The following is a 276,202-nucleotide window of genomic DNA, read 5'->3' on the forward strand; positions in this document are numbered from 1 at the left end:
TGTTATTTTCCTGGGATCCCCTATGCCTTCTTTGTATTTCAACTAATAAAGGAAAAACCCTGTCATTGAAACTGGTAGGATAATAGGATATTCTGATTATACAGTATTACTATTCCTATCCCATTTTCTGACCCTTTCTCAATCACTGTAAATTTTTTATTTTCTATTTCCTGTTGATAATTAAACATGTACATAATATAGACACTGTTGTATAAAACTGAATGAACTGAGTTGCTATGCTTGAATGGGTAACTAAGTGGAAATATGGATACTGAGGATTCATAAAATGCCAGAACAAATTTACAGGGAAAAGGGAGGTATCATGTGTCCTGGGAAAGTCACAGCAAATGTTCCTTTTGACGCTCTGTGAAATAAATGTGAAAGAATCAACTACAAACTTACTATCTGATACAAATGGATCTTTCCTTCCCCACCTTCCCCCAAATACATGAGCGCACTAAATTTCAAAATCTACTCAGGTGAAAATTGCTTTGCAATGAATCTTATCACATTGAAATTTTCACTGTTAAAAAGATATTTGTGATATTTTTAAATATAAACTTTCATATCAGTAGTCAGCAGCCTGACAATTGAAATTCGGTAAGTCAATATATTTTAAAGTATATTTTACCCTCCAAATAGAATTGTTTTTAAACAATTGGGAGGGCTTTTTTTGTTTAAATGTATTTTTTATTGTTATTGTAAAAATAAAATCTTGCTTGACCTCACATTATGCCATGAATGAATTGCTGAGCCTTTATACTACATGAAATCTTTTTTCATGCATAATCTTTGGAACATACAAATGTTCTTTAAACTGACCTATTCATTAAGAGGTTTAATGAGTTTCACAGCTTGTGGCATTGTCATATAGTTAACCTTGCCATTTAGAGTTTATAATGCCCTTTTATGTATTGTGATGCTAAAGGAAATTGTTTTGTTTTATTTTTAATTGAATTATTAGACTAATTTATATTTGCAAATTCTGCATTTTAAATGTGGACACTGGCTGTTTGAAAAATAAAAAAAATACAGAATACAGTTTTATGAATAATTTTCTAGCTGAATTTTTTATAACATTCTGAACCAAATAACTAATGGTAAATATATAAAAATTCTAGTATGTAGATTAATATTGAGAAAAGATGTTTATGGAATTAACAGTTTGTTACACAAATTGGGTAACAATTAGCAGAGCCTTTTCAGGAGCTTTGTGTAGATGCTATTGGGCAGTTCAAATGCAGGAGTCAGCTGTACCATCTTCCGATATTTTAAGCTGAAGTGTGTTTGACACAATAATCTATGTGATCTTTTTTTCTTTTCAGATAAGATTCTATTCAATATTTTAGACTTAAAATGTTTAACATACACCTAAGAACCCATGTGATTTTTTTTTCTCTTCACAGATACGATTCTATTACCATATCAGACATGGGATTTTTTTTTCACATTGGTGAAGGTAGTTTCATTTTTATCCAGTCCCCTGTCATGTGGCCAGCAGAACGCATTGTTAGAAAGTTGTCTGCAGTTAGGAGTACAGTCCAGGTCCTTGGGACAAATATAAACAAATTGGCCTTTGCAAAGATTAATCCTATGACCCTGGTTTTATCTATATGGTGCTTTGGCCGGTTGTGCATAATAACACCACAGATAATCTAGTCCATTCCCTACGTGCCAGTTTTTCTTGAATGGTTAGGAAATAGGGAGACGGGTCAGGAGATACTCTGCATGGTATTTCTCCCACCTTCTGAAGGTTACAAGGAAAAAATGAAGTCACTTGAATTAGTGTGTTGTCAGTCTTAAAAGAAGTGTAAAGATTTTTATGGCTGTATGTTTTTGTTGTGTGTGTGTATGTGGCTATATGTCTGGATAGGGCTTAAAATTATTTTAGAGTACTGGCTGTTCTTCCCCCTCGTCATCCGCCACTCCCCCCCGCCCCCCTCGAACTTGAGAAGGTATTAGAGTAAATCATACCTACTTGATGGATAGTGAATCAATGAAGTGGAAAAGTTTAAGTGAACTAAAGGTAAATTTTGGATCTCATAATTTCAGTTCTTTTGTCACTTTCAGATGTCCTCAAAAGGACATTTATAGTAAAACATTTTACACATACACTCAAGCAGATACGTATGCATTTGTGTAAGAGTCAGACTGTAAAATGTGCTACTGTAAATGCGAAGGACATTTTCAAAGTGGTTCTCAAACTACTAGGAAAGTGAGTTTAAAAATGGACTTCAATTAAAAAATAGAAAACATTTCACCCTTTACCTATTTACCCATTTATACAAAAGAGTGAACTTTTAAAGTTGAAACTTTTCTAATTTTTTTTTTTTGCTTATCCCATTCTTAATAAGATTATGAGGGTTTGGCTCAGTGGTTATAGAGTTGTCAGCCCATGGACTGGGGTCGCAGGTTTGATTACGGTCAAGGGAACATACCTGGGTTTCAGGCTTCATCCCCAACCCTGGTCATGACACCTGTGGGAGGCAGCCAATCAATGTGTGTCTCTCTCATCGATGTTTCTCTCTGCCTCTACCCCTCCCTTCCACACTCAGAAAAATCAATGGAAATAAAGATCCTCGGGTGAGGATTAACAAAATATTTTTGAAGTTGATGACTGTGTCAAGGTGGCTAAGGGGGCCAACGAAATAGATGATCTGTGATAGTAATTGTGTTTTCTGTTGATTTGAATCCTTACTTGCTGGGGCATAGTATTAGTTCAGCATTGATCACTTAGTAACATGCATTGTAATATATGCAAATAATAGATGGTTGAGGCTACGAGCATCTTTATCTGAAAGATGTTTATAAATTTTGGCATTTGCAGGATGCATTATTGTACTTGAGACTATTAAAGCAAATACTGAGTGCTAAGATGTGTTGGATGCTGTGCTGAGTAATTTATATCTCATTCATCAACCAATGGGTAAGTAGTAGTAGTAGTACTTATTTTAGGATAGTTTTCTAGAAAACATAACAAAAGAGAAAAAAATATATAGACCAAAACAGTGGAAATAGAGAACATTGTTTAAAATCATCCCCTAGTTAAAATACCAAACTTAGGGTAAGATTCAAACCTAGACTGTGGGATATGGAAATGTGTGCTTTGTTCAGAGAAACTCTGTTATGGGAGCGGGAGATGAACACTCTGGGGGGAGTCACAGCCTGAGGGTAAAGCTACACTAGCGGTCACCTATTCCTCATCGGGGGTTGGAAGTGGGTACTGGGGATGCTTCTCTGGAGTGGGAGAATTAGTCGTTCTAGCACAGTCCTCATGGAATGACATTAATGTCATTTTTAAACCAGTGAAGTCATTACTCACCGACATGATATTTATGACACTCTTCCTGTCAAGTAACGTCCACTAGCCCCTAATTATCTGATACTCTTTTCCTTGAGCACTTCCTTCAAGGTGTTTGGGCCACTGTACAACTTACTTAAAACCTCAACATGAGAGTTCTCCTTTGTTTCTTTATGAGAACTCTAGCACATACACAACTTTTGTCAATGATGTTATGAAGGTTAGGACTGATTTCCAGAGCACAAAGTCAGATGGCAGAAAGGATCATTCTGAGTGCAACGCATTTAGAACAACTCGGAACTTCTCAGGAGATGACTGAGAGCAGTTGTCCCATGCAGTTTGCCGAGTTGGTGCTCATGATCTGAGAGCAGATGATGGCCCTCAGAGGCAGCACAGCCAATGCAGCAGGGGGCAGCTTTCCTGGGAAGTGAGCAGAATGTGGTCTTGAGGGTAGTGAGACAGCAGGGTGCCGTTCGGTAATATTCTAAGGCTGCCTGAGTGGCTACAGAGCCAGGGACTTAGCACCCAGAGACTAAGCTGTGGCTCTACCTTGATCGATGTGTAACGTTGTTCAAGTCCATTATCCTTCCTGAGCCTCCGTTTTTCCATCTGTGAGATGGGAATAACAAAAATACCTATCAGCGTTGCTGTGGATATCAAGTCATTTGAGATAACCTGTAAACTATAGATCATGAAACATTTCCTAGTTCAGATTTTAGAAGCGGCACAGAAGCATGACAGCGCAGAGTTGGACACGTGTTGGAAGCCTTGTTTCACGTAGAGCAGAGCAGGTAATATATGCCTAACTTGCTGGCAGTCTCTCAAAAGACCGAACAAGATAGGAGAGGGGTTTGTGTGTCTGGATTTAAACGACCAACAAGGAGTAACTGTTAGTGAAGTGGCAGTGACAGGGACTTTATAAATTTATGATTCCGTTATCAGAGGCCATGGAAGGGTTGGAACATTCTGGAAAATGATACTATAGTGAATGAGGAAAAAGAGTTGTAGTCTTGTCAGAACAAAGAGGCAGCAGGACCATCCCACAAAAGTAAGAATATATTGAACTTAACCCCAAGCTAGGGGTTCATCGTGAGCAGGAGCCTGGCTGCCCAGCAGGCAGAAGCACAGGCCTGGGCGGAGAGATTGGGGGCAGCAGCCAGCCTCCCCAGGCAGGAGGAAGGGGTGTGGTGGGCCTGCTCCCTCACCCTTTTCTCCGGTGTTTTTCCATTTCTCTGTTATTTGCTCTCACCTTTGTTTTATTTTCCCTGAATGACTCTGGTCTGTAGCAGGTAGACTCCAAAGGGAAATGACTAATGGTATGTGATGCCGAGCCTTGTGCAGATTAGTTTGTTTATCTTAAATGTTTGGGTGGTTGTTGTTTTTTAGTATCAGTACTTTAGGAAAATTTTAAACTGGCTGTTCATGGGGAGAAGATTGGGAGACTCCTGGATTCGTGTGTAAGTTGCTGGAGGGCATTTTTTTTTTTTTTTTCACAGAATCTAGAACAGTGCCTCACACATAAGCAGGTATGAATGAATGAGCGATGTCATGGGGCAGGCATTAGAAATGGGGCTGGAGGTTGGTTGGGATTACAATGGTGCTATGGTCGGGCAACCTGGAAATGCTGGGTTTCTGCTTTCAACCTCAGATTTCTAAACACAGTTCCCAAGAAACACCATGACCAATGGCTAGTGGGAAACCGGTGTCTCAGTAAGTGCTGGACCTGTTCCCCACACCTCAGTGGGCGATGGGCCAGAGGATGGGCCAGGACTACAGGCCTCTAGCGCCAGGTCCTCCCGCTTGGCCCCGCCCCTGCCCCTGGCTGCAGGGAAATGAGCGCATCTCACTATTTGGAGAGGAGTCAGAGCAGGAGCGGTCAGTGAGCCCCTTCCCACCCCAGGGGCACAGAACAAAGAAAGGAAAAGGCAAACAGCCACGTCCACACGTGTGGCCTATTCATGGCAAACGACCTTGCTCGCTGCCGGATGCGGCTCAGTAAGTGTTCTCTGATCTGATCAATCAGATTGGCAACTCATGGCAGGGGTCAGGGCTTGTGCCTGTCTCTCACATTCTTTCAAACCCTCCCTCCTGTTACTACCACAGACCAAGTCACCCTCAAGTCTCCGGGCTTCTGGCTGCAAGTTTCTTCTGAACATCAACTCTGGATGGCCTGCGGTCCTTTTTCTAGATAACAGCTATGCAAAAACCCTTCGGAGTTTCTCAGTCGCTATTGGGATAAACACGCCACTCCTTACCTTGGCCTGCACGGCTGTCCGCTGCCCACAGCCCCGGACTCCCCCAGTGAGCCTGCCACCCTCTCTGCTCTCGTTACTGAACTGCTTTCAGTCTCACACTTGGTCATGCTCCCTTCGGCCACAGACAACTTCTTCTCTACTCCTTACCTCTGAACCCCCCCCCCCCCCAAGATTTCAGCCCCAGCACCACTTCCTCCCTGATCACCCTCCCCTCTGCAGTCCCCCTGCCCCCTACACCACCATTTCTGAGTCTTGGACCGCCCTGTACAGCTCCTTCCCAGCACAGACGTCTGTTTGTAATCATCTGCTTCTCCGTGTGAAAATTTGATTTGATTTCCCGCCATCCAGAGCCGTCTTGCGGCCCATGGTGTGTCAGTGTTGGGCACAGTGCTTGGAGATCAGATCATGGGTGAATACGGTTTAAGGAGAGCATCCAGGCCCTCTAGTTAAACCAAGGCTGCAAAGAGCCATAGAGAAGCACTGTCAGGGAGTCAGGCTCTGCGGCAGCAGCAGTGGGACCAGAAAACTGCCGTGTGTGTTTGAAATTCGGGGAAAGGGGGTGGGTTATGAAAACAACAGAGCTGAGCTGGATTTCAATCCCCAGCAAAATTTTTAGAATGTTCATAGCAACTCTGCCAGGTAGGCTTGGCAGGTCTTATCATTTCCTCGGTGCTACGAATGAGGAGACAGGTTCAGACACATTAGGGACCGTGGACAAGGTCACAGAGTGGAGAGGAAGAACAGGACTCAAATCCAAACCGAACTTCTCCCATCTAGACTCCTGGAGGTCTCTCATGGGGTCTTTCCTGTGACATTTAAGCACATGCTGGATGCTAACTGCGCTGTCGTCACGGTCCAGTGAGATTGCCACTGTCATCCATGAGCTGCACCGGACCTTGTTCACCAGCTTCTCTCTGCATCACATTTTCTACTCCCACCGGGCCCTCACGCCAGCTGCCAGGTGGCTGATTCAGGGAGAAGGCCTTTCTCTCGTCAGGAGGCAAACTCCCAGAGTCAACAAACAGCTCAGATCCTGGAGGAGAAACCTGCTCAGCAGGTGCTGGGGACACCTGGCAGCAGGACAGCGCAGCCCCTCCCTCTCAGCCCCACCCCAGAAGCCAGAGCAGGACTTCCAGGGGGCCTGCCCCACCTCTCCGGGAACTGGGAGCTCTCGGGGTTACACATAGTTGCCACCTTTCAATTCCTGCCTGGCAGCCCCTCTGACACTCTTCCTTCTTGCACCTGGGGCTCTTGCAAACATTTCAAAGTCCAGAAAGACGGAAAGCCTGTCTCCTATTCCTTCCCCTGGATTAGAGAGGCAGCCGTTGTGTAGAGGAGAGAATCTAGTATTGTGACTAGACCAAGGTTCAAGTCCTGACTCCACCCTCAGAGCCAGCGAACTTTTCTGAATGTGTGCAGAATTCCTGTGATTTTTTTTTTTTTAATGGGCAGACATGCCCCAGGGAGGCACATCACAGTGATCAACTAAAAAATATATATATATATATATATATATATATATATATATATATATATATATATGTTTATATATTACATTTTTAAAATAACATATTTTTAAAATGTATACAGGATGGGACAAAAGTAATTTTATAGTTGTGAGTATGCAAAACAGTTTATTCTTGGATTATTTATTAATTATTGTATTATTTTTCATATGAACAACTGTAAACCTACTTTTGCCCCACCGGTTATGTATTAAATAACCTATGCTCTCCAAGTGACATATTTTACCTCCTCATCATTGAAGGTTATAACTGGAGTAACCACAGTGGGCAGGGTATATTCTGTCTCTCAGGTATTTTACAGAAGGACCAGACAGCAGGCAAAAAAAGCAAAAAATTGAGTTAGCAAGTCCATGCTTTTCAACCGAGGTTGACCTTAGCATTACCTGAGGAATTCAAAGAAAATTCTGGTGCCCAGGCCTGGGTGGCTTTGCTTTCTGAAACCACGCCAGGTGACCATAGAGCACAGCCTGGGCAGAGGACCAGGCTCGCTGGCCCCCCTCCGCAGCCCTTCTGAGCCTGGCGTTCGGGAGGAGCCTGGGAGAGAGGTTTTTGTAGCTGTACATCATTTACATCATGAATTAATGTTTTCAACCTGTTTGCACATTTCAATTTTGGTTAACTTTGTCCAAGCTCTGATCCCTCCCCAGGGGTCAGACTTTCTGACAAATGAGGTCATTTTTTAAAGACAGGATTTCTCCAGCGTTCACACAGGAGGCAGGTCCCAGGACCAGCCACTGGCAGGGAAAGGGCTGCAGGATCGGTCTGCAGCTGAGCAATAACCTCACTGTTGTGGGCTTCACCTGGAACTGGAGTTGTGTATGAATAGAAAAAGGTGAGCTTAAAACCATATTTTGATTTTTTTATATAATGGGGCTGCAGGAACAGTGAATTCAAACAATGAAATAAACAAAAACACTGTGCAAGGAAATGGTATTTTTACCTTGGCTGGATGAACCATGTATTCGCTATCTATTGCTGAAAACTCATTGGTTAAAACTGCGATTTTCAACCTTTTTCATCTCATGGCACACATAAACTAAATGCTAAAATTCTGTGGCACACCAAAAATACACTTTTTGCCAGTCTGACAAAAAAAAAAAAAGGTATGATTTTGATTCATTCACACTGGATGGCTATTGCTGTGTTGACTGTTGTCACTTTTTTGACGATCTAAGAGAAAGAGGTCAGTGCCCCTGACTAAATAGTCAGGTATTGCGTGTTTTAAAAATTCTTGCAGCACACGGGTTGAAAATCACTGGCGTAAAACAACAATAATTTATTATCTCTCAGAGTTTCTTCAGTCAGAAATTCAGGCAGAGCCCAGCAAGAAGTGAGTCTTTTTGTTTTGTTAATCCTTACCCGAGGATATTTTCCCCATTGATTCTTAGAGAGAGTGGAAAGGAGGGGGAGAGACAGAGAGAGAAATATCGATGTGAGAGAGACACATCTATTGGTTGCCTCCCACACTCACCCTGACAAGGTGGAGATTGAGCCTGCAACCTGACTGGAATCGAACCCAGGACCCTTCAGTCCACGGGCCGACGCTCTATCCACGGAGCTAAACTGGCTGGGTAAGGAGCTTGTCTTTGCTCAATGTCTGGGACCTCAGCTGAAAGAACCAAACAGCAGGGACTGGAATCACCTGACAGCTTGTTGCACTCACATGTGAGGTGGTTGACTCTGGCTATTGGTGGGAACACCCCTATGTGACCTGTCCATGTGGCCTGGGCTTCCTTCCAGCATGAATTCCAGGGGTAAGTGCTCTGAGAGCAAGGATGCCAGACGGATTCCCCACTGCCTTTAGGACCTAACCCAGGGAGTCAAATGCCTCTTGGTTGAGGCATTTACAAAGGTTCGCTCAGGCTCAAGGGGAGGGACATAGGTCCCATCTCTTTTTAGAGGAATGGCAAATCATAATGTAAGAAGAGCTTATGGGATGGGATGGGTTAGTGCAGCCATCTTTGGAAAATACAATCTGCCTCACATTGTCTTTTAATTTTCTTACTTTTAAAATCAGATTCCAAAAATCACATGTGTTCCTTGTAAGAAAAACATTTCAATAAAAATCCAGAATTTGTACACCAAAGCACATTTCCTCTCTGACTTTACTCACTATATAAATCCTACTACCTAGAGATAACTACCATTAGATTGATGTTCATTTTTCCATACAAACTATGTACATACATGCACTGCTTTTTAATAAATAAACTACACACATTATTCTGCAACTTGCTGCTTTTACTTACTATGTGATGAACAGAGTGCCAAGAAAGTATCTACAAAAACACCTTTCTAATGCTGGCTGTCATAGTATGGTTACACCATAACTTATTTAATGTTCTCTATTAATGGACATTTAGGTTCTAATTCTTAAAAATTATTAAAAATTAAAATACAATGAACATTCTTATACTAGATCACGTAGGGTAGTATCTTAAAAACAGATTGTTCTGTTCAAAGGATATGCAGGATACTGTTTTTCAGCACAAGTGTTTTTTTAAGGTTAGTATCATTATCCTATATAATAAAGAGGTGATATGCAAATTGACCATCACTCCAACACACAAGATGGCCACCCCCATGTGGACCCAAGATGGCCACCACAAGATGGCCAGCGGGGGAGGACAGTTGGGGGTGACCAGGCCTGCAGGGCAGTGCAGTTAGGGGCAATTGGGCCGGCAGGGGAGGGCAGTTAGGAGTGACCAGGTCAGCAGGGAAGGGCAGTTAGGGGCAATCGGGCCAGCAGGGGAGCAGTTAGGCGTCGATCAGGCTGGCAGGGGAGTGGTTAGGGGGTGATCAGGCTGGCAGGCAGAAGTAGTTAGGGGTAATCAGGCAGGCAGGCAGGCGAGCGGTTGGGAGCCAGCAGTCCTGGATTGTGAAAGGGATGTCTGACTGCCCTCGGACATCCCTCGAGGGGTCCCAGATTGGAGAGGGTGCAGGCTGGGCTGAGGGACAAATTCCCCCCCCCCCCCCCCCATTCACGAATTTTGTGCACCGGGCTTATAGTTATAATTCTACATTAAGCGGATATACTTTTTTTCTTTGAAGATGGACAGGTTTCTCTAGCCTCCAAATGAAGAACAGAAAAAAACATTTGTTCTTAGGTTTAGAAGATGCCTATAAGCTTTGAGGGGACCTTCTCATTTAGGAAATGATGAATAACAAAAAGTAGGTGGTTATGAACAGGGGGGCGAATTTCCTTTTCTAATGCTTTTAAGTCAGGCTGATATGGAATTGAATGTGGATTCTTTAAGGTTCTCACTCAGCGGGAGGCTCATCAGGTGATAGCAAAGAGGAAACCAGCTTGAAACAACAAAACAAAACACTAAGTCTCATATGTGACCCCAAAGTGAACAATAAAGATTATTATTGGCCATATAGATCTAATATCTGGGTATATAGTGGATTCCAATATTATGATGGTGTCATCCTTTGTTCACAGATGGCTAACCTGCAATTTATTGGAGGGTTCTTTCCCCTTGCAGAGAGGGGTTATTGAAAACCTCTTTGCTAGAAAGGAAGTTCTCACACATGGATGAACTGTGAGGACATTATGCTAAGTGAAATAAGCCAGACAGAAAAGCACAGGTATTGTATGATTTCACTGATGTTAAATTTCTTGAGGAAGCAAATTCATAGAGACAATGTAGATTGTCTGGGGGTAGCAGGTTGGAGAGTTACTGCCTGGTGGGTACAGAGTTTCTGTTTGGGGTGATGAAAGGGTTTTGGAAGGAGATGGCAGTGATGGCTGCCCAACATGGTGAATGTAATTAATGCCACTGAATCGTACACTTGCAATCAATGGTCAAAATGGCACATTTTATGTTTTATGTGCCATTTTCACACACACACACACACACACACACACACACACACACCCTTTGCTGGAGCAGGAGAGGTTGGGGCTCTGTCAGTGTTCCCAAGGCTTTGGCTTCCCTTTTGTTTTTAAAATAAAACCCTCTATTTTGGGGATTTTCACACAAAGGCTCATGTGGGCGTGGGAAGTACTCCCAGCTGCCCTCCTATTTCACGGAAGCCTCGCAAGTTATTTAAGTTTAGGAAACAGGCCAGATTGGAAATGAAAATATTAAACTCTCTCTGTGTTAATGTCGTGGGCTCTTTTCTTCTTCTGCAAGCGGGGGCCCTGGCACCTCTCCTTGGCCCGCAGCCCCCACAGGCGGTTCTGAGAGGTGAAGGGGGTGCGGACCGTGCCCTCCCGACCCCTCAGCAGGCGGCGGGCACTTTCCTGGCAAAGGAAGCCCGCGTCCTGAGAGCCGGGAAGGGGGGGAGCCAGCCGCTCTCCGGGACCCCTGGAGCGCAGCCTCCCCCTCCTGTCGGGGTGCATCTGCGCCTGCCCCGGAGGCAGGCCCACGCGGGAGCCGGGCTCTCCCGCTCCCCAGCCGCTCCCTCTTGCGGGCAGGACGGACGGCAGTTCCTAAGACGCGGCTGCAGTGAGCAGGCTGCTGTCCTGCCCCAGCCCCCGGCCGGCGCCTCAGCTGGTGGCACGGAACTAGCCGGGAGGGCAGTAGCCGTGGCTGGCGGAGACCAGCCTGAAGGCTGGCAGACCCCCGGTCCTTACCCCTGCCCCCCAGTGCCCCCCACCCGGGCCAGCATTCCGTCCCCTTCCCGGGGGCCCGGGGGCTGACGGCTCTGCAGCCCCGCCCCAGCCTCCTCACTGGACCCAGACTTGTGGGTGCAGACGTGGCCGGGGTGCCCGAGCCCGGGCGGGACCCGCCTGGCCGGCGGGACAGCTGGGACCCGCACGGCGACACCTGGCCAGCCACGTGGCCGCGGGGCGGGGCGGGGGCGGCGCAGCGCGGAGCCGGCTGACCGGAGCCGGCGAGGGTGGACGCGGCGGCGGGGGGCGCACAGGTGGCCTGGGGCGGCTCCTCTGGCGGAGGAGCGCTGTCCTGCCGGAAGGGGGCCAGGCCGGGGTCACGTTTGCCCCCCGCTCAGGTAGACCAACCCCCACCTCCCCGTCACCCGCCGCGCCTGCACGGGCAGCGCGTCCGCACCCGGGCCCTCGGACACCACCGCCCAGCGCTCCCAGGGCTTGGCGCGGGCCGGGCCGGGGCTGCGTTCTGCGCTGTACCAGGTTCGTGTAAGAGGGGGTGCACTGGCCGAGATGCGAGGCGGGCTGGGCTCTGGCTCCCGAGCAGGTCTCGGAAAATCTTGGGGTCCTTTCAGGCGGGCCAAGGGCCGGAGCAGAGGGGCTGTGCGAGGACCAGCGCTCCATCTGCACGTGGGCCGCCGGGCGGAGCTGGGCAGGGGAACTTTCTGGGGTCCCCCCCACCCCCGCAGCCCACCAAATCCTTCATTCTTCCCAGCTGCTTCCCTGAGCGCACAGTGGTCCCCCAACCCCCAACTCTTGCTCTGAATACTCCTCACTGAGCGTCCCCCCTCCTTGCCTTCGCTGGTCACTGTCATGGGCCATGTTCTTCTCACGTGACCATGACCTCTACCCCATGTCCCTTCTCCCAATTTCCCTTTTCCTCCTGCTTCCAAGGCGTCAGGAGCCCTGTCTCAGCCCAGCGCTCTGCTGGAGGGAGGGAGACTCGGAGCCCGCCCCGGGCCCTTGCCCCAGGGATAGCTGGTCCAGGGACCCAGGAAGGCTCTGCTTCCCTGATGAGAACCCAGCCTGGTGATGATGCTCAGCCAGCCCTTTCCTACCCGCCTCTCCACCCCACACCCCTTTCTGGCCCTGCTCCAGAGGGACCCCCAGGACAACCTCCTAACCATCCCTCTCCCACTCTGCTCATGGTCTGGTCTTCTATTCACTCACCACCTGGAACCAGGTCTAGTGAGTGAAGGTGCCCTCGCCCTGGACAAAGGGGTTCCGAGGGTAGGAGAGGAGTGTGACACTGTGTCCTCCAGGGCTGGGCGGCTGGCTCCCCCACTCCCCACCCCAGGGAAGGAGCTCAGGGAAGGAAGAGGGAGCTGGGGCAGCTGGGGCTTCAGTGCAGCACAATGTGAGCCGGATCTAGGTGGGTCCTGAAGAGGGAGGGAGAACTCTGCTTCAGCCTTGGAGCGAAATCTGGTGCAGAGGAAGGGTGGGCTGTCAGGAGAGAGGGAAGGAGGAGCCAGCCTGACTGAGGATGGTGTTTACCTTCCAGAGGGCCTCCCCACCCAGACCACCAGGACCCCCGTTCCCACGAGAATGGCCCAGATGTCTCACGTGCAGGAACTCTTCCACGAGGCAGCCCAGCAGGTAGGCCTGGGTGGTGTGGGGGCCTGTCAGGGAACCCCTGAGGCCTGTGAGCAAAGGATCACCAGACAGGAAGCTGAATGGAAACACTGCAGTGCACTATTTTGGAAGTAATTCTCTCAGAAGTTTATTTTGGTGCTCCAGGTTAACCGAGAACACGTTATAGCCAACTCTTAACCATCCGTGTGCAGAAAATCTTCTTTGCTATTATATTGAATCCTGGACTCTCCCATTCCCTGCCACGGAGACTATCTATGAACAGAGTGAGGACTCAGATAATATGAAACTCCTTTTCATATTGAATCAAACCAGTGTAAGAAGGAAAATTTACTTCGGAAAAACATAGATGCTGAAGCCGAATGGATTTCTGGATTCCCTGATGTCTGTAGGGTATTTTTTTTTCTCTTTATCCTCTTCCTGTTGATCACTAGTTATAGTAAATGTTTGATGTGACTATGGAATTGAAGTGGCTCTCCCCGGAAGTAGTTAATCCCTTAAAAAATAAGAAAACCTACTTAAGTGTTTACTGGGAAACTACTTGTTTCCAGCATCTTTTCCGGTGACGGATCACTCAGCCTAGATGTTTTCACGGTCCCTTGGGTTTCTCTCATGCTTTGTAGAGCAGGGCAGGAGGGCTTCTGGAATTTTAATGGGGAATGAGCCCCCGCAAGAGGCGAGAGAATCAATTCAAGGCCTCACACAATAATAAGAGCAGGGTCTAGATTGGGGGGTCCTGAGCCCAGGGGCAGAGGCTGGTGAGGCAAATGGGGCCCAAGGTTGGTGGGAGAATCCAGACTGGCTGGGTACCCGCTCCTCATGCACAGGAGCACATGTGAGGAATGCAGCATGATGGTGGGTAGGTGATGAGTCTCCCCTTCCCCAGGTCTGTAACCCTGCTGCTCATACCCCGCCCTGGAAGTACTCACTGCTTAGAAATGGGTGACTGGAGACCCGGAATGGCTTCCTCAGAGATATTTCAGAGCTCTTGTCCAGAGCTGTTCACTCCTGGGTGAAAAGGCCCGTGGCCTCCTTCTTAGTGGGGTTGAGGCCCCTCAGAGAGACCTTGATTTGTCAGAGGCTTACATTTTGTTTAGCTTGCCCAGTCTCCCACCGTACTTCCCACGCATCTTCTTTGGGTGTGTAAGACTGTGCATGGGTTCTGTGTTAAGTATGAAAAAGATACTTGGATGGAAAATGTGAGGCCCTTATCCCCAGGGATTCCATAAAGGGAAACAAGACATTCTTGGTTCATCCCTGAGATTGGGATCTGTTAAGGCTCAGCTGTAATGCTCTCTCCCCTGTTTAAAGCCTTTAGTGACTCCCTGTGTCTACCACCCAGGGTTCAAACTCCTTAGCCCTAGGCCCTGCACTGTCTGACCCAGCCCGAGTCCCCAGCATTTTCTTCTTGCTTGGGGTTCTCTGTGCCTCCTGAATGTGTGTGACTTTTTCCTTTACCAGGTTACAGAAGTTTTCCGCCATTATTTCTTCAAACACCTCTCTATTCCTTTCTCCCTTTCTGCCTCTTCTGGCACACCTGCTATTTTAATATTGTTACATTTCACACTGTCCCACAGCTCCCTTAAGCTGTCCTCCTGTTTTTTGATTGTTTTTTTCTTTTTGGTTCTCTGATTGAGTGATATTTTCAACTCTGTCTTCTAATTCACTGATTCAATCCTCAGCTTCACCTAATCTGCTGTGTACTCCTCCCAATGTGTTCTTTGTGTTATGTCATTTTTTATCTCAGACTATTCTTTTTTCATAGTTACTATATCTTTTTTCATACTGTTGAGCATTTTTTTAACATCATTACTCTGAACTCTGATTCAGATAAATTTCTTATTTCTGCTTCATTTATCTCTTCTTCTGGAGAATGCACTAGTTCTTTCATTTGGGGGTTGTTTCTTTGTCTCCTCATTATGGCTTTCTGTTTGGGTTCGTGACTATGTATTAGGTAGATCCTCTATCCCTCTCAGTCTCTAGGTAGGACAGAGTTAAAGGCTGTTTCTGACTAATTAGATCAGGTAAAAACTCAAAGCCTCTGCCTACAGACTGATAGGATTCTGACTTGAATTGCACCCCAGGCAATCATTCTCAGGTGTGGCCAGAGTTTTTTTTTAACAGGATGGGGCAGTTGCTTCTGCCTGGAGGCTAATTGTTATTTTTAATCTCTTAAGTGGCCTCAGGGCAAGGTGTTTTCTAATAGGGTGTGTCAACTGTCTTTCCCCCAGGCAAGGCAGATGTCTATGTGGTAAAGATGTCCTCCACTGCGTGAGGGAATGACTCAGCCCAAGGTATCTGCCTTCTGAGCTCTATCCCCCAAGTCCCCTGTCTTGACTTCTGCTCTCACAGCTCCAGTCCACTTCACCCTCCCTCTGCCCGAGCACAATGTGGGTGGCTCCATAGGGGATTTTGTGTGTTGGCTCTTTAAGAGAGTGCCTGAATTTTCAGCTGTTACTCCCTGGCAGACAGCTACCCTGCTGCTTTTCACAGCCAGATGTTATGTGGGTACCCTCCTCAGTTTTGGTGTGTCTGCTGGGGGGCCCAGCTTAGGGATTAGATCCTAGAATTCTCAGTGGCACCCCCATCCCCCCCCACACACACAGCTGAGATATTGCTCCGGGACAAGCATATCAAACTCAAAGGCTAACAAGGGCCAAATAAACATGGTTTAAATTTATGTGAGCCACAAAAAAAACAAAAGCTTAATTTTCATAGAAACTTAGGTGTTTTTTATAGAGACATGCTGAATACAAAGGACTGAAATAATTGAGTAATTGTTAACATAAAATAATAGAACATTTTAATAAAATTAATATTTTTTCTTGAACATTAACTTACCAGACACTGAATAACTGCACAAATTAATAAGCATAATGCAAATAAAGCTATTTTTCTTGTTCTCCGAAAGCAAAATATTTCCTGTTGTGCACACCAAACAAGTCAGTCCAAGACTAATGAAGTGGTAATCGGCTGCTAAAATATTCGCTGCTGGTATTAGTGGAGAGAAATGGTGTGCCTGTGCCTGTGTGTAAGGCCCGTAAGGGAAATGAATGCAACACGATGATAGTAATCAGTCATTAGTGAACATTGTAGTTCGTTATTAATAATTATGTATAACAGGATGTTGTAAAAGGTAAGTTATGAAATTTTTATTAAAACATTTCTTACATACCGTTATATTGGCTGGGCCGCAAAAGTATTCGTTGAGGGCCACATGCGGCCCACAGGCCGCGAGTTTGACATGCTTGCTCCAGGACTTGAGTTGCTGTCTGTGAGTGCCCAGCCGGCCCTTTTGTGCCTCTGCCCCTCTTACTAGTCTCCATGCGGTCTCCACTTTCGGTCTTCGGGCATAAGGGTTCTCTCCTGCGAGTTTTCCATTGGTTATTCAGGACATTTTTCTGTATTTTAGTTGTAATTCCAGTTTGTCCTGGGAGCATGTCCGTGCAGCATCCACTTACTCTGCCGCCATTTTTAATTCTCGGCAGGTCTAAGCTTTAATCCTGTCTGCTGTATGCCTGCAGCCCCCAAGGTATGAGCAAAGCCACCCAGATGGAAAACCCAAGGCCCGCGTGTGGAAGCGATAGCAGGTTGGGTGGCTGACACGTTTGAAGCTCAACTCTGGGAGTGGTTGGCCCTCCAGGAGTTTCCCATGAACCTTTTTCTAGTTTTACTCCAGTCTTGGGAGTCAGTAATTCTGCTAAGAGCTTTGGGGCCTGAAGAACACGGGATTAAGAAGGTGGTGCCCAGTGGGAAGAGAGCTGGTGAGTGTCATGCCAACCCCATCAGTTCAGATCTGCTCTTTTCTTGGTCACAGGAAAGTAGCTCTCAGGAAATTTGCCCATAGAGAGAACACTTATGAGTTAGGTGGAGAGGTGAATGAATGGATAGTCTCAGGGGTAGCTGTGTGTGTGTTGGTCAGTAATATGAGGACCAGCTGGGAAGAGGCTGTAGGTCTGAGGGTTCATGGCGTGATGATCAAGGGTACATGTGCTGCCTGAGTTCAGGTATAGCTCTAACCCTTTGTGACCGTGGGCTAGTGACTCCCTAAGCCTCCTTGCCTATAAAAGGGCTATAGTAATAGAACCTATTCCAGAGAATTACGAAGATTAAAAGAGATAATTTATGTAAATATTTAGTATAGAGCTTACTTAACAGTAAACATTCAGTAAATGTTGGCTAATAATAAAACTAAGGTAGGGAGTATTATTTGGTCCATGATGTAGAGATATAAATGATCAGAAGATTCTTTGGTAAATAAATGCATGACTCAGCGAAGCAATGTCAAGCAGGAGACCTACGGTAGGAGCCCCAAATCCAGAAAGATTCCAGTGGCCAAGACCCGAATGTGGGACATCGTCTAGGTCAGCCTGCTGGGTGGGCAGTCCACTGAGGAGGATGGAATACTTTCTAGGCCGAGATGGGTCTAGAGTAGTGTGTGTGTGTGTGTGTGTGTGTGTGTGTGTGTGTGTGTGTGTGTTCCTACTGGACTTGTGGCAGGTATGAATCTTGCTCCAGGAGCCTCTGTCCTCAGGCCTGTCGCTGATGTGTGGTGTGGTTTGGTGGTGGACTTGAACCTGGAAACCTGGCTTCGAGATTCTGACTGTGCCACTAGATGTATTGGGCCTTGGGCAAGTTACTCAAGGGCTCCCAGTCTGTTTTCACAACTGTGAGATGGGATGAGTGTACCTGATTGTCAGGGTGTTTATGCCATAAGTAGGGGGATCTGGCCCATGCCTGTCACATGGCGAGCACTAAATACAATGCATGTTGAGTAACTGGATGAAGCAGATATTACAATGAAACTCAATAGAGTAGGCTATTTGCGAACTTGGGGCTGGGAAGCTAAGGAGCAGCTGGCACCTGAGGGAGGTGAATAGAAGGCTATTTTGACTTTAGATTCTGTGCTGGTCTCTGCCAATCACTGCACAGAGAGGACTGTGATGGGCATGGCGTGTCAGGAAGATTAAGCTGGCAGGAGAAAGTGGGTCGCCTGAGACAGGGAGATGGCAAGTAGACATACTGTGTGAGACCTGAAGTCCAGCAGGATCAAATGCTTTGAGCTTTAGTAAGAGTGAGAACATTCAGCTCAGCTTATTTTGTGAGTGCCTATTTTTTGCCAGGATCTCTGGCTACTGCTGGAGATATTAAAATTGAAATCTCTTAATTGCTATGGAATAAGGATTACCTCCAACTAACCTGAGGGTTTTGTCTTCCTTCTTTTGGCTTGGATGGTCTTCAGAGAAACTGTGGCATGTTATGGCATGAGAACAAGTCACCAAAAACTGCAGATTAGTTAGTATGAGTGACCCATTGTAGTCTTCCTTCTTCATCCAGCTTTCCTCCAGAGACGAGCTCCAGCAGAAGTCGGTCCGTGAGGACTCTTTTCTAGGAAGCCTGTGGGCTAACGTCTGGCTGGGCTGAGCTAATCACCCTAGAAAAAAGCTGGACGCAGACCCAGGGTGTGGGCTCTCCAGCAGACGCATGGCATCTGGGCCACGTGTGGGAGAGGGTGTGTCCAGATTGGCTTCCGGGGTGTGACCGTCTCTGACCCTGTCCCCAGCATTGCCTGACTTCCTGCCTTCCCTTTCCCTTCTGTCTTCTCCTCCTTTGCCCCTTCCCTGTTGTCTCCTCCTTAACTCAATGGCTTACCGAGGTTCCCTTGGTGTGGTGAGAGTAAGAGACAGCCTGGTCGAGTTGTGGGGCACAGGTGAATAGGAAAGTGGCATGGGCACGAGAGGTAGAGAGGAGTGAACTTGTTTAGAGACAGAGGGGTCCTTACAGCTCCTCTGGCCCAGCCCCCTGGCTCAGCATGTCCAGAAACAAGCCCAGAGATGTTGAATGAGTTGCCCAAAGACATATGTAAACAGTGACAGAGCCCATGACTGAAACCAAGCCCATGACCCATGACCCCATAATACAGCTCTGGGTTGATCTTAATGCATCCAGTCTTTAGGTCATAATGTAAATCTGAGCATTGGTGTCAGGCTTCATTGCAAACGCTTTGCTCTTATTTTCTGCATCCTTATTAGCCAGTGTACAGCTAAAAATTGACTTGTTTTTGCTAGGCATTTTTCAGGACTGTTTTGGTGTCTTTAAAAAACCAATATGCAAAGTGAGCCTTGGCAGCCACATGCGAGGAAATAGCACATTGCTTCATTAGTGTGTAGAGAAGTGAACGCACCTGAGGAGAAAAGAAAAGGGAACCTAAGACTGTCTTGTTAGCCCCTCCTTTTACAGATAAAGAAACCGGGGCCCAGGATGGCTGGGAGGAAGAGAAGCGTTCACATCTGGCGTTTCTGGAGCCATGACCTCTCTCCCCATCCCATTTTTTTTTTTTTTTTGGTAGTACATGAAGCTTATACGATTTTTAGGGATTGTCTTTAGTAAAAACGTTACAAATTACAAATACAATATTAGGTATAATCCTCGGAAGGGACCCGATGCAAGTGCAAGGTCTCACAGCTCAAGCTCTTCGCTTCACTGTAAAAACCACCAACGGTAACTTTAGGAGGTAACTTTAGGAGGTGGCCGGAGAAAAGACCCTGCCCCGGAACCCGGGGGAGAGAGGACAGAAATCGTTCTCAGGATTCTTGAGTCCGAGGCTTTCCTGTGGGCACTGTCACCCTCTCTCTTTCCCCCTTTCCATTTTGCAGCCCTGTTTGTGACCTCGCCTGGGAGGGCAGCCCCCAAAATGACGACTGGGCCGAAAAGGCTGCATATTCATAAAAAGTGGAAGGGAGACCTTTTTCTGGTTGAAGGTATCCTAGAGCTGGGAATGAAAGGGATTCTTCACTGAAATGAGTTAATTGGGACCCAGTCTCACTTGTGCCCACAGCATCTTCATTTATGGAGGTGACTGAGTGGTGGGTGGAGAGGTCAATGCCATTGAAAGAATTTCCTGCTTATGTTTCCCGAGAGAAGGGGGGATGCCTTGCCACACAGGGCCAGTGGGGAAGCATCAGGTCTGGTGTGGGGGCAGAGGTGGGGGTGAGGGGAGAGCCTGGGCTGGAGCCTGCACCGGGAAAGGCAGGGCAGGGCAGGGCAGATTAGGATTGGCTAGTCTGAATAGTTGTGGCGGGCGTTGGGCTAAAGGGGTGGTTTCTAGTTGCCTGGTGTATGGCCCTGAGATGATTTCGGCAGGGTAAATATTGCCCTGGTGTGTGAGAGTTACATAAAAGGGGTGGTTTGGGGTATAGATTTGGAATTGGTTAGTTTGTATATAACAGGCATGCTCTTGGTTAGCCCTTTACTGTCTCTAAGAATTGGTTAACTCTGAGAGGGTCAATCTCCTTAGCCAGCAAGATTTTTTAATGTGTTATACCATCATAAGATTTAAAAAATAAAATAAAAATGGTCAATACATTTAAAGTAGCGGTAAGTGAATGGATTAGATCAGTGGTCGGCAAACTGCGGCTCTCGAGCCTCGGTTTGCCGCTCTGTTGACTAATGAGTTTGCTGACCACTGGATTAGGTGACTTTAAAACTTCTTACAGCCATAGGGTACATTTCATCCATGACCAGATATAGAAAAAATACAGTCCTTGCCATCATTCAACAGTTGGGGTTTGTTTGCAAGGAGAATCTTAATGACTCTGAAGTGCTATTCTTGTAATTTGAGTGAGGTGCCACTAGGGGGTGCTTAGACTTTGGTCGGGCCTGATTGAACACCCTGACTTTCTATAGGGGTGGACAACTGAGTTTTAGCTTAGTTTTTCATTCATTTTATACTTTCTCTGACCCAAATATATCTCTTCAGGGTAAAAGTTTAATATTTATTTATTTATTAATTTATTATTGAATTTATTAGGGTGATACTCCTTACCAAAATTATACAGGTTTCAGGTGCACAATTCCACAACACATCATCTGTACACTGTACTGTGTGTTCATCACCCCAAGTCACGTCTCCTTCCATCACCATTTATCTCCCCATACCCTCATCCATCTCCCTCCACCTTTTTCTTATTTATTCATTTGAGAGAGAGGGAGAGAGAAAGAGAGAGAGAGAAAGATTGGTTTGTTGTTCCACTTATTTATGCATTCATTGACTGATTTTGATAAGGGCCCTGACCTGGGAGCAAACCCACAACCTTGGCATATTGGATAACGCTCTCAACAACTGAGCTACCTGGCCAGGGCAAGGGTCACAATTTAAATACTAGGTAGTTCAGTATTCATAGAACAATGTTAAATAATTGGAATCAGTTTTAAAGAAGCACACATACCTGAGTATAATTCAATTCAGTGGCTCTTTTTGCTCTTAAGTCATTACCAAGAATAATATAATCTGATTCTTAAAAATGTTCCTTTTCCTTCTGAGTTTCAAAACCTGAATCAAAAGACTGTGGTGTGCTTTAGGGTAACGTGGCCTGGAGAGTCTTTAGAGGCAGCACCTCCTCAGGCTTTGATGGTTTCTAATAGGGTCCTGCTTGGCAGTCACCAGTCTCAGGAGGAGGGTCCTGTTGACACTTCCATTGTTTGTGTTTTGGGGTTTGAGTGTTAGCTTCTTCACAGGAACAGGCGTGAAAAAAGAGAAGAAGTGGAGTAAAACCCACTGGTCTGTGTAAAAAATTCTGCAGTGTTGTTTCCCTGATGTGCAGAGAGCTTGTAAGTCACACTCACACTTCCTGCCAGCACTTACGGAACTCAGGTGCTCCCGATGCACCGAGGCGGCGGCCTCGCCGCCCTCCCTGCGCTAAAAATATCATGCCTGATCCACATGATAAATTCGCTCTAACATGAATTTAACTTAAAACAGAAAGCCATGACTCATTTTGAGTAACTTTTCCTTTTTATTTTAGGCAATTTTCAGTAAAGAAACAACACAAAGCCAAAACAAATTCTAACTTAAAAACAGACACAAATGTTAAGGACAGACATTAACTTTGTAAAAGTCTTTGCTACCTTTAAGTTTCTTGTTTATCTAATGCATTTAAATGTGATTTAAATCACAGACACCTTTTGGTGAATTCAGCCACTGCTCAAATGAAGTTATGAACAAGATTATTAACTCTAGGTCAGCATTCTGTTTTAAAAATGTTTCTAATAATGTAATGATTTAAAATTTTTCTTAAAATAAAAATAAGTTAGTATTTTAATTACAGAACTATCATGTGTCCTGGCCAGTGTGCTCAGTGGTTAGAGCATTGGCCTGCACACCAGAGGGTCACGGACTTGATTCCTGGTCAAGGGCTCCTACCTTGGTTGCAGGTCTGATCCCTGCCCCATTCCGGGTGTTTGCGAGAGGCAACCAATTGGTGTGTCTCTCTCACATTGATGTTTCTCTCTCTCTCTCCCCCCTCTCTTCCACTCTCTCTAAAAATCAATGGGAAAAAAATCCTTGGGTGAGAATTAACAACAACAAAAACATCCTCACTCCCTGGGTGAGGGTTAAAAAAAAAAAAGTGCCACGTGCATGCAGTCAAGAAAAAAATTCAAACACTAGAGAATGACATAAAGTGAAAAGCTTTCTTCCTCTCGCTTTACCTCCATTCCCCAGAGACAGTCACTGTGAATGGTTTTGGTTTTTGTTTTCCTTTGTGGTTATCGTTATAACTTTAAATAATATATTTATACCTCAATTTCTTGACCAAATCACCAACTTATTATCAGTTTATTTATTGCTTCCTGATATGAAGAAAGAGGACTTTTGGCATATTTACTCTTTCTTCCATTTTCCTCACTTCATTTCTAATTTTCTGTTAGTTGGATTATTATTTTTACACTAGAGGCCTGGTGCACGAAATTCGTGCCGGGGTGGGTGGTGTGTGTTCCTCAGCCCAGCCTGCACCCTCTCCAATCTGGGACCCCTCGAGGGATGTCCAACTGCCCATTTAGGCCCGATTCTGGTGGGATCAGGCCTAAGCGGGCAGTCGGACATCCCTCTCACAATCCAGGACTGCTGGCTCCCAACCACTTGCCTGCCTGCCTGATTGCCCCTAACCGCTTCTGCTGCCAGCCTGATCACCCCAACCAATCCCCTGCCAGCCTGATCGACGCCTAACTGTTCCCCTGCTGGCCCAATTGCCCCTGACTGCCCTCCCCTGCCATCCAGGTCACCCCTAACTGCCCTCCCTTGCCAGCCTGGTCACCCCTAACTGCCCTCCCCTGCCAGCCTAGTTGCCCCCAACTGCCCTCCCCTGCAGGCCTGGTCGCCCCTAACTGTCCTCCCCTGCAGGCTTGGTCACCCCCAACTGCCCTTCCCTGCAGGCCTGGTCACCCCTAACTGCTCTCCTCTGCTGACCTGGTTGCCCCTAACTGCCCTCTGCTGCTGACCTGGTCGCCCCCAACTGCTCTCCCCTGCAGGCCTGGTTGCTCCTAACTGCCCTCCCCTGCAGACCTGGGTCCCCCCCCCCCCCAACTGTCCTCCCCTGCAGGCCTGGTCGCCCCCAACTGCCCTCCTCTGCCAGCCTGGCCACCCCTAACTGCCCTCCCCTGCAGGCCTGATCACCCTCAACTGCCCTCCCTTGCAGGCCTGGTCCCTCCCAACTGCCCTCCCCTGCCAGCCATCTTGTGGTGGCCATCTTGTTTCCACATGGGGGTGGCCATCTTGTGTGTTGGAGTGATGGTCAATTTGCATATTACTCTTTTATTAGATAGGATTGTCAAGGTTTATAAAATTTATATATTGTTCTGAATTATAATGAACATTTCCACATTGGTTATAGTTGGTTATAAAATTTTAAATCTATAAATTGTGTGTATAAATGAATAACTAGGTGACATCATTGGACTCATGGAGAAGAAAACATAATCTTACATCATTAAAGCTTTGCTGCTTCTGAGCAACAGGGTCTTAATGTCTTTCAAGTTTCCTTTAATTCTTATTTTAATTAAAAATATATTTTTATTGATTTCAGAGAGGAAGGGAGAGGGAGAGAGAGAAAGAAACATCAATGATGAGAGAGAATCATTGATTGGCTGCCTCCTGCATGCCCCACATTTGGGAGGGAGTCCGAAACCCAGGCATGTGCCCTGCCCAGGAATCGAACCGTGACCTTCTGGTTCATAGATCGATGCTCAACCACTGAGCCACACTGACCAGGTTTCCTTTAATTCTTATAGTTCTGATGCAGCTGCTGCTGTTTCTTATACCTCGTGTTACCTTTTTTTTTTTTTTTTTTTTTTTTGGTGATTCTGTTACCTTTTGGGTGATAATAATTTTTTTCATATATGGATCCGTGGTAGTAAATTACTCTTTCATTTTCTTACTATAGAAGTGTGGGAGGCCAGTTTTCCCCCTTGTACTTAAAAAACAATATTTTACAATAGACTGAATGCAGAAGTAGATATGAGAATTCAGTTGTCTTCTATCAGGCCAGACATTAAAAAGATTTGCAAAATGTATAATAAGGCCTCTGTTTCCACTAAACATTTTTGTTTTGGAAAGTAGTTATTTTTCATGGAAATATGTCATTTATTTTAATTGATAATGGGCTTATTGTTATGCTTAAATGATTAATATATATTTTTAAATATCTCCCTTTAAACTTCTAGAATGGTAAATATTGATAAGTATAACACACATAAGCAAAAGCTTTGGGTTCCTCAATAATTCTTAAGACTGTAAAGGAGTCTTGAGGCCAAAAAGTTTAAGAATGGCTGCTCTAGGGATTAAATATATATTTTAAACTTTTAACAGTTTATTTAGAGCTAATATTTCTCACTTCAGTGTAAAATGTAGGAACTTGGCAATCACGCAGGCCCTTTTTTCAACCCCCTCTTCCCCATCTGTTACGCCATAGGTGCCATATATGCATGATCAAGCCTTCCAAATAACGTTACACCCAGTGATGGCGCCTTGACCCGTGTCCGCTGGGATCCGCTGGCTCTGAACTGGGAGCTTCTCCGGTGCCTTGGGAGACAGCTCTTCTCTTAGCTGCCCTGGAACCCAGTTTATTCTTGTACAGTTGTATTCTCTCCTTTGCCTTTCTCCCCCGCTTCTAAGCCTATTTGCATGAATTTATCCAAATGTCTGATCTGCTGGTAGCACCTGTTTTTCCTCCTTTCTAGTTGTAATTATAGCTCCACACTTTAAAAAACATCTTTTCTATCATTTTCATGGTAATTTGGAAGCTAGCAAAGTGCTAGGTATGCTTATTGCTACTGTGGTGTCTTATAGACAGACCCTTTAAGTCAAGCATGTCACACTCACGGCTGGCGGGTCGAGGCATGCGGCCCGCTGGCCGCGAGTTTGATATGCTTGCTTTAAGTGGACAGAGAAGGAATATAAATACACACATACATATTTAGCTCTATATCTTGCTATATGTATTAAAAACTGTAAGTGCAAACTATCCCTAATTCCAGTTCATCACCCCAGGGTTTATCCTTCTATTCTTTTCTCTTTCCTTAGTTGTAACTCCCTTCTCCACCAGAGAGAAACTTGAATCCTGTTCAGTATTAAAGGAGTGGGCAAAAGTAGGTCTACAGTTGTGAGTATGCAAAACAGTTTATTCTTATTATTGTATTATTTTCCAAATGAACAATTGTAAGCCTACTTTTGTTCATCCTGTATTTTCTTATTTGCTCAGTCCTGTAATTCACAGATCAGAGGTTCTGAATTGGTAACTTCCACCCCTGCAAAAAAACAAAATTTCTGTCTGGAATTTATATTAGTTTGTCGGCATTTTTGCTTTTAGACCGAGAACACACAGTCGTAGTACTACGTTCCAAAGCTCCTCTGATCGATCACCTCTTTTCCCCCTGCAGTGCTGGTTGTGTTATGCATTGAACTTGTTCGGTTCATTTGTTTCTCTTCTCATTCCATTTTAATTTTTTCTCTCATCCTGTTAATTTGATTTGATTTTGTTTTATTTTTTAATTTTTTAATGACAATAAGACCCATACATATGCTGCCTACAAGAGACCCACTTCAGACAGAAAGACACATACAGATTGATGGTGTTTTATTTTGAGTCTGTAAAATGTTAATGTGATTCCAGAAGTCAAAACTACTCCGTACGTAAGAATCCCTTTTTTTCCAGCTCAGAGGTCTTGTATGTTTTTACACTTGTCGCGCCGTGAATTCACAGGGGCCGGGGCCGCAGCTCGAGCTCCTTCCCACGGTCCCCCCACAGGGAGCTGCTCTGGGCGGAGCAGGCTGACGCTGCAGCTGGACCCAGTGCCTTTCTCTTTGGCTTCCTTCTTTTTCTGATCATTTTCCTTCACCCGTTTCAGGAAGCTATCGCGGCTCTTAGAGTGCTTAAGATGCTCAATACGGACATTAACTCTCTTGGCAAGAATCTTGCCCTCAACTTGTTTGTTCACAGCGGTGCCCACTGCATGTGGGTGACACTGTAGACTCTTCCAGTTTTGCCATGGTAACATTCGTGGGGCATTCCTTCTTGTAGATTCACGTGTATGTGGCTAGAGGAACAATTCCATGTTTTCTAAAAATCCTAGAAAACATAGAGTGGGTGGCTCTCTTTCTCTTTGTGTTAGTCATTTTGGCGAATTACTGGAAGATGGTGGTTCTGACCGAAAGGCCATAAGAGTTCTTTTTTTTTTTTTAATTTAAATTCTTTATTGTTTAAAATATTACACGAGTCTCCTTTTTCTCTCATTGACCTCTCCCTGGCCGCTCCCACCCAGGCCATAAGAATTCTTAAGCAGATATAATACAGGCTGATCCACTGAAGCACCTAGAAGAGTAAACCTCCTGCAGTCGAGTGTTAGCGGGTTTGCCTGTTGTTGGGAGAGGGCGTTAGGGTCCATGTCTCTCCTCCTGGTGTTAAACCCAGGGGGACTTCCTGGTGGCAGCCCGTGTCCGCAGGAAAGGCTCTGTCCTTTGGCCAAGGAGGCTGGGAGGGGTGGGGAAGCTCTTGTTCAGGTGGCCGTGGCATCGCTGCTGCGGGATTTTGTCATTTTGGGGATGGTATCAGCTGTCCAGATCACAGCTCTGAGTTCTGAAGGGCAGAGTGAGGAAGGAGGTGGTGTGTGGTCCGGGAGGCGGGATTCAAGCAGGGATTTCCCATCAGCATCCATGTGTTCACGGCGTCTGAGGGTCTTACCACTCCCGGGGCTGTGTGGGTGGGACCAGGCTGTCCGGGGGGCTCCCGGCCTTGGACGGGGATTAGGATGAACGGGCATGGAGCACCCCGGCCAGCCCTGCAGGACCTGTAAGGCACTGTCTGTAGGCACTGGCTTCGAGCCTGTTCTGTGGCGGAGACACTCACACTGCACGAGAACTCCCGTTTCTGGGAAGGACTAAATCAATACTGACCGAGGGTGCTGCCCAGACTGGAACCCAGGGGAGTCAGACTTTGACACTCCCTATAGGTCCCCACGCCTTCTCCGCAGAGCTGTGTAGTCTCCGCCCCAGGGGGTGCAGGACCTCCCTGGACATTGTTCTAGAACCCCGAGGACACCTCACCTGAGCCCCGAGGACACCTCACCTGAACCCCGAGGACAACCCAGAGAGGCTGGGACTGGCAGGAGCTGGAGAGGCAGCCCTCAGGGCCGCGCTGGAGAGCAGCGACTCGCCTGGAACTTGAGGACAGGTCGTCGGGGAAATAGAAATGCATCCCCAGTAAGACCTCTTTTCTTTCTCTTCCTCCCAACTTCCCTGAAGACACCCGCCCTCACACTGAAAACCGTCTCTTGTGCTTGGTGCTTACAAAGCTTTCGCGGTTATCTTCTCACCTGCACGTGGAGGCCTCTGGGGCGCGCCGTGTGGCTGTCTGCTCCTCCCCCAGGGGAGGCCTGCGGTGCCCAGGCTGCCACTGGAGCCGGCTCAGCGCAGCCTGGGTGACGTGGGATGTGTCATTAACAATTACATAGCGGCTCCCACAGGTGTGCTGGGGCGGAGGGGCAGGCCGGGTCCTGCTTTGACCCACTGCTGACCCGAGTGGGCAGAAGCACGGCTCCTCCCCTGGTTTCTTTCCCTCCAGCTGCCAAAATACAGGAAGGTGTCCTCTCCCATCCCAGATGTGCTCCCTGCGGCCGGGCAGGGCGGCGGGGGGTGGCGGTGTGCGCTCCCACTGCGCCTGGCCGAGCTGGCCTCTCACTCAGCCCAGCTTGCGGCTGCAGCAGCGGTTTCCTCCGCCCGGCGCCTCTCAGGTGCAGATCCCCCCCTTCTAGACGCCCTACTCAGTGCAGGGATTCCCTGTTCCCAGGAAGAAGACTTCTACCTCTGAACTAGAACACCCCCAGGCAGCCGTGGCGTTTCCAGTGTGTGTGTGTGTGTGTGGGGGGGGGGGGCGGGGGGGGGGCAGGCCCCTGGCGCAGAGGGGAGGGCCTGGCTTCTTGCGCCTGGAGCTCGGGAAGGCACATGCTAGCATGAGCAGCATGGAGGTGTGATCACCGTCTGGCTCCAAGTCCCTGTGCCCTGGAGCCTGCCAGGCTTGTCCCTGCCAGGGAGGAGAGGAGCCTGACGCTTGAGCACATGTGCGGTGTGCAATCTGAGGGGCCTCTTTGCTCCCCACTCTCCTTCCTCTTCATCCCCACCCTTGCGCGCCAGCAGACGCCAAGCCAGGCACAGCACACATCCTGTTCCCACCTCTTTTCCCACAACCTGCTATGTCTGTGTCACAGAATGTTATTCACATAGGGACCAGACCTCCCCCCTAAGTCTTACCAAGACAGCCTAGAACTGGCCCGGCTATCAACCACTGTCACCCCGCTGCCCCGCCCCCCGCCCCCCTGCCCTCCTGCCCCCCTGCCCTCCTGCCCCCCTGCCCTCCTGCCCTCCTGCCCTCCTGCCCTCCTGCCCTGGGGGACGGAAATTACTGGGAAGAGATGCAAAGGGAGGGTCCGTGAGCCGTGGGCTCTGTGGGAGGGCATGCTCAGGTGAGAGGGGGCTGCTCACCCTCCCGCAGAGGAGGGCCTGGGCTGGGAGTCCTGCGTGTGGGGGAGAGCTGATCTTCTGTCCTGTAGGGTGTCTGCTTCTGCTGCAGCCCTTGGCTCTGCCCTCAGCCTGCCTGAGCAGGAGCTAGCCGGCACTGGAGAGAGCTGGCAGGGCAGAGCGGGAGTGACCTGTGGAGCAGCTAGTTGTGCTACTGTGATTTTTAACAAGAGCTACATGCTCGATTTTCATCCCCATTCCTGGCACAGAGCTCCTCAAACCCTTGGAATTTTCTGAGAGTTAAGAGTGACAAAGGCGTCTTGATATTTATAACAAACCCCTTCCAACCACAACTTGGTTGATGTTAATGAGGTGACTTTCGGAAAACACCTACGGATGGAGGCTGGTTGCCAGGGAACCAACCATGTCATGAGAGGGTTGGAACTTTTAGGGGAGGGTGAAGGGCTGGGGTTGAACCAATCACCAATGGCCAATGATTTAATCAATCACATGCATGTAATGAAGCCTCCATAAAAACTCAAAAGGAGAGGATTGGAGAGCTTCCGGGTTGGTGAACACGTGGAGATGGGGGAGAGTGGCGGCTCAGAGGGCGTGGGAGCCCCACGCCCTTTCCCCATACCCTGCCCTGCGCCTCTCTTCCATCTGGTGGTTCCTGAGTTACATCCTTTTATAATCAACTGGCGATCTAGTAAATGAAATGTTTCTGTGAGTTCTGCGAGTCCCTCTCACAAATTAGTTGAATCCAAAGAGGGGGTCGGGGGTTCCTCCGATCATTAGCCTGTGGGTCAGAAGCCCAGGTGACAACTGGACGTGCACCTGGCAGCTGGAAGGAGGTGGGGATGCCGTCCTGTAGGACTGAGCCCTTAACCTGCGGGATCTGACACCATCGCTGAGGAGAGCCAGAATGGAGTTGAATTGTAGGACATCTGACTGGTGCCAGGGAATTGCTTGCCGTGGTATGATTCTGACACCAATCGCAGCCCCACACATTGGAATTGGTGTCAGGATCACACCTGCCATGGCCCAAGTGGGCACTATGCAAGGTAGCTGGTTTGAGTTGGTTAGATAGTGCTCCCCTAGCAGGTCAACTTGGGGGCACCCCGCAGGTGGTGAGGCTGGAGGACATGGTGGAGAAGGGAGAGGTGAGACGAATGGGCGTCCAAGCTGGGGCTTCCATGTTGACATCTGGAGGCACTGCTTCCATGGGGGCGAGGGGGAGGCTGGGAAATATCTCTGGGCGTCTCTGTGTTACCTATGTGGCATATTAAAATATATATATATATATATATATATATATATATATATATATATATATATTCATTGATTTCAGAGAGGAATGGAGAGGGAGAAAGAGATAGAAACATCAATGATAAGAGAGAATCATTGACCTGTTGCCTCCTGCACGCATCCCACTGGGGATCGAGCCTGAAACCTGGGCTTGTGCCCTAACTGGGAATCCAACCGTGACCTCCTGGTTCATAGGTCGACATTCACCCACTGAGCTACGCCAGCCAGGCACCTATTTGGCATTTTAATCTAGGGTTTTCTGTCTCAGCCCCGTCCCTTTTTCTGTACTTTTGTTTCTTCTCTCTCTCTTCCCTGCCCTCCCATGTACATACCGTCCCTCTCTCTGTGGGCTGGTACCAATATCTCGCTCTAAGAATATCAGGATTGCAATCTTGGTGTCAAACTCAGGCTCCTGTGCATCTGATGAGCAGGCTCTGGGAATACTTAATTATATTCTTCTGTCACTTGGCTAGAAAGGGTAGGCACACTCCAGACACATCTCGCAGGGAGCTGTCCGAGCTGAGCCACCAAACCCAATTCACACCATTTGCACTTTCTTCCTCAGGGTAAAGCGTCTCCTACAGCTTCTACCTTATTCATCTGTGAAACACCTTTAAGGCTGATTTAGTCCAGTGAGATCTAGGAGCTGAAAAGCTTTTCACACAACATTTTTTCTTTTTTTTAAAACCTCACCCAAGGAGTGAGGATATTTTTTCCATTGATTTCTGGAGAGAATGGAAGGGAGCAGGGAGGGGAAGAGAATGAGAGAGACACATCGATTGGTTGCCTCCCACACATACCCCGACCCGGGTTGGGGATCGAATCTGCAACTCAGGTATGTGCCCTTGACCAGAAATTGAACCCAAGACCTTCCGGTGCCCAGGTTGAAGCTCTAACCACTGAACATGCTGGCCAGGGCTTTTCATATGACTTTAGGTATACAAACACATAAGCAAAACAGCCTTCAGAGTGGAAATGCAAAGGCTGGTATGAAAGAGGAATAACAATGGGAGATTTAGGGAAAATCACAATGGGAGATTTAGGGAAAATCACAATGGGAGATTTAGGGATCAGGCAGATGTATGCACAATTAAGCCAATTCTAGGATATTAGACATTGAAATCTGAAAGATCACAATTTAGGAGAGAAGGGGGCAAGTGACCTGTGGGCCAAGTCCAGCTTTTACAGTGTGGACCGCCGGATCCAAAGCCCGCTGTGGACTGGGAAGTGGCGTCTCGTCTCGCAGACGCTCTTTCCCTGGTTATAAGAATGGCGGCCGGCCGTTCTCCCTGCCGCCTCCCTCCGGGGGTGTGGTTAGGATCAAAGGGGGGATTGATGTGGAAGCTGAAAGCACTCTCTCAATGAGGACTCTTTGTGGCCGGGAGTTGCTGTTGTTCTTACTGTGTCTAATAAAGAGCAGGCCTGTAATGAGCCACGGGTGGGAAGCTGAGCACACGCAGAGACAGGAAGCTGGACCGTGTCCTGAATTTTGAGATTAGGATCCTGGGAAACAATCCTGCATTCAGCACACAGGTCCCTCGGTACCGGTACCGTTCGTTCAAGGACACACATGGGTTGGCAGGGTCCTAGCTTTGAGTCACGATCACTGCGCTCACATTGATTGACTCTCGGGAGATTCCTCTTCTGTGGTTTGCGAAAGACAGAGCGAGAAGCAGAAATGCACACAGATGAAAGGAGCTCCAGCTGGGGTCGGGGCGGACGGGGCCGTCCAGGAGCCCCCTGGCCCCACCGGCCCTGTGGCTTCAGTGACATCCTGAGGATTCCTTGGCCTGGGAGCGTGTGGATATGACGAGGAACGAGGAACTGAGAGCCCCTCCTTTGGTTTTGACCGGTATAGCTGCCCCGGCCCCGGCTCTGGCCTGGATCACACACATCCATTGTTCTCAGCCACTCCGTGCCCGTGACTCCGACCTTAGACGCTCCTGCCCTCGTGGTTTCTCTGCCCTTTCACCGTGTTGATAGGTCACAGGCACACAGCAGTTAGACGCACTGCACGCGGGTTCACAGTGGTTCTCGGAGCTTCCCCGGGGAGAGTCACTGTCGTTGAGGGTGTCGGAGGACTCCGCTCACGTCTGATTTAATTACAAAGCCGCTGTGGGAGCAGTTCGCAGCATGAGTTGCTCCTGGTTTTAAGATCATTTTAGTATTTCCACAAGGTTTAGTCTTTCTAGTAGAGTTTCCATGTGAGTGTTCCGTAAGTGCCTTCATTATTTTTGAATTGGAGAAATGAGGAAGGTGACTGTTCAACTTCTTATCAGCCTCTGATTCTAGACAACTGCCAATAGGATGCCTTATTAGAAGCCTCTTCAGTCGGGAAAACAGAAACCACTCTAGGTATTTTAAACAGGGAATGTGATACACAGAATTCATCACAGAGGTGTTAGAAGGACCAGAGGAGCAAAAGATGTAACGTAAGGCTGCCCAAAGATTAGGAGGTGCTGGAGGCTGCTTTCCCCGGGACTGGAGGGCTGTAAGGGACAGTGGCATTACCCAGAGCTCATGACCACTGCCTGGGCGGGAACCAGAGTCCCACTCTCACCTAGAAGTGGCAACAGCACTTTGACCTGTATCCTCGGGGCCAAACTCAGTCACAGGCCACACCTCCCTGCAAGGAGACTGGGAAATGTCTCCTGCGGAGTGGCCAGAAGGAAAGAGACCATGTTTGCTGAACCACCAGTCTCTGCTACGCATGGTACAGGAATCGCTGCCGTGAGGAGAGAACAGGGACCCTTTGCACAACTCAACCTTCAAGATTCTGTCTGTGTGCATGCCAGCCTGCTCGGTGGGCATAAGATGGGAGTATTTTATAGCTGAGTTCTCCTACCTCCTCCTGATCTACTTCCCTTCCCGCCCTCCCCCTCCCTGACCCTCCCTGGTGCTGAGCTGACTCTGTGCTCTGTTCCAGGGGGTCCTGGCCCAGCCCGAGCCCTGGTGGAAGGTCCAGCTGTTCGTATGGGAGCCAGTGCTGTTCGGGACCTGGGATGGCGTGTTCACGTCCTGCATGATCAACATTTTTGGGGTCGTCCTTTTCTTGAGGACCGGCTGGCTGGTGGTGAGTGATGGCTTGGTGGCCCTGGAGTCTCTTGTGGGCCGGTGACATGGGAAGCTCTGTCACTCTGGGGCATCCCCGGTGCAGGCAACGGATTCCTGAAGCACAGATGCTCCAGAAACATGAAGCAAGAAGCACGTACATGGAATAGTTACATTGCTTTTAAGATAGGCCTCCCACAGAGGTTTCAATGCCAGCCTCACCATGGACTTAACTACTGAATATGAGCGCGGTATTCGGGGCACATCGTAGGGGAACTAGAGATGGGTCAGAGAGAGGTAAGTTTGCCTGCAGTGTGACCCTCTCCAGCTTTCCTGGTATTCTTCCACTCATCTGGTGCCGGCTCCTGGTGGTACCAGCTCCTCACCCATGTGGTTGCCTCCCCCGCTACGCCCCGTGCACAGGGAGGCTTGGTCAGAGGTGCATCCTGCCTGCACTCAGGGCCAGATTAGCTGAGGCACACCTTTTGCATGAGACCCTGGGGGTTAGTTTGTCTTCCGCTGTAGATGGAACAAGGGCCTCTTTTTTATGTCTCCTGTGAGAGCATCCTGCAACCTTCCAGGTAGATGTGTGTCCTGAGCAGGTATCAGCCCTTCACACGGTACCGTCTCCCTCGGACTTCAGTGAACTCACCAGGCTTCTCAGAACAAAAGGCCAGTCTGTCAGGAATCACTGATGAGCACCTACTGTGTGTCAGGCACTACATGCCAGTTAGATTGCAAAATATAAGACCCTGTTCCTTTCCCTGGTGAGCTAACAGCCATAGTGGTTAGATTTTACATCAGGAATTCAAGAGAGTTCTCAAAGCAACATTAAATCTCCAGGAGTGGAAAAGACTGTGAATATAAGGTTGCTGAGGTGTCCAGGGAGCTTCCTGGAGATGTGGTTAAACCAGGTGTTGAAAGGTGAGCTGGACTGGACAGGTGAAAAGAGAGAGGGGCCATTCAAGGTGTAGAATGTATTAGGGTTCTCCAGAGAAACCATATAACTCTCTCTGTGTGTGTCTCCATATAAATATATGTATATATGGAAAGGGGGGGGGGGTGATGGCGATATTTATTTTAAGGAATTGGCTTACATGATTATGGGGCTGGCGAGTCCAAAATCTGTAGGACAAGCAAGATTCAAGTGGGAACTGAAGTTGCAGGCTGAGTGCAAAGGCTGGAAACGCAGGCAGAATTTCTGTGTTGCTGTTTGGAGACAGAAATCCTTCTCTGGGAAACCCTAGTCTTTGCGCTTAAGGCCTTCAGCTGATTGCATGAGGCCCACCCATATTATGGAGGGAAATCTCCTGAAAGTCAACTGATTACAAATGTTAATTACATCTTAAAAATACTTTATAGCAACTTCTAGACTAGCACTTGACCAACCAGCCACCATAGTTTGGCCAAGTTGATATATAAAACTAACCACCACATAGGCAGATTCTGGGGTGGGGGGGTGAGGTTCTTAGCCCCCTCAGGAGGCCTGGGTTAGGTCAGACCGTCCTAAGCCCTTGTCCGACTCCCTGAGCTTCGAGTCCATAAAAGATCAGAGTCTTTCATTGCCAGCTCACAGCACACACACAAGGTTCATTTGAGGTAAATGGATTATCCAACTGTGTTTTGTAACAGGAGGATCCTTCTGATAATTCTTTCTGAGAACATTTGGAAAATTAAAGTTTATTGAATTTTCCAATTGGTCTTTGAATTAAATATTTAAAAGGATTATGGGTCATATATTGCAGTTTGATAACATCTGACTTGCAGACTCAAAAATAGTTGCATTCTTAATGATATATTTATGATAAAGGCAACAGACGTATCAATGAATATTTAACTGTGAACTTTTTATCATTTAGGTTTTTTAAGTTTCATCCTTCATATGTTCAGATAAATTTTAATTTAATATCAGAGAGCCCAAAATTGATGTTTTTGACCTAGCCCTTATGTGTATTTAAATTGATATACCACACTAAAGAATTTTAACTATGGTCTTGTAGAATACAATATTTGTAATGGTGAGGATTAAAAATAAAGTAGAAGCATCCTTTTAAAAAGTCCTTGGCCCAGGGTTCAGCCTTAACCATATCCAGTGTGGGTCGGATTTTTTCTTTATTAATGCGTGGAAAGCTTAGGGCCGAGTCAGCCACCTCCCTGGTGTGGATGCTAAGAATTCATGCCCTTCACCCCTGTCCCAAACTTACAGGGGCTCCCACTTACAAAAACACAGTCTCCAGGTCAGACTCGTCATCCTGGCGGCAGTCTCAGGTGTCTGGGGTTGACCTCTGTTTGTGCCCCTTCCTGTGGGCCACCTCACTGCCAGCATCTCTCCAGCCTGTGTCCAAGGGAGGCCCATCAGCTGACCACTGTGGCCGAGTAAGGCCTGGCCAGTGACAGCCTGGGCCACGGGTTCTGCTTCCTGCAGGGGATGGTTGTGGAATGGTGGAAGGAGAGAAGGGTAGCCTCTCTCTGTTCTGATGTCCAAGGGCCTCCCCTGAACCCTCTCAGTGGGTTATTTTTTTGAGAACTGGCTATCAAGACGTGTCAGTTCTATCCCCAAAGTGAAAGCATAAGTTGTATTAACCATCTATTGCTGCATAACTAATGACCCCAACACTTAGCAGCTTAGAGCAAGGAATATGTCATCCTGTCATTTATGTTATGTTATAGCTTCTGTGTTCAAGAGCTGGGTGCCTCCTGCTTAGTCTGTCATGGAGTCATAGTTGAGCTGTCAGTCAGGGCTGCAGTCTCATCTGAAGGTGCTACTGGGGCAGGACCGTTTTCAAGATCACTTGTGTAGTTGTTGACCGGCCTTGTCCTGTGGGCCTCTTCACAAGGTTGCCTCATTCCATGCAGCCTGCTTCTCCCAGGGCCGAAATCTGAGAGCGAGTGTGAGAGAGCAAGCACCCGAGAAGAAAGCCACAGTCTTTTAATTTGTTGTTGTTAATCCTCACCCAAAGATATTTTTTCCCATTTATTTTAGAGAGAGAGAGAAAGGGAGGAAGTGGGAGAGAGAGAGAGAGAGAGAGAGAGAGAGGAGAGAGACATTGATGTGAGAGAGACACATCAATTGATGCCTCATGCACACGCTCCTTCTGAGGTAGGGGATTGAACCTGCAACCCAGGTACTTGCCCTTGACCAGGAATCAAACCCACCACCCTTTGGTGTGACGGCTGGTGTTCTAATCACTGAGCCACACTGGCCGTGGCAAAACCACAGTATTTTTACATCCTCATCTCAGAAGTGACATCCCATTACTTCTGAAATATTCTCTTCATTAAAAGTGAGTCACTGGGTCTAGCCCACACTCAGGGTGAGGCGATTACACAAGGACTGGAGTGCCAGTAGTTGGGGATCACTGGGGCCGTCTTTGAGGCGTCTACCACACAAATACATACTTTTGCCCTAAAGTGACCTATGTTTCAGTTCTGACATTAGTTTTACCTGAAAAATTATATTTGATCGTGGAAGAAAAGGCAAATGTGAGATGCCAAAAATCAGGTAGAGCTTCTAGGAGATGGCATACAATTAAAGCAGGTAGAGGTCATGCCCAACTGATTTTTTAAATAGACAATAGTAACTAAAGAATAATTTGGCAGCATATTTATAATTTGGAAAATGTTAACGTGGTAGTTTTGTCATGGAAACTTAAAGATTGGTGCAGGATATTTTATTATCACGTGAAGACAATTTAAAATCACACACAAAGGAAAAAGTTAGTAATGATAGAATTTCATTAAAAATATAAAATCAGCAAAATGAGAAACTCTGCACAAAACATAATCCTGCTCCCTCAGAGCTCACAGCCCAGAGGGAAAGACTGACTTGGAGACAGACGCGGTGTGATAAGCACTGTGATGAGCACTAAGTCGTGGGTGCTGTGGGGGCCCAGAGCAGGGGTACAGGACAGCTTCCTGAAGGAGGAACCCCTCAGCACTGAGTCTGAAAGGACATGCTGGAGGGAACCTGGCAAGGAATTGAGCAGGAAAGGCATTCGAGGCAGGGGATCAGCATGGTGAGGGGTGCTGGGGTGAGAACATGTGACTTCAGGCTGGGGCACAGAGTGAATGGGGGGTGTTGTTGGCAAAGGCATGAGAGGGACTGGGGAGGGGAGAGGGGACAGAGTAGGAGGGGCCTCATCAGTGTATTATGCAGCTTTGACTTTACTCTATGGGGGATGATGGGAAGTCACTGAAAAATTTGAAGCAAGGACATTTATCTTCATCTGGCCTTACTACTGGTGGTACGGCACTTGCCCCACCTCTGGGGTGGAGGGAAGAGGTGGTCAATGCACCTTCGAGGGGCTGCATCTGGCAGGGCCTCCTTATCCTAACCCCTGACCTTGCTCCTTGTTGTTCTGCAGGGAAACACGGGAGTGCTCATGGGCATGTTTCTGGTGTCCTTCGTCATCCTGGTGGCCCTCGTCACCGTGCTGTCTGGCATCGGAGTCGGGGTGCACTGTGGCGTTGGCAGCGGTGGCGTCTACTCCATGATCTCCTCGGTCCTGGGCGGGCAGACTGGAGGCACCATTGGGCTACTCTATGTGTTTGGACAGGTGAGCCCGGGCTGCTGGGGCAGGGGAACTGTGTCCCGAGGCCTCCAGCATGTGTGGCATCTCTTCCCTTGCCTACTGTTTGCCACCATCTTCTTCAACCACATTCTCACTTGACCTGGGGAGAGATGAGGGTGGGACAATTGCCCCCATTTTATAGATGGTAAGACTGTGGCTCTGAAAGGGAACTCAGCGGCAGAGCCCAGCCCACCATCCAGGCCCTGACCCTTAGTCACTGGTCCTTGCTCTCCACCAGGCCTGCCTCATGGAGTCCTGATTTGAACAGGGAGGCAGAGGCTGGGCTGGAACCTTTCCTGCTGCCCATTCTAGGGATGTGAGTGCACGGCAGTGGCCGGAGCCCAGGTTCCTGGGGCACTTTGTTCTGAGGAGGGGAGATCTTGTCCGTGCCAGAGGACTTCCCTTGCAGTAGGCACTTCTCAAATGAGCTGGAGCTCTCGTGCACTGATAGCTCTAGGCCTTCCCAGGAGGCTGGAAGCCCCCTGTGTGGACGCCTGTCTGAGAAGGAGAATACTAATGCGGAGGCCACGTTGCTGGGTGGCCAGAGGCTGTCAGAAAACCAGCGAGCAGGGAGAAATACGAGGCTTCTTTAGCCGGAACACAGGGATGGCGACCTAATACAGAGGAAACAAGTGCAGACATTAAGCAGCAGCTCTTTGTTGGCACTTCTTAGCATGGAAAAGGCTTTTATGATTGTGCAAAGGGTGGTGGGTGGTTGGAAAAACAGCTTAATGAAAAGAATTTGTCTAAGTAAGACTACAAGAGTCTCTTCAAAGAAAGCATCGGTTTTGTTTCTTTTATTTTTAAGCAGCAGGGGCAGGGTATTTTAGCATAAATACATCTGATTCTCCAACAGCACAAAGCTGTGTGTGTGTGTGTGTGTGTGTGTGTGTGTGTGTGTGTGTAGGACCAATGCATGGAAGGCACACAGAATGTCACTGCACTCTTAAAAACCACTTGCCTTTACTAGAGAAAGATCTTTTTTTTGTTGCCATTGTCATTTTTATTTATTTTTAAATAATTTTATACTTTTTAATTACAGTTTTTATACAACATTATATTAGTTTCAGGTGTACAACATAGTGAGTAGACATTTATAAAACTTACAAAGTGATCGCCTGGATAAGTCTAGTACCCATCTGACACCATACATCGTGCACTTGGGGTGGGGTCCCTCAGCCTGGCCTGCACCCTCTCACAGTCCAGGAGCCCCATGATCCATCGCCCCGCAGAGGGAGGCCCTGCCCATCCACCACAGCCCATCGGTCAGTGGCCTGGGCCTCCCTCTGTGGGGCAATCGTGGGGCAATGGCGGGGCCTCCCGACCAATCACATCACGCCCACTTTGGCTGGCCTGGCGCCATGTGTGTCATAGCGTGGTTGTCCGGATGGTCGTTCTGCTGTTAGGGCGTTCGGTTGATTTGCATATTATGCTTTTATTATTATAGATTATTGACTATACTAGAGGCTTGGTGCATGAAATTCATGCACAGGTAGGGTAACTAGGCCTGGCTGGCAATCAGGGCCGATCAGGGCCTTCCAGCTGCCGGCTGGGGCCTTCCTTCATTCCGCACCACCCCCTGGTGGTCAGTGCACATCATAGCGAGCAATAGAACTCCGAGTCTCCCAGTCGAACTCCCACAGAGACACTTTGCATATTAGCCTTTTATATATATAGATTCCCTATGCTGTACTTCACATCCCTGCGGCTGTTTTTAACAACTGGCAATTTGTGCATCCTAATCCCTTCCCTTTTTATACCCATCCGCCCAACCCACCTCCCATCTGGCAACCATCAAAATGTTCTCTTTATCTATGAGTTTGTTTCTGTTTTGTTTATTTTGTTTTTTAGATTCCACATATAAGTGAAATCATATGGTATTAGTCTTTCTCTGTAGGATTTATTTCCCTTAGCATAATCAGTCTAGGTCCATCCATGTTGTTGCCGATGCCAAGATTTCACTCTTTTTTATGGCTGAGTAATATTCAGTTGTATATATGTACCACTTCTTTATCCATTTGTCTATTGATGGACATTTAGATTACTTTCATATCTTGGCTATTGTAAACAATGCTGCAATGAACATGGGGATGTATATGTCTTTCTTTAAAAAATTGATCTTAAAGAGAGGGAGGGAAAGAGAGAGAAAAACAGCGATTGGCTGCCTCCCTCACACTCCCTGACTGGGGACTGAACCCCTAACCTGGGTATGTGCCCTGACCAGGAAACAAACCCACTACCTTTTGGTGTACGGAACGACACTCCAACCAACTGAGCCAGGGTGCATATGTCTTTTGTAATTAGTGTTTGGGTTTCTTCAGATAAATACCTGGAAGTGGAATTGCTGGGTTCTTTCTTTCTCTCTTGTTGTACCTTTTGTTTTAAAGTCCATTTCGTCTGATGTAAGTATTGCTACTCCAGCTTTCCTTTGGTTTCCATGTGCATGAGATATCTTTGTCCATCCTTTTACTTTCAGTCTGTGTATATTTTGATCTGAAGTGACTCTCTTGTAGGCAGCACATGTATGTGTCTTGTTTTCTTATCCATTCAGCCACCGTATGTCTTTTGAGTGAATCATTTAATCCATTTACATTTAAAGAATTATTGATAGATATGTAGTTATTGCCGTTTTATTATCCATGTTTTTTATCTTTTCTTAAAAAATATTTCTATTGATTTTAGAGTGGAAGGGAGCGGGAGAGAGAGATAAAAACATCAGATGAGAGAGAATCATTGATCAGCTGCCTCCTGCACACCCCGTACTGGGGTTCGAGCCTGCCACCCCGGCATGTGCCCTTGATTGGAATTGAACCTGGGACCCTTCAGTCTGCAGGCCGATGCTTTATCCACTGAGCCAAACCAGGTTGGGCTTTTATCTTGTTTGTTTGTTGTTGTTGTTTTTTGCGGGGGGGGGGGGGGGGTCTTCTTAGAGAAGTGCCTTTAACATTTTTTATAATACAGGTTTGGTGGTGATGAACTCCTTAAGCTTTTTCTTTTCTTTTCTTTTCTTTTTTTGCCTGGGAAGCTCTTTATCTGCCATTTGATTCTGAGTGATAGCCTTGCTGGATAGAGTAATCTTAGCTGTAGGTCCCTGTTTTCCAACACTTTGAATATTCCGTGCTACTCCCTTCTGGCCTACAAAATTTCTGTTGAAAAACCAGCTGACACTCTTATGGGAACTTCCCTGTAGGTAACTAACTGATTTTCTCTTGCTGCTTTAAGATTCTGTCTATGTCTTTAACCTTTGCCATTTTAATTATGACGTCTCTTTGGGTTCATCTTTTTGGGGACTCTCTGCTCTTCCCGGACTTGTGTGTCTATTTTTCTACAGCAGGTTAGTGAAAGAAACATTGATTGGCTGCCATTATTTCTTCAAATAGGTTTTTAATTCCTTGTTCTCTCTCACTGCCTTCTGGTACCCCCATGGTGTGAATGTTGGTGTGCTTGATGTTATCCCAGAGGCCCCTTAAACTATCCTCAGATTTTTGGATTCCTCTTTCTTTTTCCTGTTCTGATTGGGTGTTTTCTGCTACCTTCTTTTCCAAATAGCTGATTTGATCCTCTGCTTCATCTAATCTACTGTCGATTCCCTCTAATGTATTCTTCATTTAAGTTATTGTATTCTTAATTTCTGACTGGTTCTTTTTTACATTTTCTATCTCCTTTTTTTATGTCTCTTATCTCTTTGCTAAAGTTCTCGCTGAGTTCATTGAGCATCCTTATAACTAATGTGTGTTTTGCTTTTGTTTTGTTTTTCTTTATAAGCAATGTTTTGAACTCTGTGTCTGGTAGATTGCTTGTCTCCATTTTGTTTAGTTCTTTTTCTGGAGTTTTGTTCTATTCTTTCATCTGGGACATGTTTCTCTGTCTCCTCATTTTGGCTGCCTCCCTGTGTTTGTTTCTTTGTATTAAGTAGAGCCTCTTCATCTCCCAGTCTTGGTGGAGTGGCCTTATGTAGGAGGTGTCCGGTGGGGTCCAGTGGTGCAGTCCCTAGCCACTCGAGCCGGGTGCTCCAGGTGAGTCCCTTGTGTGGGTTGTATGTTCCTTCCTGTTGTAGTTGAGTCTTGGTTGTTGTTGGCATGGCAATGGGAGGGATTGACCCTTAAGCTGATTGGCTGTGAGGACTGGGTGTGACTATAACAAAGTAGCCTTCTGCAGGGGCTGACCCAGGGAGCAGGAATCACTTTAGCGGAGCTCTGGTGCCTGCCGAGTCCACCCTTTGGGCGTGTCACTTGTGGAGGCGGTTAAGTGACGCTCTGTTATGATCTGAAGCTGGCCATGGGGTGTGTTGGTTCTGGGGCTTTTTGGGAGGGAATCTGGTGCAGGCCGAGGTCAGCTGCTGCCTTTGCTCTGCCTGGGGCCACCTGGTGAGCTACAAAGTGATCGGCAGATGGTACCGCCTGTGCTGGGCTTAGAGGTGTCTAAGAGAGGCTAAGCTACAAACCCAGGCTGGCTGCACTAGTGCCGGGTCTGGGGTTACTTAGCGAGAGATGTGGGGCATGCTCAGGCCAATGCTGCTTGTTTGGGGTTTGTGAGCGAGCCTTTGAGAGATTTCAGGAAAGTTGGCAGTTTGAACCAAGACAGGACATTTGTATGGAAAAGCCAGGGTAAACTCTTGGGTGGGGCGGGGTCTCAGGGAATCACTAGGGCGAGTGAACAGTGTTAGCCAGGTTGATGGAGACTCAGATATGGGGCCCACCTGTGCTTGCAGGGTGAGGGCTCATCAAGGGAACAATGGCCTCTGCCAGCACTTCTGTCTGGGACAAAGCTGCCCCTCCAGCCCTCACCTTGATGTCTGGTCTGGGGCTTTTCTTTGTAGGAAGTTTCTGATTACAAATTCTTTCTCTTTACTTTTATAGGCATATCCCGATTTTCTTTTTCTTCTTGAGTCAGTTTTGGTATTCTGTGTGTTTCTAGGAATTTACCCATTTAATCTAGTTTATTTATTGGCATGTATGTCACAGATTCCCTTATAATCGTTTTGTTTTTGTAAGATTAGTAGTAATGTTTTCCCTTTCATGTCCGATTTTAATCATCTGAGTCTTCTGTTTTGCTTGGTCAGTCCATCAAAGGTTTGTCTGCAAAGAAGCAAGATTGGGTTTTGATGATTTTCTCTATTGGTTTTTTCGCCTCTGCTTCATTTATTTCTGCTTCAATCTTTATTGTTTTCTTCTATTTGCTGTGAGTTTAGTTTGCTCTTCTTTTCTAGTTCCTTGAGATAGACGATTAGGTCATTGATTTGAGATCTTTCTTCTTCCAGAGTTTGAAAGAAGAAGTAATAATAATTCTTGTGAACCCCTCATGCCCTCATTTCGGGGCATTCTTGCTCAGGGAGTTATTGATTTTTAATGATCTCCAGAGCAGATGGCCTGTTTGCCTTGGAACAGGGGTCAGTGAGCGAGCTTCTTCTGTAAAGGGCCAGCCAGTGCAAATTTTAGTGTTTGTAACTCATATGTCTCTGTCACACTACTCAGTTCTGCTGTGGTAGTGCAAACGCAGCCACAGACAATCTGAAGAAATGGGCACACCTCTGTTCCAATAAAACTTTATTCCTAAAGCAGGCAGAGCAGGATTTGGCCAGTGGGGTGAAGTTTGTAAACCTTTGCCCTAGAACAAGCATGTCAGACACAAAGGCTAACACGGGCCAAATAAACAAGGTTTAAGTTTATGTGGGCCACAAAAAAACAAAAGCTTCAATTTTCATAAAAACATAGGTTTATTTCAATAGAGATATGCTGAATACAAAGGGCTGAAATAAAAGTAATCATTAACATAAAATAATAGAACATTTTAATAAAAATAAATATTTTTTCTTGAACATTAACTTACCAGACACTGAATAACTGCACAAATTAATAAGCATAACACAATAAACCTATTTTTTTTATTCTCCAAAAGCGAAATATTTCCTGTTGCACACACCAAACAAGTCAGTACAAGACTAATGATGTGGCAATCGGCTGCTAAAATATTCGCTGCCAGTATTAGTGGAGAGAAATGGTGTGCCTGCGCATAAGGTGCATAAGGGAAATAAATGCAAAACGATTATAGTAATCAATCATTAGTGAACGTTGTCGTTCATTATTAATAATCTATAACAATAAAAGCATAATATGCTAATTAGACCGGGTGTCCTTCTGGACATCATTCCGGATGACCCTCCAGACGAAGCCCGGGCTGTGAGGGCCAAGGCGTCTGCTGTGGCTGGGGCGGAGGAGGGGGCAGGCAGAGAAGGCGGCTGCCGTGGCGGGCAGGGACTGAGGCAGAGGCAGCCACCGTGGCGGCAGGGGCCAAGCCCCTTGCATGAATTTCGTGCATTGGGCCTCTAGTTACGTATAACAGGATATTGTAAAAATTAATTTACAAATTTTTTATTAAAACGTTTCTTACATACCTTATATTGGCTGGGCAGCAAAAATATTTGTTGTGAGCATGCGGCCCATGGGCTGCGAGTTTGACATGCTTGCCCTAGAACATTAAAATGTAGAAAATATAAATACTTCAAATAATTATTTTTATTTTATTATTATTTTTAAAATATATTTTATTGATTTTTTACAGAGAGGAAGGGAGAGGGATAGAGAGCTAGAAACATCGATCAGTTGCCTCCTGCACACCCCCCACTGGGGATGTGCCCGCAACCAAGGTACATGCCCTTGACCAGAATCGAACCTGGGACCCTTCAGTCTGTAGGCCGATGCTCTATCCACTGAGCCAAACCGGTTTCAGCCAAATAATTATTTTTAAAACTTGCAAACATTTTTCATTGCTCTGCACCTCCCAAACCCTTCCCTGCCGTCCCTCTGAGAGGTTGATGGCAGGCCTGCTGTGTGGACGAAACCCCTGGGCCATGGGAGAGACGGTGAACGGAAGCCCCTCCTCACTCCCTGCCCCACTCACCTTTGTGGACCCGGGGCTTCTTTACCCCACACACCAGATATCCAGCTTCAGCCTGTACCGTTCTGTCTAACGGTATCTGTTAGTGGCTCCCGTGCCCTGTGCTGGACCCTGAGCGAAAGCAGTGGAGTACAAGGGAAGACCTGACAAAAGCCTGAGGTTTCCACTGTGGGGACATAGGGTCAACCAACTCGAACCTTGAACCAGGGATTTTGTGTCAGGAGGGCAGGCCTGTGGAGGGGCAGCCCCGGTCGTCCAGGTCGGTTCTCAAAGACAAAGAATGCCTGTGATTGTGGAGGTACGGTTTTTCTAAACAAAATAGATTGGAGGGGAGTTTCACACCCTGAAAACAGGTCACCCTCTCTCTTTAAAGTGGGAGGTGGCACCCCTGATTCCTGTGCCAGAGGGCTAGAAGTTTCTCTGTGGAGAATGAACAGGGAAAAGGAATGCCTGTGATGATAAACGTTAAGAGGAGATAAAAATATTTTAAAAATATGATAAACTCGGGGGATGTTTATCCATCAAACAAACCAACAGGATGTTTTCCAACGAAGAGGAGTCATGGTTGGAAGGTGCACTACCTCGGGGTGGCTGGATCGCCCTGGGGACGGGTTAGTGGTCGCTGTCCACCCCCTCCCAGGGCAGGCGGTGCTCAGGCCAGTCTGGGTTTGCTGGTGGGGAGCTGGGTGCAGGGAACCCGGGTCCTGGGCTGCTTTTCTCCACGTGGATGCACTGTGTTGTATGTACCCAAATGTCGTTGTTGCATAAACAGAACAGTGCTCTTAATATGTTTGTTTTTCCTTCATAAAATTATTTTAAAAATTACAGAATTATATTCCTTGTAACCAGTTAACACAGTGGAGATAAAGAACATGTGAGTTTCCCTCACACTCCCGAGGTAGCCATGTGACCGCCTCGTGTCCTGTCAGGGCACCTTCCCCCATGCTCACCTACACACGTGTATGGACTTTTGAAGTGCTGCTTGCTTTTATGGAAATGGGGACAGATTTCATGCTCTATTCCCTGGCTGAGTTTTTTACATAATAAGTCATGGACATCCCACCAGGCCAATTTGAGCCCATGCTTTTAAACTAGTGACTTGGTATTGTATAATGTGAATGTACCATCATGTCGGGCATGTTTATATTGTCTTTGTTCTTTTTAAAAAATATTTTAAATTGATTTTAGAGAAAGAGAAAGGGAGAAGGAAAGAGAGAAAGAAACACTGATGTGAGAAACATTGATCGGTTGCCTCCTGTAAGAACTGGGGACCCAACCTACAACCTGGGTATGTGCTCTGATTGGGAATTGAACTGGCAACCTTTCCGTGCACGGGGATGATGCTCCAACCAACTGAGCCACACCGGCCAGGGCATCTTGTCTTCATTTTTTACTCTCTTCTGTAAGAGTAGGTTTGTTCCTTTTCTCATTCTTATATTTTATTGATCTTTGAAAAGATCAGCTTTTGTTCACTGTGTCCTTTCTTTTGTTATTTTCCCGTTTCATTCATTTTGTATTTCCTTTTATTAAGTCCCAGGATTTGGCCTTACATAGTCTGGTTCCATGGTCTGTGCTCCTCACCCCTATGCTCTCTTACGCATCCTCAAGAGCCTTTCTTTTTTCTGTTACTGGCCTCTTTGGGCTAAACAGTGATTTCAGGTGTGAACCTGAGAGAGGGCAGTGTTTACTGCGTGGCCTACTTCATGTGAGCAAATTTTGTTCTCCAGCTGGAAAAAGAAGCCATCGGTTTGGAAGCTCCAGATGCAAATGGTCATGTTCAAGTTGGGCTGTCCTCCTCTGCATGTCAGAGACGTTGGATGCCCGGGAAGGAGATGCCCACATAGATGATCATCATGACCACATTTTTATCAATTTTTTTAAATCTCTGACACAATTGACCATGAAGAATCCTGTTGACCTGCCCACATACTGATGAACTAGCACCATTATCCCCATCACACTCTTGGTATTTAGTCAAGAGTAAGTTTGAGTTCTGAGGTGAATGCAGGAAACATAGATCTATATACTTGTCTGTCTATCTATCTATCTATCTATCTATCTATCTATCTATCTATCTATCTATCATCTACCTATCTATCAATCTATCTATCATCTACCTATCTATCTATTATCTATCTATCTATCTATCTATCTATCTATCTATCTATCATCTATCTATCATCCCATTTCATCTGTCTCCCTCTCAGAGATGATTGCATTTCCCCCACATTTACTGGGCTCCCTCCCCCTTTACCCAAATATAGATGGAAATGCCGAATACAAATGTGGGGAAGACTGACAACGTTGGTATGTCTAGTGAACCAATCTCAGTGAACAGTGGGGCCTCTTGGTGAGCTCCCCGCAAATGCAGAAATTGTATGACCTTCCGGCCTTTATATAAAAGGCTGGAATTTACCAGCTCCTGCTTCCCAGGGTACTTTTCATAAAGTAAACATATTGCAGAGTGTTTATTGAATGCTTGCAACATACTTAGCAAATGCAGGGATTTTAAGAGGTGCAATCAGCATAAAAATATTTGTTTTTTAAGATGTTTGCATTCTTGGTGGTGAAGGGGAGAAAAACGTATATGCACTAAATAACAGAATATGGCCAGAGAATTAATTGCATGGCACCAGTAGTCAGCATCATATTTATTCAGAAAAAGGGGGTACATAGAGGCTTCATGGAAGAGGAGGAACCGGATGGAGGCCTGAATAGAATGCGTTCCCTCTGAGAACAGCCAGAGCAGAGCTGTGAGTGACCCGCCTCCTGGGGGATGGTGGGGGATGACGCTGACGAGAAAAGGAGGCTGAGGAATTATGGAAAGTGAGGCTGGTGTTATTTTCAAATATTTACTTAAGATCGTGTTTCAAGTCTCTTTTAAAAGTTAAAATCGTGACTCTCAGGAAAATATAAAGTAAACGTGTATGAAAGATTTTATCTAACTCAGTTAATGGAGGAGCCAGGAAGATGTTAACGAGCAGTTGAGATGCTAGGTATGGGTGCTAGATGAACACAGACCAAGTCCATAAATTAACAGTTAGGCAACTTCATAAATAAATGTAAAGGTAAGATTGCTGGGTTAGTCACAAGACGGATTAGTGTTTTATAGAACAGCAAACCCTAACCTTTTGGGTGATCTGTCCCACTGGGCAGAAGTTATTTGCATCTCTGCTGGGGAAAAAATCTATACGTTAACATGTAACCACTAATTCTGGGACATTTAATATATTCAATCAATAGCAAACAGTGAGTAGAACTAAATACATTCACTGAGGTAGTCCTTGGGTAGCCTTTGTTCCATGTGATTGAAAAGGTGTGCGGCTTACATTTTTTCTTATTTCCAAGTTTTAGATAATTTTTAAAAATAATAGTGACCTACAAGGAAATGGAGAAAAAACGGGTTTGCTTCAGTGCCCCTCCAGGCTCTGAGAAGGCAGCCCCTGTGTGTTTTTGATCTCTGATTAGTTCCTGAATAACGCAGACAGGGAAGCCCAAAGACTCTTCGGCCCCGAATCCCATCCCCTGCCCCTGATCTGTTCATGTGAGTTAGCACTGACCATCAGCTAGCTCTAGGCTTGGGTGGGCATTCATCCTCCCCTCTGGATGATGGCGGAGAGGTGAGGGGAAGAAATGGGGCTGAGGCAGGGTTCCTGGGAGGGAGGGCTCGTTTAACTCCGCGCTGGATCCCATGCCCCATGCTGACAGGGGTGCGCGGGGTCCTGAAGGCCGGGCCGCGCTGGCCAGTGGCTCCGGATGCTTTTCTCTCCGGCTGACTCTTCCTACCTAGAACCGCCTGTCAGTGTGTTGCAGGTGCCATGTACATCACCGGCTTCGCCGAATCCATCTCAGACCTGCTGAGCCTCAGGAATATCTGGGCCGTGCGAGGCATTTCGGTCGCGGTGCTTCTGGCCCTGTTGGGGATTAACCTGGCAGGTGTCAAATGGATCATCCGCCTGCAGCTGCTGCTGCTGCTGCTGCTGGCCGTGTCCACCCTGGACTTCGTGGTGGGCTCTTTCACACACCTGGACCCAGGTAAGCTTGGGAGGCCAGTCGCTGGCCTTACAGCGTCTGCACTGCTTTCTTGAAGCTTACCCCCCACATGCTCTACCTGCCAGTGTGTGCTGTTCCGGGCAGGTGCAGGTTCAGAGGCTACACTTAGTGTAGCTTCAGAAAGGCCCTCCTCACATAGACATTTTCACTTAGCACATCATCCATGTTTCTTTCTGTTTTCTTTCTATTATAAGAACCCAGAAAATGTAGGTAAGACAATAACATTGAGCTGGGTAGATAAACATCAAATTCATAATGGTGATTAAGGGAGTGGGCAAGAAATAGAGCTGGACATCGGGAAGAAAATGGACTATATCTATCATCCTTAAAAAATTATTTCGAAGGACTTGATGCAAACATTGTCATTTTTGGGAGATGAAGGCAGATATAGGTTTGATTATCTATAATTTTGTTTATTAAAATTTCTTTCAAAGTTAATATACAAATCTATTAACTAAGTTTAAAGACAGAAGATAAACAGGCAGGAATACTCTGAAATGGTGTCAGGTACTGATCATCAGTGGATCACTGCTCTAACCTGGGTTTCCTCAGGTTGGCAACTCTATCCTCAGCCCTTACGCTTTGGGTGAGAAGGTCTGACCTAGACTGTCCACAACTCTGTAACGTTGTGATTTGCGTTGGTTTGGCAGCAAAAGTCTTTCTGTCCAGAGTGCGAAGCTCTTCCCAGGATGCAGCAGAAGAGGGTCAACTGCCTGATAGTTCACACTCCGGGGACTCGTCTGTATATGGCGGTAGTGACCAGGTACCTGCATTGGAATATGAACAAGGAAAGGGAGATAGGGCCACCAGCTGTGTTAAAAAGGAAAAGGAAAAGAAAGAGAACAGCTGGTCCACAGCACAATCGCCTCCAATGGTGGTGGTGATGGCAGCTGCAGTTGACTGAGCAGTTGTGTGCCGGGCATTTTGTTAGCACCTCAAATGTTATTCTTCCCACAGCCTCATGAGGGAACAGTTATGCCCATTTTACAGACGAGGAAACCAGAGCTCAGAGGTTATAACTCACGGTAATGCATGGCAGAGCTGGGAATGAACTGGGTCTATGGGATTCTAAAGCGGAACCGTTCCCTGAGTAGGAACCCGGGCCTGTCTTCATACTACCGGCTGTCTTTATGATAGCAGCTCTGCTCTTCCCCTTCAGGCTGCTCCTGACCTGTATTCTGTACTGGCTTGTCTTTCGTAAAAATGCTGGTTGAATAAAGGTCAGAATTTAGTTGGTGCGACACACTGATCCGGCCGTATCACTCCTTCATACATTAAAATTCTTCTTTCGGAAAAGAGTCACTGCCCTGAGCTCCCTGAGTGCCCCTTCCTGGCATCCTGGTCCCTCCCCCAGGGCCTCCAGAGTCCCCGCGACCCAGCATGTCCAGAGGGGCCCCGAGACCCACCCCAAGGCTGAGGGCCAGTGCAGTGTCCAAACGAGCCTGGGCCTGGCAGCTTGCTAAGTATTTGGAGCATCGCCCCGGGAGGGAAGGGGCGGTTGTTTTTCCTGGCCTTGCACTCCTGTGTAGAGACAAGCCACAGCCTGAGGGAGACCTGCTGCCTCTTGGCCATCCAACTGTCAAAGAGCGAGAATCTTATCTGATTCCTGGGTGCTTCCCCCTCCATCTGTACGGTTGCTGGAAGGAGGTAATTAGTTAAATTGCAGGGGGATGCTCTGGCCTCTTTGAAACCTCACTAGCCTGATGTCTTTTCCTTCTTCCTGATTAGAACTTTCCTTGGCTGCTCGTCTAAGTAACTCCAAATATTTCTTCTTCCTTCTGGTCAGTACATTAGCAGGGTGCAGTGTGAAGTGAAATTTATTTTCAGTCATTCCCATAGCAACTGGCCCCTCTGTAATCTGTTTTTGGTATCACCGATGTTTTACACGGGGATACTTTTTTTGTGGATAAGAATCCAAACTAAAAGTAGATCATAAACCTTCTGAATGGATTTAGCAGAATGACTTCAATTCCTTTAAAAAATGACATATATGTAAACATTTGAAAAAAGACCGGAAGGAACTATACCTATGTGTTAACAGCGATGGTCTCTCTGCTGAGATTATGGGTGGCTAATTTATTTTACTTCTACTTTTCCTTCAGTTGGTTAGTACTCCTGGCCTTGCACCACCCTGTAGAGACAAACCACAGCCATATTCCATTATACAGCTGTGCCACAGTTTTTTCTTAAAGAAAAATTAATAGATAGTCTTTAGTTTTTAGAGCAGTGCTAGGTTTACAAAAAAATTAAGCCAATAATACTGAGGTTCCCACATCCTTCTTCTCTCACTCCCCACCACAGTGTTCTGTGTTATTAACATCTTGCATTGGTATGGTACATTTGTTAAACTGATGAGCCAACAGTGACACATTATTATTAACCTAATGTTCATAATTCAGAGTAGGATTGACCCTTTATGTTGTATAGTTCTATGGGTTTTGACAAATATATGACACGTGTCCAGCATCACAGTATCATACAGAACAGTTTTAATGCCTTAAAAATCCCCTGTGCTGCACCCATTCACCCCCTCACCTCCAGCCTTGAACCCCTGGCAACCACTGATCTTTTTGCTGTCTCTATGGTTTTGCCTTATCCAGAATGTCAGAGTTGGAATCATAATATACAGCCTTTTCAGGCTGGTTTCTCTCACTAAGCAACATGCAGTCAAGGTTTCTCCATGGCTTTTCATGGCTTGAGAGCTCGTTTCTTTTCTTTTTTTTTTTTTTTATCACTGAATAATATTCCATTATATAGCTGCACCACAGTTTTTTCTTTTTTAATCCATTTACCAACTGAAGGGCATTTTGGTTGCTTCCATCTTTTGGCGATTATAAATAAAGCTTCTATAAACACTCAGGTGCACGTGTTTGTGGGCATATAACTTTTTAACCCATTTGAATAATTACCTGGTAGCATGGTTGCGGGAGCGTATGGGAAGGCTATGTTTACCTTTGTAAGAAACTGCCAAACTGTCTTCCAAAGTGGATTTGGACCATTTTGCATTCCCATCAGCAGCAAATGAGAATTCCTGTCCCTCCACATCTTCTTCAGTATTTGCTATTGTCGGTTTTATTTTTATTTTAGCCATTCTAATAGGTGCGTAGTGGTATCTCGTTGTTTTAATTTGCAATTCCCTGATGACATTTGATGCTGAGCATCTTTTCATATGCTTCTTTGACTTCTGCACGTCATCTTCAGTGAGGCCTTTGTTCATATTTTTTGCCCATTTTTAAATTGGGTTGTTTTCTTATTGTTGAGTTTTAAGAATTCTATATATATATGTGTGTATATGTGTGTGTGTGTGTGTGTGTGTGTATATATAATTTATTTTTTCTGAACAGGCTTATTACACACACAGAGTTGGGGCTCAGTCCTCCCTGGCTGCTGCCTTTCTCGTGGCTGGAAGGGCATTGCTCAGCTCCTCTCTCTTTCTCTTGGTGTGGGCGTGCATCCCCACTCTCTTCCTGATGAGTTTCAGAGCCCTCTGTCCTTAGAGACTCGGAGCAGCTCCATTCCGAAGTCCCACTGGTCGTTCATAAGAGTTATTGACTTCCTATACTCTAGGTCAGTGGTCGGCAAACTCATTAGTCAACAGAGCCAAATATCAACAGTACAACGATTGAAATTTCTTTTGCGAGCCAAATTTTTTAAACTTAAACTTCTTCCAACACCACTTCTTCAAAATAGACTCGCCCAGGCCGTGGTATTTTGTGGAAGAGCCACATTCAAGGGGCCAAAGAGCCGCATGTGGCTCGTGAGCCGCAGTTTGCCGACCACTGCCCTAGATAATATTGAGTATGTTTAATCTTTTACATTTCTGCCATGTGATGGGCAAAAATTGTGATCCTTTTCTCTTAATTTGCTTTTCTTAAATCATTAATTAGCATAATTTTATTTATATTTTTATTGCCACTTGTCTATAATCTATTACTTTATTTTTTAAAAAAATATATTTTATTGATTTTTTACAGAGAGGAAGAGAGAGGGATAGAGAGTTAGAAACATCGATGAGAGAGAAACATCGATCAGCTGCCTCCTGCACACCCCCCACCGGGGATGTGCCCGCAACCAAGGTACATGCCCCTGACCGGAATCGAACCTGGGACCCTTGAGTCCGCAGGCCGACGCTCTATCCACTGAGCCAAACCGGTTTCGGCAATAATCTATTACTTTAAAAATATTTTTATTGATTTCAGAGAAGAAGGGAGAGGGAGAGAGAGATAGAAACATCAATGATGAGAATACCTCCTGCACCCCTGTGCCCTCTCCCCTCCCCCACTTGGGATTGAGCCTGAAACTTGGGTATGTGCCCTGACCCAGAATTGAACTGTAACCTCCTGGTTCAACTACTGAGCCACGCCAGCCAGGCTATGATTTTTCTTTTGTGTTGTCTTACTTTTTAATGATTTGATTCAACATAAAACAAATACTGATTTAGTTTTTATTAACACTAGACAATGTTTGTCATATATGTTGAAACATTTTTCCTGTGTCATTTGTTCTTTTAAAGTTAACTTTTATATGTAATTAAAATAATACACATACATAAAAATGTTCAGTTTTGAGCTAAATTGTGTACTCTGATTGCTTTCTTTTTGTATGCCTTTCAGCTTTTCCCGAAATTAAGCTTACTCCATATGTCAGTTTCCTAGGGCTGCCTTAACCAATCACCACAAACTTGGTGTCTTAAAGCAACAGAAATGTATTCCCTCATAGTCCTGGAGCCCAGGATTCTGCGGTCAACGTATTGGCAGGGCTTCACTCCCTCCCCAGGCTCGAGGGGCGGACCCTTCCTAGCCTCTTCCGGCATCTGGTGGCTCCAGACATTCCTTGGCTTGTGGCCGCATCTCTCCAATCCTCCCTGCCTCTGTCTTCACATGGCCTTCTCCTCCTCTTGTCTCTCCTCTTGTGTATCTTATAAGGACAACTTATCATTGGAAATAGGTGCAACTAGGGTAATCCAGGATGAGCTCATCTCAAAATCCTTAACTTAAGTACATCTGCAAAGACCTTTTTTCCAGATGAAGTCATATCCACCGCTTCTCATGGTTAGGACACAGACATACCTCTTGGGGCCACTATTCAACTCACTACAGTCTATGTTTTGTTTGTTTGCTTCCTTTTCTTTTTTTTAAAAAATATATTTTTATTGATTTCAGAGAGGAAGGGAGAGGGAAAGAGAGATAGAAACATCAATGATGAGAATCATCGATCGGCTGCCTCCTGCATAACCCACACTGGGGATCGAGCCCGCAACCTGGGCATATGCTCTGACCAGGAATCAAACCATGACCTCCTGGTTCATTAGGTTGACATTCAACCACTGAGCCACTCTGGCTGGGCTGTTTGCTTTATTTTCTAGGTTTTTGCCATTATTAAAAAAAAATTCTCCATTGAGCTTTCTACTTACAGGCATTTTCCCCAGTGCTCCTTATGTTATGTCTTCTCTTGGAGACTCCTGTTCACCGTCCTCCTGGATGGACCCTCTCCAGCCCGGATCACAGCTCCCGTGTGGGGACATGCCTTCTCTGCTCCCAGCTGTTGGTCCAATCATCTGGATGCCAAACCATCCTCTTCTATCTGTCATAGAAAATGTCACTTTTCCATTTTCACATGTGAATGGTCGGAGATAAAAGTCTAGGCTGAAAATAGTTTTCCCTTAGAATTTTGAAGTCATTGTTGTTCTACCTTTCAGCGTTCACTGGCACCCAGCGGTTTGGCCCTATTCTGATTTCTGCTTTTGATGGGTAACTCTTTCTTCTCCTCAAAGTGCGTGCGATCCTCCCTTTACCCTTGAGGTTCTAAAATTTCATAATGGAAATTTTTATTCATTGGCCTGGGCACTTTTAATCTCGAATTTTCAATTATTCCTTTGACAATTGCTTCTCCTTTGTTTTCTAGGGCTTTAAATGTTGTATTATTTTCTTGAATTCTGACTAATTAGATGTTGGAGCTCTTGACCCGACTTCCTGTTATTATTTGTTCTAATCTTCTCACTCCGATAGTTTATCTCTTTTTCCCCCTCCCTATTTTATGGGCGAGTTCCTCAGCGTCTAACCTTTTTAGTGAATGTTTTTGTTTTGGCTATCAGTAATTTCCAAGAGCTCTTTGTTGCTCTCTGAGTATTAATTTTAAAATCACATCCTGATTTAGCTTCATGGATATAATATCTTCTTTTAACTCTTTCAGGCTAAAAATTATAGGGGGGTTGTTTTCTTTTAACATCTCCTGCTCTTTATATTGTCTGTTTTTTCCCCAGGTTCCTTTGTTTCTGCTATCTGGTTTTGTTTTCTGTGTTAATTCCTGCCAACCTTCTTCATATGTCTGACAGTCCCTGGGTCATTCGTCCATTGTCAGCGAGGAGGCACCGGAAGGCTGATTGGAAGCTCTGTGCAGAGGGGGCGGCCGCTGTGGCCGGAGGGCGTCACTGGGGGTGATCCTGTGGCAAATGGGCTGTTTTGTGTAGTTTCCCAGCGTCTGTTTCTGCAGGTCCATCCTCTGGTGCAGTTTGTGTTCTCCAGAGGATTCTCCAACCTCCCGCCAGGGCCCTGCCTGGCTGCCACAGTTCTGGGAGCAGGTTGGAGGTGGGGAGCGGGGCTGAGGGTTGCACAGTCAGGGTGCGGACTTTCGGGTAGTCTTATGCTTTTCATCTGCTACCTCCTTCCCTCGCTCACGTCACTACGTCATATCCCTCGTTTCATCTCCAAACTTCCCATCACAGTGGGTCTTACCCATCGCCTCCATCTCCTCACTCCTCGTTAGCCTGCAGGCAGGCAGCTCCGGCCCCTTTTCCTTCCCCCACCTCCTGTCCGGTCTCTTCCAAAATAAGCATCATCGTGCGAGGCTCTGTGGAGACCCGGCGCTCCATCACAGTGGAAAGCTAAATAGCATGACAGCCTAATTTAAACAAGGCGCTCTCCAGCATTTGTTCGGCTTCAAGCTTCTAAAATGTCATTTTTGGGAGATTATATTTTCATTTATGTAAGCCGAGTGTCATGCCAAAATGATTTTATTGCCATAGAAGTCAGGCAAATATAGAGAAAATATATTTTAGAAAATAAGGTGACATGTGGCACATTTTAATTCTATGTGCTGCATGTTAGAATGGAATTATGTATCTCCAAGCTTAACTTCCTGGTTATGGAGGGAGGCTGTTGCCTGGCATGGCTCTGCAGCACCCTCCACTCCAGAACCCACATTGCACCCTCCACTGTGCCTGGCTGCTCGGCCGCAGCCCAGAGCGTGAGCGGCAGGGCCAGACACAGCTTTACTCGTGCTGAGTTCAGCGGTGGCAGCTGGTTCTGCTCGGTGAGAACCATCTTGTTTACTTTATTTTCTTTTAAAAAATATATATTTAAGGGGTCTTGTGATTGGCTGTAAGAAGGTCAAGGCCACTGCTAAGGAGCTCTCTAAGGAGTGGGTCACGCATGCCTGGCTGCTCCCTGCTGAGACTGCTCTACCCAAGGTCCCACTGACCCCTTGCTCTCCAAATCTAGAACCTCTGCTCATTGATATTCCTGACCCCTTTGGCACGGTTGGCCATTTTTGCAGTCCATTCAGGCTGCTCTAACAAAGTACCACAGGCTGCATGGTTGATAGATGACAGATTTCTTTCTCACCGTTCTGAAGGCTGGAAGTACAAGACCAAGGCACTGGGGGGTCCCCTTCTTCCTTCAGAGACAGCTGTCTTCTCGTTGTGTCCTCCCAGGGCAGAAGGGGGCGGCATCACTTTGGGCCTCAAGTTGAAGGCTCTCACCCCATTCAAGAAGGCTCCACCCTCATGATGGAATCCACCTCCCAAAGGCCCCACCTCCGAATACCATCACAGTGGATTAGGTTGCAATGTCTGAGCTTTAGGGAGACACAAATATTCATTCCAGAGCAGTCCCCAATGCGGATTTGAAACAGTCTCTTCCTGTTTCTTCTGGACAAAACACTGTCTTGGCTCTTCTCAGTCCTCCTGTCCCCTCCTGTGTGCAGGGGGCCCCAGGCTCAGCCATCTGCTGCCCATGCTCTTCTCTGGCTCCTTCCTCAGCGCCGCCTTCCCGCACACTGCTGCTCCGCCACACTGCTGCCCCCCCCCCCCACTGCTGCACCCCCACACTGCTGCCCTCCCACACTGCTGCTCCCCCACATTGCTGCTCCCCCACATCGCTGCTCCCCCACATTGCTGCTCCCCCACATCGCTGCTCCCCCACATTGCTGCTCCCCCACACTGCTGCTCCCCCACACTGCTGCTGGGTGCTCTCCTCAGCCTCACCAGCTTTCTTTCTTTCTTTTTTTTTAAAAATACATATTTATTGATTTCAGAGAGGAAGGGAGAGGGAGAGAGAGATAGAAACATCAATGATGAGAGAGTATCATTAATCAGCTGCCTCCTGCACACCCCCTACTGAGGGTCAAGCCCACAACCCGATCATGTGCCCTTGGCCAGAATTGAGCCTGGGACCTTCCAGTCTGCAGTCCAACGCTCTATCCACTGAGCCAAACAGCTAGGGCTCACCAGCTTTCTTGAACTGAATCCCCACGCCACCAGCTCCTATTGGATGTCTGAGCATCACCTTGAATTAAAGCCAAGCAAAGCTGAAATCAGTTTCTTCCTCCTTCCTTTTATTTACCTTCTCCTCCTCACTGTTCCCAACACCCTGCCCTCCCCCGAAAAAACACACACGAATAAGTAAATAATTATCTTCTGAATGTCCATAGCATTTTGGCAAGCCTGGAGAGCTTGGAGTTAACTTTTATTCCTCTGTCTACTTAAACCCTCCTGTTCTTTCAATCCCGCAGCTCTCCCCTTAGATCAGCAGATGTCATTGCTCTTTTTAAAATATATTTTTACTAGAGGCCTGGTGCACAGATTCATGCACCGGTGGGGTCCATTGGCCTGGCCTGCGGGGATCAGGCCGAAACCGGCTCTCCGACATCCCCTGAGGGGTCCTGGATTGCAAGAGGGTGCAGGCCAGGCTGAGGGACCCCACCGGTGCATGATCGGGGCTGGGGAGGGACCGCAGGAGGGCTCCAGGGTGTGTCCAGCCTGTGTTGTTCAGTCCCAATTGGCCGGACCCCAGCAGTAAGCTAACCTACCGGTTGGAGCGTCTGCCCCCTGGTGGTCAGTGTGTCATAGCGACTGGTCAAATGGTCCAATGGTTGGACACTTAGATATTAGGCTTTTATTATATAGAACTGATTTCAGAGAGGAAGGGAGAGGGAGAGAGAAATAGAAACATCAACGATGAGAAAGAATCATTGATTGGCCGCCTCCTGCATGCCCTACAGGGGATCGAGGACACGATGTGGGCATGTGCTCTGACTGGGGATCAAACTTTGACCTCCTGGTTCATAGGTTGACACTCAACCACTGAGCCACGCTGGCCAGGCCAGATGTCATTTCTTATGTGGGCCACTTAGATGGTGTCCCAAACTAAATTTATCCTTCTAGATTCTTCCCTTTGGTTGATTCCACCATTTTCCTATGGACAACCAACCCCTCCTATACACCAAAGCCAGATTACTCCTCCTATAATAGTGTGTGTAAGACAAAATCCAAACGCAGTAGGTTTTCATTCAATAAGCTTCATGGTCGATCCCTACATTACTCATTTGGTTATATTTCCAGCTTCACACCTTTCTGAACCCTCTTCTTCTTCCCGTCTGTACTCGCCGGTCTATAAATGCCTATGAATGCAGCCCGGCTTCTATTTCTGGGATTCTTTTCCCCACGCCCGTTTACCCTGTTCTCACTCATAGATGAAATGGTGAGGGGGGATTTCTCATGAAGACATGGACTGAAATCCAGGCTCCTCTGTGGTCTTGAGCAAGTTTAGATGTTCTGGGCCTCATCAGCGAAAATGAGGATAAAAATATTTACATCTCCAGCTTGCATCCCTGCCTACCTCCGCGCGGCAGCCGGGCCCGTGGAGATGCTCCAGCCCCAGGGACATTGCTGAGGGCAAGTGATTCTCTGGCTCCTCATTAAAAGTTTAAAAAAGGTACTGATGAAATATTTCAAATATACAGGAAATACTATAACAGGTACTCATCTATCCACGCCCCCCCCCCCCAATTTTAGTGGATAATATTTTGCCAGTTTTGCCTCAGATCACTTTTAAAAGTAAAACAAATATGGCATTACTGACACAATTTAAGCTACACTTTCATCCACCCTCTCTTCTCCGCAGGTGGCTACTGTCCTGTGGCTGCTGTATGTTCTTCCCGTGAACTCTTATTTTTCTAACAGATATAGATGGCCACCATTGGGATCTACTATTGTGTAGGGTTTAAAATTTTTACATACATTGCATTATGCTGCATGGTCCGAGAACAGGTTAAACGGGGCCCTTTGATTAACACGGGTGGATGCATGAGTTAATTTACAATTTGCTTTTCTCACCCAACATGTTTTTGAGATTTGTCTATGTTATGACATGCCGTGCCATTTCATTCATTTTAATGGCGCAGTGTCACGGGGGACCCAGGCAAGTAGACCGTTGCTAAGCAGTGACTAGGACGGTGACAGGGGTTCTACAGGGCACCTAAGGGCTTCCCGGGGGCCTCTGAACCCAGCCTGAGCCTCCCGAGGAGGCGGCCTATGAGCGGATGTTAAGGGAACACAGGACTTAGCCAGGGGAGAAGGAAGCCTGTCCTGCAGCGAGGGCAGTGCAGGCTGCGCTTGGGCCCCTGCGGGCGCCCTGCATGGGAGGAGCAGGCAGGGCCAGCTCACGGGAGGCCGGTCTCTGTCTTCGGGGCAGTGGGAGGTGTGACATCAGCTTTCAATTTTAGGAAACGTGCTCTGCCCACACTATGGAAAGCCAGTGGCTTGAGACCGGGGTAAAGAATGGCTGCAGGAGGCTTATTTGAGAGGCTGTTGTGGGAATCCAGGAAGGCAGTGTTGATGCGGTGCCTCTGGGGATGGGCAGGACGGGCTGATCAGAGAGAGAGGAAGATGGGACGCAGGGAGGAGACGGAGGGGAGAGGCAGGGCCCAGGGGAGAGGCAGGGCCCACGGGAGGCTGCTGGCGGGTGGCGTCATGCACTGGGACCCTGGAGTGAGCAAAGCCCAAGTGGAGATGACCAGCAGGCAGCTGGACGTGCCGGCCCAGAGCTCTGAGGCTAGGTCAGAGCTGGAGGCGAGGCCGTGAGCAGGGTGGGTGGGGCAGAGGCGGGAGGGGCTGAATGTGTTCCTGGAGAGTGTGCCGCTTTAATGGCTGGCAGGCCCTCCTCAGCGATCTGTGCCCTCTTCCAGCCGGACAAATGCCTTGTCCGGAGCCGCAGGTGGCTGCCTGCGGATGCTGAGGGCAGGGCTGGGGTCTTCCTGGCGCACAGGGCTGCGGGGAATGTCTGTGCAGGAGGGGACACTGGGTGAGAGATGGGGGTCCCACCACAGCCTCTTTGCACCAGCAGGTGAAGATGGCAGACACCCCGACTCTGGAACATCTGTCTGCCTGGATCCCCCTTCCCTGGGGCCCTGCTCTCCCCCTGGGTGAAGATGGCACCCAGCTGCCACTGCCACGAAGTAGCACCGCCTTCCGAGCCAGGCCTCTTCCAGAACCTTCCTTGCGCACTCCTTCTCCCCGTGGTGGAGGGAGGGACTTCCCGGCCGAGGGGGGCCAGGTCTGCCCGGAGGCCTGCAGTGCCCGGGACGGCCTCTGTGTGGAGTCCTGATTCTGGCTGTGTGTTTTCTGGCCGCTCAGAACCAGCCTGTCCCTGGGCCGGTTGCTCAGCCTCTCCTCTCTGCCCGGGACGTGCGAGGAGGAACACGGCTCCTGTGTGGGCTGGTGTGTGGCATCCCAGCATTTGCCTTTTACTTATGAGTGTGGGGCAGGTGGTACCAGATAGCAGGGCTTCCACAACCCCCTCTCAAGTGACCCTGTCAAGGAGGGACAGGCCACTTTCTCCATCTCGCAGATGCAGGAATGGTGGCCAGAGGCGGGGTAATTTCTGAGCGTCCAGGCCTCGGTCCCCAGCCCCGCCTGGTCCAGCAGAGGGGAGCAGTGTCTTCTTGGAGCACCTGATGAGCACTTTAACTGGGAGCCCCAGCCGCTCCTCCCAGCCTGTCCTTGGGGCTCTCACCCTGTCTGCACCTTAGAGGCACCAGAATCCGGGGTCCCTCCCAGCCCACGGCAGTCACCCCCTGGGGCGGCCTGCTGGCCTGTCCTCAGGCAGCGGGTGGAGACCCTTTGCAGGCCCCGCTCACCTAGGCCTCTGCTCCACGCTTCGCAGGCTCAGCGGAGTAGGAAGCAGGCGTGATGATGCCAAGCTTCTCCCGCGCAGGCTGGCAGCGCCAGGGGGCTCAGGGCAGGGGCTGGAGCTCCCCCGTGACTCCCTGCAGGTCAGGACAGGCTCCTCCTCCCCTGCATTGCCACTCAACCAGCCCCAGCGGAGGCCCCGCGCGCCACACACCTGCTTCTTCCTGTGCATGGACGTCCGCGGAGAAGCAGCGAGGACACCAGCTCCGTGCCCGGCAGCTTGCAGGCGTTCGTCTGTCTTACCCTGGGGTACAGGTGGGGAGGTTATTCCCATTTTACAGACAAGGAAGTGGGAGTGGAAGCTTATGCGTCTTCCCTGGGATTGCGCAGGAAGTGGCTCAGCCAGATGTGAGTCCAGAGCTCTCGACCCCAGAGCGCGGTTCCCTGGTGCTTCAGGCACATCTGGCCCCGGCAGACCCCTGGGGGACGGCGGCGGAGTCCTCCTCCCCCGTGCAGCCTTGCTCTGCTCCTTCGGATCAAGGGCAGGACCTGCGGGTCTCTGCTGGGCCCTCTCGCCTGGTCGGCGCCAGGAAGGTCAGGGGCCAGAACCGGGGGCCAAGTGTCTAAAACACGGCTTTCTAATGCCGCCCGCAGACAAGCTCAGTGGACTGGGACCAATTCAAGTCCCAAGTCAGGCGGGGCGTCGTCAGGATAGGGGTCACTCGCTGCGCAGCCTGATGCTTGCTGCTGGGTCCTCTGGTACCACCCCCCTCCCGGGAGAGCAGAGGGGTGGCCTGTGCCCAGAGGGTCCCTGCGGAGGGGAGCCAGGCTGCTCAGCCGTCAGCCTTCCACATTGCTGGCCGCGGCAGCTTGGCCTCGGTACGGGTGAGAATTCCTGCTCCTTTCTGAGGTGGTTGCTTGGAAAGTGGTGTTCCTTCAGAAATGTAGGACGACAGGACCCTGTTTGGGGCATCAGACCCTCTGCGGGAATTTGCCGCCGTAATGAGAGGGAAGGGAAGCAGCGAGGAGCATTTCAATCTTAGACTTCGCCTGTCTTCCTTCCTCTCTCCCCGGCCCGTTCTGACTCCCTTTCCCTCCCCGTTTTCCGGTTTCCTCCTCTGATCTCTTTCCCTTTTTCCCTCCACCTCTACCCATGGCGGGGCCCTTGGAATGAACTATTGTGTGTGTGTGTGTGTGTGGGGGGGGGGGTTCTGACTCAGACTGGGGTCCTCATCACTGCCCCAACCCCTCTTTGTGAAGCAGATTTTGCCCATACGGGTCTAAGTTAGGTATTGTCTGATGAAAGTTTCCTTGTAGGCTGCTACCGAGCAGGCTTTTGGAGGGTCCAGAAGTGAGCAGCATTGATGATTTAGTGAGAATTTGAAAAGTTTATTCGTTCACTAGATCGGAGCTCATGGCCAGTGATATGTCCTTGGGGCCAGAAAGTGGGGCCGAGTCTGGAAGCCCTTGCATGTGCTAAGGGAGGGGGGGGACTCGGGAGATGGGCCTCGGGCTGGATGATCGACTGCCCGTTCCCCACTCAGACCCGCCACTGGCTTTGTCATGACACGATCTCAGGGACCTGGCTGGTGGGACCGGGGGCTGGCATGGCAGAGAGGTGGTCCCACGGGGGCCCTGGGGGAGTCCAAGGTGCCAGGGTTGCCCTCCCAGTGGCCTGTCACCACAACAAGTGTCCCAGAGACAGAGACACAGCTCAGTCCCCTGTGTGTCTCCAACTCCAGCCCAGGGCTTTAGAGCTGCAAGTGCTTACGATGTTTGCTGAGCGCATGAATGACGAATGAATCCAACAGGTTGAAGGAAGCACCAGGGAAACGTAACCGGAGGGGCGGAAAGCCCCAGCCCCTTCATTTCTTATCTCCGCCGCCTGGGGGATGGATACCACCCAGGCTGCCCTTCAGAGAGGCGCCGACCTTCCTGTCTTGGCATGGGGCGCAGGTATTCTGTCTGCACAGGCTGCAGCTGGCAGGGAAGCCACAATGCTTGTGCGGAGGGCCTGGCCCAGGGCGGGGGAAGGTTGCAAGTTCAGACTGTCTTGGGAAGAAGGAAGGAAGGAAGGGTTGCAGCCGAGAAGAAAATGTGGCTTTGAAAGGTTTCCTCCTGGATTTTCTGTTTGCAAGGCGTGGAGATGCTTAGGGAGGCATTAGATAGTGGACGAAAGAAAGAGTGTGGACGGACCACTGGTAAATCAGTGTCAGGTCTTCCCTGCAGGAGGTCAGCAAGGACAGTTTTGTCTGGGAATGATGCCACAGCCTCTTGAAATAACAGCTCTGTATCCCTTCGAACCCCCCCCCCTTTTTTTTTTTTTAGAAAAGCACATGTGCTTTATATTATACAGCTCCACTTATCCACTGAGCATGTGTGTCCAGATGGCTGGGACAGGAGTCTCCTGACCCGTTCTTTCCGACGGCAGGTTTGCAAGAAAGACCAGGGATCTGGTGCTGTTGGCCAGAAATTCCTGCAGGTCAGCTGGAATCTGGTCAGGGATTTGCTGATGTGAAACATGCATGGACAGACACACACACGGCAGATGAGTCAAAGAGCAAAACCAACTTGACCTTGAACAAAACCTCCCTTTGCTTCTGAACCATACACCAAGCAAGGCAGATCGAGGGGTATGGGAATGTGGAGTCCTATTTGCTAAAACAGACGATTGTTTCTCATGCGGCCTTTCCAGTTATAGCTCATATGATGGCGGTGACCTCATTTTTGACCAATGGCCAATGCATTAAACTGTCTGGGGGAATAATCTATTGACTGGGCACCTGCCAATGGTCTGCAGTAGGAACTAGTTTAGGCATATGTTTTAAAAAGTGATAACATTGTTACAGACCCTGCCTAGACATGGGATGAGAGCCCGAGCAGGTCAGCGCTAGCACTGAAGTCAGTGTTGGATCATAGGCTGTGTTTTCAGAGGATTCATTGCCCCCTGACTGACCTCCCTTCCCCCCTGCACTCATTATATGGTACTTAAGGGCAAACCGACATGCAGTAGAATCCCACAGCTTAGGAGAGTTGAGTCTGGCTGATGTGCCTGATCCTGTAGGTAAGGAAACGTAGGCACAGAGAGGTTGAGTGGCCTTTGCTGGGTCACCCAGAGCCACAATTGGAACCTAGTCCCCCAACTCCCAATCCAGTGCTGTTCGCCCTGTACCCCAATGTGGTGCGGAGTCCTGAGGGATACGTTTACAGTGAGTCATTGCTCACACCACTGTGTTGACTCTACTTCGAGGGGGCCTCTTGTGGAGCTGGTTGCTGAAGGAGGTAGCTCTACTGTTTGACAGCCCACCTGCGAGCTAAGTTAGCCACACTTAGGGAACCATGTTCCAATCCTGGGTGTGAAACGTCTTAGACAAGTTGTTACAAACACTACCTGCTTCATCCGAACTCACACCTGCATGCAGTGGCTGAGTGAAGGAGGGTGACAGTTGTGGAACACCAGCAGGAAAAGGGCTGACCACAGCAAGGCCTGGTACTCATGGACCCTTTGATGGGAATAAATTATTTTATAGAAAGATAGTTGCCATGCATAGTAAGACACAGTTGCTTATTTATAGTAATAATAAAAACTAACCTTTTTGAGCACTTACTAGTAGTATATGTCAGGCATTGTTTTATGTGCTTTCTACATGTATTAATTTGTTTACTCTTTAAAATAAGAGGTAGGACACATAAACAACTGTTGGACATAGAAATCGGGACTCAAAAGAACTGTTGGCCCAGAAAGAAACTCACTATAGACTGATTCATTTGCCTCTCAGCATAACCATTATTGCTTGTCTCATTTTCGGTTCCTATAAGTATATTCCTAGTATCACATGAGCTCACTCATCTAGGGGAAAAGATGAACAACATAGACTGAAGAACAAGAACAGCATTGATCAGACTGTCAGACCTCAGAGGGAAGGTAGGGGAGGGTGGGGACAAGGGAGATAGATCAACCAAAGGACTTGTGTGCTTGCATATGAGCCTAACCAGTGATCACGGACAACAGGGGGATGGGGGCATGCGTGTGGGGGGGTTTGGGATGGAAATGGGGGGGGTTGATGACAAATATGTGATACCTTAATCAATAAAGTAATTTAAAAAATAAAATAAGAGGTAGGCACTATGATGCCCATTTTACAAATGAGGAAACTGAGGTAGTGAGAGGTTAAGTACCTTGCCTAAGGTTGCATTGTTAGTAGACTTGAGGATCAAACCCAGATAGTGTCGCTCCAGAGCCCAATCTCTTAACCACTATGTTATATGCCTTTGGCGAATCTTACGATCTTAGTCTTAGGCCTAAGCCTGCAATGGAGAACTTCTGATACTTGACTTAACCTAATTTGGTTTCCATATCTGTTTTTAAGACATGACATAATTTGTGCCTGAAATTGTGAAATACAAAGAAGATTCTCAAAGTCTTTACAGAAAGTATACCCAAATCTTTACAAAATGGAGATGTTGCATCATAAAGAGAAACGATTATGTTTTTCTTTGCAAAACTGAAATATAATACTTTGCAGAAGAAAGAACATGGGTGGGGTGTTTACCCCTAAACAAGGAAGAAAAAAAATAGTGCTTTCAACATTTATATTAGAATTAATTTCTTATATTATTCTATTGTAAAACTTATCTTGCGTGTAGAAGAGTGTATAGAACATATCTACTGGTTCAAGAATAGCAAAATGTCATCTAGGTACCCAAGTCAAGAAATAGAAGATGCTAGTCCGATAGCGGCTCCCTGTTGCTCCTCCCCAAGTGCATCTCTCTCCTTCCTCGTCAGGAGTAATCATCTGAAAGGTCTCTGCCTTTCTCAGGGTTGTAATATGCATCAGGTACTAGATGTCTGGAGGAATGCGCTGGAGGAGTGAGCTGCTCTGTATTTCTACCTCCAAGTTCATCATTGCCTATCTCTAGTCCTCAGAAGTAGGTCAAAACAGAATTCGTGCATGGGGTGGCATCAGGCTAGAGGGGAGAGCAGCAACTTCATATTCAAGTTCATGGTCAAGATGAGCCAAGTACAGATAACACTCTGAGATAGGTTCACCCAACTCTTCTGACCTCAGGTTAAAAACTAGATGCAGTGGCTGCAGGGATTTTGATAACAGCCTTCATCATGCATTTAGTCACACTGCTTTACTTTGCGTGGTCAGCCTCTACTTCTGTGCACAGCTGTCATCCCAGGATCTCCATTCACCCTCCTTTATCTCTCTTCTCTGTTGGGTCTCCTTTTTCTGAATATGATGTCATCCTGATCTGCTCTTTTTTGTTTAGATGGAAATCATCTTCTAGTAACTTCTGGAGAAAGAGCACATGGGAGATAAATTGTTTGAGACTTTTTATGTCTGAAAATTCTTTTTTTTAAATGCTTATACTCGATTGATAGTTTGGCTGGGTAACAAATTTTAGGTTGGAAACTATTTTCTCTTAGACTTTTGCTTGCTTGTCTTCTTGCTTCTAGAATTACTATTGAGTAGTTAAAGCCATTCTGATTCATAATGTTTATATGTAACTGTAAACTAGTAGGAAGTTACTTTTGTCCCAAATTTTCTGAAATTTTAAAATGATATGCTATCGTGAGGATTGTTTATATTCTGGTCTGGTCTGTTTGTTTTGGTATGATAACATATCTTTCAGTTCTAGCAAATCTTGAATTATTTCAATTGATGTTTTTTCCCTCTACTTTCTGTTTTCTCATTCTGGTGCTTCTCTTATTTGGATAATTAATTTTCTAATTATTTTTAACCTATTTTTATTTTTCATTTCTTGAGAGATTCCCTCAGCTCAATCTACCATTCCTTCAATCAACTTCCTTATGTTGCTATCATGCTTTTAATCAAGACCTTTTTTTTTTTTTAGTTTTCTGAATGTTACATTTTATTGTCTTAATAGCATTTTCTTTTTTTTGTTCCATGAATGCAATATCTTCTCTTAGCTCTCAGAGAATTTATTGATATTTTTTGTAAGTTTTCTTATTTCTGCATAGTTCCTACTTCCCCAAATGTCCCTTTTCCTCTTTGTTTGGGTCATTATCATCCATGTTAGAGTAATTTATCGGCTATCTGGTAATTCTTGGCTCTTAGCTCATGATTAAGAGTAAGGAATAAAAAGGTGATTGGACCACTGAGCTCACACTTGGGTTTTGTCAGTATTGAGGTGGGTGACATAATTGGGGTGACTACTTGTTGGGGATCTTCTCCTAGGTTCATGCCTTTATGTGCTTCTTGAATTGTGTCACTTTTTCCAAAAAGGAGTCTTCCAATCTGCTTGAAGGATGAGTCTGGCCACCCTTGTTGTGGCAGCTGAGTTGGAGAAAAGGATGGGGGGAGGAGGTGTCTTTGCTTTTAGTATTCAATAAACATTGACTTGATTTCCCTCAGCTAGGCCGGCAGCCTCAATCAAAGCCCTTGGTTTATTCTCTCCAGAGATTAAACCTCCAGACTTTTCTGGTTGGGGAGCACCAGGTGCCTGGTACCCTGAGTAACTTCTCAGTTCCTATCTTGGTTTGCCTTGCTTCAACCCACTATCTCCCACACTCATCCAGATAGCTGGGGCTGCCAGTCCTGAGACCTTTGAGAATTATGTGGGGTTGGTTCTCAGCTTTCCCCTCTTTTGACTTGAGATTCCATTTCCTCAGGTCTGACCTCAGTAGCACTGGACCATCTACTTTTTAGCTTCTACATTTTGCTGTTTTTCCCATTTTTATGGATGTATAGCCTTTAAGAAGACCTCTTTAATGTATAGTAGTGGGGCTTGGGGAGAGACAAAATTAGGTACATGTTTTCAGTCTGTCATCTTACCCCAGAGGTCTGATGGAATATTTTAAAATGACAAACTAACCATGTTTAATTTTGTTTTTAATGAGAGAATTTTATTTATTTCCCCAACCCCTCACTCAAAGTTAGCATTTTCATCTATAAAGGAATATTAGCATATATTTTTGCGAGATATTATTGGCTCTCTTGCTTTGGCAACCTCCAATGTCCCAATTCAGGACGGTAATCACTGTGCGGATTATCCCTCTGATTTTGGGGACCACTTGTGAGAACCTGAATGAGGCTTTTTAAATAGAGGTTTCTGTATGGTTTTGAAGTTGCTTGGGATGATATTGCAGAGGAGATATGAAGAAGGTATGTTCTCTTGGTGGATGCTGGAATGTGATTTGTGACCCAGTGTCACAATAGATACTTGAGAATACTTATCTCCAGCAGGTGTGACCTTATGGGTTCATACTTCATCACCGAAGTCAGAAACTGTGAATTAGCATCTGAAAGCCCTCCCCCGAGTGACTGTAAGAGCTTTCCTCCCCACTCTGGGAGCTTGCAGGCCATAGAGAAACAAATAAGAGAGAAAACAGTGACTCATGCTTGAAATATGTAGGGATAGTATGGAAGGAAAAAGCTTAAGTTATCTAAAGAGGATTCTATAATGGGCACCAGGGATCGTGATGACCGAATATAAGCAGAGAAACAGTCTACATGGAAATGAAACCTTAGGTTGAAATGAGAAGATGCATTTATCCCCGAAAAGACTATTCCCTGTGCATGTTACTTACCTTAATTTTTTTTCTTTTCTCTTTATTTCTTTTTTGTTTGTTTGTTTCCTCCCCCGTCTCTTTTATTTTTCTGCTGTGCACTTGAAAGTTTTGTCCTGCTGACATTCTTTCCCTGACTCCTTCATTTCCACCTGTCCTTCCTTTGCCCCTTTGTCTCTTTATCTCTGCCTCTCATTGTCCCCACCCTACCTTTCTTTCCCTCTCTCCTACTCGAATCAATTACCAAAAACGTTTCCCCAGGTACCACTACGTGCAGACCCAATGCTGGGAGTTTAAATGCACACAAGAATAAGATGCAGCCTGTCCCCTTACCATATTTGGTGAGATGTTATAAAGGGAAATATATATAAGTTGCTAGTGAATGAGAGTGGAAGGACCTTGGGGTGTTAGAGAGGTCTTCAAGACGAAGGTGACATTTGAGTGGACTTTGGAGGGGACACAGGAGTTCACCTGGTGCGAAACTGGGAAAGAGGATCCCAAGGCAATGGACCAGTACGTGTGAAGATGCAGAGATGACAAAGCACATGGATAATTTGAGGAAGTGCTGGAGTTAGGTGTGCTGGGACTTAGAGTGCTGGGGCAGGGCTGGGGAGGGAGGGTAGTAGGAAGTAGGCTCTGTCAGGTCAGAGAAGAGTCCTGTCTAATGTGAGGAGACAGGGGAGCGCAGGAAACTCTCAGCTGCTGTGAGGATCCTGACGCTTCCAGGAATCAGCTTATACCTCAGGCCTTGGTGAGAAACAGTCTACACAGAGAGCAATGGATCGTTAGCTTGTCTCTTAAGATTATAGCTGTAGCCGACCCCTGCTGTCCCTGCTGCCTTCTCTAAGGGTCTCTCCCTTCACACCAAGAAAGAGACTTGGTTGGACAAGGTCTCATGGGAAATCCCTTGGACAGTTAGGTTGGCCAGCCTAACCTCTGTGTTGTCATCTGAGGCTCAGGCTCCCATCTCCGATCCAGAGACTGTATCCAGGAAATCAGGGTCATGGGGTACAAGGAGATCTTAGGGCAGAAATAAACTGTATGGCCCACATTTTCAAAAGATGTAATCATGGCAGACACGAATGGCTTCCTGGATTGTTCAATACAGAGAAGCCAAGTTTCATCTGGTCCAGTCCAGGCCATGCCAGGAGGAGCCAGCCAATTTGAAAACTATTGCTTAAACAACAGAAATTTATTTTCTCACTGATCTAGAAGCTCACACCGTGTATAGTCTTTTTTTAAAAAAAATTAATCCTCACCTGAGGATATGTTTATTGATTTGAGAGAGAGAGGAAGAGAGAGATAGAGATAGATAGATAGATAGATAGATAGATAGATAGAGAGAAACATTGACCGGTTGCCTCCCGTATGTGCCTCTGCTGGGAACCAAACCTGCAAACTAGGTATGTGGCCTGACTGGAAATCGAACCTGCGGCCTTTTTTTTGGTGTACAGGACAACACTTCAACCAACTGAGCCACTTGCCCAGGGCAGTGTGTAGTAGTTTTAAAGGTAAAATTAATGTAGCAACATTCAGGAGTCCCAGATGGGATGTAATAAAAACATAGGCATGTCTTACCTTGAGGTTTTTCTTAGTCTTTCTAGTTAGAAAAGCAAACAGATAAACAAAATAACCAGGAATAATTTTAAAACTCAACATGAGCTTTAAAGATGCAGGGAAAAAAGAGAAAAGAAAAAAAAAGCTGAGCAACGTCGATAGACTTTTCTTTGATGTAGGGAAGTGGCAGAACCAGATTCAGTCTTTGGAAACCCTCCCTGGGGTTAGTGTGGGTGCAGACGCAGAGGGGCTCAGGGCCCTGCAGTGGTGGCTGCAGTTGCCCAGGCGAGACAGCCTGGACTGACATCTCCATCCCACCGCTGGACTGACAGGGTAGCGGTGGGGTGGAGATGAAGACCATATGCAATATGGGAAACCATGTTCTGATCTCATTCTCTTAACCTGTTTCTCAATAGCACTTTATTTCCCCCCTCCCCTTCTCCATGTCAACCCCCACCCCATCCGCACTCCACCACCATTGGGAACATAACACACTTCTTCAATGCAAACAAGTAAGATTCATTTTAACCAGTGAAACCCTGGGTTGATATTTCTTTTGTTAGTTCATGATCCAAACTACTAAACAAAGATCCTGTGGTAAATATGTGTCTTACTCCACACCACACGCTCCCACACGGGGTCACACGCATTGCTGACCGGCCACCTGAGGTGCTGTAGAGAAAGCTCCCAGCACAGTGCCTGGCGGGGAACCCAAATACGGGCTTCCTCCCACAAATCGTGGCCAGCCCCTGTCATGATTCAGTGTCATGAAGCCTTCTCGCTCTGAACTAAACTCATTTGCATGGTTTCTAGCAGGCTTTGTATTTTTAGCCTTTTTCACACGTACCCACTCCCATTGGGTGGCGGCTCCCCAATCACAGGGCTGCAGCTCACCCGCAGGCACCAGAGCCGGCTACTGGGGTCCCTGCCGGCCTGGACTGGATTATCACTCGGTGCCAATCATTTGCATGTGAAAGTAATGTCTGCCTCACAGGTCGGAGGCCCAACAACAGCCTCTTTCATCCCGGGATGCAGGGGCTAGAGAGGTGAAGGGGAAAATCTCCCCGGCTTCTCTAATAATTTGTGTCACTTTTCTGAAAAATTAAAAATATTGGATTATGAAGGGGTTTTCCCCTCACCAGGAAGCCTAGTATTAAGAAAGTGCTTCATAAACCGTCACCCAGCTCTTAATACTTTCAAACTTATTTCTAACTCATCGGAATTTTTTGTCAGATGTATATGTGAGTGGGTGCATTAGAAATCTCGGAGTGCCCTTGTCAGACATGCTTTATCAGATGGCCCAGATATGGTGAAGACTTTTCAAAACACTAAATACATTTCTGCTAGTAAGCAGAGAAGAAAATAAAATGAAATAATTTATAAAGAAGAGAAAAAAACCTTGTGGGTCAATTCATATTTCAGATGCTACAGATTTATTGAACTTAAGATATGAAGGCAGCCCAGCCAACATGGCTCAGTGATTGAGCATCAACCTAAGAACAAGGAGGTCACGGTTCGATTCCTGATCAGGGCACATGCCTGGGTTGCTGGCTCGATCCCCAGTGTGGGGCATGCAGGAGGCAGCTGATCAATGATTCTCTCTCATCATTGATGTTTCTATCTCTCTCTTCCTTTCTGAAATCAATAAAAATATATATATTTTAAAAGATGTGAAGGCGGCATAGTGCCCGAGGAAGGTAAAAATAGCTAATTTACTCCCCGTGCCCGGCACGGTGGTGATCATTGTACATGCCACTTTCCCCCCACAATACCTGTGGGATCCATGTGTGTTATGTCCCTACTGAAATGATGAGAAAACTGAGGTTCAGAGGGGTTATCTTGCCCAAGGCCACACAGTTAGTAAGTGATGGAGCCAGAATTGGAACCCTGGTATCTACCTCAGGGGCCATGTCCCTCTCCATCCTCAAGGTCACGCTGCTCCTGGTGCTGAGGTAGGAAACAAGCAGGACACTTAGGGGGTGATATTTTCAATGCATTTTTGAGAAGTTGCTAAACAGTAAAGTGAAAGGAACTATAGTCAGTGTTTTGTATGGGGAGGCGCGATGCCAGGGTCCTCTCAGCCACTGTGTGTGGGACTCTGGGTCGGGACGCTAACATCTGTGGGTCTCTGAAGCCCCCCTGGTGAAACGTGGCCTTAGATTCATCATCTGTGAGAAGTCAATGGGCAGTGGGCCCTTCTTCACTCACCCCTCATCCACTGGTGTCCTGGAGGGACACTGGCCAAGAGCAGCTGACTCTGCCGGGGACCGGGGTGGGGGCACGCTTACCTTCTGTTGCCCCACCTGTAAGACAGGAGGCTTCGTCCAGCTCCCAGGCTGCTTCGTCGAGTTCGTCGAGTCGCAGCCATCTGATGGCTCAGGCCAGGACGCTGCGCGATGCCACCTGCCTGACTCATGCTCCTGTCGGGCCTGCCAGCACTCAACAGGCCCCACGGGAAAGAGCACGAGCCCGCGCTCACAGCTCAGTTCACGCCAGCCTTTCCCGTCTCTGAAATAAAGCAACGCCTCAGAAGAGGCCGAAGGGCTGGTGGGAGCTAAGAAAGGGAGTTTGGTAGGAGCGTCGGAAAACCCTCTGTGTTGTCCGGGGCACACGGGGCACACGGCGCTGAGTAGGGAATAACGGAGGCATTGTTTTAGGCTGTGAGCGCCTCAGGGACAGGAATCGCAGGTTTCTGCCTTTCCTTCCAGCATCTTCCAGGAGCCTGGCAAACGGCGGCCGCAGGTACACTTTGCTGAGTGGCTGACCGAGGCAGGAGTCCAGGGAGGAGGCTGCTGGCAGGCAGATGGCCCCAGTCCGAGCAAACACACGTCAGAGCAGCCGTGGAACCATGACCTGAGCGCAGGACAGTGAGGCCCATGAAACACACTGTCGGAGCACAGGCTCCAAAGAAGTGGGCCGGCCCGTGGGCGGAAAGAGCGCTGCTGGGGCCACACTGCACTCACCCCGCTTCCAGCCCCTCTTTCCGTTTCTGGCCACGTCCACCCACCACCAGCCAGTAGCTATGGAAGTCCCGGGGGGAGGGGCGTACAGCCAGGCCCAGGAGACCGTGAAGAATGAAACAGACATGGTCCCTGTCCTGGTGACACATGGGGAGGGTTGGGGAAGATCATTGTTAATGACAATATGTGCTCTTTTGTAAATTGAATTTATTGGGGTGATACTGGTTCATAACATTGTACAGGTTTCAGATGTACAATTCTGCAGTCCGTCCTCTGTATATTATATTGTGTGTGTTTACCACCCCGTGTTCCGTCTCCTTCCATCACCATGTAGTCTCCTTTTCCCTTCTTGTTCCTCTCCCCACCCCCCTTCCCTCTGGCAATTACCATATGCTGTGTCCATGAGTCTTTCTTTCTTTTTTTTCTTTACTTAATCCCTTCATCCCTTCTCGCCCAGCCCCCAGCCCCCTCCCCTTTGACAGCTGTCAGTCTGTTCTCTGTATCCATGAATCTGTCTCTACAAAACATGTGCCTTTTCACTAGTGCTCCCAAGCACAGGGTCCTTACTGGCTGATCATTGTACATGCGGCTGTGGGCAGGTCCCTGAAACCCGCCTTGGAAGGGCATTTTTAAGGATTAGAAATATTGTATGTCAGTAGTGGTTATTTTTTCTTAGAGTTTGTGTGTGTGTGTGTGTGTGTGTGTGTGTGTGTGTGTAGGTCGCTCCATCTGTGCCCCGCTCCTCCCCAGAATAAAAATTACTTAAGGAATCTTACAGAGAATAACATTTTGGTTTTATTATTTTGATGAAGATTTCTTCTGTTAAACTTCTTTCTGCTCCCCTTAAGCTGGCAGAAACCAAAATGCTAGATTTTTTAAAGGTATAATACTTTATAATCCCAATTGCAAGAAAGCAGAAATATTCAAAAGTAAATAAAATAATAAATTCAAATAGTACATCTGATAATTACTATAAAAAAGAATGCTGATTTAAATGTAAACATGCCAAATGTGATCATTACATAAGTTGTTATGTACGGTACATGCTTAAGTTCCTAAAGGCATAAGAAAACTTTAGTTCTGGCCTAAAACAAACTAATCATAGAAACCATACGTAGCCTACATATGTTTCTATTTTTTCTCAAATTTCTATGTGAGCTCAGAGGAAAATTACGTTTTGCTTTCTTGCACGGCAATGACGCGGGTGAAAACCACTTTCCAGAGCACTTCCCTCCCCAGCTGGGTGGTTCGAACAAGGTGCTGGAGAGGGCCCTCAGGCACTGGAAGACTGGGTCCCGGTCCTGGCCCGTCACCCCTCATCCGGGACCTCAGGCGATCGCCTGTGGGTGCTTCGGTTTCCTCATCTGTAAAATAGAGAATAATGCCACTTGCCTCACAGATTGTTTCGAGATTACATGAGGCAATAAACCTCATTTCCTCAATTCTAAGACACTATCCATTTTAACACACACAGAATTTCCGGGTGGAAAAAAACCATTGCATGGATTGTGAGGCAGTCAAGTTTTAGGAAATCAAAATGTAAAGAAGAAATTATACTCATTCTGAGGAAGTACCATAAACAAGAGTGCTTCGCCAGTTGGGGGATTGTAGGCAAACGTCTTGTTGTGCACGCCCTCTCGGGGGTAGAGAAGCTGCCGCGTGTCCGATTTCCCAGCTTCTCCCCTCTGCTGCGGGGTCTGAGTGGGGCTGCCCAGTCAGATGCCAAGCCCAGAGCAGGTCAGCTTGGGCACTTTGTGGTTGGCTTTTCGTGTGGAAATTCCAACTTGCAGAATATCAGAAAATACTTCTGAAATCTCCTTGAACCAAGTGGCCACTCCCCTTCTGTGAGTTTCTTTTGTACCTGACCCAGGGCCTCCCACCCATCTCCCTGTCACTGCACAGCCAGCAAATGCTAATGTTTGCAGAGCACTCGGGGTAAAGGGAGGGGCGGGGAGGCCAAGAGGCCAAGCGTTACCATCTGGAATCCAGGAGGGCGCTCCAGTGTGGCCCACCTTTTCCAATTTGTTTCTTCAAAAAACAAAGCCAACCCAAGCCGGTTTGGCTCAGCGGATAGAGTGTCGGCCTGTGGACTGAAGGGTCCCAGGTTCGATTCCGGTCAAGGGCACGTGCCTGGGTTGCGGGCTCGATCCCCAGTGGGGGCGTGCAAGAGGCAGCCAATCAATGATTCTCTCTCATCATTGATGTTTCTATCTCTCTCCCACTCTCCCTTCCTCTCTGAAATCAATAATAAAAAAAAAAAAAAGAAAGAAAGAAAAAAGAAGGAGAAAAAAAAAAAAAAAAGCCAGAGGAGCAGGAAGAGAGAAAGGGAACAGAAGAAGAAAACTCTGGTAATGTAAACTGTGTTTTGCCAGAAAATTTTAAGGACATTTTAGTTTTTCAAAGCATTTTTGGCAAGAATGATCTGTTGTCTTATCAAAATATCCTTGGGCCTGTGTGTACCATAACAAACACGTTTTCCCCATGGTTTTGACACAGGAACAGGTATCATGCGTCAGGCATATACTTTTTTTTTTTAATTTCTTTATTGATTAAGGTATCACATATTTGTCCTCGTCCCCCCATTCCCATCCCACACCCCTCCCCACACATGCCAGGCATATACTTATTCCCTAATAGCCTGAGGTCTGGTAATTCAAATGTAAGAAGTTGCCCTAGCTCATTGGTCGGCAAACTCATTAGTCAACAGAGCCAAATATCAACAGTACAACGATTGAAATTTCTTTTGAGAGCTGAAAACCGACTTCTGCGCATGGGCCACGAAGTTTCAATCGCACTGTACGTGCGCGCCCGCACGTGGTATCTTGTAGAAGAGCCACACTCAAGGGGCCAAAGAGCCGCGTGTGGCTCGCGAGCCACGGTTTGCCGACCACTGCCCTAGCTGGTTTGGCTCAGTGGATAGAGCATTGGCCCACACACTGGAGGGTCCCAGGTTCGATTCTGGTCAAGGGCATGTCCCTCAGTTGTAGCCTTGATCCCTGGCCCTGGTTGGGCTACGTGAGAGGCAATCGATTGATGTGCCTCTCTTACATCCATGCTTCTCTCTCTGCGTCTCTCCCCCTCCCTTCCACTGTCTCTAAAAATCGATGGAAAAATATCCTCAGGTGAGGATTAACAATAAAATAAAATAAATAAATAAATAAATAAATAAATCAAAGAAGTTCTCCAGGTGACTCTTTACCTGCCACCAGATCTAGGAAACTCTTTCCCTGAAAGGCCCTGGTGGGTTTCACCTGGCACTATACCTTTTATGTCCTACGTTGTTCATTTACCTTTTCTAAAGGTAGCCTTCCTGATGCAATGGTCCAAACCTAGGCACAGAGTATGGGTGCCTATATGCCGGGTCCCGCCCCTGGGCATGAGGAGGATACCGCACTGAGGAGGGAATCCGCTGACCTACTGGGCCGGACGCCCCCCTCCCAGGCCTGCGGGGTTCTGTGGGCACAGTGCATCTCAGAGTTTGGTCTCGGGACTGCCTGTGTCAGAATCACCTAGACACTCATTAGAAAAGACAGTCTGAATCGGACTCTCAAACTTTGGGCTAGTAATCTGCAGTTTAAACCGGCACACTGCTAATCTTCTGTACATTCAGATTTGGGAACTGCTGCATGTGTCTGACTTAATAACCCCATGGATCTGTAAAGGGTTGATTTCAAGGTAAGCACAGACACTGTTACCTGGGTCAGAGGCAGACCTTCTACTGCATAAGAACCATCCAGACACACAGCTGGCCCCTTCGAGGAACCAGCTTTGCTTCTAGTATCACCAATGGGATAGTAACGAGGGAAGGGTATTGAGACCCAAAGGTTCTATCAATGAAGCGCATGGTTTAATTAAAAGCTTGATACGATGGCTTGAATACACATAAGATTCACATCCCACCCTGGTCCTAGTTTAATCTGGCAGTTGGAGTGTTTTTGCTCTGGCCATTATGGGTCTCCCCTCAGAGTAGAGCTTCTAGATATTTTTTGTTGTTGTCGTTAATCCTCACGTGGGGGTATTTTTTCAGTGATTTTTAGAGACAGTGGAAGGGAGGAAGAGAGACAGAGAGAGAAACATCGATGTGAGAGAGACACATAGATTGGTTGCCTCCCACATGTGCCCCGACCAGGGCTGGGTATTGAGCCTGCAACCGAGGTATATGCCCTTGACTGGGATTGAACCTGGGACCCTTCAGTCCACAGGCCGATGCTCCATCTTCTGAGCCAAACTGGCTAGGGCAGAGTGAAGCTTCTAGAATAAGTAATTTTTAATTTAGGATTCATGAGCCCCTAAAATTGCATGCAGAAATTTATGTGAATAAGTATATTTTTCTAGGACAGGATCCAGAACAGCCAGATTCTCAAAGGCATATTTGACCCTGAAGGGGGAAGATTAAGGGTTTGAACAGAGGGTTTTAAAGATTAGGATGGTGAAGGATTGTAAACATCCTGATAAGGATTTCTGAACTTTTGCAAACCAAGCCAACTGCAAACTGTGACTCCAGCTTGCCTCAAACATACCTGGTTTCTCTCCTCTTCCTGCCTCATCCTTCCTTCCTTTAGGTTTGTCTCTCTCTATTTTTCCTCCCTAATCTTTCTCTTTTTTTGAGCTCTCTGCCCCATCCCACCATCTTGCTGCCCCTCCTTTCTTGTCCTCTCCCATATATATATATATATATAATTATTATTATTGATTTCAGAGAGGGAGGGAGAGGGAGAGAGATAAAAACATCAATGATGATGGGGATCGAGCCCGCAACCCGTGCATGTGCCCAGACTGGGAATCGCACTGTGACCTCCTGGTTCATAGGTCGATGCTCAACCACTGAGCCATGCTGGCCGGACTCATCCTCTCCTTTATGACCTAAATAGGAAGTGAATCACTCTTGTATTTGTTCTACCTATGGGATAACATTTTATGTTGGGGGTTCTTGTTTTTAAAAATAGACGAGACCGTTGACTATTTCTCTGGGGGAGGGAGAAAATACCTTGGGAACCGTGAACGCCTGCCTTTTGGGTTCTGCCCTGGCTAGAAGGTTTTCTGTGGGAATGGGCCGCACTCCCGCCTGGCCGCCGGAGGGGCCGGAGCAGGCAGCCTCGGGCCTTCGCTGGCGCTGAGTTGGACTCGAATGAAGAAAGAGTGACTGGCCAGAATCCTCGGCCCTGGCTCCAAGCCCTCCTGCTATCTCCATTGAATTATTTTATTTGCTGGCTTTGGCTGTGGAGAGCAGAGAAAGAAACCATTAGGCTGAAGAGGCCGTGGGGACCCAGTCGAGGCTGCAGAAGGAAGCGCGAGCGGACACTGCCCAGCTCAACCCCTGTGTCCACTCAGCTCTGTGAGCAGGAGGGGCTCTGTTCGGCCCGGGCTTCCTGGCCAGCGTTCTGGGGACGGATGCCTGAAGGATGAAGTCACCACCTTGGGAGGGTCCTCTCACACTGCTGGGCCTGGCCTGCCTCAGCCCTGAGCAGCCGGGAGCTCCAAGGACGTGAAGGGTGACGCCCTGCGAGATGGGCTAGCACACAGCCTGCCCCCAGCTCCTCTCCCTGCCTCCTGCTCCTCTCACAGCAGGTGGAAGGTGCCCTCTGGCTGTGGGCGTGGGCAGAATGCCCTCTGTGTGGCTGTGGAGGGGCAAACGATGGCACTCTCTGGCTCAAGTATTTTGGGGGCACCTATGGGTTGAGAGGGATTATAGTCGGAGAGGGACACGAAGTCAGGGGGGAGACGTGCCTTCAGGTCACTCACATATGGGTAGGGAATGAGCCACCTACAGACCAGAGAACCAGAGACAATCAGGGACGCTGCAGGCTGGGCTGTGCGCTGAGGAGCCCTGGGTGCTGGCTGCCGGGAGTGTGACATCTGTCACGGGCACAGTCGGCAGGAGAGTGCTGCCTCCTGGGGGCGGCCAGGAGATGAAGCCCCAGATCATCCACTTGAAAGTTATATAATGAGGTCCAGTGCGGGCCTCCCCTTCCTTGTCTCCCCTCGACCCTCACTCCAGGGTTAGGACCAGGGGGTCCTGAGCCTGAGGGAGAAGACCTGCTCATCGTCGGGCTTACCTGTCACTCCAGTCCCAGACCGTAATGCTCTCTGGGGCCAGGCCATCTTTGGGGACGTGTTCTGAGGAAGCAGGGAGCCCACTGCCACAGGCTTAGCCCAACCCCAGCACACGGGCACCCTCGGCCCAGGAGGCAGAGCCCCGAGCACACCTCCGTGGAGGCTGCATCTGCCAGAGTGCTTCTGGGCCCTGCAGGGAGGGTCACTGCTGTCACTGCTGGGCCCGTTAGAAAGATTGCATCGCCTTTGCCACAGTTGTGAGAACCGTGGCTCTGGAGTCAGCCCCCTGCGTTCACATCCCAGCTCAGCTGTCACTTATCACTTGCCCTGGGTCAATTTCATTCGCCTTCCGACTGCTGTCTTCATCTCTGAAAAGTGGGCGATACTGCCCAGCGTGCTGGGTTGTCAAAGCATAAACTAAGATGTTCTAGGTCAGTGGTCGGCAAACTGCGGCTCGCGAGCCACATGCGGCTCTTTGGCCCCTTGAGTGTGGCTCTTCCACAAAATACCACGGCCCGGGTGAGTCTATTTTGAAGAAGTGGTGTTAGAAGAAGTTTAAGTTAAAAAAAATTGGCTCTCAAAAGAAATTTCAGCCGAAACCGGTTTGGCTCAGTGGATAGAGCATCGGCCTGCGGACTGAGGGGTCCCAGGTTCGATTCCGGTCGGGGGCATGTGCCTTGGTTGCGGACACATCCCCAGTGGGGGCTGTGCAGGAGGCAGCTGATCGATGTTTCTCTCTCATCGATGTTTCTATCTCTCTATCTCTCTCCCTTCCTCTCTGTAAAAAATCAATAAAATATATTAAAGAAAAAAGAAATTTCAGTCGTTGTACTGTTGATATTTGGCTCTGTTGACTAATGAGTTTGCCGACCACTGTTCTAGGTAAGAGGGGTAGAGTCAGCGGCTCAGGGTGGTGCTCAGTAAGCAGTTATCATCGTTACAGTTGTTCATTCTGGAAGCACAGGTCCGTGGAGGCCCCTGGTTATACCCTAAGACAACACTTCCCACGCTCAGGTCTGGGGATGCTGTTAGAATGAAGACTGCAGTTCTTCAGGTAGCGGCAGCGTGGTGGGGAGGGGCGCGGCGAGAGCTGAGAGTCTCGTTTCTAACAAGCTCGCAGGTGATGCTTTCCCCCAAGACTATACTTGACCTAACAAGGTAGGTCCCCGGGGCACACAGCCACGTCCAGCCTAGAGGAGCGTCTCCTTCCTTGCTTCCCTTTGCTCTCCTCTCCACACTCCCTGGTCAGTCGTCATTAGGAAACTTTCCTGGCTCCACTGACAGATACCCCATGCAACAGGTGTAAGCGGGACTGTGCCAGGAAGGAATATGCAGTTCCCCCTGCCCATCCAGCACCCCAGTGATTGCACCCATCCAGAGAGGAGGAGGGGATCTGGGGGAGGGGGGGGGGACCTATCCCTGACCCGAGGAGATCCTAATCGATGGGGAGTTGATGCAAAGACGCCTTGCTCTCCGTGAGCACCCTGCCGAAAGGCTTGCCAAGCGCCACGAAGGCTGAGGAGCCCCCGTGAAGGACAGGGCTGGAACACATGTGGTCCTGCTTCCCGGTCTCAGAGCCAGAGGGCCCCCCTCACCCCGTGGTTTAATCTTCTAATGGCCTGTGATACCAAATCTCTGCCATGGCATTCTAAGAGACCATCTGCACCTTTCTTTCTTGGGTAGGACTTGGGGTGGGGGAGAGCTGCCCTTGGCTGCAGAACTGGGGGGTCTGGGAGTTTGAATGTTTGCAGCACGGTTCTTGGTAGGAGGGCCCCTTGACCATCCACCCGCTTCCCAGCTGCCAGAAGGAGTAAGTGGTGGCTGGGAGGAACCCACAGCCAGGGTGGAGACTTCCTGTCAAAACAGCCACTTATCCTGGCGGGAGAGTGCATTCCTTTCCCCAGGAGATAAGAGGCCAGATTTTCCTTTCTCAGGGCTCCCGTGAGCTGAGAGCTGCCCTGGGCAGGCCCTGGGGGCTCTGCAGGCTGGGGCCTGGTCGGGGCCTCTGTAGTCCCCTCAGTAGGGGCCCAGGCTGCCCAGCTTAGCTCCGGACCCCCTTCCCACACTCCCTGTATCCTTGGGTGAGCACTGACCCCGGCGTGGGAGCCAAGGGTTGAATCCTGTCTCTGCTCCACTTTCTTACCTGAGAAATGCACCTGCTCCATGCGTTAGTGCACACAAAGCCCTCGGAGTGGACGGTGCCTGCACGAACCCTGCTCAGCACACGGGGCCGTCCATTAGCCCATGGGGCCGTCCATTAGCCCACGGTGCTTCTTTGTTTCCTGCAGGTAATGTCCTGGGGCCTCTGATGGTGCTTTCCTCTGTAGGCCTCACTCTGCGCTCTTCGCATCTCAACTTGCTGACCCCAAGGCCATTATGTAAAATAGAACACAGGTCAGCAGATGAGCAGCTCCTTGGGTCTTAGAAACCATTGTTCGCCAGGAAAAGGCTCATCCTCCCCTCCAAGTGCGAATCCTTTGCTCAGAAGGAACCCCAGGACTGCCTGTCCCGTCCTAGATTGAGGGGTTGGCACGAGCCCCTCTCCTTACTGGAACTCTTAGCCACCCCTCCCAAGGGGGCTGCCCTAAGATCACCCCAAGCGGGGCCCTTTATCCCCAGAGTTGCCCAGCTCTGGGCTTTTCCTGCTGTTCCCGCCCCACCAGCCAGTTGTCCCGCAGGGTGGAGGCCTTCCCCAGGGGCCTGGAGGCTCCAGGCTGCTCCTCCCTGCGCCCTCGGGGCAGGCCCAGCCCCTCTCCGACTTCCCTTCTGGCCACTGCTGGCCTGCCCAGCCCTCCTCTGTGTATTTTCTCTCTGGGTGGGGGCCTGGGAGCTGGAAACCCTGCTCACATCCTCTCCCCACCCTCCCTTGGAGGACCAAGCTCACTAGGGCTGAAGCCAGAGAGGAGACTGTGGTCTGGGGAAGGCGCCCAGCTCACTGCCCAGAACTGCAGGGAAGGAAAGCTGTGCTGTGGGCGGGGCCTGGGGGGCCTCTTCCAAACCTATTCTATGTCCCCTTCCATCTCCCCAGCCCGTGATCAATACAGTCCAAATCAATACAGCCCAGCTGAATTCAATTTTAAATATATATATATTTTTTTATGGAGCATGTAAGACTTAGATTCTAAGTGGACCAGGATTGTTAGGACCCAGTTCAAGGACAGGCCAGCCCATGGGGACTTGCTACCGAGTGGACTCCAACTCAACCCTAAGCGAGGGCTACTGCCCCATTTGCAGTTAGTTCTCCATGCCTTAGAGCAGTGGTCGGCAAACTCATTAGTCAACAGAGCCAAATATCAACAGTACAACGATTGAAATTTCTTTTGAGAACCAAATTTCTTAAACTTAAACTTCTTCTAATGCCACTTCTTCAAAATAGACTCACCCAGGCTGTGGTATTTTGTGGAAGAGCCACACTCAAGGGGCCAAAGAGCCGCATGTGGCTCGCGAGCCGCAGTTTGCCGACCACGGCCTTAGAGCAGTGACTTCCATTTCTAAACTCCATTTTCCTCAGCTGTAAGCATGGGCCAGTGGATGAGATCATGAAGTTTCCCTGTCTGCACGAATGGGGAGCACTCGTGACAGTGAAACAACGGAAGATGTTAGGCCAGCACTTGTCATGCAGACCTGCTTTGATTCATTCACATATTAAACGGTAATCATTCTGGAGTGTGCATTGTATCAACAGCCACAGAGAAGGGGAGGGGGGTCTGGGAGGTCGGGGCGGGGCTGACATGGTCTGGAAGCTAATTTGGGTTTTACATCTGCCATTGGGAATCAGTGGCGTTTTTGGACCACGTGTCCTGAGTGTTGAGAAGGGGCTTCTGGTTTGGCAACTTTCAGAATGGGAAGGGTGTGGGAAACTGGCGGGGACCCTGCTCTCCATCACCTGGGTGCTCAGCAGGATCTCGGGCCACTTCCAGACCGAGGGTCAGACTTTGCATTTCCAAGGCGGAAGGGCTCACCGACAGGCCCACAGCGAGCTTGTGGCAGAACCGGGGCGGAACCCAGGTGTCCTGACTGTTGGTCTCATCACAGCTCTCCCCTTCCTCCCAGAGGTCTTTGGGGCCCTCCCTCCCCACACCATGGAGGAGGAGATGAGCCTGGACTTCTCCCAAACCTCTGCTCTTTGGGTGCATCTTCCTTCCTGGGACCTGGGCTGCCTTGCTCATGGCAGCTTCCGGGAGCGAACCCCAAAGCCCAGAGGAAGAGAAACCCCGCTGACCAGCCCGGGCGGTGGGGGGCATGCTGGGTGGGGCTCCCTGCTCCTCTCCGTCCACCTTGGACCATCTGGGGTCGGGCGGTGTCTGAGTCAGTGTGTGTGGAGGCTGCCTGGGCAGGTGCCGTGTGGGCGCTCAGTGGCGGGAAGGGGCCCTGGACACTCCCTCTCTCCCCCTTTTCACCCAGCTCTCTGTCAGGCTGTCATTCCCGACTCATTGCCCCCAAGCTGCAGGCCCCTGTCCCCATCGGGCCGGGTCCCAGAGCTGTCCAGGGAGAAGGCACGCTGGGCAGACCCTCCTGGGTCGCAGTCCAGCTCCACGTGGAGTCGGACCTTAGGAGGAGCCTTGTCTACAGCGACTGCTTGACCCTTGGAAAAGGCACCCATTGTGTGTTTTCCTGAGGGCACACCTACTGTGCTTCCTCTCCCTCTGGGGACCCTCAGCTTGCTCTTGGTGGTCTTCTCTCGCCTGCTGGAGCCCCTCCCCGCCCCCCCCCCCCCAGGTGTTGTTTGCAGGGTGTGTCCCCCTTCCCAGCCGCAGCCTCTCCTTTCCTTTTCCTTGCCGAGTTGCTCTTCCTGCGATCTCCCAGGTCAGCCTGCCCCTGGGGCTGGGCCCCTCCCTGCCTTCCTCTCCCCCGGGCCCTTCCTCCACTCTTTCTATTCCTGGTCGGACCAGCCTCTGCCATTGTCCATTCCCAGGAAAGGGCTATCTTGCTGGTTGAGGGGCTGGGGATGGGAGCCAAGAAGAAAGCCAGTGCCGGAAGCCCCCCTCCCCTGCTGGAGCCCGCGGCTCACAGTGGGGTGGTGGCCCGAGTGCCAGCGTCATTTTTAGAAATCTCCGTTTCTAAGTTCGTCAGTGGTTGCAATCTGACATCCACATGTGGGGGCTGATGACTTCCGGACGGCCTCTTCTAATTGCGGCAGACCCCAGGGCCAGGGGCAGGGGCAGGGGCAGGGGCAGGGGCAGGGGCAGGAGTGGGGGAACCACAGGTGCCACAGACAGCTTCCTAGCAGCCACCACACCAGAGGGTTTGGGGCCTAGCCCAGCCCTGAGGGAGCTGTGCTTTGTCACTACTTTGACCAAGGCTGGCCACCCTTGGCCAAGGCACGGTGGGTGGGGTCCCGTGAGCACCCCTCTGATCCGACAGTGGACCCAGAGAAGCACAGCTCAGCAGCCTTTCTGCAGACAGACCTGTGAGTGTCCTCCCCTGCCTGTTCTTGCCTGGGTTTGGCGTGATTTGTTTTCTTTGTTCTTTCTAAAAACACATAGCTCAAAGGGGACCCAAGTATTTTTTCTATGGATATAGAAACAGATGTTCAGGTCAAACCCAGATACATTCACTCGCAGCAGCTGCAGGCCCTGGGCATCCCAGGCCTTTCAGATTTGGAAGCTGTTGAGAGAACCCCAGCCCGACTCCCCTGGTTTGCCCGGAGAGGAGACGCAAGGCTTACAGAGGCAAAGGGAAAATTAATTGTTACAAATCTCTGGGGAAACAACTCTGGGATGAATTACTGAGAAACAGTGTGGATGATGGAAAACATTGAATTCAGACAGACCTGGGGTCCAGGCTGGGCTCTGCCTCCTCCCAGCTGTGCAAGCCCCAGCTACCCACCCTCTTCAGCTGGTGGCATTCCACAGGTGGGCCTCCTGCTGGCCCACAGATGGAGAGAGGGGGATGCTGGGAGCTCTGGGGGAGTCTCGTGAGGTTGAAGGAAGCCTGTGCCGCACACATCTCTCTGTGTGGGAGGCGTGCGAGGCTGGGGCCTGGCCTGGAGAAGACGCCGTAGCTGTAATGCAGGCAGGCCTGGCTCTGTGACCTTGGACAAGATTCTGTACCTTCCTGAGCCTGGTTTCCTTACCTCTGAGCTTGCAGGGCGATTGTGAAGATCAAGGTTGACCTTGTAAAGGACTTGATACCTAGCGACTGGCATGTTTGAGGTACTCAGTAAGTTTATTACTCTCAGAGGACAGGTTGCTCTGGGGGGCCCTGCGCGATCCCTGTGCATAGGGGGACTCGGCGCTGTCTGGCAGGCCTGCAGTGTGGAGCGTTGGTGGCTGTGCCACTCAGAGCCACTGTCTGCTCCTTGGCAGGGAGTGGTGGCGGGCAGGGCTGGGGCTGCCATAGGTGCCTGCAGGGCCTGGCAGAACGCTTTCAGGAGCAGAGGCAGCCCCTGGTGTACAGGTCCTGAACCTCGGGGCCGAAGCCTCCCCGAACGTCTTAGGAGCAGAATGTGTTGTCTGTGGGGAGAGGTCCCACAGCTTTCATCGGAATCTCAAACAGGCCGTGGGAGAAGAACCGGTACCTTGGGTCTGGGCATCAGAAAGTCGGTCATGAAGACCCACTGTAAGAGGTTGGCCCCAGGTATCGGCGCAGCCAGCTAACCTCACTCCTCAGCAACACACGCCAGCCAGAGACACCAGCGCCTGCCCTGCGTACCTGCCCTGCAGACGCTCAGGGTCCAGCTGGGCCAGGTTCAGCGTGTGGGAGAGGCCCGGGTCCCAGGAGTTGGGGTGAGGGCTGGTGGGGTCAAGCTGTTAGGGGGCTGGCTCAGGACTGGGGACCTGAGGTGGTGGTCGGGGAGTTGGAGGGGTGAAGTCACAAGGGCCTGAGGAGGTGGGGGGCAGAGAAATGAGGCAGGTCCACCATGCAAACCTCTGGGGCTCCTTCTCATCCATTGGGAAGTGGCACAGGTGAGGGGTGGGCCCTGGGGTCAGTCCTGCTTGGTCAGAAAGGTCACAAGATGCTCTCTCTGGGCCTTGGGTTCCGGTTGGAGGGAGAGGACTGTGGGATCTGACCTCGGAGCCTTGTTCAGAGCCCTCAGGCTGTGTCCTGTGCAGGTAGGGTTGGGGCCTCTCTCTCTCTCATTTTTTTCTTTTGATCCTTGTTGCACTCAAGTTTTTCTCATAAACCGCTGAAATCATTTTGAGAAGTAGGGAGAGTAGAGATGAAAAGGAAGAAAAGATATTTGTTTATAGAAACGCTGTCTGGAGAAAGTGGGCTTTCCATTATGGGGTGTTCTGTTTGTTTTTCTGAAAGGTATCTTTCGATGCTAAGTCGATTATGCTCATTTAAAACAACGTGGAAAATGTGTAGACATAAAAAAAAAAAAAAAAAAAAAACGAGAGAAAAAATTGCCCCTAATTGCATTATACAGACAGCCACTGTTATTGTTCTGGTATATTTGCTTCTACTCTTTACATGCATAAATGGAAACTTTTTTGAGTATTTATACTATAAGTGGTATCTAGTTTGTGGTTTTTTTTTTTAACATATATAGAACATGGATAGTTTTCTATGGCACTAAAAACCCTTTATAAGCATTTGAAATACTTCAGCCCCCTTATCGTTAGACATTGAGACCCATTTTACAATATCCTATATAATAAGGGAGGAATATGCTAATTATCTGTTATGCGGTGAGGCATAACGACCGACCGAGTAAAAACTGGATCACGGATCTGCAGGAAGCTGGGGCAGCGAACTGCAAGCGGGCGGCAGAGAGCTACAGGAGGGGGCAGGGCAGCAAGCTATGGGGAGAGGGGGAGCTACAGGAGGGCGGCAGAGAGCTACTGGTGCACGGATTCGTGTGCAAGGCTACTAGTTAGAAATAAAGCATTGCCAAGCAGCTTGGTCCATAAAGTTCTTCTCAAATTTAAGGTTATTCCCTTGAGAGAGGTGCAGAACTGGACCTGGGAGGAGAGGCTGGGTCAGCAGGGTGGGTGTGAGTCTGCTGGGGAATGTGTGAGGGCTGCCCCAGGAGAAGGGGGCTGAGGCAGCTTCCCCCAGCCCCCACGGGAGCCCAGTGACTCATCCTCTCATCTGTGGTCTTGTTGGTGGGATGGAGGGAGAGGAAAGGCTTCCCAGTGACTCACCTATGGGGCCTGCAATCACTTGGACCCTTCAGGCTGACCAGGCAAAGCCCTTCAGGCCTGGTGATCATATACCTGCCCGTCAGGGCCCCTTAGCGATGGCGGCGGTCCACGGAGCCTGATGAAGTGTTTATGTCCGCACGGCTGGCCTGCCCGGTGCACATTCAGATGCGCTTTCAGACCTGAGCATCCTTCCAGCTTGGCTGAGCTCCGTTCCAAGGCAGCCTGGACTGGTTTTCTCCTCAGAAAGGCTAGTCACGGGGTCAGCCAGCGGATAAACTGAAGTTCCCTTAGCTATTACCGCTTTTTTGTTAATGAGGCGAGGACCAGCTGTGAAGATGCTAAAACATTCAGAAATGTTGCCCAGCTCCTGGGATCGAATGTCCCAGGACAGGTTCTGTGTTCAGAAAAGAGAGCAGTCGGCGACGATTCTGCATCCCGACCGGACTCCCAAGGGTCCCTGGTGCTTCACTGAGCTTTCGTTTTATTGTTTTTTTGAAAATATTTTTCCTATGAAGTTATGAACCTTGGAAGCTGTGCGAAGCGCTGGCCACCTCACAGGACTCACCAGGGAGCTGGCGCACTTGGTGGGTGGACGCTCGGGGGGGGGGGGGGGCGCGGAGGCTAAGCCCCGAGGCAGGTGGAGGACGGGCAGGAGGTCCTGTCCCCCGGGCCTAGGGGTCGGCTGTGGAGTCATAGCCCAGTGCTGTCCTCGGTGACTGCAGGGGCGGAGGGCGGGGGCCGGCTGGCTTCTCTTGGACTACGGGTAGCAGGAACAAACCTCCCCTTCTCAGAGACGAGCTTCAGAAGCACAGCCGGAGAGCCTGCGTGTCCCCGGCCCAGGATCGGTTACCTTGTCCCTTGAAACGCCACCGCCCCGAACGTGTCCACAGATGCTGTTCAAAGTGACCTCCTTTGACAAAGAAGCAAAGGGCCTGTAGGATTCAAACTTGAAAAATCTCATTCAAGTCAATGTGCTGGACGTTTAAAATGCATTGAGGAAATCAGATCTGAGATGTTCCTCTACAAAGCAGTCTGTGAACAAGTCAAATCGAAAGCACGGCAGCGGGATGTGCCCGCAGCTGAGATCTGAGGGAGAGAGTCTTTTCCGTGTGACCCATATTCTCAACCTACCTGCTGTGTCCCAGGCGCAGTGCTTGACTCGGGGGGACAGAGATGTGTAAGACTGGACTTGTTGCCCCAAGGAGGCTCGTTGGGGAAGGACCTACTGTGGCTAATAATGCCAGCCGCACTCAGGAGGAGGAGCTGATTCTGATTCGGGAGTTCTTGTAAACCCAAAGGGAGCAACCTTTGAGATGAGCTTGAAGAGTGAGCACGATATGGATGCTCAGGGATGTGGGAGAAGGGTCTGGGAGGCAGGGACACAGGGGTGGGTGTTCGTGGGGTTCTTGGGAAGAGGCGTCTATGTGACTGTTGGGGAGAAGAAAGAGGCAAAGAGGAAGAGGAGGTGGTGGGATGTTGCCAGGCTGTGGAGGGCTCTGACACTCATCCTAAGGAGTTTGGACTATATTCTGCAGCTAATGGGGGCCCATGGGATGGTTTCTGAGCAGGGAGCTAACTTAATTTTTTAAACTAAAAGCAAACACACACATACATGCTCTTCGAAAGATTTCAGTTATACTGAAGTCTATAAGCAAAAAAATAAAAGAAAATGCTCCCATCCCCAGGGGTAACTGCTGTTCCCCTTCATGTCATTTCGTCCACCTGTATCTACAGATACAGACACACAGAAGTCAAGCTGGATGTGAGAGGAAGATGGTTTTGTCAGACCTTCTCTCTCTCTGCATTGGGTGGGACTACAGCCTGGGGAAGCCTGTGCTACATCTTCTCATCCGGCTCATTCGGCTCCTCTCGATGTATTTCAGAACATGGTTTTATTGGCTATTCACCGGAACTGCTGCAGAACAACACGCTGCCTGATTACAGCCCCGGGGAGTCTTTTTTCACTGTCTTTGGGGTGTTCTTCCCAGCAGCAACAGGTACTGTAATTTGTTGGGGTTTTTTTTACGCTCGTGTTGGGGGTATAAATGCTTGGTGCGTAAAACTCAGAACCATAACGGACCTTCATAGAATGTACATCTGACTTTAGAGATGGCCTTAGCCTTGACCAAAAATCTATTATTGTAACAGTGTATTGTTCATAATTCCTGAAGGCCGCAACTTGATTTAATCCTCCTTAACCCCTGTACTTACACCTCTGTGCCAAGCGAAGAGAGGGGGCATACTTCTCTTAGGGCTGAGCACGATGGCTTCCTCCGCAGGACACGCTGTCCTTTCTGCCCTGGAATGAGTGCAAACTGGGGCTAGAACTCCCCTCTCCCTCCCCTGACTCCTGCCTCGTCTCCCAGGGCACAAAGGAATGCTGTTGTCTTTTCTTACCACACTGGGTGTGGGGAAACCAGGATCCCCTACCTTCCCCACTTTCCTGGCCTGCAGGGGCCTGGGAGAAGCCTTGCACAGCTGAGGTCCCTGCAGAACTCGTGTCCCATGCTGGGGGCCTGGCCTGGAGGCAGTAAGCTAATATATTGATCAAATGATCTAAATGATGGGGGGCGGGGGCAGCCACAGACTCAGAAAAGCATTTCACCTTTGGTCAGGCTGTGTTAATGGCCTGGAGTGTGGCTGATTTTGTCTCCTTCTCTTCCTCACCTTCTCCCTCTGCCATCTTATATGTGGCCATTTTCTTGCTCCTTATCCTCTCCCTAAATAGGATAGGGGTAGAAAAAGGAGGAGTAGCTACTAGAATGTCAAACACTTAAAAGTCTGTCCATACCAAATGTTGGCAGAGACCTGGAGACATTGGGGTTCTCACATACTGCTAATGGGAAAGTAAAATGGCACAAACGTTTTGGGAAAGTTTGGTGGTTTCTTACACATTAAACATACACCCAGCCATTCCACTCCTGGTGACCTACTGTGGAGGACGAAAGCAGGTGCCCGTCAAAGACTGTACATGGAAGTTCAAAGCAGCTTGGTTTGTGATAGTCCCAAACTGGAAACAACACATACAGTGGAACCTCGGTTCTCCAACTTAATTTGCTCAGAAAGGCTGTTCGAGAAGCGATTTGTTCGAAAACAGAATCATTTTTCCCATTAGAAATCATGTAAATCTAATTAATCCATTCCAGACCCTCAAATGATTCCGTTTTAACCTCCCTTATATACAGTACATGTCTAATGTACTGTGTAATCTGTAAATAAATAAACACATATTTTCTTATGTTTATTGCACTCCCCCCTCCCCCCCACTGGCCTCCAAGGAGCCACTCTCAGCACTCGGTCCAGGGGTGTCTTTCAGGTCAGCACGCAGCAGGGAAATGGCTGTCCCTGGCTCACTGCTTTTCTTTTTTCCAAATCAACAACAGTTTTTCCACCTCTTCAATTGCCTGTGATCATTGCTTCTTTTACACCCTTTGCAACATTAGCACTCTTGATGGCCTCTTCATGTTTTAAAATTGGGCTAATCATCGATTTTTCCCAGCAACAAAAGCATTCTCTCCTTGTCTGTTGCCTGAGAGGTGCTTTTTGTCATGCTGAGATGTCAGCGGGAAAGGGTTGTTAGATTGAGAACGGAAGATTGGTTAGACTCCTCCCAAGGCATCTTTCCTATGAACAACTTGGTCGGGAACCAAATTGTTCGGGATGGGAGATGTTCGAGCACCGAGGTTTGACTGTATTCATCCGTAGGTGAATGGGTAAACAAATGATGGTGTGGCCATACAATATAAACTACTCATCAGTAAAAAGACATGAACGATTGATACAGGCAACAACAAAGATGAATCTCAAAATAATTATGCTGTGTGAAAGAAGTCAGACAAGAAAGAGTACCCTTTTAAAAAGATAAAATAGTAAAAACCCCATTTACAGAAGATTCTAGAACTTGCAAACTATAGTTAGCAGAAAGCAGGCCAGTGGATGCCTGGGAATGGGGTGAGGGAAGCAGGACAGGGAAATTTGATGAAAAATATATTCCTGACTAAGGGGATGGTTTTACAGATCTATTCATTTGTCAAAACTTTTCAGATTGTTACCCTTTAAACAGATGCAGCTTATTGTGTAGTAGTTATGCCTGGGCAAAGCTGTGACAATGAAAATAACATAAAAACAAAAAAAAACAAAAAAAAACAAAGCCCATAATCATCCTTCCCCAGTCCCTCTGGCAATGGCCCCTTTCCTCTCCTCTTCACGGCCCAACGCAGAGCTGTGTCTGCACCCCCATCTCCATGTTCCTAGGTTCACTCCTCCCCTCTTTTTGGAATTCCAAGCCCGTCTCTCCAGCGAAGTGGATCCTTTCAGAATCCTCAGTAACTCCCCCATGACTCAATCCACGGGCATTTTCAATGTGTCCATGTGTTTGGTCTCTAGGATCAGTCCACTTCCTCCTCCTCTTCTCTCGCCTTTAAGGACACAGCACCCTCCTCACCGCCCCCCCGACTCCCCGACCTGCCATTATAGGTGCATCCTCTTCTGCCTGCCCATTAAGTGTTGGGGTTCTCCAGGCTATGCCCGGGCCCCCTTCTCTCCTTTCTCTGCTGTTTGCCTTGGAATTGCATCCATGCCCGTTGTTCACTGACCACCCACAAAGCTGATGACTCCCAGTGGATACCTCCACCCCAGACTTCTCGGAGCGTCACATCCTGGTTTCAGTTGCCCACATGACACCTTCTCTTGGGTGGCTCAGACCCAATATGTTCAGAACCAAACGCATCCCACCTCCCCGCAGCTGGTTCTTCTCTTCTACTCCTGATCTCAGGAAATGGCACCCCATACCGGCAATGGGGAACAATCCAGTACCTCCTCCTCTGTCCCTCTGTACTACCTGACCCCTCTGGCCCAAGCTTCTTCTCTCACTTGGATCACTGCAGTGGCCTTCTACCTGATGCCCCTGAGGCTTGGCCACAGGCATGAGGCTGGAGCTGGATCTCAGAGTGACAGGTAGAATCTTGATCCCCAAATCCAGGTGTGCCAGAAATAGTGCATCTCTTTCATTTTCGTGAACTGAAAGAGTCAGCCTCTGACTCGGAGCCTTCATTCTTCCAGGATGACTGAAAGCTGACGTCAATCATTGGTCTTGCCTCCGCCTTGCCCTGCCATTCTGTTCCAGGGTCTTGGGATCTTACCAAGTACCAGGGGGACTCTGGCTATTCATTATCTGGACACAGAGCCAGGCCTTCCCATTTTCCAGTCTGCACATCCCTTCAGGTGTGTGCTTTTTGCTACCTCGGAGCCACTTTTGGGGACTAGAAATCTGCTAAGCCCGAGACCCCTATCCTTAGAGTCTATGCATTTTCTCCGACCTTCCTTTCTGAGGTCTTGCTCGATCCCTACCTGTGCTGCCAGGGAGTGGGCCCCAGGTCCTCATTGCTCCAAATCCTGTGGGCTTTTCTCTCCCTGCCCCCAGCTCCAGGGGCAAGCTTCTGTCCTAATCCTGGGGCCACCCTGTCCAGGGCCAGCTTCGTGGGTACGAACCTATGCATTCACACTGTGCCCCAAGCTCTGAGGGGCCTCATAATGGTTCAATGCTTTGCTCTTGGTAAAAAGTTTACTTGTTCATAATTCCTGAAGGCTCCAACATAATTTAATCCTCCTTAACACCTCTGGGCCAAGTGAAGAGAGGGGACATACTTCTTAATAATTTTTGAACAAGGGATGCTATCTTTTTATTTGCACGGGAACCTGCAAACTCTGTTTTTGACCACCCAGGCTTTCCCGAGCCATTCAGATCCTTCTCTATCCTCTAAAATCTCCGAAGGGCCCAGGCCTTTCAGAGACAGAGCCCCAAACAGTACCCAGGCAAGTTCTACTTCTTCCCTGCCACATAGCACCCCAAGGCAATAAAGTACAGCTGCCCTCGAGCAACATGGGTTTGAACTTCCCTTATAGGCAGATTCCCCCCAATAAATGCATACAGTACTGTAAATGTATTTTTTCTTCCCTACGATTTTCTTAACATTTTCTTTTCTCTAGCTTCCTTTTTTTGTAAGAATATAGTATATAATACATACCACACAAAATATGTGTTAATCAACTGTTTATGTTATCGCTGAGGCTTCTGGTCAATGGTAGACTAATAATAGTTCAGTTTGGGGGGAGTTGGAAGTTATATGTGGATTTTTTACTGCATGGGGGGCTGGCACCCCTAATCCCTGCATTGTTCAAGAGTCAACTGATAGGTTAACTCCCTTTTGAATGGACAGAAAAGGAAAGGGGGAAACAAAATAAAGGAAATTAACTTTAAAAAGTTAACATCTGGCCTAACCGGTTTGGCTCAGTGGATAGAACGTCGGCCTGCGGACTCAAGGGTCCCGGGTTCGATTCCGGTCAAGGGCATGTACCTTGGTTGCGGGCACATCCCCAGTGGGGGGTGTGCAGGAGGCAGCTGATCGATGTTTCTGGCTCTCTATTCCTCTACCTTCCTCTCTGTAAAAAAAAATCAATAAAATATATATTAAAAAAAAAAAGTTAACATCTGAAAATATTTCCAGCTTTCCCGGCCTGTCCTGCCTCCTGACCCAGATGGAGCACACGTTCTAGGGGCTTCCCGCCTGGGCGGTTCCTTGGGCCTGGCAGTGAGTCCTGACGCCAAGGCAAGAACTCCGCGTGCGGATGCCCGGATGCCCGGTCAGCACTTACACCTGAGGCAGGGCTTGGCCTCCTTGGTGGCAACATTCCAGAGGGTGTTGCCAGGCACCGCAGGCGGTTGCCTCAGTAATGTGACTCCACATGGCTCCCCGGGCTTCCCCCTCCTTTGCCTCCCCAGGCCCCGCCCCTTAGTAAGAGGGGGCACCTGTCGGAGAAGAGCCTCCCCCACGTGCTTCTCCCTGCAGTGAGGCATGAGGAGTGCCTCAGATTTGAAGGTGCCACCCAGTAGCCCAGGGTCTGACCCGGACTAACATCTGCGATCCGCTAGTCCAGCACCTGCCTGTCTTTTCCTCCACGTTTGTTTTTTGAGAGTCAGACTAAAACCTCACGTAAGCGGGACATTCTGAGATGCCTCCCGGGACCAGAGAGGAGTATCTTTGTTCTTCCTTTGAGGAAGATCGCTGCCTAAGAATGTTAGTCAAGCGTTCTTTTCTGTGGTTTAAATTATGGAAATGTTATTTTGTAATATTCCAAACATAAACTTCCATTACTGAACAGTCTACACAGGCTTATTTACCCCACCCGTCCTAGGAGCTTCCCTGCCCGCCCAGCCCAGCCCAGCCCAGCCCAGCCCAGCCAGGTGAGGACACACTCATCTGACCCTTCAGTGACCAGCTGGTAAGGGAGGAGCGCAGAGCAGTTCATGAAGGATGGCGAAGGTCACCAGTAGTTGGTGGCCTGAGCTGGGCCGCGGTCCTGCGGCGGAGGAGCCGCCCCTCGCGCTCTGTCTGTTCCCAGGCCCCGCGGTAACACGGTAGGCAGGGCGAACAATTTGTATCACTTGGCTGTCCCCTGGCAGATGTGCTGTTAAGCTATGAAAAGCATGGATGATTGGCAGTTTCCATGGTGATGGATTTGCCACGGATTAGCTCTGAGTGAGTCATGGCTGGGGCTGCCTCCAACGCCATCCTCTCCTGGAACAAGAGAACCTCCAGGCTTGGAGAGGGGAGGGGAGTTTGGAAGAAGAAACGCTTTAGTCCCCCCACCCTGGGTCCCCATCTCCAGCCAGAGACATATTGTTGAGGTTACTTCAGAGATTTTATTCCAAGGGCGGGGGGCTCCTGGGAAGAGCAGCCGGAGGCTAGGTCTGGGTGGCTCCTCTGGACTTAGGAAGCAAGTCCTCTGTCCTTCTGTCCTCCTCACTGCACTCCACCACACCCTGGGCAAGTGGCCGCAGGGCGGGGGGAGGCTGGGGCCATGGACAGACTGTGTATTCGCTTTGTTTTTAAAAGTACTTTCCTTCTCCAAACTACACTCCCAAAGTCTCCCTGAAAAAAAAACCCTCTCCTTACAGGGTTTTCACACACACACACACACACACACACACACACACCACACACACATCCGCACACACATACCACAAACACACATACATACCACAAACACACCCCTCCAAACACATACACACACACCACAAACACACACATCCCCAAATACACACACCACAAACACCCCCCCACAAACACACACACCCCACACAAACACACACACACCACAAACACACACACATACCACAAACACCCCCCCACAAACACACACCCCCCACACAAACACACACACACTACAAACACACACACATACACACATACCACAAACACCCCCCTCCACAAACACACATATACCAAAACACACACACACCTAAACACCCCCACACACAAACACACATACCACAAACACACACACACACCAATAATACCCCCCCACACACCACAAACACACACACCACAAATACCCCCACACATAACACAAACACACACACTCCACACACATGCACACACACACCACAAACACACACACTCCACACACATCACAAACACACACAGCCCACAAATACCCCCCGACACAGACACCATAAACACACACACTCTAAACACCCCCCCACACATCACAAACACACACACACAAATACACACACACCACAACACACACACATACCACAAACACACAGACACCCCACAAACACCCCTCCCACACATACCACACACACTCCACACACATGCACACACACACCACAAACACACACACATACCACAAATACACACCACACACACACACACACACACACACACACACACACACATACACACAGCCACTCCTGGGATCTGGGACCACAATCATGGATGAACTAGGAAATGGAAATTTACTGGGAATAAAACCAGTATGTGAAGTCATGTAACCCCTGTCCCCAAATCTCCAACTCTTACTGGAAGGAATGAGGGCCTCTCATGGTTGACCACACCCAGCATAGGAATGTAGTAGGGAAACCAGCAGCCTTTAGCAGAATGTCCGTAGTCACCTTTGTGGTTATTTCTGTGTTAGCCTTTGCCCTCCCTGGCCCCGGTCCTCTTTCTAGCTCGCACACGCACACCCTGAGAAGCTCTGGGACTCTCTGCACCCCTCTGGTGGGGGGCTGTCTCTGGGACCCTCAGCCCTGGGCCGCCGTGCTGGCTCTGCCTTCAGCCCGCCCCCTGCATTCCTCCCCTCCCAAGATATCCCCTGGGGCTCCTTCTAAGTTGTGTGTCTTGTGGGTGAGAGAACAAGAACTTGCTGCACCGAAATGGGGCCCCCAGTTTAAAGAACAGAGAGACCCAGGTGAGGACTACCTGAAGTTGGGGCTCACCCCCCTGCATTCTGACAGACTTCTGAGCAGGAACAGGAGAAAAGGAGGAAGCTTTATATTTATTATACACTAGAGGCCTGGTGCACAAAATTCATGTACAGGGGGGAAGGGTGTCTCTCAGCCCAGCCCGCACCCTCTCCAATCTGGGACCCCTGGAGGGAGGTCCGACTGCCTGTTTAGGCCCGATCCCGGCTAACTCCCAACTGCTCAACTGCCTGCCTTCCTGATTGCCCCCAACAGCTTCTTCCTGCCAGCCTGATCACCCCCTAACCCCTCCCCTGCCAGCCTGATTGATGCCTAACTGTTCCCCTGCTAGCGTGTATGCCCCTAACTGCCCTCCCCTGCAGGCCCGGTCACCCCTAACTGTCCTCCCCTGCAGGCCTGGTCCCCCCCAACTGCTCTCCCCTGCAGGCCTGGTCCCCCCCACAACTGCCCTTCCCTGCAGGCCCAGTCACCCCCAACTTCCCTCCTTGCTGGCCTGGTCACCCCTAACTGCCCTCTCCTGCAGGCTTGATTGCCCTCAACTGCCCTCCCTTGCAGGCCTGGTCCCTCCCAACTGCCCTCCCTTGCAGGCCTGATCCTTCCCAACTGCCCTCCCCTGATGGCCATCTTGTGGTGGCCATCTTGTCTCCACATGGGAGCAGCCATCTTTGACCACATGGGGGCAGCCATCTTGTGTGTTGGAATGATGGTCAATTTGTATATTACTCTTTTATTAGATAGGATGCTTATTTTTGTAATTTTATACATAGAATTAATTTACAACTTTATCAAAATCACCCAATAGCCTACGATGTCAGGCACTGTGCTGACCACTTTAGATAGTCTTTCATTTAAGCCTCACCACAGCCCCACTGATTCTAGCAGATACAGATTTAGCCTGAGGCTAGTGAAACCTGGGCTTCCTTGTCCCTCCTTCTAGAGCCCTGTTCCTAATTTCATATTTATAACTCCATGTTGTTGAAAAGTTTTAGGCCCCATAGAACCTGGATCCTTCCATGGGTTCTGCTGTTAATCCATTTTGCAGATGAGGAAACAAAGACACAGGGAGGTTAAGTTATTCCTCCAAGGTCACCCAGACAGTAAGTGGGGAGCCCCACTGCGTCCTACATACTTGGAGAGGATGCTGGAAGAGGGACACACACTTGTCTGGAGCTGCCCTCACGCCAGAAGACAACCAATCTCGATTGAGTCCCGGTATTTGACGATGTCTCAGCACAGTCTCTATGGCAGTAGAGGGTTGACTGTCAAATTCTGCCTCTAAGAATAGAGCAAAGAGGGGATTAAAGATTCTACAAGAAGAACTAAACAAACAAACCAATAAGCCAGGTGTGGAGAAGGAGTGAAGGAGTGGGGTTTGGAAATCAGGTGCAAGGGGAGAGAGACCACCAGAACCCTGAGGAAGCCAAGGGATTTCTGCGTGAGAATGGAGCCCATCCTTCCTGAGCGGACATTTATTGAGCACCTACTAGATGCCAAGCTAGTTTATTCTAACTTTACAACAGGCCTGCACGGTACATAATCTTATCCCTGTTTTGAATAAGGCTCAGAGCTGCGCTGCCTCTAAACACTAACACACACACACACACACACACACACACACACACACACACGACGGCAGATACGATTTGGGCACCTTAGTGCGTGAATGTTCTACCTTAATTAAAAAGAAAAATGATAAATGTAAGCACTTAAAAAGAAAGAAAATGGGCATCAGAGAAACAATTTAGCTATAAATGGAAAGAGAAAATTAAAGGTTTCTAAGGACACAGATTTGGATTGAAAAGCTCCCGGGAGGAAGCTTGGAAGTTTCCTGAGAAATAAGTAGTCCTTTAATGAGCACTAACAGAAACCAGAAAAGCCAAGAAAAACTATTAGATTTTTCCCCTCCCTTTACTAATTCTCATTTTCGGGAACAACACAAACAAGAAAGAAAAGAAAAGGAAACAGGGTGAGCAGTAGCACTGTGATAGCAGGTAGCAAGCGAAGACGGTGGGTGGTCTTTGTGTGCAATGGATGACTAAGGGGACAGGCAGGAAAAGATGACCACTCTCTGCAGAGGTTGGTACGTGGTCACCTGACAGTTAGACTGGCAATCTTAACCAAGAGCTTATTTTCCAGGGCACCAAGCCCCAGCCCCTGCTACCTGGTGCTATCAGTGCCCACGGGGCTGTGGATGGTGCTGGGAGTTCAGGCTCATAAACCTAACTAGTAAAGGGATGGCCAACACCATCTTGTATGGTAAAGCTGAGGCAATAAAGACATGCTAAAAGGCCCTGGGACTAGGGTGGAAGACCCAGTGAGAAGGCTTAAGCCATCGGAAGGGAGCTGTTTACCTAAGTCACGTGGTAACAGCATGCGGACCATGCCGTCATCTATTCTAATACAGGGAGAACTGTGGCTTCGGGTGCAGTATTAACTGCTTCCTGGACTGGCAGTGTGTGACCCGAGAGGAGGGAAACGCCTGGACCAGGCACAGGAGAGTGCTTCGGGACAGGTGACGGGACACCTGTGGTGAACCCATGCGTCGTGCCAGTTATAACTGATGAGTTCAGCCTTCTTGTGGTGGAGGTAACCCCAAATTAATCCTGCATTTATCCTTTTAAAAAAGGAAATCCAAGAAAAGCATGGGTGTTAGGATGAAACGGAGAGGCTAGATGATGTGGTGGAAAGAACGCCGACTTGAGATCAGGAAACTTGCAGATTAGTGCTGGTTCTGCCAGCAATCAGCTAAAAACGGGGGTAGGACCACTTCTCCTCTGAGTCTGTTTCCTCATCTGAGGAAACAAAAGGTTGGAGAAGATGATCTCTACGATGCCTTTCAGCTTTAAGAATCCTTGATCCTAGATAGCCTTTGTAAACAATTTCAGAAGACCCTGCTGAGAAAAGTGTAAAGTTCAAAAAGTAATTACAAAAAGGACACTTAGTGTTTCCCAAACTGTGTTCCATGGAACACTAATAATGAATAAAGAGTTCTATTTCATTTTTAAAAAGTGTCCAATTGTCAAAATAAGTTTTGGGAAGCACTGTGTTACATTTGTCTTCTTAGAGATAGACAGTGAAATTAGCATATTACAGACACTAGTAAGCCCAGCAGTAAAAACCTCGCTAAGCTTTAAAAAGGAAAAAGTAATACTGTATTTGTAAAACATCTGGACACAAATGCTTTGGGAAATGGTATCTGTTCTATGACACCCACCCTAAATTTAGCTCTAACATTAACAATGATATTTTTAAATTGCACCAGAAGCAGAAAGAAAGCAAACTAGAGAATCTTTATAATCTTTGAGAAGCACGGGCAAAACATGCTAAATCAAAAGAATTTTTTTCTAGACCTAACTGGCAAGCAAGACACTTATAACTCACCAGAACTAGAGATAATCTGCCCAAGAATTGTATAGTCAAACAAGGGCAAACTTCTGGAAACAGCAGCTGCAACGTGCAAGCCAATTGAACACGTGTGACACATCACCCACGTTACCACAGCAAGAGTCGCCCACGAGGCTTCCAGTCTGGAGTACAGGTTGCCTCCATTTCCTTGTCTCTGGTGCTTCATGCCTGGGGTGCTGACTACCTACTTTCTCGCTCTTCTGTGTCTCAGAAGCCAGCTTCCTGGCTACCTGGGTCTGGCGCATTCCTGAGGGTGGCCTGTGTCAGTGTAAGCCCCTCTCCTCCCGCTGCCCAGGGGCCCAGCGGCCCAGCGTGCTCCACACCAGGCCAGGGAGTAGGACCCTCAAACAAAGCTTGGGTCATTGACTGTATAAGGGGCTGTGGCAGAGGACACAAGGGCATTAGCTATGAATACAGAACCTGTTTGGAAGCAGGAAGCAATAGGGTTAATCAATCATTTTCCTACACAGAAGCATATATTATAGCAGTGGAGTTTGTGTAGATCTTCATTTATTAACTTTCGTAAATGATCTGAAGGAAGGTATACAGAATGACATGGAAAACTATAGAAGGTACTAAAATGGCAAAGGATAAATAGCGGTAACTCACAGAGCTGAAAGAATGCCAGGGCCTGGGGCAGAGTGAGGCCTGGCAGCGGGAGCAATGTGGGCAGGCAGGTGAGGCTCCTGTCAACCTGGCGATGGGTGGTGGGAACGTTGGCAGGGGGTCAGAGTGGCGAGATCCAGGAAGGGGTAGTGACAGTAAGTGAGGTCTAGGGGTCAGGTGAACATGGAGATTTGGCTGGGATGCCCTTGGCACCAGATTGTTCTAGGCCTTGAGCAGAGCCTCAGTGACAGGACCTGGTCCCAGGAGTATAGGCCAGAGCAAGGCAGGTCCTGGCCATGCCTTAAAAAAATAAAGTAAATAAAATATATCTATACTAATAAAAGGGTAATATTCTAATTAGACCAGACATCTTCCAGACACCCTTCCGACGTCTTTCCAGACAAAGCCACAGTGGTCGGGGCTGAGGCAGAGGCAGTTAGGGGAGATCAGGCTGGCAGGGGAGGGCAGTTAGGGGCGACCAGGCTTGCAGGGGAGGGCGGTTATGAGCCAGAGGTCCCAGATTGCAAGAGGGATGTTCAATTGCCAATTTAGGCCCGATCCCGCAGGGGTCCTGGAATGGAGAGGGTGCAGGCTGGGCTGAGGGACCCCAACCCCTGTGCACAAATTTTGTGCACTGGGCCTCTAGTTATACTAATAAAAGGGTAATATGCAAATTGGTCACAACGCCCTCACAGTAACAACCGAACAGCAGGCTGCGTGGGGCGACAAGGCTGGCAGGAGGGGCACTAAGGGGCGACCAGGCCGGCGGGGGGTGGGGGGGCGGGAAGGGCAGTTAGGGGGCGATCAGGCTGGCAGGCAGAGGCGGTTAGGGGTGATCAGGCTGGCAGGGGGGACGGTTAGGGGTGATCAGGCAGGCAGGTAGGTGAGCAGTTAGGAGCCAGCAGTCCCGGATTGTGAGAGGGATGTTCGACTGCTGGTTTCGGCCCAATCCAGGATTGGAGAGGGTGCAGGCTGGGCTGAGGGGACCCCATCCCCGCCGTGTATGAATTTCATGCACTGGGCCTCTAGTGTGTGTGTGTATATATATATACACTGAGTGGCCAGATTATTATGACCACCTGACTTTTGTAGGCAAATTAGCCATACACTGCATCATATGGAATATGGAAGCCGAAGGCCTGTTCGAACACCTTTGCTGTCTGCAATTACCAAGATAAAACGTCTCCAATTCGCACAGGAACACAAGGATTGGACAGTTGAGCATTGGAAAAAAGTCATGTGGTCGATGAATCACGTTTCCAGTTGCATTGTGCAGATGGCAGAGTGAGAATTTTGCGGAAACAGCATGAAAGCATGCACCCCACATGCATGAGTACAACCCTTCAAGCTGGTGGGGGCAGTGTTATGGTTTGGGGCATGTTTTCCTGGCATGATTTGGGCCCTTTAATTCGTGTGGAACAACATCTGAGTAGCACAACATACCTAAGTATCATTGCTGATCAAGTTCATCCTATCATGTTGATGGCATATCCCAATTGAGATGGCTTTTTCCAACAAGACAATGCGCCATGCCACGGTGCTCGTATTGTGCAGGAGTGGTTTCAAGAACATGAGGGAGACTTTATCTTGCTTAGGTGGCCCCCACAATCACCAGATCTCAATCCAATTGAGCATGTGTGGGACGAAGTTAAAAGAGCCATCGGGCAGCTGGTTCCACAACCATCAAATCTCACAGAACTGGACAGTGCTATCCATCAGGCATGGTGTCAGATTCCTCGCATCACCTTTCAACATCTCGTGGACTCAATGCCAAGAAGAATCGCCACAGTATTGAAGGCAAAGGATGGCCCAACGAAGTACTGATATATATTTATACTGAGTGGCCAGATTATCATGACCTCTGAACGCATAATAATATGGACACTGTGTGTGTGTGTGTGTGTGTGTGTGTGTGTGTGTGTGTATGTGTGTGTGTGTGTGTGTATGTATAATATAGATTGATTGATTTCAGAGAGGAAGGGACAGGAAGAGATAGAAACATCAATTATGAGAGAGAATCATTGATCGGCTGCTTCCTGCATGCCCCCCACTGGGGATTGAGCCTGCAACCTTGGCATGTGCTCTGACCAGGAATTGAACCGTGGTCTCCTGGTTCATAGGTTGATGCTCAACCACTGAGCAAAGCCGGTCCAACTGGGCCTGCCTTTTTTGATCCAAGTAAGTCCTGCTCATGATAAAACATAAAATAGTACAGAAGTGCTTATAATAATTAGCAAGCCTCCCACCCACCCCTCACCACTCCAAGTTCCCCTCCATAGGGGCAACCACTTTTAATCATTTTTAGAACTTGGGGAGTTAACTGTATATCACCAAGCCATATGCCTATACCTATACCTTGATAATCAAAGTCAGATATAATCTATTGACTCCATGCTAAGAAATAGGAGAGTTTAGCTTACTCACATGTTGCTCCATCCACTTCCCAATTTTTGAGAATTATATTTTAATTTTTAGTTCTTTTTGGTTACCTTTGTAACTTTAAATAATATGCCTAAATTTCTGTTATTTTATCAATTCTAGGTTACATCCTTTTACTCCTTATTGTTGGTGTGGGAAAATTGAGAGATTCTGTATTGTGTTTTAAGATTAATGTACTATTTGATATGTTAAATATTTTTACAAGGAATAATTTAGTTATCTCAAGGGAATATCCAATTTTAAGGGAATTTGCATAAGCCTTTTATATTTGCATTTTAGACCAATGTCAGAGCAGCTATAACAAGTTGGTTATTAGTAGTTAAATGGACAAAATCCCATGAAAACTGTAGTTTACAACTTAAAGCGAACAATTTCCCTCTCTCTCTCTCTCTCTCTCTCTCTCTCTCTCTCTCTCTCTCTCTCCCCCCCTCAGCAATACACACTCAAATCTATTTAAAATTTTTTTTTGTCTTAAGCTTAGAAGTCAACAGTCTTCATAACTTCAAAGACAAGCTGCTCAATATTTTTGGAAATTTCTTTGCTCTTCTTAGCAAACACTAGAAACTCTCTTTTATGATGACAAGATATAGAGAAGTATAGAGTTAACTTAAAATATATTGCAACTGGTATATAAATATTTTCTAGCCTTTTCTTTATCTACTTAACAAATGTTATAGTTAGCTCTTCTTTCAAGTTTTCTTATTAATCTGGTTGAAGCTTGTACCATTCAAGCCAGTCCTGAGTGAAAATCATGGGACTTACATTTTGTTTTACACCACTACAACAAAAATATTAGTGCTCTTTTTCTTCCCTCTACTTACCTTCCTTCTTTTCACTTCCTAATATTGGTTAGCTATAGCTTTACTTTTACTTCACCAAGCTAGGTAATATTTGTATTCTGTTTTGTAACTATAGCTATATCCTCTGTGCTTTGTCTACCAGTCAATTAAAAAAAAATCAGTTGAATAAATGAGTAACACTTTTAAAATATATATATTTTTATTGATTTCAGAGAGGAAGGGAGAGGGCGAGAGAGATAGAAACATCAATGATGAGAGAGAATCACTGATTTGGCTGCCTCCTACACACCCCACACCAGGGATTGAGCCAGCAACCTGGCATGTGCCCTGACCAAGAATCAAACCATGACCTCCTGGTTCATAGGTCAATGCTCAACCACTGAACCACACTGGCTAGGGTATAGGTCAAATTTTAGAAGTTAAAAACAATGCACATGTACACTATTGTGACTATGTAGCTGTTGTTCATTGAAGAGCAAAGTAGTGGGCTAGAATTTTATTCCTTTTGCTGTGTGATTATGATGTGGTCCTTGTGCCACTTAGGAGAGAATGATCCTACTATCACAGCCAAATGGGTTAAATTTTCTTAAATTTCATCGGTTATTTAAAATGTCACATTTTAGTTTGCTTTGTATTTAGACCTTTATTTTATTGTTTACTTTCCCTGGAGTTTCAATAACCTTTTTTTCTTCTTATTGTCAAAATATGTAGTAAACATATCCTTAAAATCATTCAGTTTGTTCATTGTACTGTCTGTTGTATTGACTTTACTTTTTATCCAGAGGCATCCCTCTTAGGATCTCCATCCTTCAGCTTCAATTCCTGCTGGCTTCTTTTTTTGTACAACAGTTATTCTGGGACTTTGCTCCATTCCTGAGTTGTCACCACTGTTTTCTGAATCTCATGTTTTCCCACTTTATGCTTTATATCCTCACTGGAGGCCCGATGCACAAAATTCGTGCAAGAGTAGGCCTTCCTTCCCCTGGCTGCTGGCACCGGCTTCCCTCTGGCACCCGGGACCTGGGCACTGGGGATCTGGGCTCCCCTCTGGCCGCCAACAGGCACCCAGGACCCAGGCTTCCCTCACAGCCTTGGCTTGGTCTGGAAGGACGAAAGGACGTCTGGTCTAATTAGCATATTATGCTTTTATTATTATAGATTTTGCTGGAGTACATGCATTAGCATCTTTCTCAGAAATGGTATGTGGAGGTAACCTTTCTGAGCCCTTGTTTGCTTAACTTCACTTTCACTTAATTGGTAATCAGGCTAAAATTCTAGTTTCAAATAATTTTTCCTCAGAATTTAAAAATCAGTGTTCCATTGCTTTCTACCATTCAGTGTTGCTGATGAGAAGTCTGATCCCAGTCTAATTTTTGTTCCTTTGTAAGTGTTCAGTTTTTGACGTTTGAAAATATTTAGGATTTCTCTTGATGCATTTAGGTATGGAGGTTTTGTTTTGTTTCGTTCTTTGTATTGTCTACTTTATGGGATATGTCAACCTGAAGACATGTCTTCTTCAGTTTGAAGACATTATTTCTATTATTTATCTGGTTATTTTATTTGTTTTCTCTGTTTGCTCTTTCAGAGTCTCCTATTAGTTGGATGTTGCAATTCCAAGATTTTGCCTCTCTTATATTCTTTGTTCAAATTTTCTACCCCTTTATCTTTCTATTCCAAGTTCTGGGATATTTACTTATCATTTAGATCTTTATTGCATTTTTCATTTTAGTGATCATGTTTTTAATTTCCAAAAGTTATTTCTTGTTCTTGGATTGTTTTTTGTTTTTCATGGCAACTTTCTTTATAGATAGAATAATCTTCTTGGGTGTGTCTGGAACTACTAATTAGTACTTCCTTCAAAATTCTCCTCTGTGTCCTGGTTTTTATGTTCTTCCAGCCCAGGTCATTCTATTTTTATCGTGCATGTGTTTGTGTGTTTGTTCCTGGTTTTCATCACCCAGCTGGCCATCTTTGGTCGCTGGCGTGGATTCCCTGCTGCAGTGTCTGTAGGTCTGTTTTCCCGGTGGGGCTCCCTCTTCCTGGGAAAGCTGACGGCAGCACATCTGTGAGAATGGCTGGTTCTGAGGGGGCTCCATTCGGGGTTCAGACATCCGCACCAGCAGCCTTGGTTTTCCTTGGGCAGTTTATTCAAACCCTCTAGAGAAGCATTCCAAAGCTCTCTGTTCCTTTCCTTTCACTCTTTATCATTATCTGCATTTTCGGTGTTCCAGACATTGGCGGAAACCTTTCATCTACTTAAGATACGCCCCCTCCCAGTCCTCTTTGCTTAGGGGCTTGTGTTCATTTCCCCTCTTTACTACCCTTTTAATAGGCTCTTGGGAGGGGAACCAGAGGAAAGAAAATGTGCCTAACATGCCATGTTAAACAAAAAGCCCTTTAAGAATGATTTTCCCTCATTTCAAAATGATTACTGTAGAAAACTGAGAAAATATAGATAAGTAATAAAATAAAAAATGTTTATTCATCACCCAGTAATAACATTGTCAACATTTCAAAACACGTTCTACTTCCTTTTTTTATGCATCTATTTATGTTTGTTTTTTTCTTACAATGGGATCAGACCATATGCTCTGTTTTCTAATGTGCCTCTAAAATGAAACAATAGCTTTTAAATATCTTTCCATGTCACAACATGCTCCTGACAATATTGGAGACCTGGTATTTATTGAAAGATGTAGCATCATTTATTTAGCCAATCTGCTATTTTCAACGTTAGGTTATTTCTAATTTTTACTATTGTAAAAGAGCATTTATAGACATTTTTGGCTCAGTTTTTAATCATATCCTTGACTATGTACTTAGGATAAAATCCTAGCAGTGGAATTGCTGGGTCAGAGTATATGCGGCAGGTCCCAGTGTTGGTCCAACATTCAGGGTTCTCGTTGAAACAGCCCCTTGTTAGTTCTCAGGCCCCAGGCTTTCCCTTCACTCCGCTTCTCTTGAGCTTCCGTAAGTATTCCTGCAGAGGCGTGGAGAACATAATTTCTGGAGTCAGAGAGACCAGGGTTGAATCATGGCTTTTGCCACTTAGTAAATGTGTAACCTTAGGCTATTTTAATTAACCTCTTTGAGTACTAGTTTCCTGTTCTATAAAATGGGGGAAATAATTCTACTCTTCTGATGTGGTTGTTGTGAGGATTAAACAAGATAAAAATGCATGTAGAGCACTTAGCATAGGCCCTGTCAGGTTGAAAGTGTTCATAAACCCATAATGATGGGGTTAGACCATTCCTCCTCCTAAGCCAATGCGACTCTCCCTTCAAGGCCACACCGGAGATGCACCCACTCTCTGGGAGGTTTTCCTGACTGGGGCAGGCAGAGCTCTTGTGGGCTGGACTGCATTTGATGTTTGGACACGTGGCTTGTAGCTTTCCCTTGTGTGTGTGTGCATGTGTGTGTTTGGACAGAGAGTGACGTCCCCTCCTCACCATCCTGCACTGTCTCCCGGTTATCACTAATTACCTTTCAGGAGTGTTCTTGGGAATAGTGGTGATGCTGTGACTCAGTGTTGGTAACATCCGGATTGTTCTTGGGAGTTCATTGAGAGCCCTTTGCAGCTCAGGGGGTTCGTCATTATTTCTTCAAATATGTTTTCTAATCCTTGCTCCTCTTCTTGTCCTTCTGGCACCCCTATTATATGGATGTTATTTCGTTTCATGTTGTCCCAAAGCTCCCTTGGGCTCTCCTCCTGCTTTCTAATTTTTTTTCTCCAATTGCTGTTCAGACTGGGTGTGTTTTTCTGCCCTGTTTTCTAACTTGTTAATTCAGTCCTCCTCTTCTTCTAGTCTACTGTTGAAATCTTCCATTGTGTGTTTTTTTTTTATTGTAGCTATATCATTCTTGATTTCCTCTTGATTTTTACATAAGTTATTGATTTTCTCATCCAGCCAGTTTAGGAATTGTATTACCCTTACTCTGAATTCTTTTTCTAACATATTGCATGCCTCCATTTCATTTAGTTCCTTTTCTGGCGAGTCCTCCTTTTCTTTCCTTTGGGGGTTGTTTCTTTGTCTCCCCATTTTTGCTCTCACCGAAGGGTCCAGGCACCAAGTCACACGGGGCCTGTGGCTGAAGTGGCAGGCTTGGTGGGAGGGGAGCACACTCTGGGACTCACAGGAGCCTGCGACTGGGGAGGCTGAAGTCCCGGAGTCTGTGGGTCTGCAGATGAGGTAGCAGGTCTTTGGCCAGAGTGGCTGTAGGGTCCAGTATGGTGTCTGAGGCCAGTCTGGGTGGTGGTGAGGCTGGGCTCCTAGTTCCTGCAGCTCTCCCCTTCAAGATGGCGTGGTTTCTGTGCCAGAGCCAGCCACCCCGAGAGTGCTTGCAGTGGTAGCAGGGGCTCCCCATCTGGTAGAGCCCAGTCTGCAGCCCCAAAGACTCCTGCAGGATCTCTCTCTCTCTCTCTCTCTCTCTCTCTCTCTCTCTCTCTATCACACACACACACACACACACACACACACACACACACACACACACCACACGTCCACACACTCCCCTTTTGCTCCCTCCCTCACTCACACTCTCTTCCTCACTGCTGTCCTGCCGTCTGACATCTTAACTCTCAGCTCAGGAGGTTTGAATGTGGTCTCTGGCTCTATTAGGTGGGACTTTCCCCCAGGACACCAGAACCCCAGTGTAGACGGTGGGCAGCAGATGCAAGGAACTTTGCTGAAGAGGCCGCAGGAGGAGGTTTGCTGAGGTCGACCCTTCTCAGGGGGTTGACCCATGGAAGGCAGAGCTCAGTATAGAGCCTTGGGACCATTGTGCAGCCTGCCAGATGCCTCCCTGACCCTCATTACTTTGTGCTGGGCTATAAGATGCTTTTTGTAGCTGGTAAAGCCTTCCTCAGCATTGTTCGGCCCACAAAGGTCCCTTTCATGCTACAGATGCCTCCCCAGTTGCCAGGGGAGATTGAGAAGTGAGGTTTGCAGATGGGAGGGCTGGCCAAGGGCTGGCTTCCAGGAGCGACCGAGGAGAAGGTGCTTGGTGCAGTACCCTGCTCACCCCTTTCTCATCTGGATGTCTTTCAGGAGTCATGGCCGGCTTCAACATGGGGGGTGATCTCAGGGAGCCCGCTGCCAGCATCCCCCTGGGCTCCCTCGCAGCTGTTGGCATCTCGTAAGTTCCCCTCAGTGACAATCAGCTGGGGAGAGGAAGAGAAGACTCCTGGCGAAAGAGGGGATTGCCCCCTTTTTCTGAGAGCGCCTCGACTCTGACCAATCTATTTCATATTCCAATCCTCTTTTGACACTCAGTGGGCTGGAAAATTCAAGTCTGGTGGGTTCAGACGATTGCCCTTTCATGTGCCCTGCCTGGGAACTTGGGGGAGAAGTGTCACTAACACAGATCCATTCCTTTCTTCCCTTTCTCCTCAACCTCCCAGCCTCACCCCTCCTCCACCCCCATTTTGAACTTGGGGATTTTTTTAACCATTGAGTTTCCAGGATCATTGGAAGGAGCATAAGGATGAAGGGTTTTGCAATCAGATTAGGGTTTTCATTTCAGCTATGTCGCAGATTGACTGCAGCATGACTTTGGGGCATTTATTTTTTCTTTTCTGTAAAATGGGAACAATGAAAAGGTATGGGCCCTATGTATTGTGGAAGAGATACTGTGTATAAAGACACATAGAAGGAACTTAAAGACTGGTCCTTCTTCCCCCAGCTATCCTCTCTGCACCACCCTAAGGCGGCCCTTGGTTTTAGGTCACACTGTGCCACCCACGCGAGCAGTTTGGGTGGCCTTGGGCCTGTTTCTGACCTTCTAGAATCTTTTGATTTTTTTGTTGTACCCTGAGAAAAAGCCTTCATGGGGTGGGTGTGAAAGCCAATGAGATCACAGACACCATGGTGACCTGAAAAGTTGGAAGTGCCTGCATTATTTTAATGGTGATATTTATAAATATTAACATATGTTTTCCACAAATGCTGAATTTGCTCTTAGCTTACTGTCCGGACACTGTTGCTTTTAGCCAGGCACACAATGCCAGTCTGTTTCATGCTAAATAGGGCAATCAGTTGTTTTGGGAAGAAAATGAAGACAACAGAGAACACGAGAGAGTGCACTGGGAGTTGGGAAGGAAAGGAAAGAAAGAACCCTGTCTCATTTTCGTCACAGCTGGGAGGCCCCAGGAGGAAGCTTTGGCCCCTCCCCTCACTGCCCAGATGGGTATGAGGCCACCAGGATCACGGGACTTGCTCAGAGTCCCAGGGCATCTGGGGGCAGAGCCAGGTCACTGCAGGCCTTTTTACACTTGGCTTGGCTGTCTATCATCTGGGAGCCAAAGAGCAGCAGGACTTAGAGGCCTGACTGACCATCAACTTGTCCTTCTTGTGGAATGAAGGGGAGGGGGCTGCTTGCCAATTCTAGCCTGAGTCCTGGCAACCTAGTGGCCAGCTGGGCCTCCCCCTCCTCCACCTCCAACACCCTTTGTGTGTTTTTCTTCTTTACTGTAAAAAAGAGACAAAGCAACGATACTTCCTTTTTGCTAAGAAATGTGCTAAGGAGAAAGACTATGGAAGGTGCCCCCCAGGGGAACTAGGGAAGCGTATGACCAGTCTTTCTCTTTCCTTTGGGTCAGGTCCCAATGGGAACCTGAAGGCCCAGGGCCGAGTGGGGTGGGTTGCGAGGGGGTTGGCCAGGCTGGGGGTGGGGTGGCAGCTCTGCTCTACGCCTGGGTATTTTGCAGGTGGTTTCTGTACATCGTCTTCGTCTTCCTGCTCGGCGCCATCTGCACCCGCGAGGCCCTCCGCTATGACTTCCTGATAGCGGAAAAGGTGAGTGGGTCCTGCACTAGGGGGGCTCTGAGTGCCAGGTCATCTGTTTGTTCCCATCTGCAAATGGCAGCCTGCCCCTTACCGTTCTGCCTGGGAATCCACGTAGTCTTGGGCCCCGGACAGAAGGATGGGGGCAAAACCACGGAAAAGGTCCAGGCCCTTCTTATGGATCCCCAGGAACAGACAACAACACCTGTAAAGTCACATGCACCCAGGTGACTAAATGGTGGGGGCAAAAATCAGGACAAAAGCAGAGTCTGTTTACCTCAAATCCCCAGCTCCACCAGCCCTTCGTTTTGGCCCATAGCCTCACCTGCCACCCTGAGCAGAAAGTGCTGCCCACAGGAAGCAGGTAAGGAGGCTGACGGACAGAAGGAGGGCGGCAAGGCTAAGGGAGATGGAGGGAGCCGAGAGCCAGGGCGAGAGCCTGTGGGAGGCAGGGCAGGAGGCCTGCTGTCCTCTGAGGACCCTGACCCCTTGGGCTCTCCACACACACGGGTGGGCCGGGTAGATGTGGCTGTAACATCTCTGTTTCTGGAGCTGAACTTCCTACCCGGAGAAGATTAGCGAATTCCTCACGTTCCACAGCCGCCCCTTCTCAGGCTGGAGGTCATGCGATGCTCAAGGACACTGGTTTGGCATCTCTGGAACCCAGGAGAATAAGATTGCCCGACACTTTTCTGGAAACCCCCCAAAACTCCTACCTCCCCTCACGTTCCCGGAGGAATGTGGATCCTGCGATTCCCGTTATTTGTCGAGGAAGGTCGTAGGCTGGGAGCGCTTCTTCCTCAGTCAGCTCCTGGTGTCACTGCTCACATTCTCGGAGAAACGACCCTTTCCTCTCGGTGAGGCCTGGCTGATCGTGGGCGGCGGGAGGGCACTGCTGGGCCAACCCCAGGCAGGAAACTCTAACAACTTTTAGAGCTACATTTGGGCTTGGTGTACACACTAGCAAAGGCTTCTTTTTAAGGCCTGTAGCCGCTGATGTGAAGGGGATGTTTGCGTTCAGGGGTCGTGACCTTACCTTGGAGGCAGGTTTTGAAGGGGGCAGCAGTGCCCGTAATGAGAGCACTGGCCCCCGCCTTCCAGGGCCCCCCCGCAAGGAGGTTTGCTCTCAGGGCAGGAATCTATGGCCCTCATTTATGCCTACGTGCCTGCTTTCATCTTGAGTTTCATCTCCCAGGGGCCTTTTCTCTAATTGTGGATGAAAAGCTTGGCTGCATTAGAGGAATTAAGGGCCTTGGGGAGCGGCAGACCCTCTGACCAGGGGGAGCTGCCTGCTGCTGGCTGCGGCTTGCCAGTGGCCAGCCAGCTCTGCCTGCTTCTAAGGCCTGTTTCTTTCTAGTGCATTCCCTCCCAGAGGTCCTTTCAACCATCAGAGACTCTGGTCTGGATGGAATGAGGCAAATTATCCCTGGGGCTGGGGCTCCTCTCTTCCCTCCCTCCCCGGCTTTGCGGGAAAGCTAAGAATGGGTGTGTGGGAGGGCAGGCAGCCTGTATCCAAGGGAGGCCAGACAGCAGGAGAGTAAAAACATCTCCGTGAACAGCATGGGAGGGCCTCTGTGGGTGGAAATTCCACCGCTAATAGTAAAAATACTCACGGGGAGGAAGCGTGTTGGGAATGCCACCTGTCCCAAACGGCGAGACAGGTAGGCCGGTGGGAGGCACGTGCTAAACCATGCCTGGCAATAGCATGTGGGAATGCCACTGTGCACGTGCCAGGATGGGAGGTGGAGAGTCGTTTTTGGAGAGGACGAGAGACCACTTCCTGGAATAGCTGTAAAGCCCAGAACGAAAGAAAAGATACTGTTCTTGGTTCTCAGTAGCAGATGGGCTGGTGCAACAAGTAACCAACCAGGGCCACTCCAAGAGAGCAGCGCCCTGGTGTGCCCGCCACAATGAGGGCCACGCAGGAGTTTCCCCATAAACCTTGAACCTTGGCTTTTCTCCTTTCCTCTTCTCTCCCCGGGACTGACTCCTTGGGACTGACGAGGCTGCAAGAGCAGGCACTATAATCAGGCGGTAAGTGGGCCACAAAGATGAACAGTTCGTTAAAACTCAGGTGCAACGTGTAGAGGTTGGAAGGTACAAGTGCCTGGTCTTACGTAGTCACTCAATACAAACTACCACCTGGATGTGGTTTTAATGAACTGTTCATCTCGGCTTCACGCCTTAGCCGTGGCCTCGGTTGTGAGCCCGTCCATCCCTGAGCTTCCCCGAGTCCTGGGGAAGCAAGGCCTCTTCGGTCCGGTCTGTGTACCCAGAGGGTCTCACCTCCGGGTGCAGACCAGGCCGGGCCTCCAGCAGGCGCCCCTCGCGCTGGTTCTTCCGAAGCGCCTCCATGCACTTCTTCTCTTGGGCGCGTTCTGCCAGGACGGTACCTTCCGTGCTGCTGGCTGCACTGGATTCCTCTCCACTGACCTGTAGCCACTCGGCTCATTGTTTCTCTCTGGGCTTCCTGCAGTTTCTCTGATGTATTTCTAATTATTTGGCTTCCCGGCCCAGGGTTTCTCTAAGAATTGTCTTTTTTGCCTTGTGTCCCTGCCCCCAGGAACTTTTCCTGGCTCTCAGGTGTCGGTCTCAGTAATGTTATGCTTCCTAACAATCCTGAGTCCTTGTGGTGGCAGCACGGCTCTATGGTAATCTATGCAAAGCACAATATCTGGTGCGGACAGGTGCCAATGGACGTTTGCCTCCCCTCCACGCCCCTCACGGGGACCCTAATAGATAGAACACATTGGGAGGGGGCACATTTTTTTGGTATGAGTCACCCATATTTAACTAAATAGGAAAAGCTAAAAAGTCAATCCCAATATTATTCACTTATACAAAAAGGAATTGTATCAAGAGCAGGTGTTAGTAGGGGTAGAGTTAAATCGATTAAGTGATTATTTCAGGATAACGTTGTATACAGTCCAGGAAAAGATCCTGTTTTTTACACATCAAAAAAGACCAAGTCGGAAAAACCAAGATGGTGGCATAAGGTATACACCTGTATGTGCTGCCTCTCACAACCACACCAAAACTACAACTAAAAGACAAAACGTCTATTACCCAGAACCATGGGAAAGCTGGCAGAGCGGAAGTTCTACAACTAGAAGGAAAGAGAAAAGTGCATTGAGACAGGATAGGAGGTTCAGAGGCGCAGAAAAGCAGAGGTACGGAGGCGCACAAGTCAGGCTGCCGACTGGGTGTGCTGTTTTTTTTCAGTCTGAAGGGAGATACAAGCTCCCGACTTCTCTGAACTCCAGTTTCCGGCGAGACTCTGGCAACCCAGACTCTTACGGGGAGAAGCTGGACTGTCTGCCATCGGTTCGGAAAGTGAGGGTGGCTTTCTTGCAGAGGTGCTTGCAGGAATCATTGTTTACTGAGCTGGGGCGCAGGACATGGAGACGCGGAGATACCAAAATGGCTGACTGGCAGCTATCCCCGTTTGCTACAGCTTGGTGATTCCCTGAGACCCTGCCCTACCCAATTTACAAACCCACCCAAACTGTGCGCAGCATATTAATGGCTTGCCCTATCGCAGCTTAACCTAACAAACTGCAGCTGGGTCAGCTCCAAAACTTCCAAACCCCAAGCAAAGAGGAGAAATCTGCAGATCTCGCTGTAGCTCCTGCTGGGTGGCCTCAGGCAGTAGCTGACCTGCACCTCCTTGGAGATTCAAGAGCCAGTGTACCTAGTGGTCAGTGTGAGACGACACCAGATTTCAACTCCTCACATACATAAGTGACACGCTGAAGAGGCAGACTCAGTGAGCAACAAAGCCCCACTGAAGCAAGTCCTGCCCCATAAGGGTGTCTCCAGCACAGCAGTTCTTCCATTATAGACACAGCTGATCCTCACAGCCAATTGGCCTGGAGGTAAATTCCTCCCAGTGTACCAACAGCAATCAAGGCTTAACTACAACAAGACTGTGCACTCAGCCCACAAAGGGGTACACCAAGAGTGTCCACCTCAGGCGATTGGGGAGGCTGAACCACTTGGCCCTATAGGTCACCTACCACACAAAGCCACTCCATTAACACAGGGAAGCAGCAAAATGCAGAGACAAAGAAACATGTCATAAATGAAAGAAACGGAGGAAAGCAAACTACTGGATATAGAGTTCAAAACCACAGTTATAAAGTTACTCAAGAATCTTCTAGAAACCTCCGAGGAACTTAGTGAGACCTTTAAGGATCTTAATGAGAATGCCAAAAAAATGGAAAAGGACCAGTCAGAAATTAAGCTTACACTGTCTGAAATAAAGAATAATATACAGAAATTCAACAGTAGACCAAAGGACCCCAAGAATCAAACCAAAGATTTGAAATATGAGGAAGCAAAAAACACCCAACCAGAAAAAAAAAATCCAAAAATATGAAGATAGTGTAAGGAGCCTCTGGGACAACTTCAAGCGTACCAACATTCAAATTATGGGGGTGCCATGAGAAGAGAGAAAGCAAAATATTAAAAACCTATTAGAAGAAATAATGACAGAAAACTTCCCCCACCTGGTGAAAGAAATAGACTTACAAGTACAAGAAGCGCAGAGAACCCAAACAAGAGGAATACAAAGAGGACCACACCAAGACACATCATAATTAAAATGCCAAGGGCAAAAGACAAAGAGAGAATCTTGAAAGCAGCAAGAGAAAAACAGTTAATTACCTACAAGGGAGCACCCATACGATTTTCAGCTGATTTCTCAACAGAAACTATGCAGGCCAGACAGGAGTGGCAAGAAATATTCAAAGTGATGAATGGCAAGAACCTACAACTAAGATTACTCTACCCAGCAAAGCTATCATTCAGAATTGAAGGTCAGATAAAGAGCTTCACAGACAAGAAAAAGCTAAAGGAGTTCATCACCACCAAACCAGTATTATATGAAATGCTGAAGGGTATTCTTTAAGAAGAGGAAGAAGACAAAAAAAGGTAAAGATAAAAATTATGAACAACAAAGTGACAACAAATACATATCTATCAACAAGTGAATCTAAAAATCAAGTGAATAAAAAATCTGATGAAGAGAATAAACTGGTGAATATAATAGAATCAGGGGCATAGAAAGGGAGTGGACTGACAATTCTCAGGGGGAAGAGGGTGTGTGGGGTGTGGGAAGAGACTGGACAAAAATCTTACACCTATGGATGAGGACAGTGGCGGGGGGTAAGGGCATGGGGTGAGGGGGTGGGATTGAGTGGAGGGGAGCTATGGGGGGGAAAAGGGGGAACATCTGTAATAATCTGAACAATAAAGATTTATTTAAATATTTAAAAAAAAAGACCAAGTCCTTCAGGGGCCCTGGGGTTTGCTAACTAGCAAAATAAGAGCAGACTAAGTAACAAAAGTACCCCAACAACGTATTTATTAAAAATGGGGTATCCCACAGAATAAACTCGAATCATTCTTGGTGGTGACAGGCATGGTTTCGTGTGTTCACAGTTGTACCTGTCAGATGCTCAGCCTCTGCCACCCAGCCAGCCCGCTGTCCTCCCTCTCCATCGTGGACACGGCACTGCCTCTCAGGAAGGAAGCTGACTTGGTTTCCTAGGGAAATGGCTACCAAGTGGGAGAAAACGTGACTCAAAGTTGAGATGTTGGTCAATTTGTTGAGTGAGAACAGTACTAGAGAACTCGGGTCTATGGAAATAGCATGTGAGAGAAAACTAGGGCTCTATGGAGACATCACCATATTAATAGATTGGGGCCCGGGCGGTGTGGCTCAGTTGTTGAGCTTTGACCTCTGAACCAGGAAGTCAAGGTTTAATTCCCGTTCGGGGCACATGCCCTGGTTGCGATCCCTGGTGTGGCGTGTGCAGGAGGCAGCTGATCGATGATTCTCTCTCATCATTGATGTTTCTATCTCTCTCTTCCTCTCCTTTCCTCTCTGAAATCAATAAAAATATTTTAAAAAAAGATTGGGATTGTAAGGGTTTCAGCATATACTCCTCTGTAATGTCAAGGGACACAAGAATGAGATGAGGCAGAATGAGCACCTTGCAAATGACTTCTGATCCAGTCCTTCAAGAGAAGGGGACAGTCTGTGGACTGGTGGGGTCTCCTAATGACTACGGCTCAAGTGGGAGCTGGGGCCAAATACTGAGAGCAGAGAGATGGAATTAGTAATTTTCTCCAGGAGTTACTATAAAAGAAGTGAGGGTAGTTCACACCCCAGGTAGTATTTTGGAAAGATAGAGAGGTTTTTGTGATGGCTCAGACAGGTGTATGACAGAAAGGCACCTGCTCAAATATAGTCTCACTCCCATCTCCACTGCACAGTTAGCAAGTTTGCAGTCCCGTGTGAATAGAGACAGTGATGCAGCCCTGCCAGGGCTGGGAGCAAAGCTGTGTGGGTTACTGTTGCACCTATAAGTCTTGCCCTGTGCCCAGCACTGCACCAGGTATATAACATGTCCTCGGCAAATGTCCCCAGAGAGACAGATGGGTGACAGACAGAAAGGAAGGGACCGGATTCAGGTGGGAAAGAGATGAAATGGATTTTTTAAAAAATATATATTTTATTGATTTTTCACAGAGAGGAAGGGAGAGGGACAGAGAGTTAGAAACATCGATGAAAGAGAAATATCAATCAGTTGCCTCCTGCACACCCCCTACTGGGCATGTGCCCGCAACCAAGGCACATGCCCTTGACTGGAATTGAACCTGGGACCCTTGAGTTTGCAGGCCGATGCTCTATCCACTGAGCCAAACCAGCTAGGGCAAAATGGAATTTTTATACTTTACCTAGACATCAGGACCAACATTTCATTTATTTTTCAGAAAACTGGCTGGATAGTAGTTTTATGTAAAAGACTGGCGAGTGAATGGACTATTGTAAACACAATGGACAGACTGGACATAAACAAGTCCTTATACCTAGACAGTCCCTGCCTGGCCGCAGCCTGAGGATGCTGCAGGGGTCCCAGGGGGTGTCTGTGGGAAGGCTGGCCGCAGCTGGGGGTCACTGTGTCATGGCCTCTGGTGCTGGAGCCTCATCAAGTTCCTGAGGTCAGTCCCAGCCCCAGGAGGACACCAAACTAGAAGGGCAGTCTCATTTCCACGCTGAGTAAATGGACAGGCTTTGAAAGAAAAACTATTTTAAACATAAATATTTATAACCTTTTGTGTAAGAAGCAATGACGTTTCCGCATTGGTCTGGAGAGTCCTGTGAGGGGAGGCTGAGAGGGCACAGTGTCCTGCCCCGCGGTTCTCACCTGGCTGCACGTTAGGGTCACCTGGCTGCTTTGGAAAAGCCAGTGATGTCTGTGGCCCACTCCATGCTAATCAAAGCACAATCTCTGGGGTGATTCTCACGTACAGCCAGAGTGGAGAACTACCGAGTTAGATTCTCAAAAAGCTTTTGATAAAATTTTATCACATATTCTATGTATTTGTAAAATCAGTCCGCATCGGATGCATTTGGGAGCAAAGACAGAAACAAAGGTTACAGATGAATGATTGCTTCTCGGAGTGGATCGGGGATTGATAACGGGACCAGTTTATCTAACAATTTTGTAAGACACCCAGGGCACGAACCACGGTGAAGTTGTGATGCTTCATGAATTCAGCCAGTACTTGCCGGCCCCTGTTTGCCAGACTCTGTCAGGGGCGGTAAGGAGGGGGCCGGATGCATGAGACACCAAACTCCCTCTGAGGAGCTTACGGTGAACTGGCAAGGTAAGCCGTGAGCGTATTGAACTATGCCACGGGGCTACAATAAACTATACCAGGGTAGAAAGTAACAAAATGCCATCAGCGCACACACAAAAAAAATGTGATGGGAAACATTAGCTGACATTAATTTCTTCTAGTAATGGAATGGTAAGTGAAGGGTGATGGGTGGGACAGAAAGAAACTCATGACATTGAAGAAACAGGGAAGAAGATTCACTGGGGATAAGATGAGGTGATGCATTTAGGGAAAAGTAATCCACACTGAATTAGGGACAAGATAGGCTCTGCTGTAGGCCTTAGTCATGTCCATCAAACCTCTGGCCTCCCTGACCACCTGTGTGATGTGTGGTCTTAAAGGGAGTGAGCCCCATTTAATATTGCAGAATCCCAGTGACTAGACTCTCTTTTGTCTGTCTCTTTGTGGTCCCGGTAGGGCATGTAACCTAGGTTAGGCCCATCGGATGCTTCAAATGTAACAAATGAAGCAAATATAAAGGAACGAGAATTCATCCACAGGGCAGCTGGGTGCTGGTAGCATCCTGGTCAAATGTTCTTGTTCAAGAGCCTGGGTGTGCCCAGGCATGGGTTTTGCCCTTTTCCAAGCCTCCAGATAATTTGTGAACCTCCAGTGTCCTACAAGTATATTCTTAAAAGATATTTCCCATCAAGAATCATGGCTGATTCAGGTTTCTGGAAAGAGGAATATGAGGGGCTGGTGTTCTCCGTAGTTTGATGCCATTGATGTGGGACTCTGTGAGCTTCTTGGACTTGTGTGAGCTTTTTATTCCCTATATCAGGGAACTTTTCTGTCATTATTTATTAAATTTATTTCTTCAAACAGGTTTTCTATTCCTTGCTCAGTTTCCTCTCCTTCTGGCACCCCTATTATGTGGATGATGTTTTGTTTCATGTTGTTCCAAAGTTCCCTTAGGCTTTTCTCCTGTTTTTTAAGTTTTTTTTCTAGATGCTGCTCTGCTTGGGTATTTTTTCCTACCTTGTCTTCTAGCTCACTGATGCGGTCCTCCGCATCTTCTAGTCTACTGTTGATGCTTTCTATTGAGTTCTTTATTGCAGCTATGTCATTTTTCATTTCTTCTTGGTTCTTCTTCATTTCCTCTTGGTTCTTACACATATTGTTGAATTTGTCTTCCAACCTTTTCAGCTATCTTATGACCATTTCTCTGAGTTCTTTCTATGACATATTGCTTGCCTCCATTTCGTTTACTTCCTTTTCCGGTGACTCTTTTTCTTTCATATGTGGGCTTTTCCTTTGTCTCCCTATGGTCTCTCCTCTCTGGGTGTCTGGTTATGTAGCTCTCTCTCTCCTACGTTGACTTTCTGTGGGTGATATTTGACCTTTCCATGAGAAAGTACAGGGCTCATCTGCATCCATGTATTCGCCCTGCTTGGAACCCGGTGTTCGTGGGTTCACAGCTGGTCCCTGGGTGTTGTGGTTGTAGGGTCCCGGGAGGTATCCAAGTTCTTCCCAGTTGAAGGTAAGGCTAGGCTTCTGATCATAGCCACTCTCCCCTTCAAGATGGTGTGGTCTCTGCAGCAGAAATCTCTGAGATTTCAGCAGCAGTAGGGGCTTCACAGTCAGTGGAGCCTGGTCTGGCAGTCCCCAACAGTCCCTTGGAATATAGCTGTCCCTCACTCACAAATAGACACTCCCCACACATCCACACTCTCTCCTTTCATTCTCTCACTCACACACTATCTTGTAGCCTGCCTTCCTGTTGGCAGCCATCTTCCGATCGCCATTGATATTTTTGCAGCAGGGGCATGAATATCAGATTTGAGTTTAGAGGGGTCACTCTGGCAAAGGCTGGGGGATGATTCAGTTGGGCACTGCTTAGAGGCAGGAGGCCAATTGGCATTGCTGTTGGCCAGTGGTTCTCAAAGTGAAGTCCCCAGAGCCTCAGCATCAACATTACCTGGAACTTGTTGGAAATCCAAATTCTTGGGTCCTACCTGGAGAGTATTATGCTAAGCAAAATAAGCCAGTCAGAGTAAGACAAATATCACATGATCTCACTCATATGTGGAATCTAATGAACAAAATAAACTATTGAACAAAATAGATCTAGAGACATATAAGCATGGAATGGACTGTGGGATCTCAGAGGGAAGATGGGGGTGGGTGGGAAGAGATCAACCAAAGAACTTGTATGCATATATGCATAACCCATAACACAGACAATAGGGTGCTGAAGGCCTGGGGTGGGGATGGAGGCGGGATATAAGGGGTCAATGGGAGAAAAAAGGGGACATATGTAATACTTTCAAGAGTAAAGATTTTTTAAAAAACCATCATAAACAAACAGACAACAAAAGCTACAAATTCTTGGGTCCTACCCTGGACCTATTGAGTCAGAAACTCTGAGGTGGTACCCAGAAATCTGTTTTCACAAACCCACAAACCCTGCAGATGAGTCGGTGCACACTCAATTTGGGAACCTCTGTGTGGTCCAGACAAGATGTGATGGTGGCCCAAATTGAAATGGTAGCAGTGCGAATGAAGTGGGGTGGGGCTGACACTGGAAATATGTCCAAGAGGTTGAACTAGAGGACTTATGATAATATGGGGTGTAGGTGGGTGGGTCCCAAGGGAGCGGAAAGGGATAGAAGCAGAGTCTGGCCTTGGGTAATGGAACTGCTTCCTCATATAGGTGTCCCTGGTGGGCTTCCTGTTCCTTTTGGGCTTATACATCTCATCTCTGGCCTCCTGTATGGGGGGCCTCTATGGAGCCCCCCGGATCCTGCAGTGCATTGCCCAGGAGAAAGTGATTCCCGCATTGGCCTGTCTGGGGCAAGGGGTGAGTAAACTTTTTCTTGACAAATGTCCATTTTGCCATGAACCTGATTCTTGGTGAATACATTGCTTAAGGCTTCTTGATTAGAGCCAAATGGTCAAGTTCTCCAAAAGTGGGGAGAAACAGGAATGCAGAGGTCATCTCTCGCACCCCCATCCTCTGGCTGCCTTAGGCTGGGGCCAGCCAGACAAAGCGTCTGTCTGTGTCACCGCCCCCCGGGGCTGCTAGCACTGGGATCGCTAACTGTCACAGAAACTTCTTGGACCTTGCACAGAGGGACAGGGAGTGCCACATCCTTTAATAACAATAAACTCAGGGTCCTCCAAGTTTAGCATGGAAGAAAGAATCTCTTGGTGAGGAGGGATGTTGGTCCTGTGACTTTAACTCTGCCCTCGAGTTCACCTTCCCTTTACTTCTAGCCTCTGGGCTCCCTCCTAATTATCATGGCCCAAACCTTAACTGATTCAGTATAGCTTGGTTGGGCCACAGAATGATCAAATGAGACATTTCTAAAACTGAGGGGATGACAAGAGAGACATAAACAGAGAGAACCCCACTTCTCAGTAATGTGGTTTGCAAGCTGTAGTTCATTTCTGTCTTGTTGGAGCACCATACTGGCCCTCCCCAACCCCTTTCCCATCCTGAGCCTCCCTCTGTGGTCCTGGTAGGGCATGTAACCTAGGCTAGGCCCATCAGATGGGTTAGGGCCACGTGGTTGCAAATCCTTAATTCTTCCCTTTACCTTCCTCAACTTCCTGTGCATCAGTCAGGGTAGGCTGGGTAGAAGTAATGACTGTCATCCCTGTACCTTCCAGGTGGTATATGCTTCTTATTTTATTTCAATTTTGCTTGTTTTGTTAGGCAATATATATTCACAGGTTCAAAACTAAAAGTGATATAAAAGGTATACACTGAGAATTTTTTCTTCTATCATGAATCTTTTTTTTCTGCCCCAACCGCACCCATGCCTTATCCATAGCTGTTTTATTAGTTTCTTTTTATGAATCTTTCTCTCCTCTATTTTTATACGAGGATAGAGTTTGACACAAGTTGTTATATGCTTTGCTTTTCTTCATTTAATGTAGCTTAGAAGTCTGTCTTTGCATATGGATGTAGAGAGAATTTTCTCATTCTTTTTTTTATCATGTGGATATACTATAGTTTATTTAACCAGCTCCGTATGTGTTGCTTCCAGTAAACAGAGCTACAAAGAATAATCTGCATGTGTGTGTATAATTTTGTATATGTGTCAATGTATCTATAGGATACATTTGTGTGAGTGGGTTTGCTGGGTCCAAGGGTAAATGTGTTTTTAATTTTAATAGGTATTGCCAAAACACCTCCCGTGGGATTGCTATTATTTTGTACTTCTACCAGCAACATATGAGACTTCAGTTTCCCCACAGCCAGCACCACTCTTCGACTTGGCCAAGGCCCTGCTTTACAGGACTGTGTTCTGGTCTTTAGGGTAAAAAGTTCATGAGGCCAAGGGTCTGGGTATACTGCACCTTGGAATTGCCTGCCCATATGGCCCCCAGCCCACATCCAGAGTCTGTAAGGGCCCCTTCCCTGGGCCTGTCCTCTCTAGGGCCAGGGTGTGGCTGGAGTCCACACATGGCTATGAGTCCCTCACAGTGTGGTCTGGGAAGGGGAGGCTCATGGGCTGTGAGCTGGAGGCTGTGCATGGCCCCCCTCCAGTTAGGGACTCTGAGGAGTGCGGGAATTCTAAACCAACCTTCCCCATTGCCCTGAGGGCGTGTTTGCCAAGGAAAGGCTAGGACAGATGTGATCTAACAGTTTGATATCTTGGTTTATAATGATAAATATTTAGACATACGGTGTGTGGCCTGTCATTTGCACTCTTGCCCCAGGCATCACAGTATTCGCAACGAACCTGTCCACCGTTCATTGTCAAATGTGAATTTTTGCCAGTTGAGTAATGAGAAATGGCATCTTAGGATACTTGTGGTTTGTATTATTCTTATTATGAATTCTTATTGAACATCTTTTCATCAGAGTCATTTGTTGTTGTTTTTTTTCAGTGATTGTTGCTCTTTTTCTTCCTAATTGCTTGAAGCTCATTCTTTATTAAGGAGATTAATTTTTGTGATATACATTACAAATATTTTTTCTAATTTTTGTCATTTTTCACAGCTTCTTTACATATGATTACATTTTATTAGCACTTTTTTTATGGTGAAGAGAAGAAACGTTTTAAATATTTTGAGATTTATACAATATACAGAAAAGGTCATAAAACCAATACGAACAGTTTAAGACTAACTATGACGTGAACATCTTTGTAGCCCCCACCCAAGAACTGCCAGCCTCCAGACCCCCACCCTCCACACACCCCCTGGTCTGAGCCCTGAACCTCTTTCTGTGGAAGCTACTGCCCTGCCTTCTGTGATAATAATTCTCTTTACTTTCTTTGTAGTTTTGCCCAGAAGTTGACAAAGTTTTTCTGGAAAGTGCCAAATACTAAATATTTTAGGTTTTTCAGGCCCTGCGATCTCTTGTCATTTTGTCATTGTAGCTCAAAAGTTAGCACAGATAACACCAATGGGGAGAGGCTGTATTTCAATAAAACTTTATTGATGGGACACTGAAATTTGAATTTCACATAATTTCCATGCATCACAAAATATTACTCTTCTTTTGATCTCCTCCCCTCAGATGTTTAAAACTATACAACCATTCTTAGCTCTTGGGCATGCATAAACAGATGGGGACCAGACCTGGCCCAGGGGTCATAGTTTGCCAGCTCCTGGTTTACTCCATCTGCATCACCAAACAGAATAATTTAATTTTGTCTGTTTTTTAGCCTTATATTAATGTGGCATGCTTCTTTCACTCCACACTATGTTTTTGAGATTCATCCACCTTTTGGCTCATCATAGCAGTTTGTTTATTATCATCCCTATATAGCATTTCCTCATTTGCTACCGTTTATTTATCGATTCTGCTATTGATGGACAGTGAGGTCATTTCAGTTGGACCATTACAGACAGTGCTGTACTGACGGGCAGGCACACAGGTGGAGGCCTTCCAGGCCACACGCTCGTTAGCGCAATTGCTACGCTGGAAGGCGTGTGTGCTTTCCCTTACAAGAGAACACCAAGGTCTTCTTCCAAGGGAGTTGTCCATTAGTAGCATTCCCGCTTCTCTGTGTTCCTGCCGTTATCAGACAAACCTTAATTGATTCCGTTTCTTGGTGTTCTGAATATTATCAGACATTTTTTTGCCAATCTGGTGGGTGTTTAATGGTATCTCACTATGGTTTTAATTTGCATTTTCCTGATTACATAGTGCGATTGTGCATCTTTAATATGTTTAATGAGAATTCTTTTGCTTTTTTTTTTTTTTAACTGGGTTGTCTTGTCTTTTTCTAATTATTTTGTGGGGATAGTTTGGGAATATTCTGGCTTACCCTTTGTCAGTTACACAAGGTGGGCAAAAGTAGGTTTACAGTTATGAGTATGCAAAAGAGTTTATTCTTATTTATTAATTATTGTATTATTTATTTGTAGTACAACTGTAAACTACTTTTTCCCACTTCTGTATGTTTTACAAATATCTTTTCCTATTCCATGGCTTTTCTTTTCATTTGGTTATGGTGACTTTTGGTGAACAGAAGTTCGACTATTTTGTCTCTTTACAACCCACCTTATCAAAGTCCTGACCTGGACTGCTAGCATTTCCGTCAGCACACCCAAGACTCTCCTTTTAAGTTTTTTTAGTTTCTGATGATTTACTTTATTCTTAGTAGTTTTATTGTTAGAATATGCTAAACAATTGTAGGTGTACCAAAAACATAATTCTTAAAAACAATAAAAGTATATTTTTACTCTTCTTCTTCTTCCTTTTTTTATTTTTTAGAATTTTACTCTAAAGTAGTAGGGAGGGTATTTCAGGTCAACAGGGGCTCTGTCCTCAGAGACTCAGGCTGATGGTGACCTTGCCATCTTCATCCTGTGACTTCCAAGGTCACTATCTATCCCAGCCCTCAATCAGGGGAACACACCTGGAGGAACATGTGGGAGGTTTCCAGGTCAGAACCGGAAGTGGACTATAGGCCTGCCCTTCACATTCCAGAGTGCTACCAGTAAAGGAGGGAAGAGCAGTGGTTAGACCCTGTGTAAATCCTGAGGGTAAATCTTTATAATATTTGTTGATGGAGAATGAGAAGAGGCTTCAAGAATTTTCCTTGACTGAGCAACTGGAAGGATGGAATTGCCATTTTCTGAGATAGAGACTTGCAGAAGGAGTAGATTTGAGCGGCAGGAGATTGGGGGGACAACAATTTGATTTTGGACATATTAGGTTTGAAACCTGTTAGACCTCAACTGGAAATGTTGAGTAGACATTTGAATATTTAAGTATGGATTTAGGGGATCATTTCAGACTGGAGATTCAAATTTGGAGTTGAGAGCATAAAGCTGGTAATTAAAGCCATGAGCCCTGTTGAGATGACTTAGGAAGGGAGTGTAAGTAGACAAGAGAAGGGGTCTCAGGATGGAGCCTGGAGGAGCAGCAGTGGAGACAGGAGTGGTCAGTGAGGAGGGAGATGAATCAAGAGAAGTGAGATGAAGAAAGTCTTTCAAAGACCAGAGAGTGACCAGCTGGGTCGAATGTAGTTCTTAGGTCAAGGAAGATGAGGACTGAGAAGTAACTATTGTTTTTGGCCCAAGAACTATGTCAGTTTCTGTGATGAATATCTCCTGCGGAGTAACAGATTATATGGAGTTAGCACATATTTTCCACTCCTGTCCTGAAGGTCACCCTACCCACCTCCATTAATAACAGATGTGTTGGCCTCAGCTGCCAATGATTCTGCTATGTCTTCTAGGGTCTGCCACTCCCCGGGAGTCATTTTCTCCACTATAGTCTGGAAACAATCAACTTTCCATCTCTTTGATTTCCAAAGTTGGTGTTAGAACCCAATGAAAGACAAAAGGAGAAATACTTGGGAAGTCCAAGTTCTAGACTAATGCCCCAATTAATAGTTACAATGAATACCCACGTTGTGTTAAGAGCCTACTGTGTGTCAGTGCCATATCAAACATTTTATCTGCATTAGCTCTGACCCCACAATAATTACATGGGTTTGGATATTATCCCAAGCTCGTAGATGAACAGTTATTAACACACCAAGGGTCACATGGGAGAAGTGGCTGAGCCCTTATGAGTTGTGTTTCTATCATATAATGGGATTTTCTTCGGAAATTTCATAGTCCTGCATGTTATTTTTGTTTTTGCAGAAAGGGCCCAATAAAACACCTATAGCTGCCATCTGCCTGACCAGCTTGGTGACCATGGCCTTCGTCCTTGTGGGTCAGGTGAATGTTCTGGCTCCCATTGTCACCATTAACTTCATGCTGACATACATCGCGGTGGATTACTCTTACTTCTCCCTGTCCATGGTTCCCTGCAGCCACCCCCAGGTGCCTGCGCCAGTGCACAGGGAGGACACGGACGCTCTCCTCTGCTCTGAGCGCCTGCTGTTGGGAAAGGCTCCCGGGTATGGCTCCGAGGGCACTGCCCAAAGCCTCTCGGAGGGTACGCTGCTGGAATTCACCAAAGACATGGACCAGCTCCTGCAGCTAACCAGGAAGCCTGAGAGCAGCCAGACCAGGCCAGGAGAGAGCAGCACGATCCCAGAGCATCCCAGGGGGAAATGCAAGAAGGCCACCAAGCAAACCCTGCAAGATAGCTTCCTCTTGGACCTCAAGTCGCCAGCTTCCTTCCCTGCAGAAGGCCCTGACAGATTGCCCACTGCCGCCCGGGCGGGGCAGGAGTCCTACTGGAACCAGCAGAGTGCCAGGAGTGAAAGGGCTCAGGCTGCGGGAGCACAAGGAGAACAACTTGTCCCTGAGCTGGGTCACCAGCCAAGGCCGAGTGGAGAAGGTGAGCGCCTTGAAATCATACTGGGGCCTCCTAATCGGGGGTGACTACTGGTTGCCTCACCTACTCGGTTATCACAACCCTCTTTAGCCAGCTCACTTTAAAGTCTTTGTTAATTGTATTTTATATTTATTTTAAAAGTCATATTCAAGTATCAGCTGAATTTGTAATTCTACTCTGTGAATTTTAGACATTTAGAAATTTAGAAATTTCTACCTACTCCTAAATGTGGGAGCCTTGGCTAGTAATTGAATATCAATTTTATTTCACTCAAAAATTAGCCAAAGTGTAAGGCCAACGTGAATGAAAACCGATTTCTTTTTTTCCAAGAGCAGTAGGAATGTGTTATGACAAACTGCCTGGCAAAAACTCAGTATGTTTTGTCCGTGGAAGATAAATATCCCCAAACGGGCAAGAGGGGATGAAGAAGGTGGTGAAAGGAGCACAGCTTTTCTTTGCTTTCTCACATCTGCAAACACAGAGACACCGAGAGAGACTCCCCAAGAGAGGCTTACAGAGCCTGAGGAGTTCTGAGCGAGAATGCATACTTTTTGAGTCTTCCGGATTTTAGGTACTTGACAAGTGTTATTGCATGTAAGAATAGATATTAGCTGCCCTGACCGGTTTGGCTCAGTGGATAGAGCGTCGGCCTGCGGACTGAAGGGTCCCAGGTTCGATTCCAGTCAAGGGCATGTACCTTGGTTGCGGGCACATCCCCAGTAGCGGTTGTGCAGGAGGCAGCTGATCGATGTTTCTCTCTCATCGATGTTTCTAACTCTCTATCCCTCTCCCTTCCTCTCTGTAAAAAGTCAATATTTTTTTTTTAAAAAAAGAATGGATACTAGCATTTTCCATTTCACCCAGGAAGACCCTGAGGCCCAGGGAGTCACAGAGGAGTCTCAGCTGATACTTTGCACAGCTGGACGTGGCACCCAGGTGTGCCTGGATTTGAAGCCAAATTCTTCCCTTTCCATTGTCCTGCCCCTGAGATCTGTATAGCCCAGCGGGCAGAGAGGAGCAAACCCCGGGACATGGAAGGAGATGTCTACAAATAAACGCTTCACATTCTCCCATACACCTACTTTCTCTTCCTTACCTCCACATTGGTGTGAGGTAGGAACATTATTAAAATTTAAAAAATCATATCGTTTAATAAGCCAAGTGGGATTAAAAGTCATATAATAAAAAATAGTTTCCTCTCTTCTGTACTGTCCCCTTTATCCTTCTCCATCCCCTGGTCTCACCCTGGGAAATCCCACTTTCACCCAAAAAGGTGCTTCTTCTGTTAGCCTTAATGTTACTAAATAATATATTTGTATTGCTAGTTTTAAAAAAATCCTCATGGGAGGATATGTTTTTTATTAATTTTATAGACAGTGAGAGAGAGAGAAAAAAACATCTATCGGTTGCCTCCTGTATGTGCCTTGACTGGGGATTGAACCCACAACCTAGGTATGTGCCCTGACCGGGAATCAAACCCACAACCTTTTTGGTGTACAGGATGTTGCTCAACCAACTAGGCCACCTGGCCAGGGCTATTACTGCTTCTTGATAAGTCAGTTTCAGATATCATCTTTTGACTTCCCGTTAATGGTAAATGAAGATTTAACTCATGTATACCACTCTGACGTCTCATTCAATGTCCCCGTGTAATTCTGTCACTGTTTTGATTAGCTTAATATCTAGTATTCATATTATCATAATTAAGTAAATATTGCTTAACTCTGAGCCATATACTCTACTATAATTACATTTCCTTTTTTGTCCAACATTTTCTGTTTCCTAGAGTTAATAATTGCATTTTTTAAATTTGCTTTTTTTGGGTCATCAATTATTCTCTAAATGCTCTGGCAGATATGTCAAATGCCTCTCCATGTTATTTTCCAAATGCTCAAATTCTTCAGAAATCTGTCATATCCATCTGTGTTCTCCTCTGGCCCACGGCTGCTCTACTGTTCTGCTCTGGACTGCCTGACTGTTCCACTCTAGGCTGTCTGTCTCTAGGCCTGCTGCAGGCTGCTGTCTTGGATCCAGGATACAAGAGATTTCTTAGATACAATATTAGAGTAGACTTTTTCTCCTCCTCCCCCTCCTCCTCCTCCTCCTACTCCTCCTCCTCCTCCTCCTCCTCCTCCTCCTCCTCCTCCTCCTCCTTCTTTTTGCCTGCCCAGCACTGAGTGACCTCCCTATGTTTGAAGAATTTCCAATGTTATGAGTCTTGGTGGGAGGCAAAGCAAGCCTTTCACACTCAAAACAAAATGTCAGATATCAGTTTTCCAACCTCTCCTGCAGCCAGAGTTCAGGCACAAGACCCAAACTCTGCTAATCGGATAAGCCCTCCTTATCATGGGAACTGGAAATGCAAAGAAATGGGGACTTTGAGGAACTCTCTGGAAGCATGATGGTAGCTGCAGGATGCCTACATTCCTGCTTCCAGCACCCAGGGCTTTCAGGATCCATGGGCAGCAGGCTGCACTGTCTAGACCTTGGGGCCTGCCGCAGTGATGGTCCGTTAGGCTGCTCTGACGTATAATTGTGCGTGTTGTCCCTGGCTGCGTAGCCCTGAGCTTGACTCAGTAGCCTTCCCAGCTATTCTCAGAGGGGAGGCTGGGAAATGTCTTTTTGGCTGGTCATATTGCTGCTTCACATGGCATTGTGTAGTCATTTTCCTAAGGAAGAAGAGGAGATTGGGTGGCAACCTTCGGGCTATGCCATAATTGTCCTGTTTTCAATTTCCAAGAGCTCTTGGGTGTAACCTAATTCGTCCTTGTCCCTTAAAAAAAAATTGAGCATCATCTTATTCTTGTTTCATGGGTAAAATGGTTTATCTTATCTTTCTGGTAATATTACTTATTCTCCCTTTAAAGTCTTTTCTCTCCTTTTACTGTCTGTCCTGTGTTCTCTAGATCCTTATCTCCTTGGCTTGATCTCTCTCTCTCTCTCTTATTAGACGCTTCACTAACATGTCTGTTGAAGTTTTTATTTCTTTTCATACTTAGAAGTGAAGCCCTAAAGAGCACACTAGGCAGGGCTTGCTCCTTGGGAGCCTTGCTGTAGAATGATTAGGGAGTAAACTGGCTTCTTCACAGAGGACCCCACCTGTAACCATCTTCTGGAGGCTTTCTCGGGGCTCCTCAGTTCCTCCGCAGAAGAGTCACTTAATCTCTTGCCTGGGGGTCACCCCGATGGCGGCTTTCAGTCAGCGAGCAAGGTAAGGTAAGGGAGTTGGGGGCTCCCCACTGTTTAGGATATAAGCTTTCATTTAATTCCCCAGTTTCTAGCTCAACTTCCCTACTCCTTGCTGTGCCTGGTATCCTGCATGTAGGCACTCTGTGGTTTGATTTCTTTGGAGGAACTCCCCCCTGGGAAGGGGATCGGGCAAAGAAGGAGTTGTTACCACTGGGCAGAGCATCTCTGTGTCCAACTGTTTCTTTTTGTTGTTGTTCATCCTCACCCGAGAATATTTTTCCCATTGATTTTTTAGAGAGAATGGAAGGGAGGGGGAGAGATGGAGAGAAACATGGATATGAGAGAGACACATCGATTGGTTGCCTCCTGCTCAATTGGTTGCCTCCTTGCACACGCCTCGCCTGGAATAGGGCCAGGGATCAAGCCTACAACCGAGGTCCATGCCCTTGACTGGCATCGAACCAGCGACCCTTCAGTCTGCAGGCTCATACTCTAACCGCTGAGCAAAACCAGCTAGGGCCCAACTGTTTCGTAAATAGTTTTACGACTAACCCCCTGTACCTTACCTCTTCCCAGGGACATGGTACTTCCTGGTCCTGAACTTTGCTGGAGTCCGTGGGGTGCATTGGGCTGCTTCTGACCAGCACCTCACCTGCAGGCTCTAGAGTTCGTCCCCTCTGCTCAGCCCAGTCTGTTACTGCTCCTCTGTCACCTTTTCATCTTCCAAGACCTGTTTTTATCTTTCCTCTCTCATTCTCCTCGTGTCTGTGGATTTATACCTATTTAATTCCCTTTCTGTCCTCTCACTGGGTTTTCAGAAGAGACTTACAGCCAGCTTGCCATGTTAAATCACTGCAGTGGTTGCTACCCAGTCGCCCAGTTGAGAAATATCATAGCTATTGACCACGCCCTCTCCTCCGTCCATGCTGCTTTGCCTTCGTATAGACCCTCATCATCTAGCACCCAGACTCTTGTTAAGTCTCCCAACCAGTCTCCTGCCCCCAAACTTCCCCACATCCTGCTTCTCCTTCTCATTATTGTCCACTGAATGATGTTTCTGAAATAAAACCCTCATCATGTGTCTCTTAGTTAAAAACCTTCACCAGAACTGATGCCTTCCACAGAAAGTCCAAGATCCGTGGTGTGATCTTCAAGGTTCTTTACAATCCTGACCTACCTTCCTGGCCACTTTTCTCATGACAACTCCTGCACTTAACTTGCAGATCCACCCAGACGAGTGCCCTGAACACATCATGTTCTTCATTCCTTCCTGCCTTGGTGTATGCTGTTCTGCCTCCTCAAATTGCTTCACCTCCCCCTTCTCCATCTGGAAAACTCGGACTTCGTGTTTAAAACCCATCTGACTTTTCAGACCCATTTTTATGCCCTCTGAGAAGGATTACCTGGTTCCCCTGCTGTGCAAGCATAACATTTGATTCATACAGGAAGTATAAATAATTATCACATTGTCTTACACATTCAGATCACATGTGTTTATAAGTTTGTCTTCAGCCCCGCTCATCTGTCTGTCTTTTTTTTATTTTTATTAATTTTTTACAGAGAGAAAGGGGGAGGGATAGAGAGTTAGAAACATCGATGAGAGAGAAACATCGATCAGCTGCCTCCTGCACAGCCCCTATTGGGGATGTGCCCGCAACCAAGGTACATGCCCTTGACGGAATCGAACCCGGGACCCTTGAGTCCACAGGCCAACGCTCTATCCACTGAGCCAAACTGGCCAGGGCTCACCTGTCTGTCTTAAGGAAAAGAAATACTAGTTTCATTCCTGTGCCTTCAGACTGTGGGCTTCCTTTAGTCATAAACCACGTCTTTCCACCTTGTAGTCATCACAGTATTCCCACATGGCCCCCGACACATGGCACCCAACAAACAGTCAGTAAAAGCTAGTGAAATTGATGAACATTTGAACAAATATTGTCTAAAAAATTTAAACATTGATCAGTAGAATAGAAAGTGTAAACTGTCATAAGAACCTAATCTGTGACAAACCAGATGCCATGAAATAGTAGGAATCAAATTGCTACTGAATAAATGCTATGGAGAGCAAATGGGCCCCCAAAATTAACTTGGGGCTGTATGTTACGCCTTATACAGCCACGAATTCCTTATTTATAACAGCTGTGCAAGAGAAATATTCCTGACTATTAAAGACGTCATCAGAGATAAAAAGGATCTGATTAAATGGAAATAAAAAACATTTGAACAACAGTGCCGCAGAAGGAAACAATTATTCAGACAAACACAACTGATAAAAGCATACCTTCCAAAGCATATTATTTTTAAAAACAGGAAGGTCAGAATCCAGATTCTATTAAGCAGAGGTCAGAAGAGATGAATATGTAGTTTACATTAGAAAAATCAATTCCCAGGCTCATTTATTGTCCACTCAACAAACCGACTTTTATTTTTAAGTGTTAAATAATGTTAGTAGCTAAAAATAGGCAGCATTTACTGAGCATGTCCCATGTTCTTGACACTGAGAGAAGCAATTAACACAGATTGTCTCATCTAAGCTCAGCATTAGGCATTGTTAACATATAAATATATACTAGAGGCCCAGTGCATGATTGAATCATGCACGTGTAGGGTCCCCTACATGCTTTCGCTTTCGATCGCGGGGGAGCTGGGTGCCTGTCCGCTGGTGCACCAGGCCTTTCGGAAGCCTCTGGCGCGGGAGGCTTCCGAAAGGCCTGGTGCTGGAGCAGACAGGCACCCAGCTCCCCCGCTTTTGATGGTCTGCGGCGGGATGTGAGCTCGCTGCCCCAGAGGCCCCTTCTGTTCCGCAGCAGCCATGGCGCAGATGCTGAGCTCGCGCTGCTGCTGGCGATGCGAGCTCAGCGTCCCGCTGGCCCAATCGGCTACCCGGGCCACCCTGAGTCCCGCCCCCTGCGCCTCCCGCTGGCCCAATCGTGGGTGTAGCGGAGTGATGGTAATTTACATATTACCATTTTATTAGGTAGGATATCTGTGTGTGTGTGTGTGTGTGTGTGTGTGTGTGTGTGTGTGTACATATATATACATATATATTTTATTTTAGGGAGAGGGATAGAGAGATAGAAACATCGATGAGAGAGAAACATTGACCAGCTGCCTCTTGCTGGGGACTAAGCCCGCAACTAGGGCATGTGTCCTGGCCGGGAATTGAACTGGTGATCTCTTTGTTCATGGGTCGATGCTCAACCACTGAGCACCACCAGCCAGGCTATCTTTTTTTATTATTATTGATTTTTAGAGTGAGAGGAAGGGAAAGGGAGAGAGAAAAAAACATTGATGTGAGAGCAAAACATTGATAACTGCCTCCTGCACTCCTCCTACTGGGGATTGAACCCACAACCCGGCCTGACAGGGAATCCAACTGACAACCTTTCAGTGCACAGGATCATGCCCAACCAACTGAGCCATTACCGGCCAGGGCTGTTACTATCTTTTTACAGAGGCTTAGAGAAGTTAAACACTTGTTCAAGATACAAACCAGCCAGAATTTGAACTCGGGTCTGTCTCACTTTAAAAAGTGGATGCTTGCTGTCAGTATGTTTTATGAACTAGGGCATGATGTTGATTAAATGAACACAAATTCAACCACTTTTAAGATACTGCATATCTATTAAGCTGTCAAGAGCTTAAATAAAGATAGAAGTGGGTCTGTGGTAATCACGTAATGTACACATTGCTTGAACCAATGTCAGTGGATTCATTCCTTCTGGATCTGTAGATTAAAATTTTTCATCAAATTTGGGAGGTTTTTAGCCATTATTTCTTTAATATTTTTTTTCTGTCCTTTCCTTCCCCCCTCCCACCCCCTGCCCATCCCTGTGGGACTACCTTCACACATTAGTTGGTACACTTGACATTCTTTCCCAGGTCTCTGAGGCTTAGTTTCTTTTTCTTTCATCTATTCCTGTCTGTTCTATAGTTTGGATAATTTCTATTGATCTATATCAGTGATTTTCAACTGGGGTTGTTTATTTTAACCAGCGATTTTCAACTGATGTACCCCCCAAAATTTTAGACATGCAACACCTGACTATTTAGTCAGGGGCACTGATCTCTTTTCCCTTAGATTGTCAAATAAAAAATGTTAACAGCCAACACAACAATAGCTGTTTGGTGTGAATGAATCAAAATTATACCTATTTTTTGTCAGATGTTCAAAATATGAAATATAGTTTTTGGCGTGCTGCAGAATTTTGGTAATATATGTGCCACGAGATGAAAAGGGTTAAAAATCACTGATTTATCTTTATGTTTCACTGATTCTGTCTTCTGTCATGTTGAATTTGCTGTTGAAGCTATCTAGTAAATTTTTCATTTCTGTTATTGTGCTTTTTAGCAATAGAATTTTCATCTGGTTCTTTCTTATTGTTGATATGTCTCTATTGATAGTCCTCATTTTGAACGCCATTGCCACCATTTTTCCTTAAGTCATTGACATTGTGTTTTTATTTGATTCTTTGAACATATACTAGTATATTATACTAGCTGTTTTGGAGTCTTTGTCTGTTAAACTCAACATGTGGCTCCACTCAGTTTCTTTTGATTGCTTTTATGCCTGAGCCTGGGCCACAGTTTTCTATTTCTTTGCATGTCTTGTAATTTTTGGTTGAAAACGGGACAATTTAGATAATATACTGTACTGTTGCAACTCCCGATTCTGATGTACGTTTCTGAGTTTTTGTTGGTTTGTTTTAGCAAATTGTCTGGATTTGAACTGTGGGATCGGTTTCCCCTGTGGTGTGTGGCTGCTGATGGCTGTACTCAGTTTTTTATTCTTATTTCTAATTTTTAGCCTGGGTTCCTTGGGGGTTGCCGCTGTGTTTACAGGGCCCCATAAAGCTTCCACCCTCTGCCAATGGATCTGTCTGTGGGTTAGGAAAAGCGGTCAAAGTTGCAGCCAGTTCTCCAGTCCCCCCCGGCTTTTACTTTTTGCCAGGCTCTCTTGGGTCTCCCCAGCAGTTGGGGGATAGTTTAGGAGTCAGCCAGGGAAATGTGGGGAGCGATAGTTCTTCCATGGCTCTCTCATTTCTAGGACCTCCCCCTTAGACTTCTGCGGGTCCAATGCTCCCCCAGGTGGGTCTGCACCCTCAGGCTAGCAAAGCTGAGGCTTTCCCCATTCAGTTTTCTACTGTGCTCACCACATTTAGCTTATAAAGGCTAACCCATAAGTTTGCTGGTTTCTGACCAGATCCATGCTGCTAAGAACTAGGGCAGGGATGGGAGCAGCCCGGGCAAGAAGGTCATAGACTCTCAAGGTTCTTACCCTTAGCTTCAACAGTTTTGAAAATAAACACTTCTTAATTTGTTGTCTCCATTTGGTAAATTTCTGGAGCCCTGAATGATTGTTTTTGTTTATTTTGTCTAGTTGAATACTTAATTCTTATGGAAAGGATTCGCCAACCTTTTCATAGCTGAAAGTTCCCTCTGGTTCATTCTTTCTGGATAATGATCTTTCAGGATGTAGTAAGAGCCCTGGCCGGTGTGGCTTGGTTGGTTGGAGGGTCGTCCCATGCAGGTTCAATTCCTGGTCAGGTTACATGCCCAGGTTGTGGGTTTGATCCCCAGTTGAGGCATGTGTGGGAGGCAGCTAATCAATGTTTCTCTCTCTTTCTTTCCCTTCCTCTCTAAAAATCAATAAAAATTTTTAAAAAAAGATGTAACAAAGACTATAAACCTGTTTAATTGCCCTGGCTTAGTAAATCTATTTGGGGGAATTGCATAATCAAGTTAGAAATAACTGAAATGTACAGCATTTGGAAAGCAGTTGAAAGAATTTCATTATCATGATAAAAGACCACCTGGACTTGAAACAGGATCGTTTGAGGACTGCATCCGTGCACATTCTCGGTTTGTGCATGCTAACTAAAACTGTGTTTATGAATTCTGATAAAGACATGAGGTGCATTTATAGAGATAGTTTAATATTTAGTTTCCTAATGTCTATAAAATTACTTAAATTCATGATTTTAAAAATTAACATAATTGTTTTCACCCTTCATGTTTAGTGTGTTTATATCTGCATGGATTTTGTGAACATTGAATTTGTTAGACATACCATTATATTTCAAAAGACACTTTAGTATTATTTTTACTATGTTTTTTATATTTGATATCTTTAACATGCCTGATGCATGGTTCTGTTTACTTGTTTGTTTTGCAACTAAAACTTGAAAAGTTAAGTTGCCTTCCTGGTCGTTACTCTAGAATTTCTAATATGAAAAATGTCCCCTTCTACCAATAATTCACAAGGCTTGTTTCTTCCAGCAAAATCCTTGACAAGAGAAAAAATTCCTTTAGTCATTTGGAAGGATTTTGAACCATATTGTTTGCCTGTACTGGGAGACCTATTCAAAGTCATTGAGCATCCTTGCACGAATTCTCCCTCACATTGCTGATGGATAAAACTGCATTGTGCTTGCCTGCAGGACACACCCCTTCCTACTTTCTCCTGAGTTTCTCGCGTGCACACACACACACACACACACACACACACACACACTCCCCCTAGGTACAGTGTAATTGATATTGTGCAAGATCAAGATCAAGTATGAAAAGGTGAGCTTAACATTTGGCAAATCTCAGAGAGGCAAAAATCTAAGTCCTTAACCAATAGTGTTCCTTCTTAGAGGAACAAGAGGGCAATTGTATTTCACTAAGCCAATGGCTGAAAAAAATGAATCATGAATTGAACATGTTAAAATTATACAATTTAATTAATGGAAGTATAACAGTATTATTTCTTTTTTTAAAAAGTAGCAGAGCCATCAATTCAAATTAATCATAATGCTTGGCAGAGTTTATTTCAATCCACAATTAATAGGGAGACATTTTTTGAGCTCTTCCTATACATGAACTTCTAAATGTCTAGATTTGGCATTTAGAGATAGATATGAGTCCTTGCGCTCAGGTATAAAAGATAAATATAATAATTGGCAGCACATGATGAAGGAAGGCAGATGTAGAGAGAATAAAGATTTCTCTGGGGCTAGGATGGTTTGTTCATTCATTTAACCACATGAATGGAACATTTACTACATTGTAAGCACTGTTCAAGGTGCTGGAGAACATACTGACTAGACATGGGCCTCTGCTATCATTGAGCTTGCACTCTAGTAGGGGAAGGTACATAACAAACACACAAATATACACTGTAATGCCAGGTACTATGGTGAATAATAAAGTGGGGTGATGGAATAGAGAGAGACTAGGTGGGGAGAGGGCGTTCTGTTTCAGATATGTTTGTCAGGAAAGGACTCTCTGAGAAGAGGGCATTTTAATGGAGCAATGAATTGTATAGTGAGGAGTAGTCAAGTTCTGAATATATTTGATGGTAGAGTCTAGAGGATTTACTGATGGACTAGGTGTAGGTGTGAGGAAAAGAGGAGTCAAGGATGAATCATAGATATTTGAGTAAATGGTGGTGTCATTTATTCAGACGAAGACGACTTGGGAAGAATAGATTTTTGCTTTAGCTGTGCTAAGGTTTGAGGTGCTTGTTAGCCATGTAAGAGGAGCTATTGAAAAGAAACCTAGATATTCAAAATTTTAATTCAAGGATCAAGGGTGATGTAAATTTGAATCATCAATATATAGATAGTATTTAAAGCCATGGGACTAGATGAGATATCCTAGGAGTTAGTATATATTGGGGGAAAAAGAGTGCTGAGGACTGAATGAATGTTGGGATATTACAATATTTGGGGTTTGGAACATGAGCCAGTAAAGAAGACTGAGAAGAAGTGGTCACCGAGATAGAAGGAAAGCTGGGAGAATGAAGCATCCTAGAAAGCAAGAAAAGGAAGTGTTTCAATAAGCTGGAAGTGATCACATGTGTCAGATGCTGTCTGAAAGGCCTCATAGGATGAGGCCTGGGAGTGACCATTGAATTTGAAAAGATCAAGTCATTGGCAACTTAGGAAGAGTAGTTTTAGTGGAATCTTACAATCTTATGAGTGGGTTGAGGAAATAATGGGAGGTAAATAATATATAGGCAATTCTTTTGAGGAGTTTTGCTATAAGGAAGACAAAGGAATAGGGCAGTAGCTAGGGGTTGACCAGAAGGTACTTGCTTCAGTGGGAGAAATTGCAGTGTAGGGTATTTATATTTAATGGTAATGGTTCCGTATAGGATGGAAAAATCAACGATGCAAAAGCAAAATTCTCAAGCAGAGCATAAGCAGAGGATGGGCCTTACACAGGAGCTGGGACTGTTCATCCACCGGACAAGGAGGGAAGGCAGAAGAGATGGTTCAGATGCAAATAGGTTGGAATATTTGGCGATGAGAGGATATGAAAGCTCTCCTTTGAGAGGAGAGATTGTAAACGTGTTACATCAGAGAGTAGGAGAATGAAAGTTAATGGTTGAAGTGAGTGGAAGTTGTCTTTAGGTTGAGAAGATGAGCTTGTAAGTATTTGTTCATAAAAATATAAGAGGATTTGGTAACAGATTGGTAATAAGGATTTGGCTCATTTATTTTTTAGATTTCTTCCTGAAGTCTAGGCTTCAGGAACAAGATATCCAGAGCAGAACTACTTCTTTCTACGCTCGCATGTGCAACCCCTGGGTCTCCCTGTTGGGGGTGAGTAGTTTCATTTCTATCTCAATTGTCCTTGTGACATAATTCAAGGACAATTGGAGACGTGTGTGATCTCAGGGTTGGGGCTGTGGGAAGGAAAGAGGAGAGTCTTAATCAGGAGCAATGTCATTTAACTACCTGTTATATTAGAATTTAGGCAAGACTACAAATGGCAAGATTGCATTTAGTGCAGCATTTATTTTAATCAGTGGGCTACTTGTAAAATAATTAAGCATTTCTGATAACCTCTGGGTCACTAAATTTCTAGGTATACCAAATTAGCATAATTTCACTTTGTTTCTTCTAGGGAGGAATAGGACAAGGAACTAGGAGACTATAACTATTTATTGATAGTTTTGATTAGAGGGTACTTTCAGAGGGTATCTTCTCAAATATCTGCTTAAGTGAGGTGTGTTTTTTTTTTAAATTATGGGTGAACTTCAATTAAGCAGACTTTTATAGTGATCAAAGGTTGATGAGAGGGACTAGCCTTGTGGTTTGCCTACAATGTGATAAACCATTAGGTGACTTGCCTTTCCTACTGTTTCCACAGGCCGTTGGGTCTCTTGTCATCATGTTTGTGATCCAGTGGGTCTACACTTTGATCAACATGTGTGTTGCTGCCATTGTGTATTTCTACATTGGTCGGGCCAGTCCCGGGCTTCACCTTGGTAAGCAGCAGAGCCATTTTGCCACCACCTTCCTCTTTCTCTTTTAGCATCCATTGAAGAAATGTGTTTTGAGCACCAATTAAATGCCAACACTGACAGATATGAATTCCATTTTCAAGTAGCTTATAGTCTGGGGGGCGGGGGATATGACATGCACATAAATGATAAAAAAATTACTTGTGAGATTTATAAGACATGTAGAAGTAAAATGGTTGATAACAATAGCACAAGAGCCAGGAGGGAAGAAATGGAAATACACTGTTTTAACTTTCTGATGCTTTATGTGAAGTACTATAATATCACTTAGACGTGGACTGTGATAAGTTAAAAATGTGTACTACAAACTCTAAAGCAACCATTAAAAAATAACAAAGAGTTATAGCTAGTAAGCCAATAAAGGAGATAAAATTGAATTTTAAAATACTCAAATCAAAATAAAGCAGAAAAAGTAGAAAATATAATAAAGGGCATATGGGACAAACAAAAAGCACATAACAAGGAAGTTTATATAAACCTAGCCATATCAATAATCACACTAAAAATAAACGGTCTAAACACTCTCAATAAAGTGATCTAAACACTGAGGTTTTCAGATTGAATAAAAATGCATGATATAACTATATGATACCTACAAGAAACCTACTTTAAATATAAAGTCACAAAATAAGTTAAAAATAAAAAAATGGGAAAAGATACAATAATGTTAATCAAAACAAAGCTGGAGTGACTATATTACTATCAGGCAAAATAGATTTTAGAGAAAAGAATATTACCAGAAAAAAAGGATTATTTCATGAAGATAAAGTAAAAAATTCATGAAGAGGACATAAAAAATCTTAACCTTTATGCACTTAAAAATAGAGCTTTAAAATATATGAAGTAAAACCTGGTATAACAAGAAATAGAAAAATTTAAAATAAGAGGTTTCAATACCTCTCTCAATAATTGATAAAAACAAGTAGGCTTAACATTGGTAAGACATTAGCAGGCTTGAATAACATTATCCACAAACCTGGATAAACTAAGATTTATAGACCATTCCACCTAACAGAAGAATATATGTTCTTTTTAAATATAAATGAAATATTTACCATATTTTCAGGACATAAAAAGTCTCGATATATTTAAAGGTATTCAAGTAAATTCAAGAACAAAGTATGTTCTCTGACCAAAGGAGAAGTAAGTTAGAAATAAATACCAGAAAGATATCTAGTATTGAAAAATCCCCAAATATTTAGAAACTAAAAAACACTAAATGACTAAGAACACTAAACGATGCTAAATCAAGTAAATAAATGAAATAACTCAGGGTTCAAAGAAGAAATAATAAGTAACACTACAAAATATTTCAAACTGAATGAAAATGAAAATATAACATCAAAATTGTGGGATGCAGCTAATTCGGTACTTAGAAGGAAGTTTATAGCATCAAATGTTCATATTAGAAAAGAAGAAAGGTCTTAAATCAATGACCCCCCACTTCCAACTTAAGAAAACTAGAGAAAGAAGAGAAAATTAAACCCAAATAAGAGAAACAAAGAAGCAATGAAGATAAAAATAGAAATCAATATTATATAAAACAGAAAAAAGTAGAGAATGCAAATAAAACAAGAAACTGGTTATGTGATATCAATACAGTTGACAAACTTTATCCAGAGTGATCGTAATAAAAGGAGAGAAGGTAAAAAATAACCCATATCAGGAGTGATGGAGAGGACATTACTAGAAAATCTATAGATATTAAGAGGAAAATAAAGAAATATTATTAAACAGCTTTATGCCAATATATATGACAACTTAGATGGATTGGAAAAATTCCTTGAAAGAGACAAACTATCAAAGTTCATTCTAGAAGAAAGATAAAGCTACATAAGCCATCTAGTAAAGAAGTTAAACTTGTCATTAAAACCTTCCCACAAAGAAAACTCAGATGGCTTCACTAATGAAACCTATCAAACATTTAAGGAAGAAAGAATATAAATTCTATGCAAACTTTTTGGAGAACTACACACCAATATCCCTCATGACCATAGATACAAAAATTTGTAACGAAGTTTTACCAAGTTGAATAAAAAAATATAAAAAGGATAATACATTGTAACCAAATAAGTTTATCTCAGGAATTCAAGGTTGGTTTAACATTCTGAATTATTCTATGTAATTCACCATATTTACAGACTAGAAGAGGAAAACAAAAACATTTATGAGAAGAAAGTAAAGAGGAAATGAAAGAAATAAATGAAGACATGTACTAAGTTCATGAATTGGAAGATTCAATATTCTTAAGACATTAATTCTCCCCAAATTGCTCTATAGATTCGACATAATCCCAATAAAAATCTCTGTTGCCTTTTTTGTGGAAGTTAGCAAGCAGACTCTAAAATATTTATATGAGCCCTGGCTTGTGTGGCTCAGGTGGTTGGAGCATCATCCTGTGAACCAGAAGGTCATGGATTCGATTCCCAGTCAGGGCACATACCTAGGTTGTGGGTTCAATCGCCAGTTGGGACATGTGCAAGAGGCAACCTATCACTGTATTTTTCACCCATTGATGTTTCTCTCTCTCCCTCTCCCTCTCCCTCTCCCTCTCCCTCTCCCTCTCCCTCTCCCTCTCTAAAAATCAGTAAAACAATAAAATAAAATACTTATATGGAAAGTCATAAGCATATGAAAAGATGCTCAACATGATTAGTGATTAGGAAATACAAATTAAAACCACAATATTATACTACTACACACCTATTAGAGGAGTTAAAATTAAAAATACTGATCATGCCAAGTGTTGGCAAGGATGTGGAGCAACCACTAGAATTATTGTATACTACTGGTGGAAATAAAATAATACAATCACTTTGTAAAACAGTTTGGCAGGTTATTAAAAGTTAAACATATACCTGCTATATGAACTAGCCAGTGTACTCCTACAATAAAATACTCAGTAATAAAAGGAACATACAATAACATGGATGAAACGCATATAATTACGCTGAGTGAAAGAAACCAGGCAAAAAGAATATATAGGGGTGGTCTCTAGTTGTCTGGTATGTGGCCCCAGCATGATTTAGGGCAGGGGCCTATTGGCTCTTTGTGTGAGAATTTGGGGGTGTGGGCTCTGGTTTGGTTGATTTGTATATCAAAGGGGTGTTCACAGGGGAGTTCTTTGCTGTCTCTAGGATCAAGGCCCCAAATGTCAGAGCATCAAGAATATAATCGTAAGAAAGTATAATCAATACTCTACGGTGATTTCAGTTATTTCTCAACAATAAAGCTATTTAAAAACATACATTTGAGAGCCCTTTTCAACAAAATTCTATGATGCCCTGATTTAAAATAAAGCAATTAATTCTAAGTCCTAACTAAATGAACCACAGCAATGCAGGCAAATGGAAGAAAACATTCTTCAGAATTAGAACAATTTGATGTATATTTTTGAAAGAAATGCACTTCATACACTTGAAGTCACATGCACATTAAGAATATTGCTTTCGAGGACCTTTGGTAAAAATGGTGGAGTAGAAGGGAGAGCAGTAAATCCCAGAGTGAAGACATGCCCTACTCAGGCCCTCGGGGTGACCTGTGAGGAAAACCCAGGTCTCTCAGTTCAGGATCCTTCAAAGGCCACCCTCCTCTGTGAAGCCTCCCTGCGATGGTTAATTTTTTGTGTCACCTTGACTGGGCCACAGTTCTCTGATTCAACATTATTTGTGGGTGTGTCTGTGAGGGTGTTTAAGAAACAATAACAATGCTTTAGAAAAGTCATGCGAACAAGAGGTCCTTATACCAACTAATTTAAGGGACAGAATATGTTTTAAATAACATATTTATTTAACATAATATTTTAAATAAAATGTAGCATTTTATGTTAAAGTGGTTACATCAGTGATTGCCTCTAACTTTCTTGGGAGTTAGTTTGATCGTAAGAAATTCAAATCATTCCCAGAAATCTATTCACAGGAAGGTATGACATAAAATTTCAGGCCAGTCTCCATCTAAAATTTAGATAACTTAGAACCCAAATGACCACAAGTAAGAAAGGTCAGTTGATAGAATGTTTGTTTATTTGCTTCCTCCTGACAACATCAGAATATGTTAGAAACTTTCTATTTGCAATTGTAAATATTAATGCAAATATGTATAATTTAGAAGAACATTGTATAAAATGACATTTGATTTGGTTTCCTAAAGTTATATGTAATTCGTTATATGAGATTTAAAAACAAAACAAAACCCATACCAAAGAAGGGACAAAGTTTTTGTTTTGTTTTTTAAAAAAGTTGATTAGGACCTTGGAGGAAAAGATGGCGACCGGCAGGAAGGTAGGGAGAGAGAGAGTGTGAGTGAGGAACCCATAGAGGAGAGTGTAGATGTGTGTGGTGTGTGTGTGTGTATGAGATAGGGTCAGTTAGATTCTGCAGGTCTTCCAAGGGGCTCCCGAACAGGGCAGCCCTAGACGGCGGAGCCCCGCGCACAAAGCGGACACTTCTCGGCGGCTGGTGCGGACGCAGAGACCACGCCATCTTGAGAAACAGAGCTGCCTGAGACGCGGATCCTGGCTTCTGACACAAACCAGGACCCTGCAGCCACCGGGGACAGAGAACTGCTATCACAGCTTCAGACAAACAAACAACAAGAATCCAGACTTCCCGGCAGATTTCCGTGAGTCAAAGAGCCTATCCCCCTCCTCGCAGGCACGCTGATAGCGCCATAGTATCTGATAGACTTGCCCCTCCCCCAAGCTGCTGAGCGCCCACAGGTGCGCGGAAAGCGCCATAGTAACTGATAGACGCGCCCTTCGCCCAAGCTGCTCACAGGAGCGCGCACAGACAGCGCCATAGTAACTGATAGACCCGCCCCCAGCCCAAGCTGCCGAGCTTTGCGCAGGGACGCGCTCCCTCTTAGGGAACTTGGCGCGCGCTCGCGCACGGGACAGAAGCAGCTCCCCGTCGGGGAAATCTGTCAGTGCGCACAGAGGGCTCCCCTTCGGGGAATTTGGGGGAATTTGGCTCGCGGGTCACAGCTCCCCCTTCGGAGATTCTTAAGAGCCTGCACAGAGGGGCTTCCCTTTGGGGAATTTGGCGCGCAGGACGGACTCCGCCCCCCTTCTGGGACTTTGGGAGAGTGCACTGAGCCGGCTCACCTTCAGGTTTTTAAGAAAGTGCGCTCTAGCCGGTTTGGCTCAGCAGAGAGAGCACACACAGGACGCAGCTCCACTTCAGGGAATTTGGCACGCCGGACACAGCTGCCTGGGATCCCTGACTCACAGCGCATTCACACTAAGAGCCAGCGACCCCAATTGTTGGTGCGTGCACACACAGGGACCCTGATTCTCAACGAGAAACCACACAAGGCAACAGAGACTTTGACACTCGAGTCTTGGTGCAGACACAGGGAAACTCTGACTCCTGGCACATGCTAAGGATCTCATTCTCGGCACATACCAACAGTGTGGTGCAGACAGGGCCCCTGATTCTAAATGTGCACACGAGACCACACAGAACACTGGGGACACTGATCCTGGGCAAGTCTGGTTCCCACCAACCAAAGACAGCCACACGTCCTTGTGTCAGAGCACTTCAGTGAAACTAGGGTGGAGCGAAGTCCCCACAGCACACGGCCCAGGTCCACGCAAACAGAAGCTTGAGCTTTCTGGTAATAGCCAGAATGGGGAAACGAAATAACTCACAGAGGAAAGAAAATGTGGAGTCGCCAAGAAAGGAAATTAGTGAAAATGAAGCTTGCAACATGACCGAAAAGGAATTCAGAGTAATGGTCATGGAATTTATACATCGGATGGATGAGAAAATCAACAACTTATGCAAGAATCAGGAAGAAATGAAAAGTGATATAGCTACAATCAAAAACACCATGGAAAGTTTCAACAGTAGACTACAAGAAGCAGAGGACCGAATTAGTGAGTTAGAAGATCAGGTACAGAAACAAGCTCAAGCTGAACAGCAATTGGAGAAAAAAATTAAAAAGCAGGAGGAAAGCCTAAGGGAGCTTCGGGACAACATGAAACGAAGTAACATGCGTATAATAGGGCTGCCAGAAGGACAAGAAGAGCAGCAGGGATTAGAAAATCTATTTGAAGAAATAATGACAGAAAACTTCCCGGATATGGGAAAGATAAAAGTTACGCAAGTAAAGAGAGTCCCAAGCAGGATCAACCCCAAAAGACCCACACCAAGACATGTCATAATTTCAATGGCAAATATAAATGATAAAGAGAGAATCCTAAAGGCGGCAAGAGAGAGACAGAGAGTTACCTACAAAGGAACACCCATCAGATTGTCAAATGATTACTCATCAGAAACACAACAAGCTAGAAGTGAATGGAAGGAGGTATACAAAGTGTTGCAAAGCAAAGGACTGAATCCAAGAATACTATATCCAGCAAGACTATCAATCAAAATTGAAGGGGAAATCAGGAGCTTTGCAGACAAAAAAAGCCTCAGGGAGTTTATCACCACCAAACCAGCAATGCAAGAATTGCTAAAGGGAATACTGTAAAAAGAAGAAATAAACAGGTAAGAAGGAATACAGACACAAAAATAGATATGACTGCAAACAAATACCTTTCAGTAATAACTTTAAATGTAAACGGACTAAATGCTCCAATCAAAAGACATCGAGTAGCTGAATGGATAAAAAAACACGACCCATATATATGCTGTCTACAAGAGACCCACCTCAGAACAAGAGACTCACACAGATTGAAAGTGAAGGGATGGAAAAATATCTTTCAGGCAAATGGAAATGAAAAAAAAGCTGGGGTAGCAATACTTATATCTGACAAAATAGACCTCAAAGTAAATGCCATAACAAGAGATAAGGAAGGCCACTTCATAATACTAAAGGGAGAAATCCAACAAGAAGAAATAATTCTGGTAAACATATACGCTCCCAATATAGGAGCACCCAAATACATAAAAAAACTCCTGGAGGATATCAAGGGAGAGATTAATAGCAACACAATCATAGTAGGAGACTTTAATACCCCACTATCACCACTGGACAAATCCTCTAAACAAAAAATCAGCAAAGAAACAGCAATCCTAAATGACTCACTAGACCAGATGGAATTAATTGACATCTTCAGAACATTTCACCCCAAAGCCACAGAATATACATTCTTCTCAAGTGCACATGGGTCATTTTCAAAGATAGACCATATGCTGGGTCACAGGCAAAGTCTCTTCAAATTCAAGAAGATAGAAATTATATCAAGCATCTTCTCAGATCACAGTGGCATAAAACTGGAAATCAACTACAATAAATACAATCCAAAGAAATCAAACACATGGAGACTAAACAGCATGCTATTAAACAAGGACTGGGTCACCAGAGAGATCAAGGAAGAAATAAAAAACATCATGGCAACAAATGACAATGAAAACACAACAATCCAAAATCTATGGGACACAGCGAAAGCAGTCTTGAGAGGGAAGTTCATAGCTCTACAGGCCTATTGCAAAAAACAAGAAACAATGGTAATAAATTACTTAACCCTACAACTCAAAGAGCTAGAAAAAGAGCAGCAAGAAAAGCCCAGTGTAACCAGAAGGAAGGAAATAACAAAGATCAGAGCGGAGATAAATGACATAGAGACCAAAGAAACAATACATAAGATCAACAAAACCAAGAGCTGGTTCTTTGAAAGGATAAACAAGATTGATGGACCTCTAGCCAGGCTCACCAAGAAGCAAAGAGAGAGGACCCAAATAAACAAAATCAGAAATGAAAGAGGTGAAATAACAACAGACCCCGCTGAGATACAAAGGATTGTTACAAAATACTACGAACAACTCTATTCCAACAAACTGGACAACCTGGAGGAAATGGACATATTCCTAGAAAAATATAACCCTCCAAAAATCAATCAAGAAGAATCTAAACAGCTCAATAGGCCAATAACTATGGACGAAATTGAAGCAGTCATCAAAAAGCTTCCGGCAAACAAAAGCCCGGGGCCTGATGGCTTCACAGGAGAGTTTTACCAAACATTCAAGGAAGAACTAAAACCTATCCTCCTCAGACTATTCCAAAAAATTCAAGTGGAAGGAACACTTCCAAGCTCCTTCTATGAAGCCAGCATCACCCTAATACCAAAACCAGATAAAGACAACACAATGAAAGAGAATTACAGACCAATATCCCTCATGAACATAGATGCCAAAATCCTCAACAAAATTCTAGCAAATCGGCTCCAGCAGTACATCAGAAAGATCATACACCATGACCAAGTAGGATTTATCCCAGGAATGCAAGGATGGTACAATATCCGCAAATCAATAAACGTGATACATCACATAAACAAATTGAAAGATAAAAATCACATAGTCATATCAATTGATGCAGAAAAAGCATTTGACAAAATCCAACACCCTTTCTTGATAAAAACTCTCAACAAGGTGGGAATAGATGGCTCATACCTCAACATAATAAAAGCTATATATGATAAACCCACAGCAAACATCATACTCAATGGACAAAAACTAAAGGCATTTCCCCTAAGAACAGGAACAAGACAGGGATGCCCACTCTCACCACTCCTGTTTGACATAGTACTGGAAGTATTAGCCATTGCAATTAGACAAGAAGAAGAAATAAAAGGCATCCAAATTGGAAAAGAACAAGTAAAGCTGTCTTTATTTGCAGACGACATGATATTGTACATAAAAAATCCGAAAGACTCCGTCAAAAAACTAATAGACTTAATAAATGAATTCGGCAATGTAGCAGGATACAAAATTAACGCCAAGAAATCTATGGCCTTTCTATACACCAATAGTGAACTTACAGACAGAGAGACTAAAAAGGCAATCCCATTTACCATCGCACCAAAAAAATTAAGATACCTAGGAATAAACTTAACTAAGGAGGTAAAAGACCTATACACGGAAAACTACAGGACACTGAAAAAAGAGATAGAGGAAGACGTAAACAGATGGAAGAACATACCATGTTCATGGATTGGTAGAATCAACATCATTAAAATGTCCATACTACCCAAAGCAATCTATAGATTCAATGCACTCCCCATTAAAATACCAACGGCATATTTCACAGACCTTGAAAGAACTCTCCAAAAATTCATCTGGAATAAAAAAAGACCCCGAATAGCCACAGCAATCCTGAGAAAGAAGAATAAAGTAGGAGGGATCTCAATACCAGATTTCAAGCTGTATTACAAAGCCACTGTTCTCAAAACAGCCTGGTACTGGCACAAGAACAGACATATAGATCAATGGAACAGAATAGAGAATCCAGATATTGACCCAAACCACTATGCTCAATTAATATTTGACAAAGGAGGCATGAACATACAATGGAATAAAGACAGTCTCTTCAATAAATGGTGTTGGGAAAATTGGACAGATACATGCAAAAAAATGAAGCTTGATCACCAACTTACGCCATACACAAAAATAAACTCAAAATGGATACAGGACTTAAACATAAGACGGGAAACCATAAAAATACTAGAGCAATCCACAGGCAGCAAAATGTCAGACATATGCCAAAAGAAATTCTTCACTGACACTGCCCCTAGGGCAATGGAAGCTAAAGAGAAAATTAACAAATGGGACTACATCAAAATAAAAAGCTTTTTCACAGCAAAAGAAACCATCAACAAAACAACAAGAAGGCCCACTGCATGGGAGAACATATTTGCAAATGGCATCACTGATAAAGGTTTAATCTCCAACATCTACAGGCAGCTTATACAACTTAATAAAAGGAAGATAAATGATCCAATAAAAAAATGGGCAACAGACCTAAATAGAATCTTTTCAAAAGAAGACAGAAGGAAGGCCAAGAGACACATGAAAACATGCTCAACGTCACTAATTATCCGAGAGATGCAAATCAAAACAACAATGCGGTACCATCTCACACCTGTCAGAATGGCTATCATCAACAAATCTACAAACGACAAGTGTTGGCGAGGATGCGGAGAAAAAGGAACCCTCGTGCACTGCTGGTGGGATTGCAGACTGGTGCAGCCACTGTGGAGAACAGTATGGAGTTTCCTCAAAAAACTGAAAATGGAACTCCCATTTGACCCAGTAATCCCACTCCTGGGAATATATCCGAAGAAACTAGAAACACCAATTAGAAAGGATATATGCACCCCTATGTTCATAGCAGCACAATTCACCATAGCTAAGATTTGGAAACAGCCTAGGTGCCCGTCAGCAGATGACTGGATCAGAAAACTGTGGTACATCTACACAATGGAATACTATGCTGCCATAAAAAAGAAGGAATTCTCATCATTTGCAGCAACCTGGGAGGAATTGGAGAACATTATGTTAAGTGAAATAAGTCAGTCAATGAAAGAAAAATACCACATGATCTCACTCATTTATGGATAATAAAGAACATTATAATCTTGAACAAAAAGATAGATACAGAGACAGTAAAGCATCAAACAGACTGTCAAATTACAAGGGGAAGGTTAGGGAGAGGTGGGGGAGATAAGAGATCAATCAAAGGACTTGTATGCATGCATATAAGCATAACCAATGGATGCAAAACTCGGGGGGGTGGGGGCATATATGGGAGGGGGGTGTGGGGAGGGCAATGGTAAGATATGTACACATATAATACCTTAATAAAAAAATTGAAAAAAAAAAATAAAAAAATAAAAAAGTTGATTAGGCCCAGCTGGTGTGGCTCAGTGGTTGAGTGTCAACCTATGACCCAGGAGGTCACAGATCCATTCCTGATCAGGGCGCATGCCTGGGTTGCAGGCTCGATACCAAGTAGGGGGCGTGCAGGTGGCAATTATCAATGATTCTCACTCATCATCGATGTTTCTATCTCTTCCTCTCCCTTCCTCTCTGAAATCAATAAACATATATTTTTAAAAAGCTGATTAGCCCTATTCTAATTAGTGTGTCTGATGTCAGTATATTTAGTCAGTATCAACAACAATCTCACTTCAAACTTCAGCTCTAACATTTCTACACGGTGAGCAATTGGATTCAAACCCGTGGAAAAGTTCCTGAGTGCCAGCCCCTGTGGGTGTGGGGAGTGTTACAAGATGAAGAAGACGTGCTTCCTATCTTCCAAGGGCGTGTGGTCTAGTAGGGGATTTTATAGCACATATTTAACACATAGTTGGAATCTAAGAAAAAAATATCAAAATTTTTTAAATTCATAGGACTGAAGTTAGCAAGTCGTATGCTTTTTTCTCTATAGCACTTTATTCAGTTTCTTTCTTGAGAATTTGGAATTTAGAAATAAATTTTTGGAAACTACATATGGGTACGTAGTCCTTAGCAGGCTGCTGTCAGGGAATATTATAATGAATATTGTTTGGTTAGACTGAAAAAGGAAAAAAATTGTACTAATTGTGCATGTGTGTCAGGAGATATATATTCTATTAAAACTGGGACTCTAGATGCATATCTAGAGCCTTCATCAATATTCATGCATATGTCTTCCCTGTAGGATCAGCCTCCAACTTCAGCTTTTTCAGATGGATGAGGTCTCTTCTGCTCCCTTCCTGCAGGTCAGTGCTAATCTGGGGCCAGGACCAGGGTGGATGAGTGTCCTGTGTCCCACTCCTAACTGGGCGAGGGTGAATTGTGTGCGGGAATCCAACAATTGAGACCCTGGAGGAGACTCAGGTTTTGCTCCTCACTGCCCTCCCCCACCCAGCCTCAGCTCATCAGAAACTTCCTCTGGCTCATGTCCTCCTGCTTTCTATCCTCAGGAATCATGAACAGGGGCCTTATTTAGAATCTGATTGCGGGTGCTAAGTCCAGAGAGCTACTCTCAGTGAGTTCACAGTCCGAGACACACCAGCATCAGTACATCATCACACACAAGGTTAAGCCCAAATGCCGTTGATCTGACTGTGTTGGTGAAAGTGCAGAAGCCAAGTACAGAAATATATAGAGTAGGGATCTTGGGGGATTTCTGGGGCACCTCCATGTTCAAACACGCAGGGGAAGGGAAGAATCGGCTCTCCTGAGAAATAGGAGAAGGCCTCATAGAGCACGTAAGATTTCATGAGTGCCCGAATCTCTTTCCTCCTCCATCACCCTTCACCCTTCCGGAGACAATGCTACCTCACCTTCGAAGGCCTTGGGACTCTAGGAAATTACTTCCCTCCTCCTTCCCTATCAGTGAGGAACCAACGCTGCAGGCTGGGAAAATCCAGGCAGAACTCAATCAAGTGTTTATTTGGTTTCATTTTGTTGGTTTGTTTTTGAAAATCTAGATGTCTGGCTTGCACTTGCCAATATTTCTACCTTCCATGCCCAGACATTGCTAATGGACTATGGAACCCTTTCCCTTGGATCCCAGATGTACATTCAGAGTACCACCCCCCCCCCCCCATATCGTTAATTGTGATGTAGTACAGATAACATAAAATGTAGCATTTTACCCTTTTTAAGTGTACAGTTCAGTGGTGTTAAGTACATTTATATTGTTGTGCCACCATGCATCTCCAGAACTCTCTGTCTTGCAAAAACAGAAAAACTCCGTCTAGTAAACAGTACCCCCCCCCCCTTCCTGCCTTCCAAGAATCCTTTTTAAGACAAGTCTTTATAAGCACTACCAATTTGTTCAAGCTTGCACAAGCAATTAAACCTTGCTGCTAGAGCCTGGGAGAATGAAGACAAAGGAGCAGGGGCCGTGGAAACTGACAGGGTAAACGCTGGGAGGGAGGATGGTGTGTGCGGAGATCCCTGTCACCTGCTTGGAAGCTGGGCTAACAGTCTGCGCGGAGCTATGGGAGGGGTGGGGTCACCTCTCTGCCTCTCTTCCAGTCTGAGGCACCAGGCTGGGTGACTCAGATCACAACACTCCCGCTCTGGTGTCTTTTCCCTGTCACCTCGTCCTGAGGAAAAGTTGAGCTTCAGTGGAAATGGCTTCTGTGTAGAGGCTGCCTACAGATCTGGGGCTGGAGCTGATGAGTGGTTAAGAGTATGGGGCCCTGTCTGATTTACAGGGATATTTTTAGGCATTTGCAGTGTTAAAGCCTACACATGACCATGGGAGGGCAATACTCCTTATGCTGCGTTCTGAATTCCTAGAATTTCACCTCTGAGGTCACTGTAGTGCTATGTAGAAAGGAGAATGTATCCGGAGGAGATTATTCTTAGAAGAGGGCGATACTTTGGTTGGAACAGAACCCAGTCCATACTATACATAGATAGCTCCGTGGGCTTGTGAAGTGGGCGATGGAGGCATCAGCCAAATCTCAACATTACACTTGCTGGCCTCACCATGGCTCCTGAGCAATGTTTTGTGATGATTATTTAGGGAGGTGAAAGGATAAAGAAATGTGATTTTTTTTTAAAAAAAGTAGAAATTGGTAGCTGTGTTTTATATTTTGTAATTTTGAAGGTTGTTTGTTTGTCTGCTTTTTTACAACTATGGGCCCAGATACTCTTCAAAATCAGAAAAGAGGAATGGTGTAGTGAAGGTGTTTGGGCAAAGGAATTTGATTAAATTGCTCCCTCTATGACATCTACAATTCCCAGAATTGTGTAAAATTTAGCCTGACCTTGAGAAAGCTTTCTTTCCTAAAGTCCTAGTAACTCCCCAGGTAAGAATTTTACCAGAACTGAGAAGAATGCAATGGTTTCACCTTTTAAAACAAACAAACAAACAAACCAGCATTAATGAAAAAAAAATGCATTGGCAAAAACACTTCTATGTTCATTGGTCTGGCATTTTGACACTTCTCAACCTTATTTCTTTTTTTTTTTTAAATTTTTTTTATTTTTTTATTGATTTCAGAGAGGAAGGGGCAGAGAGGGAGAGATAGATAGAAACATCAATGATGAGAGGGAATCATTGATAGCGGCTGCCTCCTGCACACCCCCCAATGGGGATCGAGCCAGCAACCCGGGCATGTGCCCTTGACTGGAATCGAACCTGGGACCCCCCAGTCCCCAGGTCGACGCTCTATCCACTGAGCCAAACCAGCCAGGGCTCAACCTTATTTCTTGAAGATTCAACCTTAATAGAAGTTAATTCATTTCTCAGAAAACCTCAACCTAATTCATATATGTTCTCAGTGGCTGCAAGGTCTTCATCGTGTGACCTGAATTTCTGTAACAGCACTTTTTGCCAAAGTCAGTTGAAGCTTTCTGTTTAACTTTTAAAGACTGAAACGTTAGATTTATACCTTTAAAAATGTTTTTACAACTATCAAGTATATCCCTTATTTAAACAATTGGCATGACTACTTGTAAAGTAGCTGATTCTTTTCGGTTAAATTTCTGAGGGGCAATCACGTCTCAGGTATGGCGAAGGCTTTGGCCCAAGGAGGTGGGGCGGTTTTTCTGAGGCCACTGGGCTGATGGGGGGCAGAGCCATGCCTGTGTCCGTCTTCTGTACATCCCCGACCTCCGGCTGGAGCTCCCCTTACTCCTTAGCCTCTGGCACTTTCCTCGTGTGTCCCAGTTTATTCCAGCTCCAACTGTGTGTAGGCACGTCAGGGACAGTGGGGTCCACACCGGGACTGTTCTCTGTCTTCAGGCCAACGTGGGGTCAGAGCCTTTGTAGTTTGTCGCGTAGCTGCTTGCTATGTCAGCCTTAGCTCTGGAAATCATTCCTCACTCAACTTTCCTTCCCGAGAACCAGAGAGGTTTCTCTTTCTCCTCTCCTCTGGTTTTCAGCCTCTCCATTCCATTATTTCACTTGACAGAAAAGCAAAGAAATGCTATCGAGTCCCCACATGACACTGTTTGGATGGTTATTTTGTACACTTTTATACATGTATGCTAAAGAAAGGTAAAAGTCACTTTCTCCCTATTTTATACTCATTTCTCATACTTTATTCATAAACATTTGTACATGTAACTTGCACCAGTTGTGTGTTTTTTAAATTTTATTTTATTGTTTAAAGTACTACAAATAGTAATACATATGTCTCCTTTTTTTCCCCCCATTGACCTTCCCCTGGCCTCCCCAACACCCCACCCCCGCCCCGCTCCCAGTGTCTTGCATCCATTGGTTATGCTTATATGCATGCATGCAAGTCCTTCGGTTGATCTCTTACCTCCCGCCCCACCTCTCCCCAGCCTTCCCGCTGCAGTTTGACAGTCTGCTCCATGCTTTTCTGCCTCATGAACAAAAACAGATACAGCTGTGTTTTTTAACATACATATTCAATAATAAGCACAATAATGTTTTTTTGCAAATACTTTTTCTATCCCTGGGGAGACTCCTCCTCCCTGTTCAGCGCTTGGTCTTGCCTTCTGACGGGCCTGTGTGTTTCTCTCCCCGAAGGAGCTTGCGATCCCCACAAGAGCAGATCGTTTTGGCGCCGTCCCTGGCGAGGGTTGACATGGAGATGACTCAGCTCACCCAAGAGAACGCAGACTTCGCCACTCGGGACCGCTACCACCACTCCTCCCGTGTGAGCCGAGACCAGCTGATGCCTCCGTACTAGAGTGCTGAGCGCTCGGTCCCGGGCCGCCGGGCCTCCTCTCCTGGAGCTGCCCCGTGCTCCGTGGACTCCGCTCCCAGAGCCCTGGTGGAGCTGGTTCTCCTCAGTAAGAAACGCAGAGACCTGTCCTCCCACTGCCGTTTTGGACAATGAGCATCTGCATTCCGGTCTGGCCCACCACCGCCAGGCCGGGAGCCACGGGAACGGCAGTGGCTCTGAAACACACTCCCGGTCGGAAGAGCTCCCCATGGACACCGAGACCCGCGGGTGTGGAGGACCAGACCAGACTGCTTGTTCCCAGGGCCTCAATAAATGGTTGTTTAAATTTTTATTTTATTATTTACTCATTGAATAAATAATGCACCCACATGGTTCCAAACCCCAAAGAATAATCATATACACCGAGTGGCCAGATTATTATGATCTCTGAACGCATAATAATCTGGCCACTCAGTGTATATCCTATATAATAAAAGGCTAATATGCAAATTGTCCCCTCGACTAGCAGGCAGGCCGGTCAACCGCCCATGTCCCCTCCCCCTGGCCAGGCTGGCCAGACCCCACCCATGCACAAATTCATGCACCGGGCCTCTAATATATATACTGAGTGGCCAGATTATTATGCGCTCAGAGATCATAATAATCTGGCCACTCAGTGTATATAGTGAAGAACCTCGCTCTCGTCCTTGCTCCCCGTCTGTTCAGTTCCATTCCCTGCCCCAGAGGTCACCACACTGTTTTTATATTTGCTTCCAGCGTTCCTTGATGATAGACCAGCAAATAGGAATGGGGATTCTTATTACTCCCCTTTTATACACAAAAGATAGCGTATTATACATGTGTTCCGCACCTTGCTTTTCCCCTTAACGATCTATCTTGGAGACATTGCCATATCATTACATATACAGTTTCCTCATTATTTTTCATTGTATGAATGCACTGTAATTTATTTCATCAGTTCCACAATCGTGGCATTTGGATTACTTCCAGTCTTTTGCTGCTATTATAATCAGTTCTGCATTGAATAATCTTGTGCATATGTACAAGCGAAAAGAATTTCTGAAGGATAAATTCCCAAACGTGGCATTGCAAGATCAAAGAGTACATGCCTCTGTAAGCTATTTTTGTGTAGTGAAGGTCTTTTTAATTAAAAAGGTAAATTATCATGATTACACAATGGTTCATGTTCTCAAAAGCATTTATGGTCCCCAGCTCTCCCCACACCTTTGCAGCTGGGTTTTTTTTGTTTGTTTGGTATAAATGCATGAGGGGCAGGACTATTTTGGTTCCTCTGTGAGCTCAGCATTCATCACAAGCATCCAGGCCTTAGTGGCTCCCCCACAGTGGAGCTCCAGGCCCAGAGTCAGTGGTTTCTCTGCCCAGCCCGGAGGGAAGTACTGCTGGGTCAGTTACCACCTCTCTCCTCTGTGGGAGAGGCTCTCCACAGTCAGTGTGCTCAGAATCACCTGGCAGGCTTGTTGAAAGTGCAGCTTTCTGCACCTCACCCATAGATTTCTTATTTAGTAAGTTTGAGAGTCCTGGACTTTACTTTTTAAAAAAATATATTTCTATTGATTTTAGAGAGGAAGGGAGAGAGAGAGAGAGAGAGAGAGAGAAACATCAGTGATGAGAGAGAATCTTCTATCGGCTGTCTCCTGCATGCCTCCTTCTGGGGATTGAGGCTGCCACCTGGGCATGTGCCCTGACGGAATCAAACTATGACCTCCTGGTTCATAGGTCGGTGCTCAACCACTGAGCTACACTGGCTGGCTAAAATTCCTTTATTCTTTTTGTGTGTGTGTGGTTTATATTTATTTATTTAAACATTTTTTATTTTTATTTTTGAAAGTATTACAGATGTCCCCTTTCCCCGCTCCATTGACTGCCTCTACCCCACACCCGCTCCTCCCAGGTCTTCACCACTCTATTGTCTGTGTCCCTGGGCTATGCATATATGCATATGAATTCCCCGGTTAATCTCCCCACCCACCCCTCCTCCCCCACCTTCCCTCTGAGATTCCTCAGTCTGTCCCATGCTTCTATGTCTCTGGATCTATTTTGTTCATCAGTTTATTTTGTTCATTAGACTCCACATATGAATGAGATCACGTGATACTTGTCCTCTGACTGGCTTATTTTGCTCAGCATAATACTCTCCAGGTCCCTCCATGCTGTCTCAAATGGTAAGAGATTCTTTTTTCTTTTCTTTTCTTTTTTTCTTTACAGCTGCATAGTATTCCATCGTATAAATGTACCACAGCTTTTTTATCCACTCGTGTACTGAGGGGAACTTGGGCTGTTCCCAGATCTTAGCTATTGTAAATTGTGCTGCTGTGAACGTAAGGGTGCATATATTCTTTCTGATTGGTGTTTTGGATTTATGTCACTTTGAAGTGGGCTCACTTGGGAAGGAGTTGGTATATAGTTGCAAACTCATGGGTTTTGGGGATGAAAATCTCTGAATCCTGGATCTTACCAGTTCTGTGCCCTGGGGCAGGCTTCTTAACCTCACAGAGCCTTGATTTCCTTCTCTGTAAAATGGGAATTAGGATTCTGCCTGCCGCCAAGTGGAGTTGTGAATTCTAAAGTTGGACACATTTTGGAGAGGAAATGAAGGTGGAAGAGGTGTCATAAAAGTGTTCTTCTCCCACCCCTGTTGATTCCATGTCACTTACTGTGGGGACAGAGAAAGAAGGAAAGAAGGAAAGGAAGGAAAGAAAGAAGGAAGGAAGGAAGGAAGGAAGGAAGGAAGGAAGGAAGGAAGGAAGGAAGGAAGGAAGGAAGGAAGGAAGGGGAAACTGCAGTGATTCTTGGCACCTGCTAGCCTGAAATTTCAGAGCGAGTGGAGTCCTGCTGCTTCAACCAGCCACACTGTCTCATCGGCCACAGACCCAGTGGGACACCTTCCCTGGCCAACAGCAGGAAATCTGCACAGGCCCAGCCACAGGGAGGAGAACCAACAAGGGTTACCACCTGGTCACCATTTCAACTCTGCCTCCCCCTCCCACACCCTTGGTTATTACACGCATTTGGCCACTTTCCTATATCCCTTCTCTCCGGCTTCTCCCTTCCCTTCCCAGAGCCTTAGGAATTTTCCTTAGACATCAAAAAGCCTACGCCCTCTCTGGTTCTTTTGAACCGAGGCTTACTCTAGAGCAAATTACCCACTCCTTGCCATGTCTTATACCCTCGATGTCCACATAGATGCCAAAGAGCGGGTCCGAGGTGGTGCTTGCACAGCTGGGGTTATTCCAGACTGTTTGCACTTCTCAGCAGACAAGGGAATACAGAGGTCTGTGCTCACCACCCACCACGCAGCACTCTGGCATCAGGGAGATATCCCTGGGCTCCTGGCAGGAGGCTCTCAAGCAGAAATGGATGCTAGTGTATTGGCTTGAGCAGCAAGCACAGGCGTGAGCCCCTGACTCTTGAGGCAGGGGAGGGGGGGGGTCACATTAAGTCAGAGGCAAAGCAGATGGCAAGAAAGACCCACCCGCATCAGGGGGTCCCCCGTTGGCTGTGCTCCTGGGCACACAGCCCACTTCCCAGCATCAAGGCTGGTGCACTTTCCCTGTCCCCAAGACTGAGGGGCTGGGGCGAGTGGAGGACAGAGAGCAGTTGACCAGTCATTGAGGTGAGGGTGGCCACAAGTCTTCTTCTAAAAGAGGCAGAAGCAGTTCTCTAAATGGGCGTCTCACAAATAGTAGAGAGCCTCGGTTTTTAGCCTATTTTATTGTTTCTTAAAAAACACACCTATAAGTATGTGTAAGTGTGTGTGTGTGTGTGTGTGTGTGTGTGTGTGTGTGTGTGTGCACGAGCGTGTCCTCTTCTGACTGTGTTCGTCAGAGAAGGCACTCTGTAAAAAAACAAATAAGATAAAAAAAGCTGGCCTCAGCAAATGGGAAGCCTGGCTTAAACCATGGACCACGTGGTCTATGTCAGATTCACTCTGAAGCCCTGAGGGTGAGTGGCATTTAAAGGATGAGCAGTCGTGCCCCAGCAGCCAGCTAGCGGGCTCGAGGAGTGCTCCTCGGTGCGATGTGACATGTGCCATTTGTGGTAAGAGGTTGAGGATGGAGAAAACAACACTGCTTTCACATACGAACCCCAAACAGAAAGTCTCAGGGGGCGGTGCTCCAGTGGCAGTGGCAGGTTTTCATTGAGCTGCTTGTCAGGTGAGCACCTCTGTGTAACTCTATGTATCTGTATTGGTCAGGGTGGACTTGCTGCTACAACAAACAGCCCCTAAATCTCAGTGGCTTGGCACTTTATACATGTATGTCTGCCTCATATTCCAGTCTGACACAAGTCAGAGAGCTCTACACGGTCATTCAGGGACCTGATCACGGCAATGCCTGGGCCCCATGGTCATGGCACCCGCTGCAGCTGTGACCCTGCAATTCATTGATCAGTCCTTAAAATTCAGTAAGAAAATCTGTATTGAGCCAGGCATTATGCTAGACACTCATATTTATTGTCTCCTTCGATCCTCAGAACAACTCAATGAAGAAGGTCCTGTTGTGTCCCCCATATTACAGATGAGGAGACAAAGGCTCAGGAAAGTTAAGTAACTCACTCGAGGTCACATAGCTAGTAAGTGGCAGAGCTGGATTTGAACTCAGATCTCTCCTGATCACTCCTCACAGTCCCCATGGAGGCCAGCATAGGCCTTGTTTTCTCTCTGTAAGTTCCTATCTATTCCTTCTTCACCTCTAGAGCAGGTGGGCAAGCTATACCCCCTGGGCCAAATCAAGCCCAGGGTCTGTGTTTATTTTATTTTATTTTAATTGAAGTAAAGTCCACACAAAATAAAATTGACCATTTTAATCACTGCCTGGTTTTGAAAATCGAGTTTTATTGGGACACAGCCACGCCCATTCGTTCACTGGCTGCTTTTGCCCAGCACCAGCAGAGCTGAGTAGCTGAGACAGAGACCACATAGCCCACAAAACCTGAACCGTCCCCTCTCCGGCCCTTTGTGGAAGTTTCCTGGACCCTGCTTTAGAGGGTTTGCTCTGGGCCCAGGCCTTGGGAAGGTTTGCTCAGACATCTGTATCTCCACTAGGAAACGCCTCTCCTTCCCAAAGGTAAACACTCCTCCTTTGCTAGAGGCCACACTTTGACACCTCCTGGGCCTGCCCCCTCATCCATCCGTTTCCTCCGCCTTCCCTTGTACCCCCCCCCCCCCCCCGGTGCGCCCATACACACACACACAGGCAAGTCCTGGGAAATACACACCTGTGCCTGGTCTGCCAGGTGCCATCCATTTTTCTTTCTTTCTATGCCAAATGCCTGGTATAAATGGTTTACACCTGCATATCCCACTTTCTCTCTGTATACTTTCCCTCCTCACCCTCCACAATCCAATGTCTGCCCTTCAGCAGCCTTTTGGATACATCTCCATGTTGATTGATGTCTTGCAGTTACATGAAATTCACATAATCTACCCAGCATCCCCATCTTTGCTAATGCCATATTCTCTTGGTCTCCTACTGTCTCAAATCATACTGGGAGGCCATCTTTGCATCCAACTCTCTCTCTCTCTCTCTCTCTCTCTCTCTCTCTCTCTCTCACACACACACACACACACACACACACACACACACACACACACAACTTTGCTATACTTACATCTGTTCTGTCACCAGATTCAACCTGTTGCCTTTTTTGGAAATGACTCTTGGGTTGCTCTCTTCCTCATTCCCACCATCCATTCCTCAGCCCAGGCCTTCATCACTTCACGTCTGGATCACTGTGGTGGCTCCTGACTGGCCTCCCTGCCTCCCTCTGACTCTGTTCATCTGCTCTCCCCAGCTCATTTTCAAATACAGAGCTCAGACAGAACTGGGCCCTTGGTGTCTGCCTGTGGCCTTCTTTCCAGAGTCCTCTCCCCATGCTCCCTGTTATACTGAACACAGCGGGTCTCTGTAGATAGCACCTGTCTATTACTTTTTTCCACTTAAAATGTTCTCATCTGTCTTCTTTGCTTGGTAAACTCCTTCAGGAACGCATTCTAATGTCACGTCTCTAGGAAAGCTTTCTCCAGAAAATCCTCAATGTTCTCAGAGCACGTGGTTCATACTTACATAAGATACTTTATATTATTCTTACTATGGATCTGTCTTTTCACCTAATCTGATGGCTAGTCAAGGGCAGGGACTCTCTATATCTTTCTCATCCCTGTGTACCAAGAGCCCAGCACAGTGCCTGCTGGCACAAAGTAGGTGCTCAGTAAATGCTCCTTGAGCAACCACTTTGCTCATGTGTCTCTGCCCTGAAAGCTTACACTGTCTCTATTTCCTATGGCACTAAGTTTAAGGCAGTGGTTTCAACCCTGGCTGCACATTAGAATCACCTGGAGAGCTTTTAAAGAATACTGATGCCCAGGCCCCATGGCCAGAGATTCTCATTAGGTAGGTGGGATCCAGGCCCTGAGCTTTTGTAAAAACTCACTGGGCAATTCTAATGTCCAGCCAGGGGTGCGGATCACTAGTCTATGCCTAGTTCTCAAGGCTCTCATTCATTTCTCCATCTCTTCACGAGTTCCTGCTCAGAGCCCCTCTTGCACGTGTGGCCTCCTTCCTGACTTGTTCTCTCATTCCGGTCATCTTCTCCCCTCACTCAGATGAAGGCAGGGACCCTCCAGCTTTGCATGCCCTGAATGCCAAGCACAGGGCTGCCAGTGTCATGGAAGCCGAGGGCCCAAGCCTCCGAGCACAGGGTTTGTTGGGTTGGGCGGGGAGGAGGAGTTGGGTGGGAGCTGGCGGCGGGTGCCTAGCCTATGCCCACAGCAGTGTGGGAACAGCACCAGCTTCCCTACACTAGCAAATGCCCCGTGCTGGCAGAGAGCACAGAGCCTTAGGTTTGCTCTGCTGCTCAGCAGACATGTAGCCCTGTTTCCTGCCCCACACTCTTGTCTGATTCTCTCCTTACGATGCAGGGTAGTGGACGGGGCACTGGGCTGGTATCTGAAGACAAATGCAGTCCTGGCCTCTGTGTGTCTTCTGTGGGTATGCCCCTATTCCTTGGGGGTTGGGGAGGAAAGCTGGGCCCGTCTCTTGGGTCCTTACAGCTCAGAGAGGATTTGTGTGTGTGTGTGTGTGTGTGTGTGTGTGTGTGTGTGTGTGTGTGTGTGTATGTGTTGTTGTTGCTTATCTAGACCAGGATCCTCTAACTTATAAACCATGGTCACTTGGAAGGGGCAAAAGATGTCTTGGCCACATGTTCCCACTTGTCCATGTAAAACTGAGACCTTTGGCCCTATCTTGTTCGGCTCAGTGGATAGAGCGTCGGCCTGCGGACTGAAGGGTCCCAGGTTCGATTCCAGTCAAGGGCATGTACCTTGGTTGCAGGCACATCCCCAGTGGGGAGTGTGCAGGAGGCAGCTGATCGATGTTGCTCTCTCATCAATGTATCTAACTCTCCATCTGTCTCCTTTCCTCTCTGTAAAAAATCAATAAAATATATTTAAAAACACAACAACAACTGAGACCTTTGGAAACAGGACATTTTGATACATTTACTGTCAAACCTTAGTTCTCCAACGTCTCCCATCTCAAACAATTCGCTTCTCAATCCCTGTATGATCAGTCACATGTCTCTTAGGCGACAAACAAAGGAGAGAATGTGTGAGTATTAGTCAGTTTACCACTGTTAACATCTCAGAAAATCATGCTGTGAATATTTCCTTTTTGCTTTTGTTGCTGCTTATTATTATTAAATTTTCATTTTTTACTATACATTTCATTTCCTTTTTGTTAAACTTTCATTTACATTTTATGTCTGTTTTGTCTTTAAAGTGTTTATTTATAGATTAAACAGTACATTAGACATGTGCTGTATATAAAACAGGTTAAAATGGAGTCATTTGGGAGTCTGGAACGGATTAATTCAATTTACATTAGAAAAATGGGAAAAAATACTTTGTTTTTTGAACAGCCTTCCGGAACGAATTAAGTTCGAGAACCAAGGTTCCACTGTATTACCTTTTATTTATTATTTATTTATCCTTTATTGCCTACAATGGGTCAAAGATTCGGGAGATCTTTTGTCTAATGAAAGTCACAGATTCAATGATTATTTTCAAAATTTAAAAACAGATAAATCAAGAGCCTCATAATGTAACTGTTAATAATTTCTTCTTTAATAAAATGATGTCCTTGATTTTTGCATGACACTTTTTCCCTCATATCCATCATCTTATCCACCTACCAAAAGTAGATATTACATATTTTGCAGATGAAAAAACGGAGCCTCACTGAGGTTCATTGATTGGCTCAAAGTCGTGGAACTGGAGAAGAGAGAAGCCAGAACGAGGACTCACGTGTTCTGCTTCCTATTCCAGAGCTCTTTTCTAAAACATCCCACTTGGTCATCTCTCTCCATGTTTCCCAATGGAAATAGTTTTGTCTCCTGATTATAAAAGTAATATGCCTTCAAAAAAAAACATACATGAAGGGTAATGGCAGCGCTATTTGTAATCGCTGTTAAATGGCCATTAACAATAGAAGGGCAAATAAATTGTGGGCTAGCTCCACCATGGGTACCACTGATTTAGAGAATGAAGAGTCTGTTACTACAGGCAACAATCTGGGTGAATCTCACTATCACAATGCTGAGCCGTAGAAGCTAGACACAAGAGAGTACATGTTACAGCATTCTGTTGATATAAAAGACAAAACCAGGTGTTTTGTATTGTATCCAAAAATACTAATCTAGCCCTGGCTAGTTTTTCTCAGTGGTTAGAGTGTTGGCCCTCGCACTAAAGGGTCTCAGGTTTGATTCCCAGTCAAGGGCATGTACCTTAATTGTAGGTTCAATCCCTGGCCCCAGTTGGGGCACCAGTGGGAGGCAACCAATCGATGTATCTCTCTCACATCCATGTTTCTCTCTCTCTCCTCCTCCCCTCTCCCTTCTCTAAAAATCAATGGAAAAAATATTCTCACTCCTTGAGTGAGGATTAAATTTAAAAAACAAACACCACTAATCTATCCTGGAAGAGATCAGGATAGTGGTGCCTTGTGTGGGGAGAAGGACAGGAGGGGAGCATGGGCACCTTTCCATCCGAGTGCTGACCCACTGATGCTGTTAGTTGGCATTAGTGAGCTCGGTGTGGCCCTCTACAGGTGCACTTTTCTCTATGTATGCCATATTTCAATAAAAACGTTTTAAATAGTTGCTCATGCTCTTGTAAGAAATTCAGACAACGCAGAGAAGTCCACATAGTCCTCAAACAATTTAAAGAATAAAACCCAGAGAATGTAAAAGTTTATTTCATAAATATTTAAAGCATGTATTTAGTTCTGTGTGGCAGTTTGTTAAAGAGAAGAAGCAGAGCACGGTCCGTATGGCTCAGTGGTTGAATGTTGACCTATGAAGCAGGAGATCATGGTTTGATTCCCGGTCAGGACATATGCCTGGGTTGCGGGCTCGATCCCCAGTGTGGGGCTTTCAGGAGGCAGCCGATCAATGATTCTCTCATCAATGGTGTTTCTATCTCTCTCTCTGTCCCCCTTCCTCTCTCTCTCTGAAATCAATAAAAATATGTTGTTGTTTTTTTAAGAGAGAGAGAGAGAGAGAGAGAGAGAGAGGAGAGAGAGAGGAAAGGAAGGGAAGAGGGGAGGGGAGGGGAGGGGAGGGGAGGGGAGGGGAGGGGAGGGGAGGGAAGGAAAGGGAAGGGAAGGGAAGGGAAGAGAAGAGAAGAGAAGAGAAGAGAAGAGAAGAGAAGAGAAGAGAAGAGAAGAGAAGAGAAGAGAAGAGAAGAAGCAGAAAAGAGAAGGGGAGAAAAATGGGAATGAGTTGCTTGGAAGAAAGGCATAAAAGGAGAGCCTGGTGGGGACGGAGAGAGAGGGGGTTGTGCCAGGAGGCGCTCAGGGATGCAAAGGGAGACAAGAAGAAAGCAGAGACGGAGATACCCAGAAACAGCCCCACAAAGAGACCCCAGAAAACAGAAGGCGATATAGAGAACAGCCAAAGAGTGTGAGGCTCACTGAGGTGCAGAGGAAGAGCAAACCCCCAGCCTCCCAGCGAGCAGAGAGGAGTGGCAAGAGGACTGGATGAGAGGCGAGTATGGCTGTTTACCTGCCTGCTCACCTGCACTGTGGGAGGGGAGTGAGCGATCACGCTTTTTGACAGGCAGGGGAGCTTTGCAGTCACACGAAGACGTTGCCCTCCCAGTGCTGCTGGCTCTGGGCCTGGCACTTGGAAAGAGCTCATCAAATATGTGTTGACTGGCTGATGGAAGGAAATGCCACCTGAAAACCCAGCCCCTCTGCCCACAGGGGGACCTTCACCTCTGGGTTTTCTCTCCTGCCCTCGGGCCCTGACCACTTTGTCCAGGGTCCTGGCCTGCCAAGCACTTCCCTGCTGGCTCCGGGGAGGATTTTTCACACTGGAAGGTTTTTGCAAAATAGACGGCTTTATCAGAATCCTGTTGCGTCGGAGAATGTTCCTGGCTCGTTGACGTTTACAGTGCGTAACCGATTTTATCAGAGGAATGTTGTTTGGAATGAAATGGTCCTCTCAGATGGGCAGACAAGAAACGGAAGGTCATTCGAGGACCCACCCCAAGCTGTCTAAGTTGGAACTCAAGATTGCTGGACGTGATGCTTGGGAGCCTGGCCAAGCCATGAGCAAGCCTTCCTCCCTGGAGGCGGCCCCAGCCTTCAGCAGCGGATTGCAGTGTTTACATTCTCACCTTGGCCCTCCAGTGCAAATGCCTTGGAGTCCTGCACCAGCTGGGGGAGAAGCAGCAATGGGTCCTTGGCTTGGGGTCCAGCAAGCAGCCCAGCTCAGCCCCAACAAAAGGAAACCATTCTTGACATTCCAGAAAGAGGACAGTGAGGCTGATCCCGGGAGGTCAAAAATAAGGAGATGGGTTTATTCCTTCAGTTCTCTTGTCAATGTTCCAAGGCACTCTGCTTCCTGGAGCTCTGAGCAAGACAGTGCCCGTGTAGCAAGCGTTGCCTGGATGCCCCGCATTCTCTCTTTTCTGTGATAACCCTGGCGCTGTCAGGGCCAGCTCAGCAGCTTCTGTCTTCAGAGGTTCTTGATGTTTCACTGGACAGAGAAAAGGACTGAGTGGTTTGCAGAGACTGATATGGGAAGGGAGGATGGGACAGGAGAGGTCAGAAGTCTTTGTTCCTGGAGGGAGGGAATCTACCCTGAAGTGGATGAGGGCTGAGGTGCCCCAGCTCAGACCAAGGATGCTGGATGCTGGTCCGCAGAGAGGAGCAAGTTGGGAACAGCTGGTGCTGCTGGACGCACTCCACTCATCTCTGCGAGCCCTGGACAGGGCTGGCATTCTAGCATATCTCTCCCACGCTCTGCAACTATTTCTCCGCTTCTTCCTTGTAGTGGACAAAATTGTGTCCCTCAAAAGATAAGCTCAAGTCCTAGCTCCTGGTACCTGTGCATGTGACTTTATTTGAAAAGATCTTTGCAGATGTAATCAAGTTAAAATGAGATCATACTGAATTAGGCTGCGCCCTAAATCCAGTGACTCGTGTCCTGACAAGAAGACTACGTGAAGTGATGCATCCACAAGCCAAGGAACACCAAGGGTGGCCAGCAACCACCAGAAATTAGGAGGCAAGGAGGAATTCTTTCCTAGGGCCTTCAGGGGGAGGGAGGATGGCCCTCTGACACCTTGATTTTGGTCTTCCAGCCTCCAGATCTGTGAGAAGATGAACTTCTGTTGTTTTAAGTCACCAAGTTTGTGGTGCTCTGTTACAGCAGCCCTGGGAAACAAATATATTGTGTCCTTCAAATTTTAAAACTCCTCAGGCCCCACCCCTTCAGTCCTTCTACTCTTAGCAAATATCCTTGTCTCCTACATTACTAAGAAAATTGAGGTCCTCTTAAAACCCTCAGATAGAAATTCAAACCCCTTCGCTGTGCCACCGTCTCCTCTTTCCTCCTCCCAATGCCAGTCCCTCTGCCTATACTATGGATTCCATCCCCTTCTGCTTCTCAGTTTCCTCCTTCATAAAGCAGTTGAGTCAGTTGATCGCTTAACCATCTTTTCTTTTTCTTAGAATTTTGATTTTCTCTCTCCCAAGTATACCCTTTCTTGTTTAAATTCTCCCACTAAAAACAAGAAAAAGTCCCCTACTCCTACATTCCCTTGCAGTTACTGCCCTAACTCACTCTTCCCCTCAAAGCCAAACTCTCTCCACCAGCTTGGTTTCACTTCCCACTCTCCCAACTTGCTCCATTGTTGCCTCTGCTCCAATCACTCCATTGAAACCTTTCCTGTTTTGGTAAGATGACTTCCATGTTGCTAAAACCAATGGATATTTTCCATCTTTACCTTAGATGATCTTTTGGCCTCCTTCCCTTTGTCCTCGTGACATGACTATCTCCTGGATTTCCTCCCATGTCCCTATGGCTCCTTCCCAGTCTCCTTTGCGACTCAGTCTCTTCTCCCAGCCATCTCCTGTGTGTCTTCAGGGTTCACTCTACTCTCTTCCCTACGTGATCTGACTCCCTTCTATGCAGATCTAGACCTCAAACTAGAACCTCTCCTCTCAGCTCCAAATTACCTCATCTCAGAGTTACCCCAGACCCAAGGCCAAAACAAAGTTAATGATCTTGACCTCAAACATCTAGTTCTCATCCATTGCTCCCTCTCCTTGTGCATGGTACCACCATCCATCCATCCAATCACGAAAGCCAGATCTCAGGAAGTCTTTGACCTCTCTTCCTCCTCCTCCATATCTTTTGAATTTTACATCCTACAACCTCAAACCCATATGCTTCTCTGAACTCATTTCTATCATCCTTGTCCAAGAATTATTATTTCTCACTTGGACTCACTTGGAGTTCAGGCAAGAGCTCTTATTTCTTTCTAAATCATTCTCCATTTCATAGCCAGAATGATGATTTCCAATTGCAAATCATGTCACTCCTCACCACTTTATCTCCTCTGTCTACCATCTTACCTCACATCTCCCTAACTGAAAACATTAAAATGACTTCCCTAAATTTTTTGTTGTTGTTAATCCTCACCTGAGAATATATTTTTCCATTGATTTTTAGAGAGATTGAAAGGGAGGGGGGGGAGAGAGAGAGAGAGAGAAAGAGAGAGAGAGAGAGAGAGAGAGAGAGAGAGAGAGAGAGAGAAACATCGATGTGAAAGAGACACAATGATTGGTTGCCTCCCACACGAGCCCTGACCAGGGCTGGGGATTGAGCCTACAATCAAACTTGTGGCCCTACAGTCCGCAGATGGTCACTCTAACCACTGAGCAAAACCAGCCTGGGCCCTAAAATTTTTAAGATAAAGCAAAAATATTTAAAATGGAGCAGTAGGGTCTGCCTGATCTTGTTGCTATCAAAGCCTCCAGCCTCACTCTCTTTCCTAGATGATTCCTCCACGCTCTTTCTCACTCCAGGCACATTAGCTTTCTTTTGGTCCTTTACATTTATCTCAATGCCTCCTGCCTCAGGGCCTTTGCACATACTCTCCCCATTCTCCTTTGCCTGATTAACAGCCAACATATCAATAGCCTACATAGCTTTCAGATCATGGCTCAATCTCATGTTTACAGAAAAACCTAATACCCCCTCCCTAGTGCTGTGCTTTAGAGCACTTACCACAGTGACAAGTTTGCATTTATGTTCTTTTGATTACTGACTGTTTCCTCCAAACCTTTAAGATCTGTGTGGTCTGAGACTCACCCAATACCAGCACAGTGCCAGGCACAGAGTAGACACTTAATAAATATTAGTTCAATGACTGAGTAAAAGAAAGAAGCTACTATGTTGGGTCCTGGGGTTACAAAGATGAGTATGGCATTGAACTTCCCAGAAAGCAGCTCATAGATTGGGGGTGGGAAGAGACAAGCAGATGAGAGGATGAGTAAACAGATCCGGGGTGTAACAGGGTAATGAGCACACAGCAGAGGAGCAGGCCAGAGGACATGATGATGCCTGGGCCCAGCTCACCACCCCCAGATGAAGCTCAGTCCCGGTGTCTGTGACTGATCTCTCAGCACTGTATCCCTGTCATGGCGATGCTACCACTGCCACAGATTCTGCAGGGGCACTGTCCTCGGGAACTGGGTACACTTTGAACCTGTTCAGAATGCAGTGTTATTAAAGGCTCTGGTTACAATAATAGCATTGTGTAGAGTGTTTCGGTCAGAAGAGCTCCTGGTGCCTTCCGGACAGTGATCTCATCATGTCCTCAGACCAACCCCGGGAGGCAGCAAACGGTAAAGATTTGTCTTCCCACTGTACAGCTGGGGAGACTGAGGTCAATAGAAATCACTTGACTTGGCCAAGGATTGAGAACAACTCAGGAACAGAACTTGGCAAGAACCCAAGGCCCTCTCTCCGGGGTCCACCAGCCAGACCAATTGGCAGAGGCCTGCTCAGGCCAAGGATGTGCTGCAGCAAAAGCCTCAGGCTTGTTTTCTTTGGTGCAGAAGCATATGTCATCACCCCTTGGAACTGCAGAATGTTAAAGCAAATGGGCCCTCAGAGATCATCTGACTCAGCACCCTTGTTCTAGGAAGGAGAAAACTGATGAATTTCCTTTACCCTTCCTTTCCTTTCCCTTCCCTGCTGATATTGAGTGGTAGGGTAGAGATTGCTAGATGTCTACTTAAACCCCGTCTCCCCTTCTTTGCTTATATGGCTAGCCTGTATTTCTCAGACGCCTTTACAGTTGGGCGAGCCACGTGACCATGTTCTCTCCAGTGGGATGTAAGAGGAAGTAAAGCATGCCACTTTCAGGCCTAGCCCATCAAAACCTCCCATGCTCACATCTCCATGTTCTTTTCACCTCTGGCTAACTGAGATGTCAATTCCAAGGGCAACTTTGGAAGCCTTCCATACATTAAAGAATGGCAGAGCTGCCATAGTGTGGATCCCTGAAAGACTGTGTAAAGAGTCACCCCACTGGCCTAAACAGCAGTGCCTAAGGCTGTTAAGGGAACAAGAAGAATAAAACATCTATCATGTAAAGCTGCTGCATTTGGGGGGCCTATTTGTCACTGCAGCCTCGCCTAAACCTAATCTAATTAACGCAAGTAGAAACAGGAAAAGCTCTGACTACAGACAGCATTGGGTAGTGGAGACACTCGACGCATGGCTGATTTCACTGTCAAACACTTTGGAATATTCCCACACCCCCTCTGGAGAGGTTAGGAGCGCCTGACTCCTAACTCAGTACAGAAATTTGGTCTGAGGTTGCGTCCCACCTGTTTCATTCTACATTAATGAACTCCCAGAGCTGGAATGGATCTGAAATATCATCTGATTTATCCCCCTGGCTCCAGATAGGGCCTCTTCTAAACTATCTGAAATGACCATCAAAATTCTTGTCTGGATTTTTATATCTCTGGGAAGTAAACACTACAAATGTCCTTGAGCCTTAAGCTCCTGTTTCATACTAGTATATTCTTGCTACTGTGTTAAGTCTTTATTGAACCCTAAAACAAGAGAGCTGGAGCACTCCTTTGCAATCATCTAGGACAGGGGTGGGGAACCTTTTTTTCTGCCAAGGGCTATTTGGATATTTATAACATCATTTCATGGGCCTTACAAAATTATCAACTTAAAAATTAGCCTGCTCTATGTGGTCAAACATTTAATTAACTCACCCTTAATGCCTTGGTAGGGCCAGACCAAATGATTTCACGGGCCGTATACAGCCCTTGGGACGGACATTCCCCACCCCTGATCTCGGAGGTCGATCTTTGTTTTACAGATGAGGAAACTGAGACCCAGATCACAGTTAAAACAGTGGCAAAATTAGGGCAAGAAGCACGGGCTCTAAGACCAAGTTGACTACTCTTTCCAAAGTTCTATCAGCCTCCAACTTGCTCTTGCTGTTTCCTCTTGTTCTGTCCTAGGAGGAGATTAAAAAATGCAGAGGCTCATCTTCACTGTGATCCACCTTTCCAGGTTCTCCTGTGTCTCCCTCTCCTCCAAACCCTACTCAGCTGGCCTGGCCGGCATGGCTCAGTGGTTGAGTGTCGACCTATGATCCAAGAGGTCATGGTTCCATTCCCAGTCAGGGCATATGCCCGGGTTGCAAGCTTGATCCCCAGTGTGGGGCATGCAGGAGGCAGCCAATCAATGATTCTCTCTCATCATTGATGTTTCTATCCCCCTCTCCCTCTTCCTTCCTCTCTGAAATCAATAAAAATTTTTATCTTATAAAACAAAAAACCCTACTCAGCTGACCCGAACTTGATCATGGCTCTTAGAAGGTAGAGAGAAGATCAGAGAGGGATGAATCCGCGGTGCCTACAGGGAAGGCACATGTGGCAGGTGCACAATTGCTCCTTGGGCCTTGATAATGAAGGCAGAGTCTCTAATGGGATCTCTGAATCCACAGGAGAAGCCCGTAAGGACCATTAACCCTTGACCATTACTGGTTGCCTGGGGTGATAACTCGTGCTTTGTGAAATGTCCTCTGAGGAAGGAAGGGAGCCACAGTGGCCAAAACTCTAAGCACAGTGTCTTGGCGTGTTGGGGCTTGTCTGTCTGTGTCTGAGCAGCTGGGCAGTCCTGCTGTTAGTATGAGAGGGGGAATCCTGAGAAGTTGAGCTGGGGCCATGAGAGCAAACCAAGTTACTTGCAGAGGGATCATTGTATGGCACTTCCTTGGAAAGACCTGGGAATTCTACGTGAGGGCCCTGGAAAGTTGGGTTTTTGTGGTTCTTCAAAAACAAAACAAAATAAACCCTAATTGTTCCTCCTCGCTCCCCTCTTTAAGGTGAGCTTGTTTATACAGAGCATCCTCCTGTGTTCTGCCCAGGGACTCACTTGGACCGAATCACCAGAAAGTGGGCCTAGGTCCATCAGCAGCTGCCCGGGACGCCCTGATCTGCGCGTTCCCCCGGAGGTGGATTGCGGAGCTCTGGATGTCAACAGAGAAGGCAGAGAGATGGTGGCGAGACACGCCTGGAAGGGAATTCCAAACTCAGTTTCCTGAGCATCTGGTGCTCAAACCGGGCCCCCCAATGGAACTGATGAGATCCCCAAGGAGCTCCGGTTTTCATTTCAGTGGAGACATTGTCTGAATTACTGCAAATTCTGAATAATGGGAAGGGACCAGAATTAATGATGCCCCGTGACCATGCACCTTTGGGTCTAGCTTCAGAACCTTGAGCAAGTTCTTTTCCATTTTGAGCCCCTCTTTCTTTACCTAGAAATGAAGAGGCTTGCAGCCCCAACATTAGACATTTTTATCATTTATTTACTGGAGAGGGAGGGGATATGGACCCATAAAGGACTTTATTTAGCAGAAAATCTGTTTACACCAAATCTTTGACTCTCTCCCCTGAAGGTTGCCATGTAAAATTCAGTGATTTCTGTGTGTCTTTTTGTTGAATTTGCGATCTGTAGCCCTTTTCCTGACGGAGTTTGTCCTAGCAGTGCCTGAACTCACAGTTTTCTTTTCCCTGCCGCCTGCTTGGGTGTCCTGGTGGGGACGTTTCTGCAGAACCTCTGGTGTGAGCCAAAGGCAGTGGTCGAATGGGGATGGAGTCCAGGCTTGAGAGGGCGCGGTGAGGATGACTCCCGCACTGGCCTCAGGGTGAGGCGTTAGGCTTGGCAGCAGCGGACCCAGCACCGGCGCTGGGGCCGGAGGGGGGGGGGGGGGGACACTTCAAATGAGTATGGGGCGGCGACGCCCGGGTTGGGGATCAGGGGCACGGATCCCACTTCTCCACCTTATCGGAGCACTTGGTAAAGTCTAGTTCGTGCGAATTTCATCACCCAGGACCTGCTTTTCACTGTGTGCAATGAAGGAGTTGGGAAATTCTGGTTCCTGATTCGGAAGACTGGGTTTTTCAAATGCAAAACAACGCGAGTGTGTGTGTGTGTGTGTGTGTGTGTGTGTGTGTGTGTGTGTGTGAAGTTGACTGGCTCTGTGGCTGTCACCGCGTGGTCCCAGCCGGCCGCCCCGCCCCCGCCCCCTTCCTGCCCTCTCCCCGCCCCCGGCCCGGCCGCCCGGCGGGTGATGTCAACCCGCGGAGGAGCCGCCCGCCCCGCGACCCGCCGGGGCTAATTAGCATGTAGCGGCGCCGGGGCCGCCTCCGCCGCGCCCGCCCGGCCCCCGGGCCCCCCCGCGGCTCCCCCACAACTTTTGAGGCGGAGACTGCGCTCGCAGCCTCACTTCGCCGACTTCCCCGGCCCGCCAGGCACCCGCCGCCGCTTCCCTCGCCCCGCGCCCGCCCCGCGCGCCGGGCTTATGAGCGCGGGCGGCCGCCGCCACCATGGCCTCGCCGCGCGCCTCGCGGTGGCCGCCGCCGCTCCCGCTGCTGCTGCTGCTGCCGCTGCTGCTGCCCGCCGCCCCCGGGACGCGGGGCCAGCCGTCCTCCCCGGCCCGCGGGGCGCCTCTCGCAGGCGCGGGGCTGGCGCGGCCGCCGGAGCCCGGTCCCGAGCACGAGCTGCGGGCGCCGCCACCCGCCCCGCCCCGGGCGCGCCGCGGGCCCGCGCCCCCCGGACCCCGCCGGGCGGCCCCTGCGCCGGACGCCGCTGTCCCCCGAGGCGGGAGCGCGGGTGAGTGAGAGCCGGGAGCCGGCGCCCTGCGAGCCTTGGGTTGGGGGCGTGGGCGCGCCCCGCTCTGCACCCCCCGCCCTAGGCCCCTGCGCGCTGCCCGCCCGCCCGCCCGGGTGGGGGCCCCGCTGACCTGTGCGGACGTGGGAGCCCGAGGGCGGGCTGGGGGGGAGGCACCAGCGGGTGGAGTGGATTTCCTAGACGATTTCGCTGGTGGCTGGGCTGGGGGGTGTGACCGTCCTGTTTTCCCTCCACCCCTTGGAAGAAAACTTATCTCCCATGGTGTACCCCGGGCCCCCAACCCCACAGACACACACCCCCATTAAAAAGAAAGAAAAGGGGAAACCCCCAAACCTTCCCAAGCGCCTCTACCACCTCTCTGAGGGATGACGTCCGGCCTGTCCTGTCCCCAATTCAATTCTTTTCCTCTAGATAAAGAAGTGGCCTCTTCAGGCACAGAGCCTGACTTTCAGATATAAATAACTAATTTTTACAGAATTCCAGTCCTTGGGATATTGTAAAGGACAAAGGATGTAACGGGAAACAAAACACTCTACTGGTTCACTCTAAAAGCTGAAGGACTGGGGGAGCGGGGGCGGGGCGGGGCGGGGGGGGGGGTTGCAAGGTCGAACCCCTGCAAGACAAACGCTGACACGGGACTGTCCCTGGGCCTTTTCCTCTCCTTTCTCTACATACACAGCCCGTGTCCGACCTGCGCCGAGGACCTGCCCACGCCCCTCCGCTCCTTTTCATCCAGTTCCTTCCTTAGGTCTGGGAGAAATGCTAAAGACGAGGGGAAACTCCAGCCATAATACCATTGTGACCTTGGGGATGCCCCCTCTTCAGATCTGTTTCTCCGTCTGTGATATGGAGGCAATGATCCCTGTTCCTCCTGGCCTCCTAGTGATGATGTGACAAAATGAAAGTAAAAATAATGGAAAGTGCTTTGAACCAAGTCAGCAATGTGGTGGTGTTAGCCAGTGCCTTCCTGTGAGTGACACAGCACAGGCTTTCCCAGGGTTACCCTGGCCAAGCTTCTAACGCCAGATGCTGATGTGGAGTTTAGGTGAAGGTGGAGATTTTATCTCCCTAGTTCGCACTTCATTTGCGTTTCCCACATCACACAAACTTTGTGGTATAGGAATCAGCTTCCTCTAATTCAATAAGGGGGGGGGGAGTATATAAAAAAAAAGAACTCTGATCCTCCAGTGAAAACTCAACTCCATATTCAGTAGTACTCCCATCATTGCAAAATACCTTGTCTTGGAATTTCTAAGTCACTGGCACAGATGGAGAAACTGAGGAACAGTAAGGGCAGGGAGAGGAAGACCAGCTTCGGAAGACCAGCTGGAGACACACCCACAGGGACTCCGATTGTAAATGACTTACAACGCACATTGTGTTAAGTTCCAGGGGAAGGAATTAAGAACATAAAGGAGCACGTTTCCTGGCTTTCTTGCACTAGGAAAGGAACAGAGGAACGCTGTAGTATTTTGTGAGTAAGTGGAGCGAGCGCAGGGGACTGAGGCCATGTCAGAGGAGACACCAGGCATGGAAGACTGGTTCCTCTGGCTGGTAACCAGGCTTTCTTAGCTTCGGCCCTCATCTTCTTAGGGGTTGGGTGGGAGGGATGATGCCTTGCAGGAAGGTGGTGGTGGGGCTTTTGGCTGGATGGAGCTGGCCATGAGTCTCCTTCCTTTTCTTTCTTTCTTAAAAAAAAAATATTTTATTGATTTATTACAGAGAGGAAGGGAGAGGGAGAGTTAGAAACATTGATGAGAGAGAAACATCGATCAGCTGCCTCCTGCACACCCCCTCCTGGGGATGTGCCCGCAACCAAGGTACATGCCCTTGACCGGAATCGAACTTGGGACCCTTGAGTCCGAAGGCCGACGCTCTATCCACTGAGCCAAACCAGTTAGGGCATCCTTCCTTTTCTTATGGCTGGGAATCCCGACACGTCTCAGAAAGCTAGGGGTTAGTCACAGAGAGCTAGGTGTTACAGGGACCCGGGCAGTGGAGGGAAACTGGTTTAGGGGACTCAGCAGGTGAGAATTGGGGCTGAGCTTTTTCTTCTAGCCAAGGACTCCCTCTCTGCTTTAAGTGACCCACCTGTCCTCACAGGTTCGGCAGAGGACTCTGCTAGTCTTGGCTTTACAACCTTCCCAGTTTGATTCCTTTTGGGAGATGAGAGCGATGGGGACTTCAGGTGCCTGAGATCTGGCGGGATGCACAGGGGAGCCCCAGAGAGCAGGCAGGCAGGAGAGGGAGTAGTCCAACCCGTCTCTTACCTAGGAGGGTCTGTCCTGGTGCCCCATGAAGACCGCCCAAGGGCGATCTAAGGCTGGATCTCAAGGGGGATGTTAGAAACCTGGGTTAGAAGAGAGGAAATTGATTACCTATTGAAAACCCGCTAGAAGCTACTAGCATGACGGAGGATTCGGGCATGACCTGTGCTTGTTTTCTGGTGGTGCCTCAAACAATGCCACTTCATCGGGAAAGAAAGAACAAGAGAACTGCGTTGCCTGATTTCAGTGAGTCTGAGTTTCCTAATAACCCCCAAGGATTTTCTCTGGGCCCTTTTGGATTGGCCATCATGTATCACAGGGCACATTCAGTTAGCTCCCAAGGCAGCAGTCTCCACGCTGAAGGGCCTCCAGAGGCCCGCTGGTCCACATTGCGTCCCATGGGCGTATCTGCCGTCTCAGCAGCCGGCAGATGGCCGTCCAGGCTGTGCACCAGCGTTTTCTTGTGTGTTTGGGGAGGTGCTCCCTCCTGCGGGTAATGAGCCCAAGTCTAACAAAGAATGTGTTTCATTTGATTGTTGGGGAAGCTGCTTGCAGCCCCTTCTGCTGCAGGAATGCTCCTGGTCAGAGGCTGGCCCTCTGGCTTGGGCGGAGGGAGGTATCCTTCTCTTCCCTGGGGCCGTTTCTAGTCCTTTGCCTCCTCTTGACAAAGTCGAGGTTCTCACTGTTAAGTGACCGCACTTGCATTCTGTCTGTGGGTTGTTGGCTGCAAGGCCCAGGAAGAGTAGCTTCCCACCCCACCCCACAGCCGTCCTTAAGCTTTTGTGCTCACCTCTCTGGCTCTTTAGCTGAAGTTGTTGCTGGTAATTCAGCCATTGGAGATAGAGAGGATGACAAGTCCTGGGGATTTGCTTTTACTCCTGCGTGTGTGTGTGTGTGTGTGTGTGTGTGTGTGTGTGTAACAACCCAGAGCTTCTAAGCCACAGATTTCAGCTGGTTTTTATATGCCTTGATGTTTGCAACTTATAGGCCATGCTTTAATTGTGAGGTCTGCAGATGAGGGGAGGGGGAGGCTTAAGTCACAATGAAAATCAATGCAGGAGGAAAGAACTTTCCCGCCCAAAAAGGGAAATGACGCTGAGGAGCTGAGCAGCCAGCCCAAGGAACAATAATCGTAGAAAAATGCAGTTCCCTGGGGTAAAGGAAGCGCTCTGAGCCCAGTCCCTTCTGGGCTGTTACATAGCTGTCGCCTGAATTGCTGTAACTTTGTGGGCCAACTTTGTCATTAGGCTTTAGCTGCTGGGGAAGCCAGTACACGGGGCCGTGAAAACCGGGGCTGGGCAAGAGGCAGCCCCGCAGGGAAGGGAGCGGAAGGCAGCCAGGCTTTCCTCTAGGAGTTCGGCCACCTCTGTCCTGGCCGAGGCCGGGGGACGTGGGGGTGGTGGGGATTCCTGAGAAGCCTGCTTGCTTTGATGGAGGGTGTCCCAAATAGAAGGACGGGTGTGGGGAAAGGGACTCTCCATGCCTGTGTGTGTTTAAAAGCCACATCCTTTTAACCTGGCAAAAACCCTTTTATTGCTTCCCTCGGCGTGGGTGCAATTGCTGCACTGCTATTTTCTGCCCAAGAGCTGAATGGTGTGGGCAGAGGGAGAGTGGAAGGTGTTTGCTGCCCAGCCGGGCAGTGACTGCATTCCCCGTCCTGGAGGCAGCCGCTGCCCTCCCGGTGATCCCCTGCGCCTTCCAGCAGCTCTGCCCAGCTGGCGGAAAGCACGGTGCTTGGAGTTGACTAGTCTCAGAGTCGCTTCGAAAGAAAGAAAGCGGAGAACAGATGGCAGTCGAGTTTTCATGAGCCCCTTGTTGCCTTCTTCAGTGGCTCCCCTCTGCCCCCAGACCCCTTTTGTATAAACGTTGGCTTCGGCTGTAATAAATGCCTCTCCCTTTGAAGAAGCCTAGGGAAGCGACAGGGAAGGAGATCGGTGTTGGTCCCTCTTTGGACTTCATGCCTTGAGCACGTACCTGTGGTGGGAGCTTGCCCGTTCCTCATCCCAGTTAGACTGAGAGCTGGTGAGGTTAGATCACACAGTAAATGGAGGAGGCAGAGTTTGAATCGGTTTGACCAAATTGATTTGCGCTTTTCACAATGCCATGCAGCCTCGGTTTTCCCATCGGTAAAGTGGGAGGCGTTGTTCTAATCGCTAAGATCCCCTCCAGTGCAACATTCTTCTTCCTCTCTTTTCCAGACCCTTGCTTGTGCCCCTTTTTAGAGAGTAGGGACTAAGATTGGAGTGTGGCAGATGTCTCAGTCCGTGTCACGTCTGACTGATGTATAAATCAGAAAATATTTACATTTCTATGGACGAGGAGGCTGTGGCAGGTGGTAGGGAGGTTGCAGTGCAAGCCTACCATACCCCCAGGGAACAGGCAGTGTTTTGAAGGCACAAACATCAAACTTGTAAAAAGTGCAATTATGACCCTAACCGGTTTGGCTCAGTGGATAGAGCGTCGGCCTGCGGACTGAAGGGTCCCGGGTTCGATTCCGGTCAAGGGCATGTACCTTGGTTGTGGGCACATCCCCTGTAGGGAGTATGCAGGAGGCAGCTGATTGATGTTTCTCTCTCATCGATGTTTCTAACTCTCTATCCCTCTCCCTTCCTCTCTGTAAACAATAAAAATATTTTTTTTAAAAAGTGCAATGATGCATTAGTGATTCATAAGTGAAAGTCACAGGAAGATCACACTGACCGAAGGAGTGGTGCGGGCAGATGGGCTGCTGAGAGGCTGCTGGGGGTGGTAGTCCGGGGAGACTTCCGAGCGAAGACCGAGTTGACTGGGGTATGGGTAGACAGAGGTGAGGAGGGCATTGGCACCAGCAAAATCGCAAACAGGAAAAAGCTCAGGACGTTTAACATGGAGGTGGTCAGCAGCCAGGGAGGTGGGGTTGGGGCCGGGAGAGGACTTGGGGAGACTAGTTGGGCTCCGGGATAACTGGACTCATTGAAGACAAGACGGGAAAGGAGGCTCCGGGCAGGTGGTGGGGGGCTTTCGAGGCCTGATTAAGGCGTTTGTTTTTGTCACGTTGCATTGAGATGGCTTTTGAGGAAGGGGTGGTATCATTTGCTTGTTCCTTATTCTTTTGTGCTTGGTACTGGGACCCCATGGATGAACCACATACAGATCTGCCCTTCCTACAGCCGGTAGTTTTGCAGAAATGTTGAATGTTGGCAGGCATGGCATCCATACGTGGGGAGGAAAAGACCGAAAACAGTGCTGGAATGGGGGTAGCGGACCTTGAGAGGGAGCGATGGGAGGGCCGTTTAAAAGGGTGAGGAGGAGGCCCTGGTGACCGCCTGGCGGTGGGGATGCTGGGACCGCGGAGAGGCGCTGGCGTGCCATCGAGGCCGCCGGAGCTTCCGGGGCTCTCCCCGCCAAGGCTGTAGCCCGTCTCAGGGGGAGCATCTGTGGACGGTTGGGAATGTGGAGCTGAACTGGGGAGAAGTCGGGCCGGAGTCGGCCTGGAGGGGTTGAAGCCACAGGACAAGAGGAAGCCTCCGACTGGGTGGAGAACGTCAGTGTGGCTGGTGGGGGAGGAAGTGGCGCCAGCCCGGGAGCCAGCCCCGCCTGAAGGCGCGTGAGGGCTGGCTGAGCAGTTTGGATCGGGCCGGGGCTTGGCAGATGGTTTGAATATAGGGCCCAGTTTATGCCCAGAATGTGACGGTCTGTGAAGGGACATGCAGTTTGACGTGTATCCGTGTGGACTTGTTGTCTCATCCGGGCACTATCCAAGTTATCAGGAAAAGGGAGACAGGGGAGCATGAGGCCTGAGGAAAGGCCATTGGATTTGATTCCCAGAGGTTGAGGGGAGCCTTTAAGAGTTCAGGAAGAAGCGTGCTCACCGTGTGGGAGACGGCAGATGTTGCCCTCCCTGGACACAGTTTAACAGTGACACGAAAGAGGCAAGTCAGGGAGAACCAGCACCCTTGATGCCCAGCCTCTAAACCTGTTGTCAACTCCCCACTCTTCCCACCGCAGAAATTGGCAACATCATCTACTTCGTTACTTAAACAAGAAGCCTAGAAGCTACCCTCCATTCTTCTCCTTTCCTCACCCTCTACCCACTCCTTCCTTCCTTCCTTCCTTCCTTCCTTCCTTCCTTCCTTCCTTCCTTCCTTCCTTCCTTCCTTCCTTCCTTCCTTCCTCTCCAGTAGATTCTGTTTCTAGATTATTCTTTGTCTGCACTCCTCTTTTCTCTTTTCCCTGTGTGCACTGCTGCTCTCCCTCTAATCCATGCTCACGGAAGCCCAAGTGATCTTTTTAAAATGTAATTCAGGTCACCTCACTCTCGGACTGAAAACCCTCCAAGGACTCTGCGTTGTACTTAGAATAAAATCCAGACTCCCTGCTGGAATGTAAGGTCTGCAGGATCCGACCCTGCCAACCCTCTGGCCTCATCTTGCTCCACACCCCTCTTCTAACCACACCAGACCACTCTCTATACGTCAGACTTTTTCCTGTCCTGAAGACTAGGCACATGGCGTCCCCTGCCTGGAGTGGAACCAGCCTCCCAGCCAGTGCAGATGCCCCAAGGCCGGAACAAGCTTGGGTGTCTGGGATTGGAGAGAAGGAAGGCCAAGGTGGCCAGGTCATGTAGTTGCCATGAGAACCCCAGTGAGGAGGTCCGATTGTCTTCTGGGCTCCATGGAGGGGTTTCAGCAGAGGAGTGATGTGGAGGGTGGACCGTGGGAAGACCAGAGGAAGTGATGGTGGGAAGCCAGGGCTAGTTCCATGCCTGAGCCATGCTAAGCACTCATGGTGGTGGTTGAATAAATGATTGCTCAAAGAGAAAATGGGTCCAGATGTCAAAGTTGGAGGTGGAGAGAGGAATGCATGCTTGCAGTAATCTTCCTGACTGAGCTATCCTCAAGTTCCCGGATCATCAAAACATGGAGTAGGCTAGTCAATACCTTCCTGAGCTTTACCCCCCAAAAGAGTGGGAGAGTGGACTGGACAGTCTTCTCTGGGTGCAGGAGAGGGCAGGGCTGCCACTGGGGCAGAGCAGAGAGGCCTGTGTTCTTGCTGTGGGGTGGGGTGGCGTCCATGGTACCCATGGTGCTGTGGCGGGGGAGGGTCTCTGGAGCCCAGGGTTTGGATGTAAGTATCTGAAGTGTCTGCCTTTTTCTTGTGTTCCTGCCTCCCTCCGTGGCCCAGGAGCTGTCAGAGGGTGAGGAGGCTTCTCCCTTCAGGCAGGGCCCTGCTCCCTGACATTGGTTCCCCTGCCAGACCAGGGACCCTCAGCCCAGGGGGGCCTGGCTTACCATCAGTCAACAGTGAGGCCTTGAGGTGACATTTTTTGACTTAGGCTCAGGTTAAAGTGCTCACATTTTGGTATTTCCAAGCTGTGTGGTCATCTTTTTTTAAAAAAAAAAACACAAAAAATATTTTTATTGATTTCAGAGAGGAAGGGAGGGGGGGGGGAGAGAGAGAAACATCAACGATGAGAGAGAATCATTGATCAGCTGCCTTCTGCATGCCCCCTACTGGGGATCGAGCCCACAACCCAGGCATGTGCCCTGACCCAGAATGGAACCCTGATCTCCTGGTTCATAGGTTGTTGTTCAACCACTGAGTCACACCAGCAGGACTGTGTGGTCATCTTTGCTTTTTAAAAATTATAACATTAATTAATTTTTTTCTTCGTTATAAACATTTTATGTGTTTGTTATACAATTTGGAAGTTAAGGAGAAAAACAAATAAAGTATCTCCTATATTTCAACTACTAGAAGTATATTAAAACATTAGCAATTCTTATTCTTTCTCATTTATATGGAATATAAAATTTTATTTATCCATATGAATATCTAGTATAACTACTGTTGCATTACACCATAACTTCTTTTTTGTTTGTTAGCTATTTTTTTTATTGGATATACAGACTCTTTTCAGTTTTTCACTAGTATAAATAATGCTGTGATGAACATCTTTGTACATCAATTTTTGTATCTGTACCTGATTATTGGCTTAGTGTCAATTACTGGATGTGGAAAATTTAAGATGCTGACAGCACTACCAAATGGTCCCTTAGAATTGTACCAAATAATACTTTCACTGGACATTTTGATTAAAACAGAGCACTTTCTCCTATCCTTCTTTTCCACCCAGGTGTCTTCTGATAGTGCTGTGTGGGGGGCCATCCCAGCATTGCTCTCCTAACCCCATTTCCTGAAACTCCTTGGGCTGGTCCGAGGCAAGGTGGAAAGAGGATGCTTCAGTGGGTGAGCAGGAAGCCTGGTGGACACTGCTGGTGGAAGTGGGTTCCTCTGGAGAATCTGGCAAGCTTTGCCGTGGGTGTGTCGAGGTGACTGCATCTGGGCAGGGAGGCAGCCTAGCAAAGTGTTTTGGCAAAGTGCCGAGATAGGAGGCAAGCAGTGTTTTAGAAGGAACTGGAGTGCAAAATTTGGGATGGGACAAGAGAATGCCACAGGGACCTCTGTCTTTCTAAATGAGAGCCATTTCATTGGCAGTGATGGATGCTTTACATTGTGGAGTACTGGGCAAAATTAGATTTTAGATTTTAGGTCTATAAGAACATTTTGAGAATTCTAGACTCAGGGTCAGAAGGGACCTTAAAAGGACCATCTTTGTTCATTAAATGATGGAGAAGCCTATTTCCAAAATGAGGAGGAAAGAGAAGGCTTCCATATCATTCCAGAGGTCCACTCTTTGGCCTCATCTTTCCTAGTTAATTTCCAGCCAGAGTCGGTGAATCTCACTCGGTGCTCAGAAACTTTTGGTGTCTTTGTTCAGGGCATGATGCAAAATGCGAGGTCACCGTCGATTGGGAGATTATGTGATAAATCCAGATGCTTCCAGCCAACTCGCAGACACAGGTAGTCCTGGAAGGTGCTGGAAACCAGTGAAGCTGTTTCACAACCACCATCGTGACGGCCAGAGCTGCAGTTGGGGGTGGAAATGGTACTCCAGCAGCCCGGAGTGGCTAGAGGTGAAAGCTGGCCCAGAAGTTCAAGTTTTGGCTCATCCTCTTCATCAGTATGACTTTGAGCAAATCACATCCACTTCTGGGCCTCTCTTTCTTTATTATGAAATGCGGGGTTGGTCCATCCCAAGCTAAAAGCTCCGTTCCTGCGAGGGCCCACCTTGGTCCTGTGAACCTCCCGACTTCCGCAATGCTGGCGTGAAGTGTGAGGAGACCAGCACCTGGCTTCTGAGCTCAGGGTCCGGGAGCCGGGAGCCTGCGGAGGGTGGAGGAAAGGCGCCTCACAGAGGATCTGCGTGTACCCCTGCAGGTGAGCCTGCTAGACCTCCAGCTCCTTGAGAGGAAGCAGCAGGTTCTATCCATCTTCGTTCCCTGGTGCCTAGCACGGGCCTCAGCCCAAGGAGCATCTGTCCAGCCTGCAGCCTCAGCTGCCTCGTGGTACTGCAGTCACGCCCGCACCACGCGGCCTGGGATTCCTGTCATAAGGAGCTGGCAAGACACCTGCCAAGTCTACAGAGGCTGTTAAACATGGACACTTTGTTTTTTCTTCAGTATTTTGTTTCTGGGGTACTTGTGCTCCGTGGAACTATTCTGGCTTTCCTGTCATGTAAGAATAGTTGAGGGAAAGCTCACAGGTCAGGTGGGGTTGGTGGGGGCTTGAGGGGAGGCTCTGACCTCACTGGAGACCCTGAATAGCAGTGACTCCCACCTCCCTGCGCTGGAATGGAGTTGGGTGGCTGGAGGCAAGGAGATGGATCTTATAAGTTTGACAAGTTTCTGCTCAGGATCTTTGCTAAGTTGGGAAATGAAGACCAAGGAGGAAGACACGGTAAGAAGAGACCAGAGGCCAAGGTCAAGCTCCCCAGTTGGCCCTGCACCGTCCTGGGCCATCGAACTGAAGCAGTCACATTGGAGGAAGGAGTAGCAAGAGTGCAGGGAGAGATGCTGGTGGTAATCTGGTGGGAGGATAGTCTTCTTCTTCTTCTTTTTTTTTTTTTTAATTGATTTTAAAGAGGAAGGGAGAGGGATAGAGAGATAGAAACATCAATGATGAGAGAGAATCATTGATCAGCTGCCTCCTGCACACCCCACACTGGATCGAGCCCACAACCCAGGCATGTGCCCTTGGCTGAAATCGAACCTTGACCCTTCAGTCCGCAGGCCGATGCTTTATCCACCGAGCCAAACCGGCTAGGGCAGAAGGATAGTCTTTGCACAAGGTCATGACGAGTGATTATCGTATGTTAGGCTGGTATTGAAAACCACTTCTTTTTCCTTCCCTGAGTGGCCGGAGGAGACAGAAACAGCTTCAACTTGGGGGCGAGTGTCACTCCTATAGGCCCTGGGGTGAGGCGATGTGGGGAGACTTTTTCTGGGATCACCTTTTTCCAGGGTGTGGATAAGAGCCTTGCTGGCTTTGCAGTCACCGACCTGGGAGGTCCTGGCTTGGGGGCCAGATTGCTCAGTTCAAATCCCAGCAGTGCCACTTGCCGGCTGTGGGACCTTGGGAGGTTATTCAGCCTCTGTGCCATCCGTTTCTCATCCGTCAAATGGGTTACTTCTAGGCCTCACTCAGGGAATGTAAGTGTCATGTAACCCCTGCCCAGCGGATTGCTCAGGGCCTGGGCAGGAGTGTTTTGCAAGCACTGGGAACGATGATGCTACTAAAACCAATGTCTACTTATCCAGACCATCGCGTTGCTGACAGCACCCACACGTCTCCGGGCTTCTTGGTCAGGTGGCAAGCTCTGAATGCAAAGGGCTCAAGTCTACCTCCCAAGGACCTCTGTCACCTGGTCCTTCCTCTCCCAGGACCCCTGCCAGCCTCACCCCTTGGTATTCCTAGAACTTTCTCTTCATCCTTAGCTTCAGGTGCAGAGCGGAAAGAGCAAGATTTGAAGTGAGAAAAAGTAAATGCCACAGTCCTCACCTGTAATCATCTGAGGAGACCCGATTAACACACATGAAGCAATTAGGACTCGATAAAAACAGGATGTGAGGGTTTGCTGCAAAATAATAATATTTTAAAAATCAATCACACTGGGACCTGTGTGGCCGGTGAGTGCTCCCCTTCTGCTCAGAACCTTTGGAGGTGTTGACACATGCCTCAAAGCGTTTGAAGGAGTTGGGAGAGCCCGCATGTGGGCCACAGGGACTCACTAGTGTTTCTTTGCCATGAAACCTCCTTCTGGATTCCAAATAGGGTCCCCACCTCCACCTCCTGCATCAGTCACTAGATTGGGCTTTGAATTTTTGTCTGTTTCCAAAAGAATCCAAATCCACTGTCGAGGGATGAAAATTCAGGAAACTGGAGAGTATTGTGCAGGCTCTATTGAGTATTGGAGAATTTGATAATCCAACTTGGGCAATCAGCATTGTTGGAATAGGTATGTCTTAATGGGACCACTTTGAAGAGGCTCCTATCCATTGGAGAGGTGAATTCTTGGGGTTTGTTAGGAATCATTAGCCGCTGGAAGAGCTAGGGAAGGGAGATGCCAGTGGGGGCTAAAGAGCTCTGTTGGGGTCAGAGGACTTTTGGTCTTAACCCCTTCACTTTCCAGCTCATTGGCACTGGGCAGCTACCTCATGCCTCTGGTCTTAATTGCCACCTGTTAAAAATGGGGGTCATAATAGTACCTCTTTTGCTCCTTAACAAGGCTTTTGAGGCAGAACAAATATAATTATGACTGCAAACGCAATTTGAGGTGTGGACATTGCGAGCAATTTGAGTCACAATACAAGGAGCTATGACGTTGGGCCAGGCGTTTCACCTCTGCGCCTGGGTCCATGTCTGTAAAATGGAATGATCATCCCAGTTCTGTCCACTTCACAGGGTTTTGTGGGGGTAAAATGAATTAATCCACGTGGACAAGCTTCGTAAACACGTGCTGTGTGTGTGTGCGCGCGCGTGCGCGTGTGTCGTCAGCGCTTCCCAGAACACACAGCGTCAGGACCATGCTAAGTGAGGTGGGGCTTCATGAAGAAAGTAGATGCTGGAGGGTGAGCAGAAGGTTGGAGAGGCGGTGGGGAGAGGGAGAACACGCGAGGCAACCTCAGTGGCCTTTTTCAGTCCTTCACCTCTGTCCTCTCGGCTCCTCTGGTTGCCGTGGTGAACTCTGGCCCACTCCTCCCTCCCACCTGCTGGGATGCTCACAGTTCTGCCCGTGGCCTTCCGCCTCCAGCTCAGTTCGGTGAACATTTATGGAGCACCTCCCCTGAGCCACAGTCTTCCATAAGGGACATGGAAACGCGAACAAGACAAAGGAATAGCGAGGGAGAGTTGTCTCTGGGAAGACTTCCTGGAAGTGGTGGCGTCTGAGCTGGTTGTGCGAAATGAGTCAGGTTTTGCCAGAAGGCCGAGGGGAAGGTGAGCAGGGTATTCCAGGTGGATAGGACGGCAGGAATAAAGGAACGAGGCGTGGAGGGAAAACTTAGCATGGCTTCACCCATCTTCCTTGAGGGGGCGCCTTTCAGAACTGTCTGCCTTCTCTTCCGAAGTCCAGTTCCCTGCCTTCAGCTGCCTGCCAGACATCCATCCACACAACAGGTGACGGTTTTAAATGCAGACATGTCACCCTTTCCTCCGCCATCACCCACCCTCCCTTTGGTTATTATTAACTCACCCACGTCTCTGTCGCACATTCAAGGCCTCAGCCATCTTTGCCTCGCCTTTTCTTTTTTTTAAATTATTTTTAAAATATTTTTTATTGATTTTTTACAGAGAGGAAGGGAGAGGGATAGAGAGCTAGAAACATTGATCAGCTGCCTCCTGCACACCCCCCAACCGGAGATGTGCCCCCAACCAAGGTACATGCCCTTGACTGGAATTGAACCTGGGACCCCTCAGTCCGCAGGCCGACGCTCTATCCACTGAGCCAAACCAGTTTCGGCTTTGCCTCGCCTTTTCTACTCATGTGTGATCACCGTCGACTCCCCCCTCCTCTCTTCCTTCCCTCTCCCGATTCCTGTCGGCGCTTCATTCCATTTGGACCGTGAGCTGCGCAGGCTGTCGAGGTTGTGATGCTCCCTGTGCGGGGGAGCCTGCGGCGGGGGTCCCCCGCCTGCGGAGACCGCCGCCCTCCCTGGCTTTCCTCGTCTGAAGTTGTGGCTGCTTTGGAAGCTCTCGGTCTTTGTTTTGCTCTTGCCTTTCTTATCCTTCACTCTTTCCCTACTGCTGTATTTTTAAAAATTGGGCTTCTTTGGAGCCAGACAGACCTGGGTGGGGTCCTATTCTACTGTGTAACTTTGGCAGTTCACTTCCCCTCACTGCAGCTCAGGAAAGCGGGGTGATGGCGGCACCCAGCTCTCAGGGCTGCCGTGAGGATGAACTGGGACAGGGCGGCTGAGGTGCTCAGCACGGCGCCTGCAGGGAGCGGATGCCACACACAATCACACCGGTTCCCCTCCTCAGTGGGGGCAGTCTGCTTTTTCATCCTCCCCAGCTTCATTTCTCCCTCCCTCTGTAAGTTTCTCCCTTTTGTTCTATTTCTCTTTTCACCCCCTTCCTTTTTCCTCTCTCTGTTTTATCTGTTTTTTTCTTAGCTGGCATTGGCCTACAACTGATTTTTAATGTATTGGTTATATTTGAATCAAGTGTCAGGTTTTCCAGTCTTCATTTTAAAAGTCCATTAGTAAGCTTCTAATTTATCCCTTTAAATAGCTCTTACGTATCCAAGCCTGGAGGGTCCTGGGGGGCCGAGGTGAGCACTCGCCCTTCAGTGACAACAGTGGCCATGCCCCCCCCTCCCCCCTTCCCAGTTCAGGCCCCAGGCCCTTTCTGCGGCTGCAGCATTCCACTGTGTGCATTTTCTGACGCTGTAAACTTCCCAGACAAATGATGTTTCTATGATTTCCTTAGTGTCCTGGGCCACTTCACACAGGTCTGTAGATTAAATTAACCGCGGAACTTACAACAGTCGGCCGCCAACGCCCAGGGAGTGTTGCAAGCCCAGGCCACATGCCTTAAATCTGCCCCGCCGCCCCGGTAGCCGGCCCCTCTTCCTGCCCCCTCTCCCCTTCCTCCTCGGAACCAGGATGTTTTTTCCTTGCTTTTTTATTGTTTCGCTAACCTGGCAGGCCTCCTTAGGTGGAGCCCTGCCACCAGGCTTCCTCTCTGGGTGTGATCAAATGTTAGGGTGACAGGGCGGCCTGGTCCCCGTCCTGGCTGCCCCACCTTCACCCCCGGGCGCCACAGGGAGCAGCTAGGGTCTCCTCTTCAGCCTCTCTGCCGGGTGTTTCGTGTTCTAAGGCTGAAAGGGGCAAAGACAAGGGAGGCGCCAGGGAGACACCCCCCAGGAACAAGGTAGGCACCCCGGGCAGAAAGCCTTGTTGTTGACTTAGTTAATTGAATGAGAATCTTCAGACCTTGGACCCTAGGGCTTTGTCTCAAGTTTTTTTGTGTTTTTCTTTGTTTAAATCCATAGAATTCATTTCTAAAGTTAAGAGCTTGAGGTCACTTCAAGGTCTTCATCTTTCACTCAGCCTGGGTAGGCAGCCTCTCTTATCGCCCCCGGGCCACCTCAGGGGTCATTCCTTTTCGGAAGCCTGACCCCAGACTCGGGTCAGCAGATCCTGGTCGCAGGTCAATCCCGCAGGCCTGTCTTTCTCCCCAGAGGATGGTCCCCGAGCCAGAGCTGCTGTCTCGCACGCCTGGTAAACTTTATACTTTCCATGACTAGAGGCTGTTCCAGGGGAGTCTTTTTTTAAAAACTCAGGTCATCGGCTCTCAAGTCCAAACACTTCTCAATGTGCCTGGTTCTTCTTAGGGCCTCTCCTTTCAGGGCAAGAACAAGGAAGGAAACGAAACTCCCCGTGAGCCCTGGACAGTTCAGATCAAGGGCTGAGTCTTTTGTTCACACAAACTCATTTGGCTCCTAAACACCCTCCACCCAGATTCATGACATCCGCAGCAGCCTTTCAAAACACAGCCCGGCGCGGCCAGCTGAGTGGGAGGCTGCCTTTCTGGTGAGGGCGCAGCCACCTGCCCCCCACGCCCCCGGGTTCCTGTGTGCCCCAGAATATCCCACCGCTGGCCATCCGGCCCCGAAATCCCCCTCGTTTAGAGGATTCCTGGGGTGAACACTGTGATCTGGATGGAGGAGAGGGCGGGAGCCCGGAAGGGAGGATGGGATTCTGGTCTCAGCCCTGCGCCTCCAAACTCTCAGGGCTGCCCCGCTCCTCACACCCCAGCTGCGAGGGAGGGCGTTATTTACCTGGGTCAGCTCTCTTGGAAGTGGTAATCTCCTGAGGCAGACTCGGCCTTGTCTTGTGTGTGGAATGGTGTAAAGGTATATATAACAAAATATACGTAACATCACATTTACCGTGTTAGCCATTTTTAAGGGCACAAATCATTGGCATTAAGCACATTCGTAGTGTTGTGCAAACGTCACCACCATCCATTTCTAGAACTTTTCATCACCCCTAATAGAAACGTATTAAGTAATGACTCCCCATGCTTCCCTCCCCCCAGCCATTGCTAATCTCTAGTCTACTTCCTGTCTCTATGACTTCGCCTATTCTAGGTACTTCATACAAGAAGAACCATACATTATTTGTCCTATTGTGTCTGGCTCACTTCACTTGTCATAATGTTTTAAAGTTTCCCCCATGTTGAGGCATGTGTCAGATTTTCTTTCCTTTTTTAAGGGTAAATAATATTCCATTGTATATAAACACATTTTGTTTATCCATCTACCCAATGGTGGGCACTTGGGTTGCTTCTACCTTTTGGCTATTGTGAATACTGCTTCAATAAACATGGGTGGGTGTACACGTATCTGCTTTCAGTTCTTTTTATTTTTTTTTTGAGAGAGAGAGAAACATCTATCAGTTGGCTCCCATATACGTCCTGGCTGAGAATTGAACCCACAACCTGGGCATATACCCTGTCTTGGAATTGAACCCGCCATCTTTTGGTTTACGGGACAATGTTCCAACCAATGAACCACATGGACCAGGGCCCTGCTTTCAATTCTATGTGTATATACTTATCAGGGGATCATATGGTAATTCTATGTTTAAATTTCGAGGATCCACCAAATTGTTTTCCACAGTGGCTGCACCATTTTACATTCCACCCGCAATGCAAGAAGTCTCCAATTTCTCCACGTCCTTGCCAACACTTGTTATTTTCCTTATTTCTTTTTCGTAATAGCCATCCTAAGAAATATGAAAGTAAACTTTTTGAATTCATAAATGCCACTCACTAGCTGTGGATCTTGAACTGTTACTGCCCCTTCTGGACCCCAGTCCTGTCATCTGAGGGTCAGACTAGTGGTTGCTATGGTTCCTAAGGGGGAGGTCATCTTTGGAGAGGGATGGGGGCGTCCAAGACAACCCAGCTAATTTCCCAACTCGGGCCAGAATGAATGAGGCAAAGCACTGTGGATGCTAGCTAGTGAAGCAGTCTGCACGCCACACATTAATTAGGGGAGAGCTGCCCGACTTTTCGGTCCGCATTGGTTTTCATATGGGTGGTTAACTGGGAAATTAAAGAGCTGGCTCTAGTCCCTACCCTGCCGCTTATTTTCTGAGTCACCCTGGGAAGGTGACCTTCGTACTGAGCCTCGGCCTTCCCTTCTGTGAAATGGGGTAAGAGTGCCTGTCCTGCCTGCCACTTAGAATGTCAGGATCTAACAGGTTCATTTAAGGCCCCGAAATTAACCCCTGAAAAGCGCTTTGCAGGTTGTAAATATGTGGGATTTCTTTACTCGATCTCTGGGAATAGGAGCATCGTTTTGTTCTCCACAAAGTTTCTGTGGACCCTCCTTTTGCAGTCCTGGGGTCCATGGCCTCTCTCTGCTGCATCCCAGCACCTACCACCTTCCTGGCCGCGGCTTTTAATGTTGTCCTATCCTTCCCTCATCACCCGAGTCTCTTTCACTGGCTCCTCTCCTCCCTCCAGATTCAAGCTTCCCTTTAATCCAGTCCTTGACCCTTCATATGCCATCTCCTTGCCCTCCCTTCTCATCCATTGTCCCCAATATTAACTGCCGGTCGGACCTTTCCCCTTGGAAGTTCCAACCTCACCCCAAACTTCACATTTCAGAAAGAGGCTTTTCTTGTCCCTCAAACTTGTTCTCCATCCTGCCTCTACTCTTCCTTGTGATCCTTCTTTTCACGGCCCGTGAGATTCCTCCCTGACATTGAAGCTGACTTAAAAGTCCTCTTGTGCAGTCTTCCAGCTAACACCGTGCAGCTGTTGTCTAGCAAGTCCGTCTGGCTCCAAAGCCCCTGGGGTGCTCACCGTCTCCTTCCTCCCAGGGAGACACAAGGCCGCGCCATGCCGTTGGGTTTCAGGCTGAAGTTGAAGGCCAATGGGACATTTCTGGCCCTGATCATCGGGGTGGGATAGCATGGCACCTGGGTCCAGAGTGAGTCTCTCTGCGGTGGAGCATGTGACCTTGAATAATCACCTAATCAGGCTGCTCCTCAGTTTCCCCAGGATACCCACTGGACCGGCTGACGTGGGCATTAAATGAGATAACACATGTGGAAACACTTAGCACTTAGTGAAGTCTGAATCTCAAGAGGGAAGTGAACAGAGAGGGCTGGCGCGCTCACTCTGTGCCCCAGGAACCCGAGGCTGTGGCTGGCAGCACTTGACACATGGCCCGCTGAAGCCATGTGTGGGGGCGCCCGGCCCTCGGGGAGGAAATTGCCTCTTTGGATGACACAGCGCACTCCCGTCCACGCCCACTCCACTGCTCAGAAACAATGCACGTTGAAAAACCCCCATTCATGGGGTGGGTGGGTGACGAGGAGGTGACTCTGTAGCAGCTGCTAATTAGGAAATCCTACTCCCAGGCTGTGCTAGTGTCCCTGATGATGTTGGTTCACAAACAGATGTTTCGGAACATTAAGACTCTACAGAAGTGGAAATTGTCAACTGTGTGTGTGTGTGTGTGGGGGGGGGGGGGGAATTGTCAACTGTGTGTGTGTGTGTGGGGGGGGGGGGCGGGCGGCGGGCAGAGCAGGCAAAGCAATAAAACTGCCTTGTTAGTTTAATCTCCAATCACGGTTCAAGGGAAAGGGATGGCCTGACCCAGGGGGCTGAGTGGAGAGGGAAGGATGGTATTTCCAGCTCAAAAGCAACCTGGGAAATCGGGACAGCTAACCTCCAATATGAGGCTGGTGGGTGTGGTTGGGTTACCACAGGATGGGGGGGATTTAAGCAGTTATCTCTGACCATCAGGGGAGAGGGGTGTCAGCGGTGAGGAGTACCAGCTTCTGCCGAGCCTCGGGGTGCCCCTCCGTCCCAGCATCTCCCCTAAGTGTCTGGTGGGCACAGCCTCTTCTTTTCACTCCCCGTCTGGCCCAGGCTCTTCTCCCAGCCTGAGCATCCCTTCTCCTTCCCACTTCTCCAGGGCATTTCTCCCGAGACCTCTCCCTGCTGTGAAGGTCCCTGTTCCGTCTGCCCACTTTTCTCTGAATTACTCTCCCACTCGGGGTTCAGACCTGTGCTGAACAGGGAGCCACAGACCAGATTCAACTACACTAGCCCTAAGCAACTCAGGGCTTCTGAAAGGACCCGTCCTTTGCCTTGAATAAATATTGTATCATGTGACCCACCGTTCTCCCTGACATACAACATGGAATGGTGTAAAGCACTTGGGTGATCACAATCAACTGAGACCTTGGGTGGCAGAGGGTGGGCTGGGTGCCGCCTGCCCCCGCCTGCTTTGCTAATCCCTCATCGGAGGCATAGTTCAAGGGCAATAGACGAGGTGGAGGGACATCTGAGGTCGTGGGGCCGCAGGATACCGCTCTTTTGGAACCCCAGGCAGTGACATCCGGGGCCAGCATTGCCAGAGGCGCTCACCCTGTGCCCCCAGGTCTCCCTGCACCTGCCAGGAGGGGTCCCTGGAGCAGAGCTGGAGCCAGGCAGCACCCAGCAGCTGCTCAGCCAGCCCCCGTCCTTTCATCAGAATGCACGCCGCAGGTTCGGGAGGGCATGGGTGGGGCCTTCACCTCTGGGACCAGCTCTGATCCGCTGCCTGGAGATGGGTTGGGAGACTGAGCCAGGACGGGTTAGCAGGGCCTGCCAAAGCCGTCCCCACATCTGTTTGTTAAACGTCGATCGATCTCAATCCATTGAACAGCTGTGATGTGTATCACTCACTATGTACCGGATACTGTTCGGAGCTCTCGCGTGTACTGTTACAGCCCAGGGAGGTGGTACTCTCACTGTCCCCATTTTACAGATGAAGAAGCCAAGGCCTGGGGAAATCATGTCTCTTGTCTGAGGTCGTAGGGCCTGTAAGAGGGAGAGCCAGAAGTCCCGTCCTGACAGCCTGACTTGCACCACAGCCTGTGTTACCACTGCCTGTCTTACTGAGAAACGGAGTTCTGGGTCCAGGCATGGAGCGGGAGGCGGGCTCTTTTCCTTCTAGATGAGAGGGCGTTTGCATAGGGAACACGGATTCACAGGCATGGGTAATGTAAGCGACTTTTTCATGTTGCCTCCGGGGTCCCCGGGGGAAGAAAGAGAAAGATCCTTAGATAAAGGACAAAAAGGTAAAGAGTTTCTCACCGGTTTAGGCAGCGGTGGCACCGTGACCCGGGGAAGAGGGTGGAGGTGGCGTCACAAACCAGCAGGTCTCAGTTCAGCAGGACCTGGAGGGGGCAGCACTCACCAGGGTTGTGTCTTGTCTGCGCTCTGGAGAGGCGGGCCCTGGCGCCTCTCCGTGATCAGGCCTCCCGCCCAGGCCACCGCTGGTGCTGAGAGAAGGTTAAGCATCCAGAGGCTGAGGGGTCCAGGCATAAGTCAGATCATCAGTCCTTCAGGTGAGCAGTTACAGGCCACTCACATGCTCACGTTTCAGAAATGGCACGGGAGCCCAAACCCACATATTAATTAGCAATTCGCGTGAGCCAGCTTTATATTTAAGTCTACAGGCTTCACCTCCCTTAGGGGGCAGGTCTGGGGACCGAAGATAAGCCCATTACAAGGTGGCTTCTAGACCTGGAGATACCAGGATACCAACTTTTTTTGTTCTTTTTCTTAGGAGATGCATTTTTAAAAAAGATGTGGTGTTTGTTTTTAATCCTCACCCAAGGACATGCCTCAATAGAGGGAGGGATGGAGGAAGAGAGAGAAAAATATCAATGCAAGAGAGGAACCATGATGGGTTGTCTTCCAGGATCAAACCCACATCCCTGACCGAGAACAGAACTGGCAGCCTTTAGGTGCCCAGGACGGCACTCCCCACCACCGGGCCACTCCTGCCAGGCTGTAAGAGATGTGTTTTTAATGACACGGGATCATATGGCTCATTCCATTTTGTAATTTATGTTTTTACTTAATAATAGAGGGTGAGCATAATACATATGTAAAACTACTAATAATATATTTTGGTCCGTTCTTTAAAAATTTTATTTTCTCATAATTAAGTTAACCAACTCCCTATTGCAGACATATAGGTCATTTCCAGTTTTCATTTTTTTAAACAATGCTGTCATAAATTTCCCCATGCCTGAAACTTTTTTAATGATTTCCTTGGAATTAATTTCCAGAAATGGAATCCCTGGGTCAAAATATAGACCCATTTTTAAAGCTTTTGAGATGGATTACAAAATTTCTTCCGAGAAAGCATGTGCTCACATGACATTCTTACCAACATCATACACAGTGTCCGTTTTCAGGTGTACAGCATAGTGGTTAGACAGCCATATACTTTCTAAGTGGTCCCCCCTCCCCCCAATATTTCAAGTACCCATGGTAGCAAATGTCCATTTTCTCTATACCTGCAATGACATGAGGTATAATTTTTAAAATCTTTGCCAATTTGATAGGAAAAGAAAATATATAAACATTTTAAAATGTCTTTTCTAGTTTGTATTATTTTATTTCTTTTCAACAATATTTTCATATATTTTTCTTCTCCACCTATTTTCTTTTGTGAATCATGCATTCATGTTCTTTGCCCATGAGATGTACACCTTGGGAATGTGAAAGAGTTCTTCATGTATTAAGAATGCTAAACTTTTAGCATGTACCGCGGACATTTACTCCAGTTTGTTATTCAACTTTTATAAAATTTTACTTTTATTTTTATCCAACTTATACATAGTATAAAAATCAAATATGTATTCTATAAAGCTGTTATAGAAACCCTGCCCACTCCTATCATCATTTTCTGCTTCCTAGAATCAACCATTTTCAACCCTTTTAACTGATTCTCTTTGTGCTTACATCCAGATCTGTAAATAACATGCTTCTGTTGCTATTGATTGATTTTGTTTGTTTTGGTTTTAGGCAATAGTCATAGATTTCTCTCAATGGAAATTTTATATCATTTCAAGCTATACCATTCAGAAGTGACATACTCTATTTCTATTCCTTACAGTTCAATTTGAAGAACTTCAAAATGCATTGTTGACATGATTTAAAGTTACCTTTCTCCTACAATGTGATTCTGATTGTACCCTCCCAATTTATGTGATGTTGTTAGCCAGGATTTGCTCTGTCTTATTTTGTTAATCCCACAAGTGAGAAATTGTTTTTATAAATCCATTATTTCTTTATATTTATGTACATATTTACCATTTTTTTTTGCTCATTATTTCTTCTTGCATCTCATAGCTTTCATACAGGATTATTTTTCTTCTGCTTGAAATAAATTCTCCATAATTTCCTTTAGTGGATGTGGTTGATAAACTCAAATTTGACTGAAATGTTTCTATTTTGAAACATAGTCTTCAAGATGTTTTTCAAAGATAGTTTTGCCGAGTATTCAATTCTATTTTTCCTTTCTCAGCACATTGAAACTATCCAATATCTTTTGGCTTCCATGGCTGCTGTTGAAAAGTCAGCAGTTAGACTGTCATCTTCTATAGATGGCTTGTCATTTTTTTCATGTGGGAGTTTTTTAAGACCTATTTTTTTCTGTGATTTTCTGCAGTTTCACTATGACAGGGGTTTATATTTCTTTTTTTATTTAGTTCTCCAAGGTTTGCAGGGTTTCCTTACTTTGAGGATTCATAATTTTTATTAGTTCTGTAAAATTCTCAGCCATTATCCTGTGGACTATTGCTATTTCTTCTTGATTTCTCTTCTCCTAGAACCCCAGTTAGATATATGTTGGACTTTCTCACTTTATCTTCCTTTTGTATCTTCACCTGGTTTTCATATTGTCTGTCTTTTTATGTCATCTAGGCATTCTCTTGTAATCCTTAATTCTCTTTTCAACCATATTTAATCTGCTGCTGCATTTCCTAATTTTAATTATTATATTATTTCATTTCTAGAATTTCCATTTAGGCTTTTAAAAAGACATTATTTATAATGTTTTGTCTCTCATTTTCAATTTCTTAGTTATTTTCATGTAATTTTATGTACTTATATTTTTTGTCTGATAATTCCAATATTTGAAGTCTTTGCTTGTCCAATTTGCTGACTTGTGTCCATGGATACCTTTTCCCTTGTATATTTTGTGATTTTTTTATTTTATTTTATTTTTTTTTACTGTGATCTGTTATTCCTTAGAATTTATCAGTAAATTATGAAATTGGATTGTGGTCATGTTCATTTAGAGAGCATTCACATTTGTTTCTGCCAGGCACCTGAAGGCACTATATATCAGGACCACTATTTCCGTGTGTGTGTGTGTGTGTGTGTGTGTGTGTGTGTGTGTGTGTTCAAGACCGCTTTTAAGCACATTTGGCTTGAGTTGTACCCAACATAGATATTTTGAGTTTGTGCTGCATTTGCACATGAGGGCCAGCTTTATGGTTACAAATTCTTGGCAGAGATTTCTTTTTCTTTTACCTAAGATCAGGATTGAAGGACCTTGCTGTTTTCCTTCTGTAGGACAGGTTGGTTTCTGTTTGCCTGACACCCAGGGTATAGCTCTGGTTCCCGCTTGATACACCGGTTTCCTCTCAGACTCTCTCCTTGAGAGTTTTGTCTTCTGTCTCTTGCATCCTCGTAGCTCTCAGAACAGAATTTCAAGGTCACAAATGTTGAGCAGGTGCTTCAGGGAAGCTGCCAGCTTCAGAATTAGCTTACCTCCCCCTCTGCGGCCCCCATGAATTTCAGTTCTTGCTTCATTTTTGGCCTCAGAAGATTAAATTCTTTACTTCTTGACAATGCAACAATACATTTAGATATATTTTTAAAAATATTTTATTCAGCACTTTGTATTTAGTGGCAAGGTTATTTGGGAACCTCAGGACTATCGTCTGTGTACCTTTTAGTTTTGTTTATAGTGTGCATTTTTTTCTTCTTCCAGGGAGAGAGTGGTTCCATGCCAGCCATGTCCTGTTTCCTGTGGCTATTCTTTTCCTTTTGGAGACTGCAGTGGAGTTCCTTGACTTGTCTGGGGTCTAGGACTTCCACTCCTTACCCCTAAAGACGGGGGCAGTGCTGCCTCCTTGGAGGCCCAGCTACATAAGTCTCACGTTCATCTCAGGGTATAATCGAGCTAAATTCATTTCCTTATCTTTGCTCGTGGCTTGCAGCTTTGGGGCATGGGTTTTGAGTCCCTTCTATCATCCCGTAATCACGTTTTTTCCTGGCTTTTGAGAATAACGTCTCTCATTGTACCAAGAGGAAGGAGAAAGCATCCTCAAACCCTTTCACCTCCTCTTGGGAGGCCAGCTTGCCTCCGCAGCTCAGACAGGAAGAACGAAGGGAACATGTCAGATGGGTCACCGCTCTTCACTATCCGAGTCTCAAGTTCAGTTTAGGGACTTTGCAGCTGCCCCCGGAAACATCCCTCCACATCCCATTTCTGGGTGAGTTGGTGCCTTGCCTGTCGGGGGCTGGGCCCCAGAGGAGTACAGATAGATGCCCGGACAACGTCCCCGCCTCTCCAGGAAGCTTCCCCTAATGATCGCTTACAGGAAACAGAAGAGGAAGCGTGAAAACAGTAATCTCAAGGGATTGGGGGAGGAAATGACTCCCTGAGGAAAGTTTGTCAGAATCTCTTATGGAAGTTTTTATAACCACCACCCTTCCAACCCCACTGCTCCTGGTCGGCGTAGTCCAGAGTGGGGAAGTGTTGAGAACGATGGATCTGGAATTGCACTGTCCAGTGTGGTAGCTATTGTGGCTGTTGAGCTCTTAAAGCATGGCTCTTGAAATACTCACTGGGTTTTACAAGTTTAATACAAAAAAATGCAGATATCTCAATAATTTTTACATCAGTTAGATATTGCAGTGGTACTATTTTGGATGTCAGGTTAAATAACATATGTATTCAAATTAATTTCACCTGTCTCTTTTCACTTTCTAAAATGTGGCTACTAGAAAATTTAAAGTTACATCTGTGATACGCCTTCCCGGGTTGGACTTGGGTGTCCACCCACCTGCCCTGACTCTGACCTCTCTGCCTTGATAAATGACCTTGACACTACACGACGATTTCCTCTGCGCCCTCAACTTTAGCTTCATCCTCACAGCGTTGTTAACCAATGTCCTCTTTGTGATCCTCTTGGGTGACATGGAAGTAAATGATCACTTAAAATGCTTTCTAATATGCATTCCTAATTTATAGACTTCAAGCAATAGTGCATCCTCATAGGCACCATTTCCTCAGCACCTCTGAACTGGAAGTAAGCGAGAACGGGAGGCCTGGCTCTAACGCTCCTCCTCTTCAGCACTTTACCTTCCAGCGGAGCACAGCTGAGAGCTGAGGGCTTGGGCTTCAAGCTGGCTTCCTGGTAGCTTCAGCAAAGTGGGGGAAAAAGAGCACCTACCTCCCATAAGTGCAAGGATGACATGAATGGGTGCATGTGAAGTGTGTACATTAATGATTGGCACACACACACACACACACACACACACACCACAATTCCCTTTATTATTAATTTTAACAAAACAAGATCATACTCTAAATTCTATTTTGAAGCCTGTTGTTTTAACTCAATGGTACCTGTAAAGTATCTTTATTATATAACATATTTTTTAATGACCTCATGTATCCTTTCATATGGATATACTGCAACTGGTTTAATTGATCTGCTATAGGAATTTTAGGTTCTTCCCTCCCTTTCGTCTCTCTCTCTCTCTCTCTCTCTCTCTCTCTCTCTCTCTCTCTCTCTCTCTCCTTTCTTCCTCCATTCCTGTGAAGTTACTGCATCAAACCCATGTACATTACTAAGGTTTTGGTAAAATGGCCAAATCCTCGCATTTTTTCCCAGAACGATGCACGTCCCGCCTCCTGCCTACAAGAGTAGGTGTAGGATTAAGAGCTGCCAGCTTTTACCCACTCCCATCGAGAAGGCACGTTCACAGCCTCATGCTCATGAAGACCTCCCTTCCCTCCGCTCACACCTGACCTGCGTCCCATGCCCCTCCCTGAGCCTGCCCAGCTGCTAGAGGACCCAGTCCTCTTCCCTGAGCCCCGCGTTGGTCTCTCTCAATTTTCATCATTCGTTCCACGTGCTGTAAAATTTAACCCTATATACTATTGTTGCTTCCTAATTTCTTCCAATGGATTGATTGTAAGGATAATTACTGTAGGGGGTAGGTGGGGGGGGGGGCGGGGAGAAGAGAGGTGAAAATATTATCCTTGAATCCACTTCTCGGACAAAGCTGCTCATGGTTTCTGAAGGTTCCTTTCTCTTTCCAGAAGCCAGCAGGTTCCCACCGGTCCATTTTCTGTTTGTTTCAGCTGCTGTAAGGAACCACTGGCCAGAAGGCTACACTGAGCCCCACGCAGGAAACATCACCTTTGATCAGAATCAAGCGGACTTTTCCACGTTGGCCCCCAAGGAGGGGGTGAAGGTTCAGACCCCCGACCAGAGCCATGCTCCTTCAGATGCTCCAGAAAACTTCACTCCGCACGCTGAAACAGCAGGTGCTGGAGGAGCAAACCACTCCTTGAGGAGAACTAGGGTCACCACTTCCCCTGCTGGGCCCGAGCGAGCAACAGCTCTGACTTCCCCGAGCAGCACCTCAGGTGAGTTTGTGGTGATGACGCCCACTTCATGTAGAAAACGATTTCTGCCAGTCTCCTCTCTCCCTCCCTGAGCCTCGGTACCATCGCGGGGTCCTGGGTGGGGATCAGCCCTGTGACTTGGGCTGTACCTGTGGCACGCTGAGGTGAACCGAGTTAGAAGTATCAACCAGACCAGGGTGCCGATTTGCTGAGAGGCCTGTCCAGTCCCAGAGTCTACATTCCAGGGCCGGTCTGAATGCAGTCAGTGCCCAGTGACCCTGCCACACACTGCAAGTATCAGAGGTGCCACGTGCAGTGGGATGTGTGGCTGCGCGCGCGCGCGCGTGTGTGTGTGTGTGTGTGTGTGTGTGTGTGTGTGTGTGTGTGTCTCGATGTGGCTCAAATAGATGTTCCTGCTCCAGTCTGCACAGCTGGCGGTTTGCTGTTTTTAGCAAAGGATTTCAAGAAGGGGCCGGGGCTGGATGAACAAGATTTGATTGAGGAAGGGAAGCCAGAAAATGAGCGCTGATTAAGTTCCTGCAACACACAGCGTAGCGTGTCTGGTCTCAGTCCTCACATTATCCTCCGCGTAGGAATTTGGAAACTGAAGCTCAGAGAAGTCAGTCCATTTAAAGGGTGTAGGTCAAACAGCTAACAGGTTTCAGAGCTGGGGTCTGAGCCTCAGTCTGTGGATCTGAGCGAGATGCCAGAGCAGCAGAGGGTTGGGCGCCTGGACCACGTGAGGGACGCTACAGGGGAGAGAAGCGGGGGCTCTTCGTGGGGCTGCAAGGCCAGCAGCCTCCCTTGGGGGAGGCGTGAGTCCCAGCGCAGAGGAGCAGCGGGTAGGTGGTTGGGGGGATGGGGTTGGGGACAATTGTGGAGGACTTTAAAAGGCTGGCAGTTTAGATTTGCTGTAGTGGCCAGAGTTCCTGAAGGTTTCTGATCCAGACAGTGACATGATTGAAGTGAACTGGGGAGGAGTCACCTGGCAGGCAGGTCTGAGAGGTCTGGGGAGGGAGATGGGCTGAAGGGAACCTGGAGTCTGGGGGACCAGGCTCTGACCGGGAGGTCTGCTGGCGGGACATTCATTGTTGCTGTTTGCTTTCAGCCTTGGGAAGGCTTCCCCTGCCAGCCAGCAGTCCAGGGTCAGAAGGAAGAAGTGCCCCTTCTCACCCAGAGAGCAGAACCTCCTGGGGTTCCCCGGCGAGGGACAAGGGGCTCCCCGAAGAAGTGACCGTGCAGACCCATGTGGCCACTTCAGTTCTCAGCCAGTCCTCTCGTCCTGCCTTGGAGGCGGGAGAAGAGGCCTCACTCTCCAGGAAGGGGGATTCCTCGGAGCCAGAGCTCTCCTGGCTGCTTTTCCCCAGGACCTCGGCTTCCTCCCCGCCCTCAGGTCACTCCGCAGGTGAGCACCCGTCCCTGTCCCCGCCTATTATATTATCCTATATAATAAAAGCCTAATATATTAAGTGTCCGGTCGTCCGGTTGGCCCTTCAACCAATCAAAGCGTAATATGCTAATGATATGCTAAGGCCGTTCAACCGCTCGCTATGATGTGCACTGACCACCAGGAGGCAGATGCTCCGACCGGTAGGTTAGCTTGCTGCTGGGGTCAGGCCGATCAGGACTGAGTGAGACGGGCCGGACACGCCCTGGAGCCCTCCTGCGGTCCCTCCCCGGCTGGCCAACCTCTCTGGATGACTTGGAAGTCATTCAGAATAGAAGTAACAGAATAGAAGTAAATAGACGTGCATAGCCAGACTTGCTTGTCACAGGGGCCAAGGGGAACAGGCATTAAGCACAAATGCAAAGTATTTGGGGTAAAAGCACAACCCACACAATTGATCTCAGTATTGAAGTTCATCTTTATGTTTTCTTTAAGGAGGAAAATAGCTGGTCTGGTGGCTGTTCTAGGCCTTTCTGAGCACCTGCTTTTCCCTTTCCCCCCACATACACACACATACACATACATACATACGCATACATACATCCATAGCAAAGTCTAAGTGTTGCTGGTATGAATTCTTGCACAGGAGGCCACATGCCGGAGTGAATGAAATGGTGAGCATTGTATCATTTGATTAGGAGTTAGATTTGTTGTTCTTCACTGTTACAAAAGTTTCTTTCAGTGGCAAAGATAACAGATAGGCATTTTTCTAGGCATCATTTAAAAAAATATGTTTTTATTGATTTCAGAGAGAGGAAGGGAAAGAGAGACAGAAACATCAATGATGAGAGGGAATCATTGGTGGGCTGCCTCCTGCATGCCCCCTACTGGGGATCGAGCCCGCAACCCGGGCATGTGCCCTGACCAGGAATCAAACCATGACCTCCTGGTTCATGTGTCAATACTCAATCATTGAGCCACACTGGCCAGGCTAGGCATCTTTTTTTTTTTTTTTAAATCATACAACACATGTTTGCAAGGCTGCAGGAGTGGAGTACTCACCTTTCTGCTGTTTCAGTTCCTCCTCATCAGTTCAGTCTCGCTCAGATGTTCCCGTCTCCACGAAGCCTTTCTTCAGCCCCTGACCCTGAGTCATGTACCTTGTCACACTAGGTTAGCTAATGCCTGTCTGCCCCGATGGCTCATAAGCCTCTTGAGCACATTGGCGGTGCCTGTTACTTCTCTTAGGTGCCCCGCTGCCTGGAACAGGTCTGGGTGTTAAGTCATGGGAGCAGCATACGCCCAAATACCACCCAGACCCGGGCCAACGAGGATGCTGGGAACGGCCCACCTTTGCTCTTCCCTGAGGTTTTGTGCCGACGCGGGGCACGCCGAAGGCGCTTTCATCCCCGTGCCCAGGGAGCAGGGCAGAGAGGGTTGCAGGTCTATTCTTGGGAAAGAGAAGTTAGGCTGCTTCAGAACTTGCCACTTCAGAATGTTTAGGGGTCAGAGGTTTTGAGAAGTACTTTGCAAGACGAGGGGTTTGGGTTTACGTCATCAAAGTGAAGGCCGAATCCAGAGGTCCTCTCTGTAATGCCTATTTAAAGCCACCACTTCCTCCCCCGTGTACTCCGTACCCCGTTTCCTGCTCACTGGCATGTGTGTGATTTACGATTCGTGTCTTTCCGAGATTGCTTTTTAAGATCGTTCTCAAACGTTGGTGAGATCGGATGAAAGCTGCGATCCTTTCCAGCTTCAGAGTCCTGTGGTTCGGTGATTTACCCCCAGCTCCGCTAAATGGTGGGAAGGAAGCATTTTTGAAGAAGCCACACTTCGGTTCTGATCAGGGTCATTTAATATTTATAAGTTAAATTCAGCCCATGACTGTGGTGTAGTTGAAAATCAGCTGATGTTTCTAACTTGACTGCCCTTGACTCTGTGGTCCCTGTATTTTCCACATTAAAAAAATAATATTCGGTCTTCAGATTCCTTTTAGAACCTTGTGCACCTAATTTTAAAGAGTAGCGCCCTGTCTTTCCAGTGCCTGAGTCTTTCACTGAGCGTTTCTCTTCCTTCTCCGCGAACTGGATGTTCTGTGCTGGGTGGAGTCCCACCTCCTTCTCAGATGCTGAAGAGGGAGTTGCTCCTATTAAATGAGGGGTTCGCCAGGCACCCAGGAAGTCTGGATCCAGCCGCCAGCCTCCTCTCCTCCCTGTGAGGATGCAGAGGGGACAGGCGCAGGGACCTAAAGCCAACTGGGGGACAAAGTTCTGCTTCACTTTTCAGGCGGGGCTAGTACCCACTCACCGGCTAACTGGAGCTCTGGTGTGCCTCCTCCCTCCCATTGCATCTACATCTTGAGATTTTACTATCTCTTTCTGGCCACAGGATCCAGAAGCACCAGGCAGATGGGCAAGAGTGCGGAGAGGGCTGGCGGGACTTGTCAGGAGCAGACTGGGGTTGCCGGCCCAGCTGGCTGATCTGTAGAATAGAAGTGAAGAGGAAGTGTGGTGGCAGTGGGGCCGGGAGGGGGGGGGGGAGAGGAAGGAGAGGAGGGGCGCGCGGGGAGGTGTGTCTTTTGACGCTTGGCCACTCCATACACTAATAAATGTGGCTCAGTGAGGCCCTGGCACTTACACTGGTCAGATGAGTGGCACTCCTCACGGGGGTCAGTAGGGGGGCAGCCAGGAGCCCAGCCCAGGGAGAATGGGGCTCCTTATTTGAAACGTGAAGGGATGAGAGCAGATGATCCTGAAGAGTCTTTCTAGTTTCAGCATCTCTCACTCCAAACACACCAGCCTTTTCACTCGGTGCCTCCTTTCACCCCTCACTCTGCCGCACAGAAGCAGGCACGTGGCACATCCTCTTCTGAGGAGTTATTTGCTTCCCACAAGAAATCGTATGGCAACGAACGGATGCATGCAAGCAGGTGTAGGCCCAGAGAGCTGAATCAGATTTAGAACAAGAGATGGGAAGCCATTTGAAATTATTTTTCTTGCTGCTTTACATTTTTTTGCTGCTTTATATCTTCCTATACTTTCCATAATGACCATATATTATCCTATATAATAAAAGCCTAATATACTAAGTGTCCGGTCATCCAGTTGGCCCTTCAACCAATCAAAGCGTAATATGCTAATGAAATGCTAAGGCCGTTCAACCGCTCGCTATGATGTGCACTGACCACCAGGAGGCAGATGCTCCGACCGGTAGGTTAGCTTGCTGCTGGGGTCAGGCTGATCAGGACTGAGTGAGACGGGCCGGACACACCCTGGAGCCCTCCTGCGGTCCCTCTCCAGCTGGCCAACCTCTTAAATCCTTCCCCTGCCCTGATTGTGCACTGGTGGGGTCTCTCGGCCTGGCCTGCACCCTCTTGCAATCCGGGACCCCTCAGGGGGATGTCCAAGAGCCGGTTTCGACCCAAGAGCGGAACGACTGGTCACTATGATGTGCACTGACCACCAGGGGGCAGATGCTCAATGCAGGAGCTGCTCCCTGGTGGTCAGTGGGCTCCCACAGGGGGGTGCCACTTAGCCAGAAGCCGGGCTCACAGACTGGGAGGTCTGCTGGTGGAACATTCATTGCCTCCGCGGCAGTCAGACACTCCCCAAAGTGCTCCTGGACTGCAGGAGGGTGCAGGCTGGGCTCAGGGGAAAAGGGAAAGGGAAAAAACTAAGTAAAGCAACTGACAGGGAAAAACAGTTTCTCTGTTGAAGGTGGAAAGAGATATGTGTGTGTTGAATTGTGTGAGAGCAGCTACAATGGAGCACTAAATTTAGTGCCGAGCTTCCTGGAAACCAGGGCACAAAGGGAAACCGGGTGGGGCATGAGATTGTTGTCTGATAAGGTAAGCATACAATTCCATCCGTGGGCATAAGTGTTTTGGGGGCAGTAAATTCTAAGAGGGATATTTATATAAGCAATGCTGAGGATCATAATAGAAAATGCCATCAATTGCTAGTTTGTGGAAATAGTGCTAATGTTCTTTAGAAGGTGGTATTTTATATAGATTCTCAATTGGAGCTGCGGGTGTAATAATGGATCTCGACTCATGAAAGTATTTCTGTGGGCGCTGAGCTAATGTGGTCCAGGTAAATTGCTTTGTGGTGATTTCACTTTGTAAAGAAAGAGAGCGTAAGTCACGGAGAGTTAGCATATGTTTCTCAAATCTGAGCTGCTTCAGCTGGATTTTTGGCAGGTTCTGGGTAGCAGTCAAGCCAAGGCTGAGCATTCTGGTGCGTGCCTGGGGCTCCCGTGTGTGTGCTGGGAGAGGAGACTGACCCCCACACGTGACCAGCCGAGGAGGCGTTCTTTTCACCTCCTATAATGGAGTCAGGGAACGGGGCTTGTTTCTGCTCCCACATGGACGGTCTTCCCATTTTTGAATGGCTGCTTTAAGGGTAGACATGAACAAGGAGAAGCAGCTACTAGCTCATCGATAGAGCTGGCCTGTTCATTTAGAAACGCGGTCAATGTCCCCCTCTGTGTAGGCGCTCATTTAGCGGTGTGAGCGGTGACCGTCGATTAGTTTGACCAAACATTTTGTCGTTTTAGTAAAGGCACCACCCCGAGGAAGTCTTCACACTGCTTCAGAACTGGAACCGGGAGGGTTCCGTGAGGTTCCGTGTACAAAGTACTTACTTGGCACAGCATATAAAGGTGCATCCAAAGGACTGGCACGTCGCAATTGGTCGGTCAGTGGCAGCTTTCAATAATGATGATAATGCGTTGCCGAAGCAAATGTTCCACAGAGCCCTCGGGGTCGGGGAGAACACAGCCACTTTCCTTCTGTGACTGTCGGCATCGGTGCCTGTTGTCATCGTGTTTCTGTCCATGGCTTCGCTGGACAGGTAGTCAGGCCGAGTCCAGTATAACCCGCCGCCGCACGTTGAACCGATGAAATAATAACGTTTACTGGGAATACAAGTGCCTTGGAAGAGCACCCGGCAACCCGATAAGGCTGTAACTCGGTGGATTCAGACGATAGCTGTCGTGAAGTGAGGCCTGGGGAGCTCAGTGGTTGAGGGAGGATTTGGGATGTACCGATACACAGCATGCTTTCCTTGTGTTAGACTACGGAGTTTGTGTTCTAAGCAGAGGTGGGTTTAGGTAAGCTGGGACTCTGTGTTTGTGCCTGCCTCTTTCTTTTCCCTGGTTTTAATTCCTAGCTGTATGGATCGCCTGCATCTTCATTTTTGTCTTCTTAAAGGGCCGGTGACTGGGGCTGCCGGCCGTGGGCTGTGCTGTAGGCATAGCTGGTGCTACGGTTTGTACGCGAGTACGAGGAAGCTTTGTGTTTCCTACGCTCTTTCTGATTATACTAAATATTTATTTGCGCTTTTGGTCAGAACTGCACATAGGACTGGCCTTCAAGGAAACATTTATAATGGGAACTTGCTTTTTTTCTTTCCTGGGTCATAATTAACAGCTTGCAACCTTTCGTTGTAAGGTAGAGAGTCCTTTTCATTATTTTTGGCTGAAAAAGAAAAATGACACTCTTTTTTCTTCTCTTGCCTTTGGATCTCGCCTGCATGCTTCTTCCCACTGACCAGCCTTTCCTGCAGGCTGTTCCTGTTTGGAGTGAGGATTTCGGCGTGCCCTCCGAGGTCTGTGCCCAGGGTGCCCTGCAGAACGTTCTCTGTGAGCAAGCGACCTGGGCAGACTGTGCGTTTTGAACGACGGTGCATAATTCAGTTCTTAGAGGTTCCTGACGATTATTAACCCAGTCTCTGCCATGGGCTCCTCAGAAAAACCGTTCCCAGCCTGGAGTCCGTGATCTCCTAGGGAACCTTGTAGAATGTAAACGTAAGAGCTGCCTCCGGAGCCTGAAGAGGTGAAGTACAAGAATGGAGCCTGTTTGCTTTGGGCTGGAATTAAATCAAATCAGTGGGGTGACAAGGACAGTCTCCTGCTGGTTAGAAACTCTCTTACTTAATCAATGCATTTCAGCCCATCCTCTTTCAAACCGTAAGATTCACGGTTGCCCTGAGGGGGGAAATAATAGAGAACCCTTGGTGGTGACAGGCTGCGAATTGTTGTTCTGGGCGGTGTTCCTGCTGGGCAGAGCCCGAGGCCTCCTCAGTGGTGACCTGGAGCTGGGTGCCTGGAACGGCCCGTTGCATTCACTTTTATGTATGGGGTTTTCTTCTGTAATAGCATTTGAACATAAGGTTACAGCTGCTAAAATAAAGCAAGCAAAAACCTGTACTTTACCACAATGGCCTGTCCTATATAAGTTATAAGGTGAATTCAAGAGTACTAGTTTCTTCCTCTATAGACGCCAAGGCAGCCCTGGCCGGTTGCTCAATGGTTAGAGTGCCGGCCCATGCACCATGATTTCGATCAAGGGCACATACCTGGGTTGCAGGTTCCTCGCCCCAGTTGGGACTCATGGGGGAGGCAACGAATTGATGTGGCTCTCTCACATCAATGTTTCTCTCTCCCTCTCTCTCTCTCTTCTCTTCCCCTCCCCCTGCCTTCTACTCTCCTAAAATCAATGGGGCGGGGGGATATCCTCCAGTGAGGATTAACAACAACAAAAAATGTGTTTATCTCTATCAGGTCCACATGATCTAGATTTATCTACCAAAATGTAATAGACATTATTTCTATCTAGATACAGCCCTGATTTTTTTTCACCTTCCCCACCTCTCCGCCCCCCAGGAGTCTTGAAGCTTTTTTTTTTTCTCTCTCTCCATTTTAGCTTCTGGAAGTATGGACGAGCTAAACAACTCCACTTCTCCTGAAAGCCCCTTGGTCAGCTGGGCAAAGAGTGTGCAGGTTGCCACCACCTTCCCCAATGATGTCCCAAGGGTGACCCAGTCTTTAACTGTGAGCGCGCGACAGCTAAACGACACAGAAGGTTTCTCTGAGGACTCTGAAGTTGCCCCAACGTCAGCATCAGTTCATTCTTCACCAGCTGTGGCCGAATTGAGGAGAAACACCGGAATGACCAGGAGTCTAGGGGATGGGAAATTCAGTGAGTCATCCACAGAAAATGGATTTGGCCTTACATCTTCTGAGGTCTCAGTGGGATTTTGGCAAAATGATTCCCCAAGTAAGTATTCAATTTTGCTTGATCTATTCTAGACATTTAGAAATTGTTGGCACATCACCCCATCACCAAAAGGTTTTGAGTTCAATTTTTGGTCAGGGCACATATCTAGGGAAGTATACCGCAGGCAACCAATCAATGTTCCTCTCTCATATTGATGTTCTCTCTCTCTCTCTCTCTCTCTCTCTCTCTCTCTCTCTCTCTCTCTCTCTCTCTCTCTCTCTCCCCCTTCCCCTCTCTCCCTCTCTCCCTCTCTCCCTCCCGCCCCCATCCCCCCTCTCCTTTCTGTGAAATCGATGGAAACATATCCTTGGGTGAGGATTAAAGAAAAATACATTGTTGGATTTTCTTAAGGGATGGCGTCCAGACCATTTACAGTCTCTAAGAAAAAGAATGTCCCTCTTTGGCACCATCTCTCCCTTAGTATATCACATTATCACACTTTGATTTGCATCCTTATGAAACAGCGTGAAGTGCGCCCAGCAGGCACTCCTCCTGTTTTCTGTAGATGGCGAAACCCAGGGTCAGGGGTTTAGGCAGAGCTGCGACCTCAGCCTCGGACCCTTCACTGCTGAATGGGTCTTGTCACTGCAGCATCGTCTCCAAAGTGAGAGCTGCCTCTTTAAAACTAGTTTGAGTTATTTTATAGATCATCATCAGGATTACGCCGTGCAGATATAAATATATTCCCCAAATTCCTACAGCAAAATTAGAAAAATCTGTATGAATAATAGGACTGGTTTAGGAAAAGGGTTCTGCCCGAGCCCTGTATTGAGGTGTGTTGTATTTATTGGGCATAACTCCCTCTCTCCCTTGACCCCCTCTGGGGAAAGAGAATATAGTACTCAAGCCTACAGGCTCTTCGGCTGCTTTGCACATGCGGGTTAAAAGCTCCCCTCGTCACCAGCGTTTATTTTTAGTATTGCTATCTTATGGACACTGAAGAATTTTGAATTAGTTATTTAGAATATGAAAATGCATGTCAGGTTACACATATAATACATTCTATGCAAGGTCATCCTCAAGGGAACCTTCCTCAAGGGGACATGTCAGTGGTGGAGGGGTCTCTGTCACATCCACGTAATGGCATTTCCCCCTGACACCTTGCAGTCTCGGAAGGACCCCAGCAGGCCAGCCGCTCTGATAAGAGGAATGGGAGCCCCGTGTCTCGGACTGAGTCTGTGTCTGGGTCAGTCCCGTTGGGTGGAGCTGGAGAGAGCACTGCACCCTGGATCTTGACCAACAGCAAGACATTTGAAGATGTGACAGGAAGCTCTACTTCCTACCCTGGAGTTGTGAACTCTTCCGTTTTGACCCAGTTCTCAGCCTCTGCCCCACAGCCTAGAGGAAGTGACACCGTGCTGGGGGGAGGGAGCGACGCCGAGCTGGCCACCGAGTCTTCGTCTTCCTCCTCCTCAGAAAGCCTGGAGTCCTCAGCACCGCGCGGTGAACGCTCGAGTGAGTCCCCCCTGCACACACGGGGCCCCGTGGAGGGGACAGGGCTGGCCAGGCCTCTGGTCTTCTGCAGCACAGCAAGGCCACGCGTTAATGAAACAGCTCCACAGGCTACTCCAGTGTCCGTGGTCCCAGGCCGCTCTTCCAGCTGGTGAACATAGACACACCTGCATGTCCCCCACCTTTTTCTGGCACCTCTCCACAGAGTTGCTGTTGCCACCTGCCCCTCCCACAGAGAGCCCAGGGACCCCTCTGTCCACATCCTTCCACTGCCTATAGCCCACCTCACACCCTCCTACCTGCCTCAGTCCCACAGTTCACCCCCGGTCCAGACACTCATCAAGGGAGACTCTCTTTTGTAATCGATTTAGTGAGATATAATTCACATCCTATACAATTCTCCCATTTAAAGTGTACAGTTCAGTAGTTGTTAGTATACGTACAAAGTTACGGAACCATCACTACTATCTACTCCCAGAAAATTTTCCATCACCTCAGAAAGGAACCCGGTGCCAGAGGTCACCCCCCATTCTCTCCTCCTTTCAGCCTCTGGCAGCCACTAAGCTGTTTTTTGTCTCCATGGGTTTTCCTAGTCCAGACATTTTCTACAAATGGAATCATGGAATCATACGGTCTGTAGCCTTTGGTGTTTTTCACTCAGCATAATGTTTTCAAGGTCCATCTGTGTCAGTACTCCATTCCTTTTGATGGCTAAATAATAGTCCTCTGTATGGATGTACCACATTTTGTTTATGTTTTTATCAGTTGATAGATGTGTAGGTTTTTATAAAATCTTCTGGCTGTTACGAATTATAACTGTTGCGAACATCCTAGTGCTAGTTTTTGTGTGGGCTCGTGTTTTCAATTCTCTTGGGTTGTGGGTTAAATAGTAACTCTATTTTTAACCTTTAGAAGAACTGTCCATCTCTTTTCTAAATCTTCCCACCAGCAATTTGCAAGGGTTCCTTCCAGTTGCTCAGCATCTTTACCAACACTTGTTAGAGTCCATCTTTTCTGACTATCGCCATCCTGATGGGTGTGCTGTGGTGTCTCATTGTGGGTTTGACTTGCGTTTTCCAGCTGAGCGTCTTTTCATGTGCTCATCGGCCATTTGTGTGTCTTCTTTGGAAATGTGCACTCAGATCTCTTGGCTATTTTTAAATAGGGTTATTTGCCCTTTTTTGAGGTGGAGGAGTTCTTTGTGTATTCTGTCCCTTCTCAGATACGTGATTTGCAGGCATTTCCTCCCGTTCCTGGGCCATCATTTCACTTCCTATGGCATTATTTGCAGCACAGCAGTTCTTAATTTTGGTGAAGTCCAATTTATCAATTTGAGAAAACTTTTCATTTTCCTTCCTAAAAATGTTTTTGGATAATTTTTAAAAACTATTATCAGCAGCCTTATCCATGTGAATTGTATGCTAAAGCAAAAATGCATTAACTTATCATTTAAATTTATAATAGGTTTAAATTCGTACCTCCTCACCACCAATAATAAATAGCATCTCCATTTGCCCCATCCTAATTGATGAGGAAAATTAGCATGTGATCACTACTCATGTGATGTGATGTGAGAAGGCACATCTGGGTGGAGGATACCCATGTGCCCTTTTGTGCCTGTGCATGGAAAATGTGTTCTCTGTCTCCCAAACCCAGGGATCATTTTCCACCCTCACCATTGTGGGGCTCAGACTTGTCCCCTTCAAACCAGGAGCTGAGGTTCTGCAGCCTTCCTTCCCCTTCCCTTCAGGACCCTTGGCTCTGCAGCGCCTGCTCCGTTGCTTCTTGTAGACAGTGGAGCAGGTCTCAGGGCTGGGTTATAACGTTCTGGACACGGAATAGCCTCGTTCCTGAAACCGCTCCACTGCGGTTGACACGGTGCTTTATCTCGTTTCCTCTGATCGCCCAGAGCTGACTCTGCCAGCCAGCCTTTCGGAGTTCTCCAGCTTCCTTTCTGGATTCACATGGCGCCCCTGTTCCAGGTCATGACTCCACGGGGGTGTCCGTCAGCCTGATGGGGCTGTTTGCCTGAAGTGTGTCTAGCAGGTCTTTTCGGTCTCCCCACCCCAGGCCCTGTCCTCTTTACCTAGGGAACTTGTGCTCCGATCCGCTCAGCTCTTGAGCCTCCCCTGGCGGGTCTTCCATGGGCCCCCTAGGCCCTTCAGCCCGAGTCAAGTAACCTCCTCCCCTGGCTCCTGGCTCCTGGGTGCTGCTCCAGGCCCCCGTGCATCCCTGTCCCCCTCACTCCTATCTCTCATGAAGTGAACTTACCTAACCCTCAGCTTTACCTTCGTTTTCCATCAAGGTGTGTCCATGGGGCAGCAAGAGCTAGTCTGGTCTGGGAATAGGAATAAGAACCAGGAGAAGAGCCTGTTTTCTCTCATAGAACCAGAGTATGAAGTATTTAGGCCAAGAAAAATTGAGCCTCACTTCCACACCCAAAAAAGGAAGAAAGGGATATTTATTCACGGGTCACCTGTCCCTATTCCATCCCCACCAAGAAAATAAAACAAATGCATTCAAAACACACACACACACACACACACACACACCCCAAGCCTGCCTTTAACCTCTGATCACAAGAACGAACTCTACAGAAGGACAGGCCGTGTGTCAGGTCATGCCTCGCTGGTCCTACAGGAGGTGAGAGCCTTCGGGGTCACGTGGGCTCCCTGCTCGGTCTCGTCAGGAGGTCTAAAGCCCCAGTAGGGTTGTTAGTCTTTTGCCCACTCTTCACCTCCCCCGCAGCCACCACCGATTTCCCTGACATAAGCTATTTATTATGTATCGCCCAGCAAAAACACCATATTGCTCCTGTTCACTTAAGTACTAAACCTTCCCCTGAGTCCAGGTCCCCTGCACATGCTGACCCGCAGCGCCTCCCGAGTGTCCGTCACTGACCGGCGTCTGCAGGAACACCGCACGCCTGGCGTTCTCAGATAAAGACCCTGAGGAAACCCAGGGGAGCATTCGGGCTAACGCAGTCCAGGAAGCCAGGCTTATTCCTGAGACTCAAGTCCATGCTGCTGTTGTCTCCCCTGCATTGACCCCCGCCCCCCTGCACTGACCCGTCATCCCCTTTTCAATCTTTTTTATTGAATTTTTTGGGGTGACACTGATTAACAAAAGTATACAGGTTTCAGGCGCACCATTTCACAACACATCATCTGTACACTGTACTGTGTGTTCCCCACCCCAAGCCAACGTCTCCGTCCGTCACCATTTATCTTCCCCATGCCCTTCTTCACCCCCCCCCCTTCCTCCCGGCAATCCCCGCAGTGCTGTCTGTGTCCATGAGTTCTTTTTTGCTCAACACCCCTCCGTTTCCCCCAGGGCTGTCAGCCTGCTCTCTGTCTATATCTGCCTCTATTTTGCAGTTAGTTCATTTTGTTTATTCAGTTCCACGTAGGAGTGAAATCCGGTGGTATTTGTCTTCCCCTTTGCAATCTCCTCGTAGCCACTGAAGATGGTCCTGAGCTGGGAGTCAGTGCCGACCCACAGGAGGGGTCCGAGGGGACCCATGGAGCCCGTGCTCACAGCCCCCACACTTCAGCCACTTTCACTGGAAACGGGGAGCGCACACTGCGATCCGTCACCAACCGGACTTCCGGGGATGAGGGGCACTCCCAGACGGCACCCCGAGAAGCAGAGAGCGCCACTCCCCATGGGAACGTGACCGCGGCTGGTAAGGCTCTTGGGGGTGATGGGCTGGATCTCTTTCCACGCTCCTGCAGCTCCTCGCTCAGCTCGCCCACGGTCCCAGAATGATTAAGTTCGCATCCACCCCAAGTACCTTACAAGCTCTTTAGGAAGAGAACTCTCTGGGTTCTCCCACCTCCCCCCTCAGCCCGCCCCCCACTTACTTAAGGCATTTGCCAATGGTGTCTGCCAGGATGCTTAAATAAAAGAGAACAGCCACTTTGCGGCTGAGGCCAATCTCCTGGGAAAGAAATCTCTCATTATTCGGAATGGAAAGTTGGGAGGGTTTTCCTTTTTCCATTTAGGCGTAACAATTGTTCTGTTTGGGGTCTTAAGAGCTTTTAAGATGCCCATTTGCTTTTATCAAGAAAGGCCTGTGGGAGGAGTTTGGGCCCGTTCCCTATTCTTCGGGCCCTGGCCCCACTTCTCCTTTATTCCCATTTCCTTTGCCGCCACCGCGCTCCTCACCGGAGGCGAACCTGCGCTCAGACCAGGCCCTGCCTGCCTTCTGCTCGGTCTCTCTGGAGAGCTCGCCATTGGAAGCCGCGTCTCCAAAGGAAGTTCGTGGAGAGGACACTGGCCGTCTGTCCTCAGTGGGCGTTCAGGGGGTTGCCTGTTTGCTTAGTTGGCCTAACTTTGGTTTTCCCCTTGGCAGTCACTGGAATTATCTACCACCCGGCGAGCGGCACAGACACCGAACGGAGGCCTTCCAGCCGCCACACAGACCACACCTACGTCTCCTCCACTTTCTCCAAAGGGGAGCGAGCACTGCTGTCCATCACAGACAACAGCTCCGCCCCGGACACGAGGGAGAGTGCCACCTCTTCTGTTAAGATCGCAAACTCTTCACGTTCGGACGCTCCTTCCCCTTCTCAGGTGCAGACGGAAAGAAGTAACGTCTCATCCTTCGGAGGGGCGTATGCTCCTCCTTCCACCGAGTCCCTGGGTCTGCGTACAGCCCACCTCCCGTCCTACACGCCCACCATGAATACGTCAGGCGCCTGGGATCTTCCGGGCACACGTACTGGACGGGTCAGTGACTCGCCTCCTTCGTCGGGGCCGCCTCTGCCCCCGCCCTCAGTGTCACAGCCCCTCCAGTCCTTCTCCCCCACCTCATCCTCCACTAGGGCCTCCGCTCACCCACCGGCGTCCACACCCGACGCGCCCACGCCTTTGCCTTCCTCACCACCCCCTTCGCCCGTGTCCCTGACAGTCCCTGCCCCTGTCTCAGTGTCCGTGTCCCAGGCAACCCCTTCGCCGTCATCTCTTACACTGGCCCTGCCCAGGGCCAGGGACACTCCCGTGACTGCAGTTCGGACGGCGACCGTGGCATCGTCGGTGGCCATGCTCTCCCATAGCCAAACAGCAGATCCTAAGAATCAGAGCACCCCACACCACGAAAAAGTGGCCACGGAATCAAAGCCCCCGAGCTGGGAGTCTCTGCCCACAGAGGCCACCGGAGCTGAAACAGTGAGCTCTGCTTCGGGGATCCCCGTGGCCCCCGCTTTAACAGAGCCCTCCACGGAGCCAACCCTTCCAGCCACAAGCACCAGCTTGGCCCGGACGCCTCCAGCGTTGACAGCCACCACTCCCAAGACGCCCCCTCCCCCCGTGCCCACTCCCGACCCCTCGTCAAGCACAGCCACTCGGATGGCCGGCCCCCCCGCAGTGCAGACCACGGCTGGGGAGCAGTTCTTGCCGACCAGCCCTGAAATTCCAGCGCCACGGACCTCCACAGAAGTCGTCGTTACCACAAAAAGGAACCAAGTGCCTGTCGATGGTGCCACCCGATGGAGCTCCCTGACCGGCGTACCCACATCAGCAACGGTGTTGACCACAGGCAGCCCAGCTTCCCATTTCCTCAGGACATCTCCCTCTCCCCGGAGCACCCACGCTTCTCCGCCGGAAGTGTCGTCTCCCCGGGCCACCACCTCCCGTGCTCAGAGCGGCACGCAGTCCCCCACGGCACGGTCGTCTCCAGCCTCAGGTAGCGCACCGAGTGCTGGGCGGGGGTCGTGGGGATGTGTGGCTGTGGCTGCTGTTGGCAATAGCACAGTGTTGGATGCTCTCCAGTGCTTCCTGTAGGAGCACTTACAGCATAACATATTGCCACCTCATCTCCTCACCCCTGAGTTACATAATCCCTCTCGAACTAGGAGGAGAGGATGCCGTTGGCTGGGCGGCATCAGTAGACGGTGTAGCTGTAGCTTGTAATGCCCCGTACCTGAAAGAGCTTTTCAAGCACGCCCTCAGCTCTCCCAGAGCGGCCGCGGCACACGCTGGAGGGTAGAGGCAACGCAGTCGAGAAGCTTTAGGCGGCCTGGCTGAGGCACCTAGTGAGTCGGTGACTGCTCCCCGATCAGAGCCCGTGCTTCTGAGCCGGGCAGGTGGCTCCACAGTCACCTGGGAGGCTTCCCTCGGTCCAGGGGAAGCCCTGGCCCCTTTGTGTCCCTCAGATTATGTTGCTGGTTGGTAGATGTGGGTGTGTGTGGGGGGGCCGGGTAGGTGGGCATGTTCCATAAGATGATGACGGACTAACCTGTGATCAGTGATTGCATGGTGACTGAGGTTATCTTGAAGTTCCGGTACATACATGACTCCTGGTCGTGTGAGGAAAGGGAGAAGTAAGACGATCTGTCTTTTGATGTCCTATTTAGAAGTGTACACGTGGCTCGTCCAGACCCAGGGAAGGACGGCTGCTGGTGCTGACGGGGTGCAATGGGCACGGTGTCCTAGGAAGGAGAGGACGGGAAGTGCTCTGTAGTGACTGCAGCAGGGACTGTTAGTGGCAGGGTCCCCCCAGTCAGCCATCAGCGGTCTGGTGGCTGGAGGGTCATGTGCCGCCTGCCAGCCCCACGGTGCCACGAGGCTCAGTGCCCCCTCTGTACCCGTGATCCCAGCACCCCTGGGGAATGAAAGCTGGATCCTTCCCCTGGGAAGGGTGGGACCCCTGCTTCAGAGTTCACAGGGCTTCGTTGCCAGCAGCCAGATACACACCATCTCCCTTCGCCGATTGTGGCCCTTGCAGTGGCACCTGTGGGTGGGAGTTAGCATCATCACTGGCTGGTGATGTGGATTTTGCAGCAGGACCCGTGGGCTCAGTGTTGGCTGATCGCTGCTGAGCTTTGACGGGTGATTTCAGCTCCATTAAAGCAGCGGCGAGGCGTAGGAGCACTGTCTTTAGGGTTAGCCCATCCGTTTTCAGGGTTATTCTTTTGGAGTTAGAAACCTAGACTTCCACCTTCTTTTTCTCATTCTACCACCGATTCTCTCCTTGGAGATGATGCAGTTATTTTGTGGGATTCGGCTTTTCTACGTATGTGTCAGACACCTTTACTCGGGAGCGTGACCGTGCAGGTTACACAGACGGAAGCAGAGAGCTGTGGTCACTGCCCTCGGGAGCTGGGAGTCCAAGATGACATGGAAGCCAGCGCATCGTTGGGTCCAGATGAAGCCTACAGGGCTGGCTCATCGTTACGTTACGTAAAGAGCTGGCATGGTCACGCTCCCCTCCAGTCGGCTTTCTAAATGATGGCACAGCCTGTGGGGGCCCACCTATGACTACGTTTTGAGGTTTTCGAATAAAGGGGAAGCTTGCTGCAGGAGGATGGTTGATCAGGGATCCTTTTCCCCTGGATATGTGTTTTAAACGGGCATCCGTTCCAGCAGAATTTCTAAGGATCACAAAGGCAGAGTCATCGTCCATCCTGAGCAGAGGGGCCTGTGAGCAGCCTTTGAGCCAGTTCTTGCACTCAGGGGTCCAGTTGTCCGGCGCTGTGCCTGCCCACCAGCGAGTGCCGGAATCCAGGCCCACCGCGTCCCAGTCGCCCCTCTCGGGAACCCCTTCTGTTTTCGTACTGTGGCCTTTCAGGGCAAGTAAACAGAGATAAGTGAGGATCAAATATTAGCCAGGAGAATTAAATATTTACCGAGAGCTGCCTTTACATTTCCTGTGCGGTTAACTGCTTTGTTCCTGGAATGTGTTTTAGTGAACAGCTGTGCCCCTAACCCTTGCCGCCACGATGGGAAATGCGTTGTGGACCCCGCCCGCCGTGGGCACCGATGCGTGTGCTCAGCTTCCTGGCAAGGAGAGGACTGCAGTGTGGGTAAGAGGAAAAGCCGTCCCCGGGGGTCTGCCGTCCAGTAGCACATCGAGGGAGGCAGCAAACTCGTTTTTTCTCCAAAATGCAGGGGAGTGAGATGTTTAAGTGGATGCCCTGCTTGCTCGAGCTTAACCCGCTCATTGTCGTCTGCAGAATAATGTCCGACCGTGAGCCTGACAGGTCTCCAGATCTGGCCTCATGTTGTGGGCTCCCTGCACTGCGGCCACCCTGGGCCATGCTCGGCTCCCCAAAGACCCTCCGCTTTGCTCTCCTGGCCTCCACTGTGCTGGTGCCTCAGCCTAGCACCCCCCGCCACCCCCCCATGTCTGCTTATTAAAGTTCTTCTAGTCTTAGTCCAGATATCATTTGAAACAGTCTTTTTTTTCTTTTTCTTTTTCTTTTATTGTTGACGCTATTACAGATAGAAACAGTCTTAAGCCCCCCTCCATTACAATCTGCTACTTTTTCTGTACCTCCCAGTCCTGCCTGTGTTTACAGTTTGCTCTGTGCATGGCTGCCTCCACCCTTAATAGGCTGGTAGCCCCTTGGGAATAAGGGGAGTGTCCTACACCTGGGGCCCCACTGCACCTCGTGCCTTTGGGCCCTTCGTCCGTGCTTACTGTGCTGGGTGATGGCTTTGCTGTCGGATACAGATTCAGGGTGGCCTGTGTTCTGTCCTCTGCAGATGTGAATGAATGCCTCTCCAACCCCTGCCCACCCCTGGCCGTGTGCAACAATACTCAGGGATCCTTCACCTGCAGATGCCCCATTGGGTACCAGTTGGAAAAAGGAATATGCAATTTGGGTAAGAGAGTTAGTCTGTCTTGGGATTCTTTCTACACCACACTGTATTTTGCAAAGTGACATAAAAAGTAACATTGCTTTTCTCCCTAGTGAAAACCAGTATTTGTCTGAGCTATAGTTTAAGGAAGAAAGAAGTGGAGGCTGCCTCTTGTCCCACCACTTAGAGAGAGAGCACCTGATATGAAACCTTTTTAGTGTGCATGATATTTTTACATAGTTGAAATCATGTGATATTTGTACAAACTTTACATCTTAAACATTTTCCCCATGTTATTAAAAATATTATACAAACTTCTTAATGACTGCATAAGTATGCCATCGTTTGTGCATAAACTGTTTGCTTCACCATTTCACCCTGCAGTTAGAAAAAAAATATGTATATATCAAAGAATATTCTAACTACATTGTTTAAAAAATATATTTTAGGGAGAGAAAAAGAAGAAAAAAAACCCTGATTGTCCTACCAAATTCACACGTTCTTTTTGTTTTTAAAAACAATCTTCATGTTATTATCCATAGGCAGATATATTTTTACAAAGCTGTTGCCATACTTGTACCATGCAATTTATCACATTTTGTTTCCTAATTTGATAAGATTCACGAAGCTGGTGATTTTAGCTATACTCACTGCTTTAAGATGAAGACATAAACAACCCACATGGAGACTAAGGCCCTGACCAGGTGCTAAGTGGCCAGGTGTATACAATTGCTTGATTGGAAGCCAGGTTTCCAGCCTACCGTTCCTCCTATCACAGAATAATGTGTCAATTGTGAGGGCTTTCTTGCACACAGTGTATAGCCCTGTATTGGAATGCCTGAGTACAGTACATAACTGGAAGAAATTAGAAGCGAAGGACATCGAGTTATTATCTAAGCTCGATAAGGAAACTGGCAGGTAAAGGGACTCACGTTTGAATCACCTTAAACCGCCCCGTGTGATACTGAACACACAGAAAGTACTCAGCACATTTTTTTGTGAGAACAGGTGTCTTTGTCTTTTGAAAATATCATTTGCATGAACTCCTATTGCCTATAGGCTGAGGGGAATTATCAGACTTTTTGGAAGGTTGTGGTCTTGATCCTCAGTAGGGGATGTGCAGGAGGTAGCCGATTAATGATTCTTTCTCATCATTGATGTTTCTATCTCTCTCCCTCTCTCTTCCTCTCTGATAGCAATAAAAACATTTTTTTAAAAAAGCTGCCTGAAAGCTAGGGGATGTAACTGCAGGCATGAGGGTGTCTGTGCGCCAGGGAGAGTGTAGGGCTGGGAAGATGCTATGTGATGCCATCTTCACGTGCACATTCGCTCTGAAAGTGGAGGTCTCATTTACTTAAAAAAAAATGATTTTTTTAAGACCCATACTTATTCCTTTGTATTCAGAGTAGTTTATTATTTTCATTGCTTTCAATTTACTGTTGTGATTCAGAAGAGATCTGTGTTCTTAGCATTTGCATCTGTATATTTCTACGTAAAGCGTCTGGGTATAAGCCTGGACCTGTGAGATGTAAAGATGAAGGAGCAGAGGAGGGTTCTGGAAGCCTGTTTGTGGAGTGTCCCTGGGGCACCAGTATCGGGAGGAGAGTGGGTCGATTGTGTTAACAATCATCTTTCCCTTTTCAAGTCATTTAACTTCATTGTTCATAAACATCAGAGGAACATGCAAATTAGAGCATGCTAAAATGCTTTCATTTGGCCAAGACTGTTTTCAAAGAGCTCCCTGCTGCTCAGAAAGAGTCCTAAGCAGCTGGCTCCACTGAACTGTAGAACAAGCAGAAGGATGTTAAATAAGGATTAAGGGCTTCAGACAGTAAGTATAAGATGTTAAATGTTTTCCCTGGCTCCTTTGTGAGCCTTTTTCTTAATTCAGCAAGCAAGCTTTCTGTGAAAAAGCAGCTTCAGGGGTTTCTGTGTTTCGGGTTATTATTGTCTTCCTGTCCAGAGGGGAAGGTAAGAATTTAATATAAAGGAAGATAAGAGCCAGATATAAAGCAGTCTATACTAATGTTTGTTTGCCTGCCCGTTTGTAAGTTCCATTCCCCTCAGGCCCAATCAGCACAAATTGATATTAACTAGAATTTTATTTTATGGGTGACATGGGCCTTGAAAATGGGGCTGCTCTCTTTCATGGCTGAATCCAACATTATCTTGAATATGGGTCGTTTCATTACATGGCCTATGATCGTGGAGTCTGGCAGCCCCCGGGAGTGGGGTCCCGTTACAGAGGTTTGGAGCCTCTCTTTGTAGCCCTGTGATTGTCCTCAGAATATCAGATTCCTCGGGGGGCTGAGGTGTAGAGGAACGTGGGAGATGGGCACACAGGAGGTTAAATGTTCATTTTGGCCCTTGGGAAGTTACAGTGATAAAGAGGGCATTTCCTCTGAACAAAAGGAATAGGGGTTGATGGGGTGACTCTGGGGAGAAGAGGAAACCTAAGCATGCCCTTGAAGGTCAGGACTTGTCAACTTGGTAAAAGACCTGGAGTGCAAGAGCTCTCCTCTCTCTAGAGCAAGCATGTCAAACTCAAAGGCTAACGCGGGCCAAATAAACAAGGTGTAAGTTTATGTGGGCCGCAAAAAAACAGAAGTTTCAATTTTCACAGAGACGTAGGTTTATTTTGATAGAGACATGCTGAATTCAAAGGGCTGAAATAAATGAGTAATTGTTAACATAAAATAATAGAACATTTTAATGAAAATTAATACTTTTTCTTGAACATTAACTGACCAGACACTGAATAACTGCACAAATTAATAAGCGTAACGCAAATAAACCTATGTTTCTTCTTCTCCAAAAGTGAAATATTTCCTTTCAAGCCCACACCAAACAAGTCAGTACAAGACGAATGATGTGGCAATCGGCTGCTAAAATGTTTGCTGCTAGTATTAGTGGGGAGAAATGGTGCGCCTGTGAATAAGGTGCGAAAGGGAAATGAATGCAACACGATTTTAGTAATCAGTCATTAGCGAACGTTGTAGTTCGTTACTAATAATTATGTATAAAAGGATATTGTAAAAATTAAGTTACAAAATTTTTAAAAAATGTTTCTAACATACCATTATATTGACTGGGCCACAAAAATATTTGTTGTGGGCCCCCTGCGGCCCGCAGGCCATGAGTTTGACATGCTTGCTGTAAAGCGCTATGCCCGGCCAGTGTGAATCAGTGGTTGAGCATTGACCTGTGAACCAGGAGCTCACAGATTCCCAGTCAGGGCACATGCCCGGGTTGCGGTCTCAATCCCCAGTGTGGGGCGTGCAGGAGGCAGCTGATCAATTATTCTCTCTCATCATTGATGTTTCTATCTCTCTCTCCCTCTCCCTGCCTCTCTGAAATCTATATATATGAAAGCCTAATATGCAAAGTGTCCCCTTGGGAGGTTGACCAACCAGGAGTTCGATCACTAGCTATGACGTGCGCTGACCACCAGGAGGCGGCATGGAACGAAGGAAGACTCTAGCTGGCAGCTGCTAGGGACCCTACCCGTGCACGAATTTTGTGCACTGGGCCTCTAGTAAATAAATAAAGCATTATGGGGCCCGAGGAGCACTTTTTGTGTCTGGCCCCACGTCTCCCTCCTGGGGTTATGTAGTTTGGGCCAGCTCATCTTTCTTCTTTGCCACAGCTTTACTGGGCATCTATTATGGGAAGGCCGTTAGAGAGACGTCAGGCAGGCTCCTCTCAGCAGCCCTCCCTCCCACACAAAGGGCTCCTTGGAGTCTCTCACCCAAAAGGTTACTCATTCTGAGCCATCAGCTCAGCTCAGTAGGTGCTCACCTGCGTGGAGAGGAGCCCAGAGAGGGGAGGTGGTCTCCACCCTCAAGGAGAAAGAAATGCACAGAGGTGGTCTTTGAGGTGGGGTAAAGCCGGGTGCCCCGGATATTTACAGACACACAGCCTTGTGTAGGTCAACCTCTCGTGTAGCCTAACGGGTTATGTTTTTATTTGCAGTTAGAACCTTCGTGACAGAGTTTAAATTAAAGAAAACGTTTCCCAATTCCACCATGGAAAAACATTCGGACCTGCATGAAGTTGAAAATGAGGTCACCAAAACGGTAAGTTTTCTGAAAGGCATCTTGCTTCTAGGCCTTTGTTTTCTAGAACAGATTTCATTCAGAATTGGGAGCCTCCTGGGGGTCAGCTGTGTCTCCCGGGCTGTTCATTTCTGTTATGTGTGGAAGGTAAACTTCGGGGGTAGAATAAAAGGCCTCTCCGAAACAGAGGGAGGTGTTGAGAAGCAGCGGTCCCCAGTAGGAGTGTTTCTTTGAATGTGTCCTCGCGGGCAGCCTTTGTTGGTGGGTTGCAGTTTCTTTTCCATGTGTAAACTGACAGGCACAGACAGGTAGATGACGTGAACCTGTAAAAGCTGTTGGTGGAGAGGAAAGACCCAGAACATCCCGCTAGCCCTCCTGCTGCGGACCTGCTGTGTGACATTCTCTGGGTTTAGGGACATGGGGAGGCGAGCGCTCTTTTTCTCCAAGGGAATGCCAAAAGGGGAGCAGTTTGTCCTGGTTATCCAGGGGGAGAATTCACTGCATAGATTATCGAGGGGCCTTTGATTCTCCTTTCCCTCTCGGCTTACTTTTTGTCAGGGGGAAAAAAGAAGGAAGGGAAGGATGGAGGGAGGGAGGGAGGGGAAAATGGAGAGGAAGAAAGAAGAGATGAAATGAAACAGTATATTTTGCCTCTCAGCTGCTATCTGAATCTAAGATTTGGTGTCTAGAAAACCAAAGTTTGCCATTAAAGTAAGTTTTAGAGATCAGTCTCTTTCTGATTTCAGTTTTACTTGTTCTTTATGGGTGAGAGTTAGTGTAGTAGCCACAACCTCGAGGATTTTACAGGACTGTGGATTTCATTTGCAAACTTGAGATTGCAGTTCTGTTTCCGTATCTCCCGCGCACCTGCTCTGACAGGGTTTGACAGGTGCCTCACTAAGAGGTATTCTGACACCAGGACACATGGAAAACGGAGGCCCTGGAAGCTGATGATGTTGCCTGAGCTCACACCGAGCAGGTGCCAGGTTAGGGAGCAGGCCGCCGCCAGACCACCCTCAGGCCTGACACCAGTTGCAAATTCGGGGGTCCCCAGACACCCCTCCGATTTGACGATTCACTAGGGCTCACAGGTCGCGCCTGAGGCTGTTGCATCACGGTTATGGCTCGTTACAGTGAACGGGTCCAGGGTACAGCCAGCCAAGGGAAGAGAGGCGTGGGACAGGGCCCCGGAGGGTTCCAGATGTGACGCTTCGGTTGTCCTCTCCCCACGGGGCCACGCATAGGGTTGGCGCCTCTGGGCAATGATGTGCATAGTATTCACGGAGTGTGCCAGCCAGGGAAGCTCGCCTGAGTCTTGGTGGCTAGAGCCAATATGTTGTGCTCGCTTCAGCAGCACATGCACTAACATTAGGGCCAAGACCTAGACATGGTCAACTGCCCATAGGCCTGACCTCCGGCTCCAGCCCCTCTGGAGGTCCAGAGGTTCCCATATAACTCAAAGCCCTCACCATCAATCATGCTGCTAGACTCTCTGGAGTGGCCCAGGCCCGGTGGTAAACAAAGGCAGGCCATTCCAAGGCTTAGACCTACCTCCCAGGAGCCTCAGGCCAGACCTCTCTTTGGGCAGGGTTTAATTTTTTACTATAGAGCAGGTTTTATGTCTACTTTTACGTCTTCTAACCCTATACCTGGCGTTCTTGTCACTCCACCACACCTGCCTCTTGGTCAGTCTTTCCTTGTAAGATAGCACAGGGCTGAGAGCCCCGTGCCCGGGTGCAGTCCTTCCATTACTCAGCGCTCCGTGGCTGCCCTGACTTGTTAAGTTGGACCCAGGATCAGCCTATCCCTTGTGAGCAAAGTGACACCCCCACCCCAGGAAATAGTGGAGATTTAGGCAGTGACTGGAGACGCCACTCAAGTGGCCCTTCCCAAGATGCCGTTCTGTTCTGAACTGCGCCGCTTCTGTCTTTACCTGGGAGGGGGAAAGCTTAGGAACTAATGCCAGTAGTAAGTCATTGCCTATCAAAGTATAAAGCAGTGTCCTACGAAGCCATAAAGGCCTGATAACATCCCATGTTTGAATCCTTCTTCTGAAGAGCGAGATGTACCTGACACACAGGCCAGGAGGCCAGGTGCATCTGCACTGCCCAAGGTATTGAGAACCCCTGCTGCCTGGAAGGAATCCCTGGCCCCAAAGCGTGTGTGTGGAGGGGGGGGGGGGGGGATAGGGAAGCAGGCATGGTGCTTTCATTACACCCTGAGGGGTTTCCTGCTCTCTCCGAGGGCACAAGGCACACGGGCAGAGTCACTCTCAACAAAAGGGTTCTTGACCCACGTAATGTAATTTCCCATGTTTGCCGAGGACCTGTCTTTGAGTCGGGTCAACTCGCTGTACATCAGGAGGGGCCTGCTTGGGACCTGCCGGACCTGGGGCAGCGGGAAGGAACCAGCCTTTTCAGGAGGCTCGCTCACTAGGCCAAGTCCAAATAAACAGTTGCCTCGGAGTTTCTGGAGACCCCCGGGGTCTTAGAAGAGATCTGCTGCTTTGAAGATGTTTTGCATCCAAGGGTGCTGTTCAGAACATCCGTCCCTGCCAAGACTTGCCCCACTGATTCACGCTCTGCCTTTCTCCCTTTGTACTCACGGGCCCGCAGAATAGGCGCAGGAAGGCATTTAAGAAGGGAACACAAAAAGCACACCACTCCTCTGTCAAGCCCCCTGCTGACAACCTGATGGCTGGAAAATGCCTGTTTAACGCCGAGAATAGGAAATCGGTTCCAGCTCTAAGGCTTTTGTCTAGCTCACAGTTAACAGACAAACCTGTTCTTCCTTCCAGCTGAATACGTGTTTTTCAGTGTTACCTGGTTATACCCGATCCACAGTTCGTGCTTCAGGGTAAGTGCATTTGCTTGTGAACCAGTCTATAGAAGGGGGAGGATATTGGCACATGGGTGGCAGCGATAAACCCGGGCCCTCTTTTGACCAAGCCACAGGGTGACCCAGGGCCAAAGTCACTGGACCTTCATGCCGTCCCATGCATTCCCTCGCTGGGCAATGGAGATAACGGCTCATTTTTCAAAAGCCTTGGGGCCCACCTGTCACTTTGGAGCGATTGAAAACCTACACGCTTTGCCCGTAGAGAGTCCAGCGCCGTGGTCCTGTCGCTGCAGACCACCTTCTCCCTGGCCTCCAACGTGACGCTGTTTGACCTGGCCGACGGGATGCAGCGGTGTGCCAACGCCTGCAGGGCCTCTGCTGAGCTCTGCCAGCTCTTGGGATCGCAGAGGCGCATCTTTAGAGGTGAGAGAACGGCCCTCTGGGGTGACCCCGCCCGTACGGTGGGGCACACACCTGGGCTAGGAAAGTAAGGCAGTCGGGGCTCGAGTTCAGGAAAGCTCGTCACAGAGCCAGGCTATCTTTGAAACAGGCGTTTCGTGAGAGACCTTCGTGTCTGTGGACCTTTGCACACGCAGGCGTGCACATGCACAGTCTTGAAGTCGCCTGGTGCTTGGCCTGCTGCCCCTTCTCCTCCTACACGGGAGCTCATGTAATGAAGCAGAAACCACTCTTCTTTCCCTTGAAAAGCTCCTGCTCTCTCCGGGGAGGCAGATGTTCACACAGAAGTACCTGCTCGTCAGTATCCCAAACCTTCATGGTGATATGCCATCCAGTAAAAGCAGCCTGGGGGATATGACCGGCCGTGTGTGTGGGTTTGCAGGTTACCAGTGCACAGACACAGGCCAGACCACTGCCGCCAGCTGCCCGGTGTCGGTCAGGATGATCTCCCTGCTCTTGTTCTTGCTTTATCGGTTTTGTCAAAAGCTTCTGCGGGGCATCTGGTGGAAAGCAGATGAAGTGAGGGATTAGAGACAAGTTCAGGTTTGGGGCGTAGAGGGAGGTGTTGCCTCTGGGAGGGGAAAACTGCTGGAATCAAAGGGCTTCCTCGCAAAGGGGCTTGTCCCTGCTGCCGTCTCATAAGTGATCGGAGCGGCTCTGCTAAGCTCCTTCCCTGCAGGGTTAGGATGTGGGATCCCTGTGGGCCTCGCACCTGGGCCCAGATGCTGGGCCTAAGTTGTAGGCGGCAGTTGCTCTCATTCAGTGTCACTGGGGAGTTAGCTTCAAGTTCATGTCCCAGTGCACTGACTGCTCTAAACTCCAGAGCCCTTTGGTTTTACTTTGTTTTTGTGATTCAAGGGTCCGCAGTTGTCCTCCTTGGCGAGTAGGAAGGGGACCTTTCAGTTCAGTAAACACTTACCGAGTGCACCCTAGGTGGTCAGCATGGGCTGAGGTCACACTTTGTCCCCAGTAAATGCATTGCATGCCTTGCAAATCAAGTGGCCAGATTCTTGGATTCCTAAGGTCCTGTTGAGAGCAGCCCTGCCCCCCTCTCTGACTCCCATTCTTCCAGCTTGGATGTGTGTGGATCCTGGGAAAGCCCCTCTTTTCCTTATTGGGGTCCCATTCTTTTTTTTTTAGGACTTTAATTTTTTTAGAGCAGTGTTAGGTTCACTGCAAAGTTGAGAATAAGATACAGAGATATCCCACATTCCCCCACGTCCCCACACGTGCTAGTCCCCATACTTTGTCTCTCCTTCCAGAGCTTGTGAAGACAGAGACAGCCAGGCATCTTGGCTCAATGCAGGCTCGCATCTCTGTTCTGAATCCCACGCCTTCTCCAGCTTTTGCCAACACACCAGCTTGGTCTCTTGCTCACCTTTCTGAGGGCTAGGGAGACGGGCGTGCCGAGCAGGAGCTCTCAGGCTCTGACATCTGGGTGTTTCCAACATCTGGGCAGCACCGACGACTCTGGACGCGGCCATGGGAAAGGCAGGCTTTGACCCTTCAGTTCACAAAATACGTACTTCCTCTCCTCTCGGAACCCTGCAGCTCTCTTGTCTCCAGAGGTTTGGAATCCTTGGAAATCCCCCTGGCAGGGTCTCAGCCTTCGACTTACATAAGTTCTCATTGTCTGTCTGGCGGATGTCATGCCCAGGAAGGACCATGGGAACTGGGGATGTAGAACAATCACATCACCAGGCCTCAAACGAAAATGGGGTTCTGCCTGGTTCCGTTGGATGGATTTATGGTAGAAAAACTCTGTTCTTTGAGGATTTTTAGGATAGCAACTCCTCCATTGCATGGGCAGGGCCGGCTTCCCTTGCGTTCCCAGGAACCTGCCTCCGTGCCAGGCGAGCAGTTAGCCAGCACGCTGGATTAAGGGGCAGGATGAAAGGAAAACATGACATGAGCTTCCAGAGAATATCTAATCGGGCCAGGCACCTCGGGCTGGCTGCCGGACAAGGCTGGAGCTGGCCTGGCCGCCTTGGCCCTGGAGGTATTTCTTCAGGTTAAGGCTTGAGGACTGGCAGCGCCTTCAGAAGGTAGAGATGAGGGATTGCGGGGTTTTAGGACCTCTCTGCTGCCAGCTTCGCAGTGTTGGCTTGGTGAGATTTTTCATTTTTTATTTTTCTCCCTTAAATACAGACTTTTCACAATAAACAAAGGAAATTCTATCACACACACAAACAGGGTTCTGATTTAGCGCGTCAGCCTCCACTGATAAAGACAGGAAATTTGGTGTTGGGAACCAAAGTTGTGTCCTAAACTTACCTCCCTGTGACCAGGCCGTCCACCAGGCCCCAAGCTCTCAGGACTCTTAGAAAAGGAGGCTGATGCTGGGACCCCCATCGCACTCCCCCACCCCCACACTCTGTGGGCATCCGCTCCTGTCACCAGAACTGGCGTAGGCAGGGACAGTTTTGCCGTGTTGAGAACTGGTTTCTGAATAGGTTGGTGTCTTCCTTATGGTGGGAGAGGGGAGACCATCCTCACGGCACCGCGTACACATTGTCCGGCCGTGGCTCTCTCCCCATCTGAACTTGCTCTTGTCTGCCAACAGCAGCAGCACCTGTCAGGCTTGCTGTGCCCTGCACACGGGTCTAAGTTACTGCTTACTCTCCCGTTGGTTTCATAGTTTTGTTCTATTGTCTGTGTACCCCAATTACATGTGTTGTTTTGGGGAGGGACTTACCTTAGATGGTAGAATGTACCCTCATTGTGTCTGCTGTGTATGATCCCAGAGGGGTCCAATGTGTACAATCCCAGAGAGATCCAATGTGTACAATCCCAGAGAGGTCCAATGTGTACAATCCCAGAGAGGGTTCAATGTGTACAATCCCAGAGAGGTCCAATGTGTACAATCCCGGAGAGGGTCCAATGTGTACAATCCCAGAGAGGTCCAATGTGTACAATCCCGGAGAGGGTCCAATGTGTACAATCCCAGAGAGGGTTCAATGTGTACAATCCCAGAGAGGTCCAATGTGTACAATCCCAGAGAGGTCCAATGTGTACAATCCCAGAGAGTTCCAATGTGTGCAATCCCAGAGAGGGTTCAATGTGTGCAATCCCAGAGAGGGTTCAATGTGTACAATCCCAGAGAGGGTCCAATGTGTACAATCCCGGAGAGGGTCCAATGTGTACAATCCCAGAGAGTTCCAATGTGTGCAATCCCAGAGAGGGTTCAATGTGTACAATCCCAGAGGGTCCAATGTGTACAATCCCAGAGAGGGTCCAATGTGTACAATCCCGGAGAGGGTCCAATGTGTACAATCCCAGAGAGTTCCAATGTGTACAGTCCCAGAGAGGGTCCAATGTGTACAATCCCGGAGAGGGTCCAATGTGTACAATCCCAGAGAGTTCCAATGTGTGCAATCCCAGAGAGGGTTCAATGTGTACAATCCCAGAGAGGTCCAATGTGTACAATCCCAGAGAGGTCCAATGTGTACAATCCCAGAGAGTTCCAATGTGTGCAATCCCAGAGAGGGTTCAATGTGTACAATCCCAAGGGTCCAATGTGTACAATCCCAGAGAGGCCACATGCCCAACATGAGAGCTTCTTGATAATAATGAAAATGGTGCTTTGTCATCTGTGAAATGAACATGGCCCACACACCCAGGGCTGGACACAGCCAGGTGGGTACACATGGAAGAAATAGGGCCTTAAAGTGAAGGAGGTAGGAAGCCTGAAAGATGCACGCCTTCGCGGCCTGCCTGTCTCTCGTGGTGACGGGTGACGAGGTCCAGCGGCACCTTCTGCGTGTGTATCGGGCACTGCGTGTGGCCCAGTCTCTGAGGTGCTGGAGACCCAGAGATGAATAAGCCGGGAGACACGGTCAGTGTCGTGGGGAAGCAGGCAGGGGACACAATAAAACTACAGCCCGCAGAGAGCAGGCCATCTTCCACTGTCCCTCCATCGTCTGGGTGCGGCGTGCCTCCCAGGCTGCACAGACACAGGCTGAGGCGCCTTCAGCTCAGGCAGGTCTGACCCCTCAGCTTTCTCCGTGGAGCATGGTCTCGGCTTCTGGGTGTGTGTGATCTCCCCCCGCAGTGCTTACCCGAGAAGGTCCCACACCTTCGAGGGCCGTCCTTGCCGTGGACCGGAGCTGGGGCCAGCTCCATGTTTCTTCTGGGCTTCTCCATCTCAGCATGCTGTGTGAACGCTCAGTAAAGAGGCCTGGGGGCCGACACGGGGGAGGAGGGGCAGAAGGCAGAATGGACCTGGGCAAGGAGCGTGCACCGGCAGGCTTTTTGGAAACCTGTCCTCGGAGCCTCTTGACGCAGAGAGTTCATGTGTCTTCGGTCTGAGGTTCGGTTTCACTGTCCTGTTTTCCATTCCAGCGGGCAGCTTGTGCAAGCGGAAGACCCCGGAATGCGACAAGGAGACCTCCGTCTGCACGGACCTGGACGGGGTGGCGCTGTGCCAGTGCAAGTCGGGCTACTTCCAGTTCAACAAGATGGACCACTCCTGCCGAGGTGCCTGGCCGCTCTTAGGCTCTGTGGCCGCCTTGCTTTTCTCTGCCGGGGCTCCTCCTGCTCCGTGTGCCTGCTCTAAGCTGGGGGTAACCGGCCCTTGTTGTTTGGCTCGCCGCAGGGTAGAATACATTCCCTCCTTGGAATAACAGCGTTATCTCTGACCCTGCGCTGGCCTGGCCCCTGGGTTCAAAGGGAAAGAAAAAAGAATGGAATGCCTGTGGCCGGCAACGCCTTTTCTTCTTCTTTTTTTTTTCCACTTTAAGGAAGTTAGAAAAGTTGTTTTAATTCCCAAAGCTTTATTCTATTGCCTGCTAATCTTTTTAAATGGTGATGCAAGTATGGAGTCAGGCTGTACCTTTTAGCAGCAGCTGTGGCCCACGTGGGTCAGAACCCACCTTGGCCTCCCTGGTCACGTATCATCTTCGCTGAGCCTCATTTTCCTCTTCTGTGAAATGGGTGTAGCGACACTTCATTGATATTCTAAGAGTTAAAGAGGGCAATATATACATACAGTGGTGCTGTGGAAACCATCCACATTGCTCTTGTATTTTTACCCAGGTTGTTGTTGTTGAATAATGAGCCTTAGTTTTTAAAGGTTTCCTAAAGTATTTAAGGACAGAAAGCTAATTCCACAAACCCTTTAGGTGAGGCTTAAGTTCATTTAGTTTGAGATTAGAGGCTGCTCAGTGAGTGTAGGGGAGAGCCCAGGTCCAGAGTGCGGTGTAGCCTGACTAGGAAGGATTGCAGCAGCCAACACTGGCTGGTGATAGGTGTCCTGGAATCAGTCAAATCGCATACTTGTGGAAAGCGGCATGCCACTTACGGCTGTCAGGACTGCCCGCTAGAGGACTCATTCTGTCAGGAGAGGATAAAAATACATTTGAGGGCAGCGCTGTCATCCTGAGCGTCAGACCCGGGGGCTTAGGTTCATGTACGTCCTCCGCTCTGCACGCAGGCCCTGCGGTGGGTGCCGAGAAGAGGGCCAGTGCTCCGAGATGGGCAGCTTCACGGTGTTCCTCGGCACGTCAGGCTGCCGCCTTCATACAAAGAGATGACGCTTCCTAATTCCATCTTATCTGGGTTAATGCAAAGTGTTCCTCGCCCTTCTTAGACACTGAGCCTTGTGGGAAGGTGACCTCTGCTAAAATCCATCCCCTGGGGCAGCGTGGCTGTCGGGAGGGAGAGGGAAGTGGGCAGAGGTGCAGGCATATAGAGTGCCGGCCCCGGTACACCGCGCCTCTGGAGCTTCTGATGGCCACTTCTGCTCCTGGCTGGCCCGGGCCACTTCCCCTCTGCTTCCAAGTCAGCAGTTTCCTATTTGGGTCGCCTGCAGACTAGCATTAGTGATAGCATAGCTGTCAGAGGTTTGTCAAATGCAATGACACAGGCCCCGGCGATCTGTGTTTATCCAGGGGTGACCCAAGAAGCAGCATAAAGAAACCGTGGTTAGCTTGTGGGCTTGCTGCCGAGGGCCTCTGCAGCCTCATTTCTGCAGTTAGATTTTCCTCTGTAGCCGTCAGGCCTCTGTTGAGTACATGTGGGATCTCCCTGGTCACAGCCCTGTCCGCTGGGTTCTGATGGGTCAGCAGTGACATCTTCTGGCCACTGGTGCTGGAGCACAGAGGTATTTAAAGTGAGTCCCCTTTGGACACTGCAAATCAGGGGTCAGCCCCCTGTATAAATGGGAGGTAGAGGTGAGGGTGTGTGTGTTTTCTAAATCTCTGCAGTTCATATTTGCACACCAGCATAGCTGCGTTGTTACCTGTCGTGCACACACATGCGTGCACACACACTTAGTGTCTCACATGTCTTTACAGTGCCTTTACCAGACTTTCTAACCGTCTATAAGATTAAAGTAGGTGACCTTCCCACAGGTATCGTGGCCTCCTTCCATCATACAGGCTTCGTGATGAATTCCAGCTGCCTGTTGGCAGGTCTCTTTCTCTCACCAGACAGCAAGTCCCTTGAGGGCGGTACCTGTGTCTAGGACATGCTCAGCATGTTGTGGGGTTTAACAGTGTTCTGCCGAATGAACAGCGGATCATAGGGCAGCAAATGACAGGACAAGACTGGCAGGGCTTGAGTTAGTTTCCTGCAAGAGAACAATAGAGTTTTTAGGACTCCACCGCTTATTTTTCTTAAAAGGACAGAGGCTGGAATTTTATAGTGTTCCATATCCACGGGGAAGCCGAATTTGGACATATTGCTAGTTAGTCCCACGTTCATTTCATCCTCAGTGCTCCGCGGGTCAGAGCCCCTCGGGGGGTGGCGATGAGGCGCGCTGCAGTGCCTAGAACAGCACTGTGCCCACAGTCGCCTCAGTCTTCGATGAATGACGAAATGAGCCCCTTCAAAATAAGGAAACATCATCATATCTAGAGTCAGGATACTTCTGAAGCTAAGTGAAAACAGCCCAGCCCAGCAGCCCGCACGCAGGCCGGGCAACAGATGGGTGTGACGTGGGCCCAGATGACCGTCACGGCCTGGGAGCTCCCACCCAGCAGATGCGGGTTGGGTGGGTAGCTCTCATGGGAAAACACTTCCAGGAAGAGGTGTTTACATAGAACTGACTGGTGTGACATCAGGGGCCCTTGGTGCCGCGATGGGTGGGGATGTCACTGGGGCAGAGCCGTGGCACGCAGGGGCAGCTTCCCATTCCGTGACCTGCCGTAGCACAAGGACTGCCACGCGTGCTGCTTCCCACGGCCCAGAGGCAGGAGTGCTCGGCTTATTCCTTAGGGAAGGCCCACGTGAGACGGGGCATGGAGAACCCAAGGGTATCACAGGGTTAGGGGAGGGGCCTCGTTCCTCCGTCCTTCATGGGATGTGATCATGTTAGACCTTGTTGCCAAAAGGAACTGAAGCGCCTAGATGAAAATTCATGCAACCAAGTGAGATTTAATTTAAAAGGTAAATCGGGCTGAAGGAGAAATAAAATGACTGCTTTGTTGAGGCTGGAAGGAAAGTGTGCAGAAAGGTAGACCATCCGGTCCCGCATGTCTGCTCGTGGCAGCCACCCGTCCGAGTTGTGAGCGTCCTGGACACTGAGGCAGAGAAACCTGGTTCTGGAAACAGGAGGGGCCCGTAACGTACAGCACAGCTTGAGGAGCACCCCATCTTTCCTGACTCTGGAGGCTAGAGAAGTGCTGGGCGTCCTCCTCAGGAGGTGACCGAGCGGTACCATGACATCCCACAGTAGCTGCCGTCGGGCCTGCCCGGGCTGCTGCTGATCCCAGGGAGCCCTGAATACAAGAGGATGTGGATCAGGAAAAGCGATTCCATGGAGTCAACGCCGTGCGGTCCAGGTTCACAGCTCTCAGGATCAGCTGTGAGAGAAGTATAGGTGGTTTAGAACAATGTTTGCCAATCTGCTCCACAAACCTCCAGTGATGTCTGTGGCCTATGACAACAAAGTAGATGCTAGGGACCTTTAACATCTAACATTAAAAAATAGAGGGAGGAACACTATTAAGCACAGCTATGTAGTTAACATTATTGTGCATTAATCCATAAGGGAGGATGTGGGGAGTCTGCGAGATCACTGGCCGCAGCCTGCAGGGCGGGCCCCCTCCCCTTTCCCAGCCGTGCACGCTGCGGTATCACGTCCCACGGTTAGCGTGTGTGCTGTCTGTCCGGGGATCACTGCTCTATACTGTGTACCTGTTCTCACCCGTGACTATTGTATGCACCAGACATTAATCATGAATCAAATTTTTATCATTCCTTGCAGCAACGGATTTGTCGAGGGGGCCATTTTTTATTGTCTGCTTTCTCCCAAACCTGTGTTGTAGCTCGGTTAGCTGACTGGAGTGTTGAAAGTGTTCTGTGATCCAATCTATTCAGCAACTGCTGACTCAGGGGGATGGCTGGGCCCCACACAGCCCTCCAGGGAAGCAGTGGGCCCTGAGCCGTACCACCAGAGGGTTCAAGGTTATGTCCTTGGGCCACGTGCTGGTTAGGGCTCATCTCTATATCCCCTGCACAGATGATCAGATAAGCTTCTTTTATGAAAACAGGCGCCCACTAGGACCAGAGGCCAGAGGGTGCCACCACCACCTTGGGGGGGGCAGTGGGGCCAGCACCGGGTTGAAGGTCTGACCTAGAGAAGGTGAAGCACTTGTCTGTGTATGTGATGCTGCCCGGGGGCCACAGAGAACTCCCAGAGAGCATGGCATTCGTTGCAAAATAATTTAAAACATTTATTTGGTGGTTGCTATGTGTCAAGCACTGTGCTAAACCTTATTTTACTTAATCCCCTCCAAGAAACTATAAGGTCGATATTATTATTATTTATTCTTTATAGATGGGAAACTGAGAACCACAAAGAGGTTAATTTTTTTTTTTCTTGGTAAAGTTATGAGTTGAGCTGACAACATTATTTAGCCCAGATAATAGATAATCCTAAAGCCATTTGTGGCCTTGTGGTTCTAGAATATTCTTGTGGACTTTAGGTTGACTGGTGTTTAATGAGCTGCCAGTTTGGGCCAAGGGAGGTAGACACCTTCACGGACTGTCCTTTTCTCTTTCAGCATGTGAAGACGGATATAGGCTTGAAAACGAAACCTGTATGAGGTAGGTTCCAGGTTCACTTATTCTAATGCATTGGTTACAAACCTTATTTAGAAACTAGAGGCCCAGTGCACGAAATTCGTGCACTGGGGGGGGGGGGGTACCTCAGCTCAGCCTGCACCCTCTCCAATCTGGGACCCCTTGGGGGATGTGCGACTGCCCTCTTACAATCTGGGACTGCTGGCTCCCAACCACTTGCCTGCCTGCCAGCCTGATCACCCCCAAACCATTCCCCTGCCAGCCTGATCGATGCCTAATTGCTCCCTTGCCGGCCCAATCACCCCCAACTGCCCTCCCCTGCTGTCCCAGTTGCCCCTAACTGCCCTCTCCTGCTGGCCTGTCGCCCCTAACTGTCCTCCCCTGCAGGCCTGGTCGCCCCCAACTGCCCTCCCCTGCTGGCCCGGTTGCCTCCAACTGCCCTCCCATGCTGGCCTGGTCGCCCCTAACTGCCCTCCCCTGCAGGCTCAGTCGCCCCCAATTGCCTTCCCCTACCGGCCCAGTCACCCCTAACTGCCCTCCCCTGCCAGCCTGATCGCCCAGAACTACCCTCCCCTGCCGGCCATCTTGTGGTGGCCATCTTTGATCCCATGGGGGTGGCCTTCTTGTGTGAGGGCATGAGGGTCAATTTGCATATTACCTCTTTTTTCTATAGGATTACTTAGTAAATTGCCTCAATGATTTCTTTAGAGATTTTAGACTAATTCTTGTTCTTTTTCCTTGTTGACTTGCAGTTGCCCATTTGGCCTTGGTGGTCTCAACTGTGGAAACCGTGAGTATGCAGAAGGGGCCAGTTCCGCGTGGGCAGGGCCTGGCAGGGCTGTCAGCGAGCAGGGTGTCTGTTCCCACCCGCTCCTCAGTTCAGATCTGCTGTTCTCGCAGCCCCTGTGCTGAGAGGTGTGTGGAAAACAAAGCGCTCTGCAGGGACTGAGGGCTGGTGGGGGAGATAAACGCCTCCCTCAGTAGCCCTGGCTGGGAGTGTCACTACAGTGAATTAAGTGTGAGGCGTGAGGCAGGCCGGGAGGGGCCACACCCAAGGAGAATAGAATCTCTGCTTCTGGGAGGGGATGGTTTGCAGGTTTTGGAAGACTTTGGTAGGTATGGAGGAGGCAGGAGGAAGAACAACTTAAAGGTCTCGGGGCAGCCTGGGCTATGGTATTCGCTTGACAGCGTGTAAGTGGATGAGGCTGAGGATAGAGAAAGAGGAAGGTGGAGAGTGGAGGACTAGGTTGGCAGGGGGTTTGGATGGCCAGCCTGAGAGTATAGACCAGTGATGGCGAACCTATGACACTCGTGTCAGCACTGACACGCGTAGCCGTTTCTGATGACACGCAGCCGCATGCCGAGGATGAAACATTTGCTGCTCCTGAGGATGAAACATTTGCGACTAGAGTCTTGGAGTTAGTTTTTTCCTCAAAGTGACACACTACCCGAGTTATGCTCAGTTTTTTGGCGAAGTTTGACACACCAAGCTCAAAAGGTTGCCCATCACTGGTATAGACTGATCCCTATCTGTTGTGGAACTAGCAGGTCTTAGAGCAGGAAGGCAGTTTGGACAAGAAAATCAAGCCGGTCTGCAGTGAGGAGGACAGACTGGGCAGGGAGGGGAACATGGCGGGGTAGAGACTCCAGTACAGTCATAGCCGGGGCTCGGGCTAGAATCTGCTTGTTGATGTTCGTGCTCCCCAAACCACAGCGGGTAGGATGGTGGTAACTAGCTGTGTGCATGCGTGGCGCGTGTCACACCTAATTTAGTTCTTGGAAAAAAGCAGTTGTGATGAATTTAGAATCACTTTCACTGACATTTTCTTATATGAAAACCTGACAAATTGAATCACCCTCAAAGTTATGAAAGATATTCTGGGGTGTAGGATGGAATGGGAATAATAACACTCAGTGCTTCATTTTAGGACCGCTTTGTCCTTTATTCTATAGGTAAACATGCCAACGGTGCATATTCTAAGTTTACTTAGACCACAGGTAGACACGATTTTATCTAACACGTGTAACCGTCCCCATATCTGTTCCCCAGGGGTGCACCTTGCATTTTATGTCCTCAATGATATTTCCTTTGCTCGTAAGCTTTGTTTTAGTAAGTTTCATTATGTACCTTTTTTGAACATGAATAATACATTAAGTAAAATAAAACAAATTCAGTCCTGAGTACACACTCTCTGGGTGTACTCAGCGTGGAGTCGCTTGAAGACCAGACTCTAGAGATTTGGGGTTAAATATCCATCTAGGATCGCCGGTAATTTTGGTCATCCAATTTATCCCAACTGCGAACTAGCAGAGGTTACAGTAGACAGTCTAAGAGAAAGACTGGGAGTACTTCCAAAGCAACTATATTTAGAGTCATACTGAACAGAGAGGGAGGAACCCACAGAATGAATGATTATCTTCTAAGAAGTAGCCACCTGCGGCCACTGAGTGGTGGAGTAAATGACCCTGTGGACTTTAGCAGTTCCTAGGGGCACCATGAAGCAGCTTTACGTGCAGACATTCATTACGATGGACCGAGTCATCACACACCAAACGGTGCTCCGTGTCACTGTGAACTGATTTTTACTCACAACACTTCTAACATCAGATATGTGGGTTTTCCTCACCCCGAGCAGTTCTGACACCACTCAGACCTCGCAGGTGAAGGGCTCAGTCCCACAAGACTGCCCCCACTCAGACACCAATCCCGCGTCCAGGCCTCCGGGACTCATGACCAACCAGCTGTGAATCAGGGGTTCCCTGGCCCCCCTCGTCAGATTCAGTACTTTGCTAGGACATAGAGCGTCCTCAAACTGATCAGGGAGAGGAGTGGTTTGCACCCAAGAATAAACCAGAGAAGACCTAGGACTTTTCAATGTGGAAAACGGAGGCTGAGCAGTCAGGTAAAACATGTAAGATACCTGAGACTTGTTTCGCCAAATGCTGCAATACCAGCACTAAAGGGCACGGTCTTTAGAAGAGATGGTGGTGGGGCTCACAGTAGTGACTACAGCACTAGCCTGCGGGCCTTGTCCTAAGACAGTGGTCGGCAAACTCATTAGTCAACAGAGCCAAATATCAACAGTACAACAATTGAAATTTCTTTTGAGAGCCAAATTTTTAAAACTTAAACTATATAGGTAGGTACATTGTTATTAACTTAATTAGGGTACTCCTAAGCTGGCCTTTGCTCAAAACTCAAGGGGCCAAAGAGCCACATGTGGCTCGCGAGCCGCAGTTTGCTGACCACTGTCCTAAGACATTAGACGGATTAAAAACAGAGAGGCATAGATAACATAAAGAATCATTTAAGCAAGGGAGGAGATCACAACAGAGTTGCATCACATTCACAGGTAACGTATTGGAATATAGCCCCGTCAGATGGCAAAGAGTGAATGAGCAAGAGGGTGAGGAGTGTGGTCAAGGAGTGTGGAGCTGCAGCAGCTGTAGGGGGAGCCAGGGAGCAGGAGGGGAGAGAGGCCACCTGCCCCGTCCTCCTGGGGCCTCTCGGCCCTGACAGGTCTCATAGAATGGGCCAGTGACTCGGACCCGCTTTGGTCAAACAGCTTCCCAAAACGTTTTTACCGGGAGAATGCTTCCTACTTCTCAGTGAAGGGAAGAGTGAGCTGTAGAGGGAGTGGAAGTAGGAAAAGCCCTCTAGCGGTGGGGGGGAGTGAGTGCATGGCATTGTCCTAAGTGGCAGCTAGTGGTCCCCCTACCTCCACTCCCCCCGCCCCGGGATTATTAAATACGATAGGTGTCTGGAGATGACAAACCCCTACATCCGTGGGCTGTTCCGTAAGTTTCTGTGTCTCCCCATTTTGTGTGTGGGGTCTTGGAAGTAGCCAGGATTTCTCTCTGATCTGGAACTTTTTTCTGTTTATCCAAGTTGCTCTCATGTCCAGCAGGGGGCACACTGCTGTCTGGATGGAGCCTAGCTCCTGGCCGGCCACCTTTTGGTTGGTGACGCGTGTGTTAACTCAGTGATGGCGTGTAAATACCACTTTATGATTTTGAGATCTGTATTAGTGTTAGTGTTGCCAGGCAACTAATAGGGGCTGATAACAAATAGTATCTGCCACCTGCTCCGTTCCCTGAGTCCGGGACCAGCCCTGGGCGTGGGTGAAGGAATCAGGAGCACCTGAACTTCATCCCCATCTGTGGCCATGGCGCCTTGGAAGTCTGGCTTGTCACTCAGTGTTCTGTGCCAAGCACCAGGGCTCTGACCACTCTCCACTGCCACTTCTGCTGTCATCCAGAGGCGGCGAGTGCCTCCTGGGGGCTGTGCTTGGGCTGGGTTTTTTGTAGACAACAAGTGCTTGTTCTCTCTGCATCCTCGGGGCACACATTCTGCCGAAGCTCAATGAGTCGGGCGCCCAGCTTTGTCCAGCCGAGCCATGGCCTTGAGCCTCCCTCACTCCTACATTCCTGGGAGACGTCCAACTCTACTGTATTCTGGGGTTCTGCATAGCCTATGACCTGTCTGTCCAATTAGCTCTCTAGTTGTGTCCAGATTGTATGCCTTGTTCCTCACAGAGAATGTCCTTCAAACTGCGAGGGCAGTTCGAGCCCTTCTTTCACGTCCCTTAGTTCTGAGGTAGTGAGGGCCCAGCGGGACTCCCGTGTGCACCTGGCAGGGCCACCTACACCTGGGCAGCTCAGGGTTGCACCCGTCTCATCACTGCCCTCCTTTTGATGATGTTCCCGTGTAAACCGTCTCTGTTTATACCCCAGTCCTTGGACCACGTGTCCACTGGCCCCATTCCTCTTACAGGCTTGTTGTGAGGATGCCCCCCCGCCCCCCCGTCCTTCTCTGGCTGCTCCACCTTTTCCTCGGTGTGCCTGCTCCCTCCTGCACCTGAGTTTCATATTGGCTCCTCCTCGCAGTTTTATTCTATCTCCCATGACATCCCGGTTTAGCTCGCCCTTTTTCTCTTTCTAAAATATATTTTTTCATAACATGAAGCAACACATGCCCATTGATTTTAATATTTATCCCAAGTTAATTAGAAAATAAACAAATTCAGGGAAGAAGAAAGCTAAAAGAAATGGTGTCATCATCCGTGAAACATCACTGGTCTGCATCCTTGCTGCTAAGTGTGGGTGGACCCGCAGCCGCAGCAGCTCCCAGGAGCTATTGGAAACGCAGAGTTTCCACCTCCTCCCACCCACCCCCCCACTCCAGTCCTGCTGCAGCAGAACCTGGACTTTAAGTGAATTCGGTTAATATGCAGGTTCATATGCATTTCCAAGTTTGAGAAGCACCAGTGTTCTGTATCTGCCCAGCGTTATGTATGGAATTGGATCTCATCAAAGGTACTATTTGTAACCTGCTATTAAGTTGAGTAAACTGTGCAGTATTTTCATTCACCTAACTTTATACTGTCACTTTCCATACTCCGCGGCATGCTACTCTGTGGATTACCATCATATACTTACCATTCGCTTGTTACCCTCTTGTAAGTTTGTCATACAGTTCCATCCTCTAAGCCATCTTCCCACTTTGTGGTTAGTGTCCTTTTGTGATTACGAAGCGCACATCATCTCCTAGATTACCCTTGTCTGGCCGCAGACGTTTCGTCCACCCCCTTTCATATCCACAACCTGCCCCTTCACAGCCCATCCTTTCCGTGCGAAGGTTCCCTCCCGCAGATTCCTGCACAGCCGCCCAGCACGGCCAGCGGGGAGTTAGAGGTGCACAGGGCAAGGTGAGGGGAAGGGGTGCACAGCTTCCATGCCCTCCGAGTGTGTGACTCCCCCCAAACTCTCCGAACCCTGTCCTTTTGGGGTTTCTGGAGGTATCATTACAGAGGCACGATTGATTAAATCATTGCAATCAATTCAACCTCCAGGCCCTCTCCCCTCCCCGGAGGTCAGGAGGTAGGACTGAACATTCCGACTCTCTAATCACAAGGTTGGTTCCCCTGGCAACCAGTCCCCACCCTTAGGTGTTTTCCAGAAGTCACCCCATGAGCATCACAGAAGACACCTTTATGGGCTCTCATCACTTAGGAAACTTAAGGGTTTTAGGAGCGCTGCCTAGAACTGGGATGAAGACCCAATATGTATTTCTTATTATAAATCACAATGTCACAGTTGGCTGAGGTTCTCTTCTGGAGTAACGAAGCCTGCCTAGCTTAAGCAACAAAGACAGTTTATTGGCAGGATCCCGGGGAGTGTCATGGGATTCCAGCCTCAGGGGGGTGCAGGGGCCACAGCAGCTGGCGGCCAGGGGCCTTCCTTCACGGGACCCCACCTTCACCTCTGCTCTCCGCTGTGCACAGGCGCGCTCTCCTTCCCAGGCCACATGGTGGAAATAGGCTCGCCAGGCGTCACCGAGTGTGTGCTACCCGTCCAGCCATTTTGAAGGAGGAGGTTCTCTTATTTCCCCCAAATTGAAATTCCTGTGAAGGAACTAATTGACCCATGTGTTTCCTCCCAGACCAATCGGCTGTGGCCAGGGGAAGGTATCCTGCCAGCCTGACCACCCCACCATAACCTGCCCTGGGGGTGAACAGTTCCCGAAAGAGGGCTGGCTAAGCAGACAGTCCGGTAGAATCCACCCAAATAAGCACCCGAGCAAGGACAAAATAGTTTGTGGAAAAGGCTAAGGCTCAGAATGGTTGGCTTAATGAAAACTGCCGACAGTGATGACAGCGACATCAACCTAGGATCAAACTATAAGAATAAAGAAAAGATAGAGCCGCTGCTGGAGAAAGACTGAAATGTCAGCAAATGTCAGAAAGTAAGCCTGGCCAGCATGGCTCAGTGGTTGAGCGTCAACCCAAGAACCAAGAGGCCACCATTTCGATTCCCGGTCAGGGCACAAGCCTAGGTTTTGGGCTCAATCACCAGTAAGGGCTATGCAGGAGGCAGCCGATCGATGATGTTTCTCTCTCATCTCTCTCATTGATGTTTCTGTCTCTCTCTATCCCTGTCCCTTCCTCTCTCTCTAAAAAATATCAATTAAAAAAGAAAGACTGAGAATTCCAAGTCCATTCTGGAGATCTCCTCTAAGTGGAAAGGATAAGACAAACAGACGTAAGCTGACACCCACTGCCTTCTCTCATCTTAATAAGTCACCTTTCAGAGCACCTGCGGAAATGATGAACATTACAGTTGATGTTGATTCGAACCCCGTGCACTTGTACATCATCACGTGGCCTCATAATAAACCTAAAGTTAGTACTTGAGTCCAAAGAATCACATAGTTCATGAACTGACTTCACAGCTGGTATGAGAAAGAAGATCTGCGGGTTGTATTGCCCATAAACTTATTACAAGTTTCCAGTGATATGGCTGCCAAAGAACATCAAACATACTCTTTAAAAAAATTATATATGTGTATAAAATAAATTATGTATATGTAGTCACACACAATTTCTACATTTAGAGAAGGTTATGAGTGAGTGAGTGTGTGTGTGTGTGTGTGTGTGTGTGTGTGTGTAAAATCTGGGAGAGCCCTAGCTGGTTCGGCTCAGTGGATAGAGCATTGGCTTGCAGACTGAAGAGTCCCGGGTTCGATTCCAATCAAGGGCATATACCCGGGTTGTGGGCTCCATCCCCAATAGGGGGTGTGCAGGAAGCAGCCCATCAATGATTCTCTCTCATCATTGTTTCTATCTCTCCCTCCCTCTCCCTTCCTCTCTGAAATCAATAAAAATATATTTTTTAAAAATCTGGGACATATAGAAAACCCCAAAGAAGAAAGTAAAGTACTTGAGGCAGCCCTAACTTCCATGAGTGTTTTGGTGAGTTCCCTCCCAGCTCTTTCTCACTGCTCATGTGCACGCTAAGGTTCCTCTCCTGTGTAATCTCAGCCAGTGCTACCCAAGGTCTGTCTGCAGGCCGGCAGCATCGCTGTGCTCCCGGAGCTTGCTGGAGGTACAACTTCTCTTCTTGGCCCAGGCCCAGACCTGCGGAATCAAGCCTCTTCAGGTGGGGACCGCCTGAGTTTGCACAGCCTCTGGGTGATTCAGACCCACAGGAAAGTTTCAGGAGCATGGGGGTACACCAGTGCTCCTCAAAATGTGATCTGCGAGCTGTTATCGGGCTGCAACAAGATAACACAAAAATTGAGAGGAAACACGTAGAAACATTGATGTTAAACTTAGAAACATTGATGTTCATTGGACATGCTGTGACATCCAGCCATGGGATCCTTTTAAAAAGTAGTATTATTGTATTTGACAAAGTCACTCCACAGTAGACTCCTTAAAAAAAGGAGAAGGTGCCCTGGCCAGGGTGGCTTAGCTGGGTGAGCGTGGTTCCATGAACCAAAAGGTGGCCAGGTTTGATTCCTGGTCAGGGCACATGCAGGCTTTGGGTTGGGTTCCTGATCTGGGTGCATACAGGGGGCAACCGATGGATGTTTCTCTCTCACACATTTATGTTTCTCTTTCTCCACCTTCCTCTCTCTAAAATCAATAAAAAAATAAGAATCTGCAGGCCCACTAATAAAAAAAAACAAAAAGGAGAAAGGGAAATTCATGAAAGTTGGTGCCTGTGGGGAAAGATGAGACTTCATTTTCTTTATTTAAAAATAATATAAAAATGCACAAGCAAAGAAAAAGAGGTCCTGGACCACGGATGGTTTGAGAAGCCCTGGGCACAGTGCTTCTGAGTCTGTCTCTTCGGAGACAAAACGGCTTGTTTTCCAGGGGAACCTGCCACAACGGCAGCCACCTGTGAGGCCACGTCTAAATTGAGCACCTGCCTGTTTTGCTGGCGTGAGAGGTTTTGCATCTGGTGTGGAGGGATGAGTAGGAGGCAGGCTTTGGTCTCTAAAAGCAGAGGGCCACTGTAGGTTGGTTGGTTCGTTGGTTTCACTGTAGGTTTACTAAAGCTGGGAAAGAGCGCGATCAGATTTGTGTTTTGAAACGAGGGGCCACGACGGTGCAGGAAGGTATGTTGGGAGGCGGTTCAGTTGTCTAATCAAGAGTTGACTATCGCTTAGGGCAGTGATGGGCAACCTTTTGAGCTTGGTGTGTCAAACTTCGCCAAAAAACAGCATAACTCGGGTAGTGTGTCACTTTGAGGAAAAAAACATTATTTCGCAAATGTTTCATCCTCAGGAGCAGCAAATGTTTCATCCTTGGCATGCAGCCGCCTCAGCGGCCGCGTGTCATCAGAAATGGCTACGCGTGTCAGTGCTGACACGAGTGTCGTAGGTTCGCCATCACTGGCTTAGGGGGTGGTACTGGTGATGAGAAAGAGTTGAAAATCAAGATTTGTCTTTTGTCTTTTGTCTTCACGTTTGTTAAAAGTGAAGTTTGAATACATGTATTAGGAGGTGAGGGAGGGAATGACCTCATTCCAAGGTTTAGCTTTGTTTTCTGTACATCTTAGTACTCATGGTCTTCAAGATAACCAAGTTTCTGTGCTGTTTATTCAAATAAAGGGTAGGCAAATGGTTGCTTAGCATGCATTTGCTTTTGTCTCGCAGCCAGCTCACTCTCGGCTCCGTGCATTTTCCTTTGGTGTTACCTGAAGGCATGGAGAGCATGGTTCCATCTTATTTTACTACAGGAAACATGGCTATCAGTCTCTTTTACATCCTGGACCATAGGACCTCAGAGCAAAATTTTAATTTTATTTCCACAACAATGGAAAAAGCTATCTGGCACTGGCTGGTGGTGTTCAGTGGTTAGAGTGCCGGCCATGCACTGAAGGGTTGTGTGTTCAATTTCTGGTTTAGGGCACATACCTGGGTTGCAGGTTTGATCCCCAACCAGTCAGAGCGTGTGTAGGAGGCAACTAATCGATGTGTCTCTCTCACATTGGTGTTTCTCTCCCTTCCTCTCTCCCCCCATTCCTTCCACTCTCTCTAAAAGAAAGAAATGAAAAAAATATCCTTGGGTGAGGATTAATTTTTAAAAAATCATTATTTAATAAGCTTTACTAGCCCTGACTGGTTTGGCTCAGTGGATAGAGCATCGGCCTGCAGACAGAAGGGTCCCAGGTTCGATTCCGGTCAAGGGCATGTACCTTGGTTGCGGGCACATCTCCAGTGGGGGGTGTGCAGGAGGCAGCTGATCGATGTTTCTCTCTCATCGATGTTTCTAACTCTCTATCCCTCTCCCTTTCGCTCTGTAAAAAATCAATAAAAATATTTTTTTGAAAAGAGTCACAGATCTTTAAAAAAATAATAATAAATAAATAAATAAATAATAAGCTTTACTAAAATAAGATTTTGCCAGAAATGCACAGGTATAAAATTTATGGATTAAAAGTTAATATTGTTATGTGTGATATGTTCCTGTGTATCTGACTGCTAATTTTTGGTAGTTAAATTCCATTTGTATGTATTGAGGAAACCACTCAGTGCCTAGCATGGTATATGCAGTGGTTCCCAGCTGTGGTCTTAACTGACCAGTAATATTTCTTATTCTTTTTTTAAAAAATATATTTTTATTGATTTGAGAGAGGAAGGGGGAGAGAGACAAAGAGAGATAGAAACATCAATGATGAGAGAGAATCATTGTTTGTCTGCCTCCCACACGCCCCCCACTGGGGACGAGCCGCACCCCGGGCATGTGCCCTTGACCGGAATCGAACCTGGGACCTTCAGTCCCCAGACCGACGCTCTATCCACTGAGCCAAACCAGCTAGGGCAGTAATATTTCTTATAAAACTGGAAAGTCTAACCTAGGGTCACCTCCTTTTTATTTTATTAATTAAAAACCTAAAACCAAATTTAGAATTTTTATATTTACTGTCACTATACATTTAAAAAACACACGAAACAACACCAAAGGATGGGAAGTAGCCAAGAAAAGATTCTATATTTTCTCCATTAGTGTTTAGAAACCTATTTTACTGGAGGCATAATTTACACATAATAAAATGCACACATAATGAGGGGAAACCAGGAAGGACAGAGTCTTAGAAGACAGAACAATGATTAAAACCAGGTAGATTTGATTTTTGAAAAATTCATCTACTTCATTTTTCTCTTTTTACCATGGGTTATGAAAATGTCCTCAGGGCTGGTCTGCAGGTACCCTTTGGGAGCCATTCCAGGAGTGGCTGAGAAAGAGGGACTTGACTGAAAACAGTGTAGGGGAGAAAAATAACTTTTCCTTCCCCCTTCTACATTCTTGGCTGACACCCCCAAACATCACCATAATAAAGTATATGAACAGGTGAACAGAATTTAATTACATGTGTGCACATGGGAGCCCCACAAGAGGAGACTCCAAAGGCAGCCGATGATTGAGGCTAATACACCCTCCTGAGCTAAGGGCAGGACCAGGGCCCTGGGGCTGCAGAGTGGGGAAGGCAAGTCATGGGAGGGTGAGAAGAGGAAATGTTTGGCAAACGATGGCTTCCCCGCCAAGTAGGACAATCTCTCCGCTGACAAAGTTCTCTCCGCTAATAGCTCTATTCCTGGTACAGGCGGCCTTTCTAATGTAACTCTCCCTTACAAACGGGTAAATAATGCTCTGTTTTCAGAGCTTCTCCTATGTCTGCAATTTCTCAGAAAGAATCCATATGCCAAAGAGGCATATTTTGGGCTGGCAAATTCTGCTGCCCTCTGACCTAGAAAATGTAGAGCTAACCCTTGAGGAGCCCTTGCTGGGGACCCAGGAAGTGAAAGGTGAGGTCACTGTGGGGTCGGGAGGAGAATCATACTTGTGTATTCGTTTCTTCATTCATGACCTCTTACCAGTCTTTTTCTTTTAAACCTGTTTAGCCTATCAGCTTATCACCGTGGTGATTGCAGCAGCAGGAGGCGGGCTTCTGCTGATCCTGGGCATTGCACTGATTGTCACCTGCTGCCGGTGAGTGATGGAGTTCACACTCTAATTCTGTTCCTTTGCATGTGCTATGCAAGGGCCATTTTTTTACTCTTCGGGAATGTTCGGGGTGGTTTACAACATTAAATCGTAATATGTGACTGAACCACTAAAAGGAGCAGAAAGGGAAATTCATGGTAGGTAGTGCCATTGGAGGAAAGAAAAGACAGCAAATAGGACTTTATTTTCTTTAATGAAAAGGAATATCCAAAAGCACAAGCAACAAAAAAGATAGATTAGACTGCATCAAAGTTAAAAACTTCTCTGCTAATGTATGGGACATTTTTTCTCTACCCTTTTAGGTTCTTTGGTCTGATAATCAAGTTAACATAAGACAGTTTAATGGGATAAAAACACATTTAATTATGTGTATAGGTGGTGGGTGGTGGCACATAAAAAGGTGAGACCCACAGGCAGTCAGACAATTGAGGCTTATACTCCATCCTGAGCTAAGAGAAGGGGCAGGGGCCTGCGACTTCAAAGGGGAGGAAGGTGATTTACAGGGAGATGGAGAAGCCAACGTTCGCCCTGCCATGCAGAGACAGTGGGACACAGAGGGGACTTGGAACAAACGGCCCTGCTGAGCTCCCCGACAGCTTCCCATGCCCAGCCCACACTCTTTGTAGTGATCTCTGGTGATAGCTCTCTTTCTGGGCCAAGCCCTCCATCAAAATCCTTTTAGGCAGTTAAAGGGAGGTATAAAAAGCTCTTCCTGAGTCTTTTGGGCCTTGATTGTCTCCAGCTCAAATTTGCCTGCAGGCCAGAGTGGCATGTTCTGGGGAGACTTGTTCTGAACCCCTTCAGCTTAAAAGATCACTATCAAGAAAGTGAAAGGACAAACCACAGAATGGGAGAGAGTATTTGCAAATAAATCATATGTGTAATAAAGGACTTGTGTCTAGAATATATAAAGATGTCTTACAACTCAATAATAAAAAGACATTAAATCATAATGGACCATTTTAAAAATGTCCAATTTTAAAATGGAAAAGAACTTGAAAAGACATTTTTTCAGAGAAGATATACAGTGTCCAGAAGGCACATGAAAGGCTATTCAGCATCATTAGCCATCAGGGAAATACAATCAAAACTATCTTATACCCACTGTGATGGCTAATTTAAAAAAAGAGCCCTGGCTGGGTAGTTCAGTTGGTTACAGTATTATTTTGATACGCCAATGTTGCAAGTTCGATCCCTAATCAGGGCACATACAAGAATTAACCAGTGAATACATTACTAAGTGGAATAGCTTTACCTCAGATGATTGGGTAATAAAAACTGAGGGGATGGAGAAAGGTACAAAGAGAACAATGCAAGGTCATTTTCAACCAGCACTTCTCTCTAAAATCAACCAGTCAGTAAAATATTTTTTAAAACCCAGGAAATTACAAGTGTTGGTATGAGGATATGGAAAAATTAGAACACAAATACTCTGCTGTAGAAATGTAAAATGATGCAGCCTCTTTGAAAGTGGCCATTCCTTAGAAAATTAAACACAGTGTTGCCATTTGACCTAGTACTTCTACTATGTATATACCAAGAAAAATGAAAAGTTATGTCCACACAGAAACATGTACATGAATGTTCATAGTAGCATTATTCATAATAGCCAGGAGGTGAAAATAACCCCAGTATCCATCAACTGATGAATGGATAAGCAAAATGTGACATATCCATACAATTGAATATTATCTATCTATATATATAAAAGGCTAATATGCTAAGTGTCTGACCATCCAACCAGTCGCCATGATGCCCACTAACCAGCAGGGGGCAGACGCTCAACACAGGAGCTGCCATGGCGCACACTGGCCATTTATAGAGAAATGGCACTGCGGACCTGGTGCCCACAAAGCAACACTTGGCTTCCCCCAAGTGGGACACAGGCCCTGCCATCACCCCAGAGCGACATTCCACCAAATCACAGCCAACACTGCCAAGACCCCATGGCTTGAAATGCGGCCCACAGCCCAGCCCAGCCCAGAAATGGTGGCTGTGGGTGCCAGGTAATGACATCACATAGCAACGCCCAGCTTCCTCTCCCTAGCGACTAGCCTCCTTGGAGTTTCTTCAGCCCAGGAACACAACTTGCTTTATAGCCAGGTGCAAACATTTTACAGTTTAACCAAATGTCTGTGAAATGTTTTCACCTGCCTCATCTCATTTGATCCTCACAGAAGTTCTGGAGTAGGTAGATAGGAGACTCAGTAGAAATCCTATTTTCTTTTCATTAGCCAGAAAATGGAGACTTAGAAAGTTTAGAAACTTGACATGACTGAAAAGAAGTAAGAAAAGGTAAACCTTGAAAATGACTTCAGGTTTACTCATTGTGCAGAACATAGTCAAACACTGCTGCAGTTAAATATTTCACCCTTTGTTCTCCTGTGTGACCTACAATAATAGTCTGCTTCATGTTGATATTTACTGCTGTGTTGCTGACAATTACCTGAAAGAGAAGTTGGAGTGCTTTGCTGGGCTGGAAAAGGTTTAGCTAAATCAGAAAGCAGGTCTAATTAAGCAAATACACACACACACACACACACACACACACACACACACACACACGTATAGGTGGTGGGTGGTGGCACATAAAGCACTGCCAAGACCCCGGGCGTTGCTACGTGATGTCATTACCTGGCACCCACAGCCACCATTTCTGGGCTGGGCTGGACTGTGGGCCGCATTTCGAGCCATGGGGTCTTGGCAGTGCTTTATGTGCCACCAACCACCACCTATACGTATGTGTGTGTGTGTATCTTGCTGGCGCCAATGATACGTGTATTTCCATCTGTCATTGTCGATCGTGAATTTGGTTGACACTTCTATTATAGAGAAAGGGTGAATGAATAGCGATATTAAAATATTTCTTCTAATTAATTTCCTTTCAATGTGCACGAATTCGTGCACCAGGCCTCTAGTTCAACCATAAAAAGGAATGAAATACTGATACTGATACATGCTGTAATGAGCATGAGCCTTGAAAAAATTATGCTAAGTGAAATAAGCCAACCTTCAAAGACCAAGTATTGCATTTATATGAAATGTTCCAAATTGGCAAATCTAATAGAGACAGAAAGTATATGAGTAATTGCCTAGGGCTGGGTGGGCAGAGGGTAGAATTGAGAAGTAAAGGCTAAGGAGTATGAGGTTTCTCTTTGGAGTGCTGAAACTGTTCTAAAATTGTGATGATGGTTACACAATGCTGAATATACTAAAAACCACTTATTGTATACTCTAAATGGACAAATTAAAAATAAAACAAAGATGAAAGGGGTTACCTGAGATACCTGAGCACAGAGAAGTTGTAGCAGGCCCGGGATGAGCAGACGCAACTGTGTGCTGGGCGCTGGGCTTCCTGGGAGCCAGCGGGAGTGGGTTTCTGTTGGGAAGGGAAGAGAAAACACAGAGTTGGTTCCCCTTCTCTGTGATTATCTATTCAGATAAGGAAACATTATGACCTTTGATTTAGATGCTAATAAATGGCAGGCATTCTCCTTACATAACAGACGGAGGAAACCTACCAAAAGAGCAAGTTCTCTTTTCGACCCCTGACATGCAGGACGTTTTAAGATACCCTTTGTCTCCAGTAAGGCTGAGGGACCAGGTTGCCCTAACCTCCCATTCGGGATGCAGGCTTCATGGTACACCCTTTGCCGGTCACTTACAAAGTTGCCACCAAATGATCGAAGATAAAGTTTGTTAAAAAAAAATATTGAAACCTGTGAAGTATTTTTGTGAGTTTATTTGAGCCAAACTGTCAACATATGCCAGGAAGCAGAACCTCAATGAATTGAGATAATGCTCCGGAGAATGGCGGGTTACATCTGTATTTATATATTGCAATCAAAGGAAAGGGATGTAGGAGGGTTACATGAAATCCATTGGTGATAGACTAGAGAGGTGGGAGAAAGCAAAGCAGGGAAACCCCTGGGATTAGATAAAAAGTAAAATGATAGACACATACTTAGGTGGGTGCAGGAACAATTAACATGATAATGAAGAAATTTGTGGTATCTGTCCTGGAGCCCAGGCACATTAGGTTGTGCCCTAAGGGGTCCAGAAAAAGGGAAGTTACAAGTTACCCGGACATTTCAAGGAAAGGTATGTTATTATAGATGCAAAAAGACAGATAGGCTCAGTTAAGGTAAAGGTTGACCATGTCAGTGAAGATACCGGCCTAGGAAGTAACTACCCACCATAACTGCTTTTAAAGTTTAATTTCAAAGACCATCCTTTGTGATTACTTTAGGTCTCTGAGTTTGCAAGACCACCATGCAGGCCTCCCCTGAGCTTGTCAGGTCATCTGCTGGCCCCTTTCATCCACAAGTATAAGTGAAATAAAATTCTGGGGCAGAGACTAGGAGCTGCAGAGAGAAATCCTGGGTGCTCAAGGGGACATAAGCCTCCTGTGTGCTAAGTGTGTGTAACCATATGGGGAAGGACCCTGTGACTGTTGGTCACTGGAAAGGAAGGCTAGTTGTGAATAAGTAAGCCATTGTGTGAGACCAGGTGCCCCACCCTCCCGGGGCAGCACAGTGGCAGGCTTATTCTGAATTTGCAGGAGGAACAACACCTAGGCCACACACTGGACATTTGCTTTTATGACCGCGGGTTGCTTTGTGCTTTCCGAAGAACATTTACTTATAGGAAAAGGAGATAGAAGGAAGAAACGTCCAGGGTAAATATGGGTAACAATGTCTAGTACGTAGGTGACGAACATATTCCAACAATTTCCAGTGACCTCTCACAAGTAGGGGACTTGCCCCAGAGTTTCCCTGACCCACTGACATGAGACGTGTAGGTGTATAAATAGGTGGCTTTTTTTTTTGCAAACAAGACATCCTGGTTTTGTGGTTTGTGAAGTAGCTTCATGAGGTAGAAGAGCACTAGCCAGGGCGTCGGACGGCCTTTGTTCTAGTCCCAGCTTTGTTAGCAGCGAGATGTGGCCCGGGGAGCAAGTCCCATCTCTCCGCCCAGCCAGAGGCACCCCACCCCCAGAGCTCCTGTTTTAATAAATCTGCGTGACATCTAGAAGCTCCATGTGCATTGTGATGCCCCAGCTAGCCGGGAACCAGTGGGCCGAAGGCCTTTCCTCTGACTCTGGGCTCCCGGCTGCCCCCACGGTGCGCGGTTCTGTCCCCAGGAGGGTCAGAGTCAGCTCTATGGCAGCTCTCTCACAGGTCTGCCCATGGCCCCCTGGGCCTCTTAGGTGGAAGGGTTTTTGCATCTGTTCTTATACCTAATTGCATTTTTACTTGTTTTGGGCAAATACTAAAGATAATAACAATAATGACATTCCTGGGTGGGCCGCTACAAAGAAATACCGGTATAGTGGTAGCTTTAGGTCTAATTTACCTTGTAAAATGCTGGATGGTGCTTTCACAAATACCTGTTCGTCTGTTTTTTACAAAATTTATTCATTTAAATTTTCAAATACTGTTTTACCCCACAGAAGGAATAAAAATGACATAAGCAAACTCATCTTCAAAAGTGGAGATTTCCAAATGTCCCCGTACGCTGAGTACCCCAAGAACCCTCGCTCGCAGGAATGGGGCCGGGAAGCTATTGAGATGCATGAGAACGGAAGCACCAAAAACCTCCTCCAGATGACAGACGTGTATTACTCGGTGTGTATCCCGTGTCCGGGGGGACCGCAGGCTCCCGTTTCCTCCGAGAATTAAAGGGATTCTGTTTGGCTGTAGTAAAAGCGCTACAGCCAGTTACAGGTTAAAGGGAATGATGGCCTAAGCCCTTTATGGACAGAACTTCATATTCAGTTCACTTAGGATCTATTTGCATGTTCGTTATTGGAACTGACAGTGAGATATGAAGGCTGTTTCCACAGAGCACATTGCCTTTATGGGATGGTAGCAGTAGCCGCCTTGTTATGGACCTTGCTTTTAAGTTATAGGCGTGGATACTGAAAGATAGAGAAAGAATTTAACGACACTTAGCCTTTGGCCCTTTCCTTTTTATCTCTTGTCTGCCCCACTTTACCTCATGTCGTTGGGTAATCGAAACTGAGGGGTTGGAGAAAGGTATAAAGAGAACAATATAACCTCATCCACCACCAGCATTTCTCAGAGGTTTCGAAGATATATTTAGTAGGTGTTTAATCATTTGCTATGCCCCGCCCTGGACTGTGTCACTTGGACAGATGGGACACTCCCTGCAACCCTTGCTTCTTCTGTCCCACAGCGAGGAATCCATGTCATATTTCCAGGCACTGCTCAGTTCATTTCGCATGACACTGCGTCAGCCATAAAGCAAACACATAAAGCCGAAAAATAAATAGGTGTCAGGTGACTTCTCACGCCATGTTGGAGCGGTAGCAATAAACATGCACCCTGGCTCCGCAGGAACTTAATAGCACCAGGCAGTCCTGTGACAGAAACCACAACCCCTCTGGTTGCTATGGGGACTAACCAGGGGGCTCAGACTTTGGATGGGAAGGGCAAGTTTGTTTATGGTACGAAAGGGATTGCTTCCATGGCTCTTTGAAAAATCTAACCCTGGAGGAAGAACGAGAAGACCCAGAGGAAAGATAAACGTAGACACAAACTTCGCTCTGGTTCAAACGGTTTTATTGCTATTTCTGCATAAAGGGTTGGTTTTGTTTTCTGTTTGTCAGGAAAGTTCTTTTGCGCTAATAACTGAAGCCATAGCTAAGCCAGTGTCTTCCCAGGAGTGACCAGTGACCCCACACTCACACCCAAGACCACCTTTGCTAGGGTCTCCTCAACCCCAGAGGGTGTGACAGCATAGCAACAATCAGGCCTGCAGAGTCAGAGGACCCAGCTGTGCTTCCACGGCGGCGTTAGCTAAAGGATTGCCTTCAATAGAGACGATCGAGAACTTAAATGAACACCATCTGCATTTCAAAGAGACTGAGCACTCTATGGCAGCTGAGCCGGGCCACGGAGCCGGCCACGGCATGAAGCTGTCACCCGTGTGAGTGCTGTCGCTCACCGCGGTCCCGGGTGTGCAGCGGGCATTCCCAGGACTTGCGTTTGCTATGTGCAGTACCGATGTCTTATTTCTGCCAGGCGAGCCTTCTCCCCCAGAGGTCCCGCATGAGGGCCTCCTCAGAGCCGACTTGCCATTCCCAGGAGCGCCTTTTGCACATCAGACAGGTAGTCGCAACCTGCTAAGCTGGGACCTGGTCGGAGACACCTAAGAATCGCTGTTGGCCTCCTGCCTGGGGGTCCTAACACTAGCGCCGACAAGGGGGGTCAGGCGACCCTTCACCCAGTGAGTTCAGCCAAATGCCAGAGAGGATTAAAGCTGTTGTGCTCCACAGAGAAAGACACTCTTTTAAAAGGTCATGTTAATAATCACATAATAATTAATCTGGATAATAGTGAAGATAACAGTTAACCCAGGTCTTTTCCTATGTTGGTCTAAAATCACTAGACTGCCCTTGATCCAAGTTTTTTCCATAAAGAGCCGGCCCGGGGGAGGGCCCTGGCTTCCTGGTTAGACTTTGCTCTGCTGAGTACTAGCTGCCTCCATCTGAGGTTTATTATAATGCAGCATTCTTTATATATATATATGTGTGTGTGTGTGTGTGTGTGTATAAAATTTAAACCATGAATAATAAATGGACCTTTTTTCCTTTTCTCTCTGGCCTCCAGCCCACAAGCGTAAGGAATCCTGAACTTGAACGAAATGGACTCTACCCGGCCTACACTGGATTGCCGGGATCTCGGCATTCTTGCATTTTCCCGGGACAGTACAACCCGTCTTTCATCAGCGATGAGAGCAGGAGAAGAGACTACTTTTAAGTGAGAAGAGAGAGGAGCCCATTGCTCTGAGCGAGTGGCTGGGACTGCTGTTGCTCAGAGGACTGCACGGAGCCCGCCTGGGCTGCTCCCAGGCCTGTGGAGCCGCGCTGGAGTGGCCGGCAGGAAGAGGGACGGGAGTGAGGGGCGTGGCCACAGCGGACGTGCCACCGCAGGCCGCTCATTTGTTGTCACTGTGAATGTGCACATGGCCAGTACCGGGAGGTCTCGGCGCGACCGCGGCTCCGCTGGCTGCAGGGATGACGCCGGCTAGGGCAGCTCGCTGGGCACCACTGCCAGCACCAGGGTCTCCTTCGTTTGCACTTTAGTAAATTGGGTAGGGAGGTCTCCTTTTGGGTTTCTTCCAAGACTCCCAGAAAGAAGGCCTCGTTTCCCCAGATGCTTCCATGGGCCTCAATTTGGTGATTAATTTATAGCAAAATACTGGCTGGTTAGTTGTTTTCCTGCCCAGCACCGTGTGCTAAACAACAGGTGATGGTGATGAACATACCACTAAGGTCTGGAGATGCTGTAGGTTCTTGTACAACATTTTAATATGTTTCCAGGTATTCTCGTGCTACAGTCTCCAAGCCAACCCCCAGAAGGAGAAATGGAAATGTGTGCGGCACAGCCCACAGCTCCAGTTTGTTTGTTTTTTTAGTCAAGGTGACACCTGGAGTTAAGGTTACTTCTTCCCTTTGCAGTTAAAGCTCGCTTTTTCAAATAAGCTGGACCAGGGCAAAAGGACTTCCATTTGGTTTTAGTTAGAGGCCCCCAGCTGCCCTGCAGAGAGGCCCAGCAAGCCACACCCGGGCCCGGGCGGAGCGGAGGCCCGAGGAAGCGCTAGAGATGCAGGCGGCGGGGTGCTTTTCATCCCTGAGGACATGGCGTGGTGCCTGGGTGTCTGACCTTCATCTTTGAGGCCGAGGCTGCTCCAGGTGGAGTGGACATGCTAAGCGGAATGCAGGTTGGGTGTGAGCTGCCATTTCACCACTAAAGGAAAAGCAGCGTGTGTAGTCTCGACAGCTGACTGTGGTTAGAGGAATGGGCTGAACGGGCAAGTTCATTGCCTGGAAACCCCAGTGCCGTGGGAAGCCGGGCAGATTCCCACGGAAGGATAGCGAGCTGGGGTGGAGCCACGTGTAAGTCTGCTCACCTCCGATGCTGCACCTTTACCTGTTTCCCTGATCTCACCCACAAACTCGGTATAAACTCTCAGCTCACTGCTCAGAACTATTTATTCACCGAAGAAGTAACTTATTTTCGCTCATCCAGTGATTTGCACCTCTTTGTACTACTATATAGCTTCCTCCAGAAACATGGTCCTAATTCAGGTCAGCATTGGAGAACTAAAGACTTTGGGACAGGCGGGAAGTGAGCGTCGGCCTCTGGAAGGGGAACGTTGCGTGTCTTATCTATCATGCCTGTGGCGTGGGGCCTGCGAGGGGCGTGTGCAGTGCTGTCTTCAGCTGCTCCCTGTGGGCTGTGGTGGTTCTGCTTTGACACGTCCTAGTTTCGTATGAAGTGGAGAACACAGAGGTAAAGAACTGGTCCCACCCTGGAGCTCAGAGCTCCGTGGAACCCATAGTGGGGACAACTCTGTCCCGGGGGCCGTTTCTTTAAGGTTCTCTAACCTCTTCAGAATGTGTCTAACCCTCACTCTCCTGTAGTCCTCAGCCTAACAGTTTTAAGTGCGAACTCCTGTGCCCCGTGGTCTCCACGAGTCCTCGCCCCCCTCCAGCAGCAGGAGCCAGGAGTGCGGCCTCCAGGTAGTTAAAGTGCACTCATCTCATGAGCTAGATACAAAGAGAATGCTGTTGTAGTCAGCGGGTGCCAGCTTAAAGTCGCCTTTTTGAAATCTCGGCCCTGGCACCTGTCTGTGGCCTCACATCTAACGGGAGAGCTCCGAGCTCCTGCACTCTGCTCGCCTGAGCCAACAGACTGGGTGGCCTGGCAGATCTTGCTCCTCCCAGGACCCAGAGCCACGCGGGGGCGGTTCTCCGGCGTGCACCGCTGCCACCGTTAGCTGCCACCACAGCTGACGAGTCACCTCCTGTACCTGGGCCGGAGCTCTGAGCTCCACAAAATGAAGGGTTCCACCCCAAACGCATTCTTGAGAAGAATCCGGAAAAGAATGTCCTGTGAGCTCCAGGAACACTGTCCTGTGGATGGGCTTTGTGTGGATGAAGTGGAATAAGAATGTTGTTTTTCTTTTACTGTGAAAAAAGCAGGCCCCCGGCAAGGTTGCGTTCACCTAGGCCCTTCGATTGCTAGGAAGTGTGTGGGGGCGGGGAATGCCTCTCCAGGGCCTGAGGCGCTAAGAAGGCATGAAGACAGCATGACCATTAGCCGGTGCTGACGGCCCACCGGGGTGAGGAAGGGAGAGGCTGGCCTCCCTCCTACGTGGGGCTGGTACCTCCAGAAGGGTCCTGTCTGCCAAGAGCAACACCTGCTAGGGCAGCAGCCGCCTCAACTGAAGGGACAGGACTGGACGCACCCCTGGCAAACACTCAGCCATGGCCCAGGTGCTCAGTGTCAGCCCCACGCCTGGAATTCATAGACATACCCCAGTCCGGTATCCCTGGGTGGGGCCCACAGCTGGGGGCGTGGGGGGAAGGGGAAAGGGACACTTAACTGCCCACAAGACTCTTAAACTTCTACAGGGAGGAGTGGGGCCGAGTGTAACCCACCTGCCCCGTAGCATACCTGAGCAGGTAGCATCTGTGGGTTTTGTGTAAGCTCTTCAACAAAGGGTCTTATTTCTCATGTCTTTTCCTCTTTGCCCCATGAGCCAGCCCAGGGCTCTAGAGACAACATAGGGAGTCTAAAGGGTCACATAGCATCTCTGGTGTTCCCGCCGTGCCAGGCTCCGTGCAAGGTACTTGCCCTCACGACACCCTTGCGAGGTGGGCTCGAGAGCGCCCATTTCTCGGGTCTGGGGAACTTCAGAGAGGACAGTTGCCTGGAGAGCCGGGCTTCAGACCCTTTGCCTGGCTTGCTCTTCTCACTGTACCTCCCTGCCTCACCATCCAGTGTACTTTAAATGCAAAGGGGCATGAGAGAGTGAGTTTAAAGTGTGTTATCTTTTTTAAAAAGAACTTTAATGTTATTAAGCAATAAGTAAATAATGACATGAAGTGCAAAACAAAACACAAAACCAAGGTTGACTCCCCTTTTGAAAAAGTCCTTCCAGGTTTGTTATTACATGTGTTTCTTGGACACTTGTAGTCATCGTTAAGGAAATAGTGCTGGTTCATGCTTAGCATAAAGCATGGAGGTACGTGGCTTTGGGTGGAGGAGGTGTGAGGTGATGAGCTGGGTTTCGGACACACAGCCAGACTTAGCCGTCCATCTGAGGGCCACTCTGTCTTGTTCCCTCGCTAAGGCTGTGGCTCCCACATATTGGAGGCACATGTTTGTGAATAGCATCAGAGCCGGGAGCATATTCAGTTGAATGTCTTAAATGCTGACAAATCTTCCGGCTTTGACAAAAGTTTATTTTCAGAAGCAGCTAAGTCCTTTAGAGCAAAATTGCTGAGTGGATAGCTTCATCAAAGCTGGCTGATAGCGTTGGGGTCAGAAATGAAGATGTGATTGCTAAGTTCTGGAGGAGGTGACTGTGAAAGTTGGCCCCGAGGGAGGGCAGCATCTTTTCATTACAAGGCTGGAAGGCCTCCCAAGAAAATGTCTTTGAAGGATACTTATTCAGGTGTGAATGTGCCCAGGGCAGACAAGGTAGGGTCTTGCACGTGGCCTTTTGGGGCCTGTATTAAGCCATCTTGCCCACTGGTGAAGGGCCCAGGTCCCCTGTAGCTCTAGGAACTTTGCTTCTGGCTTAGTTTAGCCTCACACACCCACAGCTTGGGTTTGACCCAGAGTTCTAAGATCCTTACACTGATGTTAAAACTAAAGCAAGTCTTTGGAAAGAGGAAGAATTTCAGTCTTTTGCATCTTATTTAACACTACCCTACTGTCAGATATATATATATATATTTTTTGTATGTGAAAACTTTTGTGGGGGTTAGAAGGGACGTTTTATTTCACTCTGGGGTTCTTGTGTTTGTGTCTGAAAAAAGATAGTCGGTTTTGTAAAGTTGGCTTTTACAGTGTGTCTTCTTTTCTCCAATGCCCAGAGAAGGAAACTGGTTAAAATACTAGGAGCATAGAAGTGTTAAATGGCAGTTACTTCATTGTGCTAAATATCTTTTCAGTAGTGTTAAAATCCATCTTCTTTGGTGTAAACTGCTCACAGAAAAACCTGTGAAGCCCAAGGGACAGTTTGGGTCTGAAAAGAGACAGATCTTCGAGTGGCTCTGTCTCCTGGGTATTTTTGAAGAGGACACATTAGATCCGGTTTTATGGTTGTTTTTTGGGCACGTCTAATGCATTAGATGCAGAGTTAATGGGTAGGAAGGATGGGACCACACAGGGAAGGGATGGAAGCAGTCTACCTGGGAAACTAACCCAATTCACTTACCTTCCTCTATTACCTTGGTTACAAAAAACGGTTTTTCAACATGGGTTGTTGTGAGGTTTTTTAGTGTTTGTGTTGCTGGATTTATGGTGAAATGAAGCATGTAGCTGGCATCTGAACTGTTTGAGTCACATCCTGGATCTCTCTTTGCAAACCTTGACACCTTAGTCCCCGATGGATTGTGTTAAATCCATTATGAGGATGTTATTTAAAGTTGTATTATAACTCCAACCTCCACTAATTATTCTGTACTGTAGCAGCAAAGTATTATTTGTAAGAATTCGGTTATTTTTATACTTATACCCACTATAAGTCTGGCGTTCTAGTCAGTAAAATGATGCAATAAAGTAAATATCATTTTCATTGTGTGTTTTTCTCGTAAAAGCAAGCAAACCAGGCCGAGTGCAGCAAACAGTTTTTCCCGAGGGCATCACGTAACCAGGGGTCCTCAAACTTTTTAAACAGGGGGCCAGTTCACTGTCCCTCAGACCGTTGGAGGGCTGGACTATAGTTTAAAAAAAACTATGAACAAATTCCTATGCACACTGCACATATCTTATTTTGAAGTAAAAAAAACAAAACGGCAAAAACACCCGCATGTGGCCCGCGGGCCATGGTTTGAGGACGCCTGAAAACCATGGCACTCTCGACGGTGAGCCCCTACACAGGGACCCTCCACAGTGAGCTCTCACAGGGCAGATGCAGGGACTCAGTATTTCTGTACCCTCAGTGCCCACCTCCGTGAGGAGACACACTTCTGATGATGGATGGACAGATTGGCCTAATGATAAAACGCCTAGTCCAGGTATAACACCTGCTTTTGTTTACTTTTCTTTCTATGGGTTGAGAGCGTAAGTAACCAATTCAGACCCTGAGCACTTCCACCTGAGCTTCTCCCACCGCCACTCCAAGCCGATTCTGTATGTCCTGGAGGAGAAGGGGAAGTAAGTACATCTGTGCTCTGTGGTGGAGACTCTGGGGAACTTTAAGATGGGGGGCCATGGCCCTGACACTATGGTGGCCTATGAATGTGGCAGCCTGGCTAGTGTATGTTAATCAGTTGCTTCCTTGGGTGCCTTTCGTGGCAGGGAATGGATGAGCCCCTCAGATTCCATCAGCTCTGTGACAGAAACCTGGCCCCCGGAGAGGCTGTTAGGGCAACTTGGGCATAGCGGTGACCTTTGGGCAGATTAGATGCAGTCTTTGGCCCATCAGACATCCGCGAATGGGGATGACCTGCACTCTCCTCTCCTGACCAGCCCCTCCCACTCAGCTTTCCTGCCCACATGGTAATCCCCAAAGGAGATCTTAACAGGAGCCCAGTACTGACCCCTTTATTGTCCTGCCCAGCTCTGCCAGACATTATAAACATCACAGATGTCAGGGATAAGATATTGATGTTGCTTTTTATGGACCTCATAAAAAATTGCACAGTCAGAAAGCCTGGGCTCTGACAGCTGGTACAAGACCCTTTTCTAACAATTTCTAACAACCTGGCTGTTTTCCCAGGTTGTGGTGTCAGGCCTAAGAGTCTGCTCGGCTCTCTGAGCCTCAGTGTCCTTATCAGTGAAGTGGGGATAATACTGACTGCCTCCCAAAGTTGTTGTGAGGATTAGAGGGGAGAATTCATCTGAAAACACTGTAAACTACTAAGAACCATAACACATATTGGTTCTCTTCACTGGGGCCCTCCTGTCACACAAGAAAGACAGACAAAAGTAGGATGAGGATGTCATGTCAATGCTGATTCACCAGTAACTGGTCCTGAAGACCTAGGATGTGATTCAAATTCTTGGAAATCATTGGCATTTGGTGTTGGAAGGCAGAATCGCCAGCAGTGGGTACTGACCTGGGCATGATAAGAAAAACGATATGTTAAAAGTGACCCTTAGCCCGGCCGGTGTGGCTCAGTGGTTGAATGTTGACCTATGGGCACATGCCCGAGTTGTGGACTCCATCTCCAATAGGGGGCATGCAGGAGGCAGCCCATCAGTGATTCTCTCATCATTGATGTCTCTATCTCTCTCTCCCTTTCCCTTTCTCTCTGAAATTGATAGAAACATATTTTTTAAAAAGTAACCCTTAGACTGAGAGGAAGTAGGGTACTCAGGATTTTGAAGAGGATGACTCTAGAGCAAGCATGTCAAACTCAAAGGCTAACACGGGCCAAATAAACAAGGTATACATTTATGTGAGCCACAAAAGAACAAAAGCTTCAATTGTCATAGAAATGTGGGTTTATTTCGATAGACATGCTGAATGCAAAGGGCTGAAATAAATGAGTAATCATTAACATAAAATAATAGAACATTTAAATAAAAATTAATATTTTTTTGAACATTAACTTACCAGACACTGAATAACTGCACAAATTAATAAGCGTAACTCAAATAAACCTTTTTTTTTGTTCTCCGAAAGCAAAGTATTTCCTATTGCGCACATCAAACAAGTCAGTCCAAGAATAAGGACGTGGCAATCAGATGCTAAAATATTCGCTGCTAGTATTAGTGGGGAGAAATGGTGCGCCTGCGCGAGAGGCACATAAGGGAAATGAATGCAACATGATTAATCAGTCCTTAGCGAACGTTGTAGTTCCTTATTAGTAATTATGTATAACAGGATACCGTAAAAATAAAGTTACGTAATTTTTATTAAAACTTTTCTTACATACCATTATATTGGCTGGACTGCAAAAATATTCGTTATGGGCCGCGAGTTTGACATGTTTGCTCTGAAGAAGATACAGGGAAACCTGTGCAAATGAAGTGATGTGTCCCAGCACCATCCTTCTCTGTGGTAAGCATCGGACTAAAGGTAGAACTAATACAAGTGGAGATGAGATATGTTTCAGGACATTAGAGAGGAGACCCTTTGCTTTAAACAATTCTATATAATTAAAGCCTAGGTGGCGTCATGTGATGTTGTCACAAGATGGTCACCACAAGATGGCTGGCAGGGGAAGGCAGTTGTGGGTTATCAGGCCTGCAGGGGAGGGCAGTTGGAGGCCAACAGGCTGGCAGGGAGGGCAGTTGGGGGCAACTGGGCCTGGCAGGGAGAGCAGCTGGGGGTGACCAGGCCAGCAGAGGAAGGCAGTTGGGGGCAACCAGGCCGGCAGGGGAGGGCAGTTGGGGGCAGCCAGGCTGGTAGGGGATGGCAGTCGGGGGCCATCAGGCCAGCAGGAGAGGGCAGTTGGGGGCAAGAACAGGCCAGCAGGGAGAGCAGTTGGGGGCCATCAGGCCAGCAGGGGAGGGCAGTTGGGGGCCATCAGGCCAGCAGGGAAGGGCAGTTGGGCGCGATCAGGCCGGCAGGGGAGGGCAGTTAGGGGCCATCAGGCCGGCAGTGGAGGGCAGTTGGGGGCGATTGGGCCAACAGGGGAGCAGTTAGGCATCAATCAGGCCAGCAGGGGAGCGGTTAGGGGGCAATCAGGCTGGCAGGCAGAAGAGGTTAGGGGCAATCAGGCAGGCAGGCGGGAAGGCCAGTGGTTAGGAGCCAGCAGTCCTGGATTGTGAGAGGGACGTCTGACTGCTGGTTTAGGCCCGATCCCTGTAGTCGGACATCCCCCGAGGGTCCCAGATTGGAGAGGGTACAGGCCGGACTAAGGGACACTTCCCCCCACCCCCATGCATGAATTTCGTGCACCGGGCCTCTAGTATTAAACACAAATTAAAACAACATTAGGCCATCATTTATTCCAACCACTCTTAAAAAGCACTTAAATTCCCTCTCATCTGAGTAGCTGTCCCAGCAACAGGGAGCTCATTTGCTTTGAAGAAGCTCCCTGCTTATCTTAATAACTCCAGCTACTAGAAAGTTCTTTCCTACTTTCAACCCAGTTATTTCACCCTTCTTGGATAAAAGTCCTCTTGGGAGGATGGATCAAAGCGCTTGAAGGGATGGAAGTACTAGATTAAAGTTAGGGCTATATGGGGACAGATTTGAGTGAAGCTAACAGGAGAGAAGAGAGGTGAGGCTGGGACAGAGGGTCTGTATGAGGGCAGTGGGCCCAGGTGCAGACAGACACTATGATAAAGGATGCAGGTTCTTCTGCTCTGATGAGCCACAAGCAGCTTCTCAGGGACACTTGAAAAAGGTGTGAGGGGAAAGAAGTCCTTGCCCACCTCTTTGACCTTCTCCCCAGCCATCCCATGGGCATGACAAGGTGGAATAGAATGGGACAGATGACCCTGGCTGCTCACATAGGCTTTCTGGATTCACATCCCTATTTATTAGTTCTGTGACTCTTGGCAATTTTTTATCTCTCTTTTGAATTTCTCAGGTGTAATATTATAGAATGTACCTCCTAGAGTTGTCATGAGAATTAAATGAGTCAATGTCTCTACAACACTTACACCAGTACTTTACATGTAATAAGTGCTGTGTGTTTGTTAAAGGGAAAACATTTTGGAGTTCAGACTAAAGGAACCAAGACTTGGGATTCACGTTTCTGTAGACCATTTCATGTATTGTCGTGTTTCTTTTTTAATTATATTCCTGACAACCTCTTAAATTATGAAACAAGTTGAGAAGCACATTATAATGAAAGAGGCATTATAATGAAAGTTACTAAAAGGGTAAATCTTGAAAGTTCTCTCCACAAAAAACAAATGTTATGTGAGGTGATGGATGTTAACTAAACTTATTGTAATAATCGTCTATACTAATAAAAGGGTAATATGCTAATTAGACCGGGAGACCTTCCGGACATCCTTCCGGACAAAGCCATGGTGGTGGGGCCGAGGCAGAGGCAGTTAGGGGTGATCAGGTCAGTGGGGGTGGGGGGACCGTTGGGGGCGAGCAGGCTGCCAGGCAGAGTGGTTAGGGGTGATCAGTCAGGCAGACAGTTGAGCGGTTAGGAGCCAGTGGTCCCGGATTGTGAGAGGGATGTCTGATTGCTGGTTTAGGCCCAATCCCCGGGGATCGGGCCTAAACCGAGGAGTAACAGATTGGAGAGGGTGCAGGCTGGGCTGATGGACACACGCCCCCCCCCCCCCCCCCCCCCCCGTGCATGAATTTTTGTGCACCAGGCCACTAGTTTCACTATGTAAACACCTATCAAACCATTATGTTGTATACCTAAAACTAATATGATGTTATATGTCAACTAGCCCTGGTGCATGGATTCATGCACATTGAAAGGAAATTAATTAGAAGGTGGTCAGCAGGGTGGGACTGAGCGAGATGGGCCAGACATGCCCTGGAGCCAACATTCCAAGGTCCCTCCCCGGCCGCCCACACCTGGGGTGGTGCCACAGCTTGAAGGGCATCTGAGGAGTGAGCAGGGTCCCTCTGGGAGGTGGGGGTTCCTTAGCCTGGCATGTGGGGGTCAGGTCAAAACCGGCTCTATGACATCCCCCAAGGAGTCCCAGATTGTGAGAAGGTGGTTCTCGGGTGACGCACCCCGGAATCGGGCTCCCTCCTCTCTGGTTCTGGGGTGCATCACCTGAGAATCACCACTGCCAAGTCACCGCAGCTCAGCAGCTCCTGCGTTGAGCGTCTACCCCCTGGTGGTCAGGGCACATCATACCTACCGGCCGGTTAGACAGTAGAACAGTCGCTTAGCCTTTTATATATATAGACTAGAGGCCCAGTGCACGAAATTCATGCACAGAGGGGGTTGTCCCTCAGCCCAGCCTGCACCCTCTCCAATCTGGGACCCCTCCAGGTAGGATCGGGCCTGAACGGGCAGTCAGACATCCCTCTCACAATCCAGGACTGCTGGCTCCCAACTGCTCACCTTCCTGATTGCCCCTAACCACTTCTGCCTGCCAGCCTGATCACCCCCTAACCACTTCCCTGCCAGCCTAATTGATGCCTAACTGCTCCCCTGCCAGCCTGTTTGCCCCTAACTTCCCTCCCTACAGGCCTGGTCACCCCTAACTGCCCTCCCCTACAGGCCTGGTCACCCCTAACTTCCCTCCCCTGCAGGCCTGGTCCCTCCCAACTGCCCTCCCCTGCTGGCCATCTTGTGGTGGCCATCTTGTGTCCACATGGGGGCAGGATCTTTAACCACATGGGGGCAGCCATCTTGTGTGTTGGATTGATGGTCAATCTGCATATTACCCTTTTATTAGATAGGATAGAGGCCTGGTGCATGGGTGGGGGGCAGCTGGTTTGCCCTGAAGGGTGTCCTGGAGCAGGGTGGGAGTTCCCTTGGGGCATGGGGCAGCCTGGGCGAGGGGCCTGTGGTGGTTTGCAGGCTGGCCACACCCCCCAGTGACCCAAGCAGAGGCCCTGGTATCTGGGATTTATTTATCTTCTATAATTGAAACTTTGTAGCCTTGAGTGGAGTCAAGCCTCCTGCTCACTCCATGGCCGCAGCCATTTTTGTTGAGATTTATTTATCTTCTATAATTGAAACTTTGTAGCCTTGGGTGGAGTCCAAAGCGGGCCAAGGTGTGCAGAAAGCTTGGCTTCCTCCATTGCCGGAAAAACCCAAGCCTCTTGCTCATTCCGTGGCCACAGCCATCTTGGTTGGGTTAATTTGCAGATTTGCTCCTGATTGGCTGGTGAGCATGGCTTGTGGGTGTAGCAGAGGTATGGTCAATTTGCATATTACTCTTTTATTAGATAGGATTATATATCATTGGGGGTGGGGGGTCAAGACCTCCTGAAAGAGGAAGAAAGCATGTGGTAAGGGTTGTAAGGAGGGGAGGAGAGAACGACTGAAATGGCTGGTTAGGAACATGGGAGGAAGCTGGTCAGGACACGGAGTGTATTGGACACAGGCTGAAAACAGTGGGGTTGTGGTAGCAGCAGTCCCCACATTAAATCATTTTACTCTAGCAGGCTCAGCAGTGGGTATTAGAGCAGAGAAGGGGTCAATGGATTGACCCAAAATTGAGGTTTTGTTTGTAAGGTGGCACCAGAACGGGAGGGTTCTAATTTTACTTGACCACTAGGGCCTGGAGGACTTGACCCCGAGCCTGTGGGTCTGGACTTAGAAGAGGGGAGGGTTAGGTGAAACTGAAGAGCTAACAAAGGTTAATATCTTTAATCCAAACATTTACCTAAGCACCTCATGCACCTTAACTAGAACATTATGATTAACTCTTCCCTTAAAACAATAGATAAAAATCAGGAATAGGAATTACAAATAACCTAACAAATATATGGGGAATGTTTAATCTCATTAGTAGTCAAATTAATGATAATTTAAACACTGAGGTATCCATTTTTTACCTACCTACTTTATAAATGAACATACTTCATGCTGATGTATGAGAGGACAACTGTAGGGGTGTAAATTAATATAAATCTTTGAGAAGGTAATTAGGCAACAATTTCTAGAAGCTTTAAAAATCTTTAACCCTTGAATTGGTAATTTTACTCCCTAGAATTTATGCTAAATAAATAAATAATGCAAAACAAAACAAAAAAATGAGAGAGGCACACCCTTCCCACTCCCTTGCCCCCCAGCAAGAACTATGCTTGTATCCAAGAGCTAAGTCAGGTTAACCTTCAGGAATAATGGAACTTTGAGGCCTGAGGCTTTTGTCCCCTGAGGCTCTCTATCCGATGATTGATGGGCATTACAATAAAGCAAGCTCTCTCAGTCTACCTCTCTACAGAGGCAGGTAAGTCAAAAGCCCCTCCCTGCCCATTGATTCCTACATTTCTATAATTCCTAAGTTTCTATTAGCTCCTTGGTTATCACCCACTAGACTGTGAACTTCTCAAGGGCAGGGACCTCAGTTTTACATTTTTTTAAATCTATTTGTTTTGTATTCACTTCCACTCCCTTTTGCTAGCACTCCTATGGTAGATGCCTAATAAATATTTGTAGAATTGGCTGTTATTCCAGCTGTTCCTCACTCCATAATGCCCCATTCTCTAACTGCTTTAGTTTGTGCATTGGCTGAAGATCAAGTTGGTCTGTTTATTCAGTTAATTATTTTTTTATTTTTTTTAAAAAAAATGTGTTTTTATTGATTTCAGAGAGAAGAAGTGAAAGGGAGAGAGAGATAGATGACACATCAATGATGAGAGCGAATCATCAATCGGCTGCCTCCTGCATATCCCCTACTGGAGATAGAGTCCACAACCCGGGCATGTGCCCTGACCAGGAATCCAACTGTGACTCCTGGTTCATGGGTTGATGCTCAACCACTGAGCTGCACCAGCAGGGACAGTTAATTATTCTTAAATGTTCTTGTGTATGAACCATTTGGATGTTATGTCTATTAATGGATTCTTGTCATGTACCTTAAAGCAAGGTTCAGAGTCCATGCCTCTCTGAACCTATCAACATAACTCTTACTAATAAAAGGACATGGTGATATGTGGGTAATAAAACATAGTAAAGAGTCAGTTGACTCATAGAAAGTTAAAACTAGGAAGAAGCTCAGGAAATGATGGCATTATGCAACCTCCACTCTTATTCTACAGATAAGGAAACAGACGATCAGAGAAGGAAAATTTTCCCAAAGTTGAATTCTGGTTCATGGAAGGGTTGGGATAAAAGTCCAAAGTCTAGGCATCCAGTTTATTATTTCCAGGACACATTGTCATTAAAAGTATGTGTCGTAAGAACATGTGAGCTACAGTAGTGCATGGGAGAGGGCAAGGCCAGCACACCCAGCTGTGTTTACTGACGAGCTTCACAATGGAGACAGAAGTCACGATGATTCTGGAAGCAGGCCTGGTTGGAGGACATGGGCAGGATGTGGGGCAGGCATAGACGAGTGTCTGCATGAAACAGAAACAGTGTGGGACGGTGAGTAGAGCATGGCCTTTGAAACCTGGAATTCAGTCCCAGGGCTGCCACATATCCCCTCGTTACTTAACACCTCTAAGACCCAAGTTTTAGTCTATAAAAATTTGCCCATAGAACTGACTGCTCCTAATGGAGTTAAAGGAGACAATGGATGGGTAGTGATATTCAACTCAGCCCTGGGAAAGAGCTCTGGAAGATGTGGTTTGTGACATCTTCCTGGGGGTCAAGTCTTGTAGTCCCTCAATCTAGGAGGTTAAAAGTGAACACCCACACAGCAGAATTTCTTCTTAAAATTAAATAATGAAAATGAGGCTGCAATCAGAGCAAGTTTCCAAGTGGATCATTTGTTTGCCAAGCAAGGTAAGCCATTTAGAGATGAGTTCATTAAATTGTGTTGGATTGAAGGAAAGAAACTTGTTTAAGACTGCCCGTCTTCAGGATGCCACGGACAGGGATGAGCTTTGACCTTGGTGAGGATCCGTCCCCACTGGGCTGACTGCACTCTAGAGCTGGTGTTGGCACACTCCATCCCATGGACCAAAGTCAGCCAGCTGTTTGTTTTTGTAGAACCCACAAGCTAAGAGTCATTTTCACATTTTTAAATCACTGAAAATATCAAAATCAGTATCGTATTTTGCTTGATGTGAAAATTATGTGGAATCCAAATTTCAGTGTCCTCAAATGAAGTCTTATTGGAATGCAGGCACACGCATTTGCCTGCATATCTATATACACTGATCTCTGAACGCATAATAATCTGGCCACTCAGTGTATATCCTATATAATAAAAGACTAATATGCAAATTGTCCCCTCGACCAGGAGTTTGACCAGCAGGCAGGCCAGCCAACTGCCCATGTCCCCTCCCCCTGACCAGGCTGGCCAGACCCCACCCATGCACGAATTCATGCACCGGGCCTCTAACATATATATATATATATATATATATATATATATATATATATATATATATATATTGAGTGGCCAGATTATTATGCTTTCAGAGATCATAATAATCTGGCCACTCAGTATATATAAAAGCCCAAGCGACTGTTATGACTAGTCAACTGAACGAACGGTCAACCGATTGCTATGATGTGCACTGAGGGAGCAGACGCTCAACACAGAAGCTGCCCCTTGGTGGTCAGTGCGTTCCCACAGGCAACCTCCATGGCCAGCCAACCTCCCATGGCCGGCCAACCTCCTCCAGTCCCTCCCCGCAGCCAGCCAGCTCTGATGGGCCCCAATCGGGACTGGGAGAGACAGGAACCCCACCCATGCATGAATTCATGCAGCAGGCCTCTAGTTGGGCTATAATAGCAGAGTAGAGTAGTCGGATATTATACATGATGGCTGCTCCACACATTATGTGTCACGGCGATGCAGTTATAGCTCAACAGTGTTTCTAATGCCATGTAATAGTCATGCTGTGACATTTTGTTTACTTTTTTAAATTACCAGCATATAACCATCATGTCAAAACAAGAAAAGCAAAGCAAAGTGGACTTCCCTTGTCATTTTTAAGTTACAGTATGGATTATTTTGGAGTATGGATTATTTTGTTATCAAATTAGATGCCAAGGCATTACTCAATAGACCATGACACTATAGGTGGGCTGAAATAATAGATTATGTTAATATTACCAGACTAAAGACGTATCATAATATTACTAACTCAAAGGAAAGCAGCCATCAAATTTTTAAATGGAATGTCTCATCACAGCAGAATTTCTTCCTAAAATTAAATAACGAAAATTAGGCTGCAATCAGAGCAAGTTTCCAAGTGGCTCATTTGTTAGGCAAGCAAGGAAAGCCATTAGGAATGAGTTAATTAAGTTGTGTTTGAACGAAGCAGCACAAGCAATGTGTCCAGAGGAAAGAAACTTGTTTAAGACTGTGGCAGCGAGGCTGAATCATGGGAGATTTTGGCTGTGGATCCTAACTTAATTCAGAATGGCTACTGTGATCTTTGTGGATAAGGAAAATGGAGAACTAGGCACTCAAGGGACTTCTAAGGACCGGCTGAAGCTGGGGTCCCTCCGGCCTTCAGTCAAAGCGTTAGATGGGAGATCTCAGGTTTCAACACCTCATGTTGATGCTCCTCCAGCCTTGCTTAAGGCTCCCAGAAAGGCTTTGAGAACTGTCCACAGAGCTACGGAAAAGTCAGTAAAGACTAATAATGCACCTGTCAAAGAGAAACAGACAACCTTCTCTGCTAAAATGGTGACCAGGAAGACTCTTAAAGCAAAAGGCTCTGTTCCTGCCTCATAGGACACCTATCCAGAAATAGAAAAATTATTTCCCTTCATTCCTCTCGATGGTGAGAGCTTCGACCTGCCTGAAGAACACTGATCGCACAGCTCCCCTTGAGTGGAGTGCCTCTCATGATCCTTGACGAGGAGAGGACACTTGAAAAGCTGTTACACCTGGGCCCCCCTTCCCCCCTGAAGGCGCCTTCTCTACCCTGGGAGTCCGATCCGTTCCAGTCTCCCTCAAGCCTTCTGTCGACTCTGGATGTTGAATTGCCACCTGTTTATTATGACTTAGAGATTGAAGTTTCGTAGTGCTTTATAGTTTGTATGTATGAATAGTTTGTATTAATAAAGACATTCTTTAACAGGAAAAAAAAGGACTGCTGCAGCAAGAACAGTTGCTCAGAGAGTTGAGAACATTGAGGATAGTATCTAATAGTCAATTAATAAACAAGGCAAATAACTTTGAGTGGTTTTCCTTGGTTCTTGATGAGTTGACAGATGTTACCAATACTACTCAGTTGTTCATTCAAGGAGTCAGTGATAAATTTGAAGCAACTGAAGAATTAGCCTCTATGAATAGCCTCTGTGAGACAACTTTAAGAAAGGATATGTTTAAATGAAATCACACACTTTAAGTGAGTATGTTGTGTGATAGGTGAATTAAACCTCAATAAAGTTGTTTTTTAAAAAAGTGATTTTCAAAGGTGTTGAGAAAACATTATTTCAGTATAAACTGAAGTAGAATCTGCTAAGATGTGTTACAACTGGAGGTGGTAGAAATATGTGTGGAGCAGAAAAAACTGTAGTGTAATTCATTTACAAAGCTTGTGAAAATGCTAGGCATTTAAAGCTTATGGATGGCTATTCCTTGTATTACTTATGAGTAAGTATTTTGCTGAAAATATTTGAATATATCATGTGTTATGTAACCAGTAGTGTCAATGGTGAACTTTATTCACTGTCAATGAACTTGACCAACACTGTTCTGTGGTTTTTGTCACATGTAGAAGCTAATATCCTGACTTACCCTACCATAAAGCAGTTTGATGGCTTAGCAGTAGTCAAGTTTTATTGCAAATTTTTGAGTACAGGGCTGAGATTAAAATATTAGTGAGAAGAACCACTCTTATCAGACAAAAATGGTTTACATGCAAATTTTATACTGTGGTGAAGTCATTTTAACAATTGATGTTGTGTAAGTCACAATACAAGCTGCTTCTATACTTCCTTTGTGGTCAAAAGGTTAAAATGAAAAGATCTTTCCCACACAAATTTGCAGCAGACATATAATCTGAACTTAAACTATAGTTCCAGCAGTACTTTTTGGACTTTAATGCAAGTACGAAAACAAATTTTATATTTCAAAGTCCAATTTATGAAGCAATTGAGAAGCATCTACCTAACTTTCAATTGGAAGTGATTAGTTTGCAATATCATGGCATGCTAAAAGGCACTACCAATAAAAGAATCTCATAGAATTCTATAACTGCCTCCCAAGCAATAAATAAACTTAAAATTATATGCTCATGGATTTGTATCAGCATTTGGCAATACATATCTGTGTTAAAAGACATTTTCAAAGATGAAATACATAAAATTTTATTATAAATCAGCATTAACAGTGGAATATTTGTGATCAATTCTGATAATAGGAAACTTAACTCTGAACCTCAATTAAGCAAAATATTTCCCCTATCCAAGAATAAGTCTATTCTTCTATTAGTAGAACAGTATTTCCAAAATTGGTGCTCAATTACTATTATATTTTAATATTTTTTTGGAAATGTGTTTTTTCTCTTGTTTTATAAATGTCTGCATAATATCCTCAATTTCACCTCTTAGCCCATAGAGCCTAATATATTTATTATCTGACTCTTCATAGGAAATGTTTGCTGACCCTGATCTAAGTCACAGTCCTACCTGTGCTTCAGGTTCCAAGCTATAATATGGGTATAATAATAGTAAATCTACTTCATGCCTTTGAGTTAATAAACTTAAAGCATGGGGAATGGTGACACATAGTAGGTGCTTTTTAGGTGTAAGTTGTTATTAATAACTACATTTCTACATTTAATTTCTATAGCTCTTCTCAACTATACTGAGTTATGGTCATTGCAAAAGTTCTGTGTAGGCAGAGGGAGATCTCTGGTGGTACAAATTTCCTTTAAGATGGTCCTCTCTAAAATTGCGCTGGTGTTGTATCTACCTAATCCATCCAGCTCACTTTTTTTAAATATATATATATATATATATATATATATATATATATATATATATATGTTTTTTATTGATTTTCAGAGAGAGGAAGAGATTGAGAGAGAGAGAGACATCAATAATGAGAGAAAATCATCAATCGGCTGCCTCTTGCACATCCCCGCTGGGGATCGAGCCCACAACCCGGCATGTGCCCTAACCAGGACTCAGAATCGTGACCTCCTGGTTCATGGGTCGACACTCAACCACTGAGCCACACTGGCTGGGCCCAGCTCACTTTTTTAATGTTCTTTTATTTTATTTTTTTGGGGTAGTAGCTTTAGTGAGATGTAATTCACATACCATACAATCCACTCATTTAAATTTAACTTAATCACAACCAATTTTAGAAGATTTCCATCACCCCAGAAAGAAATCCTTACTTTTTAGCTATCATCCCCCAATCCTCTCACCTCCCATTAGCCCTAGGCAACAACCAATTCACTTTCTGTGTCTATAGATTTGCCTATTCTGGACATCCTATATAATAAAAGCCTAATATGCTAAGTGTCCAGTCGTTTGGATGTTTGTTCAACCAATCAAAGGGTAACATGCTAATGATATGCTAAGGCCATTCAACCACTCGCTATGACGTGCACTGACCACCAGGAGGCAGATGCTTTGACTGGTAGGTTAGCTTGCTGCTGGGGTCCGGCTGATCAGGACTGAGCGAGATGGGCCAGACACGCCCTGGAGCCCTCCCACGATCCCTCCCAAGTTGGCCAACCTCCCACATCCCTCCCTGGCCCCACAGGGGGAGTGCTGCTCAGCTAGAAGCCTGGCTCATGGCTGGCAAGCACAGCGGCGATGGTGGGAGCCTCTCCGCCTCCGCAGCAACGCTAAGGATGTCCGACTGATGGCTTAGGCCTACTCCCCATGGCTAGCGGGTCTAAGCTGTCAGTCGGACATACCCCAAGGGCTCCCGGACTGCAAGAGGGCACAGGCCAGGCTGAGGAACCACCCCCACCCTGAGTGCACGAATTTTGTGCACCAGGCCTCTAGTTTAATATAAATGGAATCATACAATTGGTAGTCTTTTGGCTTGTTTCACTTAACATAATGTTTTCAAGATTCATCCATGTTGTACCATGTATCAGTACTTCATTCCTTTTTATGGCAGAATAAAATTTCATTGTATAGATATACCCCATTTTTCTTACCCATTTGTTGGTTTATGGATATTAAGTATTATAAATAATGAATGTTCATGTACAAGTTTTTGTGGGGGCACATTTTGTTTTTCTTAGGAGTACCTAAAAGTGGAATTTCTGGGTCAAATAGTAAGTCTGTGTCTAACTTTGTGAGGAACTGCCAGACTGTTTTCCAAAGTGGCTGTACCATTTTACCTTAGTACATTTCCACCAGCAGTGTATACGGGTTCCAAATTCTCCACATCCTCACCCACACTTACAATTATCTATATTTTTATATCTATCCTAGGGACGATAAAGTGTCACCCAGCTCACTCTTAATTCTCTGGGATGGACACTGCCCTCCTCCCCCTCCATGCTGGGTCCATATAGGAACACCATCCTGGGACCCCAGCCCTGAAAGACTGTCGGGGTATTGCCACTAAAATTTAACTCCAGAGATTGTGCCCTATTGGTAATTAGCTTTTCAATTCACAAACCCATGCATTTACACCACCCTCTAAGAAGGCACTGTTGAGAGACATGGAAATATTTTTCCAGGGACTACAAATACTCCCAGGGCAGGTTATTGCAAGGCATCTTGACTCAGCAAGAGCTAGGACAAGGTCGCTGCGAGAGAGTTCTGCAGACACCACTGCCCAGCCCACCTTCCACCCTCCATGCTGTGACTTACAGAGTCACTAAGGAGACTTCTGGGGAGAATAATGAGGGCCAATGGGAGAGAAGTCTCCCTGGGGAGTCAGGCCCCACATGAGGTCAGGAGGGCCGAGGGCAGGATTGTTTCCGGTCCTGCCCTGTGCGGCAACTGCTGCCTAGGGTGGAGCAGAGATTGGTATATTTGCCACTAGAGAAAGTCAACCAATCAAGGGTTATTCATTGTGTCCCTATTGTGTGCTGGCCTCTGCTGGGTGTTATGCTTACTGAGTGTACTTTGCCAGGAGTGTTTCAAGGTGAGGTCTTCCCATTATACCTGCTCCCACCACACCCCAAACCTGTCCTTCATAGCATTTTGCACAGAGTTATTGCAGAAATGCTAATTTGAGTTCATTGCTATATCCCCAGAACCTGGACCAGTGTCTAGTGCTTGTCAATACTCTAATGTATTTGATGAATGAAGGAAAGAATGTAAACTCAACACTGCCTGCTGGAACCCAAGGACCTCAATGTATATATTGTTTAATAGTTTATTCACAGTTAGTAAAAATATGGTATTGTTGAAAATTTTCTTTGTCATGATGACTATGTAATATTCCTCCCATGAACTCACCAAATTTGTCCTGACCAAGCCCCAGATGTTGGACATTTGCAGAGTTTTAATTTTTTTCTATGGCAAATACTAGTGATCCATTCTTGTAAAACGTGTCTTTGATCACATGTCTGGCTATCTCCTTAGGATAAATTACTATAGTAGAATTCCTGGGTCAAGGGTTGCATCCATTTTTAAAGGTCTGTAATACATACCGGCAAATGTTCCTTCTTCAAAGGCTGTGCAGGCCTGTTTCCCACACACCATTGCCAACAGCAGGCATCATCGTTCTTTTCATCTTTGCCAATAGAAGTTCTTACAATCGTGGTATCTAATTGATTCCTAGTGCTAAGCAACCTCTCAGGGAATTGCTTTGAGTACATGTCAATTTTTTTTTTTTATTGTGTTTCTTTTTTCAAATTTGTCATAAAGAAAACGGTTTCTGAGAAAGCCAAATCAAAGATTCCTTCTTGAAAGAGACATTTTATAGGTGACTAGGAGCAGCAACAACAAGCAAACAGGATGTTTGGTAAAGATGTTGGGGATGGTTGTTCAAGCCTTGAATACTGAGTTAAATGCCATTGCGCTCTCCCCAGGCTGAGTCAGCTTGGGGAGGAGGAGGGCGGGGGCGGGGGGGGTGTCCCAGGAACAGGTGTTTATCTGATTAAAGTCAATCGGAAAATAACTCAGAGCTCAGCCCACCCCATTTTCTCTTTTACTATATGATGTGGCATTTTTTCATGCTGTTGATATTGAGTATTTCTTTTTTACTTCATTTACCTGTTTGCTTCCCCTGCCTCCACACTTTTAAAGGCCCTCTCCCTCAACAGCCATTCAACGATGTGTCCTAGCTCAGTGTTCTCCAAACCTCAGTCAATTTTGTGCCACCCTCAGGTTCCGGACAAACTGTATTTACAGCATTCCCCGCCTAGTTCACGGTTTCGTTTTCCTCTGTTTTACGCACCTGAGACCAGTTGCAATCCACCTGAGCGACCTGGGCGGGGCCCCGCCCTGTTCTGAGCAGTGATGAAATCTCCCGCCCCCTGCTCCCTCCCTCCCAGGACATGAATAGCCCCTTTTATCTGCTCTGTACCAGCAACCCACCTGTTAGTCACCTAGTAGCTGGCCATGTGATCAGGTCGATTGTCAGGGTATCCGAGCGCTTGTGTTCAAGTCACCCTTCGTTTACTTAATAATGACCCCAAGCGCCAGAGTAGGGATGCTGGCAATCACCTATGCCCAAGACAGGCCGTAAAGAGCTTCCTTTAAGTGAAAAGGTGAAAGTTCTCGACTTTATAAGGAGAAAAATAACATGTGAGATTGCTAGGATGTGTTATGGTAAGAAAGAATCTTCTATCCATGAGGTTGTGAAAAGGGGGGAAAATTCAGGCTAGTTTGGCTGCCTCACCTCCACCTGTGACGGTTATGGCCGGCGTGCATGGTATGCGCTTAGGAGGGGAAAGGCGTTGCATTTATGGGGGAAGACGTGAACAGAAAACATGGTGTGACTGACGCCAGCATGTTGCACCAGGAAGCGTGACACTGTTATGAGGACTTCAGCATGGGATCCCTGAAGCAAGTGACAATGAGCCATTTACTGCAGGGAAGGGATGGTTACACAGATGCAGGAACAGGTCTGGACTGAAAAATGTAGAAATCACCTGAGAGCCTGCGTCTGCCCCTGAGGACTCTGCCGCCGCGCGTCTGGCAGAGCTGCAGTTGGGCAGGGCTTGGTACTATCGGAGGTTTCAGGCATCCCCTGGGGATCCTGGAACTACGCTCTTGTCTTTACTTCCACTTCCATAATCTTTTTCATGAAATCGACTTATTTCTTTAAGATAAGTGAATTTACTTTTAAAATAAACTTTACATCATCACCTCATATAAAACACTAGTTTTCTTTGCCATAAGTAGAAAGTCCCCATAAAATAAATACAATAAAAGTAAAGTGGGTATTGGATTCTGGGTGTGTACCTTTGATTACCAAAGGCTCTGTGCCTGAGACCTGCTCTCTCTTCCTCGTAAAGGGAAATATGGGCGCATGCGAGAGCCAGGGAAAGATATACCAGCAGAAAGTGAGATTTCCTCCTGGTGTAATCAGAACGGCTAAAATAAGTTTGAAAGGCAATTGGTTTCC

General features: G+C 47.6%; 2 protein-coding genes, 1 long non-coding RNA gene and 1 pseudogene across 5 annotated transcripts; 3 read left to right on the forward strand and 1 right to left on the reverse strand.

The window, feature by feature from the left end:
* Positions 1-11,921: 11,921 nt before the first annotated feature.
* SLC12A8 (solute carrier family 12 member 8) lies at positions 11,922-155,165 on the forward strand. 2 transcript variants are annotated; one of them, XM_079767158.1, is made up of 14 exons: positions 11,922-12,180; positions 13,199-13,293; positions 33,309-33,455; positions 37,798-37,989; positions 48,705-48,936; positions 89,223-89,336; positions 108,906-108,993; positions 110,564-110,651; positions 120,982-121,128; positions 126,387-127,032; positions 138,715-138,812; positions 139,363-139,480; positions 150,941-151,001; positions 154,742-155,165. In XM_079767158.1, exons 2-14 carry the CDS (start codon positions 13,243-13,245, stop codon positions 154,902-154,904), a joined length of 2,145 nt encoding a protein of 714 aa, XP_079623284.1. In that variant the 5' UTR covers positions 11,922-12,180; positions 13,199-13,242; the 3' UTR covers positions 154,905-155,165. The 2 variants fall into 2 exon arrangements, with proteins under 2 accessions (XP_079623284.1, XP_079623283.1); XM_079767157.1 differs by lacking the exons at positions 150,941-151,001; positions 154,742-155,165 and adding an exon at positions 142,105-142,430 and having other exon boundaries at positions 12,049-12,180.
* On the reverse strand, positions 73,966-81,910 carry LOC307097088. Its single transcript, XR_013813335.1, has 2 exons — positions 81,393-81,910; positions 73,966-74,559 (listed from the first exon to the last, which is right to left on the reverse strand). It is a non-coding gene; the product is annotated as an uncharacterized lncRNA (long non-coding RNA).
* A 17,724-nt stretch (positions 155,166-172,889) lies between the features above and the next one.
* Positions 172,890-258,812, forward strand: HEG1 (heart development protein with EGF like domains 1). The gene is made up of 18 exons (XM_079767149.1): positions 172,890-173,420; positions 199,275-199,562; positions 200,650-200,946; positions 207,632-207,985; positions 209,093-209,440; positions 212,895-213,122; positions 213,792-215,123; positions 217,126-217,242; positions 217,925-218,044; positions 221,993-222,096; positions 224,873-224,931; positions 225,176-225,336; positions 229,714-229,848; positions 234,378-234,420; positions 235,149-235,186; positions 246,092-246,179; positions 251,647-251,821; positions 253,829-258,812. The coding sequence occupies exons 1-18, from the start codon at positions 173,135-173,137 to the stop codon at positions 253,976-253,978; spliced, it is 4,323 nt and encodes a 1,440-aa protein (XP_079623275.1). The 5' UTR covers positions 172,890-173,134; the 3' UTR covers positions 253,979-258,812.
* Positions 258,813-269,113: 10,301 nt separating this feature from the next.
* On the forward strand, positions 269,114-269,724 carry LOC307096805 (securin-like; annotated as a pseudogene). The gene has a single exon. The product of its transcript is annotated as a securin-like (transcript).
* Positions 269,725-276,202: the final 6,478 nt, after the last annotated feature.

This window comes from Cnephaeus nilssonii, assembly GCF_951640355.1.
Source record: "Cnephaeus nilssonii genome assembly, chromosome: 3".
Classification (NCBI taxonomy): domain Eukaryota; kingdom Metazoa; phylum Chordata; class Mammalia; order Chiroptera; family Vespertilionidae; genus Cnephaeus; species Cnephaeus nilssonii.

Excerpts from the sequence above, each read along its gene's own strand:
- HEG1 (XM_079767149.1), top strand. The coding sequence starts at position 173,135 with ATGGCCTCGCCGCGCGCCTCGCGGTGGCCGCCGCCGCTCCCGCTGCTG. Across the intron at positions 213,123-213,791 it reads TGGGAACGTGACCGCGGCTG|TCACTGGAATTATCTACCAC; the intron begins GTAAGGCTCTTG and ends TCCCCTTGGCAG. Across the intron at positions 224,932-225,175 it reads TCCACAGTTCGTGCTTCAGG|AGAGTCCAGCGCCGTGGTCC; the intron begins GTAAGTGCATTT and ends CTTTGCCCGTAG.
- SLC12A8 (XM_079767158.1), top strand. The coding sequence starts at position 13,243 with ATGGCCCAGATGTCTCACGTGCAGGAACTCTTCCACGAGGCAGCCCAG. Across the intron at positions 138,813-139,362 it reads CCTGGGTCTCCCTGTTGGGG|GCCGTTGGGTCTCTTGTCAT; the intron begins GTGAGTAGTTTC and ends CTGTTTCCACAG. Across the intron at positions 151,002-154,741 it reads CTTCTGCTCCCTTCCTGCAG|GAGCTTGCGATCCCCACAAG; the intron begins GTCAGTGCTAAT and ends CTCTCCCCGAAG.